General features: G+C 39.9%; 7 protein-coding genes and 1 non-coding gene across 14 annotated transcripts; 4 read left to right on the top strand and 4 right to left on the bottom strand.

Moving 5' to 3' along the window:
• The first annotated feature begins 23358 nt into the window (after window positions 1-23358).
• RNF113A (ring finger protein 113A) lies at window positions 23359-30536 on the top strand. Of its 4 annotated transcripts, none has more exons than XM_063300414.1 (10): window positions 23359-23511; window positions 24285-24361; window positions 24462-24566; window positions 24979-25086; window positions 25602-25711; window positions 26535-26641; window positions 26752-26841; window positions 27671-27764; window positions 28117-28223; window positions 30382-30536. In XM_063300414.1, exons 1-10 carry the CDS (start codon window positions 23412-23414, stop codon window positions 30450-30452), a joined length of 969 nt encoding a protein of 322 aa, XP_063156484.1. In that variant the 5' UTR covers window positions 23359-23411; the 3' UTR covers window positions 30453-30536. The 4 variants fall into 4 exon arrangements, with proteins under 4 accessions (XP_063156484.1, XP_063156487.1, XP_063156485.1 ...); XM_063300415.1 differs by lacking the exon at window positions 23359-23511 and adding an exon at window positions 23572-23644; XM_063300417.1 differs by lacking the exon at window positions 24285-24361 and having other exon boundaries at window positions 23412-23511; window positions 24963-25086.
• Window positions 30537-31147: 611 nt separating this feature from the next.
• On the bottom strand, window positions 31148-51007 carry STRADA (STE20 related adaptor alpha). Of its 2 annotated transcripts, none has more exons than XM_063300411.1 (13): window positions 50857-51007; window positions 49200-49287; window positions 46135-46192; window positions 42380-42408; window positions 39638-39740; window positions 38095-38216; window positions 37581-37689; window positions 36144-36267; window positions 35375-35546; window positions 34898-35002; window positions 34524-34765; window positions 33294-33336; window positions 31148-32038 (listed from the first exon to the last, which is right to left on the bottom strand). In XM_063300411.1, exons 2-13 carry the CDS (start codon window positions 49233-49235, stop codon window positions 31886-31888), a joined length of 1296 nt encoding a protein of 431 aa, XP_063156481.1. In that variant the 5' UTR covers window positions 49236-49287; window positions 50857-51007; the 3' UTR covers window positions 31148-31885. The 2 variants fall into 2 exon arrangements, with proteins under 2 accessions (XP_063156481.1, XP_063156483.1); XM_063300413.1 differs by having other exon boundaries at window positions 49224-49287.
• A 1682-nt stretch (window positions 51008-52689) lies between these two features.
• Window positions 52690-98823, bottom strand: POLR1A (RNA polymerase I subunit A). The gene is made up of 34 exons (XM_063300409.1): window positions 98682-98823; window positions 97705-97909; window positions 97348-97497; window positions 97092-97199; window positions 95905-95990; window positions 95679-95788; window positions 94778-94864; window positions 93913-94015; window positions 93323-93485; window positions 91459-91629; window positions 89788-89910; window positions 89024-89251; window positions 85478-85732; window positions 84444-84635; window positions 83167-83316; window positions 82487-82670; window positions 79786-79868; window positions 79524-79682; window positions 78289-78387; window positions 77944-78096; window positions 77643-77725; window positions 77323-77488; window positions 76078-76299; window positions 75747-75961; window positions 69747-69914; window positions 68589-68724; window positions 67646-67803; window positions 66295-66430; window positions 63683-63790; window positions 57676-57936; window positions 56378-56578; window positions 55316-55433; window positions 54442-54606; window positions 52690-52858 (listed from the first exon to the last, which is right to left on the bottom strand). Exons 1-34 carry the CDS (start codon window positions 98753-98755, stop codon window positions 52758-52760), a joined length of 5121 nt encoding a protein of 1706 aa, XP_063156479.1. The 5' UTR covers window positions 98756-98823; the 3' UTR covers window positions 52690-52757.
• PTCD3 (pentatricopeptide repeat domain 3) lies at window positions 98732-137225 on the top strand. Its single transcript, XM_063300410.1, has 24 exons — window positions 98732-99019; window positions 101381-101430; window positions 101793-101826; window positions 103133-103178; window positions 103769-103837; window positions 104305-104409; window positions 106534-106657; window positions 110082-110185; window positions 110544-110608; window positions 111476-111563; window positions 111652-111712; window positions 118134-118216; window positions 119710-119854; window positions 120421-120471; window positions 121312-121401; window positions 123352-123380; window positions 124052-124158; window positions 126506-126584; window positions 126686-126776; window positions 127362-127447; window positions 129607-129752; window positions 133819-133860; window positions 135899-136057; window positions 136515-137225. The coding sequence occupies exons 1-24, from the start codon at window positions 98754-98756 to the stop codon at window positions 136555-136557; spliced, it is 2163 nt and encodes a 720-aa protein (XP_063156480.1). The 5' UTR covers window positions 98732-98753; the 3' UTR covers window positions 136558-137225.
• Window positions 117904-118048, top strand: LOC134498143 (small nucleolar RNA SNORD94). Its single transcript, XR_010068009.1, has one exon. It is a non-coding gene; the product is annotated as a small nucleolar RNA SNORD94 (small nucleolar RNA).
• Window positions 137226-138959: 1734 nt separating the features above from the next.
• IMMT (inner membrane mitochondrial protein) lies at window positions 138960-170840 on the bottom strand. Of its 2 annotated transcripts, XM_063300407.1 has the most exons (14): window positions 170706-170840; window positions 166021-166094; window positions 164248-164437; window positions 163623-163746; window positions 162138-162272; window positions 160796-160900; window positions 159740-159876; window positions 156691-156794; window positions 154784-154919; window positions 151137-151266; window positions 144959-145182; window positions 143521-143652; window positions 141541-141670; window positions 138960-140011 (listed from the first exon to the last, which is right to left on the bottom strand). In XM_063300407.1, the coding sequence occupies exons 1-14, from the start codon at window positions 170745-170747 to the stop codon at window positions 139404-139406; spliced, it is 2271 nt and encodes a 756-aa protein (XP_063156477.1). In that variant the 5' UTR covers window positions 170748-170840; the 3' UTR covers window positions 138960-139403. The 2 variants fall into 2 exon arrangements, with proteins under 2 accessions (XP_063156477.1, XP_063156478.1); XM_063300408.1 differs by lacking the exon at window positions 162138-162272.
• A 2753-nt stretch (window positions 170841-173593) lies between these two features.
• Window positions 173594-177669, top strand: MRPL35 (mitochondrial ribosomal protein L35). The gene is made up of 4 exons (XM_063300406.1): window positions 173594-173690; window positions 175526-175709; window positions 176978-177122; window positions 177365-177669. Exons 1-4 carry the CDS (start codon window positions 173657-173659, stop codon window positions 177551-177553), a joined length of 552 nt encoding a protein of 183 aa, XP_063156476.1. The 5' UTR covers window positions 173594-173656; the 3' UTR covers window positions 177554-177669.
• Window positions 177670-182726: 5057 nt separating this feature from the next.
• Window positions 182727-244296, bottom strand: REEP1 (receptor accessory protein 1). Of its 2 annotated transcripts, XM_063300405.1 has the most exons (9): window positions 244151-244296; window positions 224496-224568; window positions 223054-223130; window positions 220769-220889; window positions 219009-219122; window positions 210817-211000; window positions 195136-195171; window positions 184803-184954; window positions 182727-183309 (listed from the first exon to the last, which is right to left on the bottom strand). In XM_063300405.1, exons 1-9 carry the CDS (start codon window positions 244180-244182, stop codon window positions 183232-183234), a joined length of 867 nt encoding a protein of 288 aa, XP_063156475.1. In that variant the 5' UTR covers window positions 244183-244296; the 3' UTR covers window positions 182727-183231. The 2 variants fall into 2 exon arrangements, with proteins under 2 accessions (XP_063156475.1, XP_063156474.1); XM_063300404.1 differs by lacking the exons at window positions 184803-184954; window positions 195136-195171.
• Window positions 244297-249268: the final 4972 nt, after the last annotated feature.

The raw sequence follows: 249268 nt of genomic DNA, 5'->3' as shown, positions 1-249268 counted from the left end.
AGATAAACAGGGCGATGCCCGGGGCGAATGGGGCTGGACGACCTCTCACCTATCAAGTATTGATGGCCTGTCACTCCGTGGAACTCGTGGGGCACACCCGGGGAGTGTGGGGGTGGAGCGCTGCTTGGCACGAGACTATTTAATTCAACTTTTGGCACGCTTCCCTCACTCTCAGCTTTCTACTGGTGTGCATTCTATTCTAAATAAAAGCCAGAGCTTAACCTTGCTTTAGAGTCTGAGTCTTTTATTTAGTCTTAGGCATTCCTTACATAAAGCTGAGAGTCTTTCAAGAATGAACCTCGCCAGCCTCTACCATAAAATTTTTTTTTGCGAGAGAAGCAGCTGGCGATGACTGAACCGGGGACGATCTTGGAGTCCGCGCTTCAGAGAGGAGACGCGAAGGACTCAACATGAGGGGGGAAGGCGACCAGACAGCCTCTGGAACATGAGTCCCCTCCCTACCCACACCGCACCCCAGTTGGGAGCCTGGAGCCCCAGCACGGAGTGGAGGGCCCCGATGGAAGAGGGAGGCGTGAGTCAACAATACTTCAGGTGGGACGTCATCGCAGACCCCCAGGCAGGGACATCCCACACCACCTGGAGGCTCCAATACCCCCAGATGCCCAAGAGGGAATTCGCAGGACCGGCGATCGGGCCACAACCGGCAGCACCGAGGATGGACGATCCCGTCACACTGGACAGGATCAGGGCTCTGGAATCCAAGGTGCAATCATTAGAGCACCTGCTGCAATCCCTGTCAACTGTGGTGAGTGAACTCACGAAGAGTGCTGCCGCACAGGGCGCAGGGAGGGGTCTCAGCATCCCACCCACCCTATCGCCGACCCCGAGAACAAGGGGCCAGATGCGGGACTTACTCCCAGGGCCCCGTGGCTTTATTCCAGTGGGGGTCACCCCTACTCACACACAAGTTGGGGTTTCTCCAGTTGGTGGGATCGCTAAAGACTTTCCAGTCAAATTTGATGGCGACCCCACGAACCTGTCATTCTTTTTAACAAACGCGACAAACTACATCCAGCTATATGGACATTATTTCACATCGGAAAGGGCTAAAATCTCGGCTATTGCCACTAAACTTAAGGGCAGAGCCACGGACTGGTACGTACAAATGTCAGAGTCCGGAGCCCCAGCCCTAGCTACCTTCCACACCTTCCTGACCGCCTTGAAGTGGTACTTTGAAGACCCCTTGGCGAAGGAGAGGGCTAAAGGCGCACTGAAAGAACTTAATCAGGGACAGAAATCGGTCGCGGATTACGCCCTAGAATTTAAGGTCTTAGCAGGGAAGATCCCTGAATGGTCGGAGGCCACCTGATTGACATGTTTAAAGATGGCCTCAATTGAGAGGTGTTGCAATGGGCGCTGTACAGAGACTATCCAGACTCACTACATGACTGGATCTGTCTTGCCGGGAAGGCTGAACACGCCCAGCACACCTTCATGCTGGCGGCTAAGAGGGACAGGCTTCCTCCCAGCGGGAAAGGGCCAGCGCCACACTCGGGCCCAACATGGGACGCCGAAAGACAACGTCGCTTTGCCCGTGGGCAATGCATCAAGTGCAGTAAGGCTGGTCACCGTGCGGCGGAATGCCACAAGGCTAGGATGGCGGATCGCCCATCTAGACTGACGCAGAACACTCCACAGAAACCGCTCAAACCCCCCCCCCCCGACGGCTGACAGCCACACTAGCAACCCAGGACGAAGAAGAGGATGTCTACCTCGCGGAGGACGGGTTGGCCGCCCTGAAGCAGCCGGCGGAAAACACCTTCCACCTGTCCTAAACAGCGCCGCTGGACAGGTGGTGGAGAATGGGCGCAATGACACCAGGGTGAGTGCGGACTGTCCCATCCTGGCCATAACAATTGAACTGAGCTACTGCTCCAAGACCATCGAAGTCGGGGCTTGGGTGGACTCCGGGTGTTCCAGATGCCTGATCCACCCCAACCTAGTTGCTGTGCTAAAGTTACCCTGTTTCCCGCTCCCAAAGCCACTGCTCTTCCAGCAACTAGATGGTTCCATGGCGGGGGGTGGGCCAGCCACCCAGGGTACAGGGAACGTTACCCTACAAATGGGCACACACAGGGAAACCATAGAATTCGTGGTCACCCCGGTGGGCAAGCCTATAGTGGTTCTGGGAATCCCCTGGCTAACTCACCACAATCCCTACATTAACTGGAGGACCCGTATGATAACGTTTGAGGATGGGTTCTACCAAGCACCTGCCAAGGGGAAATCCCTCACTTTGACTGTAGGGAGGGCGGAGATTGTCGACCCTCAAGTTCACGCTTCCCCCATGGAGGGGTTGCCAGAACAATACGCGGACTTCGCGGACGTCTTCGGGGAGGAGGAGGCGGACCAGTTACCCCCCCATCGCAAGACGGACTGTGCCATTGAACTACTCCCTCATGTCCCATTGCCTAAGCCAAAGATTTACCCAATGACACAAAAGGAGTTGGCGGCATTGCGGGACTTCCTCGATAAAAACCTCACACGGGGCTTTATCAAACTGGCAAACTCGCCGGTTGGAGCGCCCGTTCTGTTCTGCGAAAAGAAGGACGGTACCCTAAGACTGTGTACAGACTATCGCGGGTTAAATTCAGCTTCCTTGTCAAACAAGCACCCCCTCCCCCTCGTGAAAGACATATTGGCACACTTGTCGACTGGAAAGGTCTTTTCCAAACTTGACCTCCACGAGGCGTATTACTGCATTCGCATCAGGGAGGGGGACGAATGGAAAACAGCTTTTAACTGTCCCTTGGGCTCCTTCCAGTATAAGGTACTGCCGTTTGGTCTTGCAGGGGCCCCGGGGATTTTCATGCAACTAATTAATGAGGTTCTGCATGACCATTTGTTTAAAGGGGTACTGGTTTATCTGGATGACGTCCTGATATACTCCAAAACTGAGAAAGAACACAAAAGACTGGTAAGATAGGTTCTCACCAAGCTCCGGCACGCTAAACTTTATGCTAAGCTTTCCAAGTGCGAATTCCACAAGTCACGCCTGGATTACTTAGGCTACAGGATTTCAGATAAGGGCATCGAAATGGATCCTGCTAAGTTTCAGGCTGTTTTGAGCTGGGAGCGCCCATGCACCCGGCGCCAACTCCAAAGTTTCCTGGGATTCGCAAATTTCTACAGATCCTTCGCAAAAGGGTTCGCAGAAATTGCCCTGCTGTCATGTTCACTGTTTCAATGTGCCTGGTACATCGTAACACTTCACATGTCATTTGCTAATTGCGTGTTTGATTTGTAACACTTCACATGTCAGTTGCTAATTGCGTGTTTGATTTGCAGGGAAGGGAGGCTTACATAGCCCGGACTGTTATCTCTGGGTTGAGGGAATGGAGTGTGTTTAGGTTTTCTCAAATGCTCAAGGTTGCTTTCCCAGGAATGGTGAAGACAGTTACTGGCACCTGGGTGGTGGTGGTTAGAACGGCTGGGTGAGGGGAGGTCTTACGTTTTGAGCCGAGGGTTCTTAATTTGTATTTGGCGCGCTTTTGCTCATTCTCAGCTTTCTCTGTAGTTGCATACTAATCCTTCAATAAATCAGATTTCATAAAGTTCACTTGTGAGTCTGGTTCACTTAGGTTAGGCAACCATTACACCTGCCCTTGACTGATTTGTTGCGGACCAAAGGCGTCGGGGAGACGCGCAAGGTAAAAAACCCAGGGGCCGTGCTCAATTGGACTCCCACCTGTCAGGCTGCTTTCTACCGGTTGAAAGCTCTCTTTACAGTGGAGCCAATTCTATCCCATTCTGACCCCGAATGGCCTTTTGTCTGATTTTTCAATTGGGGCTATCCTATTGCAAAAGGATCCTGCCAGACTCTTGAAGCCCTGTGCCTATCTCTCCCGGAAATTTTCCAAGACGGAAAGGCGCTGGCATGTCTGGGAAAAAGAGGCATTTGCAGTAAAAGTGGCACTGGAGGCTTGGCGTCACCTGTTAGAAGGGGCGACTTGCCCTTTTGAGGTCTGGACAGACCACCGCAACCTCGAGGTGCTTCACATGCCCAGGCGCCTCAGCCCTAAGCAGATTCACTGGGCTCAATTTTTCAGCCATTTTAACTTTCAGCTGAAGTTTATTCCAGGGAAGAAGAACTTTTTGGCAGATGCACTTTCCCGACTGCCCCAGGACGTGGAACTTGTCTCCGATGTTGTGGGGACTGTGCTGTCTGAGTCTCAATTGGGTTTGGCCGCTGTCACCCGGAGCCGCGCTCGGGAACAGCCCTCCCCCCCTTGTGAATGACTCCGGCACAGCCCGCCCCGGGCCGCTGGCAACCACAGATGCCGGGTGGGTTGCGTGCAGATTTTGCACTTGCATTAAAATCTGATCCCTGGCTCCTTGCTAACCCTGACAAGGTCTCCATGGAACAAGACCTCACCTGGGTGGAGGGTCGTTTATACGTTCCTGACTCACAATGGTCAACTATCCTCAGCTGGTCTCATGACAGCAAACAGGCTGGTCATTTCGGGTTCCTCAAATCCCTCCACTTGACCCAATGCCAATTTTGGTGGCCCTCACTGAGGAAGGATGTCAAAACATATGTGGCATCCTGCCCTGTTTGCGCAATGTCTAAGCGACCATCCGGTAAACCCCAGGGGCTGCTGCAGCCCGTGGCTAACCCTTCACACCCTTGGGATGAAATCTCTATGGATTTCATCGTGGATTTACCGCCCAGTCAAAAGAAAACAGTCATTTGGGTAGTCAAAGACTACTTTTCCAAACAAGCTCATTTTGTCCCCTGTGCCTCTATCCCGTCGGCACAACAGCTGGTGAAGCTCTTTTTGGTGCACGTGTACTGCCTTCATGGCTGCCCCTCTTGCTTAGTGACCGATAGGGGCACACAATTTACCTCACGGTTTTGGCGGGGTTTTTTGAAATTAATTGGCACCGAGCAAGCATTGTCAACCTCCTGGCATCCCCAGACGGACAGATCTACTGAGATCCTCAATGCCACCCTGGAACAATTCCTCCGCTCGTACATCAACTACCACCAGGACGACTGGGTGGATTTGCTCCCTTTCGCGGAGGTTGCATACAGCAACGCTGTGCATCAAAGCATGGGACAAACCACCTTCGGGGTGGTGTCGGGTCGGGACTTCGTCCCCATTCCCAAGCTTCCACAGCCCCCGTCTCCAGTAGTGGTGGCCTGTGATTGGGGTCCTAAACTCGCAGACCCTGGCCTGTCATTAAGGATGCTCTCAAGGAGGCACAGACAGCATACAAACTTCAGGCTGACAGGCACAGGTGCCAACAGCCGCCTTTTTGAGTAGGGGACATGGTTTACCTCTCCACTAAATTTATCAAGTCACCTCAGCCTTCCAGGAAACTGGCCCCCAAATTTATTGGCCCCTTTCAGGTTACACAAATTGTGAACCCGGTCACAGTGCATTTGGATCTACCTCATAATTTGAAGCGGCTGCACCCTGTGTTCCACTGCAGCTTACTCAAGCCGGCCAGTGACCCCTCCCGGTGGCATCCACGCACTCCCCCCCCCACCCGTCATGATCGATGGACAGCAGCACTTTGAAGTCAAGGAGGTTCTCGACTCCCGCAAGCTTCGTAGCTCCCTCCAATACTTAGTGCGCTGGAAACACTTTCCCCACCCTGAGTGGGTCGCTGCCCGCGACATTCAGGCCCCCGAGCTAATCCGCAACTTCCATGTGGCATATCCCTCCAAGCCCTCGGCTTGATTTTGCGGCATCGCAATGGCTCGCATGACAAAGCGCGGAGGCTTGTCAATGACTGGAGAGGGGCGGGCGATAAACCGGACAAAGAAGGTAATGGGTTTGGGAGATCTACAAGCTCTCATCGCCCAGTAATCGACCATTGACACCATTATCAAGGAAATGATCAGGGCGAGGTTCGGAAGGGCGTGTCCGGGCGCTTTCGAGGAATACCGAAGTCTAATCGCCTGGTAATGGACCATTACTCCGCAGAAAGATAAACGGGGCAATGCCCAAGGCGAATGGGGCTGGACGACCTATCACCTATCAAGTATTGATGGCCTGTCACTCCGTGGAACTCGTGGGGCACACCCGGGGAGTGTGGGGGTGGAGCGCTGTTTGGCGCGAGACTAGTTAATTCAACTTTTGGCGCGCTTCCCTCACTCTCAGCTTTCTACTGGTGTGCATTCTATTCTAAATAAAAGCCAGAGCTTAACCTTGCTTTAGAGTCTGAGTCTTTTATTTAGTGTTAGGCATTCCTTACATAGATTCACATTCCTTGAAGTGTTCTGGAAACAGCTGATGCCCACAAAGTGTTCCATCTTTTGTCAAGGTGCTGTTGTAAGATTTTAAGATTGGGTTTCATGATTAGCTGCCTAGATCAGGAAAAAAAATTGAGCCCAGCAAATCTTCAGCAATATCTGGGGTAAAAAATTCCTTTTGATCTTCTGATTTTAATGATTCTTATCAAGAGATTCTGGATGAAGGTACCTGGATTTTAATAGAATTCAAGGATGAAACACCTGTAGAACTTCCCCATTCATTCTCCCTATATGACCAAACCACCGCATCATAATTCTTTCATACTAGTCACTCACTTTTGGATTCAATCCACATTTACTCAGCACCTGTTCATTCTTGACACCATCTCTTCATATTTTACCGTATGTGTTTCTTAAGTACCCCATTCCCACTTCAAACAACTTACCTCTATGCTTTTCCTGACTATTATGGAATTTGCAGTTCTATAAAACAAAGTGGACTCTTTTACACAGTCTTTATTTATTTATTTATCGAATGTTATCACTGCCCATCTCCCCCTCAAAGGAGGGACTCTGGGAGGTTTATAACAAAAACAAAGTTTAAAATTCAATATCATTATAAATACAATAAATATAGATAGACAATAAAAAATATAAAATGTGATAAAATCCAGATGGCTAAAGATTGTACCTGAGTATAAGGGCCATTCTAGGGCATTAGCCATCCCCACGAATGACTGTTCCCCTTCCTGCTCCAGGCATGGTGACAGAACCAGGTTTTTAGTTTTTTTTACAGAAGGGGCTTGTCTCACCTCTGGGGGAAGAATGTTCCAGAGGGCGGGAGCTACTGCAGAGAAGGCTTCTTTTAATGAATATTCATTCCTCACCACAAGCCACGTGGTACTCATAACTGTTCTACAAGCATTTGTAGGTCTTAACATTTCTCCATCCATCTTCCCATTGGTGTGAATGTGCCTGTTTGCCTGACTGCTGGATATACTGTAGGCTTAGTCACACTGTACACATCAGACTCAGACATTACGGACCACCTCATGACTGAGACCTGTCTCTTGGTCACGTACAAATCGAGTTACCTCTCTAGGGGGTAGAAAAGTTTTGGGCCTTTAAAAAAAACCCTGAGAACATGGGGAAGTCTGAGCTGAGGCTGAAAAAGAGCACGGTTTGGCCTCTGATTACAGTGTAATCTCCTTGGAATGTGGAGAAACTAGGTAATCAAAATGAAGAACATTTGCTTCAGAAAACTTTTATTCTGTAGAAAGGGATAAAATGTCTAGGTTGGAGTTTTCAGGAAGTTTTGGATTTCTATTTTCTGAGCGAAGCAAAGTCATCTCATCTTCTGTAGTTCTCTACAATTTATGAAATCAGGTGATTAATACAAGCCTTCTGACATATGTTGGTATATAGTGCCTCAATATTCCTGATGGTTGATATGATGTGGCTGCAGCCATATTGAACTGCTGATTCATATTCAGTTTGCGATTGACTGTTATTCTTTTTCACAAATACAATTTAGCCATCATGGATACTGAGGCTCTGTATAACAACATTTCCCACAAACATGGATTTCAAGCTATCAACAACATCATTACTAATGCCAACATAGCACCAGACTGTGTGATTGTTTAATCACCCATAACTACTTTGCCTTTGGCAACAACATGTACCTGCAAGTCAGTGGTACAGCCATGGCACCCACAGCTCCTAAATATGCCAACAGCTTCATGGCTGACCTAGAACAACACTTTCTTAACTCTCACCCCCGAAGCCCCTCCTTTACTTGAGATTCATTGATGACATTTTCATCAACCGGACCCTTAGAAATGGATGTCTCATCAAATTCTATCACAACCTCAACAACTTCTACCCCACCATGTTCCTCTATTGTGCTATGTGCCTCTGAATTCTATAAAAGATCAATGGAATAAACTTTGTGCAAGTTTGACATCAGTATGCAAAACAAGGACAAAGTAACACCAGACCATTTCAGCCTCCTAGGACACTCCATGGCAGACCTCAAAGTGACTATTTTGGAAAGGTGGGACTTTAACAACACCATCAAGGGAGAAATTGTTGAATTTTCATACATCAAAAGGTTTTAGATGATCTCAGAGTGTATCAGCAGAGGGTCTAGTGGTTAAGGCAACAGGCTAGAAACCAGGAGGCTGTGAGTTCTAGTCCCACCTTAGGCATGAAAGCCAGCTGGATAACCTTGGGCCAGTCACTCACTCTCAGCCAAACCCACTTCACAGGGTTGCTGTTGTGGGGAAAATAGGAGGAGGAAGGAGTATTAGGTATGTTCGCTCCTTTGAGGAATTTATAAAAATAATAAGGGTGGGATAGAAAATAAATAAATAAAGGGTTTTAACACAGCACAATTGTTATTTGATAAGGGTCTTTGAATCTGTTTTAGATTTAACCTGCATCTGCATAACCAACCTATTTCCCTTCCTTTCCCACCTTTTCCCCCTACCTGTCATGAGTAAGGATGGCGTGCAGGGGGTCCCATCCAGACTGTCAAGCGCATGCGTAGCACTGAGGAATTGGTCAGCCATTCAAAGAGACACAGATCGGGACCGCCTTAACCTTTGGGGTTTATATGTCTGGGTTTTCCCACGCTTCTTCAGTTTGTTAGGATTCCTGTTAAGTACTAGCAATAAATATTAGAGACCAGTTCCTTGTCTCAGCGTGTTTCCTGGCTGTTAGGACATCAATCCTAACAAACTCCTACTCCCATCGAAAGAGGGAGGAACAAGAAATTAAGGAGATACGTTTGGAATGTCTTCAGAAAACCAAGAAATGCGGCTCGCCATCCAACAATTGGCAGCAGCCCTGCAACAACACCAACAACAAGTAGATCTCCAAATCAACACATTACAAGCTGCCATGCTACAGCAGTTACAACAACCAGTTCCGATTAACCCACAACCGGCACCAGCAGCAGCAGCAGCAGCAGCAGCAGCAGCAGCTCCGCCAATAGTCTTGAGATCCCAGGGCAGTCTACCAGAGAAATTTGGAGGAGAAGCAGGACAGCTGAGAACCTTTCTCACACAGTGCACTATGTTCTTCGACAGCAGACCGGCAGAGTTCCCCACAGACAGAACCAGAGTCACCTTCATCCTAGGTCTGCTAAAGGGACCAGCAGCCAAATGGGCTATTCCCATGGTGGAGAACAACGACCCGATTCTTAACGACTACCAGAATTTTTTGGCAGGGTTCCGAGCACACTTTGACGACCCGATCAGAGAGGCCACGGCCAGCCGAGAGATTCGGAAGCTCAAGCAAGGTAACAAGAGGGTGGGACTCTACATTGCTGATTTTAAGTTGTTAGCAGGAGATCTGGACTGGAATGAGAGTGCATTAAAAGACCAATTCAAACAAGGGCTGGATGAGGAAATTAAGAATGAATTAGTGCGCCAGGGAACACCAGCTACCCTAGAAGCCTTATATCAGTTATCGGTGGTCATAGATGCCAGGCTAGAAGAGCTCAGGCAGATGCAACCGGGGAGAAACAGGACCCTCAGAGCGTTTTCAGGATTTCCAGCTCTCTCCGTAGCATCCTCTCACTCAGCACAAGAGGAGCCAATGCAGATCGGGGCAAGCAGGAGACTGATTTCCGAGACTGAGAGGCAGAGAAGGAGAGAGAGAGCCCTGTGTTTCTACTGCAGAGCCCAGGGGCACATGGTGAGAGCTTGCCCAGCGAGAGGCCAAGCAACTCCAGTAAGAGCCCCAAGGCAAGCAGCTGAAACAGGAACCAGCTCCACCTCTGTTTCCAACCAGGGAAACTCCAGCGGTCTCCCTCCACAGAGCTCAGCAGGGAGACCATCAATCAATTAAGGAGGGCTCATTCCGAAGATTCCAGGCAAGCCTTTTACTACTTACCCGTACTCATACACATCAACCCAGAGCACCAGGTCAAGCTAGAGGCCATCGTGGATTCTGGAGCTTCAACCAATTTTATTGATGTGCAGACCGTACAGGACTTCAACATCCCGACCAGAGAATTGCCACCCCCCCATAGAAGTGGAGACCATTGATGGCCAGCCACTCAAGGCAGGGCCGATTAGAAGGCTCACAGAACCGGTGCAACTGACAATGGGAGACCACACTGAGTGGATCCAGCTTTATGTTACTGCATCGCTAAATATGCCGGTAATCCTAGGCATGCCTTGGCTGAGGATCCACAACCCGTTGCTGAACTGGACTACAGGAGCAATCTCCTTCCCAGCTAAGGAATGCCAGCACCACAAGATTCAAGCCGCTCCACGCTCTCCAGCAACCAACGCAGTCACAGTAGCATGGGGAGTCCACTTGCCAGCCAAGTATGCAGATTTTGCAGATGTTTTCAGTGAACAAGAGGCCACAGCACTACCCCCCATAGGGACTGTGACTGCACCATTGAGTTGATACCAGGAGCCAAGATTCCAGCAAGGAAACAATATCCCATGTCCCCCAAGGAACTAGCCACCTTAAAGGATTACTTGGACTCCAATCTCCAAAAGGGTTTCATCCGACCATCTACTTCCCCAGCGTCTGCTCCTACCTTCTTCGTACCAAAGAAGCCTGACCCGTTGGCACCTGCAACCCAGGAGACACCCATGAGAGTAGTCCATGACTTCAGTTTTTTAAATGAACAAACAAAAAGGGAATCCTATCCTCTGCCCTTAATCTTGGATCTGCTAGATCGCTTACAGAAGGCACACATTTTTACAAGGTTGGATCTCAGGAGTGCGTACAATCTGATCCGGGTGAAAGAGGGGCACGAATACCTGACTGCTTTCGACACCAGGTTTGGAAAATTTGAGTACCTTGTTATGCCCTTTGGCTTGTCTAATGCAGGAGCCATATTTTCCAGATTTATGAATCAAGTTTTCTCTGATACTAGATAAGTATCTGGTCATTTATCTAGATGACATATTAATTTTCTCTGAGGATGCTACAACTCATGTAACCCATGTACATAATGTCTTGCAAAGACTGAGAGAGAACAGGCTGTTCGCCAAGCTAGAGAAGTGTGCCTTTGATTTAACTGAATTACATTTCCTGGGCTATAAAGTCTCAACAGAAGGCATATCCATGGATCCTTCTAAGGTCCAGGCAATTCTCTCTTGGCCACCTCCCCAAAATGTTAAGGAGGTCCAAAGATTGTTAGGATTTTATAATTTTTATAGGTGTTTCATAAAGGGCCATAGTGATCTCGCTAGACCCCTCACACAGCTTTTGAAGAAAGGAGCAAAATTCATTTGGGGGGAGAGACAGCAAGCAGCCTTCCAAGAATTTAAGCAGCTCTTTGCATCCCAGCCGCTGTTAAGACACCCTGATCCCACAAAGCAATTCATCATGCATTCAGATGCTTCAGATATTGCCATTGGGGCAGTGTTATTGCAATATACAAACAAAGCCGAGAATACATTGCTTCCTTGTGCCTTTTTTTCACACCTACTCTCACAAGCAGAGAGAAACTATGATGTTTTTAACAAGGAGTTGCTGGCAATTAAAGCAGCATTCCAAGAGTGGAGGCACTGGCTAGAAGGGGCGACCTTTCCTGTGAAAGTTTGCACTGATTACAAGAATTTACAGCTTCTACAGAACACCAGATCCCTCACCCCACGCCAGATCAGATGGAGCCAGTTTTTCTCCCGTTTCAATTTTGTTATTTCTTATGTGCCCAGGGTGCAAAACTGCTTGGCAGACGCCCTGTCTCAATCCTTTCAGGCAAACCCCGCCACTCACCAGGAGGTACAGGCTGCTATATTACAACCTCACAACTTTGATCAGTCTATGAGGGGGAGCCAGACAGAGACTTTAGCAGCAGGCAGACAAGCAGACGACCTATTTATAAGAGTCAGAGCTCAGCAGCAACAGGACCCATATGCCAGGGCCAGGATGGATGACCTCCAGAGGGCCCCGCAAGACACTGCCTCCCCATTCAATGTGGAGGCAGGAATCCTCTGGCATAGTGGGCAATTGTATATTCCCCCTTCATTGAGGGAAGAAGTACTGAGACTGGGTCATGACCACCAAACGGCAGGCCACGGAGGCGTTTTCAAAACTCTCCATAGAGCTCTGAGAGACTACTGGTGGCCTAAGATGGTTGCAGACATTAAGGGTTACGTTGCTTCTTGTCACACCTGCAGATGAGCCAAGCCTCTCCCAGGGAAGCCCACAGGACTCTTGCAACCCCTACCCACCCCTAGTCAGCCTTGGGATACTATCTCCATGGATTTCATCACTGATTTACCCCCGGTCCAGGGCCTGACTTCCATACTGGTGGTGGTGGACCTTTTCACAAAGATGGCACATTTTATTCCTTGCAAGGGCCTCCCATCTGCACCAGCCACAGCGCAGTTGTTCATGGACCACGTTTTTAGGTATAGAGGCATGGTGAATCACTTGGTGAGTGACAGAGGCCCACAGTTCACTTCCAGGTTCTGGAGGGCCCTTTTCCAGTCATTAGGGGTCCAGATCCACCTGTCATCAGCGCATCATCCTGCCAGTAATGGGCAAGCCGAGAAAATTAACCAGTGGTTACAGCAGTATCTCAGGTGTTACACCACGTATCGGCAAGACAATTGGCCAGCCCTGTTGCCCATGGCAGAATTCACTTATAACAACTCTGTGCAGTCATCTACCCAGATGTCTCCGTTCCAAGCGCTCTACAGGGTTAACCCTCAGGTGTTGCCCACCTCCTCCCAGAGGGAACTGTCCCAGCCGCGGCTGATTTTCTTAAAGAGCAACAAGCCGCACAGGAGTTGTTAAAGGAGCAGCTGGACAGGGCAAAGAGTGCTTACAAGAGGGCGGCAGATGCTCACAGACAGGAGGGGCCAGCTATTGCGGTAGGAGACAAGGTGTGGCTCTCTACCAAATTTTTGATCTCTACCAGACCCTCCAAGAAGTTGGACTCTAAGTTTGTCGGCCCTTTCACTGTGGTGCAGCAGATAAATCCAGTAGCTTATCGTTTACAGCTCCCACCATCCATGAAAGTCCATCCAGTGTTTCACAGAGCCTTGCTAGCCAAAGACCCTCCCCCAAGTGCCTTGCGATCGCAACTGCCCCCCCCCACCTCCAGTAATTGTGGAGGGAGAGGAGGAGTACGAAGTTGAGGAAATTCTGGACTCTAGGAGGAGGGGAAGGGGCATCCAATATTTCATACACTGGAAAGGGTACCCTGAGGAAGAGCGCACGTGGGAGAATGCCAGAGATGTGCATGCACCAGCACTGGTTCATCGTTTTCATCAGCTTTTCCCTCACAAACCCAAGCCTCGCACTCTACCAGAGATTCCTCTTTCGGCTGAGCAGGCTGAAGAAGCCCAAGCAGAAGAGTTCGTGAGTGTGTATTTCCCCCCCCCCCTGAAGCCTTCACTCCAGGTACAGAGGAGGCGGGGGAACCGCAGCCCTCCACCTCGGGCTTGCATTTCCCAGCGGGGAGGGGGGCTGACCTTTCTAACTCTCTAGATGTTTTCCAGCAGCAGCCACCTGGCCCAGAGGCGTTATCTGACTTGGAGAGCAGCACTGCTTCGTCCTTGGAGGAGTTTTCCTTTGAAGACTTTCCATCGTTGCCCAGTTCCCATGGGACCTTAGAAGCAGACGGCACATCTTATCAAGACTCTGGAGGGGAGGGGGCTGAAATGGAATGTGAATCTGGAGGGGAGGGTGATGTCATGAGTAAGGATGGCGAGCAGGGGGCTCCCATCCAGGCTGTAAAGCGCATGCGTAGCACTGAGGAATTGGTCAGCCATTCAAAGAGACACAGATTGGGACCGCCTTAACCTTTGGGGTTTATATGTCTGGGTTTTCCCATGCTTCTTCAGTTTGTTAGGATTCCTGTTAAGTACTAGCAATAAATATTAGAGACCAGTTCCTTGTCTCAGCGTGTTTCCTGGCTGTTAGGACACTACCTCACCCCAATTAAAAAATTAGTTAGAAAAGGTTCTACCAGATTCTTTTTGACTTCTTGAGACAAGAGTTAGGGAATGGATGGTAGGTGAGAATGATCCTCCCTCCCTCGGAAGACAGGTGGTAGCAGCAGGAACTACCAAGTTGCTACTCTGAAGCAGGAGGTGGGACTAAGGTGTGGAGAACCAAAGATCTTCTGGGGGTGGAAGTCTAAAACCTCTAGCCTTCCAACCTACAGGCTTAGCTGTCTGTGACTGATTATGTGCCATCAAGTCACTGTTGATTCTTAGTAACCACATAGTTAGATTTTCTCCTGGACATTCCGCTCCCAATCTGGTCCTTCAGTTCTTCCAGTGGTGCACCCAATGGCACTGTAATTGAGTCCAGATAGTGCAGCTGTCTGGTTACTGCATCTTTAGTAAACATTTTGCCAAGGTAGACAATTCAACTGCCTTATTGCTCTTATTGCTCTTATTGCTCTTATTTTTCATTATGCATGTATAACTTGCAATTGTTCACTCCTTTTTCCCTGTTGGACACAACTACCTTGTTCTTTTGATACATTAGTTTTCCTATTGCATCAGACAATCCAGCTAACATTGCTGCAAATCATTCAGGTTTCAGCTAATAACTTGGCATCATATGCATGTATACAGACATATGTTCATACATTCAACCAACACATCTCTGACATCACTAACAGTATTCCTTATACATTTATCCATAAATACATTAAGCAACTAAGTGAACATCACACATCCTTGCCTTACTCCATGCTCACTGCTGAACCATTGAAAGCATACCATTTGTTCTCATACATGTTTTATTTCCAGTATATATCTTTCCTACTGCATTGAGCAGCCAATTTGCAACTCCAGACTCACTTATCCATACTTTCTCTAAATTCCCAAACATGATAAATTGTTTCTCACATTCAAACATTTCTTAATGACCTACTGAAGAGCAAAAATCTGCTCTGCCTGCCTGAAACAAGAAAGAGCAGGTCTTGTCTTCTTCTGAGTTACAGTTCTCATAGGTATTTGAAGAATGCTATAATAATCCCCATTTAATCCTCTCTATCCTATGAAAAAGGGTTCCTTCAAAGGACTTAATTTTCAATCTCCTGATCATCCATATTGCCTTTCTCCAAACCTGTCATTTTGTCCAAATCCTTCTGAAAATGTGGCAGCCTGAACTAGATACAGTACTTGAGGTGATATCCTCAGTGCAGAATAAAGTAGAACTATTGCTTTCCATGGTTTGAAAGATCTATTTTTGTCAGTGCAGCCTGAAATTGCATTTCCCTTTTTTGCAGCCACATTGAACTGCTGACTCACATTCCCTTTGCAATCAACAGCTGTTCTTTTTCACAAATAGAATTACCACATCAGGTGTCCTCCCTGGTCTACATTCATGTATTTGAGTGAAGAACTTTGCATTTGTTTCAGCTAAATTTCACCCTGTTGTTTTCAGCTCATTTCTCTAATGTATCAAAATCCTTCTGAATTTTATTTCTGTCTTCCAGAATATTTGCTTCCCCCTATTTTGTGTCACCTGAAAATTTGATAAATATTCCTTTATAAGCTTCTAAGGTACAGGACCCAGGACTGAACCTTGTGGCTCCCCACTCAGTGATACACTCCAGTTTGGTTAGGAACCATCGATTAACACTCTGGGTATGACTTTTCAGCCAGCTGTGTGGACTTCGACTTCATTCTCATGCCGATCAGCCCATACTTAACTACTTTGGTAATTAGAATTTTATTCCTAGACTAAGCTAGCTCTGAGCTAGTGTTGGAAGAAATATAGCTCTCTCCCTGCCCGCCATGTTGTCTCCCCCCAGAACACTGTCTTCCTGCAATATTGCATTCCCCTTGAGCAAGGTAAAAGGTTAAAAGTTACAAGATAGAATGGGTTCAATGCAAAATGGGATGCCAGAGATTAAAATGTAAAAGGAAGCCTAATTGTTTAGCCAAAAGATTCCCTTCAGAGGATCAGAACCCTGTAAGACAAAAGGTCACTCATTCACAGAATTTAGCAGAGACCATTCACGTGAACAGCCAAACAGATCTTCATACTCAAATAACAAAAGATTCCTTCCAAGGGGAACAGTCTAGGCTAGCAGACAAGGCCACAGCTGGGCAGGGAACCTGGGCTATCGGAACAGGAAACACAAACAGCAGGGGGCCTGACCACAGAGCGCCTCCTCTCTGAAGTCTGGTGAACTGCACTTTTTTCAAGTTCCTAAAGGGTGGGAAGATAAGTATTCTTGCCATGAAAACTAAATGGATCGGTACAACCAGAGATATGTCAGTATACCATCGGAAGATGAGACCCCCAGGTCGGAAGATGGTCAAAATGCTACTGGGGGGGAACAGAGGATGAGTTCAACTAGCCCCAGACGTGATGACGCAGCTAGCTCAAAGCCGAAAGGATGGCTAGCGGCCGACGGTGCTGGTGGTGAACGGCGAATCCGATGTTCTAAGGATCAACACACCATTGGAACCTGGAATGTAAGATCTATGAGCCAGGGCAAATTGGATGTGGTTATTGGTGAGATGTCAAGATTAAAGATAGACATTTTGGGCGTCAGTGAACTGAAATGGACTGGAATGGGCCACTTCACATCAAATGACCACCAGATCTACTACTGTGGACAAGAGGACCACAGAAGAAATGGAGTAGCCTTCATAATTAATAGTAAAGTGGCTAAAGCAGTGCTTGGATACAATCCAAAAAACGATAGAATGATCTCAATTCGAATTCAGGGCAAGCCATCTAACATCACAGTGATCCAAATATACGCCCCAACCACAGATGCTGAAGAAGCTGAAGTAGAGCAGTTCTGTGAGGATCTGCAGCACCTACTGGACAACACGCCTAAAAGAGATGTTATTTTCATCACAGGAGACTGGAATGCTAAGGTGGGCAGTCAAATGACACCTGGAATTACAGGTAAGCATGGCCTGGGAGAACAAAATGAAGCAGGACATCGGCTGATAGAATTTTGCCAAAACAACTCACTCTGCATAACAAACACTCTCTTCCAACAACCTAAGGGGTGGCTTTATACATGGACTTCACCAGATGGACAACACTGAAATCAGATTGACTACATCCTTTGCAGCCAAAGGTGGTGGACATCTATACAGTCGGTAAAAGCAAGACCTGGAGCTGACTGTAGTTCAGATCACGAACTTCTTCTTGCACAATTTAGGATCAGACTAAAGAGATTAGGGAAGACCCACAGATCAGCTAGATATGAGCTCACTAATATTCCTAAGGAATATGCAGTGGAGGTGAAGAATCGATTTAAGGGACTGGACTTAGTAGATAGGGTCCCAGAAGAACTCTGGACAGAAGTTCGCAACATTGTTCAGGAGGTGGCAACAAAATACATCCCAAAGAAAGAGACAACCAAGAAGGCAAAATGGCTGTCTGCTGAGACACTAGAAGTAGCCCAAGAAAGAAGGCAAGCAAAAGGCAACAGTGATAGGGGGAGATATGCCCAATTAAATGCAAAATTCCAGAGGTTAGCCAGAAGAGATAAGGAATTATTTTTAAACAAGCAATGCGCGGAAGTGGAAGAAGACAATAGAATAGGAAGGACAAGAGACCTCTTCCAGAAAATTAGAAACATTGGAGGTAAATTCCAGGCCAAAATGGGCATGATCAAAAACAAAGATGGCAAGGACCTAACAGAAGAAGAAGAGATCAAGAAAAGGTGGCAAGAATATACAGAAGACCTGTATAGGAAGGATAACAATATCGGGGATAGCTTTGACGGTGTGGTCAGTGAGCTAGAGCCAGACATCCTGAAGAGTGAGGTTGAGTGGGCCTTAAGAAGCATTGCTAATAACAAGGCAGCAGAAGACAACGGCATCCCAGCTGAACTGTTCAAAATCTTGCAAGATGATGCTGTCAAGGTAATGCATGCTATATGCCAGCAAATTTGGAAAACACAAGAATGGCCATCAGATTGGAAAAAATCAACTTATATCCCCATACCAAAAAAGGGAAACACTAAAGAATGTTCAAACTATCGAACAGTGGCACTCATTTCACATGCCAGTAAGATAATGCTCAAGATCATGCAAGGTAGACTTCAGCAATTCATGGAGCGAGAATTGCCAGATGCACAAGCTGGGTTTAGAAAAGGCAGAGGAAGTAGGGACCAAATTGCCAATATCCGCTGGATAATGGAAAAAGCCAGGGAGTTTCAGAAAAACATCTATTTCTGTTTTATTGACTATTCTAAAGCCTTTGACTATGTGGACCATAACAAATTGTGGCAAGTTCTTAGCGGTATGGGGATACCAAGTCATCTTGTCTGCCTCCTGAAGAATCTGTATAACGACCAAGTAGCAACAGTAAGAACAGACCATGGAACAATGGACTGGTTTAAGATTGGGAAAGGAGTACAGCAGGGCTGTATACTCTCACCCTACCTATTCAACTTGTACGCAGAACACATCATGTGACATGCTGGGCTTGAGGAATCCAAGGCTGGAGTTAAAATCGCTGGAAGAAACATTAACAGTCTCAGATATGCAGATGATGCCACTTTGATGGCTGAAAGTGAAGAGGAACTGAGGAGCCTCATGACGAAGGTGAAAGAAGAAAGTGCAAAAGCTGGCTTGTAGTTAAACCTCAAAAAAACCAAGATTATGGCAGCCAGCTTGATTGATAACTGGCAAATAGAGGGAGAAAACATAGAGGCAGTGAAAGACTTTGTATTTCTAGGTGCAAAGATTACTGCAGATGCTGACTGCAGTCAGGAAATCAGAAGACACTTAATCCTTGGGAGAAGAGCAATGACCAATCTCAATAAAATAGTTAAGAGCAGAGACATCACACTGACAACAAAAGTCTGCATAGTTAAAGCAATGGTGTTCCCTGTAGTAACATATGGCTGCGAGAGCTGGACCATAAGGAAGGCTGAGAGAAGGAAGATAGATGCTTTGGAACTGTGGTGTTGGAGGAAAATTCTGAGAGTGCCTTGGACTGCCAGAAGATCAAACCAGTCCATCCTCCAGGAAATAAAGCCAGACTGCTCACTTGAGGGAATGATATTCAAGGCAAAACTGAAATACTTTGGCCACATAATGAGAAGATAGGACACCCTGGAGAAGATGCTGATGCTAGGGAGAGTGGAGGGCAAAAGGAAGAGGGGCCGACCAAGGGCAAGATGGATGGATGATATTCTGGAGGTGACGGACTCGTCCCTGGGGGAGCTGGGGGTGTTGACGACCGACAGGAAGCTCTGGCGTGGGCTGGTCCATGAAGTCATGAAGAGTCGGAAGCGACTAAACAAATAAACAACAAAGGGTGGGAACACTTTTACCTAACAACAGCCAAGATCTCCTATATAAAGAGTTTGTGGAGAAGAATACAAACATGGCCACCTCCAACCAGCAGACTCTGTACATGCTCTTGGAAAATAAAATTATCTCTGTTCAAGCAATTGCCTAAGAACTTTCATTCCTGGCTCGGAACGGACCTGGTAAGATTTCCTTCCAACACTAGTTTTCCTGACACCATCTTTACAATGATGGGTTGCTTGTATGCTCTCTTCCTTGGTGACCTAATCTCCTGATATGTTAGATCTTCCAGAGGCAAGAGCCTGCTTAGGATTCTGCCTCCATGCAAAGGATGAGAAGGCAGGCCCTTTCAGCTGGGGCCCCTATGCTGGGGACCATTCTGTCCTTGGAGAAACATCTGGCTCCTGGAAGCATTTGAATACTTTTCTTTTTAGGTGGGCTTTCAGTTATTTCAATGCTTAATGAGGATAGAGATAGGCTATCTGATTTTTATGTGGATTTGTGTTTGATTTGGGGGATTGTGGTCTGAGGTTCTTAGGGAGGAATTACCTCTGGTTTTCTAATAAAAATATTATGTCATTTGACTTTTGTTGCAAAGAAGCCACTTTCTGCTTTATTTGTTTATTACTGCAGTGAAGCCAGCCTGCCTTCATAGTATTCAAGGATGTCAGCTACATGCCAGGCAAAATGAGACATTCTTAATGTTGGTTTGAATCCACATCAGTTAGGGAGAGAGATGCATGCTCTGGCTTACAGGCAGAGGTAATTACCTCCAAACCCCTGGACAGGAAAAGGAGAATTGAGGCTGGGAAAAGCAGCCTCAGAATTATCTGACACAAATCCTGATGGATCATCTGGAGGAAGGACCCAGGAGTAGCTGAGGCAGAGGGAAATCTGTTTCAGCAACCATTACCTCAGGAAGGATAAGTAAAATTGTCTAGCTAGCTATATTGAATACTGTAAGATTAATTTTCATTCTTTTTCTGTTGATGTTAAATCTAATTTTATGAAATGCCCTCTTCCTGGAGGTACAGATGGCCCCAATCCTGCCGGCATTTTATAAAGCTCAAGCTGCTTAGATTATATTAATTTAGTTTTAAGGGCATCTATGGGGTTTATTATTGGCCTTTGGTGATATTACTTTGATTGTTTACATTGAGTTTTTACTTTTATTTTGTCTATTGCACTTGATTTTATTATACCCCACTCAGGGTTCACTTAGAATGAATGAATGAATGAATGAATAAATGCATAAATAATGCTCACTTACTGTATGTGAAATGGCCTTCTCAGAGGCTAGGAAAGAGAATGGCAGTTTGCAACATATTATAGGGCCATAATATCTGTACATTCCTCCCAGATCAGGAAAGCCAATAGTAACCTTCCCACTGCTTCAAGAAGGTACTAAGGTACACACATGCAGTTTTCCAGATTCTCTCTAACCTAATCTCTTCTCTCTTTTCAGTAGATCTGGTTAATAAGACTGTAAGAATCTAGGCTTCTTGGCTGTAAATGATTGCTAGGGGCTTCACAATATGTGATGGTTCTTGAGATCTCTGAGCAGCAGATTCAACCCTTGTGATCTGTCCCAAGCTTCTATTTCTCCTCCTAGTTCTGTATGGGTGATTCTTTTAAGGTGCTATCTGTAATTTTAGCAGCACTGTATTTTTATTCCATCTACTGTTGATTGTTTTTATATTTTTAACACCTAAAGTTAAACAAGATTTTTTACATTAACTCTTTTTTTCCTTTTATTAATAAAATTGATTTGGAAATTATGCTCTGTGAGATTTTCCTGGCTTGTAAAGGATGGGGGGCTTCTTTCTCTAGACACATGTTTGAAAGCTACAAGGACCAAGAGATAATGCTATAGAAATTATTTCAGTTTTATTCTCTTTTTTCCTTCTATTTGCCAGCAGGGCACATAGGTTTTGGAGGTCCTATCTCACACACCAGGATTAGGGAGGAGGATGTCTCATAAAGGCATTCCTCTGGAAGACAGATGGTGGTAGCAATAACAACCGTACACCTACACTAAGGGAGGAATGCAAATCATGGTGTGTAAACACAAAGAATTCCTGGAAGAGGAAATTTAAGACCTCCAACTTTTCAGTCTACAGTCTGAGCCCTGCACTACAGTTGTGTTCATTTTATAGAATGTCATTAATTTGTTAAACACTTCACTTGGGAATAAATTTTGCTTTGTTGTAGAAAACGGTATATGTATGTATGTATAGTATATAAAACATATTACACCCCCCCCCCGTTTATAAATCGTTTAAAAAATAAGAAAAAAAGCATGTCTTAGTAGTATTACTCTCTAAAGATCACATATGTTTCCTTTGATGCTATTATTCTCAATTGATTCTGTGGAGACTTGGGACCTTTCCTGTGTCCTCTCAGATATCTCAGCAGCATTCAATACCATCAATTTTAGTAAGTTTTTGGACTGCCTACAAGAACTGGGGATCAGGAGCACTGTTTGTTTCTGTTCCTTTCTGTGCAGGCAATTCCAGTGGGTGTTGATGGGGAAGGAGAGGTCAAGCCCTTAAGCACTGTAACATGGAATGTCCCGTGACTTGGCCCTCTCACCCATTTTAATACCTGCATGAGGCTACTGGAGGAAGTCATCCCCCAGTTTGGGGTCAAATATCAGTGTGTGATGATATTCAGCTTTATGTCTGAACTCCAGGCCAAGCAAGAGATGAAGTGGGAGGCCTGACCTGGTGGTGCCTGAAGGCTGAGAGGGACTGGATGGGTGGAAGACACTTAGACTAAACCAGCAAGGTTGAGTTACTGTTGGTACACAAACTCTCTAGGGTTCCATGTGCATTCCATACATTACTCTGGACGGGGTTGTGGTTCCCTTGGAGCAATTATGTGATCTAGGGCTTCTCTGAAAGCCATGGGTCCTTCTGAAGCAGCAGACGTGGCCATGAGAGCCTTTCCTCAATTGCCTCCTTTCCTGAGCCAAAGTGCAAAGAAAACAAGTGACTGACCATTGCCTCCTTAGACTACTGCGATTCACTCAACATGGACTCCTTTTGAAGATGAGCCAGAAGCTGCAGCTAGCAGAGAGTATGCGCTGAAATTTCACTGTGTTTAGCATTGTAAGCCACTTGGAATAAAGTCAGTAGGTAGCATACAAATTATTGTACTACAATAAGTAATACATATCCTTTAAGTTCTGATTTCAGTATAATATTCTACATTCCATCCAACAAAGTAACTCAAGACAGACTTTTAGACACTGTTTTAAAAATATAATCTACTATGACTTTGCTTGTCTTCTAGGGCAGTGTTTCTCAACCACAGCAACTTTAAAATGTGTGGACTCCAACTCCCAGGATTTTCCCCATAGGGAATCCTGGGAGTTGGAGTCCACGCATCTTAAAGTTGCTGAAATTGAGAAACACTGTTCTAGGGCACTCATGGCTGTTTGCATTGCTAAAATTCTCAGATAAACAAGTTATTTCCGGCTGAGCCTCTTCTGAACTGTGAGCTTGAGTTCTTTATCTTGGGGCTTCTCCTGAGTCTTCCCTTGGGCGCAACTCAAACCAAAACTTTTTCAGATTCGGACTGCAGTCAATCGGACATCCAGTCAATGGCAGAAAGAAGAGGCTTTGCTATCTCTTTGTTGTCATCTAGAGATCACATATGTCCTTCTTGGGACAGCAGAAACGTTATGTTTGCTGCTTCTACTTATTTTAAAGAGGGGGACACGCCATTGTCCAAGGCAGCGAAGGAAAGCCACATAATCAGCCCGGCAAGTGAAGTCGGCAAGCGTCACAGAGTAAGACAAGGTTGATGTCTATAAGGCATTCCACGATAGAGAGCAGCGAGGGATAGAGCGCCGCATGTCCGGGCGGAAGAGCGACTCGTAGTCGCTTACCGGAGGAAGGGCCGGATTGAACGCGCTTCGGGGTCCTCCTTCCGTGAAGGCTTTGATTACCATGGCGGACGCTCAGCCTGTTTGCAGCTTCCTCTTCAAGAAGCGTCGCTCCGCGCCCGGCAGGGGTCAACGCAAGAGGCCGAGCAGCGACCAGGAGCCCGGTAAGAAGCGCAGCCCGTCGCTGCCGTTCGGCCTCGAAATGTATTTGCGGCGGAATGGGGAGACGGCGGGTGGGCCACGGTCAGCCTGTGCCCTGAAATCTCTTGCGAAAGCCCCGGATCCTGAACAAACGGGGTAAGAAGTTATGTCGCTTGGGGGATAAGAGTCGCTGTAAGCCCCGCGTTGCCTCATGACAACTCGGTCTGCGTGTCTCTTTCACAGAAAAGAAAGGGAGAAGAAGCAGCTTTCCTGCTGGATCAGGCCAAAGGTGTAGCTAGTCCCGCAATGTGTAAACATGCAGTTTTCTTTCACCGCTTCCCTTGCGCTGTTATCGCTTGGTACTTATCACGGTGGATTCCGGGTGTCTCAGGGAATATTGTAAAGATTAGAAACTTTAACTTATTAGTTACCTTGCTCCCTTTTACAATTGGGTGAATTAGTAGTAGATGCCATAGTTTTAACTATGCTCCATGTGGAAAAGTACATTTTATTGTCCTCAGTTGTCTTAAATTGCTCTAAAGAGAGTGAACAACTATTACTTGAAGGGCAGGTAACCTTGGTCATCTTGTGCGAGAACAGTGCAAAAGTACAGCCTTAGGTCTTAAAAAAGGTTGCTTGGCTTTGTTCATGTGAATTTGAACATACTGGAACTGAGTATAAGGATCTTTTGCCTAACAAAGAGTTTGGGACCTAGAGAGGCAGCTGCAATCTGCCAGTGTTCCCCTGTTTTAATATGTTATTTTGCAATGCTGTGTGATTCCCTGTCTACTTAAAGGTAGCAGCAGCGATGAAGGCAGCACTGTGGTCAGGAAGGAGAGACGAAAGGAAGTTTCCAACCCCATGATTCAGAAGGTGATGTATGCTGCGTATCAATTCTCCCAAGTACATACGAATTGCTTCTTGAGTATTTATCAGTCTAATGGTTAATCTCACTGACTCCTCCATCTTCCAGACAAAAAAAAGTATGAAGACAAAGACCTCCTATGGATCAAGCAGTAGTGATGATGATAACAAACCTGAAGGAATTGGAATTGCATATAAATCAACGCGATCTGCGGTATGAGTATTCTTAAAACAGAGTCCACAGTAGTATATTAGATGACTTCGGATAGATTGACAAGAGTTTTGTTTCCCAGCAATTAAACAGTTGCAAGAAAAACTTGGGTTACTGTTAATGGGTTTTGACAAGATCTTTGCCGAACTCTGGTGGCCATTTTTAAAATGTTGTAATGTAACTCTGACGATACATACTTGTGCAAAGTGAGAGTGCCATTTGGTTCCATTTTCCCTTCCTAACTGCTATTGGGAATCTCATTAAAAAAGAGGTGGAATATGTAATCCTGAAGCTTAGCCATTCATTTGCTAAAGTGCAGCTTTTTGGTAATAAATCTAGTAATGTGAATAAAGGCCTTACAGTAGCTGAGGTTCATTTTCCTTTCTGCCCTACCAATAGAGTTTTCACATTTCAGAAACCTGTGGGTCCAGAGGACATGGGAGCAACAGCTGTATATGAACTGGACACAGAGAAGGACAAAGATGCCCAAGCCATTTTTGAACGTAGCCAACAAATCCAGAAGGTAGGTATCCAGTCGGTAATCTCCCATTTTTTCTTTGCTTGAAATCTGTATATGTCTCCAAGCAAGCAGTGGGTGGAGATGTAATACTGGTTGTCTGTGTTGGTATTTAGTATTTCTTCCTTATGTCTGCTCAGAAGTCTACTACTAGGATTTTCAGATGATCTGTATCATGTCCAGCATCTCCATCTTCTACATACTTTTATTTTTGTTTCCATTTCTCACTATGCTTCTGCTGCTGTACCAATCTTAGATGGTACCTGTTTTCAGGTACTTGTGTGGAAGCCTGAAAAAGCTTTAATGAGCAGCATAGCAGAGAGATGCTGGACTTGCAGGAGATACAGAGAGCTGCTGCTTAATCATTTTGAAGTATGCACAGACTTAGTACATTTATTTATAGGCCATTTATTGATTGATTTGTATGGCTGCCCATCTGACCTAAGTGACTCTGAGTGGCTCACAACAGTTAATAGTGGGAGCAAGAATTGCCTTGCAACAGAATTTTCTTCTTTGTTCAGGAACTTCAAGGAAAGGAAGACGATAAGATTTATCGAGGGATTAATAATTATCAAAAGTATGTAAAGCCAAAAGATACATCCATGGGAAATGCTTCTTCGGGCATGGTAAGGTAAGGGAGAAAATGCAGTGTTCATTCCAAGAAAAAGCATGTGCAGTTAGGTACCTAAGGATGCATTTTATGCTATGGGAAAGTTTGCCAGTTTAATCCATTTTTCTGTCTGCTTATCATTTCTGTTCTCATTTTGAAATGGGCCATGGTGTCTCAGGAAGCCTTTTATTAACTTGGTAGTTTATTCTTAACAGGCTTGTAATATTTTTATGAGAATGAGCCAACATGCACATCTTTGTATCTCAGCGCATTTTCTTCATGCTAAGAAGAAACTAGATGTTTCCACAGTTTTAAACATGTAAATGTAAATCTCATTTGTAAAGATGAAACCAAAGAGATTTCCTGAAAATGTCACAGAACAAAAAGGGCAATTTATATGGTTTTCGAGATGAGCTGGTGTGCTAAACCATGTTGTAAGATAGGAGTAACACAACCTGTGGCCCCCCAACAGCCCCTTGTAAAACTTGCATTGATTTTTAATAGAACAGAATATATAAATTATAATACGTGTATGTGTAAAATAATTAATGTATTTCATTTAGTTAAATTTGCTTTTGGTCCTGTTCTCATCTTTTTTTGTGATGACCTTGCTATTCAAAAGCCAGGGTGTCCCATGGCCTGAAAAAAGTCAATCCTTGTTGTAAGGCCATTTTTCCCTCCCTTAAATTATTGTGCCCTCCCTCCCTCCCTCCCTCCCTCCCTCCCTCCCTCCCTCCCTCAAATCTTACTACTTCAATGGCATTCTTATACCACTATAGGTGCAACCATTGTTTATCCCCTACTGCCATCTCATCTTTTCCCAAGTTTCTGTTCCTTATTTCAGGAAGGGACCAATCCGAGCCCCAGAACATCTCAGGGCCACTGTGAGGTGGGATTACCAGCCTGATATATGTAAAGACTACAAGGAAACTGGGTTTTGTGGCTTTGGAGGTAAATGAGTTGTTCATATACTTTCTGATTGTTTATTGATTTGTAGTAGTTGACAGCAGAAGGAAAATTCTTGACACTATTATTAACTGTCCCTTTTTTCTCCCTTACAGATAGCTGTAAATTTCTGCATGACCGATCAGATTATAAGCATGGGTGGCAAATTGAGCGGGAACTGGATGAGGGACGATACGGACTTAATGGTATGAGCGATCCCTTTTATAGTGCATGAAGTTCTTCCAGTGTTCAGCAAATATAACTGGTTATGATGAAAAAGATGTTTTTCAAATTCATATATGTCATGACAAATAGCAGATGGCAAGGTTTTGATATTGGGTTGATTGGAAATAGGAATGATCACCTCTGAGAAAAAAGTTTCCTCCTACTGAAAATTGTTGTCTGTGTGTGTATGTAGTTGTAGAGAGTTTGTGTTTGTTTATGTATGTGCAGCGGGGACTGGAGGTTCTATGCACACGTTCATATTTACAGGGATTGAAAATGAAAACATTTGGAACAGTCCATGCAGGGCAGGGATTGATACTTTTCTCTTTATTTAATAGGGACTTAAACTGGTATATTGTAGCACAACTGCGTAACCATGCTTATATTCTCTGGCTGTCTTGTTGGATTCGATGATGTTTTTAGCATGTTAATTTTCAGATAACTTCATCAAGAGCTAGGGCCAGTAGAGAACTGTTTTTCTTTGAGCATATGGGCTTCCTTGTCTTTGAACAGTTGGCTTATGTGTGTAATTTATCTCAACTATTTTGGTAGCCTGTGATGGCAATAAGAACTAAGTATCTTCTCAGCAAGGTAGAGGAGAAATATATGCTTCCCTTCTTCATCCGAGAATGGTGGGAGGAAATAGAAGTAACTGTCTTGAGTGGTTACTTTAGTAACCTTATTTTCATCCAACTTGGTAATGTTACCTCTTTTGGCAAGAACAGCTTCCTACATGGAGTGGGTGAAAGATAAAGCATTTCCCATTATAGTTAGCAGCATAGTTTACCAAATACTTTTTCTTTTATACAGATGATGAAAATTATGAAGTGAGTAGTGATGAGGATGAACTGCCTTTCAAGTGTTTTATTTGTAGAAGCTCCTTCAAGAACCCTGTGGTAACCAAGTAAGATGACTGGAGGAATCAGATTCTTTTTTTGTTAATGTTGAGGTTTTTAAACTGAGCTATGAGGATATCTTTTTTAGGATACAAAATGATGAATTTTTGAGATTCAGACAGGTTGCAATACTTCTGTGGAATTGCTTGGGAAAAAATAGCATTTATATATCATTTACTATCCTAAAAATTTTGATGGTCCTAACTGATCAAGAGATGCTGATGCCATTCTTAAGAAATGACAGTTTGAAAGGACTAAAATGTAGGATTTTCTTGAAAATGGAGTAATCCCCCCCCCCAAATAAAAATGCTAGTTCTCTGTTAGAAATCTACTGGAATTAATTGTCTTATGTTGTCTTAGGTGTAAACATTACTTTTGTGAAAGCTGTGCCCTGCAACATTATCGCAAGTCTCAGCGATGTTATGTATGTGACAAACAGACTAATGGTGTCTTCAATCCAGCCAAAGGTATTTGGCCCATATTCCATTTTTAATTGGAGGGGGCAGGGAGGGGAGCAACAAAAGTAGAAATGCAAATTATATATGTTATGGCTACCTTATCTCTGATGTGGTTGTAGCTTCCAAGACTTAAGGATAACATGCCCCAAACCCTCTGCAGTAAGTATGTAGTAGTTTGATTTGAAATGTGATTTTTTTAATGCAATAACGTATTTTTACTAATACATTAATTTTAACACTAAAATTATGTCTAAGAATAATGGATCAGAATTTTCAGCGATGTTGGAAATGATTAAAAGAAATTTGCTGGTGGCTGTGTCTATTTTATAAAAGTAACAGGCGAAAGTTATAACTACATCTGACTAAATTGTAATCCCACTTGTTTGGTAGGTAGAGTTCTCAGCAAATAGGTACAGAATTGTTGGCAAACTTACTGTGTGAATAAAAATATCAGAAATGCAGAAGTTGTGCTGGAGGGAAATAGATTAATAGATACAAGCAAACTATGAAAATATTCTCTACTGATAGTAGCCAGCTTAAATTGTTGTATGTTACAAAATTCAGCTTTTAAGAACAAGTACGTTTGTGTGTTAAATGTACAGTATGTGAAAAATTATCTCTGGAAAAATTGCTTCCAATTTACGTATTTCGTAAATCTGTTTGTCCTTAATCATGACCTAGAAATGAGTTTAGGGACGGAAGGTCTACATGCGACTCCAGGAGCAGAAAGGATAGAACAGCAGGAGAGAGCATCTGCAGATTCCTGAAATGCTACAGTAATTTACAGATCTTTTTAACCATTGGGAACAATACAGATCATCATCTCTTGCTGTAGTTCTTTCCTTATTATGGAGAACTGTGTTTCTAAGTGCAGCACTCAAAGTGATGGATAAAACATTAATGTCTGGTTCCTTCATAAGCAACGGAAAAAAATCCACTTGAGCTGATGGTGATCAACAGGCTTTCTGCATCTTATCTTCACTAGTAGTGCTGTAGCCATTACCTATTGCTTGAGAAGGGCTCTAGGCTCCCTTTTCAGGAGGCAGATACCTGAGGGAATATGTCATTTTTTTGTTTTGTCCTGTTTGCTGTGATGACCAGGCGTCTTCTGTTTCCTCACTTTGTGGGGTCTTTCTCTTATGCTGCATCAAACAAAAACGGGTGTGTTCGTTGGGAATGGGGATGGGCGTAATGCATTTGAAATACTTTTTTACATAGGAGGTCACCTGTGTTGATACTGTCCCAAAGATTCCCATGATAGATACCAGGCAGTCACTCTAGAGCAGAAATGGAGAACCAGTGGCTCTCCAGATGTTAAAGAACCAGGGCCCTCAGCGACTCATTGGTAGTATTGGGCATTGTAGTACAGCAACAGCTGGACAGCCAGATTCACAGAGAATGGCATTCCATAATTGGTGTGACATGATTGCAGGCGGCTTTCCCCAGTGGCCATATTGCATACCTTGCTCTAATAGATTTGATGTGATTTGGTTTACCTGAGTCAGGACATATATTAAAGACCCTTGATAGATTTAAATGTACAGATAACAAAGGTACGCTATTTTTCATACTGAAGTGCAAGACAGAATAATAAAATTAATTTTGAGTCTAAGTGACTCTTGAATTGAATAGCTACTCTTCTAAATAATTGTTAAGTGGGATAAATCAGCACTTCAGGTTGGCTAATGTAGGCAAACTCATATTTGATAATATATTTTTGTTCTAGAAGGGATGTTTGCTTGAAAAGATCTTAAAAAGATTTTTTTCCCTCAGAGCAGTCCCCAGATTCATTAATAGTATGTCAACCTGTTTGAAAAAGGGGATAGGGAAATAGAGAAAAGCTAGTCTTACTTAAATATCACCCGCACTATTTTAAATTCACATTGCTCCTGAGGTTAAGAGAACTTAACCTCAATATGAATTTAACTCTAACATGTTTTTGTTTTAAAAGATTAAAGTCACAACTCCAAACCTATGGAAAGTTTGCCTAACCTGTTCAATCTTTTTTTTCAGTGTAGGGAGTTGCGCTACACACACAGAATTTAGTTTTGTCTCTCATTCTGTGCTAGGAACTGTGCTTCCTGCGAATATGGAGGAAAGGGGTTGGATAATTTGTATGTATCATGCAATGAACTATCACTTTTTTGTCTTGGTTTTTCTTCCACAGAACTGGTAACAAAATTGGAAAAACGTAAGTCTGAAGAAGGTCCCCCTGAAGATGCTGGAGAGCCAGAGTAGCATTTTTTTTTTTACCATTCTCATGTCTTGCATCCTTCAAAAAAAATAATTCGATTGCAGAATAAATAATTTATAGAAAAATGAGATGATCAATCATGCTTTGTGCTTCAACATAAAGTGTGAACAGCTTTACAGACCAGGACATATTTATGTTATACATAGATAGTAAGGAACATTATTAAAACAAAGCAATTAATTTTTTATTGCTTTAATATACTGGAAAGTGGGGACAAGGACACAACAGATTAAGAAAAACCAAAAAATTGTGTGTATAAAAACAGCTCAAAAACTTTGTATTTTTGTACGTTAAAGAAAATAGTTCTTCCTTTGCCCCGACAACTTCTGTATTACAAAAGGTAATAACTAGCAGAAATTAAGTCAGCTGAGCATCTCCTGTGTTGCTTCTCACAACTTTAGTCTCCTATCCCATGCCAGCAATGTGTGAGGAGTTCAAGACGTTTCAGACAGCTCAAAGCAGTTACCTTGTGATTTTTAGTTCGTTTAAATCTGATTTTTATTTATTGAGCACTGTACCCATTCCAAACCAAGACCCTGTAATGAATATTTTTTACTGTGTTGCCTATATTTGCTTTTATAACAAAATGTTATCCTTCAAGTTGCAATAGTGATGATACCAGTTGGCCTTGATAGCCTTTTTCAGATGTAATTTAGAGGCTGTATTTTTTCAGTGACTGGGAGTTCATAAAGGGCAGCATTTATTGCAGAACATCGTGAAAATGCAGAAATCTTTTATTGGCAAGAAAACTAGATCATCAAATACAGCTTAAGACATGAGCACATACAATCTACAACTGCTACAGCTAGCCAGAAAAGATTTGGCTCAATGTTTGATTGAACAACAATGATTAAGAAAGTAAATTAAAGAAGAATGGACAGATGTCTTACTACACAATTTGGGACAATTCACTACAGAAAGGAGTGCCCAAGAAAATACTTTTATTAAAGGTACAGATTCAAGGTGTCTTCATATTCTAACCCTATGTCAGTAGGGATACTTGCTGCTATTAAGCAATACTAAATAAATTCTTTACTGGGATGATTTTTTAAGAGTGCCTGGCATTCAGTTCCTTGGGTCCACTGGCAGACCAATAATAAGACGAGAGAGATTTTGGTTTGGTTAAAAGACTGAGCCACGCTCCTTCAACTAAGAGTTGTTGGCAGCTCTTAGCAGCATACACTCTGTATATTATTTTAATCATGTCTTGGAACTGGAATTCAACACAGTATCATTAATTTCCCCCTCCCAAAGCCTATTCCCAGGCTTCGTTCTGTTGCAAATGTCAGCTAGATCAACTTCCTAAGGAAGACAAACTACAGTGTAATGAACAGATTGCTTTGTGAAACAGGAAGGGGCTTTAAATAAATTAGCCATGTCTGTAGAAAATATTTCTAAATGTTCTTCTATTGGCAACCTAGAATTCCCAATCATCCATCTCAAGCTGCTCCAGATTGGAAGCCAGTCCAAATATATTACTAGGATCTTGCGTCTGCATCCCTTCAAAACTGGTAATTGGCATGACAGGATACAGCAGTTCAGGAAGTGCTTCAGATGCACGACGTTTGATCTGAAACGTGGGGAAGCAAACAACATACTAAAACACCAGAATTAAAAGCAAGGAAGAAATGTGGTTAGCTACAATTTGACGAGTCTGTGCTTATGTACAGCTCCACTGCACAGTGTCACTTTTTAAACATCTGGATATTCTTTGCACATATATGAATAGGAGGTAACTTAGTATCCTAATTATGCTGATAATCACTGAATAAATAAAGCAGAATTTTATCCTTCATTCTTTTCATAGTTACCGAAAAACGGCAGGATTCTTGCCTTCCTCTCATTTTGGTGACTTCTTTGGGTAGCATCCTCTTGCTGAGAACGGTGGATTACATTAGAAGTGTGTGCCAAACAAAGAATAGGCTGTTGAACCCCAAACATGCACTTTGGCTCTTGGAAACCCTGCCACACCCTTCTGGATTGGTTGCAGTTTGGCAGAAGCAAACCCTTTTGGTTGTTGGGGATTTGGGCTGAGAAAAAATCTGGAAGGGCCTTTGGGGCTGGACAAGAAGGATGGCATGCTGCTCTTCCAGTGCTTTGCTTTCCTTATCTCCCCTTAAGAAGCTGAGGACTCCACCAGTGGTGGCTAAGGGGAAAGAGGGCGAGGAATGCCCTGGAAAGAAGTCGGCCACTTGGGTACGCTGCACCTGAAACCAAGGGCAGAGTGATCGTGGCTGTCTGACCAGCCTGCCCTCTTGCTCCCCCTTCTCCTAGCACCTTTTCCTGTTAGCCTTTCTCTCCCCCAAGCCACTTCCGAGAGAAACAGGCATGACTGGTCCTTGTCTCAACTGGAAGACAAACACTTCAATCCAGATACAGATCACCAGGAACCGACTGCTCTGCATAGGAATGCAAAATTTTGTAAGGACCAAGGACTACACTTAGCTCCTATCTCCATCCCCTCCAGTAACTCAGCAGACAATAAGGAACCAAGGATGGAATCTCCAAAATTCTGATTCACAAATGCAAAAAAGGCACTGGGCTACAAGAGCATAATCCCTCTAATTTTAAAATTCATTATCTCTCTGGGCCTTGCTGCCCTCTGCCCCAAATCAGCAAAAGTTGACTTGCAAAAAAATTACAATGTAAATTAAGTTCAAAAATTCAAAACAGCTTCAGAAAGGGCCCCTTTTGTTCATACCCTTACAGAAATGGTTCCAACAGCAGCAGTACATACTTGCCCTCTCCTACCCACTCTCCACTAAAGCATGGGTGAGAAAGGGATAAAAGATGTCAAGGGAAGTGGCTGAAGCAAACTGTCTTACCTGTTTGAAAAAAGAATGGTTCAGCAGTGCACTTGCACTTGGCCTGTGTATGAAAAAAATGAGAAGTTGTACACCAGCATGCAAAAGATGCAGAAATTGGAGAGGAGCAGGATGCCTCTCCCTTCAGAATATTCAAATCTAGCAAAATATGGCTGAGACAGAGAAGGATGTAATGAAGACTTTGACCAGAAATACAGACTCATTCTGGGCTCTCTCATCCTTCCATACCAAAAATGGTTCTCCATCTGATTTCATGCAGTGAAAGTCCGGATATCTACTTTAGAAAATCCATATTCAGGTTATTTTTTAAAAATACAGATAGCAGGAATGTTCCAACCATGTGCAGTTTCTGTTCCATATGCATATGCTGGATGTGTTTGAGCATACACTCAATACAAAATAGTTTGATTATACCTGTTTTGTTTGCTCAATGTTCGGAACTTCATAAATGTTTCAGATGTTTTGATTCAAGCATGGAACAAAAACTTCTGCTTTTAGTGCCACTATTTTGATCATTCCCTGCTGTTCTGATATGATTGGATAACATACTCTTTTAAAAAGAACATAAAGCCTAATGCCTTTTCTTAGTCTTTTCAATAAGCATATCCCCAGGGAAAGAATGCTTGAATGTCCCTGGAGGTAAGAATAAACTGCGTCCATGTTTTTTAAAGGGAGTATATTAAAGTTTTAAGTTTTAAAAATAATTTCTTTGGTTGATTTTTCTGCAAGTTGGTTGGCTGGTACCAGCATGGACTGCAACCCCATGTAGGGTTGCCATAGGGTGAAAAACAAGGAACCAAAGGGTTTGTTTTGCATTTCCATCATTTCCTATTGCTGAAACAATCAGAACAAAATGTTTTCTATTAACCTACATACCACTAATCTGAATCTACTCTCCTTTTCATCATTGAAGGCCTTTAGCTAAAAAATTAGTTTTAGGTTTTATTTTCATCAATGATTTTGACAACAACCAATTCCACAATCATATAGCAATCTTCATGTTTTAATCCATCCCAAACCATTCAAAGCCTGCTCGTTTGGCATGGAGAAACTGATTTAAGCAGGGAGATAATATTTACAACTCTAACACTTCGCACCACAGCCACAGCTATGCTTCCAAGTACCCATGGAATGCTGTTGAATATTTTAGCTCTGACTTCCCCACCAACACTTCACAGTTATACTGTATACATACCACATCCCCTACACCTCACTCTTTTTTCACTATACCTTAAGTCTGGGTTCCTTTGCAGGCATTGCTCTACAAAGTTGTGAAAATAGGATGAGAATGTACGATGGTAAGGATGCAGTGCTGCTTCACCATTAGAGGCTCTGGCACTACTGGCTGCCATGCCTTCCCCAAGACTACTGCTAGCCCCAGAGCGTGATGGCTTCATAGTCAGCTCCTCTGGAGGAATAGTAGTTGTGTCTAGTAGACAAGGGACAGTTCCATTGAGTTTCTCCAAAAGCATCTGAAGCATGAGAACAAAATGTTTGGTGAAAAAAAATCACATTACTGTAAAGCAGTGCTGCAATAATCCTAGTGTCTTTGCTGTCATATGTACAGTCAAGGACAAGTGAAAGGGAAACAGAAATTCCCTTACCTGAGTTGCAGGCATATCTTTGAAGGGGACATGGCCATTTGCTAGCTCACAGGCTGTTATTCCTACACTGTAGATATCAGATTTTGCATCATAGCCTTGAAGATTCTAAAATCAGAAAATCAAAACAGTGTTGTATTTAAAATCTTATTGAAATTTAAATTGAAAAATAGAAAAGCACATCACAACGACCCCCAAATCAATCCACTCATCAATCAAATGATATTTATAAATGTTTTTGTTGCTGCACCCATGCCAGTCAAGAAAAGTTTTCAAGAATGAGGAAAAGAAAGATATTGAAACATCTAGAGTCAGAATACCAAGTGATTTTAAACAGACACTATCTGAAGCCATTCAGAAATCAATATAAAATAGACAAGGTGGGAGTGCCATACAATTCATAATATTAAAGGGACAAATTAAGAAATGGGTATGCACACTTAAAAGTTGAAGCACATGATACCGAGAAAACTAACATACCTGCTGCAAGACTTCTGGACTAAGCCATGGTAGGACTTTGATGCTGTATTTGGGGAAATCATGAACTACTTTGAGACGCTGACCATGGCTGATCATGCTGAGGTTACTGCGCAAGCCAGAGAGATACACTTTTCCATCTGCAGAAATCAGGATATGACTGGCCTTCACACTCCTGTATGCAAAAAGGACAGAGAGAAAACAGCCACAAACCCCCACCCATCCAAACCAACTCCATTTTATACCTAGAAACAAAACTCAGGGATTTGAGAGAGAAGGCATTGTTGATAAACTCTACAAATACTGGAGCTGTGGCAATATTAATCTGAGCAAAGAGCATATAGGCAAGCCACTACGATGGCTCAGACATTTTGCTTATACCTGGGTAAAAGATTGAAACCTTATAGCTTATTTGTTCTATTTCTAGACAAATCTGCTAAGAAGCTAAGGATACTTGTTGCTTGTGTCCCGGTGCTTGTCAAAATTGTGTAATATCAAGGAAATATGGCAGCATGGATTATATATGCAGTGTGTGTGTGTGTATGTATGTTTGTGTGTGTGTAACCTATGATATAAGCTAATGCACAGTGACCACAAGGAACTACTGGTGTAATCTCTCTCTCTCTCTCTCTCTCTCTATCTATCTCTATCTCTATCTCTATCTCTCTATCTATCTAGGTATTGAGATGACTACAGTTTCCCAATGTCCTATGGGAAGCCAAAGCTGGAAATGTTTTTTTTACTAGTTAAAATTTGCAATGATCTTTCTTACCTATGGACATAACCCATATGGTGTATATAATCAAGAGCCTTCAATACTCCTTGAAGGATGTAAGCCATTGCTAGTTCACTCATACCATCCATAAAATGTGTACGTATTAAATCTTTAGCAGAACCTTCAAAAAGAAAGAGAATGAATACAAATATTATGATTTTATACAGTCCAGAAAATCCTAATAGTTGTACCTTCCATTATCTGTAAAAGGCACAAAGATGAAGTCATTAGATGTGAAGTTGTCTCTACTTCACAAAAGTCTCTGAGCTTTCTCATTCTTTATGAGGGCTATTTTCTACATCAGCAATGGTTGTGAGGATAGAAACTAGAGGCTTTCATAAGGAATGAGAGCCAGTGTGATATAAAATCTACTGCTGGATGAAGATCAGGAAGACTTAGGGTCAAGTTATTATTCAGCTATGAAGTTAAGCTCTGTGAATTTGGACCAGTCACTATTAGCCTAATATTACCACTCAGAATAATTGTTGAAGTCAAATAGGAGAAGGGAAGACCATGTATACTGATATGAGGCCCTTAGAAGAATAAATATAAATATATTTAATCATTTGATATGGTAGTTAGAATATATTTTTTCCTGGAATGGTCATGTGCAGAATTCTCCCAAGTGTAGAAGAAAATGGAGGAGCTGTAGTTTGTTAAGGGCATCACAAGTGAACAGAGGCCCCCTGTAGAGTACTAGACCACTGCTCAGGACCAGCTCCAAGCTGGAGTTGTTGTTGCCTTCCAACAACAGTTCAGTTCCACTCTACTTTCTGGACTCCTGTGGCTACTCCTGTGGCTTCACTTAATTGGAGTCTATAATCCTCACAAAATGTTGGAAAACAGCTAATAACTCCAAACCACTGGCACTTAGTTCTTGGTTACAATTATTTAAGTACAAATTTATCAATATTCATTTAGAAATAAATCCCACTGTCCTTAATGGATCTTCTTTCTCCATAGTGACAACAAAAGAATAATTCTTCTGGTTTCCCTCAGTTTAATCTCTTCACACTCTCTTACTGTCAATATGATTCCCAACCAGGACCTTATTAGTTTGGATTCCCCAAATAGCAATACAGGGCATTCTGCTTTTGCTTGCACTGCTTTAGAAATATCTGTATTTTAAAATATTTGGTTTTTCCAAAGTTTTATCTGCTAAATATGTACATTAAATTTAAATTTGGTTAATAACTGCTATTTCAATAAATTGTAACACATAAATTAATATAAAAATCAAAATGACTATGTTTAGACAGTTAATGCAAAATCGAATATATGGAACAGAAATGTACCTTAGGCCTTAATGTTCTTATTCCCACCTAATTTTTAACGCTGCCACTAATCACTATCAGTGCCTGAATATGCTTTCGTTATATCTCAGAAACAAATCCTGTCTGAAAGAGTAAGAAGACCCTTCCAACTCTTACTTACCATATGCCATAAATGATGTAACAACCCACAATTCATTGTCAGCTATGAAGGCTGCTTTATATGGCACTAGGTTAGGGTGGCTGAAGAATTTTGAGACATGAAGCTCACCCTGAAATCCAAAATGCAACAAGATATTCTTGGCAAATCAGTACAGTAGACTTCATAAGATATGGAAATCCAGAGTGAATTTTAAAAAAAAAGAATGAGCTATAAAATACAGTATTTTGTTAGTAATGTAATTTATGCATTCAGATTTTTAGCTAGCATGTCACAATTCATAGATATTTTTAGTGACTATCAACAGAGGCAGGGGGCTGCTAGTGATATAAATAAAATACTATTGTACTTTTTCCCAGTTATATCTAACTGGCCTCTGTGGGAACAGAATGCTGGACTAAATAGGCTTGATTCAGTGATTCTTCTTATCTTCTACTGCAAAATTGTCATACTGTAGGTCGGGTAAATGCTAGAAGGGACAAACCAAACTAATTTGGCACATGATTGCTAATTTTACCTGCAAAAATGCCACCATCTCATTGGTGCAGGCCTCTAAGTTGACTCTCCGGACAGTGACAAATTCCCCACTCGGTTTGTATTGTGCCAGATTCACAGTCAGTAACTCCTCAAAACCTTTTCCTGAAAATATATGTAGCACAATTACAATACTATTTCAACCAAAATGAGACATACAACTTCTTAAACATTTTCTTGCCTTTATCCATTTTGAGGATTTTAATTATGGTAGAATTCAGGGAAGGTATCTCCTTAATCTAGATTCTAAAGCTGCATTTCTTCATCTATTTTTTTTGCTAAAAAATTAAGGCATTCATTTATATATTATTTACCAGGTTTTTAAATATTTCAGTTATAATAAGGGAAATCAATAAATGGAGAATAAAAGACATTCTCAATACTCTTCAAGTTGTCCACATTTTTTTCCTATTCATTATGCTTAAATCTGCAATGAATTTTCAAGCCACCAAAAGACAAATGCCATTGGAATATATGATAACACTGTCTGACAAAAACTTGTTGGCATTTTTTTAAAAAAAAACAGTAAATAGTGTTTGGAAGCAGACTCTTTCATGCCTTAAGCACAGTGTCTATTATTGTTAAAGTCTCAAACTGCGCTATAAATTGACCTCAGTTTTAAAAAATAACATAAATAATACTATACAAAATTACAAAATGAATAAAATCTTATATTCTCTAACCCAGGAAGGCATTTTCTTTCTTAGTGATAATATGTACATGTTCACACAAATGAATTATATTTTGCAAAATTAGCTGTAGAATTTTTAATAAGCGTGCAGCAGGTTTTGAACACAGAAGTCGAAAGCGTAATGATGAGAAAGAAGAGGTCACAGGTTAGTATTTGACAGAAGGCCAGGTTTTAGGAGCTGACATTAAATATAAGAAAGGAAGCCATGAAAACTCCATACACAAACATATCCACACATATAACTGAAATTCACACTAGACAAATAACAAACACAAAAAATGCAGGATAGCCATTATGGAGGGAACTGAGAGAATATAGAGAAGTGCAGAGTTGAAAACAGCAGCTAATTTTGCAGTAAAACTTTAGGAATCCAAGAATTACAGACAGCAATTCATTAGAGTTAACTATGCAGGTATGATGGAACTATATTTCTTCTCTGCCTTTTCCCCCCTAGATCAGAGTAGGCTCATTTCCATCATGGCTTGATCTGAAACATCATGGGACAAATGAGAATACTCAAAGGAAGGTAATCAGGTGCCTAGTATTCAAGCTAAGAGATGCAATAATGATGAAGGGACACTTGGCAGCTCATCACCCCAACACAGTTGCCTCATTGTCTCCATTTTTTTTTTACTTTTTCCTTGTCAACATAATGCAGGGATGGGCAACATGGTACTACCTTGATATTCTGGATTACAATTCCTACACAGTTTCATGTTACTGACCATGCAAACTGGGTTAGTGGGATTAATTCAAAGTATCTGAGGGGAAACCAGGTTACCTAACCTTGTCTTCAGATTTAAAGCATGTTTCGGAATACAATGGCCAACATTACCTATTATGGTCAGTAACTCATAACAGCTGATGTCAGGCAGGTAACTGCTCATGGTGTCCCTCTTTGGGGAAGATGTTATTGACTCTGAACTTGCCTCATTGGTCTGGAAGATAAAAAGTAAGATATAGAAAAATCTGTAAAATAATATTGCATATACTCGGCACCATTTATTTCAGTAAAGTGAGATGGAAAACATATGCTTTGCTGGAGGTGGCATCACCTCTAAAATATAATTTTTGGAAAGAACTATCCAACAGCTGTAAAGAGCTATCCCAGTCTTTATATGAAGTTTGGCTGTATTTCTCACTAATTTGTCATGAGAAGCATTTGCTCCTTTATAAAATTATCTGTTACTTCTAAATAGACATACACAGCTTTATTATTGCTCAAAATATGGAAGTCAACATTTCTAGGTATATATTTGCAACCTAGGGGTTAACATAGTATATAGCTTTCAAATCTGAATAAGAGTTACAGAGGGTTTTTTTTCCTGCTCAGTTCTGCAGAATATTTCAAGTTCAAACTTTAGCATCTCACGATAAAACTATTAGGAATCCAGGCTATAAAAGATTCCCAGTGTAATGTAGGGAGGCCACTAAACTCAAAGCTGACAACTCTCAGCCTGGTGGGTCAACAGATTATGAGTTTCAACTGTTACTTCCAAAATGCTCTATCCTGTCTGACATATTTCCTTTGCAGAACAATTGAAAAAAACTAATTGTCTTCTCTTAATTTAGTATCTCTCCATTGTTTGAAAAGCACAACACACACTGAGTGCACTTGAGAAACTATAGTAAAAAGAATTTTTTTTAAAAAATCAGATATTAGAAAGGAAAAGTTGCCAGCAGAACAAGTTGTCAAGTTTTGGAGTAGAACAGCCATTGTCTAAGAGCTAAATTTTAATAAGTCTACTCAAAGTTTACTAAGTCCAGTAGGGCTTATTCTGGCAAGTTTATGTTCAACTATAGCCTAAAACTCTTTAAGACACAGGTATTCACACTGAACAAGTATGATTAAACTTTTGTGCTGCACAAAATAATAAAAATAGCATGTTATTATTTACAGAGGAATATAGTTTCCAGCAAATCTGTTATTTTCCTCTTACAAAACATCATAAACTATTTTCTAAATTGCTACGCAGAAAAAATAACTGCTCGAAAAATTCTATTCATGCAGAAGAATTCTACTGAAGCTTGATGTTTTACAAACATGTTAAAAAGTTTGAAATTAAAATTTTACTTGTGATATAGCTCCTTCAAGTAAATCAAATTACAGCTACTCCCCAAGAATTTCAACACTGGATCATTTTTGGTGTAAAATGGCAAATAAATAAGCAAATGAATTTCTCATTTCAAATTTCTCATTTTAAAAATTCAGCTTTTTGTAGCATAAATTTGGTTGGATTTATGTTTTGACAAAACTTGTTTGGAAAACAAGATGCTTACTGTATTACTAATGCAGCTGGAAATACCAGAGCAAAAATGTACAATTTAGGATTGGCTAAATGCTGCCTCAGCATCATCTCTCAGTTTTCTTTTTTCCCTAACTGTACCCTCTCATTCTTACCATTATCTTTTAGTTCCCTCACCTAGAATTTCTACCAGTTCCATTATTTCTTATATTAAGTTCTCTTTAGTCCTGACACATGTCAGATACCTATTAAATCTTACTTGCATGAGTTTTGTCCTCATTAAATTTCTCTGTTGTTGCTACCAGCCCTGAACAATTCTGTTATTTTTATTTTTTTCTCTCCTTGATCAGTATATCACATCTTCTACAATATTGCTAGGCTTTGTGAAATGCATCCCTTCTTTCTTACTGATACTTCCTTGCTTGATGTTCCTGTTCATGGGCTTTATTTCCCTCACATTTAGGCTTCTTCCACTCATTACCCTACATCACAACCTATGGCTTACTTTGCTCTGTCTTCAGCTACTGGTTTCATGATCATAGTTCTGTTGCTTTCTGGGTCTTCCCACAGCTGTCTTTGTTCAAACAATTCCACCTGTTCTTACTGGACTATGGAAGGTTTCTCTTGAAAAAAATAAAGTCTCTCAGAACCTGAAGAGTTTATCAAGATTGAAACTGACAGCTGCTTTACCCTGAACATTTTGAACGTTTATCAACGACATCTCTACAGCTCATCAATGATGAGTGGATAATGGTGACTGAAAATAAGACAGCTATAATCCCATGCAATTCTTTATCACTTATTTGGGAAGAAATCTACTTGAATTCAATGGAATTTCTGGGAAGACTAGTCTGAAGTTGCGCCATAATCTCTTAAATAATCCATATAATTATTCATAAATGGATAAGCACTATTCCTATTAGCAAACACGAGTTTTTCCCAATCTGGCCAGAATTATGAAAAATTAGAGGGATGTTAGAATTGTCTGATCATAACTCCCTTGAATTTGAGTTTTTATTATTTTTCAATAGCAGATCATCTACTTCACTTTTATATTTTACTTTTTAAACAGGCATTACACCAATTACAAGCATAAAGGAGACCTGGTCTGATTAGTTGCTTGAGAGTCCAAGATTCTTGACCAAAATAAAATATCTATGCCAAACACCACAACCTTCTTTCCAGGGTGAAATCTTGTACCCACACATATCAAGCTAAAACATTTGATGCATAAATAAGATAAAATGAAAACAAAGTTAAAATGTCCACAACAAATAGAATAAATATCCATGCAATAGGCCACAACACTACAGCCTATAAAAGACACTTACTTTTCTCCGAGAATCGCCAGAAGGCTGCTCTGGAGTGAAGAAATTCATAATTCAACTTTCTTTTTAAAAACAGATACCCATTAAAAATAAACCTGAATAAGTTTATTAATAAGAAAAAATAACCTCAAAAGATCTGGTTCCATATTAAGATCTGTGATTAGACAAAAACAGTAATTTCTTAAAAAACCTGTAACTGTTATTTTGTTCTGCTTAAGAAACAGATATACACACAGACACTTCTGGACTAAATATAGTCCAGAATATATAAATATAGATAATACAGGTAGTCTTCCCTTAATGACCCTAATTGGTACTGGCAACTCCACTGCTAAGCAAAGCAGTTGCTAAGTGGGAAATCATGTGACTGCAACTGTGGTTTCTGGTTGGAAAGAGACAAGACTACTCAGTTTCACAGCTTGGCTTTTGTTTGCTTCCTAACACTCCCCCACCCTTTGGAATGCCTGAGTGCCTGCTTACTGTCTTGTACACATCAAAAGCAATGATCGTGCCGCAGCTAGGGGCTGGGAGCCACAGGCACGCTACGCAACCAGCTTACTCTCTTGAAATCCCTTTCTCTCCAATCTCTTTGCTCTGAGGGGGGGCAGGCAAAGGAGAGATTGCCTTCAGAAATCACTTGCTTTTTTTCTCCCCCCCTCCGGAGTGGAGAGATTGGAAAGATTTTAAGAGAGTAAGCTATTTGTTCTTCTTCACATCAAAAGCAATGAGATCGCACCAGCAGCGGGAAGGGGTCAGGCAAAGGAGAGGCTGCCTACAGAAATCGCTTGCTTTTTTTTCCCCTCCACCCCACCAGAGAAGAGAGATTGGAGAGAAAGAGATCTCAAGAGAGTACCATAAGCTGTTTGCATAGCGTGCCCTTGGCTCCCTGCCCCAGGCTGCCAGCACAACTGCATTGCTTTCAATGTGCAGAGGAGCAAACAGCTTACAATACTCTCCTGAAATCTCTTTCTCTCCAATCTCTCTGCTCTGCAAGGGGAGAAAAAAGAAAAAAACCACCGGTCAGGTACAGGACAATGCATAGTGACTGTAAAGGTGATCACATTGCTGAGGGATGCTGCAAAGACTGTAAATGGTCACAGATGGGCCTTAAAGTTATTTTTTCAGCACTATCATAACTTTGAAAAGTTGCTGAATGAATGGTTGGCAAGTGATGACTACCAAAAAGTAATCATCAACCTTAACTGAGGAAGAAAGAAAGCTGCAGGTAGTAAACGTGATAAGAATCCCTAGTTTCTGTCACTGACTTAATAGATTTTTACCAGCATGCCCATCATCTGCTTTTTGTACATACATGACTTTAGCTAGGTAGTTGGGAGGAAGCTACAGAACATCATAAAACTAATGAGGAAAAGGTAGTTTGGAAGTTTTGCCTGTTCCTCAAATAATAACAAAATTATATAGGTTGAGAATTCCAAAAATTATTACATGAAAGAACAACCTGCTCCACAACTGATTGTAGCTTGGTGTGAAAGTTATTAACCTGGGAAAAAATAAAACCAAGGGGGAAAAAAGAAAGAAAAAGCACCAGTTGTTCCTCAGCACTTATGTTCAGTGGTTATTATCTCTGAACCTGAAGATTCAACACTGCTGTTACAGTAGCCACTGATGGATTTATCCTTCAGAAATCTTGATCTCATTAAGAAAAACCAAATTAGTGACTTTCTACACATTAGTGGCAGTAAAATCCATAATTAATGTATACAATGAATTTGAAAACCAAAGAGCCAGTTTGGTGTAATGGTTAAGGCACCAGGCTAGAAACCAGGAGACCATGAGTTCTAGTCCCACCTTAGGCATGAACACTGGCTGGGTGAGCTTAGGCCAGTCCCTCTCTCTCAGCCCAACTCACCTCACAGGGTTGTTGTTGTGGGGAAAATAGGAGGAGGAAGGAGTATTAAGTATGTTCGCTCCCTTGAGTTATTTATAAAAATAATAAAGGTGGAATAAAAAATCTAAAAAATTCCTCTACTTTATGGAAGTTATTTCTTCCTGTTTGTTCATCTGATCGTTTTCATCCCTGCCAATCAAGCAGAGTTCTTGTCATTCCCTTCAGACAAACTGTCAGGAAGCGTGTCCTTTTTCTTTACAAGGAAAGTGATGTCCTTGGGGTAGAGTTAGTTGGGATGGGCTTCTCTTTTCTAAATCCATGCTCAGTGAAATTACTTAACTCATGGTGGGAGGAATTGTGCAGAACAACCTGACTCTTGCACCAAAGCTAGCAGCAAATGGCAAATTATCAGATCTAAAGATATACTAGTATAATGTTCTAGTTTTTAATTGATGCAGGTATTTAGAGATATTTAGAGAAGGAATTCCAAAGAATTTGAATTCTACAGTACAGGCATGTGCAGATTTACATCTGAGAATATTAGTTAAGAGGAGGGAATGTAAGAAAATTATTAAAGTATGATAATTTTAAAAAGAGATGATCCTAATACAGATTCTTGAGGCCAACATTCTTATAATCTTTGATAGTGAGAAATATCAATTTATTCCTATTCTGTATTTTAACCAATCATTTATTTATTTAATCAGTTTATATAGCCACCCATCTCAGTACATGACTCTGGGTAGATTACAACATTAAAAGAAATATATATACAAATACAAAATTAAGTAATTAATCCACCTCCAGACTCATTCTCTTTTCTCACATGTTAAAAGTACTCATAAACCTTTGTTGTCAGGGTTTATTAATAGTTCCCCAACTATATCCAAAACAGATCACCATTATCACTTTTAGAGCTCTAAAAGATTAGTGAGGCAGGACATCTTTTTGTAGGAATGATACTGATTTTCAGGCAGATATTCTATGACCTGCTTGGTAATTTCATTTTTAATCATGTTTTATGAATAGCTTCTTATGATTGTATAAAAACTTATTTATAGATATGACCATTTTGACAAAGTTTGACATATAAACAATATGAATTATAAACCAACACCGATAACAAGATAAGATTCAACTTTTGATCCAATAGTTAGAGGGAATAATACATAATCCCTGAGGCGCTAGAATAGAGTAAGATTGGAGCCCAAGGACTGTATGGGTTGATGGGCTGGAGTTGGTGGGTCAGACACCTGGTTTTCTTGTTTTTAGTTTCATTATTGTTGTGAGATGCCCAGAGTTGTGTTTTACAAGATGAGCAGCCATATAAATCTTTTATCTAAATTACATAAATAAAGCTTTAAAAGGACATAAGTAATTCAATATTAGAGTTTTCTATCTTCAACAGTTTCAAGTACTCATGAATAACTATCTGCCTTTTCACAATAAACCCAGCTCAGAAAAGACTGCTAGGGTAATTTATTTTAATGAGTACCGCTCTTCCTTGTACTCATGTTGACCTTTTTTGAAATCACAATTTTTTCCTAAATATTAGACTAAAAATACAGATTACAGATTCAAATATTTTCCCTACAGATCCTTTTGATGATCAATCCAACACTTTACCATCCTGCAAAGATCTAACATTCAAGGATCAAAATCACCAGAAATTCATTAGAAATCAATTGGCAAGCATATGACAATTGAGGGATTCCTAGTGCATACTGCAATCCATAAATGACATATTGGTGGGAGAGACTTCGAATTAGAAACGTTGAATAAATTTTTTTGTAACCTATAGAAAAAGAATTCAGAGTGGCACCTTTTCTGTTGCCAAATACCTAATTTATTTTCATTATATTGAAAAACATGAAGCAGGAAAAAAATTGAATAAAGTTTAAGCACTTACCTCCAAAGAGTTCCAATTCCCTTAAGCCCTCAAAAATAAATTTTTCAGACATCCACCGCTGTGAAAGAAAAAAGCCCAGAAGATAATGTGACTTGATTATCATAATTCTACTTAATCAAAGGGAAAAAAAACAGCATGATCTTTTGACTTAAAATATAACAGCAGAGAAATGTTTAGAGATAATGCAAGCCATAATTTATTATATGAATATGCAGTAAAGAATTTCATTTGTTCCCATCCTTTTCTGTACAGCAATTCCCTTTTTTCTTCTTTTTAAAATAATTTTTATTAAGAAAATTTTTAACAAAGTAAAAACCATAACAGAAAATAAAGTTAATAGAAAATAGTAAATAGTGAAAAAAAAGGAAAAGAAAGATTATAAAGAGGTGGCTTCCAATCTTCTTGATAGCAGGTATAGATAAATTTTTACTTTGCCCTCTCTAAGGTTACATCATAATTTCCTTCTTTCCATAAGCTACCCTTTCTAATCTTCAAACCCATAAATCACAAGTTCATTTTTCTCTTTTTTTCAGCAAAAGGTTCATAAGGGGTTTCCAGTCACTAATAAATGCAGTTGTTGATCTTTTTCTAATCAAACAAGTTAATTTTGCCATATCTAGTTCTGACATCTTCATCAACCATTCCTCCGTTGTGGATATTTCAGAGTCTTTCGATTTTCGGCGTGTAAGAGTCTTGCAGCTGTAATCATATATAAAAATAATCATCCATGGCTCTTTTCTAATTGACTGTCCATTAATCCATTAAGAATAATTCTGGTTTCAATTGAATGTTAATCTTTTAAATTCTCTGTATCATTATATGTATTTGAACCCAGAAATTTCTGGCTTTATTACAGGTCCACCGGGTATGATAAAATGACCCTTCATGTCCAGCATAAATTTGAAGTACTTTTATACATTCTAGACAATTTTTCTGCAGTTATATACCAATGGTACATCATTTTATAAAAATTATCTTTTAAATTATAACATAAATGTGAATTTCAATCCTTTTAACCACATATTTTCCCACTGTTCCATCAGTATATTGTGTCCAAAGTTCTTAGCCCATATTATCATACAGTCTTTCACTTGTTCTTCTTCTGTTTCAAATTTCAATTTTATACATTTTAGCTATTACATGCTCATCATTTGTACATAGTTCAAGTTCAAATTCTGTCTTCCGCAGCTCAATTTCAAATCTCCTATTATCTGCCTTACATCTAAACTGTGCATACAGAAACCATTGAAAACTAAATCCCTCTGCAGTCAGGTGCTCTCCTGATTTCATCATATTCTCCATGTTCCTGTTCTAACAACTCCCAATAAGTTAACCATTTTTTTACCCACTGTTTCTTTCCTATAAAATGCTTCTTGTGCTGAGACCCATAAAGGCATATTCAAGCACAGTCTGGGTTTACAGTATATCTGTTCCATATTCTCAATATGGCACTTCTAATATGATTCTTAAATTCTACATTAATCATAACTTTATCGTACCATAGAAAAGCATGCCATCTGAACCTCAGATCATGCCCTTCTAATTCTAAAATTCTCTTCTCAACAGAACCCACTCTTTCATCCAGACTAAGCAGCAGGCTGCAAAATACAATTACAAACCAGGCAGTTCCAACCCTCCTTGTTCCTTTGCATCTTGAAATATTTTATATTTAACTCTTGTTTTTTCTCCCTTGCCGTACAAACTTAGATATATCTTTTTGCCACTGTTTAAATGGAACATCAGTCGTCATAATAGGTGTTGTTTGAAACAAAAACATCATTCTTGGCAAAACATTAATTTTCATTTAGAAATTCTCCCCAACAATGACAATTGTAATTTCTTCCATCTTAACATGTCCTTCTTGATTTCATTACATTTCTTAACATAATTATTCTGGCATAACTACAATTTGTGCTAGTCATAGTGATACCCTAATATTTCACTTTTTTCTCAATCTTAAAACCAGTTGTTTCCATCAATTCCATTTGTATTTCCATTTTCATGTTCTTTGTTAACATTTTCCTCTTCGTTAATTTTAAAACCAGCAAACACCCCCAAATCCTTTAGTTTTTCCATTAATATTTCTATTCCTTCCAGAGGATCTTCCAAAATTATCACCAGGTCATCAGCAAACACCTGCAATTTATGTTTCTCTTTTAATCTTCACTGCAGCAATTCTCTCGTCTTATACTTCTATTCAATACTTCCAAAGTTAAAATAAATAGCAATGGTGACAAGGGTCATCCTTCTCTAGTCCCTTTCTGTATCTCACAGGGTTTTGTTAATTCCCCATTCACAATTATCTATGCCTTTTGTGAGGAATAAATTGATTTTACCCACTTAATAAAATTCCCACCAAAATCCACAGCAATTTCCTTTTTTTTCAAATATGGTTTAAGACATGTCATTATTTGCTGCTTTGTCCGAATCTGTTATTGTGATTTACAGCAGAAGCTGACGTTTGCCAGTTCAGTCCTAATAGTACAGTACATTTTGCTTCAAACGAACAAACAAGGAAAATACTAATCAAAGCTTGACTATCTTCAAAAACAGGAGATCCATAGACAGAATTTGTAAACCAACCCTCTTAAACTGGCAAATTACCACTCAGTGTTGTAAGTACCAAACAAAATTCTCCTGAAAAGTCTCCATGGAAAAATGTATCCAGGCATGAAATGAATGCAGACAAAAAAACCCTAAGCTATATGACGGTACACTTACAGAAATGGGCCTTCTACAAAGTGGCCACATTTTTGCCTAATTAGTCCACTTACACACACACACGTATATATTGTTCTACATCCAAATAATAAAGATGAAGTTGGTCAATTTATTAACTCCAGAATGATTCTGGGTATGTTTCCTCAAAGTAATACATTTATACCGCATTAACCATATGTTGAGATAGTAGCTTAGTCCTAAGTTGCCATTACCATAACAGATTGGAATATATCCACAGAAAGAAATATAAATAACCAGTTATATTCTGTTTGTCATCCCATGTACCTGAAAAGGAAAGGACACGCAGGAAAACATTTGTTAATTTTTAAGTGTTTGACACTCACCCTAATTCGTTCTGGTTTACTTACAAGGAAAGACATGGAATCCACACTTAATAATGCTACTCCACAGGCATGAAATTTTTAAAGTGCCCTAATAGAAAGAAAAAGCAAGAGAAGTAAAAGCTTCAAAAAGCTGAAAACAAACATTTCCACCAAAGTTCTCACCAGCTTGCTTCATTTAGTTAAGTAAATTAGCTGTATCAGGGGAACTGGATAGTTTGTACACCCCCCAAAAAACCTCCCAAGTAGAGCATAATTATGGAAAGATACCATTCTCAACTGTAAAGTTCACTGAGCACCTTGGAGGAGTAAAAACAAACAAACCCCAAACATGGTGACTTTCATTACATCTGTATTATTTACATTATTGCCTGTAATGGTAGAAGAGGGCCACAGGTGCATTCTCCCTAAGCCAACCTATTAAAGGCTGTGGAGTTAAAATAAAGTCTTTCTAAGTTGCAAACTAATGGCCTATAAATAATGGCTGAAGAGAGCTTAAGACTATGATGGAAGCCTTATTATGTCAGTATAGCTCAAGATACACTAGAGCACTATCAACTAGCTGCTGGCCTATCACCATTATTTATTCAATTACACCAGAACTGGGTTTAACACAGACTAGACCGGAATTCTTTCTTTCCTCAAATACTGCTCCCACCCTCAGTGTAACATTAAACTGACTTAAGAAGCAGTTTAAAATCAAACTTCTTTCCAACAAAATTCTTAGTAAATCAGTACCTAACTGCAGCATATCCACAATGGCCTGAAAGAGAACACTTAGTTTAGGCAACAGGAACTGCAGGGCTGCTGGTTTCTGCTGTTTCATATTGTGCAAAAGAATAAACAACCTGGTCTCTGAGCAAATATTCAGAAACAACATTTAACGATAGTTGTTCTTTTAGAATCCTGTGAACAGCAACTACCATGCCATTCTTTCACTGGAGATTTTGTTTAAAAAGGGCAACACAGGTAAACAAAGATAATTTCAAAAGACTTATCAATTGTTTTGCATGTTTCTTCAGTGACTAAGTTGAAAACAGTGCTAAGATTAAGGCTGTTCCACAACATGCTTAACCAGATCAGGGTTATTTTGTGTATCTCAGCATGTGAACACAGCCCATTTGACTGATTTATGGTTCAATGAATTGTGCAAACTTTAAAAACTCGGTAATTAGGTTAAATGTGTTGTGTGAACTCAGCCATTGCATTTAGTTTTTTTCAATAAATCATCAAGAACCAAATATGACAGAAATGTAAGGTGTAAAGAAAAAAAGGTAATCCAGGATTGCAGGACTGTTCCTATAATCTGGGAAGGGTTTTTTGTTTTGAAGGGGAATAACAAAATAACAGCTGCGGCGGCCTCAGATGTCTTTAAGGGGAGGGCGATCCACTGACAGCTAACAGCTATAACGACAAATAAAGAAGTTCCACCGTCGGAAGGAAGAAACGGCCACTGCCACCCCGGCCACCAACGCCGCGTTTCGAGGTGGTCATTTGTTGTGATGCGAGACTCAGGGAGCCCAGTTGCCCCAACCAGGCAATGGATGTATTCTCCGTTCAGCAGCGGCCGCGGAGATGCTTTTAATGCCAGCGCTGTTTTATACTTCCGGACAAGCACGCAAACATGTAAGCTCTATTAGCGTAATATGAGATATCTCACTCAGACAGTCGGCCTCCTCTAAAGAGCTCCGGAATTCCACGTCCAGAAAGGAGCAACGCAGAACAGGGACAGAAATACGTTTGAAAAGAAAGTCGCGCGAGACGAGGAAGATCGCGAGGCCTCCTCTCTCTTAGCCCAACCTCTGCAATGCATAGGAGGCCCGACCCACCTCGGCGTCGCAGATCCCCCGGCAACCTGGAGGCGCGCGGGTCGTTTGCGCGCGCACCTGCTCGTGGAGAGGAGCTGGTCGCGGTTCTTGGAGGTCAACTCCCCCTCCAGGAGCCCTTCCTCTTCGCAGGCCAATCCTCGCAGCCCAGGCTTGAAGGCGGGAAAAGAATCGGAACCCGGACGAGCTCTGAGGCGGGGCGACGGCACCAAAGAGAGAGGAAAGGTTAGAGCCAACATCCAATAGCTTGAAGGTGGAACTTCCCGGTTCTGGGAAATCTTCAGAAAACAGGGAGTTACGTCTTAGCTTCTAAGGATTCTGTCAAGCGACAGAAAGGAAGCAAGAAAAATAAGATTTCGTCTGTTTCTTACGGGGAATATTTTCAGTTCATTCTTGCATATTTTGAACAATTGATCTGCCCTGTGCTGATATATTCAGCGTGAAAAATACTGATGTATATAACTCTTCGCCAGGCAAGATGTTAATAAACGAGAGAGTAGGAAGAAGCAAACTTTGTAAAATGAGGCAAAGGTTAAGCCACGAAATTTGCGCAGCGCCTGGCCAAAATGGAGTTTTGTACTACTGTATTTGAAAAGCCACCGTTAGGTGTTAACAGGGCTCTTCTCTACCATCCCGCCTGGCAATATGCTTTTCTCCTGTCCAAAGGAAAGGGGGAAACTGCCGCTCCCACAGAGGTCTTTTTGCTGCACCTCGAAAACGAGTCTTGCACAGTTATTGCTCTCATGAGGCGAGGGGAGGGCTCCCGCTGCTGGGGAATGGGCGGGGAAGGGGCTCCTCCTGCCCTGCTCACTCCCTCTCTCCTCCACCCTTCTCAAATGCTAATCCCTGTTCTTACAACGCTTGCTGTGATGGAAAGAGGTGCAGGTAACAAAGGAATGTCTACCTCAGGGGGTCAGTATTCCTAGTGGAGTCAATTAAAAAAAACCAAAACCTTTACCTTCTCTCCATTAGCCAAAGGACAAATGGTACTGGAGGGGGAGTTCCTGCAAGTCCACTGCACTGCTGCAGGGTTCCAGACACTTTCCTACTTATCCTCCATGTGAACCAGAATGTTGGCTTATACAGAAGCTTGTTTTGTCTCTTACCTGGCTTCGGCAGATGAATATACCAGATTTATCAATAAACCTCTGTATATTGCATTCATCTGGCAACTGTTACTCATTCTTTAGGATCCTGCCTAAGGCAGCCACAGCCAGCAACAGATGCATGTGCTAATGCAATTTAAGTAATGGAGAGCTAATCTTTTTCATGTACCTCTAATTTACAAGGAGCAAAGGAAAAAAAAAGGCAAAAACTTGTCAAGAACTCTTAATCTGATTTTCCTTTAAACTTTGGGGAATCAGCAATAGTTTTGAGACATTTAGGTATATATTCTGTTTACACTATCATTTCATTTAAGATTTGGTGAGCATGTTAAGAGAAGCTGCCATCATGAAGATGCTTTTATACCAGATGATCTAGGAAGTATTTCAAAACTGAACTACATAGATCGTTCAATGAACTCACTTGCCAAAATTAAAGGATGAACATAGCATGATGTTTATTGTTAAATATAATCCCTGAAGATTCAAAGGTGCAGGTAATTATTAAATTAAAATGGTTAATTGATGGTACTTCCAGTCAGCAAACATTAAAAAAATAAAATATAAAACTCATAGCAGCAGATTTATTTTTTGTAATAAAATCAAATTAAAGGTCTCTAGTAAAAACACATCTATTTTAGAGGTTGCTTAAGATCAAACAAGCCAGTTCCTCCCTTGACAACTTTTCCTACCACTAGGCAAGCAGAAGGAGACTGAAGTTCATCATGGGACCCTAGAACAAAAGAAATCAGAATTATATTTCGGTATATAAAGTCTCTCATTTCTGCAAAGAGCATATTTTGAAAGGGGGTTATATTCATACCTACTTCAAGGGTATTTTTGAATGTACTGTCATGTGCACAATTTCACATCAGTCTTACAGAATGAAAAGTTTTATCTTGATATCTCCACCACCAAACACTTCTTAAAAGATGACTTGTTGAAGAGTATTTTCAGATGTTTAGCTGTCCCTATGTACCCTGCTTTCATAATGACCACAGCTGGCCACGTGAAGCTTTTGACTATATACAGAACTTTTTCTTTTCTTGTGAAACCAGCTATTATTCCATCTTGAACAAGGATTCAATACTTGGAACTTCTTTCGTTTCTATCCCATCTTTCTTTTTAGTCAATTCAAGACAGTGTACATACTTAATGCTTTCCCAGAACACAAACCCTGTGAGGTCAGCTGGGCTGACTGGTCCAAAGTCACCCAACTGGCTTTCATGCCTAAGGAAGGACTAGAACTCATGGTCTCCTGGTTTCTATTATAGCACCTTAGCCACTGCACCAGTATGGCTCTCGAACAAATTTATTATTGAGACTTGAATAATACTTCATCATAATCCACTGGCCGTGGGAATTAATGTTGCCATGGTGTATGTTATGTGGGCCTTGGCACCTCCTCACTAACACATAATGCCCCTGCATCCAATAAAGAGTCATAGCAGATGGCAGCATTTGGCTTCTGGCAATAACTTTAATATGAGCGGAGCTGTGTACTGCTAGCTATTCTACAGAATGACAGGCCACTCTGGCAGCGATGTGGAGTGGAGCCCACCCTCAATCATGATTTCTGGATCTGAAGAACATGTGACTCCAGAACATGCAGACTCTCTCCCTTCCCAAGACTCTGTTTTGCATACCAGTGTTTTCAGTAGGTACGCCCCTCTTCAAGAAAAGTGACTACAGGTAGTCCTCAGTTAATGATGGTAATTGGGACTGGGAACTCTGTTGCTAAGCAACACAGTCATAAAATGCGACATCACATGACCACACTGATTTACAATGGCAATTCTGGCTGCAGTTAGTTGTTAGGCGGGATGTCACATGATTGTCATTTGCAACCTCCTGCTGGCTTCCCCATTGACTCTGCTTTTTGGAAGCTGGCCATGAAGGTTGCAAATGGCAATCACATCACCACAGGACGCTGTGTCATTGTAACTGTGAGCCAGTTGACAAACACCTGAATCATGATCATGTGACTGCAGGGATGCTGCAATGGCTGCAACTATGAGGACCAGCCATAAGTCTCCTCGTTCAGTGCCATCGTAACTTAGAACAGTTGCTGAACAAATAGTCGTTAACTAAGGACTACCTTTATGTGAAACTTCCATCACTATTTCATTTTAAGAACTACCCAGTATGCATACACTGTTAATTTATGCAATTGTGGATGCTTGGAACTGGATGCTTTTATGAAGCAAAAATAAATATGGAAAAATAAACTTCCATCAGTATATCTGGGTTACTAATAATTAAAGATTTATCCTACTATGTAAAATACAATTTTCACAATAATTGGAAGGTATTTACCCAACATAGTTGCTTCTTTCAAAAACTTGTAGCTTGTCTCAAAAGTCATTTGTTGCAAGGGGGATGAACTGGATTGCATTCCATACCGATTCAAAGGTTTGTAAACACCTTCAAAGCACATGTAGTCTGACACCAAGGAGAGATGCCGAGGATCAACCACAATTCCTGTCATTAGAAAAGTAGTATCAATGTCTCCTAAAAGGGGCTTATAAAGAAATATACAAGATACCTCAATAAACCCATCTTCCATATCTACCTTAAAGTCGCTCTAACAAATACCAACATTGTAAGGTTCCCACTGCTGACTGGATGACATAAACCTAAAAGGGTTTAATCGGTTCAGCTGTTCTAAGGGGCAACTATAAGACAATAGAATGAAGGCTACAGTGCTAAGCTCTACTTGGGCCATCTGTTCTGTACAACATCCTAGATGTAAGTGGGGGGGAGACACGGACAATTGAGAGGTTTCTAGATTCTTTGTAATGCACTGTCTTTTGATCAGTATATTTTCTGATAATAGATGCAATTCATTATGTCACTATACTGAATATTACTGAAAGATATAACTATATGGCAAAAGATTGTAGCTTTATCACATGTGCTATAAAAACATTCTCTGTATAGCAAAATATATGAGAAGCTTGGTATAGTTCAGCGGTTCCCAATTTATGGTCTGTGAATTATTACAAAAGATTTTGAAGTTACTACAAAACATGGCATTCCTCAAATCTTTTGATAGTGATGTAATGCCCAAATAAAAGAAAAATTTAAGAACTGCTAGTATAGGCAGAATGAGTTGCTTTCAAGCCTGCAATAGTAGACACTGCTTTATATATGCTATTAGATTCAACTGATATTATATAAATTGATGTACCATATGCAGCAAACACATCTTTGATCTCTCTTTCAAGAATTTTCAAAGCAGCTTCAATCCCATAGGTGTTTGCCATTGCATGAATGTCATTGCAATAAAGCTTTTTCATATCAAAAATCTAAAAGAGACAAAGATGACAAGTGTGGAAGGTCATAGTGAAGCAAAGTGGAGATCATCCACCCTGAGTAACTATGTTTATGAACAGCTAGGGAAAGAAAGAATTGAACATTAGCAAACAAAAATATAGCTGAGGGAGCATAATATGCAACTAGACAAAGATAACTTTTCTGTAACTAAGACTGCAAAGTTCTAGAACAGACTCCTAAAAACCATGTAATATTTTTCTTCTTCTCTTGCTCCTAATTGCACAAACATATTTCTTTATCAGCAACTTTAGTTCAATTACTCAATAAAAGTGAAAATGAAGACTTCATAACATCCCTCAATTACATAGTCATTCCCAGAAACCTGTGCAAACTATTTGCTTAAATTCACCCTTTTCTTTAATAAACATTAATTGTGCATAACAAAAATACATGGAAAGTAATTGTAATTTTAGACAGAAGAAAACAGAAAATGTATTTAATGTATATTGGCCTCTCTTTTGTAAACCAGTATTCTCCCCTGCACTGACTCTATCTCCGATTACAAAGAGACCAAAATCTCCCATTTGTAACCAGTTTACAGTTCTGAAATCAAAGCTCAAAATATACAGGCAATTTTGTTCCAGAGTTACAGCTCCATTCAAAGCCAAAAGCAAAAATTTTAGCAAAGTTTAAGATACCTAGCATTTATCCATAACTTCTATTATATTGATACTGATAGCAATTTTGATTGATTTCACTGAAAAAGTTCTTTTTCAGTGGAATCAGTCAAAATTACTATCAATATCAGTGTAACAGAAGTTATGGATAAATGCCAAGTATCTTAAATATGTGGGGAAAAAAACACTGCATGGTTGAGATGTAGAATAGCAGTAACACTCATGCATGGTGGGTTTCCCCAGTAATTTTTCCTTTCTGTGACACTATGGAAAACACAGAAAGCTTCCTCATTACATACATCAGAATAGCGGAAGAGCTCTGGAAGATTTATCCCTTCTGTTTGTAAAGTGAGCACCACCTCTCCATTCTTGTTGCTGGTTTCATTTAAGAGACACCGTGTTATTCCCTTTGTCTCCTGGATGACAGTGCTGTTTGCCACAGATGTCACAAGTGATGCGAGATCAAAGTACTCCTTTGTCAGAGGAAGCTTTAGGGAAACCTACAAGACAATTTAATGCTGTACTGATTAATGAAAAGCCTTCCACCCATTGTAAAAAAGCTGTTCAATCACCTATGACAACAACCATGACAACAACCCCTTCTTAAAGTGATTTGAGAAACCCTAGCATATAATGAGCAATTCCTTTGGCTCACAAGTCTTCTGGCTTTTTTTCCTTTGGATCAAATTTACTAAAATAAGCATTTGCTGATATATATGGACATTTCACCACTATTTTGCCCCATTGTCAAGTGATAGTACTTGTTATGCAGGTGCTGTATTGCATAAAGCAAGTAGAATTGCAAACTGGTAATGTTTGCAGCATCAGGAAAAAGGCATGAGACATGCACATGAAAACCAGGGCTGAGCTCCTTAGACCAAAGACTAAAATAGTGAAATCCCCGCACTTGAGATACAATCTATGTTCCCTCTAAGGCAGTGTTTCTCAACCTTGGCGACTGGAAGATGTGTGGACTTCAACTCCCAGAATTCCCCAGCCAGCATATGGCAAACCACTTCCAAAATCTTGCCAAGAAAACTGCAGGGACTTGTCACCAGGAGTCAAAACTGAGTTGAAGGCACCCCCACCCCCCAAATTGCTATTGTTGCACAATGACTCTTTTGCTGACATGTATATATATATATATATATATAGCTAGATTTATCTCTTCATGCTTTTCCATTTTGTCATTCTGTTCTTTTTAAAAAAAAAACAGTACATTTTTAAAAAAGATATTCCTATTCTAACTTTCATCCAAGGAGTTCAAGACAGTGTATCCTCCTCACCCATCCACACAATAGTATTTTTATAGTAACCCTGCAGAGATTACCCCGAGAGAAGGGTCACTGGCCCAAAGGCAGGTGAATGGGGATTTAAGTCAGATGTTTCTGGTCCTAATCCAACACCCTAACCACTATATTGCATGGATCCCATATGTTGTTTTATTATTACAGGTCATTTTTTGGTCTTGGTGATAACATGAGTCAAAAATATTAAACTAGCTGTCTACAGCAAATTTTGAGCTATGCTCTGATAATTTAGACACACCAGTTCTGGAACCCAACACTCTTCCTCTTCTCTATTTCAATAACTTTACCTCACACCACAGTTCATAATCAATGTCATATGCATATTTTTCTATGGCATCATGGCCTTCCAGTACAGCATTAATTCTATGCTGTGCCATTTCATTCCACTCCTTTCTCTTGCTTCGAGCCCTTTGACTAGAGGAGGAAGCATAAAGATCATCCTGAGTTTCCAGTGCCTCAGGATTTTTTCCGTCTAGTGCAGCCTCTTCCTGATCTGGAATGTCGTCATCATCACCCATTTCATTATCATCTTCACTCTCATAATCAACCTGCAGAGAAACATACTTGAATCGGATTCAGTTTCACTAATGCAAAAGCAGACAGTATCATTGGTGCTTTTAAATCCATTCAGAACCTTCTGCTAGGTGAATCTTTTTGCTTAATCCTCCCCTTTGCCTCTGAATTGCGATTAATACAAAAAAATAAGGGTAATGTCACCAATTTTACAAAAACTGGATTTTCTTAAGAATATACAAAGAAAAAATCTAGATGTTTTGCTTTCACCTATCTTTTGTTTAAAACAACAAAAAATATTTTTAAATAGTATCAGAGAAGAAGAAGAGAGATTATGCTAGTAGAGTAACTTCACCAGGAATATCATTACATTCCAGGAAAGATGACCAAATTAGAAATCAGCTAATTACATTGACAACTATAGTAATAGTAACATAACTTTATTGATTAGTCAGTTGACCATATCAAAAAGTTGGGCATCAGCCACAATAAAATATAGTACCATAAAACAGATAAAATGCAATAAGGTAAGATAAAATATACTAAGGTGAGATAAAATATGATAAAATACAGTAGGGTAAAAAAGAGATAAAAGAGTAAGATAAAAGTGTAAGATATAATAAAACAAGTAATAAAATACAAAAACAATATGTATTTAGATGAATTCATCACCTTTACATGCCACCCCAATGTGTTCTATAAATTGTGTTCTCAATTGGACAGCCCTATCTATAAAATTAACAGTTCTATTGACCACATATGTATTTGTGCCCTGAAGGAAGTAACATAGTCGTTTGTTACAGTCCCGATATGTGGTTCTGTCAAGTAGTGTCTGGAGGTACTGAATCCTTGCTGGGGCATATAGTTGGCATTTAAATAAGACATGCACAATGTCTTCTATTTCAGATGCTCCACAAACACACGTTCTCTTAAGGTAAGGCACTTGGTGGAATTGTCCGTATTTGACCATAGACTCTAGCTGCTCAAATCTTGCTCTAGTAAGAGCTATCCTATGGTATTGAGTCAGACCCATTGTCAGGTATTTTTCTGTTTGAAAGGACATTTTATTCTTAGCCAGCCACTTCAACGACCTAATGTTTGCAAGTGACTAGGTATTGGTTTGGGCGTTGACATCCAAAACTCTTGGTTTGAATATTGCCTTGGCTTGATCTCCGGCTGAAAGTAAATATTGTGGTGAAAAGCCAAAGTATGCAATAGTTTGGAGAAGTTGATTGATCCATGTGGTGGGTTGAGGTGCGCCCATCTGTTCTTCCAAGGCACATTTTTGGTAGTCTATCAGGTTCCATCTGATGAACTGGGAATGGGAGAATCCTCCACCAGTAGTTGAAGACTTTGATTACTGATAGACTGTAAATGGAATGGATGCCTGTTTCAGCTCTTACTGCTGCTGTGGGTGTATTCCTGTCAGTCCCCAGAATGGTTCTTAAAAAGCGTGCTTGATTTTGTTCAAGTAAGGAGGCCTTTGATAGGCCCCACAATTCGGCTCCATATGTTAGTACGGGTACAACTTTTGCCTTGTGGACCTTCAGAATGGAGAGCAGAGAGCAAGGGTGGTTGTAGCTAAGTAGTTTGATTAGTGTTTTAGAACTTGCTGTGGCCTTTGCAGAACTTTGCTTGTAATGATTAACCCAAGGCCCTGTGTCTGTAAAAACCACCCCTAGATATGAAAAAGAGTCTATTTGTTTTACAGGCTCCCCATCCAAGTGCCAATTGTATTTGGCCCATCTTTTCCCAAAAACCACCACTTTGGATTTGGACTTGTTAATATTCAAAAAGTTTGAGGCACAGTAAGCACCAAATTTCCCCATCAGTCTTCTCAGGCCTACTTGGGAATGTGCCATCAAAACCATGTCATCTGCATACAAGAGGATATTGATATGTCTGTTAAGGATCTTTGGCATGTGAATGTCCGTAGAACAGAGGAATCCTGGGATGTCATTAACATAGACATTAAACAACATTGGGGCCAAAATACATCCTTGTCTGACACCTTTATGGGTGGGTATGCTCTGTGTAAGAGAGCCATTGACTCCAGTACAGACTTTCAGCCATGTATTTGTATAGAAGGCCTTTATCAAGTATAAAAGTCTGGGTTCCATGTTTAGTTTGGCCAGCTTCTTCTGTAAGATATCTCTATTTATGGAGTCAAATGCCATGCTAAGATCTATAAAAGATGTAAACAAGTGTTTTCCATCAGTTGTATATTTAGTGATAAGATGGTGTAAAACGAAGCAATTATCTATTGTGGAGTGCCCATGTCTAAACCCAGCCTGTTCTTCCACTAGTATATTTTTCTCAATTGTCCAATCCTCTATTTTTCTCAAGAGATGTTTTTCATACATCTTAGCTGTTATATCAATGAGGCTTATGGGTCTGTAGTTTCTAGGGTCTTCCTTGTCTCCATTTTTGTGTATGGGAACTATGATGGAGAGTTCCCACCCGGCTGGAATATGCCCAGTGTTGTCTATGCATGTAAAAAGTCCTGCCAGCAGTGGAGCCCACCAGTCAATGTGTGTCCTGAAAAGTTCTGGTGGTAGGAAGTCTTCGCCAGGTGCCTTACTGGATTTCAGTGACTGAATAATGTGTTTAATTTCTGTCACTGACACTGGTGGCCAAGGAGGAAGATTATCAAGGGTCAGCTCAGTAGTCATCTTTCCCGGTTGGTCCTGCTTAGAATTGGCAAATAGGATGGTATAAAAATCCTCACAGACTGAAGCTGAAATGGGGATATCAAGTAGGAGCTTACGCTCCTTCAGCATGCCAGATACGATATTCCAAAATATAACCGAGTTAGACCCTTTTGCAGACTCTTCTAGCCCAGACCAAACCGTAGCTGTGTATTGAGCCTTCTTGATGGCTATTAGTTTCTTATAATTGCGTCTGAGCTTTAGCATCTTGGCATGATTATTTGATGTGGGGTTTCTCTGAACCAAACGCATAGCTGGTCTTAGGGTCTTTCTTGAGCCAGAGCAATCAAGTTTGAACCAGTTAGATCTTATGGGCTGTTGGTTCCTAACTGGCATTTTGTGTATTAAGAAGTTTCTTAACGTGCTACACAAATTGGCATATCCAGTAAAAATTCTGTTTGGGTCTTGAGTAGATGTAGCAACCATTTTCACCCAGGACTGGGCCCTCTCAGAGTTCATAAAATTAGAAATTGCCTTAGTATCCACCTTAGACCATTTGAACCTCCTGGCTTGCCTCACTTCAAAGTTAGCAAATAGCCTCTTGTCATGTGTTGTGGATGGTCTTAGATCAGAACTGCCATAAAATTTAACTGCGATCAATTGATGATCACTGTCCTCCCTCGCATAAACTTGAATGTCTGAGAATAAGTTGGTTTTGTCTGTTGAGACGCATATATAATCCAGGACCATTCCCAGCATGGAAGGTAAAGGGTTATATAAAGCAACTGCCTTTGCCTCCTAGGATGTGAAGATTGCATACGTATGTCAAGGAGATCAGTTTGGAGCCTGCCATATTCCTTTTAGAGTCTCTGGAACACCAGGGTGGGTCATTTGTAGGATCACAATGGCTTTGGGATGTTTTATGTTTATCTCTATGACTGGTTTTTCTAATTGCACCCAGATGTCGGAGGAAAAACAGGGGGAGGAGTATGGTGGTAATGCATGTGTTTAACAGCACAACTTCAGATAATTTGTATTTGAATTGGATAGCTAGGAGGTAGAAGGGGTCTTCTCTGAGGACCAATTGACGACTACTGTGGTGAGCAAGCTTTGCACTGTGAAAACATGCCAGATTGTCAAACCCTCCAATACCTCTAAAGGAAAACCCATGTTTCCATGGCTATTAGTGACTGTTTATTGCTAATTTGGTTGCCATTTAAAAATATAATATTAATTATTAAAATATAATATTATGCTTTGTCACAACAATATTATCAATATAATTATAGATCCTGAGGAATCTGGCCTCCTATGTTTCTACTAATTTTAACCAAGTTGGTGCTGTCAAACAAAATTTGCAGAAGCTTGGATACCCTTTTAGTCAATATTTTGTACCACTTTCTTTGGCAGAAATAACAGTTCCAAAAATTTCCTATAACCACCTACAGAGTCCTTCTATGGTTTGCTTTTGGATTTTTTCCCACTTTCCTTTGCAAAACTTTTCTAGTTCAGAAATAGCTGCAGGTCTCATATATACTGCATGTCTGATATCTTCCCACAGATTTTCACTGATATTCAACTCTGGGAACTATGAAGGCCATTTCAAAATCTTTTTCTTTCTTTCCTGTAAGTATTTCCATTTATTTACAGTCTCTGGAACATCAGCTTCTAGAATATGCTGGTGTTCAGTTGAATCTATTTTTTCTGTCACCACACAAAGGTCCCTTTGCCACTGGCTGCCATACAAACACAAAGTACAAGAGAGCCAAAGTTACAAGGTGTTATTTTCTTCAAATGCTTCACCCTTCTTGTCAGGTTTCTTTCTGACAACTCTCCCATACAGATCACTATAGTATAAGTAATGCTATATTGTGGACAACTACACCAGTATCAGCTAAACTTTTCAGCCAGTTATTTGCAGTGATCTGTGGGTTTTATTGTGCAGATCTGATCAGTTTTCAGGCAGTTCTAACAGAGGTTTCTAGATCTTGTCTTGACTTCAATAGTTCTCTGTAAGTTGCTAGCTGGAAATGTTTCAAGATTTCTTTATAATGTTCTCTTGATTTTTAAGAGTGAATTATCTTCCTTTTCAAATACTCAGACAGCTGCTTTAGAGGGGCTCATAATTGAAAGTAGACAAAATAACAATCACAGTCTATGAGGAGAGTCAGAATATTAGTTTTTACCTAGCTAATAGTACACTAGGCCTAACAAGTTAGTAACTTTTGGGGCCTTATCAACAACGGTACGATTTTTAAAAAAACATAGCACTGAATCAACTGAAAGGGTGTTCAAACTTCTGTACCTGGCATATTCACCTTTTCCTCATTCTGAATCTGTAAGCAGCTGCATATAAATAGTGTTCATCCAAATTTGCAGAAATGTGTTTAACTCTGTATCAAGTAGAAGCTGCATCAAATTGTTCAATTTGATCAAGGGTGCCTAAACTTTTGCATTCAGCTATATTTAATAGAAATACTGGGCTTAGCTTTCTGCAGCTTAAATCCACCATAAATTCTCAGTTGGCTTATTTAAACCCTCATTCTAAGTCTGTATTACCTTGTACGTATCAGTCTAAAAAAATAGTTAATGACAAATATGAAGTTTCTAATCAGGTTTCATAGAACATGCACGGAGAAGACTATCAAATACAGTTAACTTTCTATAACTTCCTATAACCACAAGTTCCTTCTAAATAAGGTTTGTTCTTCAAGTCGTGGAAAAGTGCACAAGATTAACATTCTATTCAACATGGAGATAATTTCTGACCTTTCTTTTGTTTGAACAGCCCGTCTGCTATGTTTCACTTACTTAATTACATTTATATCCCATGTTTTCCCCAGGAGCATATGTTCAGTTTAAATAGCATGGCCTCTCCAGTTTTTTCCACAAGAACACTGTGAAATAGGTTGGACTCACAGTGAGTTTTCACAGTTGAGGGTAGATATGAACCTGGATCTCACCAATCCTAGTCCAATACCGTCATCGCTGTATCATACCAGTTATCTATTAAAACCAAGTGTTGATTATTTGATATCATTTGACTCAAAATTTAATATACATTAATTCCAAATTCCTGTGATGGAAGATTTTCTAATGGCATCTTACTAAAACAAGGGGAATCTATCATTACCTCTTCTTCTTGATTTTCTTTTCTTTTTGTATCTGTAGCATCAGCATCACCTTCTACCATTTCACTGTCAGGAACTCTGTCTTCTTCAGCTTCAGCTTCATTGTCATCCTACGTCAATAGAAATAGCAACCCTTTGACTACATAATATATTTTGGTCCCTTTTCTAACTGATTTAAAAGTAATCCTAGTTCGCTGAAATGCCACAGGACAGAAAGATAAATTGTGCAAGTTTCTCTTAGGTATCCAACTTCCTCTGCAAGCATGGAATTCCTCCTCAGCCTATACTAGCTGCTACAGAAGCATAGCAGGCAACAGGACCTCAATCTGATTTGAACGGTTTGATAATTTACCAAATTTTAATATAGTTAGGGTGAGCATGAACAATACCTGTGACCGACCCTATTCTTTGTTACAGCACAACTCTGCTCCTCTAAAGCATCTGATAATTGACCTCGTTTGAGAGGCCTGAATGGATAGAATTAATCTTTTATCCAAAATTTTCCTTTTTATACAGTAGCTTGACTGGTAAAAATTAGTGCCTTTACCATTCAAGTTACGAAGCTAGGAAGGAGAGTTCAACCATTAGGTGATTTGCCGGTTTCACTCAGTATCAGAGATGGAGCCAGTCTTTTGCCTGAAACAGCGACACAATCATCTATCTCTAAAAAGAAGCTGGTTTTCACTTCTCCACATTTTATAAAATTGAGGAATTAGGAGACAGAAGAAGAGCCTGCTTAATGACCTCCAAACAGGAGGCCCTGATGAATACTTTCTGCATTCTTTCATCATATTTGCTGACAGCTAAGATCTTGTGCAAGCAGGTAATGTGCGATTAGTTTAGCCAAGCTAAGTGTATTCATTTGTATTTGGAATTGTGTTGTGTGAAATTGTTGCCTTCTTTGTTTTCACCTATTCCCTTTTCCCAGTGAATTTGTTTCTCACTTAAGTCTTGCCTGTGTGCAAATCTGCATGGTTGCACAACTATACCTCTTGTTTTAAAATTGGCAAAAGTTTTGCTGGGTTCAGTATTGCCAGACCTTGGGCTTGAAAATTCAAAGCACTCTTTAATTTTTTTTCCCTAGAGCAAAGCCGGAAACAGAAATATTTAATGGAAGAACTAAGAAATCGCCAGGTAGACAGATTACAATATGTCACAAGGTTCAGCCAGACTGGTAGGTCCTCCTAGTCCGTAACAATACTTTAGATCATTTAATAGCTTTAGACAATATTGCATTATTTGACAAATTGCAATATGTATTATTTGCTAATAAGTACTAAGTGACAAGGTGTTTAAAACATCTTCTGACACCTATATATGGGGTAGAAACTCTGTGTGCTTCAGAACTTCTAGCACAACAGGATTTAAATTATTTTTTTAAAAAGCAAAATAAAAAGCCTGTAATAACTATTCATAAATAGTTTTTAGAATACACAAAATTACATGTTCAAGGATAGAGGGAAGCATGGCATAAATAAAATATCTGACACATGAACATCTATGGAAGACCATTTTGGCATTAACATGTCAGGTTTCTATAGATTTAAAATTATGGTTAATTCAACAAAAAGTATTATTTCATTTCTATGAGATACAGTAAGTATGCATCTTTTAAAACAGAAATGGGTGGGTTCAGCTAATGGTTGGAAATGCAACTTTCAGTACTATAGTGTCATACTAGTTCATAAGTTCTGGTCATGTTCTGCAATAGGCCTCTTTTGGACAAAAGTTATTTCACAAATTAATTTTGCTCAGAAAAACTTATTTTTCAGTAGGTAGAATTTCAGCATTTTACTCTTAAAATATTAGGTTCTTCTTTTAATATCCTGCTATCCATATATTTACTGTACCGTAGTAAATGTCACAAACACTCGTGTTGATGTTTTAGTAATGTTTTAGACTTTAAGGCATTTTGTTGCTCTTTCTAGATAATGTTTATGCTTTATTCCCTATGACATGGTTTCCTGCTCTTTGATTTTTATTGTTTTTATGAAGTCAGCTGTTTAATTTGCTAGTCAGTGACCATAATAAGGTTATCTATCTAATTTTTTCAAACTATATTAATAGTTTGGAAGCTAAGAGGATCAAATCAGAAATAATATAGAGTATTTTTATGATTGAAAAAGAACAAGAAAACAAAACTGAAAAGACACTTTTCCTATATTAAATATACAATGATCTGAAGAACTCCCTTCTCTTTTTATATTTGAAGAAGAATGTTATCATTTAAAGTCCCACCTAGAGGACTAGAAATCTGGACTACATATATCAGTTTATATGCTTGATTAATATATATATAAAATATAGAAAGTAATGTAATTGTATAGCATGATATGAAACATTTTTTAAAAAAGTGAACTGAAAAGTAAAATTGATATTTAAAAAGGAGCAAAAGGTGAAAGATTTATATGCTCTGAAGAGAAACTAGAGAAAGTACTCTTAAAGAAAGCATGCATGTAAATATTCTTACCCATTTAACACAGCCCTAAGGAACACATAGAATGAAAGCAACAAAGATATATTTTAAACATGCAAATATATCAACATGTAATTTTTTCATTCAGCTTACTAAAGCTTTATAAAGCTAATTCAGCCAAGGGGTCTACATTTTTACCTGGTCTTCTTGTGAAGCACCAATTTCTCCCTCCCCTTCTAAATCTTTCTGAATTGCTTTTCGAGTGCTGACAGTGTTATAAGATGCCAACTTTGAACTCTTCCTTTTAATTGTTTCCAGCAAGATTTTAAAGAATCTGTGTGCGATGGATAAGAGAAACAGAGTACAGTCTCTGGATTCCAAACAATGCAATGTTACAATTTACCTTCCTGGATCCATCAGTTCAGATGACATATATAAAGGGAAACTTTCAGTCTTTTTGTAACAACATTATTCATTTTTGAAACAAAATTAAGTATTTTTCTCCTGACTCTGAATTCTCCATTTCTTTCTGCACCTCAAGAGAAAATTATTTTTAGTAATACTGAATAAAAAATATTTCAGTAATATATCATTTTTAAAAGTTAGTGATATGACAGCAAAAATGCACTTAAAAGTGTAAATCAAAAGCTAGCCTTGAGTGGGGGTGGGGGAGTGCAGGCCTACCCGTTCATTCTCTCAGAGCAAAGACCAATGTAAGACAGATCATAAGGTTGCCACTTAAACCTACAAACATACTGATGTCTTTCAAATTAATTATTTATTATTCAAATTAATAAAATCTGAATAATAAATAAAATAAAATAAAATAAATTCTCTTTCAGCAACACAATGGTGGGTAATCCTTTTGGTGGGGTGGTATGAGAGCCACATTTAGTTTTCTGTGGTACCCAAATAAGGCCATATGCATAGGGTGAAAAGGGGAAAGCTCACAATGGTAGGGGTAAAAAGTCAGAGCAGAAACACTCTTCCTCTGATCTGGACTTCTGTTGTCTTTGTTTTCTTTGCATTCGATCACTCTGAAAATCCTGTGCATTTGGCTTCCATATAAATTTCAGTAGAGAAGGCAGCCCTGAATGCATTAAGTACTGAAAAGAATGGCAAAGTCTTGCTGTTGTTATTAAAATTACATAGGGCAGGGATTCCCAAACTAATACATTAATTTGTGTGGAACCTCCCTCCCCAAAATGATTAATGATATTGATGATGGAGGACTGAGAAAGCATGCCGAGCATTCCAGTGGTTACCCAAGGTGATGAGCTCAGTGCCATATTCTCTTCCTGGCTCAGCAGAGGTGCTCCTGCCCAGGTCTGCACCTCTCCCCCTCATCAGCTGTGCACCAGTGTGGCTCCTTCCCTCCTGCCCTAGGAGTGAGAGCTCAGCAAACTCTGCACTTCCTGCCTGCCTGCCTTTCAGTGCTGCTGGCCTCCCAGGAATTTGTGAGGCCTCTCATGACCCCCCCCCCCGCCACCAGTTGGTATATTCCCTATCTTGTTTAACAACTGGAAACTTGTCAGGAGAGGATACTGACCTTGTCTCCATAAAATGTAAGATGTCCTTTGGCTTCACATATTTTTCTTCTTGATAGCATTCATAAGGCAAAAAACTAAATCTGATGGTGTGGATGCGGTGCTTGCTTAATGTCCCTTCCAAACACAACATTTCCTCAATATCAATTTTGTGTAACACCTGAAACAATAAGAACATCTGAATGTCTAAGAATTAATAAGGGCATACTTTCTCACTCTCCAAAATCATCTGCCCACATCACAAAGCAATACTGGAGGAGGAAAATGGACCATTTTTTAAAAAAATAAATAAAGCTGTCCTCCCACAGAATATTTACAATAATTTCAAGATGATGAAACAAAAAAGACAGTACAGTATTCACTCTCCAGCAATTTCCTGCCCATGAACCAAATATTCAGATTCAATTGGACAGAGAACCTCATATCCAAGTGCTTTACACCATAGCAAGAATGGGGTTTATAAGTTTCTCTTCCCCCCATTTGCCTCAATTCCTTATTTATTGAAATGCACTCTTAAGTAGTTTAAAAAGCAAACTTTAAGAAACAAATAGGAATGGTTCTAGTTAGCATTTTATTTTATGCTTCCTTTGCACTAAGTAGCTAGAAGTTTCAATGCTGGGAGCTTCTAAATAATCAGCCTCCTCCATATTTTGCCTGAGATATGAGATGCTATAACAAAGCTAGAATGTTACCTCAGAGACGTGCATATGTGATAGGGAAGTGTGAACTAGTCCATTCCCAGACCAGTTAAGACCTGTTACTCCAAATCCCAAACAATAAGAGAAAGGCTGCCTGACACTTCTTGAGAAACTGCAGTCATTCTGCAGAAAGTAATATGAAGTCGGCTATCCTATTCTTTACCGAAACATTCCTTAAAGATCTCAGGTAGAGCTGGTGTGATGATTCTTCCGTCCATACACGCAAGTTCTATGGAGCAGGACTTACCTCACCTAAGCATACTCTGCTAAGCTGCTTCTTGAGCCTCTTCACCCTTTTGTGAGCTTTCTTGGTATTAAGGACGGGAACACTCATCATGGGAGTTTTGATATTAGCACTAGCTACCATCAGAATCTCCCGCAACCTTTAACAAAGAAGTATTGCACATTTAGTAGCAAGGACACTTAATGCTCAAGAAGATATTTAACTAGGTTCTTACCTGGTCAGCTTCATTCTCCTTATAATTAGGACAAACATTCAAAGTCTGTGCTGCCTTTGGGATCAGGAAAAGAGGGCTACAATCTTCCCAGAAGGCAGGAACTCATTATAACTAAGCAAGAGAACTATCAAAATCTGAAGTAGCAAAGTAATAGTAGCAGCAGAAACTGGGGATATCCTACTTTTCTACTAAATAAACTCAAAGTAACATACAGTGTTAATAAACCTGAAACAAATAGCCTTTTTAATGAAGTTCCTATATATCCTCCTGTGCCAAGAATCAACTGCAATCAACCAATTTAAGTGACTTAATTAACTGTAATATGCAATTAAGATTTTTATCCGACTGTGCTGAGTGTTTTTGGGTAGCTTCTGGAAATTCCAGCCAGCTAAAAAAGGGAGCTTAACACCATTACCGCAAGACCCCTCACTTCATTCCATCTGATCTGTCACGCTTGCCATCTTTTATTGATTTTATTCTAATTTCTTTGATTGTTGTGAGCTGCCCAGACGCTTACAAGTTATATTATTATTATTATTATTATTATTAGCTTGAGGCATGATATACTTCCCTCAGTTAACTCAGGATTGAACAATATATGTATCACTGGATATTGCTGGACTGCAGCTCCTCTCCATTAGTCATACTGGCTAGGAGTCACAGAAGCTGCAATTTACTGCTATCTAGAGGCCATATGTTGCACATTCTAGCACTAACCTATCACCAAGCAAGAAATAGCATGATGTCATGGTAAATGATGGAGAAAGTCACTTATTTGTGGGATAGCTGTTAAAAAGGAGAGTTCAGGAAAAACAGACTCCTGGGTCTTAGGTCTTCTACTCTCCCCACGCTATACTAAGTTGGTAATATAGCCTGGGGAGAGAACAGGCTGTATGCATTTTGGAACAGTAAAAGCATTAAAAAGGTAAGGCAAGATGCTATCTTACCTTGGGATACCAAGGGTAACGTTCATTTCACCTCTTCCAGCAAAGTGGAAGGTATTCAGGGTCATCTGTGTGGAAGGTTCCCCAATACTCTGAGCAGCAAGAAGTCCCACAGCTTCTCCAGGATCACAGAGTGATTGTTGCCATTTTAAATACAGCAACTCCTGTAATCTAAAGACACCAAGAAAGGATTTAATTTATTACTTTAGATTCTGCCTTTCTGTAAAAAATATACAGAAAGCACTTTACTGTAAATGGCATAAACTTACAATAATGCATAACCAAAACAACATTACAATAAAAAAAAACAGACTAAATAATATTTCAAGAAACAACAATTCTACAAGACTCACTAGAATAAGTACTGTCTTCATCGGTTTCTGTGGGACACATGCATGACCTGGTGCTGCGATTTTGTCCAAACTGCAAGACCTTAATGCTTTGTTTCATCACTTATACATCAATTCATGCTTTATCTAATTAGCTCGTTTGTTTCTCATGCGTCAATCTAACTGATACTTACCTAAGAATAAGCCCCACTGAATTTGGCATGGCTTACATCCAAAAGGATCTGCATGTGAACTACACAACACTCGTTTTCTTTCAAAAATGTATGTTTGTGCAAACATACATTTCATCTTTGTTTTTTTCTCAAGATTTAATGCTAAATTATTACAACATCTCTTTTTAACTTCTAACTTAGAAACGTGACTAATGACAATCAGAGCCTCTTCATTACAACAATAATTTCTTGAAGGATAAAAGCTAGTTGTATGGAAAGAGAGAACCAAAGATCCCAGTTCACTGCTTAAATTTTGATTGGCAAAATTTCAACAAAAAAAGGACTAGCTTAGTTTCTAGGAATGCCTATACTCTTAATCTTGTAGATCTGATCCATCTGTTTAAAGGCCAAAAGAATTTCCTACTGGATGAGGAAGCTGCTATAATAATAAATGGATTGTCACAAACTGAAAACCTCAAATCAGTAAGGTTTTGTGCTACTACTCTGTGATAGAAACCCAATGTTACTTAGAAGAGAGTTAAGAGATAGGTGTGGCATGCTATGTGGCAGAGTGCTAGAAAGCATTTGGCCTGAGAGATCAGAAAAATCACACACACCAGGCATTTCTATAAAAATAAATGTATTTACAGAAAGCACAAAAACATATTTTACAAGCTGTGCATTCACACACGCGCTCAGAGAGCACCGGGAAGAGAGGCTGTGTGTAGAAAAGGAAACAGAAACTAAAACAAGTCCAGGCAAGGTTCTTCCCCCAGGCAATGCAGCTTTTAACACCCAAATTGAGGACAATTAAGTTCGACCTCTTCACTCTGCCGATACTTGAGGAAGTACTCAATTACCATGGTAACATTAATTTCTGTAGCAGAAAACAATATACCAACATGCTAGACCCCAAGCAAGAAGCATTATACCAACACTGCCCTTTTTATCCTATGGAATGAGATGCAGACCAGTTTGCTTTGTTAACTCTTCGTGTCTTGGTAGAGGAAGAGGTTTGATTAAAATATCAGCAATCATGTCTTTTGATTCACAATATTTTAACATTATTTCCCCTTTAGCTATCATGACTTTGATATATTGGTATCTAATATTGATATGTTTTGTCCTACTTTTGCAGGCTTCAGATTTTGCCATAGCAATGCAAGCTTGATTATCCTCATAAACAGTTATAGGCTGGTTCACTTCCATGCCTATGTCTTTTAACAACTGTTTAAACCATACAACCTCATTACAGGTTTGTGCTAGAGAATAAAACTCTGCTTCTGCAGTGGAAAGAGCAACAAGTGTTTGCTTTCTAGAATGCCAGCCTAAGCTTGACCCAGCAAATTGAATTAAAATCCCAGAAGTGGATTTCCTGACATCTGCTCCCCAGTCAGAATCGGCAAAAGCCTGCAATTTCTCTGTTCCACAGGCATTTAGCTTCAGGCAATAATTCTTTGTTCCTTGCAAATACCTCATTAACCTCTTCAGTGCTGCTTTTCCAGTAGATGTAGGTTTCTCTACCTGTCTACTTAAAATGGCCACAGAATTTGAGGTATCTGGGTGAAAGTGATAAGTAATGTACAGTAAACTTCCAATTGCAGATCTATATTTCTCTGCCTCAGTTAAATGAGTTTCTCCTATTCCTTTCTGAAAATCTGGTATCATGGAAGTAGAGACTGGTTTACAGTCTTGCATGTTAAAATCCTCTAGGAGCGTTTGAATTTTACTATGTTGGCTGAACAGAAAGCTACCATCCTTCTCCCTGTGTATTTCCAAGCCTAGGTAATTTGTTACTGTTCCAAGGCTTTTTAATATGAAATGGCTTTTCATGCAGGCTTCAAAATCAAGCCTTTGTTTTTCTGTTGGTAAGAAGAGCAGCAAATCATCAACATAAATGCACAGATACATACAGCCTTGTTTGTTTTTCTTCACATATACACATGGATCTGCTTTTCCTTTTTCAAAACCAAAATTCTGCAGTTTTTCATCTAATTTTTGGTTCCAGGATCTAGCAGCCTGTTTTAATCCATAGATTGATTTCTGCAGTTCACAGACCAGATTCTCCCCTTTTTCATAGCCAGGGGGTTGCTGCATGTATAATTTGTGGTCTAAATCACCATAGAGAAATGCAGTTTGAATGTCATAGTGGTGAACTGACATTCCTTTGAGTGCAGCAATTTTTAACAGTAATCTAATTGATTCACCTTTGGTAACTGGTGCAAAAGTCTTGTCAAAGTCTAAATCTTTCCTTTGAGTGAACCCTTTTGCAACCAACCTTGCTTTATATTTTTGGATTTTGCCATCAGCATCCCTTTTCAGTTTGAAAACCCACCTACAACCTAGACAGCGTTCATTGGGAGGTAGATTTACCAGTTTCCATGTTTTATTTTCTTTCAAGGATGCTAACTCCTGTTGCATGGGAGAATGCCAATTTTGTGCAATCTCAGGTGGTAAAGCATTCACTTGTTCTAAGGACTCAGGTTCTGTGAATATGTGAAAAGCCTTTACTGTTTCAGCCTGAAAACGTGATGGAGGAACACCTTTATTACTCCTCTGAGATCTGCGAGGTAATACAGGGCTTAACTTTTGACTCCTATCACTTTCCTGAGAAGCATCTGTCTCATCAGACAGATCTTCAGTTTGCTTTTCTGGTTTAATGTCCTCACTAGGCAAAAGATCACTATCAGCAAGTCCTTGCTGTTCTGTTGTTAAATCAACTGGAGAGCTAGAGTTTAATCTCCCACAGTTTTGTTCAGCAAAAGAAGCGCTTTTGCTAATTATCAATTTCTCTCCTGCTATGAACCTGTAGCTCCTTTGGCTTTGTTCATAGCCAACAAAGATGGCTTCTTTGTTGTGGGGCCTCCTTTCCTTCTCTGTTGTTTTGGAATATGAACCCATGCAGTACTACCAAACACTCTCAGATGGTTTACCTTTGGTTTCACACCCTAAAACAAGTGGAATGGAGTGTACTGGATTACAGAGTTATACAGTCTGTTTTGCACATAACAGGCAATGGACATAACCTCTGCCCAATATTTAAAGGATAAATTGGAATCCTTCAGCATGCATAACATTCCACTTTGCGAAGTTCTGCCCTTTCTTTCAGCAACACCATTTTGCTGAGGGGTGTAAGGGTTAGAAAGAATTTGTTCTATCCCCTTTTCTGCTAGGAACCTTTTGAATTTGTGAGAAAGGTACTCTCCTCCTCTATCACATTGGAATGCAGATACAGGCCTAGGGAATTTTCTATTTGCCCATGTCACAAAACCTTTAAATTTCTCAAATGCCTCATCTTTGTGTTTTAAGATGTAGATAAACGTGTATCTTGAGAAATCATCAATGATGGTCATTGCATACCTTGCTTGTCCAATACTTGGAGCAAAAGGACCAATAATGTCAGAGTGTACAATTTCTAGAGGTCTAGTTGTAACTCTGTCACTGTGCTTACTCACAGGAGCTTTATGTGTTTTGCATTCTTTGCAAACTACACAGTCTAAGTATTTATCACAGGGTTTTATCTTTAGGTCAGCACGCAGTTGTGGCATTTGTGCTATATACTTGAAATTAGCATGACCAAATCTCCTGTGCATCAGGTGTACACATTGGTCATGATATGGAGTGTTGCCAACTGCAGCTTTGCAGCTTGGCTTCCTTGCATTTTGCACAATGTACCAGGAGTCTTTTAACATACCAGTAGCACGCAATTTCCCATTTTTACGTATCTCACAACCATTTTTCTTAAATGTTATGACATACCCTGTTGCAGCTAATTGTGCCACAGATAAAAGGTTTGACTGTAGATTTGGCACATACAACACACCTTTTACAGTTTCTCCCAAGCAGGATAAATACAAGTCACCTTGTCCCATAATTTTGGTCACAGACCCATCAGCCAAAGATACACTTTGTCTGTCAGTTTTAGACAGTGACACAAAAGAGCTTTTACAATTACATAAATGACAATTGGCCCCAGAATCTAACACCCATACATCAGAATTACCCTTCACAAAAACCTGTGCAATTTGGGTTGTCTGAAGCGCCTTCTTCTGTGTTGCCCTTGTGTTCTTCTTCTCTGTCTTTCTACTCTTGGGTCTCAAGGCACAGTCTCTTTGCAAATGTCCAGCTGAACCACAAGTGAAGCATCGCTGGCTGGCTAGCGCTGTGGCCTCAGCTTCTTTTTGCTTCTTTTCCCTTGATTTCTGGTACTGCAGCTTTCCAGAAGAGATGGGGGGTGTTCTTTCCTCTCTCTTCTCCCATTCAGCGAGTAAGCGCTGTGTTACATATGATGGGGTGAGGTCTGCTTCAGGCATAGCCTCCAGGGTACAAATCAGCATGTCCCACATATCATTCAGTGAGGACAGGAGGGTATAGGATTTTGTGAGAGGTGTAAATTCCATTCCTCTCTCCTGCAACTCAACAAACAGCTGCTGAATATAATGCAGGTGCTCAGGAAGGCTATCTCCTTCTGCAAGGTAGGCTTTGTACAGCTTTTTTTGTCAGGGTAATTTTACTCCCTGCTATTGCCTTTACATACAAGTCTCTCAAAACATCCCAAAGTTGCTTTGCAGACTGCATACCTCACAAATGCACTAGCTGGTTGTCTTCAACTCCCAGGATAATGGTGGCTCTAGCCCGCTCATCCTGTCTAAGCCATTCAGCACTGGGATTTTGGGGAGTCTGCTCACCAATTGGCAGCCAAAGATTCTCTCTGTGAAGATACATTTCCATCTTCAGGGCCCAATTCAAGTAGTTGGTCTCTGATAGGCGCTCCAGAGGCATTGCTGAGGGCTGGGAGGCAGCCATGGCTTCTTCCTTCTTTTGCAAGTCATCTCAGCTGGCTTCTTTGTACTGTAGACCAGCAGTGGCTGGAAAAACTCCAGGCGGCTCCAAAGAAAATCTTCACAGGTCTTTGCTACCTGCCTTTAAATTGTGCATGAGGTGATCTCTCTGGGGGTTCACTGGGTTTCTTAGTAAAGGTAAAGGTTTCCCTTGACGTAAAGTCCAGTCGAATCCGACTCTAGGGGGCGGTGCTCATCTCTGTTTCTAAGCCTTGGAGCCGGCATTGTCGTTCACTGGGTTTCTTACTGGGCCCATAATCTGTGGCAGAGTGCTGGAAAGCATTTGGCCTGAGAGATCAGAAAAATCACACACACCAGGCATTTCTATAAAAATAAATGTATTTACAGAAAGCAGAAAAACGTATTTTACAAGCTGTGCATTCACACACGCGCTCAGAGAGCACCGGGAAGAGAGGCTGTGTGTAGAAAAGGAAACAGAAACTAAAACAAGTCCAGGCAAGGTTCTTCCCCCAGGCAATGCAGCTTTTAACACCCAAATTGAGGACAATTAAGTTCAACCTCTTCACCCTGCCAATACTTAAGGAAGTACTCAATTACCATGGTAACATTAATTTCTGTAGCAGAAAACAATATACCAACATGCTAGACCCCAAGCAAGAAGCATTATGGTTAACAGCTCAACATGAATGAAATTACTACCTCTGGGAAGAAAGTTCAGATTTGCTGTAGTTACATCCATTCTGAGCATCCCACTCTCCAAGGAAATTCTCAACTTCATTTTCAAATGTTTCAGACACCGATGCAAAATAAATATCTGGCCGCCAGATCGAAAGACTAGGATCAGGACATCTTGCTGCCTTCTTCTGATACTTCCTCCGGCTTTTCTCACACAGTTCATACCACATATTTAACAACTGAAATGGATGCCAGAATTCAAAAGTGAACATTTGAGAAAGGCGAATTATTTCTCTGAATATTACAAAATAGTTCAATGAGTAATAAAATATATATTCATGAATTATGGAATAACCTGAAGAGTTGCAGGATCTCGGCCATTTACAAGTTCTCCTGTAGGGATCTGTGCTCTTACACCAACCAACTTTTTCTGGGAAAACAGCAAAAACCCTCCTTTCCTTCTCAAAGACTGTTGATGCTTCACTTGCCATCTCTTGACTGATCTAAATTGTTTAGATGCTTGCTGAGGATTCATTTTTGGCAGAACTTCGTCTAAATGCTTAGATTTCTGAATCACCTATAACAAATACACAAAATCGATTTTTTGAAGGTTGAATATTCTCCATCTTTCAAAGTGTAAGTATGTTCCCCACCTGGATCGACTGAAACTGTTCAGCCAGAAAGCAATAGTGTCACTGTAAAACAATGCCCTCAACCCACGCTGATAACCCAAAAGTACTCACTGAAAACCCATATGGCACTTTAAGTGGACCATCATAAACAGTCCCTCTCCCACAGAAAGGTCAGTGGTGCTAATTGGTGACCAGGAAGTGATCTGACCATAACATGGAAATCATGGTCATGACCTTCACCTTGAGATCACATTCAAACTGCTCTGAAGTAAAGAATAGATCTCATGGACTCAGGATAGGCCCATAGTTGTCACAGAGGCCATGAAATCTCAAGTCAACTCCAACTCCATCCCTAAGAAATAGAGACTTAACTCCCAAAGCAGCAAAAGTTGAGCAGAATTAACCACCAGCCCAGCAGTGAATCAAACAGCTCAGGCAGCAGGGTGGGCAGTACACCAACAGCATCCCCTGGTTACTGCTGGTACTGAACTTCATAGAGAGGGCCTCAGATCCAGCCACCTCCAGAGGAGGGTGCCTGGTCACAATCAAGTTCTCCCAGAGAATGACTGCCACCTCACCTTCTCAGTCTTAGAGTCAAGGCTGGTGAAGCACTTAAAACCCAGTTTTAGGCACATGTTGTACAAAGTAACAGCTCTATTCTTGCCCACCCAGGTCTCAGTATACAAGACAGGTTAAGAAATTTCAGCTTGCAGCCAAGGACTTGAACAACCCAGCATCTAGGATCCTAGGGTGAGGCTGATGGGCCAGAAGGAAGAACTAGCTTATAAGTACAATGACAGAAATGAAGCAGCTGGAAAAAAATAGTATATCCTACCTTCCTCCCATTTCTTCCATTATCCCATAAAGAAAAATTCTGATTCTTTTATGAGAAGGTCCAAAACAGTCTTGTATTTCTCATTTTCATAACAAACCAACATAATACACTTTCCTAGTAGATCCAAACCTACCTTGTGATTATCTGCAATGAAAGGAAATTGCTTGGGTTGCAAGAACTGTGTCTTAGGGATATCCAGTCCATCTTCTCCATAGAGAAACTGAACCACACTGCCATCACTGTCTCGCACAGTCATGTCATAATGAACAATCAGCCCTTCCAAATGTTTTATGATACACCTATTCGAAAATAGTCACGTAAGAAGGAAGACTCATTTAGGATTATACAACTTTACACAATCCTACATCTAACTTGTTTGTTCTTTGTCCTAAAGCTGCTTAAAGTAGGCAGCAACTACATAAAAATCTGAAGGATTTAAAAAGACATTCTTACCTTTGAAGGTATCCTGATCGGCTGGTTTTGACTGCTGTATCCACTAGACCTTCCCTACCAGCCATACAATGGAAGAAGAACTCCTAGAAAACATATAGAACCTCCATGAGTAAAAGACACTTTCCCCATATAAGCAGACAACAGCACGTTCTGGCTCAATTTTAACCGGCCTTTTAAAAAGCCAAGGAAACATGAACTAAAATTATGACTTCATCATAATCAAAGAATCATCTTCTTTGATGCACATATTGCATAACAGAAACAAATCTCAGAGAAGAGGAATCAGTACATGCTAACTTACTGAAGGCTTGATGCCAGTAAGAAATCTACTGGCTACAAACCCCCCTGATTTGGGGGAAAAGTCGTAAGGCTGGAAACATGGCAATGATTTTCCAGATGGCATCAATGGAGGCCTTCGACCTTCTAATTCAATCTGGCCCAGCAAGCAAGAAATCTTTAAGAAGGCAAGAGAAATAATAAGACATAAATGTCAGTGTTAAAACACCACAGCTACAATTAGTCTAACCTCTTCTGGACACAGTAAATGCGATTCATTCTCTAATACAACAATAGCAGATAATTAGAAAGTGGCCCATAAATACAGTTTTACTGGCTTATATCCACTGATAGATAAATACATACATACCTGCATAGTATTCACAGTAGAGCCTTTGGCTCCTGATTGCACCATCAACTGCAAATTATTATCTGGGAAACTCCGGTGAAGCCCAAGAGGCATGCATACCTACAGTTCATAGCAAAAATAAAAAATTTAGTCTAAGCCATGGCAAATCTACCAGAGATCATGCAAGAGCAGAGAGAGATGCTCTAATTAGGTGTTACAGAAATGGAAACAGTCATAGAGCAGTAATTATCTGTATATCTGAACTGGATCCAGAAATATTTCAATTTTTTAAAATATAATTTTATTCAATGTTTTTAAAACAAGAGTAAAGACTAATACAAACTAAAATAAAAGAAGGAAAAAATTAAAAAAGAAATAAAAGAGAAAACCAAAGTTCAAAAAGAAAAGAAGAAAAAAGTAGAAAAAAATTGAAAAGAAAAAAGATATAAAGTGGCTTCCAATCTTCTTTACAGCAGTTTTAAGTACAATTGTAGATTTACCTCTTTCTCTAAAGTTACATCATGACTCTCTTATTTCTATAATCTATCCTATCTGATTGTCAAAACCATAGATCGTAAGTTCATTTTTTCCTGTTTAACACAAAAAATCCGTAAGGGGTTTCCAGTCAGCAATAAACATAAATATTGTCTTCTCTCTATTCAAACAAGTCAGTTTGGCCATCTCAGCAAGATCTATCATCGTCACCGTTCCTCCATTATAAGTATTGCCAAATCTTTCCATCTTTGTGCGTAGAATAATCTCGCTGCAGTTATCATGTATAAAAACAAAGTTCCATTACTTTTTTCCAACCATTTATCCATCAGTCCCAAGAGGAGAAGTTCTGGTTTCAGTTGTATATATTAACCTTTAAAATCCTCTGAATCAGTGTATGCTTTTGAACCCCAAATCTTCTAGCTTTTTTGCATCTCCTCCACCTTCTTTTTGTTCACATTTCCAACATAGATTTGAAGTACCTTTATACATTCTAGATATTTTTTCTGGTGTCATATACCACAGAAATATTTCAAATTTTGTCATGGCACACTGACATTTTATCACCCCAAGAACTGTTAAGATAATAACATAGGGCAGGTTTTATGTTACTGTCCGAGTCCCCTATATGATATATAGTTCATAGAAGTATACATATTTTCCGCAGAGACATATACATACATACTTTCTATTAAAAAAAATTCCAAGGCCTGAATTCATGTTAAAAATAAAGTGTGAGGTTTCTCAAACTTCTAAAAACAAACCTTGTTGATCTTATTGCTGCAACAGTTGACTTCTTCTTTGAACTTTAAATCAATCATGTTAAAATCTCTTTGATCTTTATGAAGATGGGCATCCTGCCATTTGCTTTGAAGTTCCTCACAGGATGAGGTTTCGGGTAAATTAAATGCAGCTCTAATGGCCTAAGAAATTCAAAATATTTTTAGATGCCAAGAGTATATAACAACACAGCTTTCTTGATGAAGATGGATCATTCACCAACCATACTCCAAAGCATGACCTTACCTTTGTACCGCAGTTGGTACTTTCCTTAATGATCCTGCACCTCTTCTTGTCTGCCTGATATTTGACCAAAATATCCTCAACTCCTAGAATAGAAAAATAAAGAATATTCCCATTTGAGGTTTTAGAAAGGTAATTTATTGTTTTTATTATTGCTGATGTTCTGTGTAAATGTGATTCAATTTGCGTCACACAAGGACAGATATAAATATTTGCAATAATTGATGCTGTGATGATTCATGTAATAATGCCTCTCAGAGCCAATCTGGAATAGAGCAGCACAAAATCTTAGTAATAAATAAAAATAAATAAATATTAGAACATACTCTCAGATTTTTTTTATATTTTATATATTTTTAAGATGTTTTACTGCATAAGCTTTGACAAATCATTTAAACAAAAATCACACATTTTTCTGTGTTTTGTTGTTTCTCTCTTACTATATTATTTTACAATTTAAAAATATGTTCTCTGTGATAATGTTTCTGCTGTATTACATAAGACAGGTTTCCTTCAATCTCGCATCATTGATGGAAGTAGTACAAGAGCTTCAAACCAAGTAATACTGGACCACTGGCTTGTAGTTCCCCAGTGTGGAAGATTGCAATCATTCCCGTCTATCAGAGTTGCTTCCCCAGTTGTACAACATGTGGATTGTATAAACTTAGGATCTCTTAAAATTTATCAAGGCTGAAAAGTTCTGGGAGAGAGGAAGATCAGTGCAACATCTTGCAGTATTTGGCACCAAGATGCAGTCATCAGTTGGCTCTTTATTTGTCCCAAATGTTCAGAATCACAAAAATACATTAGACACACAAATGAATGGATAAATACATATAGAATGCCTGTGGTGACATCAGAGCTCTGTTGGCCTGGGATTTGAATGTGCATGTACTTTTGTATGGAGATAACGTTGTATTGCTGGATGAGAACCTGAATGGTTTCAACTAACTGCCAGATAGATTACATGATGCAACTAATTATTATTATTATTAACATACCAAAGACCAAGGGAAAATGGAATTAAAAATGGAAAGTTTATTTATTTATTCAGAATTCAAATGTATAAAGCCACCCAATTCACAGCAACTCTAGGCGGTGTACAAGCTAAAAACAAAATCCAGTACAGTAAGATAAAAAAAGAAATAATTAAAAAATAGCTATAACCAGGGAAACAGGTCAAATAAATAAACAAATAAACAGCAGTGCAAGGGGAGAGAGAGAGAGAGAGAGAGAGAGATGAATTCGTGCTCTTGGCAGAATGCTTAATAAAAATGGGAAAATGGACAGAAAAAAATTAAGACGTGCAACTGTTGACAGACAAGTAGTGAATAGGATATGGCCTGTTACAAGGAAAGGATGTTCGTTGAAAGAAGCAAAATGTCTATAAGAGGACACTTAGTCCACTTTGCTATATGAAATAAGGGCTGGGTATGTCAGGTATGTAAGTTGAATGCAATGAGAAGGAGGAACTTCAATGAATATGTAGAGGACATAGGGAATGGCCTTGAAGGACAGGAGGAAGAGTCTGTACCAAGGCAACAATCACACAAGTGGAGCTTAGCCCATTCCAAGAGCTAATTTGAGAAATTGCATCAGACAGGCCCCTCCCTAATTCACATGAAGACAAAGTGAGGGAGAGGGAAAGCATATTCAAACTTGCAAGATTCTGGTATTATCACTATTCTAATAACGTAGTTTTAGACCTACAGGTAGTCCTCAGTTAACAACAATAGGGACTGGAATTTCTATCACTAAGCAATGTGGTTGTAAAATGCAATGTCATATGGCCACATTGCTTAGCGACGTCAATCCTAGCAGTCCCAGTTGCCATCATTACGCGAGGATTGCAGGTCGTTAAGTGAGGACCTCCTTGCAACTTCTGGCTGGCTTCCAACAACCAAAGTCAGTGTGGAAGCCAGCAGGATGTTGCAAGTCCCAGGTGGCTTGCAAGCAGGCCGACAGGCAGGTAAGTGGCTGCTGCCAGGTGGGGGAGGTGTGTGGGTGGCCAGTGTGGTGGAGGTGGCTGCTGCCAGGCATGAGAGGGTGCACAGGTAGCTGGTGTGGTGTGGCGTGAGGAGGCTGGCAGTGGCTGCGCCCTGGGTGGGGTGGGGCTTACCTGAGCGACTTGCGACCTTCCCTGCTGGCTTCCTCATTGACTTTGCTTGTGGAAAGCTGGCATGGAAGGTTGCAAATGGAGATCATGTGGGACGCTGTAATCATTGTAAATGCAAGCCAGTTGCAAAGTGCCCAGATCATGATCATGTGACCACAGGGCTGCTAGGACAGCCAAAACTTCAAGGACCGGTCGTACGTACCACTTGTTCAGCGCCGTCGTAACTTTGAATGGTTGCTAAACAAGTGGTTGTTAACCAAGGACTACCTGTACACGGCACTGGTTTCTTAGTCCGATCTACCTTATAGGGTTGACAGTTTATGATAAAGCAAGAAGAAACAGGATCATGAAGGAATGGATGCTGAAAATGTGGTCTGAATACAAAAAAAAAGTATATTGTAGTTTGGTCATATAGAGAGAATGAATGAAGTCAAATTGCAAAACAAATACAAGAGCGAATATATAGATTTCCTTTTTTCATCTTATTTCTTCCTCCTGTTTCTTTTGCCTAATATGTCTTACTCTTTTCTCTTTTGCATAATGTTGCTTACCCCAGTTTTCGGAATGAGAAGTGTTGGTTTTACTCACCCATTGTAAAACCCCTGTAGAATTGCAGGTAGGCAGTGAAGATCCGAGCCAGAGCTGTTAGCAACTTTCCACTGGTCTCACCCCCATAAACCTCATGGCAGCAGTGGACTAAGCCATAGGCAGAGCTCCCATACTGAGCTTTATCCAAGACCCCACAGAGCAATTCTCCATTTCTAATAAGAACCTGGCAGATGCAAGAGAAATTACCATTAAATCTTGCCTACGTCCAGACTGAAGCGCCTCAAATTCATTCATGCATGTTTGTGTATCTATTTCTATTTTGCCAAAACAACATAAGCTCCAACTTAAAAAAAAAAGAGGTTGAAGAACTAAACACATAGCCGCAAAATAATGATTAATGAAATAATTACATTTTTTCTCATGCAACAGTTTTTCTACCCAGCTGGCTGATAAGCAGATTCCCTCAAATTCTAGAATATAATTTTAGACGAAGTAGGACAGCCTATCTAATTTCTTATTGTTATACTGTTCAGAATGCCCCCTAAATGTAACATAACTCCTGGACTTATGACTATGCTTTCCTCCAAATTCTGCTGAAGGTCTGTGTTATGGCAGACAAGATCCCAAACACCCTCAGGACAGATTATAATAGCCATGAAGTCCATTTGGCTAGCACCAGGAGCCATAGCTTAAGAGTCTATTCCATATTTGACCCATACCTGAGATTCACACATAGAGAAAAGATCCAAACTATAAACTCTACGGGCAGATGCCGTTGTCCAGGCTCTTCCGCTGATCTTAGCTTTCCCAAATAAATTCAGTGGAATGTGACCTTCTGGAATTACATTTATTAACAATGTAGAAACAACCTACGACAGAACACAGGACAGGAATACAGCTTTAAACATGCAAGACATACATTTATTCTTATATGCTTATATTCCTCTCTGAAGAAACAGCAGAGCAAAACACTTATCAGAGTACCTAAATAATAAATCACACAAAAGCAACAGTGCTATTTCAACATGAAAAATCATTACAAAACACCGAATATGGAATGAATACTGCACAAAACCAGAAAACATGGAAATCTACACTATTCAAAAGGCCACAATTGAAACAAAAATAAGAAAAAAATGAAGCAAACACGATTGGGAATTGGAGAAGGGAAAAGCAGGAGAATATGTGAATAAGAGGATGATACTATCAGTAAAAAATGAAAGAACAGATAGCATGAGAGTTATTCAGAAGGGAGAGGAACCTGGTACAAGATGACAAATTGTAGATTTAAATTTAAAGAGAAGCAAGTGGAGCAAACATGAAAAAAAGAAAAGAAAAGAACTCAGTGAAATGAAAATCCAAATGAAATTTAAAAGAAACAAAGAAAATACAAAGAAACAAAATTAGTCTACAAAATAATTGTAGGCTTTTGAGTTTCCAAGCACAATCAAGCAAGTTTTTAAGAAATCAAAAAGAAATGGGGTAGGGGAGGAGAGAGTAATATTGTGGCTGATTTGAGCCACATCTGGAGCAGATTTCACTGTTAGGAGGAAAGATGGAAAGTCTCCAGACTGCTGTGCCTATCTTATGATATTCATAGATGATATTAGATTACACCAGGAAACTCTCCTAACGTTTTTTTATGAACTTTTTACCCAAGAAAGCTTGCAACCACTTGGTAATCTTTCAAGTGGCCTAATTCTGTTTTTCAGCTAATCAACAACATTTACATTTTTAATAAAATTAAGTTAGAACAATGCAAGAGATATACCCAAGAGATGTACCCAAGGGTCAAGACTGAGTGTACTAATACCAGTATAAAATATATACAGTATATAATGAGAAAACAAGCAGCATAATACCCAACCAAGTGGGGACTCTCTTGTACTGCCAAATAAAAAGTGTTCACTAAATACAGGGTTTCAATGACTGGGTAAGCAGCATTCTGCTCTTTACTTTGTATTTTAAATAAAACACCAAGATATTTTTAACCTACCTGCTTTCCTGTCCATAAGCATCGTGGCTTTATGATGGCTGGAAACAGCAATCTTACTTTTCCTTTTTTGTCCATCAGCCCTTGATACACCAGCTCAACATACTGCTCTCGAGTGAAGAAACAGCCTCGTGTGGTCATGCTAGTACCAGACACCATATGATCTTGAATCAATCCTGCCAATGGTTTCCCATCCTGAGGAATCAAGTAGTACATTAGTAGGTTCAGTAGGAAAACCTGCAAGTTCTTCAATGGTTTAACAGATAGCTGACATAGACTTAAGGTAAGCTATGTAAACAAATTAATAAAAATTCAGTCCCTGTATTTTTATATAAGTTTTTCCTCTTCACTGTTAACCAAATGCTGAAAACTATTCCTGTTTGTCTAACTTAAAAGCATTTAAGTGCCACATATCTACCGCCATGTAGTAAAGGTAGAAATAAACTATTTTGGTGCTACACATCAGGAATTCTACCTGCCAATTCTCTAGCCCTGCCCTCTCTTGCAGAATGCTCCATACAATCCATATTTACTTTCTCTTTTTCTGGGCAGATGAGTACATTTCCAAATGCAAGTAATGCATGTATTTACATGAGGACCAGAGTGCTGTTTACTTCTAATTTGCCAAATCCACTTTATTACTCCTTCCCTCTTTCCATGTATCATTCCCAAGCCCATGTTATGTTACCTCCTCTCTCTTTCATATGGGATTATTGGAGGTAGTCAGACATAAAATCACCAATATAGACATGCTAAACACATTGGTATTAGGAAGGAAGGAAATATCAAGGACCTTTCTTTTGTTTTTCTATGTTCAACTGCAACTTACTAGCTCCAAGGTTAGAAGAAAGAAAAGTTGTCAAGATATAACTGCTAGATGCAATGAATCACTTCTTTGCCAAGATCTAATGCATCCTGACACACTGACAAACTGTCAAAATTCTTTACCATCGCTGACTAAATTCAAAATCACGAAGTGGCTGAAAAACAAAGATGGGAATTGGCAATGACAATTTACACCATGTTTAACTATTTACCTTAGGAACCAGATACTGTTCATCTGTACAGGCCAATACGTAGGCTTCAGCTCGGCCCAGTTCATTCTGAGGAAAATGAGCATTCATCTCATCACCATCAAAATCAGCATTGTAGGCTTTGCAGTTGGCATAGTGAAGCCTCAGAACTTTCTCTCCAGGCAGGATCCTTGCTCGATGGGCTTGGATGGAGGGTCTATGAAGAGTGGGTTGTCGGTTCAGCAAAAGGATGTCGCCATTCTTAATATGGCGGCACACCTGGAAGAAACGCAAGTTAAATTATATAAACATTTCTTTTCCTAGAGAATTAAAAATTGCAGTGGACTAAAGGGAAAACCACAATACAGAAAAAGAAATAAAGATACACAACTACTAGACAAGCAGCTTGCCAGATATACTGGTACTACAAATCCCAGAATTCCCAAGCAGCATGGGGAAATCTGGGACTCACAGACCTAACACATGGGAGCACATCAGACTGGGGAAGGCTGAAATAGACCAACTGAAATGTTAAGAGTAAGCCAAGGTACTATTACTATCCGTGTATCCTTACTCCAAGGTCTTTGAGAAAAATCTTTGGGGCGTTCTCATTATTTCAGCATAAAAGCCAGGTCAAAACCCTGTAGTATAAGGTAATTTAGGCAAAATCCCAGTTAAATAAACTCTCTTTTCTAGGATCTAGAGCGCCTGCTCAGTTGATTATGACATTTGTCATGTTGGGGAAGTGCAGGACTCTTAGCAACAGGGCTTCCTCCTCCTCATTCTGCTTTTTGAAAGAATAGTCTGACCTCCTTGTGAATGGCTAATCACTTGATTTCCCTAACTGCTTCAATGTTTAGAAACTGAGGGCAAGTGATAAGCTGAAAACAAACTGGTCTAGCACTGGTTTTATTTCAGCTTGTCCTGAAAACAATGAAAAGCCTTGCCTCCCCTGGAGTGAACAGGATGTGAAGAGCTAATCAAAGCTTGCAGGAAAATATTGGAGGAAGTATTGCTTTTAGGGAATACATGGGAAGGATTTCCTGGGCTGATTTCCTCTGCCTTTCCTCCTAAAAAGAATCTCCTTCCTTGTAGACCATCCCAAAATCAAAAGACTTATGGCAGCATGCAAGAAAAAAGAAACAGGTGTTAATAAAAATGGATTTGAGGAGGACAGAAAATATGGAAGTGGCTAAATACACCCCATTTACAAATTAGCAAGTTAATGCTATAAATCCTCAAAGCGTCTGAGAAAACATATTGCTGGCTCAATGTGTTCAAGATAAGAATCTGAATTCACTCTTGAACTGGTTGAAAGCTCAGAACAAGTGAACTACAATAGAGAACACACAAGATTTTCAATGTTTCTCTCATATGCAACCATGGGAATTTCAGTGGAAGAAAAGTATTAAATTTACAGTGAAAATCACACTTACTGGTATACAATATTCTATTAATGATACTCCAGTATTTATTGCTAAAACTGATAATTGATTTTCTAAAAACTTGAAAATGTAACAATCAGGTTGGATCATTTTTCCATATTTGGTGGCAATGCTGGAAAGCTTTAACAATTATGGCAAATTATTTATAATAGAATGAAAAAGATTCTAAAAGTTGAATTCTCTTTCTCAGTTGCCATTTTCTATTTGATGTTATTTATATTCTTACGAAGTACACTACACTAGCTTTGTACATACCAACAGTTGCTAGAATATTCTATAGTTCTCATTGAAAACAGTATACAGTTGCTTCTTAGGTGCATTGCACAGTGTTAAAAATAAGCTATTTGAAAACTACATCGGAAACAGAATTTAATTTAACATGGAAACCATTTTTCCAAACTGCCCAGAGTCCCTCCAGTGGGGGGAGATGGGCGGTGATAAAAATTTGATTAAATAAATAAATAAATAGATAGATAGATAATTTTTTGGATTATAATTCCAGTCATGGGCTTGTACCACACTGAAAATTTGGGTTTCTCTTAATATAAAGTTTTAACATTTAAGCCTTGTATGATTTAACTTATTGACTAGATAGAATTTATTGTAATTTTCTACTTTAGTTTATGATTCATATTGTGATTAGTTTTGTTGAAACTTACAGATTAATTGGATGTTAACAATGATATATATATATATATATATATATATTAATATGAGCATAAGTATGAATATATGAATAAGTAAATCAGTATTACTCTGAAAATTTGTACTCAATTTATTCTATTTTACTCAATTTTATGATGCATGAAAATCTTGTATGTAATTTTGTGCTTTTCTTACTTTTTTGTTTTGTTACTTTTATGATTCTGTCTCTTTTCTTTTTTAAAACGTTTAAATGCAATAATTTAAGAATAAACATTTTCAGTATTTCTTCATAAAGGATTTTTATTTGAAATGTGCAAGGCCATCAGTTAATTTTTTACAGACACCTTGAGAACTCTCTTTTTTGTCTGCATTTAATTATGACTGTCCTCCATCTATATAAGTTGGATTGGGTTCGAAGATAATGCTATGCCAAGGGTTTACCATGGTTTGTTAAACCAGCTAGAGTGACCTGATATATGTTATGTCTTAAGCTGACTCATATTCTGGGCCCAAAGAAAGTGGTAGACATTCTCAAGACTCTTATGTCTTGGGAACTCCACTACCAACTCAGCTACAGCAACAAGCAGCTCATGAAATGAAGCAGCTCTGTACAGTAGCAGGGAGGCTGGTACGATAGCAGCAACACCAACTGATCCCTATGGCCCAACTTCAGAAACAGACTCTCAAGTTCAGAAATGGGGTAGTGGCCCTGGTAGCCACCAGAGTTCCCTGGATGAAAATAGCAACTTCACTACCCTGCCCCAGCATCACGGATGGTGCCCTACACAAAAACCAGGTGGGCACATTTCTGTGAGGGGAATTCCCCATTCACACTCAAACAAGCTGTGGTTATGCGTATTAGTTTGGGCCTCTCAGTAAGATAATGGACAAGGCAAGCTTTAAAATATTGAAAGATACTTAGCCTATCTTCTTGCTGCAAGGTGGGTTCATGAATCTACATGAAGCAAACTCCACCATCCAGGCTGCAATGCACCACTAGCTGGGATCTGGGAATTCAAAACCTCTCCTGAACACAAACATTTTGTATGCCTTCACAGGAATGTTGTCCTACTGGGGGGTGTAAGGAAAACTCTGTGGGTCCCCAGATGCCCCACCCTCATGGTTAGACAGAGACAAGCCCACAGGTTTGCTAATCCTATCCTACACTGTACAATCAGGTTTGTAGAAGGTATAGCACAATGACTGAGGAGCAAGGGAGAACCCAAGAAACCCAAAGGTGCCTGCCTTTTCTGCTTTTACATCACTAGGTACTATAACATACAGTAGCTTGAATCAATGACACCTCCACATTAAGCAGCTAGAAACTGTGATAGTAAGTACAGTAATCAACATGTCTGAAGCAAATAGCTAACAGAATATAATATCAATAGAGGATTGGGATGTCCGCATCTCTACCATACACATGCCATATATACCTTGATATAAAAAAATAGAGTAGACTAGATTGGACACCACTCACAATTTTAATGCCTGGTTTTGGTGCTCCAGTGGAAGGGGTTAAGAGTTGCTTAGCTATGGCTTCCCTCTGAGTCTGGCTAGCTGTACTCAATATTGTGCGAGACCCATCTTCATTGATAATCATGGAAGCCCCAGGGTGCTCATTTGGACCATTTATGACTGCTTGCCTCAATTCCTGGACATTCCAGGGCGTTACAGGTTGAGGATAGGTCAGTCTGGTAGCAAATACCTTCAAGGGGAAAAAAAGGCAAAGAACAAAGTACTGTGTACATTTCCATCACTTTAAGAAAAAATACATTCATTTCCGGTTGCGGCTACCCATCTTCTTCCCACATTCCCTCTTTTGTTTGCCTTTTTCTCAACATTTCAACTGTCAATTTTTTTTTATATTCCTGGCCATATGCTGTAAAATAGGAGACGGCAAACTTTTAGGGACAAGGAATAAACAGTCTCACGCTAAGATAACAGCAATAGAAAACATTTTCCTCCAAGCAAAAGAAACAATCACATTTAAGGAGAGCCAAGCCAAGGCTTCAGTGCCTCCTGTTATCTTCTCCACTTGAGTTCTTCTCTAAAGTAGAAGTGCCAAACCTTTTGTGAAAAGGTACATTCCAATCTACTGCATTATCTTCCTAAAGATTTTCTGTAGCAGATCAGTATGCCAATGATTTGTGATTATTCGTCCAAATCTTCCAAAGTATGTGCAGCCCCCAAACTTTCGGTCTGATAAAATGACCATCTGTAGCAAAGAATCTTTTTTCTTACCATAGGGATGCCAATTTCATTGGTCTGAATGTACATGTCAGGGCAAATGACTGACCGAGCAGCATAATCCACTCTCTTTCCCATCATATGCTTACGAAACAGGCCATTCTTTTTTTCAAGAATCTTTCATCATAAGTTTAACAGCAAGGACAGCAAGAAAGATACAAACATAAATAGATTCATGTCAGTTTGAAGATTCTGAAAAATGTTCTTTCCAGCAGCAAGAGCCACAGAAATGCTTTTCAATTCTACTTTCCAGTACATGGAACTGCAGGAGGAGCTTTTCAGGGATTTGAGGATAAAATAAAAATCAGTTATCAGTCATTCAACTCTGTGCTTTATGGAAATTCTGAGAGAGAGGACTGGTGAAACTAACGCAATTCTGATAAGTCAGAAATTCTGTGGCTGTTCAGCCTGCTTGGAATGTCTTTTCATGTGAAAATGCACATGTTCTTTGGACACCAAAAATGTGACTTCTGGAACTCAAGGGCAAATCTCCCACGGTTCCCCTTATCAGTTGAAGATCAGAAGTAATTCATTGGTTTCCCCTAGCAAGAAACCAGTAATCTGACCTTTGATCAGTTTACTTACATGAAAAGCACCCTTTTGCCTTTCCCATTAGCCAGCTAATCAGGAATCAGGTCACTGAGGAGAGGGATGTTTCCTTACTTTCCCCTCCCTGCACAGATCCTGCTCAGAATATCTCAAGGACAGGGAGGGGGCTAAGAAAATCTCTATGTATGCTCTGTACATGTGTGAGTGAGAAAATGCAGCATGTGTCTCTTTGTAAGAGTGGCATGTGTAGATGCACGCATCGTGCCTAACCAAACAACAAATGTGACCTTGGGCCAAACGGTTCATCCATTCCTTCTCTAAACTCCACTCTTACCACCGGAAACCCTGATGTGGATCATCTGTCATAGGTTGCCTTATGTTATATTAGGGTGGTGTGATAACAGTGGTTGTTCTCAATTAGAAATAGCTTGGCAATAGTATCCCATATTCTGGAAGCGTCCCAAATAAACTACTGTTTATTTACTACATATGGAAGTACTTTTGAAGAATGCCTGTAACTCACAGTGAGTTCAGAATTCAGCTGCTAGTCCATTAACTGGGGTTAGATGTTGGAACAATATCATGCCATTTCTTAGCTTTAGATTCAATTTCCAAATTCAAAGCACTTGATCATATTATACCCCCATGGCTTGGGATTTGGATATCAGAAACAAAACTAGATCCCAAATCAGTCTACTCATCTGAGGTCGGTACAAGAGGCAATTCTTCAGATGCCTTTATATGATTATGACTAGGGAGATCACAAAAATGTGGTTGATTATGGTTACTAAGAGAACCTTTTCAGTGTTACCCTACTTATGAGAACTCTATAGGTTGTCTCCTCTGATAATTTTTCAATTCCACAACATCTTTCGCATTTTTAAGGTTCTCTCTCTTAATTTAACTGTTACTTTATTTTTTTTGGTTTCCTAACACAACTTATTTGTTTTGCTGCACTGTATAGTTAATTTATTTCTATATTTATATGGCCAACCTTGAGTATTTCTCTTAAGGATAGTATGCAAATACAAATAGTATACTGTACAGGAGTATTTCAAAATACACTGTTTTATTCCTGCAATCCTCAAGAATTTTAAATGTCTTCAAAACTCTCACCTGACGTACACCAGGGTATTTTTCAGATATTAACTTATCCATGTCACTATCAAACAAAATATTCACATGGCTTTGAAGACGAATCCAGCTGTTATAAAGCTTATCTGCAGTAGTCTGCCCAGGAATTGTTGCCAAGACAGAATGGTCCAGAGGTTCCAAGGGCTGGTCTATCTGTAGAACAAAAAATTAAAATTTCAGCAAGAAGAAATCCAGTTCAGAAATACTTTTTTTGTTCAATATTAAAAAAATACAGCCTAATTTAAAAAGGTGGGGAGGGGAAATTCAAGTGCTTGATAGCCTTGGTTTTAACAAAGAGAAAGGTGGGACAGACAGTTGCTGAAGGATTTGATGCTCTCAAGCTCTTTTTGCTGAAAAATGGAAAATGAAACCAGACTAAGCCTTGTTGTCAGTGTTTGGAATAACATCTTTACTTTTCCAAACAAATAATGCAATCTTATACATATCATTCAAAATTATACACAAGAAAAGACTAGATTCTTTCCTAAAACATTTCACTCTAAAAATATGTAAATAATGACATTGTATATATATTCCTTCACGGGTTGTTATCTTGTGGTAGTGAAAGGACTTGTGCATCCCAATGGCACAATGATAGATTCTGTTAGGGATGTACGCTCCACTCTCAGAAGGGACATTCATGATGGGTAGCTCATACACAAGGTAGCAGACTAAATATAATCCACTGGAGAAGTACATGGCAAGCTCCTCCAGTGTTCTTCAAAACAAATAGAATAGATATTCACAACCAGGACAATGTCAACACAATATCAGAACATAAGCATTCTGAGGTCGGAAGTTACCCAACAAGCTACCGAGATAAACACAGAGTAAGTATGAATACACTGTACAACTTCTAAAGCTAAAGTATTGAGTATAGTCATCTGAAGTGCAAAGGTCCATGAGTTCAGTTCCCAGTGAAGGGTTAGAACCCTACAGATTAACATCTGGCCATCTGTGTCTGAAGATTCCCAATAAGGATGAAATTGTGGTAATGTGATGCCTCCTGATGGTCAGTGTAATCTACTACTTCAGAGACAATGGAATAAAAACAATTATCCATTTCATTCAAAGTCTAGTGAATGGAGGTCCTGAGTTTTACTATATTCAAAAATACTGGAAGCAGGAAGATTGCCCTCTACATTAATTCACAAGTAACACATCAAATGAAATTATGTTAATTTTGGAATGCATGTTGTTCTTTGAAAGGAGAAAGCAAAGTGTATCTAAGTATATTTAAGCAAAGTATGCTTTTTGTTTTGTTTTGAACAGATAGCTCTTTTGACTGCTTGCCTGAGTGGGAAGGTGGGACAGATATAAATACTTAAAAGAAGCAAGTAACTGCTGAAAAGTTGTTTCAGAGCCAGAATATATTTTTCTGTAAAAGAAGAGTGCACACTAGCATTCATTATCCTAGCAGCCCCCTCCAAATGGTCTAACACTGGGGTGGGAGGGGTAAACAGGCCATAGAACCTGTTAGTCAAACCCCTGATCAAGAGGCTAAGCTTGACTGATAGAACATCGGCTGTGTTTGAGTGAACTCAGTCTTTTGCCCTTTCACTCTCAGGAAACCTTAGGGTTCCAGAGAACCCAGTCTGAAAAATCCTGTTCTATCATATTAGCAAGCTGAGAAGTACAATACTGTAGGGGACTTAGAAATCTGACCTCTCTCCCCATTACTGCAAAAGATGCAGATATTAAACACGAACAGACCCAAATCTCCTAAGAATTATTTAAATTATCTAACAGCACCAGGAACACTTAGAAGGTTGGTGGGTATTGTCTAAAAACTTCACTGGATTATTATAACTTTCTTTCTCATTTTGAAGCACTGAAGCAATCTTACCGTCTTGAGGTCTCCCTCTTCTGTCTGTAATGACTGACTTTGTTCTTGAGCAATGAAAGCCAGAAGCTTCCGAATGAGATGGGCATCCTTCATGACAGCTTGTAAATTCACTGTTTGGCCATTTGCAAACATCTGATCTCCAACACAATTCACTGGACGATATCTATACATCAAATTACATTGCTAATGCTTAGAAAACTTTCTTACAGTTAATTAGTAAAGGTAAAGGTTTCCCTTGACGTAAAGTCCAGTCGAATCCGACTCTAGGGGGCGGTGCTCATCTCCGTTTCTAAGCCTTGGAGCCGGCGTTGTCATAGACACTTCCGGGTCATGTGGCCAGCATGACGACTCGGAACGCCGTTACCTTCCCGCCGAAGCGGTACCTATTGATCTACTCACATTTGCATGTTTTCGAACTGCTAGGTGAGCAGGAGCTGGGACGAGCAACGGGAGCTCACCCCGCCACGCGGTTTCGAACCGCCGACCTTCCGATCGACAGCTCAGCGGTTTAACCCGCAGCGCCACCACAGTTAATTGGACATCATAAATACAATAAAACTACTTTAGTATAAAATGCAAAATAGCATTACCTGGAAGGTGGTACAACAAGTTTATTCAGGAAAAACATCTCAGGATTGAAACTTGAATCACCAGTGACTGTCATACCAGAGAAAAGCTTGCAAAGGAAAAACCCTAAACAGAACAGAGAAGAACTGGAATATCCGCTGCAATAACCAAGATGCAGATATCATTACTATATTGCTCTAGAAACTATTTCACTTGGTTTGCATGTCAGAAGGCAAATGCTTGTTTGTGTCTATTTTGACTCTCTTCTTCTCTTTTTCATTTCTGTTTTATTTGCTGGCTAAAGGCTGTAATAAATTTTAAAAATTGAAATGGAAGTCAAACTTTAATACAAATTGTATTGAAAACACAAGCATAATATTTCAGGATGCAGTTTCCTATATACTCATGTGTAATTCACTACATGCTAAGCTAAGATCTTATGCACATATTGATCTTTCTTTCTTTCTTTCATTCATTGATCTTTCAGTAAGACTCCTAAATAATATGATCTGCTACGAGCCAGAGAGAAGGGCTATCTCAAGTAGTAGAATTCAAGCTCTGTTGAAAGTTTTAAAATGAGAAATAAGCAGCTTTAACATATGGGCACAATTTAGTGTGTTTTGGGGGAAAATATACTGAAATGTTGCAAGAACTGTATTCAGCATATTTGCATAGTTTCCATTCACTTCAATGATCCTTGTAGAGGAAAACTTTCTCTAGTCATAGTAATTAATTACAGTTCAGTTTTGAACTTTGAGCACTGATATGCGCCACTAATATCCACAGATTTGCATAGATCCATCTGTAGCAGGGTTTCTCAACCTTAGCAACTTTAAGATGTGTGGACTTCAACTCCTTAAAAGATAGCAAGCAACTTTATTCACTTACCCTCATTCTTCCACAAAACTTCAATGTGTTGTTTGGCAGTAAAAGGTGTCATGTAGCCTCGTTTTCCCAGCTGAGTTTCATCTATAGCTAAGAAGTTCAAATTATTGTATGTTTTGACATCTATAACAAGCTACTTGAAACATTTTCTGCATTTGCTTTCGACCAAGTATTTTAATTGTCCCCATCTTATAATATCTAAACTCAGCAGTCCGTGGACAATCCACCATCTTGTATTAAGCCACATTTTCAATTTATTGTGATTTATTTATTGTGAATAAGTGAGAGTTGTCTGGATTTGCAGATAATAATCCAAAGAATATGGTTCATATGCTACATCAATTCAAAACCAGATAATTTACATTATGGGTTAGCATGATGTGCAAACATAGGCAGTTAAATGTACTTTCCTTACTTGGAGAAGCTTCTAAATTCATGAATAACTGTTGGATGGATTAAGATTTGGCTGTCTTCAGATATTATGCTGCTTAGTATGCTTGCTTTGGTTTACTGTGATACGTGACCTCAGTCACTGTGATTTGTAAAACATGGCTTATGTGTGAGTCAAACCACTCAGGCTAGCTTTGATTAAGAGTAAACTGACTACAAATCTATGGGATTTAGGACTAGCTTTGACTGAGGTCAGCATGTCCACTCTTAAATTTGAGAAAGCCCAGACACAACTGGATCTAGAAATAGTTTACAAAGCCATCTTTTATGAAATTGTCCATAAATTTTAATCAATCAATTTTTAACCCAGACACAAAGCAGATATGAAAAGTTTAAAGGCTGTACCTAGATCTACATGGCATATTCTACAACAGTTTGTTCTAGTGTAACATAATATTTCTCAATATCAAGTTTTGCATCTGTGTGTGTGTGTAATATTCAACAGAATACATACTTGCTACTTCTTCCACTATTGTCTGTTTGCCTGACTTCTGAATTACAACAGTGGGATAAGTCACGGTGAGCTTGCTGTTATGTTCTTTTCGAATAAGTGATCGTCCTGTTCTTGAAGATGGAGGGAAAAAAAGAGAAACATTAACCCAATGAGAAGACAAATCCTAGTAGTTTTTAATCTTGGGATGAAGGGATGAGGAATAAAAATGCCCAGAAAAAAAACTTACTTGCAGTTTGGACATCTCTTTGAAGTCATGTGTAATTTCCAAAATTGAGAGACAAGTTTACTTCTACATTCACATACATTTTTTACCTATATCAAGAGAATGAAAAGCAAAGTTCTAGAAATTATACTGCAAATGAAACACAAATTTCAGTATGGCTGACTGTGAACACTAACAAGAGCAAACAATTTAAAATTTCACTTTGCAATGATTTAATTTCAGACACCTCCAATGTCACCATGAGCATTTGTTATATATTTATCCATTTATACATTAAAGGGAGCAGCAAACATTCATTGCTCACTTCCTATTCAGTGCTGAACTATTCACAAAACTTTCCATTTAGTCTCATATATGATTTATCTCCATGATATATTACCTTTACTTTGGTGTATCTGTTCTTCAGCTCCACTCAACAAAATTAGACCACCTTCATTCAAATTTATCACTTCCTTCCACTTCATCTTAGTGTAACAGATGTACAATATATCTAATCTTCTCTCAGTTATTTCATTTGCTATTTCATTTTTTAAATTATTTATTTCTCTTACATTCCAGGTTGCAATCTTCCATATGCCATGGTCATCACCAGATATTCATAGATACGAATCTCCACCACCAATCCAGACTTTCACATAACACTTTTTAATATGTTAGAGAGGATATAAACCAGGTTACCAGGCTCAGTTATACCGTTGCTCGTACCAGCCTCAGTTATAGTTTTGACATTTGAGCCAAAATGCCACAAGTATAACCAAAGTTCAGTTTTCTCCCAATCATACTTACACTATTCTATGCGAGTTAGGATTTCTAATCTAAACACTATCTAGCAAACCAACATATGAGGCCTACATCCCACTAACTAGGAAGTACATGCAGTGACCCTCACAAATGATACACCATTAAAGAGCTAATAAGAAGAATGAACCCAAGATTTTTCTGGCTGTGGACAAAAAAACCCTGTTTTCTTTTTAATGAGCAGCCTGTAATTACATGCATTACTTTTGTGGCAGAGAAAGTTAGAAAATAACAGTTTTAGCTCAAAATATTTTTTAAAAAGCCATACAGTAAGACCAGAATGACATTTTCATAAACAATCACAAATTTCACAAGTTAATGGGAAGCGAGAGGAAGCTGTTCATTAAAAGCAATGTAAATAACAGCATAAAATATTGATTCTTCTTACTTACATATGCACTGTAGTCTCTGAGCTGATTATTTTGAAGCATATCCTGTGTGTGCAAACTTAATACTTCTTCAATATCAACACCAGTTACGTCTGAGCTTTCTTCTAAAAACTGAAAGAATTACATTACAAACATATGGAACACTGTTCTTCAATATCAACACCAGTTACATCTGAGCTTTCTTCTAAAAACTGAAAGGATAATTACATTACAAACCTATGGAACACTGCTGAAACAAATTAAGCAAAGAAAAACTTACCTTACTCAAGACTGCTTCAAGATCATGGACCTCTTGAATCAATCCTACTTCTAGCAGCTTTAGCTGATTTAGTAATAAATGAACTGCAGCACGTGAACATGTTAGATGGCAACAGTTCAAACAGGAACCTCGCATCAGAAGAAATAATTTCTGAAAACAAGAACAGTTGCTTTATTATCCTGCTAATTCACATGTACTTAATACTGCACCAACTTTATTTTGTTATAATCATTACAACAGATTGAAAAGGTTGGTCTAGATTATTACTAACTATTAATACTTATATTCATAAATTCTGAACACAGTGATTAATTCACTGCTACCCATGCTATAGAAACTATGGCTTAACATACTTACATCAAAGAAGAGAGGATTATAAACAGTAAGGGGTAGTTCTATGTGACCCAGATGACCAGGACAGTTGTTGAAGTCTTGCATACAAGTGACACACACTTCCTTGTTGTCAAGTGGACCCAAAGCCAAATCGTACAGACCGTTTGGGGACGGAGTACCCGCATTGTCCAGAAAAAGAGGATTGGTTATAGATTTTACACTCAGTTTCCTAAATGTGAAAGCAAAGATGAAAGAAAGCAAAGAAAGTGCCATGGAAATCCTTGAAATTAATAATTACATTTTACAATATAAAGAGTTCAACATTCATTAATTTCCAAGAAGTTTTACAGCTTTCATTATAAACTCAGAAACTCTTTATCCAGTTTACTACAGTACTTAGGACATGGAAAAGAAGGAACAGCAGTGCTTTCATAGTTGGGAAGGATATTTCAAAGACAGTACTCGGTGCAATCAATCAATGACTGAATATCAATTAAACTTTGCAGATGACCCTTTACTATAACAATTATCCAAGTTTATGCTCCGACCACTGATGCAGAAGATTGATACGTTTTATGGTCAAACTGAAAACAGCATGAACTGTCCTCTAAAAACGGTTGACAGAAAGAGAGGCTGTCTCCTCAGCACTTTCTGATAGTTATGTTACACTTTTACTCCGGCCACAAAATAGCCACGCTAGCTGGGAATAATAGAAACTGTAAACCAACATAGTGTGGGGCACCACGCTGAAGAAGGCTCTTCAGAACACTGAAATTCTAGAACACTGAAACGTGAAAACTTTAAGGCAAAAACTGTGCACATCCGATAGCAGCAGAGTTAGAAAAGCAAAAAACATTATCTTGACACTCAAAAGGCCGACAGATATAAAGCGCGGCCTCATTAACTACGTCCCCCAGAGCTCAATGTGGGCGGACTCCCCGGGAAGTGAATGTCTGATCGCTGCCTCAAGCAATGTGTCTTTCGTGCCGTTCCCACTTTACCGTATTTCTGCATCCGTATACATCCCAAACGACAACCTCGCCAGGCGCCGCCACGGCACCTCCTTCACAGCCATGACCCCCACCAGGAGACCTCGGCGACGGGAGCCAGGCTGCCACCGACCCGACCGAGAGGAGCAACCAAAGAGCCGCCGCGTGTGCGCGGCGATGTTGTTGAATACGGCTTCCGCTTCCGGTCTCTTCCCCAGTTCAGGAGCAGATGGCGGTTCCGTGATGGCGGCTCGGTGGCTGCGGCTGAGCTCGTTTCCCACCCGAGACCTCTTGCAGAGAAGACTCGGCGGTTCGGGGGCGTCTGGCTCCTTTAGAGAAGCGGGTGGGAGGTACGTTGGGTGGGGACGTGAGAGCAGGACTCCCACGAATGATTCGGAAACGTGAGGCGGGAAAATGGGCAGTTTGAAGGTACTGTACAAGGTTGCAGCAGTAATCTGATGAATTGGATTGCAACCGTTTGTACATCTTGAAATCCCCGTACTAGGTTGGGATGGCAAATCATTCTTAATACTGTTTTTTCCTTATAATATTTTATGTGCCCCACTATATTAGTTTAAGGGTACGTAATCTGAAGCTTTCTAGACGTTTTGAACTTAAGGGAAGAGAGTCAGAAAGTTGTAGCGTAAGATTTATCTAACCTTGCTCTAAAGCAAATGTGTTTCTTTTTCTGGGCGTACGAAAATGTTTTTTAAAAATTAGGGTACATAGGACAAAAAATGGTGGGGTATTAAACTAAGTACAATTATTACGACCGCTGTATTGAATAAGTTTCACCTCTTCTGTCACATTAAAAATAATAACTGGAAGAGCTCTAAAAACTACGTTCTTGGGAATACATAAAGCCTTATAATATATTATGCTGCCTGTTGTAAATAATTCTGGCTGAATGTTAGGAAATGCTGTCCCATAGTAAGAACTAATTATCCAGAGAAGTGGTAGGTCCCCACTGCTCAATGTGATCAAGCACTGTACAATGTGATCAAGATAATTTCCTATTTGAGATGCTTTAATCTTGATTTCTGTACTTAGCAAAGGATTAAATAATTTTGCTTAAATGGCACTTACCAACACTGAGTGAGTGTTGACTGAGAATTGCTGGTATGCATCTCACCTGAGAAAGTTCTTTCTATGTCTCCTGATTTTCTAGTAATAAATGATTGTCTATTGAAAGATGCTAGGTGAAGCCATTTTTGCTAGAACTGCTTTGGATAAATTATAAAGACTTATCTCAAAAAAACCAAATTTTTGCTGGCTTCTATTTGAGATAGTTTTTTCAGAAATAGATTGGATTCATATATTAGAGCCAAAAGGTGATTTGATTTTAACTTAACATGTTGTGCAGACCTAGTCTCTGTAGTTTATGAATTGTGCTTTATTGTTCAATGTATTGTGCAGTCTAGCCAGTATACCATGGTAAGTGAATAATGATTAAACGTTGCAACAAATTTGCTTTAAAATGTATTTATGAATGTTGAAACTTGAAAAAGAGACAGCCTTACAATATTAAATGTTTGATTACAATATTATATTTGATTTACCCATGGATATGCCAGTTTGGGATAGTGGGTTTTTTTTTTTTTAATCGTATGGCAAAACAGTTCGGTGTTCATGCTGCTTTTTCTTGCTGGGAAATCCTTGTGAGGTCCAGCAGCCAGATGCGTAGACTATTCAGCCGTGACAAGTCACATTGCCCAGGGTTAACCACGAGGAGGCTAGTCTACACAGCACCAAGTTGAGCTGAGAGAAAGTGACTGGCCCAAGGTCACCCCGCTGGCTTTCATGCCTAAGGCGGAACTAGAACTCACAGACTCCTGGTTTCTAGCCCAGAACCTTAACCACTAGACCAAACTGGCTATCTGGGATAGTAGTTAAGGTGCTGGACTAGAAACCAAGAGAACATGAGTTCTAGTCCTCTTTAGGCAAGGAAGTCAGCAAGATGACTTTGGTACCAATCAAAGCGAATATTTGTAGCTACAATATTCGCTGTGGAGTCCTTGGTGCTCTCTGAGCCTTGTTTTCTTGCAGACGTTTCATTGCCAGACTAGGCAACATCTTCAGTGCGAAGAGGGAGTGGGCCTTGCTCTCAGTTTATATACAGTGCCTTGCCCTGCTTGTGTTGGTGGGGGTGTTGTTCTCTCCTTGGGAGTTCTTTGATTGGGCTGTTGTTTGCTGCTTGGTTGATTGACTGAATTAATAGTTTATTTATTTAATTTTATTTATCAAATTTGTCACCACCCATCTCCTCCAAGCAGAGGAACTCTGTAGTTCCTCAATTAAGGTGTATTGTGCTGTTTGATTGTTCATCTGGTCTTAATCCTAGTGTTGATTTTTGCATATCTGGGTGTTGATTGCTGGCAAGGGAGTGTACTGGTCTTTTGGCCAATCATTCTCTCCCAGCTCAATCTACCTCACAGCATTACTGATGTAGGAAAAATAGGAGGGAGCATTTTGTATGCCACCTTGAATTCTAAAAAATAAAGGTGGGATATAAATCTAATACATTTGTTTTGTGTTTTTGCACGTTCTTTTATATTTGCTATATAATGAAAAATACATAATGATACATTGCTGTATAATGAATATATAGTATCTCATAATGCTACGTATTCAAGAAAATTAAATTTTAAATTTAATTTTATGTATGCAATATATATGTATGCATTCATCCATACAATTGTTGATTTTCTTAGGCCCTATTCAGAAAATGCAACCCTTCAGGAAAAATCCCTCATCCTAGAAGGTAGAATATTTTATTGTGTCCATTCTTGTACTCTTAAAATGCATATTTGCAAATAATAAATTTATCATTTTTTAATATATGTCATCCATTGTATATTTATATAAAAATAAATTCCACTTGAAGAAACTGGCTTTGTTTCTGAATAAATTAATCATGGATAGGACAGCTGCTTTATCTGGCAAAATTTGCTTCTGATACAGGCAATACTTATTTTAAAATGGTTGTTTTAAAATAGTCAAGCTTAGTGATTAATATGATTCCATGCAGAATTAAAATTGTAAGAGTGGAATGTTTTCCAGATGTATCTGGGTATCATAGTTTAATAAGTCAGTTATAGTTGTTTTTGTTTTTTATAATTGCAGAAGAAAGCATTTTCCTTCCAAGAAAAAAAACCTGGTGAGTTGTTTCAGTTAAGTTCTCTCCCCCCCCCTTTCAGGAAATGTATTACCTACCTTTCCATGGCTCTGTGTCCATCCATTCAGTCGTGTCCAACTCTCAGTCATTTTGTGGATCAATGCTTTCCGTGCCTTTCTTTCTCTTACAGCTTCCTTTAGTTCCATGGCAACCTATAATAAATTTAAAGTAGCCATAATCCCATAAATATACATAATGATATAAAACTTTAAAAATAGAGACAGAGCCTTTGTGAAATGACCTTGAAATTTTCCCATAAACCATCAGGACATCTGTTAGTATATTCTGGATCAGCTGAAGTTCATAAACATTTTTTGGGAAAGAGGTTTGTTGCATAGTCCATTGCTTCAAGATATATGTGTTTACTACAGGAAGAGCATTCCTAGATACCACCCCAAATGCTTAAAGTGTGCAGTTGCAAACAATGGGTAAATATTTGGTTGTGAGATTACCATGTTCCAAAGTAGCATGACAGCTTCTTGCAGTTTTCCCCTTCTTTTTAAAGTACTACCAGCTCAAAAAAGAATGTGATCCCATGCCTAACCATAAGCCATGCTTCCCTATCCAAACGCAGTCTTCTGTGTTACCATAGCCAGGCCTTGTCCAGCATTTCTGCTGTGGATGCAAGTGTCATTCCTCAGGCATAGCACGCCTAATACAGCTATGACCGGAATACTCCCAGAACATAAGCGTAGCTTTTTAAGTAAAAATCTGTACTATTCAAGGTAGTTTTTAACTAATTGGGAAACTTCCTCTTATCTGAAAGGGTTAAATATTCATCTTATTAACATTCAACCCCTCCTTATTGCATCAACCCCTCCTTATTGATTCAGAACTTCATCGGCTTCTAGAATTAGGAGAAAGGAAGAAGAACAAGTAAGATACCACCTTCAGACACTCCACTGCTTGGACATGTTTACCCAGAGTTTTAGGTAGTTGTACAAAAATATAGTGGACAATTGAGATCTCAAGACACATCAAGTCTGCAGCTGACAAATCAGGAAGTACTAGAACAGTTGCAAAACTGATTCTAAAACACTTTTCCATCCCAAATAATCGCTTTGGAAAGATACTATAATGTATTGTTACAGAATAAACCCTCTCATGTTATAAGCTTGTTTCTTGCCAATTGAATTGGATGTGTAGGGTTCTGAAGCATTGTTTTAAATCTTTGTATCTATTTTTAAACTGTTCAGTAAACTGCACCATCGTTTTTGTTGGAAGAGCAATATGCAAATTAAAAATAATACTGCAAATTTAAACTTTAACACATTTTGCTTAAAATTAGGGATAAATCAGCAGTTCTTCAAGCACTTGCATCAACTGTTAATAGGGTAAGTGCTTTAAAGCTTAATTATATTACAAGTCTTTTGATGTGAAATACCGTACAGAGCGCAAAATACATTTTTATCTGTTTTATGTTGCCTTTAATGTTACCTCTTGTTGCATTTGTATTGCTTTATATGAAGGGGAAAAGTATGATATTTCAGCTACATAAGTTTCAAATTTGAAGTGCAAAAACAATCTAGGTGAGATGTGAGTACATGTACAAAATACTGTGTTCAGTGCTAAGACAAGCTCATATTTTTTTCTTCCTTGATAAACAGTAACACAGATACGTTATTTGCAAAGTTATTAATCTTTGACAGCTGCCAGTTTTCATCTGAGAAAAATCTGCCTTAATGTTTTACAGAAGACTAAGTCATCTTGCTGATTATCCTAAAGCATTTTCTCTCTTATCTAAGCTTTTTTTACAAATATGCAGTAATAGTAAGGAGTACAGACATGACTTTTCCTTAAATAAAAGAGCTTTCCATTATTAAACTAAATTATTTTGATAGTCTTAATCTCAGTACTACAGAAAGATGAATCTGCTGTGCATTTGAGCAGAATCTATACATTAAATGCTTTTTCCTCTGTGCAGGATATTACAGCTGTTCACTACATGTTTCAGGATGATCCTTATCTTATCCCCAGAAATTCTTCAGAGCATGTAAGTAACTCTTCTGAAACTGTATTTGCCAGAAGCAAACAAAACAGTAGTTTAATTTACAGTCATTACTATTTGCATGGAACAGTACAGACTAATTCCATTATTCCTAGTGTACTTTTAGAATTGTAATTTCCTTTATTTTTGCACACTGATAATCTAATAATTGAGGCTGAGCTAGAAGGGGAAAACCTACAGTACATCCATCTTCCCCATTGTGTGTCGCATGCAGAGCTGCTTACTAAACTTCACATATTATAAACCAAGAAAAATAATCGTTAAAAACGTAGAAGCTTAATAGAAGAGCTTATTTAAAGTTAATAAGAACAATTTATTTGCTTATAAGGTTTACTTATTTACTGCCTTAATTGAAAGGACTTCTGGCAGTATACAAGTGAAAGTATGATGAATAAGAAAGCATTATATATGATTACTTACTGTAAGGTAATACAGGTATATTCTTTTCACAGCATTTCTTTTCCATGTCAAAAGCATCAGGACAAAATGCAGCCAAATACATTATTAACACACATCCTGAGCTTTTTGAGAAAGACTATGCTGAACCTCACATTCAGGTAAATGTTACACTCTTTATCTCATACATAATTCACATTTATTAGCATACAAGGATAGATTTCATATTCATTGAACAACATTGTTTAATTAATTGACTGCTTGAATACAGTCAAAAGAACTTAACTTGAATCAGATTCATAATTGCTCTGCTCAGGCACAGTTCCCTGTTTTGTACTAGAGTAAGGGTACTTAAGCTCATCCTTGTCTTCTCCCTGCTCTTTCATACACAGTATTGCATGACTTGGCATAATGTTGGGTTTTCTGTACTGTGCTGCTTACATATAACTAGGTTCAAGAATATGGATAAAACTGGCATTGTTGTCAGAGCTTCACTCAGAGCATGGCAATAAGTCTCTCCCTAGAAACTCCACAAGTAGTCAGGAGTCACTAGTGGAAGAGCCAAGGACAAGGTTTAAATAGGTCGCTTTTACTGCAGATACAAGAAACCCTAATAATGAAGAAGATCATCTGCTGTACAAGAAACCCTAATAACGAAGAAGATCATCTGCTGTAGAATCTAGCAATTCAGCCCACTACATATAGCAACCCCAGGGTTCAAATCTTCAGTCTCTTTCTCCTGCCTTTAAATGCTTATGAACTTGCTGAATCTAGCTGCCACAGTTAGGGACTTGTTGTACATTTTTCACTCTTTAGTGTGGAGGGCAACAATACTGGTTCTGTCTAGTCTCAGAGTTAGGGTGAGGGTTGGATCCAGCGAGATCAGAAGCAAACAGTTCAGTTGCAGTAACTGTGTCCAGGTGGTAGGTGCTCCTCCTGCCCCAAAACATGCCATTCTTAGCCTGTTGTGCTATGCAAGCAGGAGTAAGAGTCACAAGAATGAACCAATGCTTCTAATATGTATAGGATAGCAAGATAGGAAGGCCTGTTTCACTGCTCTTATTGCCAGTGTAGGTCCAAATGTGGATCTGTACCTGAGTTTGATCATACTCGGTCTTCTGTCATTGCCACTCTAGGGGTCATTTCATTTCCTGGAATTCCTTAGGGGTGGAGCACATTGGGATTGGTAACTGGGAAGGGGCCACTCAAGAGCAAAGTAGCTTAATATCAAATTTTAGTTTAATTTTTTTCTCAATGTGTTCTTATTAGCTGTGTTTAAAGAAGTAACATACAATTTAATTTTCGACCTCACTCTGCATATTTTTTTAAGTATGGGGCCCGGCATTCCACTCAAAGGGAAAAGGGCATGTAAATTCAAAACCACTATATAGATAGATAGAAATTTTTGTGGCTAAGACTTTTGAAAATCTGCTCTTATAGGAACAGTTAGTCGATGCCAAATCAACAAAAATATTAGTTCATCCAACAAATGTTGTAGTATTAAATAAATGTTGTTTTGGGGCTCTATGAAAAATACAAAAATCCATTGTCTTCTGCTATTTGTATTTGATGGGAAGCTCCAATTGTATTAAATAGCTCATTAGTATAATGGTTTAGCAGTTCCCCAAAGTACTTCATGTAATTCTGATCTACTATATTTTTTATTATCCTTAGTTTTAAAATAACATCTTAATGGCTTTATAGAATGTTTAAATCTCATTTACTGACAAAGAAAAGTCATAGAATTACAATGAACAAAGGGTTTTTATAGATGCAATGAAGCAAATACTTGAAAGCTAAGATAGTCAAACCAAGTTAGAAGAGTCCTAAATCTATATACAAGAGCAATTAATCAGCAAACAAATAGAGGAACAAGAAATGTGAATAGAAGTGAAATTACACAACTGAGCAAGCAGTAATAGTGAAAAAGCTCTGATACTTCTGCTTATACTTCTCTTGCCAGCTACACCCTACTGTTTCCGGTTATCCCAGTAGTTTTGGGCAGAGAGCCTAAGTCCCAGGGCCAGTCAAGAAGCCTGTTCCTACAATCCTTGCTATTTTCAGGACATGCATCCATCAAAATTGAGAAACAAGAAACTTCTTGCTGCTTTAGATTCCAGTCTGAATCCCTATCTCCTGCTTTTCACTGGAAAAAGAGAGTAGATTTTAGAATTATAAAATTCTTAGAGTTACCAGCCTCCTTGCAGGCTGCTAAATTCACAACATCGTCTTTGTAAAACACTTGAATATAATTGTATTTTGTTATTTTGTGCCCTTTACTTTAGTGTCTCATGCCAGAAAAGGTGGTGTTACAACTTGAAGAAGTGAGTGAGGCTGCACTAAAAAATCTAATTCAGCTAAGAAAAGTAAAAGCATCTGTGAATATGTATGATCAGCTTCTACAAGCAGGTACTAGCTTAAAGCAACAGTTGTAGTAAACATATTTGGGTGGGTATAAGCTGTTTTAAATTTAACAGGACTTACTTCTGAGTAAATGCCTATAAGATTACATTGTCATGGTAGGTACTATCTAGTCAAAGCTATTTTCAAATCTTTATTCAGTTTTTAGAATAATTAATAGAACCAAACTCTATCATAGCTTTTTGGAAGATTTATACTAAAGTACTTTAAAGACCAGCAGGTTCATTGTACTATATGCAGTTGGCAGCCTGATTCATCACATTTGTGGAATATGCAGAATATTTATGCTGAAAGAATAGACAAGGCAAGACAAAGCCAGCTGGCAATCTTATAACATTTGGTATAGTAAACAACATATGAATTGATTAAATAAAATAATTTGAAATATTTAGTATACATTTACGTCAGTATCACTATACATACCATCTTTTCAAAAATCAGGGTGGCTTACAACAAAAATCAAAACAGTAAACCCCCAGAATCTTTATCTCAATTTAAATATAAATATGAAATCTACAATAAAACAGGAGAAACTACAATTTGTATTAACTGTAAACCATGAATTCACGGCTGAGTACGTGCCATAGGGATAATGTGTTGGTCAGACAGAAATTACACCCCTTCAGATTTCATCTTAATAAGTAAATACAAGGGGGAAATCGGATTACCTTTTCATGTTTAGGAAAATGTATGTGCTTTATATAGCTAACGCTTGATGATAAGATACATTTATTTACTTCTTACATCCTACTGCTACTGTTATGAAAATGTTCACAATTTTTTGGTTGCCTGAGCTCTGGGATTTCTGGACTTCCAATTCCTGATTTCTTCATTTTTGGGTCATTAAGTGCATCATAAAACGATGTTAATTGCATTCCCTTCTGTGCACCAATTTCAGGCCCATCTAATTTGGCCTTTACTTGCATCTATAATGTTATCCATTTTCACAACAGAATGATCAGCCTTTCTAAGATAACTGTGTTATGCTGTTAATGGATGGCTAGATTGTAAGACGGCATCCCAGCTGAACTGTTCAAAATCTTGCAAGATGATGCTGTCAAGGTAATGCATGCTATATGCCAGCAAATTTGGAAAACACAAGAATGGCCATCAGATTGGAAAAAATCAACTTATATCCCCATACCAAAAAAGGGAAACAATAAAGAATGTTCAAACTATCGAACAGTGGCACTCATTTCACATGCCAGTAAGGTAATGCTCAAGATCCTGCAAGGTAGACTTCAGCAATTCATGGAGCGAGAATTGCCAGATGCACAAGCTGGGTTTAGAAAAGGCAGAGGAAGTAGGGACCAAATTGCCAATATCCGCTGGATAATGGAAAAAGCCAGGGAGTTTCAGAAAAACATCTATTTCTGTTTTATTGACTATTCTAAAGCCTTTGACTGTGTGGACCATAACAAATTGTGGCAAGTTCTTAGCGGTATGGGGATACCAAGTCATCTTGTCTGCCTCCTGAAGAATCTGTATAACGACCAAGTAGCAACAGTAAGAACAGACCACGGAACAATGGACTGGTTTAAGGTTGGGAAAGGAGTACAGCAGGGCTGTATACTCTCACCCTACCTATTCAACTTGTACGCAGAACACATCATGTGACATGCTGGGCTTGAGGAATCCAAGGCTGGAGTTAAAATCGCTGGAGGAAACATTAACAATCTCAGATATGCAGATGATACCACTTTGATGGCTGAAAGCGAAGAGGAACTCAGGAGCCTTATGATGAAGGTGAAAGAACAAAGTGCAAAAGCTGGCTTGCAACTAAACCTCAAAAAAAACAAGATTATGGCAACCAGCCTGATTGATAAGTGGCAAATAGAGGGAGAAAATGTAGAAGCAGTGAAAGACTTTGTATTTCTAGGTGCAAAGATTACTGCAGATGCTGACTGCAGTCAGGAAATCAGAAGACACTTAATCCTTGGGAGAAGAGCAATGACCAATCTCAATAAAATAGTTAAGAGCAGAGACATCACACTGACAACAAAAGTCTGCATAGTTAAAGCAATGGTGTTCCCTGTAGTAACATATGGCTGCGAGAGCTGGACCATAAGGAAGGCTGAGAGAAGGAAGATAGATGCTTTGGAACTGTGGTGTTGGAGGAAAATCCTGAGAGTGCCTTGGACTGCCAGAAGATCAAACCAGTCCATCCTCCAGGAAATAAAGCCAGACTGCTCACTTGAGGGAATGATATTAAAGGCCAAACTGAAATACTTTGGCCACATAATGAGAAGACAGGGCACCCTGGAGAAGATGCTGATGCTAGGGAGAGTGGAAGGCAAAAGGAAGAGGGGCCGACCAAGGGCAAGGTGGATGGATGATATTCTAGAGGTGACGGACTCGTCCCTGAGGAAGCTGGGGGTGTTGACGACCGACAGGAAGCTCTGGCGTGGGCTGGTCCATGAAGTCACGAAGAGTCGGAAGCGACTAAACGAATAAACAACAACAACAGATTGTAAGACAGACCATAGGCCTATGCCCTATCCACAGGCTCACTGTATTATGATTCACAAAACTTACGACAAATGCTGGAGACGTAGTGGCTTAACTCCATTTTATTTTGAAAGTGTTTCAGCTATCTTTTGATTTACTTTCTTCCTTGCACCTTCAGGTGATTCTGCTTTTTTGTTCATTGCAGTAGATAGCAGGGATTTTTTTTCTAAAATAGCATAACATAGCAGTCTTTTACACTAATCCAATATAACCTGTTAGTACACTGGAAGTATCTGAAGATAAGATTTTGCTAATATGCTATGGAACATTTATAAGCTGTTCAAAGTAGCAGTCTTGGCAATGTTACTGGTTTGATTATGGGCATATTACATGGCAGTGCAACCACAAAATCATACTTTTATCCGTAAAGTATAGTTGGTTGACTGACTAGACAAGAATACACCATACACACACACACACACACACACACAGAGCATAACATATATGTCTAAATGTAGCATAACTGGCTGACCATTGTTTTAGTTTTATGATCATGGCTGTTTGAAATATCACAGATTTGCTTGCTTGTTTTTTATTTTGGTCTGTATTTCGTTGTTCATCATCTTGTGATTGGGGCAGCATAGAAAGATGGTTAGATAAATAAATCCTTTTAAGCATGTTGTTACTTTGCTTGCTAGACTTTCTTTTATTTTTACCTAATCTTTTGAAAAAATCTATACCTGCCTGCTGTGAGAGATGTTTCACATGCATGTTCTTTGGATGAAAAGGTAACAATTGGTTTCTTATTCCGTTGTCACAAAGCTTTTCCTGTTACCTGATTGTTTGTTGTGACATTTCACATTCAATAATCTATTAATGTGTTTCCTTTTATTAGATGATAGGAATATATACCTAAGCTAACTCTGCTGCTATGATTTACAACTTGTGGTTTTCGCATTTGCAGGAACTTGCATATCTCTGGAGACATCGAACAGTCTTCTGGATCTTCTTTGTTTTTATGAAGATAGAGAACCGGATCAGGCGAAAGATAATGAGTTGGAAAAACAAGTAAATAAGGATGGGTGGATTCTGAATAAGACTATATCTAATAGATAGAGATAGAGATAGATGGATAGAGATAGAGATAGATATATAAATAAATAAATAAATAAATAAATAAAACACAAACAGTACTTTGGTAAGGTGGAACTGTTTCACATGTCTGATTCCTGTGAAAGGGAGCTAAGAGCCAGCCACCTTGTCCTAGTTTTTCATAATAGGTTTAGACTAGAAATAGCTGGTTGTATGGTGGGACCTTGACCTCTGCCTGTATAAAGATATTCTAGACAGAGAATATAATAAGAGAGAATTCTGTTAGGCATAGGTATTCACATGCTAGAAGGCTGACAATTGAATTCTTATGCAGGAAGAAACTCTACCAAGAAGGCAGTTTGTAAGGAATACTTCTAAATCCCAACAAATTACATGGAGGTATGAAATATGCTGTCAGCAATGCCTTGGTGTATATTTGCATGAATTTTAATTGGAAACCCAGGATTTTTCATATATGTTGAGTAGCCTATTTAAAAAATTGAACAAGGAAAGAGGTTTTCAGGCTATATAATGAAAATAGCTTAATGTAACTATAGCATACTGTTTAATATTCATTGTAAACCCTAGATATTAAAATTCTGGATTGATTTCCAAATGGTCAGATGTGATTGCAATAGATAAAACTTGTGAAATCTTAGTGAGACAAATTAACATCTAGGACAGTCTGAAATGCTTTAACAATCTACATTTGACACAATGAGACAAGTTTTTTTAAGTGTGGAAGAGTGGTTTATAGATATTCACAAAAATGTGTGTACTGAATGTGCAGTGGTGCAGCAGGCTTACTTAAATTTCTGTTCATTTCATAGGTACTATGTGTGTGCCATGTCTCAGTGTGTGAGCATCTGCAAATTTTTAGACGAGTTACCTAACAGGTTTAATCTATGTTAAACCCCCAGAGGAAAAGTGAGATATAAATGTAGTAACAAATACCTCACATGCTAATGTGTATGAAGAGACAGTTTATATGCACAAACACCAACTTAGATATTGTATATGTTACTTGAGCAGTACATTAAAGATACTATGATATGTAATGCAATGAGTGTCCATCCACAAGGATTTTCTGTATTGAGAAATAATACTGTTTATTTCAGACCAGTCTGCATAGAAATGTGCCATGCTTAAATATATAGCAACTATCTAGTAGCCAGACCGGCATGAATAGACCATAGTATATTTCCTACCCACACATTGGGAACATCTGCTGTTGTCAATTGGTATGTCATCTTTTCTAAATTCCAGGGAAAACAACAATGCTGAGAGAATATTTAATCTAATGCCAGAAAAAAATGCACATTCGTACTGTACAATGATCAGGGGAATGGTGAAGGTACAGTTGTAATCTTTCTAATAAATTTGCTTCTCTTTTTTCCTCCAGGTCAATATACTAATACTTTATATTTTTGTTGACATTTCAGCATGGAGCATGCCAAAAAGCTTTTAACATGTACACTGACTTGTTGAATAATAAGCTTAAGGGTAAGTTTTGGATATTATTGCACAAGAGGAAATGTGCCAGTGAGAATAGCTAGAAGTAGGGAATAGGCTGTGCATGCAGAATTGGTCTTTCCTCTGTATGATGACCCCACTCTTAAACTCTGCACATTTGTGGCTCTGGTTTGTAACTGCTACCTGAAAATGGTAACACAGAGGTTCCTGTTTGATAGTACAGGTATTTCTTGCTTAATGACCATTCGTTCAGTGATTGTTCAAAATTACAATGGCACTGAACGAATGGTACTTACACCTGGTCCTCAAAGTTATGGCCATTGGAGTTCCCCTTCGGTCACATTATCAAAATTAGGGTGCTTGGTAGCCCAACCGCATTTGCAATCACAGGGTGTGCTTCAACACCCCCCACCCACCAATCTCCACCCCACCCCCCCATCTCTGCCCTTTTCGCACTCTGCGGCCACTGCCGCCCTGAGCTCTGCCACTGGTTTCCACTGGAAGAAGGCCTTGCATGGCTAGCAGCTGCCTCATGAAGGCCTGGCCAGGCATGCCTTGTCAGCAACGGGAGCAAGAAGACGTGAAGGTCAGCTGAGGCAGCAGGTGCCAGAGTGCAGGGTGGCTGTGGCTGGGTCTCTGCACCTAGGTGCTGGGCTTGAGGCAGCTGGGTCTTTGTGCCATGCTGCTGGGCTTGGGGCGGCTGGGGCTTTGCCCCATGCAACTGTGCTGGGACAGCTTTGCACTGGGCTGCGGCAGCTGCTTGTGCATCCTCCTGTCTCCCGCAGCAGCCAACCCAATACCTCCTCACAACTTCCTGTCAGCTTCCCCATTGATTTTGCCTGTTGGAAGCTGGCAGGAAGTTGCAAGGAGGTCCTCAATTAACGACCCTCAATTCTTGCTTAATGGTGGCAACAGGGACTACTGTGATTGCTGTCACTAAGCGATGCAGTCACGTGATGTTACACTTTACAACCATATCACTTTTTGACACAAATTCTGGTCCCAATTACCATTGTTAACCAAGGATTACCTGTAGTACCAAGTCTTCAGCTACATTATTCTGCTTGTTTGAGCAGCATTTTTTATTTGCTTGAGTGAAATAAGAAGTGACTTTACTATTTGCTACTGTTTCCTTGAGAAAGTCAGCCTAATTCCATATACTGATGTCAAGATGGCAGCAAGAGGTGGTGTGCATGAACACGGGCTCTATTTGAATGGTTTTTTCAATGTCATGGTGGGTTTGGAGTGCTGGAGATACGTGGTATCAGTACCTGCCTGCCTTTCCCTGGTTGGCCTTGGAGATGGACTGGACCACCTCATATTGGATCCTTAGCCGGGTGGGAGTTATCGTTCATCTCGGACTCCTTCCTTCTGAACTTCTCTTTGGGCTGCTGGTTTTGAGAGGGTGGAATGGCATGATTCCCCAGTTCCCATCCCCGCAGACTTACATCTATAGTGGGAGCTTGCTGGGATCACTCGGAAGGAGGTTTGCTGGAAGGGGCTTGCTGCCATTCTATCTTCTATGGGTGGCAACCCAGCTGTTGGTTGGTCTGGCATGGGCCCTGGCAGCAATTTTGCTTTTGGAGTTCTTGGCACCAAAACGTGGTTTGCAAATTCACCTAGTTGCTGTTTTGTGACGTCAAATGGCAATGCATTGCTTCTGTCCTAACAGTCAGGAACCACGCTGAGACAAGGAACTGGTCTCTAATGTTTTATTGCTTGTACATAACAGGAATCCTAACAAACTGAAGAAGCGTGGGAAAAACCCAGACATATAGACCCCAAAGGTTAAGGCGGTCCCGATCTGTGTCTCTTTGAATGGCTGCCCAATTCCTCAGTGCTACGCATGCGCTTAACAGTCTGTATGGGAGCCCCCTGCTCGCCATCCTGACTCATGACAGCTTCTTGGGGGACCCAGCAAGATGGATCAGCCTGCTCCAGTGACAGATGGCAGCATGTCATAATGCTTCACATAGCCTTTGGATTTAGGGGCTGCACAAGACTTGGCAAAGGACTCAGAAGACTGCGTGGTTCCTGTTTGTGGAGGAACTGGAGGGTTTTGATTGGCTGAGCTGGGGGGCAGTGACAGTGGAGGGCAGGTGCCTTAGGACTGTCATGGATCGCCCTCTTGTGAAAACCATTTTGTTTCTGGGTTCCAGGCTGAAGCCTGAAGGGTGGGGGTGTTCCATTGTTGAGGTGAGTTGCCCTCCCTCAGGTGAGAGCTGGGAGGGGGATTGGGATATATAGAATGGGACAACCCCAGCCAGCCTAGTGAGAGCAGTTGCTGGGGGAGGCCAGTTTGGTAGGTTGTGTAAGGAGGGGGTTTGTCTGAGTACCCCATGACTCAGAGCTTGAGCTAAAGTGCCTCTGACTTAGCTTCCTGGTCTTTTAGGATGACGGAGTGATGAGGGGATCCCCTGTTTTGGTAGCTGGAGGGCACAGGGTGGGATGTTTGGGAGTCTGCGGGTTGGGAGTGGGGCAGAACATCGTGGTAGTGATGGCTAAGGGAAGGTATGGTGGGAGATTGGGGGCAGGCCACTCTTGGGAAAAAGGGGCCTGGTGTCTCATACCAGTTCCTTGTTCCGGCCCCTAGATCTCAATCCCAGTTCCTGGTCAGCAGGCCTTTAGAGCCCTGGTCTTCAGCTGTTGCTACTAGATGAGAGGGCTGACCTGCCATGTATTACTGAGACCTGGCTGGGTCTGGAGGGGGGGGTGTTCCCCTCTCGGAAATGTGCACAGCTGGGTTTTGGGTGTAACATCAGCCAAGACTCTAGTGCAGGGTTGTAGCAATTGTCATCTGGGAGTCTCTCGTGGCTTTCATGGGCACCACTCCACAGGTTGCCAGATGTGAGATCTTGTTCCTTAAGTTGGGCTCTAAGGATCAGTTCAAACTGTTGCTATTGTACCAGCCTCCCTGCCATATAGCAACCTCCCTGCCTGAGCTCCTTGATTCTGTCTCAGGGTTGGCAATGGAATTCCCCAGGCTTATGGTCCTGGGGGATTTCATTATGCGTTTCTTAGGAGTGAGGTCTCATGTGGCTCAGGTGTTTATGGCCTCCATGACAGCTGTGGGCCTATCCTGGGTCATCAAGAGCCCAACACAGGACAGTGGTCACATACCTGGTTTGGTTTTCTTGTTGGAGCAGTGGCAAAATGATCTGAAATTGGGGGAGCTCTCTCTGACTCCCTTGTCATGGTCAGTTTACACACTGGTAACCATGAGATTCTCTGCCACTGCCCCCCACCATAGGGAGGCAGGACCTATTAGATCAGTGTGCCCCCAGTGACTGATGGACCTGCAAGGGTTCCAGAGGGAGCTGGGGGTTGTTCTTGAGGGCCTGCTGCAGAAGTCTGACAGAGGCCCTAGTTGCTGCTTGGAATGAGAGGGTGGCTGTGGCCTTGGATCAGATTGCATCTGTGCAACCTCTCCCCGTGGATCCCATTGCTCTCCTTGCTTTATGGAGGAGCTGAGGGAAATGAAACAGGAGAAGAGGCATTTAGAGCGCCACTGGAGGTCAACAAAGGATGAACTTGACCAAACATAAGTAAGAGCCACTATTTAGGCCTACCTTGTGGTGATAAGAGCGGCGAAGCGACATACATCTCCACCCTTATTGACTGCGGATTGCCATTTGGTGGCATTTTTTCGGGTGACCCGAGTCCTTCAGGCAAGGGGAACCTGGAGATTTGTCTGCAAGGCCAGGCAGAAGAATTTTTGGAGCATCTGTCAGACAAAATCACTCAAATTCATTCCCAGTTAAATACCAGCCTTGGTGCAGGTCTGATGGAGGTGCCTGGGCACAGTCTTGCCCTGTTAACTGGGAACAGTTTGAACCTGTTGGGCCTGAGGAAGCAGAAGGGGTCCTTACGACTGTGAGCTCAGCCACCTGCTCCTTAGATCCATGCCCCTTCTGGCTGGCTAAGGCTGCCTGAGAGGGGACATGTGGCTGGGTTCTGGCAGTGGTTAATTCATCCTTGAGGAAGGTGGTGGTTCCTTCATCTCTTAAGGAGGCATTGGTTTGCCCCCTCCTCAGGAAGCCATAGCTGGATTCCACCACCCTGGACAATTTTCATCCAGTGTCCAATTTCCCTTTTTTAGGGAAGGTTGTAGAGAAGGTGTTCATGCAGCAGCTTCAGCAGACCCTGATGAAGCGGATTATCTGGAACCCTTTCAGTCAGGATTCAGGCCTGGAAATGGGATGGAAACAGCATTGGTCACACTTTGGATGATCTCTGGCAGGAGTGGCATGGGGTAGTGCATCCATCCTGGCTCTACTTGACCTCTCAGTGGTTCAATACCATCGACCATGGTATCCTTCTTGATCAGCTCCAGGGATTGGGAGTGGGTGGCACAGTATTGTGCTGGTTCTCTTCCTTCCTCAGAGGCCAATACCAGTCGGTGTTGATTGGGAGTGAGAGATCCCGCCCTTGGCCCCTACTGTGTGGGGTGCTGAAGGGTTCAGTGCTCTCCCCACTCCTGTTTAACATCTACATGAAACTGCTGGGAGAGATCATCTGTCACCATGGGGTAAGGTATCACCAGTATACCCCTAGCAAAATAAGTGATGCTGTGGATGTCCTCTCCTGGTCCCTGGAGGCTGTAGGGGTCTGGATGGAACAAAAGGCTTCAAATGAACCCTGGCAAGACTGAGTGGCTTCGGGTTTTAGGGCCTTCTGGATCTGGGACTACCATCTTTGGTACTGGAGTGGCACTGCCCCAGACAGACCTGGTTTGCAATTTGGGAGTCCTTTTGGACTCACGACTCCTGTTCAAGGAACAGGTAGCAGTCAGGGCTAGGAGGGCCTTTGCACAACTTTGTGTTGTACCAGTTGTGCCCATTCTGAACCCTGCAGCTCTGCTCACAGTTACTCGCGCCCTGACCATCTTCCACATGAACCATTGTAATGCACTCTACATGGGACTGCCCTTGAAGAGTATCCAGCAGCTTCAGCTGGTGCAAAATGCAGTGGCAAGGGCAATTATGTGTTCCCCTAAGAAGGCACATATTACACCTCTGCTTCTTGAGCTGCATTGGTTACCAGTTCGTTTTTATTTTATTTATTTATTTTCTATCCTGTGTTTATTATTTTTATAAATAACAAGGCGGTGAACATACCTAATAGTCCTTCCTCCTCCTATTTTCCCCACAACAACAACCCTGTGAGGTGAGTTGGGCTGAGTGTGACTGGCCCAAGTTTATCCAGCCAGCTTTCTTGCCTGAGGTGGGACTAGAACTCACAGTCTCCTGGTTTCTAGTCTGTTGCCTTAACCACTAGACCAGACTGGCTCAGTTTGCTTCCAGGTCCAATTCAGGGTGCTGTTTTTGACCTTTAAAGCCGTACGTGGCATGGGGCCAGGTTATCTGAGGGACCACCTCTTCCCAATTACCGTCAGGTCTGGCAGGAGAGGCATACTCAAAAGAGTCCCCCTTTTGGGAGAGATGGGCGGTAATAGAAAGTTGAAAAATAAATAAATAAATACTGCAGATCCCATCTGTGAACAAGTTCTGTCTAATGGGACCCAGGAGGTGAGCCTTTTCTGCGGTGGCACCTGCCCTCTGGAACATCATCCCTCTTCAGGTGAGGTTAGCCCAGGCCTTCCGGAAAGCCCTTAAAACACGCTTTTTTCAGCAAGCCTGGGAATCCCCTGGTAATAGGGAGCCCACATGTTGGCTGTATTATTTGTAATATTCTTCCACTTGTGGTCTTGTTTTTATCTATGTTCATTGTTTTAATTATTTTGGTAGTATGTTTTAATAGGAGGTTTTATTGTACACCTCCCAGAGTCACTTTGTGTGAGATGGGGGGCTCTATAAATTTGACAAATAAATAAATGACCATGCTTTTAGTGAGAAGAGAGATGTAGCTGATACCATTATTGTCATGAGCAGTGATGGTGAGCAGGAGGGGGCCCCTATCCAGGGGTGAAAACGCATGTGTAGTAGTGAGGAGTTGAGCAGCCATTCAAAGAGACACAGAACAGACCCGCCTTGACTTTGGGGGTTTATCTGTCTGGGTTTTCTCACGCTTCTTCAGTTTGTTAGGATTTTCTGTCTAACGTAGCAGTAATAAAACACTAGAGACTTATTCCTCGTCTCAGCGTGGTTCCTGACTGTTAGGATGTTATGGCGATGTTGCTTGTGATCTTAATACATGTTTTCCCTTTCTATAGATAGTACTGGGTCTGTCCTCTGAATTTCTGACCATTGGAGTATTTGTTTGCAGCAATGATGAATGGCGCAGGGGTACGGACCTCAGCTGGATCATGGGGGCTGAGTGTGAGTTATCTGTGTCCCACCATTGCTGGCAAGTGGCTGGCTTTCTGGGGCCTGGCTCACATGAGAATTTCGCCTTATACTGAGCTGCTATAGATCTACTAACTGCTTCAGCCGTGATACAAAGAATATACATGCTATTGCTTATGGTATAACTGGCTTTCTGTTTGTTTCAGCTGATGTGAACACCTGCAATACGCTTATTGTAGCAGCCATAGAAGCTAAGGAAAGATACATTGAGAAATGGGCATGTATTGAAGTAAGGAGAAATTCTTGATTCAAATTTTGCCATAGTAAATATTTAGGTTCAGTTAAATCCTGTCCTTTTATTGTAATTTATTTATTAATGCACTTTTATAGTTAGATATCATCCATATTTGCTCATTTTCTAGTATTCTGTGGTGATTTTTATATACATAAATTCTGTATAATCAGTTCAAATGCTTTGACAAGATGTCTTCATCAGCGAGACAGAGTAACTTCTTCTGTATAATGATCAGTATACATATAATTACAATACAAAAATATATTAACACTTTGAGATTCTAATATGTGTCTATGCATGCAATGCATGTGAGAAGGGGAGAGGCTTCAGGTGTGTGTCATGACTTTTTTTCCTCCTGTGACACACCCCCATCTTATATTACAATTACTTAAATAAACAAAGGAGCAAATAAATTCTCTGGTATCAGACTACAGAATACATCATGTCAAACCCTGCATCAGAATCTCTGATGAGATAATTGTCATTGCATTTATTTCTGTCTAAATGACATTTAAAGATCACCCTACTCATAAATGGCTCTCAGCAGGGTACAAGTTAAATTACTTCACTTTGTATTAAGAAGAGATTGAGAGGGGTTACTTTTCAATTCAGTTTGAGACTGCAGAAGAGGGCTATGGGTTGGGTGGCAGATGTCAAGGATGTTGTAAACAGATATGCTGTTTCAAAAGACTCAGTGTTATTGTACTTCATCTTGATAAAACACTTTCAAGTGCTCAATTATTTTACTATATTGTTACTAATTAGCAGCCCTTAGTGGGTGCTAATTAGTGGGCCTTCTTTCTGGAAAAAAAATAGTGATAATAGCAGATGTTGATTATTTAACTTAGTTGGCCCTAAGACAGATGAAATGTGTTCTACAATTACTAAGTTCAGTGAACTTAGAATTGCCACGAAGTCTGGAAAGATTCAGAACTACTCCTTGAAAAAAGCTTATTTAAAGCAATACCTATTGGTTCAGTGAAATTTGATTTCCAAGCAGTTGTTTTCAAATGGCACAAGGGGACTGGTTACAAGGAAAGGGGCCTTTCCTACCTCTGTGGAGCAGCTTCTTCAGGCTTACCTGGTATCTACATTATTTTCCTTCCAGCTATAGTACACCTTTTCTTTGGGTAGTATTTTTGGAAACTCTCTATTTAACTGATAATCTTATGACTGTGATTTTCGTGCTATATTTACTTTGGGGGGGGGTCTGTTTATCTGTTCTACTTTCTATGCCAGTTTTAGGATTAGAAGGGTTTAATTAGAAGGGATTAATTAGAAGGAATTACCTTTCTAATAATATATTTTAAATGATTGATGCAATTACAGAAGGGTACAGTTGATGGTATTCTAGAATGGCATTAAATAAATGTGCAAATGTTAAGGAATTGCATAGGGGGAAAAGGACACAAATACACAATCTGAAGGAATGGGAACATTGTTTTTACATAAATGTTAAATCAAATTCTTGATATTTTGGTTAACAGGACCTGCTGAGGCAGATGGTTGAACAGGATATACAACCAAATCTGCTAACTTTTAATTCTGTACTGAAGGCACTGAAGCAATGTGGTAAGGTGCCCCGGGCTAAGGCTAGACTGACCTTGAATGAGATGAGAACACTAAATATAGGTAAGAATTCTCTGTAAACTAAGATTAACCCAACACTCATTTTCTGTAGTTATATCTGAGTAGTAATATTAGCACAGTCATAATTGAGAGAAGAGATACTCCTGTGACTAGACTATATTTAGATACTTATTCATCCATTTTAACCTGTAAAGTCATTGTTAAAAATTAACTAACAATAATAAACTTCAGTAAAATCCCTTAAAAACTACATATTTAAAATACAGTAGCTTAAAAACAGTATTGCAGGACAGTAAGAACAGAAAATACAGCAGCACAAATTTAACTGAATACAGATTATGAGCATATAATCTGAGACCACATGTCCGCCCCACCAAAGTCCTCAGTATAGTCCCCAGAACCTCTCAAAAGTTGTCTCTACTATATCTTTAAGGGGGAAGGGGAAAACTATGTATATGGAGAATAGCCATATATAGTTTTTAATAACATCAAGTCATTAACTCAAGTGTTGCCACTGGCCTGAAATAAGTTGCATGCATCTGATATAATTTAATACATTTTTGTATGTCAGTTATGTTAAATGTTGATTTGATATGTATTTATTTCAGAACCTAGCCTCGCAACGTATTACCATTTGCTATGCATGTCACGTAACATTGGTACGTAGTACGTTTTTATGGTCTTGTGAATTTGGGTAAAATGTGCTTCTGTTGGAATAATATCCCTCTTGGCTTTTGCTGCATAGAAAACTACTTCAAGTTTTGCTCTGAATGTGTAGATCTCTCTCTGTTTCACCTGAATTTGGATCTTTTTTCATAGACCAATCTCTAAAATAAATGTTGCAGTATTGAGACTCTTTTTGATTACATTATATTTAGCAGAATTTTGTAATGCATGGTTCTGAAAGTCCTTGAGAGGTTCAGAGACAACTAATCAGTACTACGTTTTCTCTGCCTAGTGAAAGTTATTTATCTGGGCACTCATGTTAGTAATTTTTTAAGTTGGACTGAATTGGAACCAAATATTCAACATCATGCAGTGTCAGCAGCTGCTTTATTCATTTATCAATGAAATACAAGTTAAACAGGATATGGACCATATTTGCTAAAGTGTCCTAACTAGCCTTTACCACCTTTACTAGCTCTCTCTCTCTCCCTCCCTCTTCTACCATACTCCAGCTACCTGTCCATTTGCACTTCCAGGCCTGATTTAACGTACTCTTTTGTAGTTTTAAAGCCTCAGTACCTTGAGTCATAGTAACTGCAGTCAGAATTTGCAGTGATAGGGAGCTCAACCAGTCTCCTCAATTATGAGCAACTATCATAAGCAAAATCATTATGAAAACTGTTTCTGACAATCTATTTATAATTTGCTACTTAATTTATCTGTTGCATCCAACTTCATAGTCCAATCTCATTTTCACAGAAACATATTTGACCTGCCTTTTAAATAAAACACAGTTCGATGCAAACTTGACTGTATGTTTTTTTCTTATATAGCCGGATTTTCTGAATCCCAGTCCCATGTGCTATATGCAATAGTAAATGAAATTGAAGGAAAAGCTTTTTATCCTCGGGATCCAGATGATAGTATGTACTTCTTTTATTCCATGGCAGTTTTGAATTGTGCATGACTAATGTATAACAAAAGTAATTTTTGAAACTGTGTATGAGAGGTCAACTGATAGATAGCAATGTTCCTTAGGCATGAAAGCCGGCTGGGTGACTTTGGGCCAGTCACTCTCTCTCAGCCCAACTCACCTCACAGGGTTGTTGTTGTGGGGAAAATAGGAGGAGGAAAGAGTATTAGGTTATGTTCCCCACCTTGAGTTGTTTATAAAAATAATAAAGGCAGGATAAAAAAAAATCGATTAAATAAATATTTGTGTCCATTAAAGTAATCAGTTAATATGTAAATCAGTTGTTTGTGTAATGTGCAAGAATGTTTGTTGTTTATGCCTCCCGGAAATTTTTGGAAAAGAGACTAGGATGTTAAACAATGAATCCTCCATTCGTTATGAAGAGGTATTGAATAATGAGCTAATTCTTGATGTGGACCATATAATCTAGTCTTTTTGTTCCTAGGCTGGTGGTACAACACCAATTCTTTTTTTCCTGCTTGCACTCATGATAAAGCACTATGATTCAATGCTTTTCCTCAAATTTCATTTTTAAATGCCTTCTCCTCACCCATATTTTTTTTCAAAATTAAAAATAACTCCTTTGATCATGACCTTGAAAGGAAAATGAATTATCTTCAAAGGTTGAAGACAAAATTTCAGGTCTCCATTTTGAATTAGAAAAGAAGGCCAATTCAGATGCTCCTGTGTTGAGAGCATCCTTGGTGTGCTTATTCATATGGATCAAACCCATACTGAAATACTGTATCTCCAGAATCTGGGTGCATGAGCTTCAGAAAATTCTAGTGAAAGCACATGTTTGCCTGGAAAAAAACAATGGAAAAAAGGAATACTACAGCTAAAGTATATTTTCCTCCACCCCAGTATTTTTAACAATTATCATTTTCCCCAGACAATAGATTTGGTTCCGCACATCCTATTGTCTGATTCCTCTAGATGAGAAGGGAAATTTGAAAACCAAATCTTGGAATTAACAACATGCAGTTGAGGGCCTAATGTAGTTCCAAACTTTTTTTAAAGCTTTTGTGGCTTTCAGAAATTACACCAGCAAATTACTTTAAACAGGAAAAGTTCTTTTTAATCTCAGCATAGGAAAACAAATTTCAAAAATGTCCAAAGCACACAAAAGCGGACATTCTCCCAGAAATCCCAAGCCTCTCTTCACCATCATCCCTGCAGCTGTCAGCCACCCAAATTCAGCTCCCAGCTGCTGAAAGGTTACCGATCGCTTCCCTAGTCAGACTGTGGCTGGTTCTTTTCAGAACCATAAGTGCGCTGGCATTTTCTCCTCCATGTTCCAACTTGTGCGAACTCTTTTTTGTTCTACCCTGCGGGCTTCAGTGGTTCAGCCCTAGACTGGAATTTGGATGGGAGCTAGTGGCATATCATCCCTGGCTTCCTGGGCGGTAGGAGGATAACACCTGTTGCTGGATGCCTCAGGTACACTACAAGTACCTTCAGGGTAAGGCTGAGTTTACACAACATGCTTAGCCATAATGTTAGCCTGTTTGGGGAATTCAGACAGTGTGTTCTATGATTATTGTAGTTTATAGCTTATCTTAACCAGGCTTAACATGTGGTACAATCCCAGTCGGTTGTAGTTAATACAATAAACTATGGTTTAGTCAAGCATGGAGTAATACAATATGTGAGCATGGTTTTAGTGTCCACTGTTCTCTCCTCAGCACTTGACCAGGTTACAGTTACTTGCATTTTGTGCTCAAAGCCTTAAATATTTAAATGCTGTGTCGTTATGGCTTTGGGTTAAGAAGCAGCCTGCTAGAGTTCTTTGGCTTGATATTTGTTACTGAGCCCCTTGGATTTGTTTCAAAGAAGAAACCTCTCTTTTGGATTGCTAGAGAATGTCCAAAATTAACAATGACTACTTCTTCCTTTCCAGTCCACTTCTTTCTAAGTGCGATGAAAACAGTAAGTAGATTTCTGATTTCTGTATATTGAGGTAGATACTCATTCACATTTGTTTAAATATTTCAGTAGCTTTCTGGCTACCTATATATTAGCTAGACTAAAAAGCACCTTCTGTAGTTTCTACTGTTGTTCCATTAGGAACTGGTTCCTTCCTTGCTATAATCCATTATTTTGTGCGCTTACTGGAACCAAATACCTAAATGGACAAATATGTGATGAAACTTTTGGCCTGGAATGAATAAGCAAGCAAGCATATGTTTGTATGTATATAGTTTTAAATCAAATCCGTTTAAAATAGTATGTTCTGTATGTAGTAGAATCTTACAGTGACAGAGAAAATGTGTGGAATTATCTGCAAAACTTGGAATCTGATGTGAGACCTCCAAGATTTTCCTACTCTGCTGATCCAGAAAATGAGATCTCAGATAGATACAGCCCGGCTTTGCATCTCATCTAAATCTTTTAACCTCACCTGCCACCTATCCTTGATCATAAAGATACCTTGTTAACTTCTAACCTTTTATAAAACCATGCATTAGGAATTCATCCTTGCTGCTAATTTTTAGCAAAAATGAAAACTACAGGGCAGTTTATGATGCCCTGTATAGCAGAATAACTGCTATTTTTTGGATTCAAGGAGTAATGCTTTGTTTTGTAATGCTTTATTGCAGTGCCTGGAACTGAAGGATGTTCAACTTGCTTATCGGCTACATAGGGTGGTGGAGACAGCAGAGAACAGGCTAATGTTGGGAAATATGACACGCAAGAACCTTTACTAGTAATTGTTATTTAGCATTCATAATTACAGAATTGGATTATCAACAGCTTCAGTTGGGCTGGAGGATTAGAAAGGAAATGGATTTATTCTTAACTTCTGGATGTTATTGGAATTATTTATTTATATATTACATTTCTATCTCACTGTTAAGAATCCTCAACAGTTCATGGATACACATGCAAAATATCCAGAGTAACAAACATTAAAAAATAAAACACAGTAGAATAACAACAATAAAATAACAGTGACGAGTATCAATCCCCAACTGCTCTATGAAAGAGCACTGTTTGCTGAAGGCACTTGGGGGGGGGGGCATATCTAATTTCAACCAGTGGACCATTCCAAAAGGCCAGTGCTGCCAGCAAGAAGCAGCATCTCTGGCCTTAGCCCCCCTCACTTCCCCAAAGTGGGAAACCAACCTTTCCCAGAATAATAGTGTAGGGCAGGCAGATTCTAGCTGGAAAATATGGTTCTGAAGATAACCTGGTGTCAAGCCATAGAGGGCCTTATAGGTTAAAACCAGACCTTTAAATTGCATCCAGAAGTTTATTAGTAACCAGTGCAGGACCATCGCACAGGTAAAACGTGCTCCCAATGTTAGCAAGTAAAGCTGCTGCATTCTGGACCATCTGCAGCTTTCCAAGTGGTTTTTAATCGAAGGCCCAAGGACAGTATGTTACAGTAATCCAAAGACATGAAGAGGGCATGACTAACTGTAGAAGGTCCTTCTGCCCCAGACAAGGCCCACAGCTGGTGCCCTGGCCATGACCTCCATCTGTTCAGAAGGACACAAAGTTGCAGACTTTGCCTCCCCATCAGGAGATAATATTGGAAGAGACATAAAGCTCTGATGGTATCAGCTCTTCAAAGTAGATCAGATCAAGAAACAGACACTGTGTAGGCCTAAAACTGCTTTTATTAAAATAGATATAGTAACAAAATCTTGAAATCTGAATGTGTTTCGCTTTCTTCCTCTTTTATCTTCATGTGAATAAACGGGGTGCCTGCCTTTGGCATTTTTGTAAATATCTTCTTATAGGCTTAAGCCACATTTATCTGTTCATTGCCTTAGTAATGGATCTTTCCTCTGTCCATTGAGGCCATCCTCTATACTCTCTACAGATGGGCAAACTTAGCTCTGTCTGGCTTTAATCTGTTATGTCCCATTCAGACCTCACAGCCTCCAGGCAGTGGGACAGGACTTCTACAGCATCTCCAGCAAGCCTGGATTTGCAGTGTAAAACTGGTTATCATCAGCATGCTGATGATAATGAACCCCAAATCACTGAATGATCTTCCCTGGCAGTTTCATGTAGATCATAAAAAAGTAGAGGGGAAAGGTCTGACTCTTGTGGCATTCCACAAGGGACTGACTACTGACTCCTCCTCCACCCACCCCCCAAACCACTCACTGCTCCAAATCCCCAACCTGTGCAGACAGTCCAGGAGCATACCTTGGTTAATAGTATCAAAAGCCACTAAGAGATTTAAGATAACCAAGATAAGTGCACTCCCTCTCCATCCAGGTCCTGATAAAGATCCACTAGGGTGACCAGTGCTGTCTCCATCCCCTGTATAGGTTTGAAGCCTGAAAGAGTGCAGATAATCTTTTCCGCTACGATGCTTCGTAGTTTGTCCTCCACCACTGTCTCAACTGTCTTCCCTAAAAAGGGAAGGTTAGACACTGGGCAGTGGTTTTCTTAACACCTTTGAATCCAAGGAAGGCCACTTAACACCTCAGCCCCTTTCAAGGCTCCTGGCAGTGCCCTTTGCCCCAGTGAGGCATGGATTACCTCTTAAATCTAGGTGACCACTTCCCCTCAGCTGCTTGCAGAAGCAAGGAAGAACAAGGATAGGCCCACAAATAGCAGAGGACATCGTAGAAAGCACCCTATCCATTTCATCAAGCAAGCATCAACCATTAGAAGTGGCCACCTTCAACAAAGTACTTGCTTATGTTTAAGATCTGGGGGAGAGGCCTTATTCTGAATTTCACCTAGGGATAGGAAAGGAAGGGACTGTAAAGGGAAAGGGGAAGAAATGCTGTAAGGTCCTTTCTCTTCAATATTTTTTCTTGAGACCCTGTTTCTAGAAGTAAATAGTGAACTGATTCCAAATTTGTAAGTCAAGTTTTACCAGCAGGTGATTTTAATTTTGATAGGTGAAAGTTCAGTATTCATATTACAGTATCTGTTGCATTTTCTTTGGAGTTCAAAACATTAAGATTCTAAGTTATTTACAGCTTTTTGAGAAGTCAGAACAGAAATTTAATAAGACTACAAGGTAAGTTTTTCCATCTTCAAGCTGATGGGGTTTTGATAACTTGTTATTTCTCCCATTGCTACAGTGTATCATTTTTTGAATTATTGGCTATGATGGAACACCTTGATGTTTTGCTGAAGTGGTATAAAGAACTGGTTCCATCAGTAAGTATTATTTGCTAATGTACATATTTGTGAATGTTAAAAGTTTAATCATCGGTACCTTGAAACTGTGGTTATCCAAAAATTTGTATCTTTTTCTTCAGGTGTTTTACCCAAATATTAGAACGATGCTGCATCTTCTTCAGGCATTGGACTCTGGCAATTGCTTGGAATTGATTCCCCAGATCTGGAAAGGTTAATTACAGTTTGTTTGCTTGTTTTTTTGTTTCCAATGTGATAATCAAGACACCTTCCCAATTTAGTCAGAAGGGCCAGTATTGGGCAGATTTACCTCTTTAAGCATCAAGAAAATTTGGATATACATTTAGATCAGAGCCACAATTTGGTGTCACTAGCTTGATTCAGGAAAGCTATTACCATGATGGCTTGTCCTGTAAGAGTGGAGATTTATTGCTCAAATTAAAAGCTTGCTCCTGCAGTTTGTAAAATTTCTAAACGTAGTTGCTTATTGATCCCCAGTGACAGATCCCATTGTAGGAAAGAAGATCTAGTCAGAGTGGATGTTTAATAATGTCACGGCCCATCAGAACAATGTACTGTATTTGTTACTCTCCCTTTATATTAACTTCCCTATAATATATACATTTTCCTGCATTTGTATTTTACGGTAGATCTGTGACCACACAGTAATGGTTAATTAGGCTTAGTTAAATTTAAGGATCAAGCATCCACATGTCTGCTCCAGTAAAGCCACTGATTTCATTAAGCAGGAACTGCTTGTGATGGCTTTATTTCTTATAACTTTTCTTTCCTGCTCAGATATTAAGCAGTTTGGATTTAGCCTCAGAGATCCCCTTGTACAGGAGGTTCTGGCTCTTATGGCGAGAGACATGCAGTCTCCAGAGGTGAGTCTTGATGGGACTTGGATGTGGAAAACTTTAACACTTTTAAAAATTGCAGAGGCCAATGGCATGAATTAGCTAGTGCTGAAATGAATCCAGGAGACCTGCCCTTACTATTTCTTATCCTAACAAAACAGAAAATGATGCAGATTAAGTTTCATTTGATGGAACTGCAGTAATATTCATGTTTGCAGTAAAACAATGCACATTAGTGAAGTTCCTCTATTTTCTCAGCAGGACAAGCCAATGGAAGAAATCTTATTGATTCTTTCCCTTTGCCTTCCTAAAATTTCTTCACTGCTATGTCCCACCTTCATGCATCTCAGACTCCCAACAACATAGCTACCTATTAATAGAAAAAATAATCTCTCGAGGTGGTTCATGATTGCATCATATAATAATTTAATCATTTCAAAGCTAGAGCAGTAGAAAATCCCAGTGCCTGCCAGAAGCATATTGAAAATATATTTATGTACAATACATAAATATCACATAATTTAAAAAAATAGAACCAACATAGGTACCATATAACATACATAGTCTAAAATCTATAGAAACTAAAGCTAATCTAAAAGAGTTAAAAAAGTTAAAATGAACTATGCCTTAAGAATAGTAAATACATAAGTATTTTAGCTATATAGACCAGGGGTCCCCAACCCCTGGGCCGTGGACCGGTGCCAGTCCATGGCCTGTTAGGAACTGGGCCGCACAGCAGGAGGTAAGCAATGGGCGAGCGAGCCAATTTACAACCTGAGTATTTTACAGCTGCTCCCTGTTGCTTGCATTACCGCCTGAGCTCCGCCTCCTGTTGGAGAAAGCAAGCCCATTGGCTGCTGTCTCCAAACGGCATGAAGAAAAAAGAATAAAAGGTCGAGAAAAAGAGGAAGCGCTTGAATCATCCCAAAACCATCCCCCTGCCCCCCACCGGTCTATGGAAAAATTGTCTTCCACAAAACTGATCCCTGGTGCCAAAAAGGTTGGGAACTGCTGATACAGACCTACTGTTACCTATTGTCTATAAAGTTCTAATGCTTTTGGATAGCCTCTGAGCAGAATCTCACCACCTGAGCTGTAACATCAGGAAAGCTATCCTTCAGTAGAAAATGTGTGATGTAGTCCTTGCTTAACGACCCTAATTGGGACTGGAATTTCTGTTGCTGAGCAATCACGTGACTGCACTGCTTAGTGATGGCAGTTTTGGTACTCCTGGTTGCTTTCATTAGGCCAGGACCTCTCACTTCTCCTGCCCTGCTGCGCTGACCTCCGCCTCAACTCCCCCCACCTGCCTATCTCCCCTCCATCTCTGCCCTTTTGGCCACCCTGTACTCTGCCACCCTGCTGCCCTGCACCCCTGCTACCCTGCATTCTGCCACCCATATTGCCCACCTGCCGCCCCCAACTGAACTTAGTCGTCATCTTCCTCCCACTGCTGATTACTCTGTAGCTAAGCTCCATGGTCACTAAGTGGAAAAATCTCGTGACCACAACAGGCTTATGATATCACTTCCATTTGGTCGTTAAGTGAATCATTGCAGTTGTTAAGCAAGACATCATGTGACTGTGACTTGCAGTTTTACTTCCGTGTTCTCCATTAACTCTGTTTGTCAGAAGCCAGTTGTGAAGCACATGAATGGTGATCACATGACCGCGGGACATTGCGATGGTTGTAAATGCGAGGACTGATTGCAAAGCTTTTTTTTTTATACTGTCGTAACTTTGAACAGTCACTAAACGAGATACTAAGCAAGAACTTTCTGTATAGAAAATAGCATTGGTTGAAAATTAGCAAAACAGTAAAAAGTCTTGTCCTGGTTGTTTTATTCACGTTTGGTTTCCATATTTACGTACATTAAAAACAATTAAATATACAATGTCTTTTGAGATAGTAAAAATAAATAAGGATTTTAAAGTTTTAAAGTCTTAGTCCTGTTTTTTTGGTGGAGGGGGGGACATTATGTCATAATTATTTTCAGTAGATACTTTGGAGTAGGCATGGGGGTGCGTGGTGGCGACAGTTGGTAGTACCTCCTTCCTTAAGGAAGGCACTGACTGGTGCATCAGGTGTCTACCAGGGCACCACTTTAGCTTCAGATCCTAAGTAATGCTCGGTCCTAGATTACTGCTGTTCACTGCAGATGCTTTGGTATGTCAATGTTTTTCAGACCCAAGCTGCATTTGCTGAATGTGCTGAAAATATAAAATCTCTCCATGAATTAAAGATCAAGAACACACAACTCTTGTGGAAAGACACTTCTCTTAATAATACCACAATACTTTTTGCCAGGGCTGGCAGAACACAGCAAGCTTGGTAAGAAAAAAGGGTTACTACCAACAAATTGTATTTCATTCTGGAGGTAAATCTTGAAACAAACCAACATATCCCAGGTTCCTGAACCAGATAAGTCTCTATCTAGCTCAATTATCTTTGACATCAACACACTTGTTCAGAGTAGGTGTCAAGTACACGTTTTTCCTAGAGAGTCCTTAACTGAAAACTCAAACCCCAAAGTACATTGGGGGGGAGGGCAGAGAGAGAGAATATAATGAAATCTAGATCCTTAGCTATCTATGTGTTTTCTCTTGCCCTCAAACTGTTCCTGGAGGAGGAATACAGCTAAGGCATGCAACCTGTTCCTACAGTTTAAGGGTGCACCAAAGAGTCCAGTAACAACTTAATGGCTTGTTGTTGTTCAGTCGTTAAGTCGTGTCCGACTCTTCCCATGGGCCATAGCATGCCAGGCCTTCCTGTCCTCCATTATCTCCCGGAGTTTACTCAAATTCATGTTCATTGCATCGGTGATGCTATCTAACCATCTCATCCTCTGCCGTCCCCTTCTCCTTTTGCCTTCAGTCTTTCCTAGCATCAGGGTCTTTTCCAGTGAGTCCTCTCTTTGCATTAGGTGGCCAAAGTATTTGAGCTTCAGCTTCAGTATCTGTCCTTCCAATGAGCAGTCAGGGTTCATTTCCTGTAGGATTGACTGATTTGACCTCCGTGCAGTCCAAGGGACTCTTAAGATTTCTTCTCCAGCACCACAGTTCGAAAGCATCAATTCTTTGGTGCTCAGCCTTCCTTATGGTCCAACTCTCACAGCCATACGTTACTACTGGGAAAACCATAACTTTGATTATACGGACCTTTGTCGGCAAGGTGATGTCTCTGCTTTTTAATATGCTGTCTAGGTTTGCCATAGCTTTCCTCCCAAGGAGCAAGCATCTATTAATTTTATGGCTGCAGTCATGGACTGCGGTGATCATGGAGCCCAAGAAAATAAAATCTGTCACTGCTTCCATTTCCTCCCCTTCTATTTGCCAGGAAGTGATGGGACCAGATGCCATGATCTTTTTTTAACGTTGAGTTTCAAGCCAGCTTTTGCACTCTCCTCTTTCACCCTCATTAAGAGGCTCTTTAGTTCCTCTTCATTCTCTGCCATTAGGGTGGTATTGTCTGCATATCTGAGGTTGTTGATATTCCTCCCGGCAATCTTAATTCCGTCTTGTGGTTCATCCAGCCCAGCATTTCTCATGATGTACTCTGCATATAAGTTAAATAAGCAGGGTGACAAAATACAGCCTTGTCATACTCTTTTCCCAATTTTGAACGAATCGGTTGTTCCATGTCCATTTCTAACTGTTGCTTCCTGACCTGCATACAGGTTTCTCAGGAGACAGGTAAGGTGGTCCAGTACTCCCATTTCTTTTAAGAATTTGCCACAGTTTGTTGTGATCCACACAATCAAAGGCTTTAGTGTAGTCAATGAAGCAGAGATAGATGTTTTTCTGGAACTCTCTTGCTTTCTCCATGATCCAGCGAATGTTGGCAATTTGATCTCTAGTTCCTCTGCTTCTTCAAAACCCAGCTTGTACTTCTGGTAGTTCTCAGTTCACATACTGCTGAAGCCTAGCTTGTAGGATTTTGAGCATAACCTTGCTAGCATGTGAAATGAGCACAATTGTGCAGTAGTTTGAACATTCTTTGGCATTGCCCTTCTTTGGAATTGGAATGTAAACTGACCTTTTCCAATCCTGTGGCCACTGTTGAGTTTTCCAAATTCGTTGGCATATTGAGTGCAGCACTTTAACAGCGTCATCTTTTAGGATTTTAAGTAGCTCAGCTGGAATAGTGTCATATCTGCTAGCTTTGTTGTTAGTAATGCTTCTTAAGGCCCACTTGACTTCACTCTCTAGGATGTCCAGCTCAAGGTCAGTGACATGATCATGGTTATCAGGGACATTAAGATCTTTCTTGTATAGTTATTCTGTATATTCTTGCCACCTCTTCTTAATCTCTTCTGCTTCTGTTAGGTCCCTGCCTTTTTTGCCCTTTATTGTGCCCATCTTTGCATAAAATGTTCCCTTGACATCTCCAATTTTCTTGAAGAGATCTCTAGTCTTTCCCATTCTATTGTTTTCTTTGATTTCTTTGCATTGTTCATCTAAGAAGGCCTTCTTATCTCTCCTTGCTATTCTCTGGAAATCTGTATCCAGTTGGTTATATCTTTCCCTTCCTCCCTTGCTTTTTGCTTTCCTTCTTTCCTCAGCTATTTGTAAAGACTCATCAGACAGCCACTTTGCTTTCTTGCATTTCTTTTTCTTTGGGATGGTTTTAGTTGCTGCCTCCTGTACAATGTTACGAACCTCTGTTCATAGTTCTTCAGGCACTCTGTCTACCAGATCTAGTTCCTTAAATCTATTCATCACTTCCACTGTATATTCATATGATATAATTTAGGTCATACCTGAATGGTGTAGTGGTTTTCCCTACGTTCTTTAATTTAAGCCTAAATTTTGCAATAAGGAGCTCGTGATCTGAGCCACAATCAGCTCCAGGTCTTGTTTTTACTAACTGTATAGAGCTTCTCCATCTTTGGCTAAAAAGTACATCAATCTGATTTCAGTATTGACCATCTGGTGATGTCCATGTGTAGAGTTGTCTCTTGCGTTGTTGGAAAAGAGGGTTTGCTATGACCAGCATGTTCTCTTGACAAAACTCTGTTAGCCTTGGCCCTCCTTCATTTTGTACTCCAAGGCCAAACTTGCCTGTTATTCTGGTTATTTCTTGACTTTCTACTTTAGCATTCCAATCCCCTATGATGAAAAGGACATCTTTTTTTGGTGTTAGTTCTAGAAGGTGGTGTAGGTCTTCATAGAACCGGTCAACTTCAGCTTCTTCGGCATCAGTGATTGGGGCATAGACTTGGATTACTGTGATGTTGAATGGTTTGCCTTGTATTCGAACTGAGATCATTCTGTCATTTCTGAGGTTGTACCCCAGTACTGCTTTTCCCACTCTTTTATTGACTATGAGAGCTACTCCATTTCTTCTAAGGGATTCTTGCCTACAGTAGTAGATATAATGGTCACCTGAATTAAATTCACCCATTCCCGTCCGTTGTAGTTCGCAGATTCCCAAGATGTCAATGTTCAATCTTGCCATCTCATGTTTGACCACATCCAGCTTACCTTGATTCGTAGATCTTACATTCCAGGTTCTTATGCAATATTGTTCTTTACAGCATTGGACTTTCCTTTCACTTCCACTTCCACTTCCAGACACCTCCACAGCCAAGCGTCTTCGACTTTGGCCCAGCCACTTCACTCTTTATAGAGCTACTTGTAATTGCCCTCCGCTCTTCCCCAGTAGCATATTGGACACCTTCCGACCTACTGACTGGCTATCTCACTTCTTTTGCCTCACTTTTAGACTAGAGGCAAGTGTAATCTAAAGGGGAAAAGAAAAGCCTTTCTAACTGACAATCTTTTACAAGAATCATCAAGGCATTGTGGGAAGTAAAATAATGGGCTGTATGAGTTAAAAGTCTTTTTTTCTGCTGCCAGAAAATGTTGTTGTCTTCAAGGGGGAGATGCAAGTGAAGCTGCTGCCACCCCTACCAGCCAGTTGCATCTTTACTGCTGTAGAGGACGTGGTTGCGGATGTCTCTGAAGGCAGCACCAATCTTCATCTCAACCCTGATGAGCAGCTAATTTTTACAGCCTTCCCTTGTTCCATGCTATATGGACTGTTGCTGCTAAATTTATTTAATTTGCATACCCTGTGAACCTTTTTTCCCTATATAGAATTCTATTTGATTCAGTAAGTTCTTTCATTTTGGGTTTTTAAAAAGCTAAACAAATGTCCACATATGCAGAGTTAGAAAAAAATAAAATTCATTTCCTGGTGGGATTTTGGATTTCCTTGGAGAATTGGTTGTAGTTCTTTTTTCATTGACCACATAACATATATACAGCAGGAGTGCACTCTTGTCAAAAGACAAGATTTGGGATTACATATAAGTCAAGCCTCTTGAAGGACTTTAGATCATACTTTTTTCATCTCTGCACTCATGGTAATTTTTATTTCTTTCATCTCCAAATAGGAGCATGCTGGACTTTTTTAAAAAATACTCTCAAGTTCCCAGGTAAGTTTGCTTTTTGCTCAAAAGTCCCAGTAACCAGTGTGTCAGTCTATTTTTCCCTTTGATTTCATTTGGCCATGAGCATTCGGTCCCTTTTGATCCTTGGTTTCTTTCTCCTGTGTTAGAATGTTGCCTCCTGCCCTGCAGTGTCCTGTGCCTAGCATAGTTCTGTCACTGAATGTCAGCTTCTCATTTCCTCAAGTGCACTGTTGGTTTTGTTAGCAGAGTAAGCAGAGATAGTAAAGAAACTGCTGCAGTTTTGGGGGCGATAAGGTCTAGTGCCACGAAGTCTCTGTAAGAATCAAATCTCTGTAGACCAGTTTGTTCTTGGTGTCAGATTTTAAGATAATAAGCAACAGTGAATACATCTTAAAATGCAAAGCATTTACATTGCATGTAAACACTCTGTGGAACTTCAAGTCCACTGCTTGAATGCTGAGACTTTAATTAATGCCTCTGAAGACTTGTGTATTTTGGTTATTGCAGAGAAGTAATGTTTCGATAGGGAGAATTTATTTATTTATTTATTTATTTTATTTTTATCCTGCCTTTATTAATAATAAATAATTGGTTAAAATATAGAATAGGAATAAATTGATATTTCTCACTATCAAAGATTATAAGAATGTTGGCCTCAAGAATCTGTATTAGGATCATCTCTTTTTAACATTATCATTCTTTAATAATTTTCTTACATTCCCTCCTCTTAACTAATATTCTCAGATGTAAATCTGCACATGCCTGTACTGTAGAATTCAAATTCTTTGGAATTCCTTCTCTAAATATCTCTAAATACCTGCATCAATTAAAAACTAGAACATTACACTAGTATATCTTTAGATCTGATAATTTGCCATTTGCTGCTAGCTTTGGTGCAAGAGTCAGGTTGTTCTGCACAATTCCTCCCACCATGAGTTAAGTAATTTCACTGAGCATGGATTTAGAAAAGAGAAGCCCATCCCAACTAACTCTACCCCAAGGACATCACTTTCCTTGTAAAGAAAAAGGACACGCTTCCTGACAGTTTGTCTGAAGGGAATGACAAGAACTCTGCTTGATTGGCAGGGATGAAAACGATCAGATGAACAAACAGGAAGAAATAACTTCCATAAAGTAGAGGAATTTTTTAGATTTTTTATTCCACCTTTATTATTTTTATAAATAACTCAAGGGAGTGAACATACTTAATACTCCTTCCTCCTCCTATTTTCCCCACAACAACAACCCTGTGAGGTGAGTTGGGCTGAGGGGGAGAGACTGGCCCAGGGTCACCCAGCCAGCTTTCATGCCTAAGACGGAACTAGAACTCACAGTCTCCTGGTTTCTAGCCCAGCACCTTAACCACTAGACCAAACTGGCTCTACTGGAATATATTTATTTAGATGTTACTCTTAGTACTTGAGAAAAAATCCATTTCTTGGTCTACTGTTCAGTGTAGAAAAGAACATAGCGATGGTGTCTTCTGTAAAGGGAAGGCTGAGCTGCATGGCACTGAAAATTTGAGTGGAATCTACAAAAGTCCTTTTCTTTCAAAACTCTGTCCTTACAGCGTTAATTTCTGAGCTGTGCTATCACTTCCTTGGATCAACAGTTTGAAACCTTGAGTTTGTTCTTAAATAGCATGAATTAAGTGGCGACCTTTATAGACCACCAAAGGTTCAAGAATCAGAAGGTGGTAGCACAAGCCTATTTTAGCAGAACAGAGAATTATTGAAGTTAAACTTTCCTTTCAGTAGATACATCCTTTTCATCAAATCTGTACATACTTAGCTTTTTTAGGAAAACAGTGTTTTGCCTTAAATAGGCTGGACAGGTTCATCCCTGCCTGCCTATGGAACTCACCTAATTACTTTGGGGTATGAAGAAGAGATGCCTTTGGTATTATTTGTAATCAGTATTGGGTTATTGGGTTCAGAAAGAGCTGTGAAATTTCTCATGTCGCAGTAGTTACTATCATCACCTGGCAGATGGAATGTTTTTCAGTCAAACTGTATTATAGATGCCATATTGGAGTATCCATGTTCCTCTTTCTCTTATGCAGTGATTTGACAGTGAAAGAGGTGTTCAATTGTATTAAGCAAAGCAACCAAACAGATAAAGCACTTGAGCTAGTAAAACTGGCTGCTGACTACGGTATACAATCAACTTCAGTGCTCGCCAAGAGAACTCTAGAAGAATTTGAACTCCCTGAAGAGCAAAGGTAAATTTCAGCAAGTAGGTAACTGTGATGGCCAATGCTCAGAGCACCTGGAATCCATTACTGAAATTCACTGATTTAGGTGGAGTAATCTTCTCTTATTTTCTTTGATTTCTTTGAATTCATGTCTACTTTTCTCCAGGAATTCAAGGCAGCATACATCATCTTTCTCCCTTTGCCCTTCCCACTTTAATCTGGCAGCAACTGTGAGAGCTAGATTAAGCTGAGATGCAGAGACTAGCCCAAGTTGCCAAGTGAGCTTCATGCCAGAGTTCTGTTTCCCAGTCCTAGCTGAGATACTTCGATTGCTATACCATATACTCTCTCTTACGTAGGCCCTTCCTTGTCCCTTTTGAAGCAGATGTATTTTGCCAGCAACAAGTTGTAGTTGTGCCAGCAGTTGGACCTCAGACCAACTCATTTTGCAATTGTGCCTGTTTTTTTTTTTCTTTTCTTTCAGGAGGACTCTAGTCGATATAATAGGAGGCTGTGCTTATAAATAGGTGCCAGAAGGGAAGCTGCTTCCTCTTCAGAAGGAAAAAGTAGTTCACCTGATTTCTGCGCGGCTGCCAAGGAGTGGCTCTGAAAAGCTCCATGAGCTTTGTACATACCTGGATTATACCAACATTATCATCATCTGGCTTCTCATCTGATGGCGGTTGGTAGGAAGTCCTGGTTTCACCTGTTTTGGAGGGCTTGTTCTTTTTCTCCAGAACCTCAATTTTGAAACCAAAATTGCCTGCCTGGATCATAGAATTATTCTTAATATATTGCATCTAAATTTTCCTTAGACATGCTAAGAGAAATAAACAGTAATCCACTTGCCTCTTTTTTGCAAGTTTTTTTTTTTTAAATTTCAACTCAATCTTTTGAAAGAGCTGTAGAATATAGAAGAGGGATGTTTCAAACTTCTGAAGATACTGTATTTTTTTCTTCTTTTTTGTACAGTGAAACTTTAAACAGAAAGCTTGGAATAGAAATATAACCACCAATGTTCGAACAACATGTATTTTTGTATCAAGGTCACTATGTAGTTCTGCAGATTTGATAAGCATTTTTTATAGCAGTGTAGTATGGAAAGTCTTTTTCCCCCCTTAATAAGTACACGTTTGCTTCAGTGATGGCTTTTGCATGTTTATTTTGTCTTGTTTGTTAAAAATGTTTTGAAAAACAGGCTGATTTTGAAAATAGAAGACTGGACTCCCTGTGAAGACTCCTTTTCTGTAGCAAGGAGAGGGCATCCTGATGGGCTAGTCTTCTCCCTAGCTCCAGCAGGCAGAATCAAGAGTTTAACTCTCAGTGAGGAAGGAGTACCCACTGCTGAGTTCACTAATGACAAGTGAAGAGAATTCCAGCCAAAAGAATGAAAAAATAAATCCCATTATCCTAATTATTCAGTATTGATAAGGGAGGGTCAGATACCTCCCATCCACTATAGAAAATGAGCTTCCACTGGATGATCAGGGTCTTTTTCCCAACAGCGGGGGAAGGCTTCCTACAGTGGGACATACCAGAGTAGTTCTTAAAGGCAGGCAGTGAGGGAAGAGGGGGTGAAATCTACCATTAAGAAGAAACCACCTGTTGGAGAGCCCATCTACCAAACGAAGCCTCAGCTGAGGCATAGACATTAATATTAAAAAGCTTAAGTCAGCAATTGGGTTGCTGCTGTACTATCTGATACATAGTAACATCCATGCCTAAGCTGGACCTGACTCAAGCCAGAGGTCACACTTTATTTTTTGTCTCAGCAGTTGCAATGTGATCTGGTATTGGAAGACATTACCCTAAGACCTTTGCCACAGTCAGATCACTGTCTGATTTCTTTTTGGCTTGCTGATGTAGACCTATTAGATTGGTCCACCCCAGATGACTAATGGACCCTGATGTATTCCAGAGGGAGCATGGGATTTTTCCTGAGGATCTGGTGGCAGTTCAGCTTAGGGCCCAGTTGCAGCCTGGAATGGGCATTTGATGGGGGCCTTAACTGGGCTCCTATGCAACCTCTGACTCTGCACTGGTCTTTGGTTCTCTGACGAGCTCTGGGAGATGAAGTATCAGAAGAAATACCTAGAGCACCACTGGAAAAGGATGAAGAGTCAATCCAACTGAGCACAAGTAGGAGGGATTACATTGCGGTGACAAGGACAAAACCGAGTTAAGTTTCCATTCTTATTCCAATTGCAATAGCCATTCAGCATCCCTGTTTAAGATAATTCAGTCCTTGCTGAGGAGGGACAAATCACAGGATCATTTGCAGAGCTGCTGTAAGGAATATTCTAGCTATCTGGCTGATGGAGTCACCTAGATTTGCTTGGACTGACTCTCCTTGATCTCTCTGTGGTTTTTCATATAAATCATGGGGTATCCCTCTAAATCCAATGGTGGATTTCCCTGTGGACAGTTCCAGTTGGTGTTGGCGGGTGGTGGGTGGATACATACCTAGTCTGAAGCTCCTGACATTTGGGATTCTACAGCGTTTGATATTACCGCTTCTGATTTACATCTGCATGAGGCACATAGGTGGTGTCATCTGTTTTGGGGTCAAGTATTATCAACCTACGGTCAACCAACCAATGTTGTCAATATCTTGTCCCAGTGTCTACAGGTTGTAAGGGTTGATTAGGGAGTAACAGGTTCAGGCTTAAACCCACCAAAACCAAGCTGCTGTGGGTAGTTTGGCTACCCAATCCTAGATAATTTCTGTATTTAATCCTGGAAGGAGTAGCACCTTCCCATTCAGGACAAATGGACAGAGTGGAGATTTTCCTGACTTGCACAGTATATGAAAACTTAAAATCTGTCAGTATTGCTCTATTTGTTCAATGCCAAACAGGAAATATTTATATTTCCGCTTTGGAAACAAAGTGACACTGATGGACTGTTTCCACATAATTTTGATTATGCATCATTTCTTCTGCTTCTTTTGCAATTTGATTGGGTTTTCTTTGGAAATCATCTACTTCATCTGAGCAGCAGTGAAAAACAAGCCTTTTAAATATCATTTATTTGAGCCAAATGGCAAATCAGTAAGAGGTTATAAACATTATTTTGATGGGTTCACAAGCCCAATCAGTAATACCTGGAAACTTGTGTTATGTAAATTAAAACAAAAACAAAAACACATTCCAGACATGATAAATGGCTGAGGGGAAAAATGCAAATGCAACAGGTGCTAAGATTTAGAAGAGTACTAGGAGATGGAACTTCACTTCTTTCCCAATGACACTGAGTTTCTTGTATGATTTGGAACCAATTTAGGTCTCTCACCAATTTTCCCAGTACTGTTGCAAATCTTGTACTTTGTTTGACTAATGTTAAAGATATAGTAGTCCTGCATAGCTGGCTTCTATTAGTCCACCTGAGTTGTTCCCAAGCCCACAGCACTAGCATAGGTGGTCAGGATATCCACCACTTGTTTTGTCTCCAGGGTCATCCGAGCTTCATTCAACCAGTCCTGTGCCACCCTCCTGGGTTCCCCTTTCAGCTGATTGACAAATTTAGCTGCCAATTCCAAGTCTCCATGTTCAATGCAGTAGGATGCGTAAGAGAGCAACTTAAATGTGTCCAGGTCTTCAGGGCCAAGTTCAGGTGGTGGCTTCAGCTGCTTAGGGTAAAACAAGAGAAGAGACTGCAGATAAGACAGCAAGTACTGATACAAGCTGTTTCTTGTTTCATCTATCAATGCCACCCTCTTAGCCAGCTTTTGGACTGTGTGAAAGCGTGCCCGTAGTGCCTCTTCAGTGTATACCCCACGACTGAGTGATTCTTGGGGAAGGGCAGCTGTTAAGGCCTGGGTGAATGCGTTGTCAGGACAGCTGAGTTGGATGGACTGTACCGCATCCTCCAAAGGCTCTGTGGGACAATCCCCAGCAGCAGTTTCCATGCTTTGCTTTAAAGCTTCAACTGAAAGCCACAACTGATGGGCTTTCCTGGCTTCTTCTGCAGCAACCACATGGCCTGTAATATAAAATCCCACACATTTAATGGAAGGAAAGTAAACTCTGAAATGCATAAAAATCTTCACTTACACTTTGAACACAAGTTATAAATCAATAGAAAGATACAGCCCAAATTCATAATGCATGTACTTCATCAGCTCACAGCACCTTACACTGAAGCTAAGCCAGACATGAAGAATGATAGAAGTAACTTTTTCTTTCACTATTCTAAAATGCAGTTTAACTATGTTTTTTGTAATAAGCTACAGTAATAATGTATTTGACTTGTTCGATATACCTGACTGATAAAAGACAAACAAGATACCGACAAATTAGGAGGCTGCTTCATATCAGATCAGAACAACCCAGTCAAGCTCAGTGCCACCAACAGGTGTTTAGGTAGCTTTCTTCAGCCCTACCTGCAGAGACTAAGAACTGAAGCAAAGACCTTTTGCATATTCAATGTCAGGGCTCACACTAAGCCATAACACTATTTGTTCAGTTTATAGTTTGTGTAAGAAGTGAAGCCTAACAAGTTATGCAGTATAGCCTGCAATACCACCCACTTCCAGGCAAATCTAGTGATGGTCAAGTGAACAGCAGCTATTTCTTTCATTTTCCTTTAAAAAAAATAATGATATAGTATGTATATAGTACAAAAAAAGGTACTGCAGCTTTTGTAAGATTTTTTTGTAATTTCATGGGTGAAATAAACTATATAATAATAATACAAATAGACTAAAATAATAAAAGCAACGGGCCCACACTTGAAGGAAGTTGTACAAAAGTTGTTGAGCTAATGGAAATTGTACACCCTTGGCTGGATATGTTATACAAATGCAACCAACTGTAGCTTATTGCAAAAAAATTCAAAAGCTACATTTTAGAATGAGCAAATCCAGTCAAAATACTTGCTGCTCTTCCATTGCAATATGGCTCTTCCCCTTAAACAGCTTACAAAATATGAGATCATACTATTGACAAACTATTTTTCACATCAGTTTTGCAAATAAGTCTAAAATGCTGGGGGAAAAGTCCCTATTCAAAACCCGCAAGCAAAATAGATACGTTCTGACAGTACTAAACAAAACATCTACCCATATTCTTTCTTCTTTAACCACAATCGGAGCCTGACCTTACATGTGGCAAGATATTCCCTTTTCTAACAAAACTGGGAAACTAATCTACAGGCATGCAAACATTCCTTCATTAATTAACTGAAGGGCAAACAGGACAGTATAACATCCGTTACAAATGAAGGGGAAAAACTGCATTAGGCACTTCTGATTTAGCATACAATCTAACGCACCTCTTCCACGGAGGAGTTAAAAAGTTTTCCATCAGCAGTGAAAGCACAACAGAGCAGTCTGTTTATAAATGCTAGATTATTTTTACCTATTCCAATTCTGGATAAACTTCCTGGAACAGAACTAGATTGCCAGAATGGAATTACCAACTCAGCAAAACAAGCAAATAAATAAAAAAGTAGCCACCCAGATTTTACTAAAGATAGTGCATTCCTGTGACCGCTTTGCATACAGTACTCACTTTCAACTGCCTGTTCAATTCCCCTCAGCCTGGCATAGGCTGTGTTGATATCCAGAGTGAAGTTGTCAATCTGTTCCTGATGAAGACGTTTATGTTGAAGTTCTTGTTCACTGAGTTTTTCATTCAAGTTCTGAAACAAAAAACTTGGTGAAAAAGTGTTCACATTCAGTATATTATGTCCATGTTTGCAGAACATCCCTGCATCCTTCATCTTCATGCACTGGGTAGATGGTCTTAAGAGAGAACCTTTTCATATTCAGCTGAACACATTTTGTATTCTCCACATGAATACTAAGAAACTTAATGGCATGGAGGCTACCCTCCAGAGATTCAACTTCAGTTCCTATAATTACCAGTCAGTAGGGACTTGTCAGGTAGAGCTGAAGAACAGATGGTAAGAGGCTGAGAATTTTGAAAATTGTCCTGTTAGACCTTCTTTCCAATGCTCAAAGTTCTGAGGGTGCAAAAGCAAGAATGCAGAGGGCAAGGCTACTGCACCAGGATCACACAGAGATGAATGCCCCAATTTCCTCATTGCAACTGTAAGTATAGCAATATTCATCTCAAAGAAGCATTCCCCAAAGGAAAAGAAAAATCAGTTACCTTTGCTGTTAAATATCTCTGGGAATGTTTAAAAGCAATTATGAAAGATCCTGTCCTACCAAAAAAGGAAAAAAGTCTACTCCAAAGATTATCTGCCATTTTTAATTTCTTCCTTGTTTATGACATCTACCATGCAGGAATATGCCCATACCCTGGGTATTTGGAATTTGATCATGAACTTGATAAAGGAAATTCCAAGAAATCCACAGATGAATGCACACCCGAGTAAAGGAATGCACAAATCAGGAATGTATTTTGTCTCAAACTTCAGCAAGCACACTGGAGCTCAGAAATTCAGAACTATTCTAGGGAGGGCACAATTCAGCCAAACCAAATCCTGGAACACTTTAGCTGTTATGGGTTTCACCCAAGACAAAATTTGGAAAGATATTACAGGATGAAAAGGGCAAGGTATGTCTCACCCCTCTCCCCCCATCTCTGCGTGGTCTGTATGCCATCTTACCCACTGATTTTCCCAGTGCTTTCCTTTCCTTTTAGTGTCCTCTTAGCTGACATGCTTGAAGGTCCATGGCCAGGCCAAGCATGCTTCAGGTCCAGGATAAGGCAAAGGATGTTTCCTTTATTATGGACACGCATCACCCAAAACCCGCTGTTCTGCACACAGAATGAACTGTACACAGAATGTCTTGCAGTTCCTTAATTCTGAGTACTTGCACACAAGTGAGTTCAAGGGAGATTGTTGGGGTTTACTTGGATTATACAAAGCATTAAAAAGTGGTGCCTCACAGTGGGTTAGAATGCATCTGGAAGTCCTGGAAAAAGCATTTACATTTTTTCCCCCTGTAAAAATAAATGGGGAGAATGGTGGAGAAAAAAAGTAGCTGTATCTTTCGCAGTCTCAGCTCAGTTACTTCAGGGGCTTTCCAAGATGTTCGGCAAGTTGATATTTCAGGATTTCTCCCACAACTGGGAGACCTTGGTCTAGTGGTTAAGGTGCTGGACTAGAAACCAGGAGACAGAGTTCTAGTCCCGCCTTAGGCACGAAAGCCGGCTGGGTGACCTTGGGCCAGTCACACACACACAGCCCAACTCACCTCACAGGGTGGTGGTTGTGGGGAAAACAGGAGAAAGAAGGAGTATTAGGTATGTTTGCCACCTTGAGTTATTTATAAAACATAATTAAGGCCAGATTAAAAATAAATTTCATATATATATACACACACACACACACACACACACACACACACACACACAAACAAGCAAACTGCTGTTAAAGCAAAGCAGTGAAAGCCCTGAAAAAAGCCATACTGACTTGCAAAGTACACCTTTAAATATTCCATAATGAGGAAAATCTCTGAGGATGAAGTGAAGCACTGCACTTAAAGGATCTTTCACTACAGTAATGCAAACTCCCACCTGGTCAAATTGTTGCTTCAGTTCTTGTTCTTGGATTCTGAGAACATCTCTTAGGTGATCAGTGTGTGCAGCAGCTTGTCGGCGTAGCTGAGTCCGCATTTCACTTTCCATAACTGCTTGAACTTCTTCAGCCTGTCAGAAAAGTCACTGGTATTTACACCTTTAAAACTGATCTGTGATGAGCTTATAAATTCAAGACACATAGTTTAATAATATTTTTATTAGGATAAACCAAAAGGGCACAAAATAACATGCAAGTTATTCTGTTTTCCAGAATTCATCAAGCAAGATACTGTGAAAAATACTAGGGTTCAGGAAGAAGCAAAAATCCTCTAAAACTAGACATGGTGTTGCAGCCATGAGGTCTGAGATCATGATGTAAAAGTCAGTCTCAACGTTGAGGACTGAATACATGGTTCAAAGATGCACATTTTTCATTTGGGGAAGTGCCACAATAGCCTTTGAACAAAACGTTGGGGGTACACTGCAAAAGGTTATGGTTAAACTTCTCACTGAGACACAAATCTGCTTCCTCCATTCACACCCAGCTCTGAAAGCACATTAGTTGGCTATCATGGATGAAGTGCAAAGGACGCAAAGTATTTTTCTTACTTCTGTTATTCTGAGTCAGTGTTCAGACAAACTCTGGACACAGGCTTTCACTCTTATCTTTAAAGAAACTATCATCATCATGTCTCCATGGAAACGAGTGAGATCATTTAATGGTGCCTGCTGCTTGAAAAATGATCTATATAAGAAGCTAAGAGGGTTTCTGAAAACAAAATGAATACTTGAAATATAAAACAAGGTCTTTAACCAGATGTCCTATCAAACTCTTCACACACTTTTAGGAGGACAGGGCACTGTGTTAACAGCAGAAAAAATTCTAGAAGGAAATTAACTTTCCTGTTTCTGTCAATCTTGCCTTCAGGGGAGAATTTCTCCAACGTCTCCCAATTCTAGAAGGCCAACACTATGCAAAGGAAACTTCTGTGGCTGCTGTCTACCTGCACTTGAATGCTTTTTGACAAGCTCTGCAACTAACTTTTATTCTTGAGAAATGACCTCTTTCAAAAAAATTCCATCTTCCTCATCAAGGGAATGGAGCTGCAGTTTTTTCTGAGTGATCTGTAACACAGCACTTATTCAGTGTCGAGTTTGTCAGACACTGCTCCAGCTAGCTCCAATGATGCACTGATTTGGCAATATATGCCAGAAGCTGGACCTTGTGTCAAGGGTAGATTCCAGACACCATAAACACTGTAGTCGAACTGAAAGTTTGTACTCATAACCAAACCCCCATTGTCTAAAGTTCTACTTAATGCAGTCTTATTAAGCAAATGAACACTGAACAGGAATTCTTGCCCCAGTCACCAGAAGACATCGTGCATACAGACGACTCAAAAGTGTGCTAGTAAATTAAAAACTCCGGGGTTACCTTCTTATCCTGTTCAGTTTGGATTTCATTCTTATGACGTTCCAGTGCCTTTGCTACTGCCGACTCAAAAGCTTTTTTGTCTTCCAGTTTCTGCTTTTCCAGAGCTGTTTTAATGTGTTGTTGTTCTCGGACTCTCATATCTACCAGCTCCTTATTCAGCTGGTCTACACGTCGGTGGGCATGAGCAATAAGAGAGTTCAAGTCATCGGTTGTGAGCCGCTCAGCTGGAGAAGACATTTAGACAGATAAAAATTGATAAATCTTCACGTATTACTTTTCTGCATAAGCAGACTGAGATTGTTTCAGGTTCCCTGAACTTAGTACCTCCAGATAGTCTAAGCTTCAGTTCCCAATCCTTCCCAGCCTACATGGCCAACATGCAACTGAGACTTGAAGTCCAACATTACTGGGAAGAAGCAAGGAAAGGCTGATTCAAAATACTTATACTACTTCCGTTTATCAGAACTGAATGCTGTAACCTGCTTTGGGGTTGTTGTTGCTTTTTTTGGTAGCAAGAAGCAATGTACTGTAGATATATAAATATCTGTATGTTCCCAGTATTCTGGAAACAAAAGCATCAATGAAATCTATTCATTGAAAAAAAGACTTGAAGGTCCAGAGGGCAAGAGGGGTACGGTGCTTTTGCAGCAGTAAAGAAGTGTTTATGAAATGAAGCTTCTCTCATTTGAGTGGTCTGATTAGAGGTAGGAAGAGGAATTCATTTATGCCATCTCTTAAACGTTCAGAAACTTGACGGTCTACACACAATATGAAATAAAAAGGAAAACACCACTGACTTAATGGACTCAAATTCTTTTACACAGCAATCTCTACATCAGGAATAACCCAATAAATGCAGCTCCATAAAGAAAACAACACAGCAAAATAAATACATTAGTATTTTAAAATATATTTTAAGGACATAAATGATCTTTGAATAATAGTTAACTAACCACCGAGACAAACCTTTAGAGAGTTGTTAAAAATAATTATCTTTGAATATTCAACATGTTCAAATATTGATAAAAAATAGTAATAGCTTCTTGTAGCATAGTACCTTTAGATTAGTTGTTAAAAGAAGCTCTGTCTGTGTTCAGCTAAATAAAGGAACCATTAGAATATACCTATTTTTAAATTTCAGTGCAGCTTACCATCAAGGAATTTTATTTTTAAAAGTTATTAAGTCATAAATCATTTGATGAGTTTTTTTAAAAAAATATTTAACATTCTTAACATACACAATTCACAAAACAATATTTAAACTTAAAGAAAAAAATTAACAGAAACTAAAACAAAAGGGTTGCTTTCTTACAAATCCATACAAATTATTTGTATGAAAATAACGACACACACACCCATACCTTATAAAATAATAATTTGTAAGCAGCTCAAGAAAACAAATATGCATGTTGGAGCACAAAGTCACATGCGGCTGGTTTATGCTCACAACTGTGATTTGCAAAACAGAATATCAGCACAATTTTAAAGAAATGATTATGTAAGATGTAAGAAACAGAAATTTTTAAAATGCAAAGCAAGTGCATATGTATGCTTGCCACTTTATTCTCATGTTAAAATAAACAAGAGACCCATGATGTTTATACAAAGCACAACTATGTTAAGAACTCACCTATATCAGTTATCTCTGCAAGAGAAAATGAAGGTTTGAAGAAGTTAAATCAGATTCACAGTAGCAGATCAATGAGTTGTTACTAGTATTCAGAAGCCAAGAATATAGATACAAGTACACAGCTTGAAAATTAATAAAGAAGATAGTTAAAAATGCAAGATTGATATTAGCATGTGTTTATAGGCTTCACCCTCTCAAGTGTGTGTAAGTATGAGGGAATTCTCTACCATACCAGAATGCTGGGTACAATCCAATTCCAGCAATGTTTACCAATTCATTCTTCCAACTAACTCAGACTAACTCCTGCCCTTTTTTTTTTTTTTTAAAAAAAACATCCTTTCTGCTTCTTCCCCCAGCCCTAATTTTTGAATACTGCAGCATGATGAAGAAAAAACATGCAGGGTCTCCTTGGCATTTTGATTGCCCAATTATGGTTTTTTCCTTCTATAAACTATACTGTATATCTTTAGTTGCCTAATACATTATTTATCAGATTCACCTATTTGAGAAAGGAGGTAGATAGTATACACTAAAGTAGAGAATGTATTCATAACTTTTTTTCTAGAACCCTAATTTAAAGATACTACATTTAAAGGAATTATTGGGTTATGTATTCTCAGTATTTGTCAGTATCTGGCATGTACTTCCTAGTTGGCGGGATCACTTAGAAGGCAGCCTGTCATTTAGAGATCGTAGCTTGCATAGAATAGTGTGAGCTACAATGGTCTTAGTTGTGCTTGAGTCATACAGGCTAAAATGTGCTGAAATGTGCAGTCATACATGTTATGTGCTAATCATAAACCAGGAACCCTGCATATGTTGCAGACTTACTAAGAAGGGTAATTGAGTGCACTCTTCTCTGTCTTATTTGAAAACCTCAATGGACTAAAGCCATAATCAGTGGTCAACATTTAGGGGCCCTTCTGGGGATGAATATTGCATATGGAAAATTGCAACTTGGAATATAAGAGGAGTAAATGATAAAGGAGAGCTGGTTTGATGTAATGGTTAAGGCATCAGGCTAGTAACCAAGAGAAGAGACCATGATTTATAATCTCGCCTTAGGCACAAAACCATCTGGATGACCTTGGGCCAGTCACTTTCTCACAGCTCTAGGAATGAGGTAATGGCAAACCACTTCTGAAATCTTGCGAAGAAAACTGCAGGGATTAGTTCAGGCAGTCGCCAGCAGTCAACACTGAATCGAAGGCACACGCACACAAATGTTAAAGAGCATGAACTAACAAAATGAATGAAGAAAAATAGTCAAGTTCCTTGTCTGTGAAACTAAAAGGAATGGGAAGAAATAATGGATCTGGATGAAGGTGGTCTGATCTTATGGAGGATTAGAGATGACATTGGGGAAAAATTGTGCAACACTGCATTAATGCAATCCTGGGGAGATTGGATGGGACAAGAGAGCAAATAAAAAGTGATTGCACCATGCAGAAACCCAAGAATAAATGAAAATGGATGGTTACTATCTGAAAAATATCTTAGAAAAGTATCTGTTTCAAATCATGATTTAAGCATGATTTAAGGATGGCAAAAGATATTATAGGGACGCGGTGGCGCTGCGGGTTAAACCGCTGAGCTGTCGATCGGAAGGTCGGCGGTTCAAAACCGCACGACAGGGTGAGCTCCCGTTGCTAGTCCCAGCTCCTGCTCACCTAGCAGTTCGAAAACATGCAAATGTGAGTAGATCAATAGGTACCGCTTCGGCGGGAAGGTAACGGCGTTCTGTGTCGTCATGCTGGCCACATGACCCGGAAGTGTCTACGGACAACGCCGGCTCTAACGGCTTAGAAACGGAGATGAGCACCGCCCCCTAGAGTCGGACACGACTGGACTTTACGTCAAGGGAAACCTTTACCTTTACCTTTAAAAGATATTATACAATATGAATGGAGCAAAAAAGATGGCCACTAAAATGTAGTTAATGAGAACAAGGAACAATTAATATTAAAGGAGGTAGAGAAAATGTAACATGGCTTTAGTGGAAATAAAAAATTAAAAAAAACTGATTTGGAAGTGAGTTGGCCTAAACAGGGAGTCTCCAGGAAAGTGAATGGAATTAATAATAAAAGTAATTACATGATTTGGGTTGAAACAGAGAGAAAGAAGGAAGGGGTAATTTCAAGATTTAAATCAGAATGATGGTGATATGTTGAAATTGAAACAAATGCTATTAATAAAAATGTGAAAGTAATAAATGCTGTGAGAATGTGGAAAAATGGTACCTGTGCCTGTAGTGAGTCAGGGAAATGACCTTGAAGAACTGTTACATAAGCAAAAAGGGCTGAAACATTTCTTAAGTCCTGGGAAGCAAGATAGTATTCAGAAGAGACACAGGCAGACTCATTCATGATTCACTGAGGCTTAAGGGGGAGGGGAGGTAAAGGCCAATCAGGCTTGCACGATTCTGTTACTATAGCCTATCTGAATAAAGTATATAGTTCTAATTTTCCTGTGGTCAGTTTCCTGATCTGGTCTACCTTGTAGTGATGACAGTGGTTGATAACTGGAATATACAGTCAAGACCAGAAATATCTGAACAAGGATAACTGTTTTGGCATTTGGCCTCTGTACACTACCACATGGAAGTTGAAAGGAAACACACCGAGATGGGAACAAAGTCAGGACTTTCAGCTATAATTCAAGGAGGCTGACAAAAGTGGGGCACTAGCCATTCAGGAACTACAATTACAAAATATTTGTTGAGAGAACTGAAAATGCTTCTGCCCACCTTGTTATATGGAAGTGAGAAAGAGAGGTATCTCAAGAAGAAACAAAGTTGAATGGAAGGAAAATGGGCTACTTAAAAAATATGCATCACAAAGCAAGAAGAGGCAGGTTAAGAATGAATGGGGGATTAATGGGGACTGAATACAAAACCAACTAGTAGAAAAGTAAAAATGTTTGGTCACAGGCAGGATGAAGAACAACTTGCAACATAAGGAAGCAAGGACAGGTTGAGAGGAAGGAGAAAAATGAGCAAGTGGTGGAGGACATACAGTTAACAAAATATTCAAAAAGAAAGGTTAAATACTTAAAGATTAAAAGGCAGTATATTAATTGGTATATGGATATGATGGAGGGATATGATCTATACTTGTGCAAACTAGATGTACTTATATGTATTTCCTTTTCTCTTATTTCTGACCTTTTCTTTTGCTTACTGCTTTTCCTGGATTTGCGTAACAATGTTTACCAAAAAGACAATGTTATACATATGCATGGATGTATGTTAGCCATTTGGTACTGGAGGATTTGCAGCTAATTGCTGTTTTAGTGAATTATTAGTAGTATTATTTATTTGATTTATATACTTCATCATCCCAAAGGCGACCATAGTTCTGCAGAAAACATAGAAATCTTTATTGATTTATTTCAGTGAGGTTTTAATACTTACTTATGGCTGAACTGTTTATTTTACTGTTAACATTTGAGTATCATCATATCTCTTTTTAGAAGAAATGCAAATTAATATAAGGTGAAGAATATCTTCAACAATAGCAGCTTGTTGTTAGGAGGTTTTGTTGCTTATAATAGCCAGGCAATGGCTGATTTAGAAAGGAACAGAGGTTAAGAGTGGAATAGTAGAAAATATACTATAGATGGTGCCAGGTTCAATCCCTGACATCCCTAGAACTTTTAAAAGGTACTAGGTATTAAGTAAGAGCCTCGTGTGGCGCAGAGTGGTAGGCGGCAGCATTGCAACCAAAACTCTCCCTGCGACCCAAGTTCGATCCCAGCGGAAGCTGGATTCTCGGGTAGCCGGCTCAGGTCGACTCAGCCTTCCATCCTTCCGAGGTCAGTAAAATGAGTACCCAGCTTGCTGGGGAAGGTGACGACTGGGGAAGGCAATGGCAAACCACCCCGCTATAGTCTGCCAAGAAAACATCGCGAAACCAGCATCCCTCCAAAACGGGGTTCCTCAACCTTGGCAACTCTAAGCTGTGCGGACTTCAACTCCCAGAATTCCCCAGCCAGCCAGAGTTGCCAAGGTTGAGGAACCCTGCTCCAAAGGGTCAGACATGACTTGGTGCTTACACAGGGGACCTTTCACCTTTCACAGGTATTAAGTGGTAGTGACCTCTAACTCCTAGGACAACTGCTGTCTGTCATACATGAACGCCTTCCATACATCTAACTCCGTATAAATGTCGTGCTTAAAAGAGCAGTATGCCAGCAGGTGGTATTCTTTAATTGATGAGCTAGCACATTGTCTATATAGTTCTATTTTTTGGTTCTTCAAATAAGTATTGGAGGAGTGTGATTTTCTATAGCTTCTCAAAGTAAAGGTACATTGTATTCAGATGTAGCAGACTATTTCATTGCTGAGGAGTTTCACAAGGAAAACGTACTCATCTCAAGCCAAAAAGACAAGCAACCCAAAAAGTAGGCAAAGAAAGTACCCAAGATTAAGACCCCACAGAATTAAGTAGGTATCAATGTAAGAAGCTAAATCAGTCCTAAAAATCAAGCATACAAATTGAGATGTTTGTCATGACGTCAGCTATTTATGTATTTTATCATCTTACTTACTTAGCCCCTTCCAACCAGGCTGAATGTCAGGAGTAACACTATCCAGCTCTCTCTGAAATTCTTCTCTTGCTTTGGTTACAAGCTCATGGTATTGTGTTACTATTTTAGCCTCCGACTGTGCTGCTTGTACCTACAGAACAAAAAGAAAAAGGCTTAAAATCTCAAGCAGAGTTCAGTCTTATGTTTATAAACAATACCAAGCAGTAGAATCAGGTATCACAGGAATATCCAGTGACAGAACAGTGAAGCAAGGACTCAGTTCGCAACATTTATCAATTACTTGAGCCCTTTGTGATTATATACAGAACTCCTTCTGCATTATTAGTCCAGCTGAACATTAGAGTTAAGGTTGAATCCTTAAAATGTGCCTCCTGGCAGCACAGTCAATTCAGGGAGAGGCAGGGAAATTATTCTGCAAAACACCTTGTAGTTGTTTTTAATGGGAGGCAGTTTTATCACATGAATTCACTTGAATATGCTCATTTCAGAACAGAAACAGAACACTTAATATTGCCTGACATGAAAAACACATTAAGGAAGCAGATGATAAAACACTAAAAAATAAATAAAAGCAGAAGAGTTACATTTTAACAGAAAACCTGTATTTCGACAGAAAATACTCATTTTATTCCCCTTTTGCAAAAAGAAAAAGCACTCTGTCAGGAATATAAGCATGTCATCGATTTAACTACAAACCCCAGAAACAAAGATAGACAGGCAGAGGTTTCCAGTTGCGTTACCACAGACCTCCACTCCTCAGATCTTGTCTGACTACGACAGGTTCTACCAACTATAGCAGTCATAGTCAAGACTCTTCACCACTGTGATTTGCCCATCCCACATACAATTTTCAGAAAAGCATCATATGGGCAAATGGTCCATTTCTGAAGGTGAGGTAGAAGATTCATTGAGCTCTACTATTCTCATTTGTCCAATATTTGTTTCATCCAAGAAGGATCTCTGCACCTCCCCGAGGCACGGTAGCCTAGTTCCCCATCCCAGGACTATAGAGAGTCTATGAAGAAAAAAGACAGGCTGACTATCTGTATCTGTGGTTCTCAGGAGGGTAATGAATGTTACCCATACAACCTGCCTTTTTTCCCACTGCTGGTGTATCTTAGCTTCCAACTGATGGAACTGAATGGAAGGGCATCTGCTCCAAAGAACAAATGTGAAAAAGATTCAATCCCTGCCCAGGGAAAAGACACGAACGTCCATTCTCTGACTGTAGTTCTATGAACGTCTGAGGAGCTCTGTGTTCAGGCATACACTTCATGCACAATTATTAGGCAAGTTGGATTTTTGAGGATGAATTTCATTATTGAACAACTACACTGCTCTCAGTCAATCCAAAATGTTAATAAACCTCAAACCTGAATATTTAAGAAAGTAAAAGTGAGGTTTTGGCTTTCTTAGGAGCATATCTATGTGTGCACAATTATTGGGCAACTATTAGTGTGCAGAATTATTATGCAACTAAATGAAAAACAAAAATTCCATCTCTCTCATTTATTTTCATCTGTTAAAGTGAGAATAATAAACGAACTCAAAATTTACAAATAAACATTTCTGACATTTCAAACAAAAGATCAGTGACCAATATAGCCACCCTTCTTTGCAATAACCGTCATAAGCCTTCCATTCATGGAGTCTGTCAGTTTCTTGATCTGTTGATGGTCAACCTTTTGTGCAGCAGCAACCACAGCCTCCCAGACAATGTTCAGAGAGGTGTACTGTTTTCCTTCACCATACATCTCCCATTTGAGAAGGGCCCACAAGTTCTCAATAGGGTTTACGGCAGGTGAGGAAGGGGGCCATGTCATTATTCTTTCATCTTTGAGGCCTTTACTGGCTAGCCACGCAGTGGAGTACTTTGATGCATGCGATGGAGCATTGTCCTGCATAAACATCATGGTCTTCTTGAAAGATGCAGACTTTTTCCCGTACCACTACTTGAAGAAAGTGTCTTCTAAAAACTGGCAGCAGGTTTGGGAGTTGATTTTAAGTCCATCTTCAACCCGAAAAGGTCCAACTAGCTCATCTTTAATAATACCAGCCCATACCAGTACCCCACCCCCACCTTGCTGGCATCTGAGTCGAAGTGGAGCTCTGTGCCCGTTACTGATCCAGCCACGGGCCCATCCATCTGGTCCGTCAAGAGTCACTCTCATCTCATCAGTCCATAAAACCTTTGAAAAATCTGTCTTCAGATATTTCTTGGCCCAGTCTTGCCATTTCAACTTACGTGTCTTGTTCAGTGGTGGTCAAGTTTCAGCCTTCCTTACCTTGGCCATGTCTCTGAGCACTGAACACCTTGTACTTCTGGGCACTCCAGGTAGGTTGCAGTTCTGGAATATGACAGCACTGGAGGATAATGGCTTCCTGGTAGCTTCACGTTTGATTCTTCTCAAATCCTTGGCAGTTAATTTGTGTCTTTTTTTTCTCAACACGTTTCTTGCGACCCTGTTGACTATTTGCAACAAAACGTTTGATGGTTCTGTGGTCACGCCCCAGTATCTTAGCAATTTCAAGAGTGCTGCATCCCTCTGAAAGACTTTTTACAATTTTTGACTTTTCAGTCAGCTAAATCTTTTTGGCCCATTTTGCCTGAGGAAAAGCTGCTGCCTAATAATTATGCACACCTTGATATAGGGTGTTGATCTCCTCAGGCCACACCCTCCCTCATTACACAAATACACATCACCTGATATGCTTATATCCAATAAGCATTCAGGTTTATACAGCTTGGAGGTGGAAAATATGCATTAAAATGACAATATGGTCAAAATACTCACTTGCCTAATAATTGTGCACACAGTGTAGGAGCCCACTATGTGTCTGCACGGGCAATCACTCAAATAGCACCAGTTACAATTAAGGAATTTGACTTTTTTGCTTTTGAAGCAGCAGCAATCTTTCACATATTCCCAGCTCTCGTCCTAGGTTTTCACTGTCTAACCTATGATTCCTCTAAAAGGATAATTTTTAAAAATACTTAAGTTAGAAATACACAAAAACAAGAGAGATGAGATACTGTTCCGCACAGAAAAGGCAAAGGCAATGGTAATTACCAGTAATTCACAAAAATGAAAGACTTTTGAAACAAGGAAACTGAAATTAGCTCCTACTCATCTATTTCTCAGCAAAATGTTATTTTATTTATTTAATCATAATGTAGTTCATTATGGGAAAATATATCAACTTATTCCTTAGATACCAAAAAATAAATCAATTTTTAGTATTAAAGTTCACTGAAATATTCATAACATCAATGAAAATCTATAAAACTTCCCCCCGAAGTTAGGTTGGGTCCATCCCTGCTATTGTTCCGGAAGTCCCCCAAGACCTGGTTATATCACCAGGCCTGGGGTCCCAGGGGATCGGAGACCACCTTCAATGGCTCCACTGCAGTTGATCTTTTTACTCTCTCCATGTGGTTTGTATATTTAAATTTTTGATAATACTTTTACTTTTAATAATGACTTTTTATATTTTTATACTGACTGCTTTTTATTTATTTGTATTTGCATGTAATTGTTGTTTTATTGAATGTTGCACACCACTCAGAGTTGCTTTTTGCCGGATGGGTGGCCTTATAAATGTGATAAATAAATAAATAAATCCATCCCAGTTTTGGCTGAGTTTACCTTTTTGACGACACTGTCCAGATCCGTGATCATACGATGAAGGTTCTCTTCTGCGGCCTGTACGTGAGGCTTGACCCCAGTTATGAGAGACTTCTTGGCATCATCAATCACTCCTTTCATTTTCTCTAATTCTTCTCTAAATGAAACAAGAAGCCATCAATTACACCAGCATGCACTGTTTGTTCAAGCAAAAAGATGATGAAAATCAAATCTGTAACTACTATGTGTGGTATCTAGAAAGCAAGGGTCATTAACCCTTTTAGGCAGCAGTCATCCCTGCATAATTTCACACACGATGTCATGGGTGCCAAGATTTAAAAAACGTAGTTTAATAAAATGAAAATTACATATATTTACATATTTACATACATCATTCCCCTGAGGTAAGGTTAGCCCCCATCCCTATCAGCCTTTAAAACATGGTTTTTCCAGCAACCTTGGGGATCCCATAGGAACAGGAAGCCTGTGAGATGGTTGTATTGTGTTTAAAATGTTGTCCATTCTCCTGCAATCTTGGCTTTTATTAATGTCTAACTGGTTTTTACAGTTGTTTATATTTGTTTTTAGCTGTCTGTTTTTGTTGTACACTTCCCAAAGTCACATTTGTGAGATGAGAGGCTATATAAATTTGCTTAAATAAATAAATATTTTTGAACTGGACAAAATTTATTCTCACGTGGAAACAGAGATCCCACCAAATTGGGTAGTACAAACTTTTTAAAAATAATTTGTTTTTAATGAGGTCGTTGGGTATTATCTACATATAGTCCTCAGTTAACGACCACTCGTTCAGCAACTGTTCGAAGTTGCAACGGCGCTGAATGAGCGGTACTTACGATTGGGCCTTGAAATTCCAATTGTCTCAGCACTCCTGCAGTCACATGATCACTATCTGGGCGCTTGGCAACCTGTGGAGTCCTTGGTGCTCTCTGAGCCTTGTTGTTTTCTTGCAGACGTTTCATTGCCAGACTAGGCAACATCTTCAGTGCAAAGAGGGAGTGGGCCTTGCTCTCAGTTTATATACAGTGGCTTGCCCTGCTTGTGCTGGTAGGGGTTGTTCTCTCCTTGGGAGTTCTTTGATTGGGCTGTTTGCTGCTTGGTTGATTGCCTGAGTTAATAGTTCCTTGATTAGGGTGTATTGTGCTGTTTGATGGTTCATCTGGTGTTAATCCTAGTGTTGATTTGTGCATATCTGGGTGTTGATTGCTGGCAAGGGAGTGTACTGGTTTTTTGGCTTTTACCTCAGGTAAACAACATCTACATACCATTCAAAAGAGACAATAGAAAAGCCAAGCCAACCATCAGCAGCCACTAACCTGCCTGCCAGCTTGTTTGCAAGCCACCTGGGACTTGTAACTTCCTGCCAGCTTTCCAGTGACTTTGCTTGCTTGATGATTTGCAATCCTCACTTGATGATGGCAATGGGAATTGCTGGGATTGCTGTTGCTAAGTGATGCAGTTGAGTGACGTCACACTTTACAACCACATCACTTAGCAACAGAAATTCCAGTCCCAATTACCGCTGTTAAGCAGTACTGCACTGCACATGCTAACCCTTCTATAATTATATTTGAATTGTGTAATTGAAATGGAAAAAGCTTAAACTGTTGATCCCAGTCACTGACAAAGTTCACATGTAACACCAAGCCAGAGTTTACTTAACCATATTTGATGAAGCCAAAATTGGCTGGGGTTATACTTTACTTTAAACTGTAAGTAGTTTAGAAACCATAACAGCTGGGATAACTACCTCCAGTCCAAATAAACTATAGTTTAGTTCATTGTGTAAACTCAGCCATTGACTATTGAAACTAAAATCTAAAACAAAACTCTACAATTGCTATTTTTTTATAGTTCAAGTATTATTTTATTTTTTAATCTTCTCAAATGTTATCTAGAATACTCACTTGGCCTTTAATAGGATATCTGCAGCTTCATCCACAGCTTTCCTACGATCCTTCAATGCTTCCTCCAAAGTTCGCCACTGAGCTGCCTTTTTCTCACTTGGAACCTAACAAGATATGCAAGATAACCATTTTAATTATTTCAGATTAGCACATCGGTGGCACAGATTATCCAAACCCTTTTAGGTGTTCCTCCTACCTTTCAGAGGATGTACAAATTTGCTAGCTCACTCTAAAAAGTGGCTTTCATTCAGCAACGAAATGCGTACGTTTACAAAACCAAAAAACATCTTGGCTTCTTCCAGATCAGGCAGACCCCAATCAACAGATTTGCACTGTCTTCATTCAGAAATATATCTGTTATTAGAGCATACCACTGACAAAAGATGCATTAGAAAACTTTGATACTGAGCATCTAGTCATGCTGAATGGAAGAAGTCCATCACTACATTGCTCTTCTTAAGCACCTTTTCCAGGAAGATCAGTCCCTAACCCAGCTCTTCACTTTCCCAGTGGTGCACTCACTGCCACTGTAAGTCTATCCATCTTGCTGCTGGTTGGCCTTGGTTGCTGGTTGGCCTCTTTTTCTCTTTCCTCCCACCGTTCTCAGCATTACAGATTTCTCAAGACTGCTATGGTCTTTACATAATGTGTCAAAATATGGTAATTTGAGCCTGGTCACTTGTGCTTCAAGTGAGAACTCCAGACTGATTTGTTCTTTGATCCATTTGTTTGTTTCCATGGCATTCTCAGGAGTCCTCTCCAACACTAAAGTTCAAAAAACTCCTTCTATCCTGATTCTTCAAAGTCCAATTTCTGCTTCCATAGAACGTCAGAGGAAGAACCACTGCCTGCCCAATTCTGACCTTTAAAGGTACAGATACATCCTGGCATCTGAGTATCTTTTCCAAGACGTTCACTGCTACTCTACCAAGTGCTAGTCTACAGCATATTTCTTAACTGTTGGCTGATCCTAAAATTTTGATTGTAAACCGCCCAGAGTCCCTTTTTCGGGGGAGATGGGCAGTGATGGAAATCTGAAATATAAATAAATATAAATAAATAAATGAACTATCCACTGCTTCAATATCTTCATTGTCAATTCTACGGCTGGTTGCTATACCTGTTGTTACTAATTTGGCCTTCTTTATATTTAGTCTTAGCCCTACTTTTTTCACTCTGCTCCTTGAGTTTCATTACTAGAGCTTCCAGATCATTTACATGTTTAACTATCAGAGTACTGTCATCAGGATGGTGCAGGTTATTGATGTTTCTTCTTCCAATCCAACCTCCTCAGGATATACTGAGAATGTAAGTTCAATAAATATGGAGAGAGCATACAGCTTCATCTCAGCCCTTTGCCATGTTCTGTCTGGTCTTCCTGTTCAGCAAAATGAGATGTTCTGGGATTCCCTTTTTCCTAAGGACATTCCACAGATTGACAAGATCAACACAATCAAAGGCACTTCTATAATCAACACGAATAATTATATTTCTCTTATAAAACAGAAGATGGAAGATGACCTTGATGGAAATATGTAAGAACCATTAGCTAAGCAAAGGGGGCTGAAACATTTTTAAGCCCTGAGAAACAAGATAATCTTTGGAAGCGGCTCCGGCAGACACCTCCCTGATTCACTGGGATGTAAGGTGGGGGAGGTGGGGGAAAGTACAGCATAATCAGACTTGCAAGATTCTGTTACTATAGCTAATCTCAATAAAAGTAGTTCTAGTCTTCCTGTGGTGTTGATTTCCTGGTCTGATCTACCTAGTGGGGTTGACAATTTGGTATAATTCGTTTTGGTAATCTCTGGGCTTCTCAATTATCCAGCATGCATTACCAGAAATATCTCTTGTTCCTCAGCCTTTTTTAAAACCACCTTGAAGATCTGACATCTCTCTTTCTGTGTAGGGCTCTAATCTGTGTTGGATGATCCTAAACATTATTTTCCTACCGTGTGAAATTTAGTATAGTATAGACCAGCCTTTCTCAACCTTTTGATCCTGGAGGAACCCTTGAAATATTTTTCAGGCCTCAGGGAACCCCTGCACATTCAGGCCCAAATATGGGCCAGAAGATACAAAATTATTATACGTGTTTCACAGGTAGGCCTGTATATATGCATCAACAGTGTTCTTAAACTAAAAATAAAGAATGAAACTTACCTCTTTAATGTGAAGTTGCCCGAATGTGAAATAATTTTTTAAATAAATCAAGATCTCCCAGGGAACCTCTAGTGACCTCTTGTGGAACCCAAGGGCTCCACCAAACTCTGGTTGAGAAACCCTGGTGTAGACAGATAATAAAAGCATATGGCCAAGATATCTGCTTTGCGCAACCATACTAGCAATATTCGTATAGGTATGATCGGCAACATGGTAAGAACTATTAATTTGGTGGTTACACCACTGATCTTCCTTAGCATGTAAGACAGGTTTCTCATCTTCAGGAAAATTATTAAAAAATGATTGCAGGGGGAACGTTGGCCCTAAAATTGGAGAAGAAAGGCCATAGGTTTCAAGATAATGAAGAACTGCTACTGAAAAAAAGAAATGCTAAACTATTAATTACATGTATAGATAGATGGATGGAAAGAATGAAAGAATAAAAAAATGAAAACGATGATGGAAAAATATAAACTGAAGGCAGTCATATCATATGGGCGGTTGGGGTTTGGGGCTCCTGCCAATTCAATTCAGGTAAAGAATATTCTGGAACATTGAGGTAAAAGAGGCACAAACCTATCCATGTGATGCACAGAAGGTGGGGGAGTTGGGGAAGGTTCCCTCCACCAGATGACAAAAGTTTGCCTTCTAGTCAGAAGAGGTTTAGTTAACCCTTTCCTGCCAGCTCCCTTTTCAAGTGCCTAAGAACAGTGTATCCTCCAACAGACTATGGAGAATCGTGTATTCTGTGACAGAATCCCACCATCTGCATCCATTTTTGTCTGTAGAGATGCATACCATATTTAACAGCCTTTCCTTAGCTATTAAAAATATAGAAACATAACCTACAAAACTGTAACATATAATAAAAATAAAACATGCGCACCTCCGAATTATCCATAGCTTCTTTCAGTTTCTGAGAATGAAGACTGACTGCCTGGACAGCAGCTTCCTGGAGAGTAACTGCTTGCAAAGTGATACGAGCGGTGCTATTCAAAGCGCTTTCCAAGGATGCTGCAAGTGCTGGGAAGGGAAAGGCAAAAAACTGTGATTAATTTTATTGATCATTCACCTTACATAGTTTAACTTAATCTTCCAGTTTAGTTTTTATATCTTTTTTCATGGTTCCCTTCAAATTAAAACAAACAAGGATCGGCATTTGATTATAACTTTTCATGACATGCAGACCTGGAGGTATGGTTAACTACTTGCAGACAAGTTAAGACCAGAAGCCCAATTTAAATGTTTGAACTTGGCCATCTGTCCATTCTGAGTTGTCTGCAAGTACTTGAAAGTTCCAGATCCGCTCACCATGGCTTTGTATTTATGGGATACTTCTGCTAGACACAGGTCCATGGTTCTGAACTGCATTTTGGTGCACCAATTTGCCACCTCATAGGAAGCAATAAGGATAAACTAAACAGAAGGCATACTAAAATAGCCTATTAATCTGATTCTAATCAGAGTATCTTTAAATGCTATAAAATGAATATGAACCACATAAATTATTATTGTTATAATTATTTCCAATAGAGTCGACACTGCCTTGATGACACATCATCAATCAATCAATCAATCAAAATATTTGATTGCCATACCTGGTGATGGCTAGAGCCCTAGAGTGACTTCTGATGGACCTGTTATACTCACGGTCTGACAAAGAACTCTTGGCCATGTAGATTCCATCACATTTTTACTTCTATTGTATTTATAACTGTTCTGGCTTTAATTCTATTTTATTGTAAACCGCCCAGAGTCCCTCCTTGGGAGGGAGACGGCTGGTGATAAAGTTTGATAAATAAATAAATAAACCAACCACATAAATTAATTACCTTTTCAACGAGTGAAATCAAACATTCCATTAAGGTTTTGTAGAGCTACTGAAAATTAGAATCATGTTTTTGGAATTGGGTAGAAGTAGCCACACTATTTGCTCACATACCCTTAACTTTATCTTGCTCTTCTTTCTCTTGTTGTGCTAGGCGAGCTGCAACCACTTCAGGTGGTCTTTCTTTTACAACAGCATCACCACGATGGTGTTCTTTACCTAGACAGAGATGTTTTTCAACAAAACACTGAAAGGAAAACCAAGACTAAGCAAAGTTGATTCTTAAGAAAATGATGTCCTTGTTAGATTTCAGTAACCGCCTGTGTGCTGGAAATGCATTTTGCAGGTATTAGATGTCCTCCTAATACCTGGTCATAAACCAGTTAGCAGTAATAATTTGATGATTATGGAGTTATGAATGGCCTTCAGTCATTCTGAAAGCATTCACACAATTAGGTATAAATCTTGAAATAACAGTGTGAACAGGGACTCACATTTCTGCTCACCCTGAAAATAGCATGAAAAGAAGCTTTTAATCCTTCCTGGATCTGGGGAGATAGTGATAAAATCTATGCACTGACACTGAGCTATGGAGAACTCAATGTAAGCATGGGAAAACTCCCCACTCCTTCCAACTACAGAGTACAGAAAGAGACAGGAGTTGCTCTTTGTGATGGTGCATTTTCCTCTGGTTCTTAAAATAAAATTTGGGCCTGTGTTTTGGTAGTGGGAACTGAAGTATCTTGGGACAATTTGGTCAGCTAGTGCCAAAATGAAATTCTTCTTGCACCTTCAATTCCTAAATTGAGAACGAAGGGACACAATTTGAAAGTGGAGATTCTGGCAGCCTGGGGGGAAAGCCTTACAAAACATAAGATTCATTCAAGAAAACCTATTAAAAATTGATAACAGAAAAAGCAAAATCCTGGTAACCACAAATCTTAGCTTACTACCAAAGACAATCAACAGCAGTGGACTACAGTAACCTTTATGGACACTACCGTAACCTGCAACTGTATTCCTTTTTGTTCCCCTGGATTTTGATTTAAAATTTGGTAAGGCCAGAAGAAACTAATGAAATTGCTTCAGGGTAGGATCCTACCTACATACCATCCTCAATTGACCAATTCTTTATCTAGATAAAAGAGTAAACAGCATTCTTCATTATCTGTATTGAAAATGATGCTCTTGTTATCATCTAATTTCAAAGAGAAATTGAAGGACATTCATTCAGTTAAGAAAGTACTCCTCCAAGGAGGGGGAGAAGTACATAAAAGTAACTCTTAAACCTCTGTTTTGTTATGGCATCTAAGTACTATGACAGACTCAATGAATTCTTACTAAATTACAAAGAATTTCTTTCTCAATAAAATTTCTTTAAAGAGAGTTTTAAAAATAGTTACACAAGCAGTAAGTACAGTGAAAATTTATATTGTCTGCAGATAACAGACAATACCTAAGTCAGGAGGTTTTTGCTTTCCTTCAAAATGAACGTGACTTTTGTTGCATTCCTCCTCCTCCTGCATTCCTGGAGCTGGAACTGACAATGCTTCACCTGTTGCTGAGATTATGTGAGCGACTTCTGAGCCTGCTGTAAATATTGATGATAAATAGACTTAGGGGGTTGGTTAGTTGTAAAGGCAACACATTTCTTCCAGTGGCAATTGAACTTTTTAGAGCTAAGGTAACCTGATTTTTACTCCATGGTGAGCAATTCTGCCTTTATTAATATATAATGTCCCATGCTTCTTGATTCATCTCTAATGCTTTATTGTGCCTTAAAGGCACAATTAGCAGTTTCTTCTAATAGCTGTTTGCATGTGAAGTTGCCACCTGAGATACTGATTGAAATTAAATTTTGGGAGCAATTCTTTAGTCCAACTTGTTCTTGGAGAACAATTCAACTCTTCCTGTAAAAAGCCATCTTTCCTGTCATGGCCTGTCAGCCCAATCACCAATAGCAATTGGCTTGGAGTCAACTATTTCCAAAATAAAGCAATGTGTTTTAGATCTTGATTTGTAAACCAGCAGATCCAGTGTTCCAAATTCTATCTTAGAGAATTTTTATCTCAATCCTTTTGCTGTTCTTAACTATTTTAAGAAACTTTCCCCCTCATGCTGAAAAGTATTCTGATTAGCAGGATTTAACGCCCTGCCACCAAACCTGTGGAAGGGCAGTTTAAAAATATTTCCCAATGAGATCATAACCGCATATGCTCAGAAATAACTGAATCAATAACTCATGTAGCTGAATCAGTAGTCATGTTCTCTTGCACTGTCCCTTATATCAAGATTGGCAATTGATTCTGATGTACCCCCTTTTGGGTGAGTAAAAGGTTAGTCTGAGTGCCAAGGCTATACACTTTTTATTAGCAGGTCTCTCCACTGGTATTTCTAAATTTTCTTCTACTGTAGCCGCTATGAGAAGGCAATGGGTTCAACCTTGTTTAGGCCTGGAATGCCTAGATGTCTGGGGATCTAAAAAGATACCCAATGCTATTTACTCTCTTACTGCTGTTTATATACACATATAAAAATACTTTACCTTAATGAATTTAACCTATTTAATCTATTATATATTATTTTTCCTTCTCTTTAATTAGTCTCACAAATTTCTATTTTTTTTCCTTTTAATTTGTTCTTTGACCATAAATAAATAAATAAATAAATAAATAAATTTTCTGAAGATTCTTGGTTCTTGTATTTACTATATAATACTTTTAACCTTTTTAACAATTTCACAGATAAAATATTTTTGGAAGTAGTATTTTGACAGCAGAAGTTAACGGCAAGCACTGAATATAAAAGGACAGGTAATATTCTCTAGAGAAAAATAGATTTTTAAAATAACAATTAGGTTCAAGATCTAAAAATGTTACATTTTTCATAAATAGGACATTCCTGCCCAGTTGGTTTTTTTAGGGCAATAGTCTGTTGTTACCTTCTTTTTCTTCATTAGTGACTAAAGGAGTATCTGTTTTGCTCTTTGGAGATCTGGTAGCTGGTTGTTTAGATTCTTTCACTACTTCTGCTACAGAAGAGATCTTTAATGGAGCTGGCTGTATCTGTGGGAAAAAAACATTTAGTTCTGTTAGTTAGTTAGTAGGTTTTCCGATTGTAATTTTAATCTTTTCATCTGTGCTTTGTCATCATGGGGATTGATAAGATGTTCCCACCTGACAGAAATATTTTCCTCTTGCCACAGTACCTAGTGACATGACATAACTTCACCATGAATTCCTTCTCAACTGTGAAGTAAACAAATTTCACTAGGGAAGAATTTCATTTTCAAGGGCAAAAACTAAACCCTAAAGTTAAGACAAGCTAAAAGCTAACAAGCTAAGAAAATGATCAGAAGCCAGCAAAGCCTTCGACCAATGCTTCATCAAGGGGATTCTCAAAACCACATAATCTTTTTGTGATATTCTTATGTATTCTAGAAAAAAATGGTATTCTGAACAGTTAGGGGTTTTGAATTACATATTAATACTGTATTCAAAATCCTAAGTATAATTTAAAATTGGGGAAACAAAGCATACGCTACTTCAACAAAAGGAGAAACTTACCGGTTTCTTTGGTGTTGAAATATTAGAAGGAAGAGGACCCAATACCATTTCAAACAAGTTGCTGGAATAAGGGATTGTCTTCTCCACATTTTCCCGGAAGGATGGGTCATAATTTGCATATAAAATAGTTCCACCTATTCCTCCGCCAACAAACAAAACACTGGCACCAATTATTTTCCCTGCAGAGACACTGTTTAAACAAGAAAATAAACATGAATGTTTTTTGGATGTAATTAAAAAAACACAGAGTATCAGACACATGTCAGGAAGTTTTACTCTCCTCCAAATGTCTTCCTAGGTTAACCTGTTAACAAGCAAAGTCTTAACTGTCTACATGTGATTATAAACATCACAGATCTTTGCAAAGATATGAAAGAAATGTCTTACAAGGCATGACATAAACACTATTCCCAATAATGTATAAAATATAACCCAATGTATTACAACTAAGGCTGGATCTGAAGGCAAAAAAGTGCTTGAAAGCAAGCTAGGACACCAATGCAGCATCTGCCAGTAACTCCTCAGCGCAGCTGCTTCTCCTCCCAGGAGAGCACAACTGCCCTCTGCAACATCAGTACAATTCAAGGAAAAGCCCTTTTCCCTCTTTCTCAACTTATTAGACACATAACAAGGAAGCTGTGAATGAAGCTTCCCCAAATGCAATTTATGAGTAGTCACAGGAAAGGATTGGCTGTTCTGCAAAAGCAGTAAGAAATGTCCTTGGTGCACCTAACAGAGCTTTTGTGTTTCACTGGTTCTTCTAAAATAGGTTCTGCTAACATTTCTATCAGAGGTTCCTTTGCATTAAAGTACTCAAAGGGCATCAGCATGACAGTAAATATAAACTGCCTTCTATAGAAACAATGCAATTTTCATATGTCACATTTCTATACCGTAAATCAAGAAGTTAGATATGATTCGGAAAAAACGTATTTCAAACATTATTAATGTCTCTAAGATGTCTGAAAAGCATCTCTCTCCTTTAAGTGAAAATATCCAATACATGGAAAAATAAGAAGTTGGCAGAATAGACGTCATTACAAAAAACATTTACTAGTTTCTAATTTTATTTCTTCTAAATTAAATTGCAATATTCTACAAAGTAACCTGGAGGTAACTTTAACAAACCTTTATGAAAATTCAGAGTATCAAGAACAGAATTCTGCTATTAAGATATAAATAAATATTATGGTATCACAGGCTTATTCTACCACTAGCTAAAACCTTATCATAATAGTTCTGTATATATATTACTATACAATATCAGATTATATTTTCAATGAAGGACAATTAATGCCTCCCCCGTAATCTCACCTATTATTTTCAAATTGATATTCCCAAGCAAGTTATTATTAAAATTAAAAAAACAGTAAAATTAAAAATCAAAAGACTTCAGCCAGTGTTGAAATCTAAAGTGAAGGAGACAAAAAAAAAAAAAATCTGAGTAGGGAACTCCATTATCTAGCTAGAAATCAAATGGTATATGAAATGTGAAGGCTGGCTTTCCCAGAAGATATATAATAATGTTGGAAGCACAATAATTAGTTTGTCTTGCATATCATTTGTTTTGTGATTTTGTTTCTTTTTCTTGTATTCAATAAAAGAGGACACACAAAAATGTGTTTTTAAAGTCCAATGCACTGTTCCGTCACAAAAAAGAATACCCTAAATCTCCCAGCTAGTATAGGCGATTGTACAGGATGCTCAGAGGAAGGCTCCCTGTATCACCTCTAGTGAGAACTAATTTAAAAAGCCCGTTATGAATCTACTTACCCAGATTCTCCAGATGTGGCATATCCACGAGACAGACGTGAAGAACGGAGTGAACTTTTACTACACAGACAATTCTAAAAAAAATGGAATATGCTATGAATAATGACTCAATTCAAACTCATTTCAGGTAACCCATACTTATCAATCTTTAAAATCCTGTTTGCTATGACAGCAGCCTTGCAAATACTTCAGCTTCTGTGAAGATTATGTATGACATTTTGGTAGCATAAAACCAGAAACAATTTAGAATTATTTTCTGCAACCTTGAAATATTTTTACTTGCTAAAAGTAGATATGAAAACAAGAACTTAATCTGATTAAGACATATACAAACCTTTCCAGATTTCATCCCAAGAACTATAAATAATTTCCATCTCACATTCAGAAACCTCTTTTTGGCATTTGGTTGTTGATATTATTGTTAATTTATACCCCCTTTTTAATGCCTTGCTTACATTCAATTAAATTACTACAACACAAGTTATGTTAGGCTATCCTAATTTTCCAAAGTTTGAATGGTGCAAAATACAGCAACTAGGCTACTGCCAAACATTACTATGATTATTACCATATTAAAAAATCAAACTAGTTCTCAATTTTTCAGGATCAGTTTAAGGCAGGGTGATATAATTTAAATAACTGGAACCATTTTTTTCCAACCTTCAAACTTAAAACACCTATCTTTAAAAATGAAAAAAGTTCATTCTGCAAGGGTGTTACTTCATATATACACAAAATGTTAGACAAGCTTTCACACATGTGCCAAGTAACTTTTTAAAGTCTTAGATTCCAATGTTCTTACCAGAGGCTTCAAAAAAAAAAACCCCTCCTTTTCTCTCTGGTCAGAGGTTTTATTTAGTTTTTTTACATGGACCAGTACCAGGCTACACTTAGGGAAATTCTGATTTACGGTACTGGTTTTATCTGTAAAGCACTAAACATCTTATCGTCTGTTTATCTGAGGAATCATCTGCCTCATTGTCTACCTTTAATTTCATTAAAATTAATATGGGTTTTGTTACTGTTTTCTGTATTATTTTAGTTATGCTTTTAATTATATTTTGATTTTGTATTTCATTCTTTTCTGTTAGCTGCTTAAATACCACTTTGCATGGAAGGGGAGATATGCATCCAATAAATAATTTGCCAAATATATGAGCATGCCACATAATCCTCAATCTAAGATACATCATGTATATAATAAATCCAAGCAATGGCACTGAAACTGTTAACTCTGTTCTTTGTTCAATCAAACTCACCTGTTTGCACTCGTAAGCCCTGGCATAAATGACAAAATTGTTCCCACCCATTTCAAATCACTGACTTAATTTTTTGTCTGTGTGGAATAAACAGCAAAGGGGTGATTAAAACTTTGATTTTAGGAAGTTACAAAAGGACCAAGGGTCCTGATAAATTTGAAATAAGATTTTGGAATTATAAAGAATCCTTCTCATGAGAAAATGCTTTGTTTTGAATTCTAAAAAAAAATAAGACCTTAAAAAATTGGACACTAGAGGGAAGTAGAGGGAACTAAAGATTACAATTAAAGGAGAACACTCAAACTTGACTTAAAAATACTGTACAAAATGAAGCAAGGTATTTTAACATTGGACATACTGAAGAATATTTTTGAACAATGGACCCAGAAGTTAATTTTAAGAGTGTCTGCCTCTATAGATGGACTGTGTTTAAAAGATGTTATGGAAGAGGAACAAGTTTTACCTGACAAGACTGAGACTGATTTGAAAGTGGATTTAAAATGACAGGCTACAAGAACGACATGGAAAAAGATGTTACACTGGACATACAAAAGAAACTGGCTGATGTCTTAATTATGAAAAAGGATATACAAATAACAAACCAAGAGAGTGGGTGGGATAATTTTCCTATACTGAATTTACAAAAAAGGCTTGTTAAAGTTTTGAAAAATTTTGTGAGAAAAAAATGAAAAGAAATCAAGTTCTATGACATTATTTGAAGGGAGTACAGTAAAGTTCAAGATTGTTAAAAGGTTTTAAGGATTGTTAAAAGGAAGGAATATAAAGTTGGTTTATTTGATCAAGGCTAAAATAGTTATGTTGTTATTTCTGGTAACTCTTAATGGACTTTTGCCGTTCAGGACTGAAAAGACAAGGTTTTAAGGATTTGTTTATAGATAAAGAGATGGGATATGAGAAGAAGAGATCATTGGATGTATTTTAAGAGAAGGTGATAAGTTACTAAAATTGTTTATACTTCTTGTGATGAAGAGAGAAGTCATTTATGTATTTCTTTTCTTTATTATATTATTTTTTCTTTTCTATTTTCTTTTCTATTTTTTTTCTTTTCTGCGCCTATTTTTTCTTTTATTTTCTTTTTTTAGTTTGTATTAGTTATTGTTGTAACTGTAATTTTTAATAAAATTACTATAAAAAAGAATCATCTCAGACAAATAATTTGCTTAGCAAAAGATGTGAAAATCAAAGAAGAGGCACAATTATTTTTCATAGCCATTTTTCTCTGACAGAGAAATGTTCTTATTCTTTTAAGGTAATAAAGCTTTGTAAAACATTTGGGTTAGGAACAGAATGCTATTCATCAACTACCTTGGCCTTGTTAATACTGCTGCTGCTACCACTTTCTTGAGTGAATGATTGGAAACAGAGATGCAACAAGAGGCTGGAGACTTCAGCTACCAGTAGTATTTTTCCTTCAAGCCATAGAAGAGTCATTGCAGCAAATGGTCATTGCAGCAAAGCAATAAAATGCTTCAACCTGTTTTGCCACTCCTCTGCAGGATAAAGATATGGTGGTATAAAGTTCCTATACCACCTATACTGTGCAGAATTCATCTTACTTTTAGGTGATTTTTAAAATCTTCAAGCTCTAAAAAGTTTCTCTCAAGTGCCACCTTATTCAAATCTGCAAGCACTAAATTTTACATTAGAGATTTCACAACCGTATCAATATAGTGAGTGGGTAACATAGACTTAAAAGTTGACATACAATAGACTCACTGAAATAAATAATATTGTGGTTATGATTTTTTTCCCCATTCAATCATGTCCAATTCTCAGAGACCGCTTGGACAAGTCCCTGTAGTTTTCTTGGCAAAGTTTTTCAGAAGTGGTTTGCCGTTGCCTCCTTCCTTGGGCTGAGAGAAAGTGACTGGCCCAAGGTCACCCAGATGTGCCTAAGGTGGGACTAGAACTCTGTCTCCCAGTTTCTAGCCTGGTGCATTAACCACTACACCAAACTGGCTCTGGTTATGATTAACAAGTGCCATATTTAAAAACAATAACTATATATAGTATAAATAAATCTAGATGCAAACCAGGGCTTTTTCTGTTATAATGTCCACATCTTTTATTTGGCCTCAATGCTGCCTACCTTTGAGGAGGTAGCTCAGGTTTCATTTCAGACAACTTTCTTCATGCTGCTTCTTAAATGATAAATACAATCTGATAACTATTTTCTTCTAAAATGTACTAAGTATTTGGTATTTTTAACAGGTTACTGTGAACCAACATGAAAAGCAGCATCTATAACAAGCCATGATGATGTCAAAATGACCATACATGCATGATTGTGATGACATGTATCACATCGTTTGCATGATGACAACTTGTGCATCATGACATTTCTCACCTGCCCCTTATGAACTAAAAAACAGGATATAATTGCTAACAATTGAACTCTGAAGGAACAGCAAGATGCTGTAACACTGCATGTTCCAAAGATACAATTGATTAGAATTCTAAGATATTCTAAATGAGCAAAGAATGGAATAAAGTAACACTGTAAAGCCTTATTTTGCAACTAAACTTACAGATTGGATGTTTTTTCAGTACTAGGAGCAGGTTGTGGAATTGCTAAATCAAATTGTTGCTTCAAAAGTATGTACTGAATGCATCCAAATCACCTCTACCTGTTTCACACAAAGGAGCAGGTCTTCCAGATTATATAGCTTCCTGCACTCTTTCTCTTCCTAAAAAGCAAACACTGAGAGCAATATGCAATTTTAAGAAATTGCTTTTCAAACAAGGTCACGTCCTTCTATGTTATCAGAAGGACTGTGCCTATAATCCTCTGACTGGCATGGTGGCTGGATGCTGCTCAGCTGCCTCTCACGACAATACAGTAGAGGAAGTCCTGGAATACCGAGAGCTTCTCGGAGTTACAGGCCGTGCTCCGAATTAGAGGTGACCCAAGGAGCCTACCAGCCCCAGCAGCACTTCTTCCAGTGACCCTGCCCACCACCTAGCAGACAATTGAGAGTGACAATACCCGGCCGCCGCCTGACCGTGCGTTCTCACAAGCATTTCCAGGCTCAGATCTTTCTTACTACGCCTGTCACAGAAGTTATAACTGCAAGCCGAGGCAGCAGATAACTTCAGAGCCGCCTCCCTCGGAAAAAGTGCAACAGCCCGCACTGCCTGATGGGAAGCGCAGGCTTAATTTAAACGCACACCAGGCGAACTGGCCGCATCCCACCGTGTTTCCCCGCTCGCCCTCCTCCTGCAACGTGCAGACAACGAGTAGTTCCCGCGTAGTGCTTTTTCCTCACGGCCGCGGCTAAGCCACGCTGGAGTCATGCGGCCTCTCCCGTTTCCCCTGCCAATATGTTACGAGAAGTAGGCTCCGTGACGACAGGCTGCAACTGAGATCGGAGCAGCGACGGAGGCTCCAGCTCTCGTGTTGCTCACCTGAGCCGCTGTGCTCCCCACGCGCTGACAGACCCGCAACATGACGCCAAGGACGGACCGCAGGAGCAAAGAAAGGGTCGCGAGCCGCCGCCTGTGTGCCCCCGCAGCGGCAAACGCCCAGGGCCCGTCAGAGAGGAGGGAGGAGCTTGTATTTACCAATCAAAATAGACTAAACCGCTAATATGCAAATATCCTCCCCTGTCTTACAGAGGCTGTCATGGCGGCCAATTGGAATATAAACGTCATCAGCCACGCGCACTAAGAAGCGCAGAATGAGTCGCTTTAGGTCCTGGCGAGAATGAATTGTTTTGGCGCCGTATCTGCTATCTACTATCTGTGTGGGAGCCCTAAAAACTGCATGAAGATCTTGTGTGCACGTTCTTTCAAACTGAAGAAAGAATTATATGGTTAATGCAATTTTAATTTTTCTGTATTTAAATTGTTGCTCTAATGAATGTATGACCAGTCGATTTCAATAGCCTTGCAAAGTCCGCTGTTGTATGGGAGGGGAGCAAGAAATAAAATGCGGAATAATGCTGTATTGGAATAATGTTGATTATTTAATAAATCCATAGCATTTTCATGGAAGTTATAAAAAGAATCAAATAATTAAAACGAATATCTAGGCTCAACATCACAAAAGATAAGAGCAGCACAATGTCAATCAGTTAATACTGTTACAGATATAAAAAGTATACCACCCTTCATGGTTCAGACAGGGACACGATTTGTTCAGTTTTTGTTCTCTGAACCCCATAAAACGTTATTGCTCTCCTCCTCCCTTGCTCTTTTTCTGTATTCTATGCCTAAAACAAAAAAAGTATCTGGCACTGGGATAACAATCTTCCTCTAAAACTGAGTCAAGAAATATTTCTAAATAATGAATAATTAATGTTTCATGTTTGTTGACACAGAGCTGCTAGCATTCAATTGTCTCTTATGTAATTTTTAATCATTCAGTAGGTATATCATCTGAATCTGGCACTTTCCTATTTGATTGGTCTATTTTGTCTTGGACTTCTCTTTCCAGCTGAGATGATTCCTGGATATGTGTAAATGCTTCTGTCATTCTATAATCCCATTGTAAAAGTTTTCAGTATAATACTTAAATCTTTTTGTTCATTTGCTTCTATTAGGTCTTTTCCATGATTACTCTTGGCTAATCCTACCTTAGCTGTAGATTTCCTGTGATATCTTTGATCTTTTAAAAAATACCTTTCATTTTTCTATTTATTTTTTTCTGATAGGTAACATTTATGATTGTGATATCTTTTTTATCCCTTCTTGCTAAATGTTGAAATTCTATGCTCAGTAGTCATGTGTCCTTGTTGCCCAAGACTTTTCTCTTTTTTCCTGACTATAATGATAGCTTGTTCTGAAAGCCACTTAAATCTTTTCTTCTTAGAAATTTTGGGATTATTTTTTTTTCTGTCTTTGTTTCCACAACATCTCTTCACATAGCTCCTCTGGTTCTCCTTTGTTAAGTTGTAATAAAAGTATTCCTTACAGTGATCTTATATTCTGCATATGTCATCCAGGTCAAATCTCTTACATATTCTACATTTAACCAATTTTAAATTTTAAATTAGAATTGAATTCATGATCTGTTCAACACTTTGCACTAGACAGTGTTCTGACTGTGCTTGCTATTATGCAGCCAACACGACTCCAGTGTTGTCCATTCAGATCTAGAATCTGTGCTGCTTGAAGCAGAAGCCTGCTTGCTTTAGCAAGAGTTCCCACTCCCATTGGTATGATTGTCAGGGTCACTATGGAGTCCTCCTACCACATCAAGGTGGTAATCTGGGCAGGTATGGACAGGTACAGTGAATGGCTTGGTGTAAACTATATTAGGGTGGTTCCCTCATTTTCTTATCTCATACCTGTAATTTATTTGCATCCCTATTTCTCCTTTTCTGCATTCTGCTAAAATTGCTTATCCCAAAAGGGAATAGTGTGAGGGATATGAATGTATGTACAGGTGGCTGATATTTCAGGTTCAAATAATATGATAACCGTGACCTGGATTATGAACTTTGTGTCATAGAGTAGATGGCAGGGCATACAAACTCATTAGATTAGACTTTTGGCTTAGCATGTCATGTGAAACAATAAATGAATGGTTTAACAACACTTTAAAAAAAATCAAATGCCTGGGGTTTCATTTCATATTGAGGAGGCATTGAGATAATGCATTCTAAGGTTGCATCAGATCTAGATAAGTAACTACAATTTTGAATGGAAAGGGGGAAGACCATATAGAAACAGTCAAAAATTGTGAAAATAGCTCATACCATTATTAATTCATGCTTTGCTTAACTGATTTACTGAATAAGCCACAGTTAACAGCATTCATACAACACACACAGCCAGAATTTTTTTAAAAAAAATTGTATTAGAGACTAGCGTGATGTCCTAACCTGGCACGTGGTCCAATGATCTAAATCAGATAAAACCAACAAGTGTTCTTGGATTAGTTTCCAAAAGAAGTTTCTTGGCATTCTGTTGTAGGAAAAAACAACCAAATCTTATGACACCTTAGTGATTAACGAATTTATTTCCAAATAGCCTTTTGTGGATCATGTCAAATGGATGGCATAAAGTCCTGTAAGAGATTTTACATTTAATAAAGTTATAGGAGAATGTAAGAGTTGCTATGAGAATTAGCAGACAGGCTAAGCAGTGGTCATAAATGCACTGAGGAAAATCCTGTGTTACTTCAAAGGCAGTAAACCTACAGTCATATAAGTTTTCAGTCTTAAGTAGTTTAGCTCTTATACATTATTGCATTGGATGGCTATTTTACAATATCATGTGACAAGAACCACCCTGATTTTTACAAGCAATGGGATGAAGAGCTACAGAAGGTTGCTTAAATTCGCTTTCGCTTTTGCTTAGTGTTGACTCCCTACAGTTGCCGTAACGAGGTAAACCGGAGGGCAGGAAGGAAGATGGCTGCGTTTGCTGCAGCGCGGCGATTTTCAGGTCAGTTAACGAAAAGAAAATCCAAACGGAGGCTTCTTGGGTCCAGTAGTTCGGGACGAGCAGAGGAGCCAAAAAGGATTGCTTACTACTGCGAGATCTTTGGGATCATTCTAGATGCGTCTATAAACTGCGTAACGTACAGTCGTATGCACGGACGGTACAACTTGAGACACTGTACAACTTGCCGTATTTAAAGCTGTAGCTTAACTGGGCTCTTCGTAGCAAGGTGATTTAAAGTGTATTTTTAAGCAAGAAAGAGTATCATCTTCGCTTTTACAGCTGGGCGTGCGGGTCAGAATAGTTGAGATGAAGTGATCGGTGCACATAATGCAGATGACAGAATAGTATCAGTGAGAGACTGTAGTTGGACGGTGATGCAGATACAGTATACGTGTGCGATTTTTGATTAGCCTTGCTGTCAAAATCGTGGTCGGCGCGTTGTTTCCCATCCTAGTTACTGTATTTAGGCGAAGATGTTCCTCTTACGTTGATACTTGGTGGAGATCTGGAATTGTAAAGGAGGAGTGGAGATTTTCTGGTTTGCACACTTCTTGGCAAGCTACAGTTTTAATAGTCCAGCTTCATGTGGGGACTACTTTATATTATTAAGATAACACTATTGATTCATCTTATTAGCACTGCTATTCCCCACATCTTAATGCTTTGACCTAATCTTGAAAAGACTGCATTGCTTACTTGATGTAGATCTATTACTTATGGGTCAAAAGAACATGCAAAGGGGAGCTAGGAAAATAAAATTATTGAACATGGAGGGAGAGGAGATAGGAAAGCCAAGTCTTTATATCTGTAGTCTACTCCCAAACCATTAATATGGCTGAAGCAGGTGAGAACAAAATATGTATGAAGAAACAATTTTGTGGAAGTGAAGTATAAATTCACAGGTGGCTTTACACCTTGTACTGGGACATAATTTGGTTTGTTTGGTTTACGGCATATGAACCCAGCCAAACTTAAGTGAATTATTGCTTAATGTGATGTGAAAACCTGGACAGGAGTTATATCTATAGAATTCTTTAAAATTTTGCTTTTTAAACTAGCCAAAATTTTTGTTTAGTGTCACTGGCTGGTTCCAAATGGCATGTATTCTGATAAAATCCTGTATAATAAAAACTGTATGTGTATTTTAAATCATGATGTGAACCAGCTATGGTAGTACTCTAGATTTATTTATTTTTTTTGTTGTTCTATGCATAACTTTGGTAGCCATGAATACTGAAATTGCTATCTGCTTAATTTGACTATTTAAACAGGAAATAACCATTTTCCCCATCAATCTTCTTGATGAATACAAAACATTCCTGTCCTGAAGGCTGGGTGTATGTTATTTATTTATTTTCTATCCCACCTTCATTATTTTTATAAATAACTCAAGGTGGCAAACATACCAAATACTCCTTCCTCTTCCTATTTTAACCACAACAACAACCCTGTGAGGTAAGCTGGGCTGAGAGGGAGTGACTGGCCCAAGGTCACCTAGCCAGCTTTCATGCTTAAGGCAGCACCAGAACTCACAATTCTCCTGGTTTCTAGCCTGTTGCCTTAACCACTAGACCAAACTGGCTTATCATTACCATACATCTAGTTGGACCCTCTTGCAAATCCACTCTTCATTCAAACCTGCTCTTCTGTCATTAATAATTGCTCCCTCTGAATCCCTCTGATGTTTAATGGAGATAGAATAATTTATTCATGTCATCTCATAATTCCTAAATGGGCAGTCATTGTGAATGATAAATCAGGAAGAAATTTCTGTAGCTTGTGTTGAGTTCTGTTATCAGGTTGCTCATGTTCTATTTTGCTTTTTATGTTTGTAGGGGTTTTACGAGCTTTTTGCTCTTTGGTCCCTTCAGCCTACAGTGGCTCATGCACTGTAAGCCCTGTTTATCGATTATCTTCAGTTCACATCACTCAGAGGCAGACATCCACAGAATCTCTAAAAAAACCTCTTCTGTCTTTTGGCAGTACTTCACCTGGGCTTTCCTTCTCTATAACAAATAGGTAAGTGTTATTTAACGAAGTTGAAATTTCATAAATATGGATTTAATTTCTTCCTTTGTGATTATTTATTTATTTAAAAGATTTATAAGGCTCACCATCTATCTTGTGCTGGACAGCTAACAGCAATAATAAAATACAACAATAAAACAGTCCAACAAACAAGAAAAACCTGGCACCCAATCCAACAACATCCATCCGACTATACAGTCCCCTGGACTTCAACCTTGCTATCCCAGTGCCTGGGGGAAAAGCCAGCTTTTAATAAATTTATGGAAAGCTAAGAGGGTGGGAACCTACCAGATCTCAAGGGGGAGGGTGCTCCATAATGTCAAAATGTACGCAGCCCTTCTCACTATTTTCCCAGTCTGATTTGTAAGATATTTTTACTGGGAGATAATGGTTTAGCTATGGTTTAGCTACAAAATGTCTGTTTTAACTTCACATAAGTAGATTTATAATAATACTTAGTCATAATATCTCTTGTTTGGTTTTAGCTTGTATGTTAAGCAAATTCAGCCAATTGTGGCTTATCCCATAAACCACAATTAGACAAAACATGGCTAGTACAATGTGTGAATCAATGCACTCATTGTCTGAAGAAGCAATCTGCAATATTTCTCATGAATAAGTTATAGGAGTAGTTTTTGTTTTCCAAAATTTTTTAAAAATCTAATATTCTATTAAATATTTCATTATTTATCTGCTCTATACTGTATTTAAGGATTGAAAATAGTTGTCCTTGGCAAAATACCAAGAACTCCATTTAGATGGTTAAAATAAATACAATATTCTTGTAGAGCATAATAATCTCTAGGCATATTAGCCCATTGTAGCAATGGACGGCCTGCATGAACTTCCTATTTCTGAGAGCCATTGATTCCATTCACCAGGAAACACTGTAGAAAGTGAAGCATGCAGTCAAGTTCAATCACAACAATGATTCCCATTGTGGAGAATTAGAGTAAGAATCAGTAAAAGCAAACACAACTCTGTGGTACAAATGAGATGCAAATGTGGGGGGATTCATTTTTTTCTGGAAGGCAAGTGTATGTTTTGCCCACTATAGACTAGGTTGTTTTTCAATACTGCATGGCAAAACTAATTTTATAAAGACATTTGAGAATACAAGATTGATGTTCTGTAGAACTGATGGAATTGTTGATGTACTTTTTCTATGCTATTCAGGCAGGAGTTAATAATACATTAAATTTTATGTTATATAGATAGTGAATTGGTTTTATATTTTCTTGATTTGACATGAATATCAGAGTGGCACCCCTGCTTCAGAATATCCTTCATCAGCAAGTAAGGACAGTCATCAGTTACAGCTTGCGAAAAGGAAAAAGAAAAACCGTGAAAGCTGTGGTTAAGAGATTTCTCCGACTGCACTGTGGCCTCTGGCTAAGAAGAAGGGTAACAATGTTTTCTTCACTAAATATGGAATTGTCTTATGCGCATAAATTATCTTTTTCCTATTTATAAAGAAATAGAAAATGCTCAAGATGAACAATATGCCTGCCTATATGGAGGTCTTCTTATTTCGTAATTATTTTTAAACACACACACACACACACACACACACACACACACACACACACACACTGTATGTAGGCATCTGTGATTTGGGACTTAAATCTTTTGTTGTTTGGTGATAGGCTGGTTACAAGAAAAAGGTGTGGAAAAAGAAGCCTAACCGGATGAAGCGCTTGCGGGAGCATGTATTCTGCAACAAAACACAGAGTAAGATGCTTGATAAAATGACTACTTCCTTCTGGAAAAGAAGAACATGGTACGCCAATGATCCCTATCAAAAATACCATGATCGTACAAACTTGCACTTGTGAATTATCAAATGCATATCATTTATAGTATCTATATGCCAATATAAAAATCAATCATTTTATCCTACTTTTGTAGCAACCATGTATGAAGCTTTCATTAAACTACTTATGCACAATAAGCAGATTAAATACTGTATTTATTGCTGTGTTTTATCTGCATAAGTTAATGGATATGGTTTATATGAATTACTACAGTCATAGCATCACAGTCTAAATGCTGTAAGTCTGAATCGTTTAATATTAATGACTGTCTTTAAATCCTGCCTCTATAAATAAGGATTGCAGCTTTGCTCAGACATCCTGCATTTATTTATTTAGTAGATTCATGTGGCTGCCCATCTCTAATGAATGACTCTGGTATGTTTTCCTGGTTCTGACTAAGCATGCAAAATTTAAATGGGTACTCTGCTCTATGGAAAATAATGTAACTATTTAAAGAGTTATGCCTTTGATACTCTTTTTTTATTATAAATATTAAAGACAACAGATATATTTGTCAAGGTAAAAATCTATTGGGTAAATTTAACTTGCTGCTCTCTTATCTAAAAAAAATAAGACACACCAATCTCACTATTTCCTCAATTATTTATTAGTTAGAGCTCAGAATGATATACTTAGTAATCGTCTCCAAAAACAAACTGATGGGGATAGTTTTGAGTGAGAGAATAACTGATACAAGGTCACCAACTCAAGTTCAAAGCTGATGTGAAACTTGAACTTAACTTCCCATGGTCCTGGTTTGAAACTAATCTGAACACTGACTCTCCAATAATTCTTTGGTATCTATCTCTTAAGATGCCATTCTCCATGGCAGCACAAAAAGGATTGTGGAGATAAGACATTTACAAGAAATAGACCACCACAAAAGCATACAATTAAGCACAAAATAATACTATTAATCAGAACAGCCATTTCTTTCATAAAAGAAAAGTTTAAGACTTTATTTTCAGTGCTTATCAAGCATAACAAAACACTGACCTTTGGAATACTGTTGTAGTGCCTGATCATACAGTGCATTCTTTAGTGCTCTATGCATTTGCTCTGAATCACTGGGGGAAAAATGCACAGATTTGTCTCAGATATTAAGCATTTGTGTAACTTTCCAAATACAGATAATGTGCTAAGTATAACATATGTTACTACAAAAAAGTAAGAGAAATTACTTACGAAGCATTTAGGCACAAGCACACTTTTGTACATTTTAATACATTTATGTTGCAGAGCACAGCTTGAAAGTAGTAGACCATGTACAATTGGCTAGGGACCATCCAATACTGTAGTCAGGATTTTTTTTCTTTTGTTAAATAATGTAAATTTAAATAAGAACCTTATTTCCTCTTTCCACATACTTCTGCAGATATTCTCTTTTCATTTAGTTTTCGTTTGCATATTTGTCCTAAATGTGGAGCACAGTTTTTGTACTTAACCTGGAGTCATTCTACATAAATGGATAGGAAGTTGCCTTTGAGCAGGTAAAACTATTTCTCCATCTTGCCCTCCTTTTAGTTTTCTGATTGGCTGCAGCAGTTCAAAATCTCATGCATGAGATTTTGCATGATCTGAATCTCTTAATTGGAGATACCAGTAATTGAACAAGGGGTCTTCTGCAGGCAAAGCACTCACTAAAGGCTGGTCCCTCTATCTCAACAGTCAGGACTGAAAGACTATGGCAAATATATCATCCTTGAAATTGTATCTTTAGGACCTACAGATAATGACCTGGTTATTAATTATCAAAAAACAAAAAATTTGCTCTTTTCAAAGAGTCCTAGATATAAATATACATGGCAAATTAATGGGAATGTTATTGAATAGGTTAGTCTTTTAAATACATCAGAACTGTTGTCCATGCTACAGGCAGTTCAAGGCCCAAATTCAGTTTTTAGAAAAGAAGGTTAAAAAGGAGTGCCACAGCCATCTTAAGGCTGTTCTTTATGAAAGGAGGTAATCATATACCAGGCAGACTAAAGTGTTTTGAGACCAAAGCAATAGCACAGCTATTTTACAGCTTTCAAATACCTGCCTAGAATACAGAGCCATTCAATCAGCTTTTCTAAGAGACATATTTTGGGTTCCATGATGCACTCCAAATGCAGTCCTTTGAGGCTGGAATGGGGTCAAGTAGCATGTGTTAGTTATTGGCTTCAATTAATTTTCAACCCAAGTAGTTTGGCTATTCTGACTCCAAAAGATAAATTCCAGTCTTCTTGGTGGAAATCATTTAGTCCCACCCTAAGGTATTGTAAACTTTCCCTTAATGCATTGATCTTAATACATTTTGAACAGGCCAGTTAATTCTTTAAGCAGCATGCCAGAAAACATTCCAAAATGATTTCAGCCAGGGTCCACCTTATTTTGTACCAGTGAGTCCATAAAAACGTGTTGTACCTGCCTATTACTTGTTTAATATTGCATCCCAAAATACCAGAAGAGGTTTTACATCGGCCTTGTGCAGTAGAGTTCCATCTGCTCTTTTGAAGGGCAGATTTTGCAACTTGGTGATGGGGGATCAAAATTGTAGCCCATGTACTGCAGCGCTGCCTCTTTTACAAAGATATTTGGACTATATATTTTTTACCAATTACAATACAACATTTAGACGAGACTCAAGATGACTATGTCAACCTCCTATTAGATAATCAGGAGGCAGAGATCTCAAGTAGCATAGCCAGATTCAGTATACTGGCTATGATAGAACATAAATGACTGCTTCTGAAAGGGTAAGTCCAAGTCTATATCCTTTGTAGTTGTACTGTGTTTTGTTACTGAGGTATTTATTTTATTATTATTATTTTATTTTTAAGTTGTTCTGGTCTACGGCCATAATAATAACCAATTAAAGATTATGGACATAAGCCTGTGGCTCATGAAAAAGCATCTCAACTGGATATTTTAGTAAGTGTGAGGTATTGTAGTACTGTGCTAGGATTGCATTTACAGCTGGTGGCAGCAGTTAGCAACCTTTTTTAGCTAAGCAGCTAAAAAACCAAACAAGGTCAGACCTGGTTAGTACTTGGGTGGGGATTACTGTGCAATTCCAGGATGGTGGCTAGACTGGGAAGCTGGAAAAACAGTTTGTCGTGAAGGCAAAGGCATACCACTTCCATTGTGTCACTGAGAGAACAACAGGGCCATGGCTATGTAGGCCCTGGAATAAAGCTCAGTGCAAAGGAACTTTGTTCCTTTATGTGTGGGAATCTTCTCTATAGTCTCAGTTCAGTTTATAGTACTAAAACTGCTGCAGCAGGAACAATGTCCTCCTAGAACACCTCAGACGTCCCTGGTGGGATCCGTTGCTGCCTCCACATCTGCAGTATGATTCAGTCATTTCAGGCTGGGTAATGTGGAAATTGGGGTTGGCTTGGATGCACATTTGACTTCTGATATTGGTCCAAAAAAAAAAGACTAGCGAACTGAAACAAACTCAACTATTCATGAAATGTGTACAGTAAAAAAGCACATCATTATTATATGGAAGCGTGTTACTGAAAATAATGTAGATAGCCCCAGTAATTTGGCAGAAAGTATGTGCCTTGGGTTTTTAAATCCCAAAACTAATGGGTTTTGCTGCATATATCTAATGATAGCAGCCAATTTGTTTCCACAATATTGCAGATTAAAAATCCACCAGAATGTATTCTTATGATTCTCACTGAGCTATACAAAGACTGACAGTTCAGCTGCAATTAGTACATTTGTAGATAAAAATAATTTTACAATGAATTTGCTTGAGAGGTAAGGCAATTTCAACAATTTCACTTCAGCATTTACAAAACAAAGTCCAGAACAGTCATATTTTTAGTAAACAGCTGATCAAAAAACATTGATTAGCTTTAACTAGAATAAATTGTCATAGAATATGAGAAGAAACTTACATCTTTTTGGCATAAAGGAATATAAACTTAACAACTTTTTAAAAAAAATATTCCATTACATGAAAGACAATGGCAAAACTATAAGTACTTGTATGTCTGCTATTGTTTCATACTGTAATGAAGTAGATGTGTGTATATGAGAGACAGGCAAAATATGCCTATAGAATATGCATCTTAATAAATATGCAAGCTGACTACCATTAAAGATTTTGAGATACCTGTGCTATGACCTAATATTTTCTAGCTGCCATTTAAATCCTTAATATACTGACTAAAATGGCAAAGGGTCCAAATCTGGTATAAATGGGAGACAATTGTTTTATTATTTTTTCACATAGTGCTAATTCTACTGATGCATTGCTGATACGATGTTTTGTTTTTTGTTTTTTTTGCATTTCAAAAGCTTTATGAAGTTCCAAACCAGTACCATAGCACATTAGGAAAAATCCCATATATTTACTTCATATATCCACTTCATAATGTTGATATTGGAGCCTGAAATACAGCCATTTAAGTGCCTCACTTGAAGGAGATTAGATTAGTGCTGTCATACACAAACTACCTATCCTCAGTGTCAACATGTTCATGTTCTACAGTTCTTTTTTGCTAGTTAATAAGAGAGCTACAAAGGCAAACACAAACGTTTATAGTATAAACTTCAAGATTTCACATGCTTCACACATACAGGAGACATCAATCCAAAGCAAAAATACACCAAATCCTAGTATGTTTTCCTTGTTTTGAACTTTTCTATAATTACAAATGTACCATCTAACTACAGACTGTTGTAATCTATACCAGAAGCTATATTTCTGCTGAAATCTATGAACTTCTCTAAATTAAATGCTAATGTGTGAGCTGACAAAATTACAGGATTAAAATTATATGGGCCGAGGATTGATTTGTGCCCAAAACAGATTGTGACTTGCACCCTAGCGTTCATTATTACAACCATAAACATGCCTTAGACGTGTTGCACAATTGCCCATTAAAATGGTCAACATTTAAGATAATACTGTACCAACTTCTTTTTATACACAGTGAATTTCTCAACAGCACAATCCTAGCTCTATTAGTGTGGATGCAATTTCTACCTGATTTCATAGTGAGCTGAACATAGTGACATCAGTCTTAATAACGTTCTGTCATCAAACCAAAGATTCATTAGTGCTACAGTCCTATAAATACGTTTCTCGCCTCTAAATTTCTAAGACTCCAGTGACTCCATTTTTATGCAGATTTAGTGACAGAATATACAGTAACTGACCTGATAAATGAAGTGCACAGAAGAAATAGTAACATACTTTAGATTTGTTCTTACATTTTCACTACTTGTACAGTCAAAAGAATTAATGACTTATTACATCATTCACAGTCTGAAAAATCTGTGGCCCCTGCCAGTCCACATTATACTTACTATGAAGCCCCAAATAAATAGGATTTTAAAAGAGATGAAGAATTCATTTTCCAGGTTCATTAATAGAGCTGAAACTAAGGTGATGTAACTAATGGTTGCAAATATAGAGTCCCATTATAGTAGCTGAAAAAAACTGCTATTCTGCAAAGAAATCCAAGGGGTAACAAGAAACATTGCTTCTGCCAGTGGAAACTACAATGCAACACAAATGGTCAGAGAATAGGCAGCTTAAGGAAAGGGGTGCAAGAAAGTTCATATCTAAAATGCTGCAATATCACAAACACATCCCTCTCACCACTGTTCCCCTCCCCACACATACAATTATTAATGTAGAGCTTTTAAGGCAGAAGAGAGGCATTCTGTAGTAGATCCTGGTGCTAAATGGCTCATCACACTCGCATGGTTTCAGTGGTAGAAGATGAGGTACTTTTTTTCCTGAAACGAGGTCTAAGGCTCCTAGGAGGTGCCTGCCAAACACATAACGCAAAGATTAATTTTTCTGTGCTGCAATTAGAACAAAGCAACTTATGCAAGTATTTAGCAAGTACGAATAATCAACTCTAAAATGGATCCTAAAACAACCCTGATTTTCAGGAAAATAGGCTGGGCAAAAGTTACTCTTGATATAAACACAATGCTCTGCTCGGATACCATGCAGGTCACCAGATGTATTGGACTATACCACCATCATTCCAGCCAACGTGGACACTGGAAGTTGCAGTCCTATGTGGTTGGGACTAAGACGTTAACCTTCAACATGAATGTGGCAATGTTTCAATTTACTATATGTTTTAGCTCTGCATTTGTTGGCATGAATTTCTATCCTGCCTTTTCTCCAGGAGTTCAAGGTGACTTAATATTCATTTTTATTCCCAGAGCAGCAACTCTGTGAGATAGGTTGAGTTGAGAGTGGGTGACTGGCCCAAACTTAGCCCATGAGTTCCCATGGCTGACTTGAACCTGGGTCTCCCAAGGATAAGGCTAGTGCCTCATCCACTATTCCACACTATTCCCACTGCAATGCCAATCTGGACTTTCAGTGATGACAACACTTGGGCATGAAACAGTCTGGGATGAAGCATACAGTTCAAACTTAATAGGCTGGGAGTTTATAGCTACACAATGACACATTTCAGTGGAAACAATTCAGCATGCTTTAGTGGTTATGATACACCATAGTACCAAACTGGACCTTGCCTCTGCGCAAATATTAGAGAGCGTTCTTTAAGGCCTGAACCAATAGCCTTCCATCTGCTCTGACAGAGGACACATTCACTTGTAAGCCATACAATGAACATGCCTGTCGCTATGGATCTGGGACAGTCAAAACCGTGGAATGTGTCTTTTTATACAGATCTTCACATGGAATTTATTCTATCTCCACAACTACATCCTTCTGGAACTCAAAAGCTTGTTATGTTTCACACATTATGTCAGGCTGATTACATCTTCACCAAAGGGAAAGAAATTACCCATCAATGCTTTCTAACATTTAACATTATATTTTATTGTAGCAGTGTACTCTGCAGTTTAAGTATTGAAAAGGCTTGGGTGTCAGAATTAAAAATCTGGAATTTAAGAAAACAAGCTGACAAGTGCAGTACTTTCATAAAGTCTGAATAGTACCTTTGCTCATTTTAATTTTAAGCAGCCTTAATAATTTCCATGATTGAATGGGCAAGATTAAATCTGAAATAGCATTTCCCCCCTTAAAATGATGGTTTTCCAATCATACAGGTTTAATTATACATACATACATACATACACCTACTTTCTAAACCTTGCTCTTCCCTATTTAAATATAAGGACAGGCTACTTTCATAACTGAAGAGAGACATTCTAGCTGTGGAGATGTGTCTGCAATTACTCAAAGATTAGAAACAAACCACAGAGATCCTACAAAAGGAACATGTGTATTTTACAAGTGTGGTTTTAAAGCCTCTTTCCAATATGGAAGTACCTCAATGATTGGGTCCTTTGGGGGGGGACTTTTAATCTTGGATGTGCAATCCAATGAGCCATTCTCTTCATCCTCTGACAACACAACTTCAGGTAGTTCAGAGTTTGCTTCAAGTGGCTTTTCATTCTTTGCCTCACTCTCTACTTCAACCACTTAGCCATTTAACATCTAAATAATGAAGGGAAACAGGACATGGAAAGTCACAGAAGGGGTCAGCAAACTGACTTTCAGCAGCTGCTATCCAGGCCATGCTTTCTCCAGAGGTTAATAATAATATGAATGGGGTCAAATCACGGTAATGTTATTTGTCCATTGTTTAAGCTGCCTGTTATTTCAGCTGTTAGTTTTTTTTAGTTGTTAAAAAGGTTTGGCTTTCCCCAGTTTCATGTTAAACTCCAACTCCCATAACCTCCAGCAAAAAGAACTCCAAATGGCTTATTCATGTTGAATCCCAGGAGTCCCCAGCTTTTTTGGCCAGTTGGCACACTTGAAAATTTAATGAAATATCATGGCTGCCACAATAAATGTTGCCAATCATAAAATACCCATTTAACAGAAAGCAATTTGTTGAGAATGTTCCTGCTACCCTCTCTAGCCCTCCAGGTTATCCTGTCCTTTTTTCTGGAGAAGCGTGCACATTTAAAAACAAAAAGTGGGTTGTAGGTAAAGGTAAAGGTAAAGGTTTCCCTTGACGTAAAGTCCAGTCGTGTCCGACTCTAGGGGGCGGTGCTCATCTCCGTTTCTAAGCCGTTAGAGCCGGCGTCCGTAGACCCGTCCGTGGTCATGTGGCCGGCATGACGACATGGAACGCCATTACCTTCCTGCCGAAGTGGTACCTATCGATCTACTCACATTTCCATGCTTTCGAACTGCTAGGTGAGCAGGAGCTGGGACTAGCAACGGGAGCTCACCCTGTCGTGCAGATTCGAACTGCCGACCTTCCGATCGGCAAGCTCAGCAGCGCAGCGGTTTAACCCGCTGCGCCACCAGACAATCTGCAGCAGCATGTCGGCTCCTCCCTCCCTCCCTCCCTCCCTCCCTCTTCCACAGATCTTACTGGGCTCCTACCCACTCAACTTCATTTGTTGAAGGCACGAGGCTGGAGAAGGCCTGCAGGCCCAAGGGGCCACCACTCTTCCCTCACTATTTGTACACCTCCCCAGGAACATATTGGAACACAGTTCCAGGAATGTAATGTCATCTGTTAAAGCAATTATTTTGCTTTATGTCACCTTGCAACATAAACCCATGATAAAGCAAAACTATGAAGAACTATGAACAACTTACACATTATTATAAAGGATGTTGCTGTCTTTGTAGCTATGCAAAGCCAAGCCAAGTTAAAAGTCCCACATGTTTTGTTATTTAGTTAGAATTATAGTACAACTAGGTAGATTTGGTACATTTCAGTTAGTCAATAATATGCATTAGATGTTATGAATGTTTTAGTGCATGCCTTATAGAATCAGCATTACAGATATCCTGATCAGAAGAAAAATTAAATAAGTGATGTATCTATAGTCATTCTGTTGCTAATCAAACAAGACAACATAGGTTGTTTACACCACACACAACAGTTGCATACAGTATCTAAGTGAAGGGAGTAAAGAGGTTCAACTGTTATTTAAAAAAAAATCTGGAAAACCAACAATTTGGCTAGCATTCTTGTATACACCAACACAGAAACATGCATCCTATATATTACTAAACAGTTAAGAGTAAACATTTCTTAGTTATACAATGCACTCCTATGCATTCCTATCTGGAAGTTACTCGTGCAATCAGTAGCACTTACATCAGAGTCCCAAAACACGTATATAGAGAAAGAAAGAAAAACATTAACAACAATGAACAAAAAAGTACTTGGCAAGCTATATAGCCATATTCCATGGCTCAGAAATGTTTTTCAGAAATTCATTAGTGTTTCAATAGTGATTGAACTATTTAAACTTGAAATTCAGTTTATTAATACAGCTACAGAAAATATATAGTGTAATAATTATTCTAAATAAGTTTATATAATTTTAAATAATATAAAATGCAGAAGGTTTATGAAACACCTAAATATTCAATGCAAGAATCATAAGGACATACAAAAGCATTACTTAAAAATAATTCTAAACTGCAAACCAAAAACCACCCTAAACATTCTGCTGATAACGAATACGAACACAAAGACACATAGTTTAATTCGTCTTTATCAGACAAAACAAGCAAATGCTGAAGCGTTAACGCAAAAGACACCTTAAGATAACAATATATTCATGTTTGCTTTCCTGCCTGCAAGGTTGTAAAATAAAGTTCCCAAATATCAAGGTATGAATAACAACACAGATGCATATTTGTTCTAATTTTTTTAAAAAGGGAATATTCTTTTCCCTTTCCAGTTGATTCCATAGCTCAAGATAACTTGTAAACCGGGGATGAGGAATCTGTGGCTCTCCAGATGTTACTGGAAATCTCCAAGCACTTAAGGTGGAATGACTGATGGTGAGGGATGCTAGGAGCTACAATTCAACAACATTTGGAGGGCTGCAAGTCCTCTATCTCTACCTTTAAACCAGGAGTGGACAGTCCACAGCTCATTTGTGGCCCTCAGGCCACCCATATTATAGGACCTGTTGTCTATATAGGGGGTTAGGGATAAAAGTTTCACAGACTTTTATGACTCTCTCCTTACAAAACCCAACCACCCTAAACTGGGCTGATTTTCTCCTGGGAGAGGTTAAAGAGCAAACTGGAAGCCTTCACTTTCAAGGCTTCAGGCATCTACAGTACTCTGATCATTAAAGTAGCCCTCCCCAATTTTCTATCCCTTTCCAAGCCAGACTAAAATGATATGTCCTGCCCATTTTACTGCTGACAAACCTGGAGCCTAGAAGCTTTTATTCCAAAGGACAATCAATGAATCCATGGCACAAAACTTGAAACTTTTGCAAAGCAAGTCATTCAAAAAGCAAGCCAAACAAAACAGCAAGAGATGTAAGCAATGGAATTCGAACCCCATGCAAAGGAGAATATGCCATGAAATGAACTAAAATAACCATTTTATAATATGCATCATTTCAACTGAATTATACTGCAATTTTATAAAAATAGAATAAATGTATTATTGTGCAATATATGTTTGTATGTGTATATATATAACAAAATATATTATTATAAAATAAACAAATTCAAGGAACTAAACTTCTAGACAAGTGAACACAGACACAAATACACACATATCTATCTTGCATAGGACTCAAAATATGTGCCCCTATTCATCTACAGTCAGGTGAGGTGATGCATTACAACATTTCTTCTAATTTGGTACTCTGCTCCCCATACTGCAAGTCAATACTGACCCTGCTGGCTGGGGTTGTTCTCCAATTCATGTGGAGAAGGGACCAAATAGAAGACAACTGTATTAGTATATGGTGAAGCACCAGCATTAGAATATTTTATGAGCAGAGAGGTTTCATCTTTTTCCTCACTGAGTAATTCTTCCTGTCTTGAAATTCAGCTAAAAAATAGCTGCTACCTATCAATAACTTTGGACATTCAGTTTCACCCAGCAATTAAAAGGGGATACTCTCCCTTCATTGGAGTTCCCAGGAACCAGAGGCATTCAGATGTGTTCATCTCACTTTCATCATATTCAGTTTGGGACTGACATCATTCCCCCCTCATTCTTCTCAACTGGGAAAGGCAAAGGAGGAGCCAACCAATTAAAGTGCTAGCTCACTGAAAATACAAAAAGAGGTTTAGGGAAAGGGATTCATAGGATGTTATTCTGGGCTCCATTGGCTGGCCTAATTTAGTCTGTAAGCCAGTCAAGAGTTCCCCACTGCTGTCTGAAATCATCCTTCCTTAATATCTATCTATCTATCTATCTATCTATCTATCTATCTATCTATCTATCAATCAAATTTTTATCACTACCCATCTCCCCCTCAAGGAGGGACTCTGGGCGGTTTACAATGAAATAGATAAATAGATACATATGAGGTCCTCCATGTGCTGTTTCAGCAATGGCAGCAGCTGGCTCACATTGTCTGAGCTGATAAACTAAGTGGGGTCAAGTCGGGATGGGAGGTCATCAGGGAATACCAGAGCTGTTGGGAAACTGAAAAGATATTCTGGAAAAAAGCAACACTATCTCCTGCCGTATAGTAAAGGTAAAGGTTTCCCTTGACGTAAAGTCCAGTCGTGTCCGACTCTAGGGGGCGGTGCTCATCTCCGTTTCAAAGCCTTGGAGCCGGCATTGTCCATAGGACACTTCCGGGTCATGTGGCCAGCATGACTCATGGAACGCCGTTACCTTCCCGCCGAAGCGGTACCAATTAATCTACTCACATTTGCATGTTTTCGAACTGCTTGGTGTGCAGAAGCTGGGACGAGCAACGGGAGCTCACCCCGCCGCGCGGTTTCGAACCGCCGACCTTCCGACTTAAGGGAGACTTTTCATTGGTCACTGATAGTGTATTCTCCCCAAATTGATCTAATTTCCCTTTAAAGCAGTCCAGTTTGGTGGCCATTGCTAATAGGAAATTCCAGAGTGCATGCACTGTGTGGAAAAAGCATATATCCTAAATATCCCTCTATTCACTTTCACTGAATACTAAATCTAATATACTGTAATGAGAGAGGAAGAAAACTTTCTCCAGTGTGCATAATTTTATATTCTTCTATTGTGCTGCCCTTCCTTGACAAATTTCCTAAGTTAAAAAAAAGGAGCATAACTTTTCTTCAGAGAAGAGTTGTTCTAAGAGAGTGTTTTTCAAACTTGGCAACTTTAAGATGAGTGGACTTCAGCTCCCAGAATTCCCCAGCCAGCGTGAGAGTTGAAGTCCACACATTTTTTGTAAAGTTGCCAAGTTTGAAAAACACTGTTCTAGGAGATTACGCTTATGGTCCTTTACTTCATTTTCCAGCTTTGAAACACCAATTTTCATCTGCAGTTAGCATAACTTTATACAATATTCCATCAATAACTTATGTGCTATTAGCAATTCTTTTTTTGATTTTTTTTCTTAGTCTACAGTATGGAATTTCTTTTTCAATTCAGTTGTACAGTGGGTCAAGTTTTTCTTTGAACTATTTCTTACACTACCAGGAGCCAATCAGTCAGAGCCAGTTCACATCCCCAGTATCACAAATGTTATGAGGATGTTTTTCTCAAAGTGTATGCATTTAATTATATTATTAATAATTAATAATAACTATTTTCTCCAGCAAAGGATTGTTACCTTGTCATGGTGCAGCTTGAGCTTGAGCACCTCAATGATGCCATGAGCTAAACTGTGAAGGGCCACCCAAGACAGGAAGGTCATGACAGAGAGGTCAGATTAAACACAATCTGTAACGGCAACCCACCCCAGTATTCTTGCCGTGACAACTAAATGGATCAGTACAACCAGAGATATGTCGGTATACCATTGGAAGATAAGACTCCCAGGTCAGAAGATGGTCAAAATGCTACTGGGGAGGAACAGAGGATAAGTTCAACTAGCCCCAGATGTGATGATGCAGCTAGCTCAAAGCCAAAAAGATGGCTAGCGGCCAACGGTGCTGGTGAATGGCGAATCTGATGTTCTAAGGATCAACACACCATTGGAACCTGGAATGAAATTTATGAGCCAGGGCAAATTGGATGTGGTTATTGGTGAGATGTCAAGATCAAAGATAGACATTTTGGGCATCAGTGAACTGAAATGGATTGGAATGGGCCACTTCACATCAAATGACCACCAAATCTACTACTGTGGACAAGAGGACCACAGAAGAAATGGAGTAGCCTTCATAATTCATAGTAAAGTGGCTAAAGCAGTGCTTGGATACAATCCAAAAAATGATAGAATGATCTCAATTCTAATTCAGGGTAAGCCATTTAACAGTGATCCAATTATATTCCCCAACCACAGATGCTGAAGAAGCTGAAGTAGAGCAGTTATATGAGGATCTGCAGCACCTACTAGACAATAGGCCAAAAAGAGATGTTATTTTCATCACAGGAGACTGGAATGCTAAGGTGGGTAGTCAAATGACACCTGGAATTACAGGTAAGCATGGCCTGGGAAAACAAAACGAAGCAGGGCATAGGCTGATAGAATTTTGCCAAGACAACTCACTCTGCATAACAAACACTCTCTTCCAACAACCTAAGAGATGGCTTTATACATGGACTTCACCAGATGGACAACACTGAAACCAGATTGACTACTTCCTTTGCAGCCAAAGGTGGCAGACATCTATACAGTTGGTAAAAACAAGACCCGGAGCTGACTGTAGTTCAGATCACGAACTTATTGCACAATTTAGGATCAGACTAAAGAGATTAGGGAAGACCCACAGGTCAGCTAGATATGAGCTCACTAATATTCCTAAGGAATATGCAGTGGAGGTGAAGAATAGATTTAAGGGCCTGGATTCAGTAGATAGGGTCCCAGAAGAACTATGGACAGAAGTTCGCAACATTGTCCAGGAGGCGGCAAGAAAATACATCCCAAAGAAAGAGAAAACCAAGAAGGCAAAGTGGCGGTCTGCTGAGACACTAGAAGTAGCCCAAGAAAGAAGGAAAGCAAAAGGCAACTGTGATAGGGGGAGATATGCCCAATTAAATGCAAAATTCCAGAGGTTAGCCAGAAGAGATAAGGGATTATTTTTAAACAAGCAATGCGCAAAGTGGAAGAAGACAATAGAATAGGAAGGACAAGAGACCTCTTCCAGAAAATTAGAAACATCGGAGGTAAATTCCAGGCAAAAATGGGTATGATCAAAAACAAAGATGGCAAGGACCTAACAGAAGAAGAAGAGATCAAGAAAAGGTGGCAAGAATATACGGAAGATCTGTATAGGAAGGATAATAATATCGGGGATAGCTTTGAGGGTGTGGTCAGTGAGCTAGAGCCAGACATCCTGAAGAGTGAGGTTGAATGGGCCTTAAGAAGCATTGCTAATAACAAGACAGCAGGAGATGGTGGTATCCCAGCTGAACTGTTTAAAATCTTGCAAGATAATGCTGTCAAGGTAATGCATGCCAAATGCTAGCAAATTTGGAAAACACAAGAATGGCCATCAGACTGGAAAAAATCAACTTATATCCCCATACCAAAAAAGGGAAACACTAAAGAATACTCAAACTATTGAACTGTGTCACTTATTTCACATGCCAGTAAGGTAATGCTCAAGATCATGCAAGGTAGACTTCAGCAATTCATGGAGCAAGAATTGCCAGATGTACAAGCTGGGTTTAGAAAAGGCAGAGGAACTAGGGACCAAATTGCCAATATCCGCTGGATAATGGAAAAAGCCAGGGAATTTCAGAAAGACATCTATTTCTGTTTTATTGACTATTCTAAAGCCTTTGACTGTGTGGACCATAACAAATTGTGGCAAGTTCTTAGCGGTATGGGGATACCAAATCATCTTGTCTGCCTCCTGAGGAATCTGTATAATGACCAAGTGGCAACAGTAAGAACAGACCACAGAACAACAGACTGGTTTAAGTTTGGGAAAGAAGTGTGGCAGGGTTGTATACTCTCACCCTACCCATTCAACTTGTATGCAGAACACATCATGCGACAAGCTGGGCTGGATGAATCCAAGGCTGGGGTTAAGATCTCTGGAAGAAACATTAATGATCTCAGATATGCAGATGACACCACTGTGATGGCTGAAAGTGAGGAGGAACTGAGGAGCCTCATGACGAAGGTGAAAGAAGAAAGTGCAAAAGCTGGCCTGCAGCTAAACCTCAAAAAAACCAAGATTATGGCAACCAGCTTGATTGATAACTGTCAAATAGAGGGAGAAAAACGTAGAAGCAGTGACAGACTTTGCATTTCTAGGCGCAAAGATTACTGCAGATGCTGACTGCAGTCAGGAAATCAGAAGACATTTAATCCTTGGGAGAACAGCAATGACAAATCTCAATAAAATAGTCAAGAGCAGAGACATCACACTGACAACAAAGGTCCGCATAGTTAAAGCAATGGTGTTCCCAGGAGTAACATATGGCTGCGAGAGCTGGACCATAAGGAAGGCTGAGAGAAGGAAGATAGATGCTTTGGAACTGTGGTGTTGGAGGAAAATTCTGAGAGTGCCTTGGACTGCAAGAAGATCAAACCAGTCTGTACTCCAGGAAATAAAGCCAGACTGCTCACTTGAGGGAATGGTATTAAAGGCAAAACTGCAGTACTTTGGCCACATAATGAGAAGACAGGACACCCTGGAGAAGATGCTGATGCTAGGGAGAGTGGAAGGCAAAAGGAAGAGGGGCCGACCAAGGGCCAGATGGATGGATGATACTCTAGAGGTGACGGATTCGACCTTGGGGAAGCTGGGAGTGGCGATAGCCGACAGGAAGCTCTGGCGTGGGCTGATCCATGAAGTCATGAAGAGTCGGAAGCGACTGAATAAATAAACAACAAAATAACTATTTTATATTTATAAAGCACAAAGCTGTTCTAGAAAATGATACAGTTCCTGGTAGATTTACAACCTTATGGTTTTCAAACAGCAGGAAATGAAATGGGAGGGGAGGGGGAAATGAATCCAAGCACTAATCCTTCATAGTTAAATAAATCATTTTTGGTAAAGAAATAGCAATGATGAGGCAGGAGGCTCTTTAGACAAATCTGAAGAAGAAACTAGACTAGTTTTATATAGCTAAAAGTACAGCTGTAAAACTCACAGACTCAACATGCCTTACCGTACTGTCCATTTTATGCTGACACTTGCTGTGAGCTGCTAATTCCACACCTAATTAAATATCCTGGTCACTCTGATCAATTCTGTTTAAACCTTTTACTCTCAGATTCAAATGATTCTATTTCCTTAAGTGTGGCCAAATTCTGTCATGTAATATGTAAAATGTGCAGCGATTTGACAAATCTGTTTACTTAACTAGCTAATCAGTATCAATTTTATATATCCAAGTGTTTTATGGATTGATCATTTACTGCCATAAAGATTCACTGTTCGTACAGAGTCCATTAGAAGCAAATGTAGACATGGACGTTCTGTTCCAATCAAGGCTTTTGAGCAGTGTGAGCACTAATATCAAATTAAGTCTAGTTAGCATTTATCTCTCTTGCCTCAAAAATCTGCAAAACAATAAAATGTCTGACAAGAAGTGTTGCTGCAAGTTGTGTCCAAGAGCTTTAAAGTATTCAATATTCAATATATTATTAATAAATCAGCTTTTCTAGAAAACTTTGCTTAGGTAAATTCTTAGGCCAACTCTGCTTTCTTCTTTCTCCCTTCTTTTTTTCTGCATCCAATATTAAATAACTTACATGAGGCAATTTGTGTTTTTTAAAAAGCCTGCTTCAGTGATATTTGCATATCAAAGAACTCAAGTGAGGTGATTTGAATTTGGGGGCAATTTACATTGACAGTTAAGTAATGTGGGAGAAGATAGAAACAATGGCTCCATATCTTGTGGATGTACATGGTTATGATCTTTTCTGCAAATCTTTTTAATCCACTAGACTGAAATACTGCCTCACTAAAACAGATAGCAAAGAGGGCAGGGTTTTGACTAATTTGTATATCTCTAGTCTATACTGGAAATATAAAGTCCTTGCATACAAAAGTTTTATGTCCTTTGGCTCACTCAGTATCATGGGACAGCCTAGCAAGTCAGCCTGTCCTGATTTTGGATGTCTCTGAAAAATGTGCTACCAGAGATTATACTTGTTAACCAAAGTTATCCTTTCTTATTCAGTGAGAATCATATTAAAGCAAATCCTAAATTTCAATCTTAAATGTCTGAAGAAGCTAACCATGTGAGTTATTCAAAACACATGGAAAAAGAACATTTCTCAGCCAGCATTGCAGACTGGTAATGTAGCTCACAGATAGCTGTCTAAACCACACACCATAACGCAGCATCCATTTAAGGCTCAATTGTTAGTATTAGGAAACAGATACAAACTGAAGCCAGAGGAACTAATGCTTATAAAAGACATACAGGCACTCCTCGACTTATGACCATTCATTTAGTGACCGAAGTTACAATGGTGCTGAAAAAAGTGACTTACGACCAGTCCTCACACTTACAACTGTCACAATGTCCCCACAGTCACACGATCAAAATTCGGGTGCTTGGTAACCAGCATGTATTTACAAAGCTTGTAGCGTCCTGGGGTCACATCTTCTGACAAGCAAAATCAATGGGAGAAGCCAGATTCACTTTACGACCATGGCAAAAAAGGTCGTAAAATCGAGCATGGTCATGTGATACCTCACTTAATGACTGTATTGCTTAGTGACCAAAGTTCCAGTCCCAATTGTGGTTGTAAGTCGAGGACTACCTGTACAGATTTCAGAGGAATAATCCAGTACTCACCTCGCACAATTTGGCAAACTGAACAACATGTATATTCTGAAAAAAGAGCCACATATTAAAAGAAAATGCTTTTTTTTTCATTTGTGGAGTCCTTGCTGCTCTCTGAGCTTGGTTGTTTACTTGCAGTCATTTCATTACCCAACTAAATAACATCATCAGTGCAAGTGAGTGTGGGGTTTGCTCCCTGTTTATATATAGTAGCTTGCCCTGCTATTTTGGTGGGGGCGTGGTTTTCTCTTTGGTAGTTCTTGATTAGGGTAATATTTTCTGGTGTTGATCCCTGCTTATCTGCATGTTGGCTGCTGGAGAGGATGTGTTCTGGTCTTTTTGTTTCCTTCTTAGCTTTTTATTGTCTCTTTTGAATGGTGTGTAAATATGTGTAATGGTATGTGGGAATGACTTTGGGAGACAGGGCAATGAGACACAGCCAAGGGAACGGTCAGATAAAAGGCAGCTTAGCCCACAGCAGGAATATGGGCAGGGCAAGAGGCTCAGAAGAGACCCTCCCTAGTTTCTTGGGCTGTAAAGGAGATGGAGGGAGAGAAGTACTTTCAGACTTGCAAGTTTCTGTTAATGTAACCTTACAATAAAGTAGAATTAGCTCATCTGGTTGTGTTTCCTGTCTGGTCTACCTAGTAAGGTTGACAGTATGGTTTATCTCTATGTTGGTGGCTGATTTGTCAGAATGCCAAGCTTCCAGGAATTCCCTAGGGTTTTTGTATTTGGCTTGGTCTAAGATTCTAACAGTTTCCCAGTTGAAACTGTCCATGTGTTGTGAGATTAAGGAGTTTTCATTGTGTCTTCTGACTGCCAGTTGGTGTTTGTGGATGCGCTCTGCTAGTCTTCTGCCTGTCTGTCCTACTGTAGATAGTGGCTGCTACAGTCCTTACACTGTATGTGGTAGATGACTCCTGTTTTTCCTTCTTGGGCTACTGGGTCTTTTGGTTTGCTTAAAGGTTTTTTCATTTGTCAGATAGCCAAAAGCAATGGAAAATGCAAGCTTCTCAGTCCTATTAGATGGCATTATTCCAGAGAAGGGACTTGAAGTGTGCCCATGCTACTGGAATTGTAGGGTGGACAGATACCATTATATGCACAACTTGCAACCATTCACTCCATTTTTTTTTATCAAACACAGCTACCTTTTTTTTTATGCCTTAATTTCCCAGTCCTACTCAGTTTTGCTTCATACAGTCTAATATTCACTCAAATCATTTAGTTTCTCAGACTGAAAATACTTTTTTCATTTGTCAGATAACCAAAAGCAATGGAAAAGGCAAGCCTTCTGGTTTCTATTAGATGGCATTGTTTCAGAGAAGGGCCTGAAGTGAGTCCAACCTATCGGAGCGTGTGGGATGGGTTCACCATCAACCAATAAAATGTTTACATCCTACAGTATCTGTGGGTGAAGCTACCTAAGATTTCTAAGGTTAATTATTTCCCACTGATTAAAAATAATCTACAATGATGTTAATATTCTAGTTTAAAATTGTCATGGCTAGCTACAATTAAAAATAATAATTTCAGACTGATATATCTGTTACAAGTATTGCCTATTGAGATTTCAGGAATTAGAGTCAGTGTGGTGTAGTGGCTAAGGCATCAGGCTAGAAACAGGAGACTGTGAGTTCTAGTCCCGCCTTAGGCACAAAGCCAGCTGGGTGATCCTGGGCCAGTCACTTTCTCTCAGCCCTAGCAAGGAGGCAATGGCAAACCACTTCTGAAAAACCTTGCCAAGAAAACTTCAGGGACTTGTCCAGGCAGGCTCTGAGAATTGGACATGATTGAGTGGATTAAAAAAAATTCAGGAATTAACTGAAAAACCTGGCAAAAAAGAAATTATTTTATACAAGTGGGCACAAAATCTTGGCTCAGGAAGTGTATTATTTATAGACATACAGATATGGGAATCCTAGATATATCTAATTTAAGATGGTATTGTGAGCCTTTCAGTTTAGACGGATGGAAGCCATCATTTGTAGCAATCCAACCGAAGTATGAGTCACTATGGAATTAAGGAAATGGATTCAAAATTTTTAAGAACATCAAATTTTTAATGGGACCATGTAGAGGACAAATTAGAATACAGATTTCTTCAGACAATCATTTCATTACAGCTTAGAAGAAGTATCCAAATCACTCCCCATTGATCTTGTTTATTTACCACTCTTTTTTTTTTTGGTAAAGACAAAAAAGGATTCAGTTTAAAGACTAGGATGGAGCAGGACTTTTTCAGCCAAAGCATCTATACAGTAAAGGACAAGCCAAACAGGACACCAATTAAGTAAAATCTTTTGTTTGTTTGTTTATTGGTTTAGTCGCTTCCAACTCTTCGTGACTTCATGGACCAGCCCACGCCAGAGCTTCCTGTCGGTCGTCAACACCCCCAGCTCCCCCAGGGACGGGTCCGTCACCTCTAGAATATCATCCATCCACCTTGCCCTTGGTCGGCCCCTCTTCTTTTGCCTTCCCCTCTCCCTAGCATCAGCATCTTCTCCAGGGTGTCCTGTCTTCTCATTATGTGGCCAAAGTATTTCAGTTTGGCCTTTAATATCATTCCCTCAAGTGAGCAGTCTGGCTTTATTTCCTGGAGGATGGACTGGTTGGATCTTCTTGCAGTCCAAGGCACTCTCAGAATTTTCCTCCAACACCACAGTTCAAAAGCATCTATCTTCCTTCTCTCAGCCTTCCTTATGGTCCAGCTCTCGCAGCCATATGTTACTACATATTTTACTAAGTAAAATCTGGAGAGAGTTAATTATAGTTGGTTTCTAAAAAGAAACTATCAAAAGAAACATTTCATGTCTAATCTCAGGATCAAGCTTTAGGCAAGTTACAAATAGACAGTTAATACAGAAGTTAATTTTACAATATGAAGAGAATACTTCAAAGAGGTATACAGTAGTTGTCTAAGTTCCCCAAGAACTGGGAGTATTGGGTTTAAAGAAGCTTTAGTTGAATTATATTGGGAGATCCATTGATAATAGGATATAAAATAGGGTATGATCCATTAATCTCCTTAAATCAACTCCTCCAGAACTAGGGAAGTTAATTCAGACTAATTGATATGAAGTATTTGACCACAATGGGAGTGCAATGTATAAAAGGACTAAAAAATTTTGCTGAAGGAAAAACTGTAGGCAGTGCACATGTGGTGGCAATGTTCAACTATGTTCTGGACTACAATTTTTTAGGAGTGTAATAGCATTATTCAAAAAGTCTCAAGGTCCGTATTGGCTCTATTATTGTTTTCTGAGGACTGGCATATAGAGACATCCAATAAGGAGTTACTGATTTGTATCTTGGCAGTTACCTGTCAACTTATAGCCCACTCATGGGAGAGGGATTTTCAATCATTTTTCTATCAGTGGTATAAGAGGAATTTGGCTCTGGCTAAAATGGTTATCCAATCATGTAAGGGTGATTAGAAATATGTGACTTTGTTCTTTTAGTGTTGAGTTTAATGAAACTTTTAAAATAAACCGTACAATGAATTTTCTTTCTCACATTCATACATTTCTCAGTATCTACTTAAGAGCAAAAATCTCTTCTGCATATCCCCTGTGCCTCCGTATTCCCAGCAAACCCCACTTTTATCTCTAATACTGTTTATTCCTTTGGAGACTCCTTGCTTAGGTCTTTTTACTCACTTCCAAAATCATTTTTATTTCTACCAAAATTGCTCTGCACTTTTTCCTCTTTTAATCTTAAGTGTTCCTTGCTCTCTTTCTTTGACTCCACTTCTTGGAAACTTTTCTCTATATATACTTTATATAATATCATCTTCTCATCCTCTTATTTTGCAGTAATCATTTGCTTACAGCATTTTCATTTACTTGTTCATCCACATCATCTTTCACTCCACCGTTCCTCCAAGCATCCCTTTTTATATTTCCAATTAGCATAATTCCACAAACTATTGTGACATTCTGTAATATAATTCTTTTCACTCTATTCCAAGCAGCTCCCACATTGGTTTTCCTGTATATCCACTTACCATTTATACTGTTGGGAGACTACTCTATTTTCTAATACTTTTTCATATAGAATGTCATGTTCACCGTTTCACTGTGCTTGGTACATCGTAACGTTTCGCATGTCATTTGCCTGATACGTGTTTGATCTCAGGAGGGAGGAAGATTCCTCTTCGGGGAGTTCTTATCTGTTGGCTGCTGGGTTGGAATGTATTTGGGTTATCTCATGTATTCAAGGTTGCTTTCCCAGGATGTGTGGAAAACGGTTACCAGCACCTGGGAGGGGGGTGGTTGCTATGGCTGGTAGGGGGGAGGGATTACGTTTGGAGCCGAGGGTTTTTAGTTTGTTTTTGGCGCGCTTTTAGTCATTCTCAGCTTTCTCTGTATCTGTCATAATTTCCCTAATAAATCAGATTTCATTTAAGTAACCTCTTGTGAGTCTGAGTGTTTGGGATAGGCAGCCATTACATAAAGCTGAGAATCCAAAACTTCAAATCCCGCTGGCCCCTATCCAGGAAAAGACAAGTTCATCCGATCCTGTGAGGGAGAGTGCTGGCGATGACCGATCCAGATGTGCTACTCATGGAGAGTGAGGGGTCGAGTGAGGGAGAGCCCGATTCTACCATGATGCGCCCCGACAGAGCCCCCCTGGGAGAACTCTCAGCGATTCAGGAGGAGGCGAGTTCGGGGTCTGAAGGCGAAGCTACGGGCATGAAGACCGTGCCAGAGACCACGGTCACGACCCCGGGCAAACTGGTCACCTGGGACGACAGTCGGGGGGACTTCTCGGAGGCGAGGGGCTCGTCCTGGAGGCAGAGATACCCGCTGTCGCCAACGGTGGTACAGGTGCCGCCGAGCGGGGACTCCCCCACTCCAGACCGAATCCGGGTGCTAGAGCCGAAGATGGACTCCCTGAAGCTCATTCTGCAGAAAATGAGCATGGACCTGAGTTCACTGAAAGAGGTGCGGGAGGGGTCAAGCCAGCAGCATTCAACCCCTTCCTCCCAGGCACAGTCCCCGGAATGGAGAAGGGGAGCTCACCCGAGAGAGGGGGCTCGGGCTCCCAGGGTGGAACTAGTGTCACCGCCCGTCCCTGAGCGGAGGTGGGCGGGAGCTGTCAGAGCAGCTGAACCGCCAGTGGGGGGACGCATCCCGTCAGGTGGAGGATTGAGGGACTTCTCTGTCAAGTTCGACGGAGACCCGACAAAACTCTCGTTCTTCCTGACGAATGCCAAGGCGTACATGGAAGAGTGGGGGTCGCTTTTTTGATCGGAAAAAGTGAAAATCGTTACCATTGCCACCAAGCTTAAGGGGAGGGCAGCGGACTGGTATGTACAGATGTGCCAGTCGGAAGCCCCTGAACTGGAGAAATTCGACGAATTCCTCTGGGCTCTACAGCATCATTTCGAAGATCCACTAACAAAGGAGCGGGCGAAGCGTGCCTTGAAAGAACTCAAGCAGGGATCGAGAACAGTGGCTGACTACGTGCTGGAATTTAAAGCGCTAGCGGGGAAGGTGGAAGATTGGTCGCAGGCAACTGTCATAGAGCTGTTCAAAGATGGTTTAAACACTGAAGTGCTGCGCTGGTCGCTGGGGCGAGATGACCCTGAAAGTTTGTACGGGTGGATCCAGCTCGCTGGAAAGGCTGAGCATGCCCATGAGGTGTTTGTGCAGAGACGAGCAATGAAGTCGGGGCGAGATGGCAAGCCCACCCGCCCCTCGGGCTCCTTTGGATGATCCGGACAACATTCCTGGGAAGAGGAGAAGGAGCGCCGTTACGCGAAGGGGCAGTGCCTGCACTGTGGCAAGGAGGGGCACCACGTGGCGGCGTGCCCGAGGGCGAAGGGTGAGGACCGGCAGGGGAAATCGACTGCGAAGTCCCCTTCTCTACCGAGGAAAATGAAAGCAGCTGTGGCCGACAGCGAGCTGGAAAGCGTGCCGTTCTACAGGGACGAGGGTGAACCAGAATTGCTATAGCCAGTGGGAAACGCCAGCCACCTGCTCTAAAGGGCGCCGCGGGGCAGGTGGTAGAAGAGGGGCGCGAGCCAGTGTCGGTGAGTGGCAACTATCGCATTCTCACTGTGAAAGTAAAATTGGGATCCCGTTCGAAGACGATAGAAGTGTGGGCGATGATCGATTCTGGGTGCTCACGGTGCTTAATGCATCCCGACGTGGTAGCTGCCTTGGAGTTACCCACCTTTCCATTGCAACGACCCATTGCTTTCACCCAATTGGACAGGTCCATGGCCGGGGGCAAACCGGTCACGCATTTCACTGGTTTGGTAGCCTTGCAAATGGGTAGCCACCGGGAAGGGTTGTCATTTGTAGTGGCTCCGGTGGGGGGTCCTTTGGTGGTTTTGGGTGTCCCATGGTTGGTCCAGCAGAATCCTCAGATAAATTGGGTCTATCGAACTGTAACCTTTAGGGACGGATTTTATCAAGCACCAAAGGGAACTGAAGCCCCAGAGGAGGTGGTGGGGGTAGCGGCAGCTGCGACTCCGCAGTACCCAACCCCTCCTCTTGAGGGTCTACCGGAGGAGTACCAGGTATTTGCTGATGTGTTTGGGGAGAAAGAAGCGGATCAACTGCCTCCTCATCGGAAAACTGATTGTGCCATTGAGCTGGTGCCTAACACCCAATTGCCTAAGCCAAAGATTTACTCAATGACTCAGAAGGAACTAACTTTGTTACGGGAGTTTGTGGACAAAAACTTGGCAAGAGGGTTCATTGAACCAGCTAGCTCGCCAGTGGGGGCACTGGTTCTCTTCCGCCCGAAGAAAGATGGGACATTAAGACTCTGTACCGATTTCCGTGGGCTCAATGCAGTCTCAATATCAAATAAATATCCCCTGCCTTTGATAAAAGATATGTTATCACATCTGGCTAAGGGGAAAATCTTCTCAAAATTGGATTTAAGGGAAGCCTATTACCGTGTGAGGATCCGGGAGGGGGATGAATGGAAAACGGCATTCAATTGCCTGTTGGGAGCTTTTCAATATAAGGTTTTACCCTTTGGTTTGGCTGGGGCTCCTGGGGTGTTTATGCAATTGATCAATGAAGTACTACATGAACATCTGTTTAAAGGGGTATTGGTCTACTTGGATGATGTATTGATTTATACTGAAACTCTGGAAGAACATGTACATTTGGTTAAGCAGGTGCTTCGCAAACTAAGGAAAGCTGAGTTGTATGCCAAACTGTCAAAATGTGCCTTCCATCAAACACAAATTGATTATCTGGGGTACAGGATCTCAGATAAAGGCATAGAAATGGATCTTGCTAAAATCCAGGCTATCTTAGAATGGGAAAGACCCCGCACCCATAGGCAACTTCAAAGTTTCCTGGGGTTCAGCAATTACTACAGGTTGTTCATAAAGGGGTTCGCTGAAATAATCTTACCCCTGACTGATTTGCTTCGGACAAAGGGGGTGGGAGAAACCCGCCGGGTTAAAAACCCAGGCGCGCTGCTTAGATGGACTCCGGCTTGTCAGGCGGCGTTCGATAAGCTGAAGGAGTCTTTTACACAGGAGCCTATTTTACAACATCCTGACCCCTCCAAGCCTTTTGTTGTTCAGGTGGATGCCTCTGATTATTCTATTGGAGCCCTGTTGTTGCAAGCCGATGGGGCGGGGTGCTTAAAACCATGTGCCTACCTGTCCCGTAAATTCTCTGAGACAGAGAGACGTTGGCATGTGTGGGAAAAGGAGGCTTTTGCAGTCAAAGCGGCTTTGGACTCTTGGCGCCATTTGCTGGAAGGGGCTAATCATCCATTTGAGGTGTGGACTGACCATAAGAACTTGGAAGCCCTTAGTACCCCTCGCAAGCTGAGCCCTAAACAAGTTCGCTGGGCTCAGTTCTTTAACCGGTTCAACTTCAAACTGAAGTTTATCCCAGGGAAAAAGAACTTTTTAGCAGACGCGCTGTCCCGGCAACCCCAGGACTCCAGCTCAGTGCCAGAGGTGGTCAGCACGCTGTGGACACAGCCACAACTGGGAATGCCTGCTGTGACCCGCAGCCAAGCCCGTGCGCAGCAGCCAGCCAGCAGTGATTCCGCGCCGCAAGGCACCTTGTCCATTTCGTCTCAATTGCAACAAAAGTTTCTAAAGGAGCAAAAAACTGACACTTGGTTGCTAGCCAATAGAGACAATGTTACTTTTGACCGGGGATTCGCTTGGAAATCCAACCGTCTCTATGTCCCTGACAGCTTGCGAAAGGAGGTTTTACTCCGTTTGCACGATGATAAGGTTGCTGGGCATTTTGGTTTTGTGAAAATGTTGCACCTGGTTTGCAGACAGTTTTGGTGGCCCACATTGTGCAAAGATGTGAAGGATTATGTGGTGTCTTGTTCTGTGTGTGCTATGTCTAAACGTAAGGTGGGAAAGCCTCAAGGTTTGTTACAACCAGTGGCCAGTCCCGCTTGCCCCTGGGAGGAGGTTTCCATGGATTTCATAGTGGAGTTGCCTCCTAGCCAACGAAAAACTGTGATTTGGGTCGTAAAAGACTATTTCTCCAAGCAAGCGCATTTTATCCCATGTGTCTCCATTCCTTCAGCACGACAATTGGCCCGCCTATTCCTTGTACACGTGTACAGGTTACAAGGATGTCCCTCCCACTTGACTTCAGACAGGGGCACACAATTCACCTCTCAATTTTGGCGGGCATTCTTAAAACTTTTGGGCACTAAACAGGCATTGTCCACGGCGTGGCATCCTGAGACTGACGGGGCCACAGAGGCGCTAAATTCAACACTGGAGCAATATCTGCGTGCTTTCGTGAATTATCAACAAGACGACTGGGTTGACCTCCTTCCCTTTGCTGAGGTTGCCTACAACAACGCCGTTCATCAAAGCACTGGTCAAACCCCTTTTTGCACCGTACATGGCAGGGATTTTGTCCCTATCCCTGACTTGCCACAGCCATCCATCCCGCCTGCCTCACCGTCCGAATGGGCAACACAGCTGGCGGACTCTTGACCGGTCATCCAGCAGGCACTAGCGGACGCCCAGTCTGCTTACAAACAGCAAGCTGATAAAAAGCGTGCCCCTCACCCTGCGTTTCAAGTGGGTGACATGGTATATCTGTCTACCAAGTTCATCAAGTCCTCTCAACCTTCGAAAAAATTAGCTCCTAAGTTTGTGGGTCCATTTCCTATTGTCGCACAAATTAACCCTGTGACTTTTAAACTTGATTTGCCGCATAACTTGAAACGTTTACACCCTGTCTTTCATTGCAGTTTGCTCAAACCCCTTGCTCGCTCTGACCGCTGGCATGATCAACCTCCGCCACCTCCTCCCATCATGATTGACGGGCAACAACACTTTGAAGTAAAATAAATTCTTGACTCTCGCCGGCTTCGCAACATGCTGCAGTACCTAGTTCGCTGGAAACATTTCCCCCACCCGGAGTGGGTGGCCGCTCACGATGTGGCTTCCCCTGTGCTTGTTACTCGATTCCATAATGCTTACCCCTCCAAACCGGGTCCTTAACTATTTTGGGGGGGGGGGCAGTATGTCATGTTCACCATTTCAATGTGCTTGGTACATCGTAACGTTTCGCATGTCATTTGCCTGATACGTGTTTGATCTCAGGAGGGAGGAAGATTCCTCTTCGGGGAGTTCTTATCTGTTGGCTGCTGGGTTGGAATGTATTTGGGTTATCTCATGTATTCAAGGTGGCTTTCCCAGGATGTGTGGAAAACGGTTACCAGCACCTGGGAGGGGGGTGGTTGCTATGGCTGGTAGGGGGGAGGGATTACGTTTGGAGCCGAGGGTTTTTAGTTTGTTTTTGGCGCGCTTTTAGTCATTCTCAGCTTTCTCTGTATCTGTCATAATTTCCCTAATAAATCAGATTTCATTTAAGTAACCTCTTGTGAGTCTGAGTGTTTGGGATAGGCAACCATTACATAGAACTTCTACTTTCCCTTCTAGCAGTCATTCTACTTTCACACTCTCACTTCCTTCCATTACATCTATGTCTATTTCTTCTCACAATCCATTCCTGACACTATAAAAAAATGCTGTCTCTGGTTCAGAACCTCTTATCAACCTCTTATCATTCACTAATCCTCCCCAGCTTTCATCATGAACTATCAGATAAATCATACTTTTTGATTCATTCATTTTCCACGTGTACACAAGTAGGCTTATATTAAACCATGGATTTGAGACAGATTTTTTCTAAGGAAATATTTACCATTCACCATTCTCTTTTGTTCTTGGGTGTCCTAACAGTCAGGAATCACGCTGAGACGAGGAATAGGTCTCTAGTGTTTATTATTGCTACATAAGACAGAAAATCCTAACAAACTGAAGAAGCGTGGGAAAACCCAGACAGATAAACCCCAAAAGTTAAGGCGGGTCTGATCTGTGTCTCTCTGAATGGCTGCTTAATTCCTCAGTACTACGCATGCGTTTTCCCCCCTGGATAGAGGCCCCCTCCTGCTCGCCATCAGTACTCATGGCATTGGGTCTCCTAATGGCCCAATCTTTTGTTTTTTTGTATTCTCTCATTTCATTCCCACTGATCTGTTCATGCCTCCTAACAGAATAATTCTTGCCCTGGATCTCATTCATTCAGAATGTTGCACAATTTTCCCCAAAACCCATCCCTGGTATTTCCATTATCACCATTTATTTGCTGACATACATTTTAGCCTTTTTATTTGTAACTGAACTGACACCTCCACTTCCATGTATGTGTTCATCAATTTCACACAACAATACTAGATGACCTCAGTCAGATCCAGTCCCTTTCTCTTTAGTTTCACAAACACATACCCTACCCTTTTAGCCTTCCCCCAAGTGTTGGGCTAGGGTGGGGGTTGAGTCAGGAGGTTGTTTGGTCTGATGTCTGGTGGAAAGGGTGGTTTTGTTTTTATTCTGGTTTTTATCAATTGTTGTGAGCTGCCTAGGGTCATTATATGAGATAGGCAGCCATGTAAGTTCTTCAAACAAACAAGTAAACAAACAAACAAATATCAAGCTCAACCCTGAAGACTGAGTGGCTGTCGATTTTAAGGTTGCCCCATCTAGTGATTTTCCATCATTAACACTGGATGGGGTAGCATTCACCCAGGCAGAGTTAGTGCACAATCTGGGGATCCTCCTGGACTCGCAGCTCCTGCAGGTAGTAACCATGGCTAGAGGGGCTTTTGCACAATTACATAATGTGCTCCAGTTACACCCATTCCTAGACCAGGAGACACTGCTCACTGTCACTCATGCCCTAGTCACCTCCTGATCGCATTACTGCAATGCACTTTACATGGGGCTGCCCTTGAAAAGCATTTGGAAGCTTCAGCTGGTCCAGAATGCAGTGGCATGTGTGGTAATGGGTGCTTCATGGTATACCCACATAAAGTCATTGCTATGAGAGCTACAATGGCTCCTGGTAGGCTTACAGGTGCAATTCAAATGCTCATTGTTCTGTTCAAAGCCCACTATGGCATGGGGACAAGATACCTGTGGGACCACCTCTCCGAATGGTTTCTGCCCATCCCACCAGATCAGGCAGAATGGGTATGCTTCAGGTCCCATTGGTGAAGCAGTGTCACTTGGTGGGCCCTAGGGAACATCCCTTCTTTGTCATAGTGCTGTCTTGTGGAACAGCCTCTACCCTGAGATATAGACAGTCCCTACCCTGCTGTCCTTCTAGAAGACTGTGAAGACCTGGTGTTTGTCTTTTATCTCTGTTTGCCACCCAGAGTTCCTTTGGTAGATGGGCAGCTCTATAAATTTGCTTAATAAATCAATAAAAATACACATAACTCTCTTTTTCCTTTTGTTCATTAATTTATGCTTTTTACCACTTACTCCACTTAAATTCCATCCTTAAATCTGAACCCATGGTGGCTTTTGTTGGATCACAATTAGCTTTATATAGTGTATGGAAGAAGTATTCTTGAGTCTAGGGCTTTTATGAAAGAAAGTAAATATTAGCTGTATTTAGGAAATGACAGGCAAACCTAAGTTACTTGAGTCGATCTATAGCTAAGAGCCTGGGGAGTGCTCTCCTCCAGCCTGAACTGCACAAGTTACAATCAGAAGAGAAAGAGAACTGAACTGAGAGAGAAAATGACTGCCCTGTTGTCTACCCAACAGATGACTTGTTATATAGAAACATGCGAAGTAGGTCTTTTACAGAAGGAACAGAGAAAAACGAGTAGAACCTTCCTCTGCTTGGTATCTCTGCAACTCCTGCCCTTCGCAATCAATAGGTTTACAGGGGTGGAAACCCAGCCCAGGCACAGTTGAATTCCAACAGCCTTAACATGTAATGTGACATTTTCATGCAGTTTTGTCCAATATACATAACATCTCTGCTCCATTTATTTCTAAAGAAAGGAGAATCAAATCTTACTACCATATTGTCCAATACCTTGCAACTGGAATTCCTCAAATTAAATTTCCCTAAGCACAAACTATAAAGTAATATCTGAACTGAGTGAGTGAGTGAGTGTAACATTTGTAATACGGCAAATGTTTTCCAGTTTAAGAGACTGTTCATAGCTTTGGGTGCTCTGATACTTTTCAAAGATAAGATGAAAAGATAGGGTTCAAAATTATAAATCAGGTTCAATCTTAGGCTGATGATAGTATGTTTGAAAAGTAAAGTATGCCATCACTCTACCCGTTCTTACTTTCCACATCTGAAAAAAGAGAGGCTAAGACTAAGCTGGGAGTGGGACTCAGAATCTATTTCATTCAGAAAGCCAATCAGGATTTTAAAAACCAATGTATGGGTTACAGGAATGATTTTTACAACAGTCTAATCCCTTGGACAAAACGTACGTAACTGAGTTAAAATCGCAATCCTTAACTGAATTTTTCTTTCCTGATAAGGAAGGTGGAAAATAATTTGAAAAAATGCATTGGGGTTGATGTTGACTACATCATGGGAGGGGACTTCAGTAATATATTGTTATTAAATGGTCCTGGAGTCTTTTCCAGGTTTTTAGAAATTTTCTAAAATTTTCTAAAATGTCTTTTTAAACTAGTGTGCTTAAAATTGGAACTATGTGGACTTTCAGAGAGAACAAAATTCCATGTCATTGTGTCTTCTAAGTTCTTGTGTTCATTTTTAATAACTGATGATAAGAGGAAATACAGAACCATGCTAGTGACGCCAGAGGAGGCTTTTAGCAGGTTGGTGCAGAAAGTACGAGCTCCAGTGTGGTGACAATGGAGGCAACAAAGGCAATTTGGAAACTAAGATCAGGGGATTTTGGGGGGGTCAGGAATGGGCTGCAGTGGATGAGAGGTCAGGCTGAGATGTTGTTTTCAGCGCTATCCTTGCAGTTGTGGCTCCCCTCCCCCTGTCTACCCATGCAGCCATTTTGCCTTCTCTGCAGGTTGGAGAATCGAGTGGAGGGACTGGCAGACTCCGTGGACCCAGTTGGGTTTCAGAGGGAGCTTGGGGTTGTTCCAGGAAGTCTGCTGCATGGTCCGACCAGAGCCTTGGTGGCCGCATGGAACAAGAGAGCGGCCACAGCTTTGGATCGGATTGCGCCTGAGCGGCCTCTCCGTGTCCATGTCTTCTGTAGCCCCCCGTGGTATATGGAAGAGCCGAGGAAGCTTAAGAGGGCTAAGAGACACCTAGAACACCACTGGCGGAAGATGGGGAGTGAAGACGATCAAACACGAGCTAGAGCCACTATTAGAGCCTACCTCGTGGCAGTAAGTGCAGTGAAATGTGGTTATTTCTCCACTCTTACTGCATCTGCAGATAGCCGCCCAGGGGCCCTGTTTCAGGTTACCCAGACTTTCCTTGGAGGGAATAATTCAGGGGTCTACCTTCAGGGTCGTTTTAAGGAATATGCTGAGCATCTGGCAGGTAAAGTCACTCGCATCTGCTCTCCGTCGAATTCCAACCGTGATGCAAGGCCAGTGGGGGCTACGGGGTCTGAGTCTTACATGGTTATCTGGGAGAAGTTCAAGCCCGTTGAACCTGAGGAAATGGATGTTGTTCTTATAGCTGTTAGTTCAGCCTCTTCTGTGTTAGATCCATGCCCCTCCTGGTTAGTCAAGGCTGCCCAGGAGAGGACACGTGATTGGGTCTGGGTGGTGGTTAATTCCTCTTTGAGGGAGGGGGTGATCCCACCAGCTCTTAAGAAGGCAGTGGTTCACCCCCTCCTGAAGGGGCCATTGCTTGACCCTACCATTCTGGATAGTTTCCATCCAGTCTCCAACCTCCCCTTTCTAGGGAAGGTTGTTGACAAAGTGGTCACACGGCAGCTTCAAAGGGCTCTGGATGAAGCAGATTATCTGGACCCCTTTCAGTCAGGATTCAGGCCAAGATATGGGACTGAGACAGCATTGATTGTGCTCTTGGATGACCTCTGGCAGGGGCAGGATGGAGGCAGTGTGACTATCCTTGCTCTTCTTGACCTCTCGGCAGCCTTCAATACCATCGATCATGGTATCCTTCTAGACTGGCTTTGGGAGTTGGGGGTGGGTGGCACTGTGTTGCGCTGGTTCTCCTCCTTCCTCCGGGGTTGGTTCCAGTCAGTGTTGATAGGAGGGGAGAGGTCCAGTTCACGGCCCCCATTGTGTGGGGTGCCACAGGGCTCGGTTCTCTTGCCCTTCTTATTTAACATCTACATGAGGCCGCTGGGTGAGGTGATCTGACAGTTTGGGGTGAGGTATCATCAGTATGCTGATGATACCCATCTTTATATCTCCTCCCTGGGCTGTCTCAGTGGTTCTGTGGATGTCCTATCTCAGTGCCCAGATGTTGTAGTGGCCTGGATGGGGCGCAATGGGCTCTGGCTCAACCCAAGCAAGACTGAGTGGCTTTGGGTGTTTGGGCCTCCCAGCACCAAGTTTTTTTCCATCTTTGGTCCTGGATGGGGTGGCACTGCCCCAGACGGACCCGGTGCGCAATCTGGGGGTCCTCTTGGACTCACGGCTCCTGCTGGAAGAGCAGGTGGCAGCTGTGGCTAAGAGGGCCTTTGCACACCTTTGGGTTGTGCTCCAGTTGTGCCTATTCCTGGACTGGGAGGCTCTACTCACTGTCACTCATGCCCTCGTGATCTCCCGTTTGGACTATGGCAATGCGCTCTACATGGGGCTGCCCTTGAAGAGCATTCAGAGGCTTCAGCTGGTACAGAATGCAGCTGCCCGGGTTGCAAATAGTATTGGCTACTTGGCACATGTAACACCGCTGCTTCAGGAGCTGCACTGGTTGCCGGTGTGTTTCTGGATGCAGTTCAAGGTGCTGGTTGTCACCTTTAAAGTCCTTCATGGCTTGGGACTGGGTTATCTTAGGGACCATCTTTTCCCAGTTGTTTCTACCCGTCCAATCTGGTCTGACAGGATGGGCATGCTCCGGGTCCTGTCAGCCAGGGAACGTCGGCTGGCGGGGACCAGGAGACGTGCCTTTTCTGCTGTGGCACCTGCCCTCTGGAACATCCTTCCTCCTGAGATTAGGATGGCCCCGGACCCTTTGGCTTTTCGGAAGGCCTTGAAGACCTGGCTTTGTGCCCGCGCCTGGGGCCCCAAGTGTGCGAAGGGCCCCGTTTCATGGTTGTGCTAACACCAATGGCTTTTAAGATCTCTTGGCTGTATTTATATTTAATTTTTTGGTATTGTTTTTATTGTTTGATTGTTTTTATTATTGTTAGCCACCCAGAGTCACTGGTCTGAGATGGGCGGCTATATAAATTGAATAAATAAATAAACTGAATAAATAAATAAAAGTTATCACTAACCTGAACGTCCAATACTGTCTGATGCAGTTTTGAAAGCTTTGGGCTGACTCTGCTTGCTACTTGCCCGTGCAGAAACTGATGGGGCAGGAGAAGGTGGAATTGCACTGCTGCTGCTCTCTCCTCTAATTGTGGTAAGATCTTGCATGCTAAAACTCCGGAGCCTCTCTGATAGCGCTCCTTGACCCTGGGAAAATCAACAAAGAGACACACAATAGCTTTTGGATTTATTGTCATTTTGTACAATTTCACAATAGGATATTCACCTAATTTTTTTAAAAAAAGGAATGAATACTGAGCAAGTCATTACTTTGCCTGACAAATTGGATATATCCCATCTCTCTATTTTTTAGATTTTTTTTATCCCACCTTTATTATTTTTATAAATAACTCAAGGCAGCAAACATTCCTAATACTCCTCCCTCCTCCTCTTTTCCCCACAACAACACCCTGTGAGGTGAGTTGGGCTGAGAGAGAGTGACAGGCCCAAGGTCACCCAGCCGGCTTTCATGGCTAAGGCAGGACTAGAACTCACAGTCTCCTAGTTAAGCCTGGAGCCTTAACCACTACGCCAAACTGGCTCTCAGTCTTCTGGCTTTGTATGCTATTGTGGTATTGTATTGTATTGTAGTATTTCTTTTTCCATTTTAAACGCTGTTCTATTGAATAGTGGTCATGATCAGAAAATACATATTACAAATGTGTCTTTCAGCAGTAATACGATATCTCTTGGACATATAGACACAATGATTCTTTCATACTGTATACACACAATTCTAGATAACTTATTTCATCACTAGTTCAGAGACCAGCTTTCTGTAAAACTCAGTGAGTTAATCATATTTTTTTTAAAGAAACATAATGTATTCAACTGGATTTAGATTAATCGTTATTAATTTTGAATTCTATTCATTTCAGTGGGCCTACTCTAAGTATAACTAAATCAAAATCACCATTCTAGCTCTTCCTCAACAAGAAATCATACTGACTCCATTTAGCCAATTCCTTCTTCAAGCCATATTTTAGAAAAGTCACTACAATAGAAAGGTTCTTTCAGACTTGCAAGATTGATGTCAGCCTTGCGAGGTAGTCCAGACAGGAAGCACACCAAGATGAACTAATTCTACTTTATTGTAAGGTTAGGTAAAGGTAAAGGTTTCCCTTGACGTAAAGTCCAGTTGAATCCAACTCTAGGGGGCGGTGCTCATCTCCATTTCTAAGCCATGGAGCCGGCGTTGTCATAGACACTTCCGGGTCATGTGGCCAGCATGACGACTCGGAACGCCGTTACCTTCCCGCTGAAGCGGTACCTATTGATCTACTCACATTTGAAGTTTTCGAACTGCTAGGTGAGCAGGAGCTGGGACGAGCAACGGGAGCTCACCCCGCCGTGCGGTTTTGAACCGCCGACCTTCCGATCGACAGCTCAGCGGTTTAACCCGCAGCGCCACCGCGTCCCTTCAATTGTAAGGTTACATTAACAGAATCTTGCAAGTCTGAAAGTACATTTCTGCCCTGTTGCCTTTACAGCCCCAGAAACTAGGGAGGGCACTTTGTCAGATGTTTGCCATGTCCACATTCCTTCTGTGGGCTAAGCTGCCCTGGCTGTGGCTCTTCCCCCTGTCTCCCAAGGGCATTCCCACACCCCATTACAGTGTGTAATGGTATGTGGGAGACAGACAGGGTTCCCAGGTTCTGTGTTACTTCCTAGCGATTTAAAAGGAATAAGAAAGAGATGAAAATTAAAATAAATTCTATAGTGCCAACTCCTGGTCTCATAGTGCTGAGGCATATGACTAGCGAAATGTGCTTCTCTTTCCCTTCCTTCTTTGTGTGGAGGTAGACAATCTCACAAGAGTTATCTTAAATTAAATTTTATTAAAAAAGGAAACATGCAAAAGTTTCTTTTTAGCAAAGGAGTTAAAAATACAGAGCTGATCAAGACACTGACAGAATTTGAAAACAACCGATAATAGAAAAGTATACAAGAAAATACCCTTTATGGACTTTTTGCTGAAAAGAGAAAAAAATGAACTTTTGATTTATGGGTTTAATGATTAGAAAGGGTAGAATATGGAAAGAAGGGAGCCATGATGTAACATCAAAAGAGAGGATAAAATATAAATGCATTTATAACTGCTGTAAATACAATTGGAAACCACTCCTCTATATCTTTTTTCTTTTTCTTTCTTTCTTTCTCTTTTTTTCCTCTTATTTACTGATCACTTTTCTTTCACTTTACTTTCTTTTTCCTTAAATTTGTATTATTTTTCCTTTACAAAAAATTATTAAAGAAAAATTAATTAAAAAAAGAAAAATGTACAAGATAATGAGATGCTCTGAGCAGGTTACAAGATGCTATTGATCTGTTACGTATATAGAAGTAACTCTAATGTAAAGAGGTGCCGATTTATAAAACACACACAAAGACTGAGCTGAGATAAAGACAATAATCACCAAAGACAATACATTTGATTTAAACATATGGTCAACATACTTCTAACTGACTGGTTTTTACTTATCCTCCCAAGGATTTTTTTTTTTTCTGAAACAGGTTTCTCTTTGTCTCAATTCTCCTTGGGCTTCAGTCCCTGAGGATTCCAGTCAGCTAAATTTGGAGGCTGCTTGGGAGATGGCCGTTCTGCTTCTCGTCTTAGCCTCCGCTCCCAACTTCTGCTTCAGTTTCCAAAACAACAAACCATTTTTCTCTAGCAGAAAGGGAAGAGTTTGAGTCGTCTGATTTTGCAGATGATCCATGGCATGCAACTATCCCTTTTGCAGATGTAGATTGTCTGAAATGAACGAATGTGGATTGAAACAAATGTGTCTGATGTCAGTGAATGTGGTGTGGGGGTTGGCTGACTCCTTCACCACAAGTACTCCCCTTCAGAGAAGATTATGGAGTCCAAATTGGCTAAAGACTGCTCTGTCTTCTAGGATCCCCGTGAAATAGACAGTCATGCTAAGAACTGATCCTTAATACAACATATACAGAACATGCAACTAGTGTAGCATATATGTGTGTGTCTGTGTGAAATATTTATTTATCACTGGTAATTTCTCTGCTGCTCTAGTCCAAAATGGCTTTGTTGACAATATCTCTCCATGATTAGATCCACTTCTTCTCGCAGTGCTCTATGATCACTGATCTCCTGAAAGAGACCTCTGAACAGCACACCTGCCATTGTGTTTATCTTCCCTTAAAGGTACTCTGTCTTAAAGTCATATTCCTGCAGGGTGAGAGTCCAGGACACAAATTGTTGTGCTGGGCTTCTCAGAGCCATTCAGGGCTACACAGTCAGTTCTGAGTTCGGACTGACATTCCTACAGATAGCAGAGGAACGGGATTCTCTCTCCAGCAGTTTCTTAGGAGCACCATTGGATGAAGAGCTTGGCCTGCCCCCACTTGTGTTAACACTGCTCCAATGTCCCTCTCTGAGGATCTGTGGTTTATGTGAACAGCTTTTCAAAGTCCAGAGCTTGTAAGATAAGACTACGACTAAGAGCTGCTTTCAGCTGCTAAAACTCAACATGGCCGTTCTCAGTCCAAAACACGTTTGTTTCTTTCTGCATTAAATCTGACAAAAAAGGCTGTATGTGGACTGTCCTGGGGCATAACTTCAGGTAGTAACTGGCTAGTTCCAAGAACAATTGTACATATTTTTTATTTTTTATTTATTTATTTATCTATCTATCTAATTTATCCCCGCCCATCTCCTCCCATTGGGGGACTCTGGGCGGTTTACAACAATCGATTAAAAACCATAACCATAAATACACAGAATAAAATACAGTAATAAATAATATAAATAGACGTAAAAATAAAGAATCCAAGTGGTGATTTTATTAGTTGAAAGAATAAGCCTTGGCCTCCAGAGGTGACATATTCCCATGGGCCATCCAGTATCTGATGCAGGCTAGATGATTCAGGCCAATTGGACAGGGAATCCAGCCTTCCTGATGCATTGAAACACCACCTCAGGCATTACAGAAGCTGCTCCCAGGTGGCTACATTTCTTCTGTAACCTGCCTGGCAGGGAATTTCCTTCCCAGTGACTGCTGATCCCAAGATCCCAGCTCCTCACTTGTAATATTCTTAAGATAGTGTGTAGCTTCCACACCAATCCCCACAGTTAATTCCCTTTTTCAAAAACTAGTTTTTCAACACTTGGCTAGTAGGTGCACGAATCCAAATGACCACTAGGTTTCAGGCAAGGGATAGAAAAGTTCTAATTAGTGATAGGTCAAACAGTCAACCAGCTGACCCATTGTTTTGAGATTTTTTTTTTTTAAAGTTCAGTTGGCTGATGGTAAGGAAAATAAAAAAAATATGAGGTAAATGGAGTAACCAAAGCATTGTGCTTTCCAGTTGGAGGAGGCTTTTATTTTCTTATTTATTTGACTGGTCAGAAGATCAAGACAGCATGCATAGCATAACATAAACTTCTAATATGGTGAATGATGTTGGTTGAATGCATTTCAGTCAAGTGAACCACAATCACAGCCCATAGAATGATGCCCATTAAAGCTATACAAATAGCAACATAGACCTATTTCAGGTACACAGTAAGGGCACATGGAGGGGGCAGCAAGTTTTGAGACAGCATTATTTTCTGCCAGCACCATAATAGGGAGGGAGCATGGCAGCTACATGGATGTAGCCAAAGATAATGTCTGGAATTACCAAACCATGAACAGAAATGGACCAGTAACGTTGACTAAGAATTGGTGAGGTAAGTTGTAACCAACTGGCTATGGTGAAAAGTCATGCAAATGACTTCATTTTGCACTTGCTGTGGCTTTTGAACCATCTCCCATCACGGCAGCCATGGACATAACGCACTGCAACTGCTCAGTCTGTAGATTACCAACAGAGCGATAACCATGGTCTGGCTAAATATTCTAATCTCAAAATTATCCTTTGCTCTTGTTCATTTTTACATCTTGAAACAAAAATGTATGTATCTTTTGCATTCTGTATTTCTTCTTCAAAGTAACTCACTATAAAAACTGTATCAATTAACTATGGAACAAAGGTCATGCAAATGCACAAAAACATTATGAATGGAATGAGTAAAAGCTACCATCACTGTGATTTTTAATAAGAAGCTCCCAATATTTGTAACTATGTTCATACTCAGAATAATGATGCTAGATAATATATGAAATACTTATGTTTTGATCCTATGCTTATCTGGGAATAATCCCAGATAAGGATTGTCATTTAAGTTGTTAAATATACTTGGGGGGAAAAACACTACATTTTCATTTAAAACATACACCAGATTGTTAGTTAACATTGTATCAGAAATAACTTTCAAGAATATGTATCTTTCTTTGGTATGTACCAAAAGTATATTTTACATGAAATCCACATTGTCTTATTCTACAAGGATTTCATTAAATGAACACTTGAAGTATCTCAAAATGTATTTATACCATCAGTCTGTCGGGTTTCTTGATATAACTTTGGATGTCTTCTATTCTACCTGTCTTTCATCATCTTTTATAAATTTTGCACTAATGCCCCCTTTTTAGACATTACAAAGATGACTATATTGAAAGGTTTTTAACCCCCCCCCCTTTAAAATATACAATGTACATATTTTAGAAGCCAAAATTATTGATTTTTACAGTGGAAAATTTCTACTTAAAATAGCAATATGAAGGATACATATACATATACATATATATATCAAACAATACGTAAAACACAAAATCTGAAAGCACAACTGAATTCACAGATTAAGTTTTAATGTTTAGTGTCATTTGAACTCAACAATTGTGTTTTATAAGACATGGTTTATACGTTAGTGAAAAAATGCACAACTCACAGCATAGCTATGGTCCCCCAAACCACATTTTTGTAGTCCCTGAAGTTTTTCAAGATTGCACAACCAATGCTTAGTGGCTGAATAGCAATTTTTAGTGATGTAATTTCCCCATTTTTAAAAATAATATGGAAACAAGTGTTTTTAGTTTCTTCAACACCTAATGCACAGATTTTGCACTGAGCACTTCCCCAGAACACTAAAAAGCTCCCCAAAATGGGTTGAACAATGCAAACCTGCTGCCTTGGGGGATGTCACCACATCACTCCCCACTGCCTGAAGTTCTCCCGAAAACGATGGCTGTGGCCACAGAAAGGTTGCCCAGACTGGTTTAATGCACTGTCCAAGCCTAAACAGCTGTGATTTCTTCAGAAAACCATGGTTAAATAAATTATAGCATAGTGCAATGTGAAAACCAGATCAGGAATAAAAGATCTGACTTGAGTTTCTATGATTTTGTTCATAATCTATACATAGAATAGCCTTTGGTGATATAGCTAAAGTATTGTTTCAGCTGATTTTTTCAGTATTTGATCACTAGTCAGAAGGGCTGTGCAGCACAAGGCAAAAAGGTGTTTCAGTGTGCGTGAAGGCACAAATATAGCACCTATCTACAACTCCACAAACCAGATGTATCATTTCCTGGGAGCACATGGCAGCTGCAGAGGGTGACATGATCCCAGGAAAAAATATAGCTGCTTTAAGGAGTTGCAAAGAGGTGCTACATTTGCACTCACATGTGCTCCAAAGCATCTTCTCTGAAGCTCTGCACAAGCCCTGTGAGTTAATATCTACAAAAGTGAAATCACGTAGCCACTGTATGACTAAAATAATCCTGTTGTAGCTAAGGGTGAACTGACATATTACCAGACGTAAAAGTAACATCTGTGTAGACTACTGCTATATTAAATGGCAACCCTGCATTTTTTTATTTGTTATTACTGATAAAGTCAGAGTAGATTTTAAAGCTGAATGCACCAAAGGTAACAGAATAATATCAATATTCCACAATTTACTCCCGATAGTGCTTGTTTTAGTACAAAAGACCACATTGGCAAGCATGCAAGTCTTTCTTGATCATATGTAGATTAGTTTAGAAGTTAATAGAAACCTTCACAAGGTTACCTGCTGGTCTTTCAGATCCAAATACAAGAGAAAATGAAGGAACTGGGAGATCTAGCAGGTAAAAAAAAATCCCATTGCGGCAATATATAAAACAAACTTTAAGAATGTTCTACAAGTGTGATGTCACAGATGAACTTTGTTGCTGAAAAGCTGAGTATACCATATACTATACCACCTGTACAGGGTCTTGCTATTTTCATTGTAGAGTGCTATGTTTACATATTGTGTACTGACCTCAGCTATAGGATTTTTGTAGAATAATTAAGGGCTAATTTTCCTATATGAAAAGTAATTATATACTGTAACACTATGTATTGAAGGTTTCACAACTTCTTATAATATAAGGGCCTTCAAGCACTAAATAGCATACTAAATATTCTTATCTTCATAATAGTATGAAAACAAAAAGAGCTTAAACAAAACCCTAAGTGCTAACTTAGTTTTATATTTCACATCAATCTTCTTTATCCTCTAATTCCAATTAATACTTTTCTTATAGCTGTTTATACAATTAACTTATTAGGCAATTAAACCGCCTCTCCCTTTGAAAGCACAGTATAACAAACACATCTCTTTTGTCCAATATTTAATTATCAGGATCATACAACATTTAATTGTTATAAGCTATTAAATCAATGCAATAAATAAATTGAAATGAAAAATACTGTTATATCAATTCATTCTCCATTATGATGCAAGTTGTAAAAGTTCACATAATTATTCCAGCCTATAAAAAATCCTCATTCTCAGCACTAAAGTATTTTGTTGAGTTTTTAATGTCATTTGAGGTACATTTTGTACAAAATCCGTTTAGAGTTCCTTTAATGTAATTCAGCAAAAAATAAATAGGTTAAGTGAAGATTACTTTCTTGAAATAGAAAACCCTGAAAAAGAAAATGAAATGGTTCTGAGAACTCTTCTGTAGTATCTCAGGCTACTACATTTGTGGATACATATTGTTATTAGTCATTCTTTGTGGAAGTAGCTACATGTTTTCCTAAGTATAACACTAATTTTTGCTGTCAATCACCTTGGAAAGAATGTGATTCTTGGGGCCTTGTGTCTGCACAATACATTTGTGCATTCTGAGACATTTACGGTCTCCCACTATTAATGGCAAATGGCTCCAGAGCTTCTGATACTAAGCATACTCATGAGCCATTGTTTGAATGTTCTCACAGCCAATGACAATTGTGGTATTAAAGTTACTCTCATACCCTGAATTGTCCTACTGGTTACCTTGGAAGCTGCCATTACAGCAGCTGTGGCTGCAACATTTAGCCCCCGTTTCCCAAAATGCACCAGGGCATCATAGCTGCGATCTTTTGCTTGGACTAGGCAATCATCTATTTCCTGTCAAAAAAGAGAAAAAAATCCACAATCAAACTCAAGAGAGTTCAAATAAGCCTCTCTTTAGCTTACCATTTATCAAAGAGAAGATCTTTCCATACCCTCCCTAAATACTTTTTTGTTCCCAGTCCTCAATGACCAAATAGACCACAATGACTGGGTCAAAACAGTTTAAATTGGGTATGGTTTATGTAATAATCTGTTTTCCTCACTGATATAACATTAATCAGAGAGGGGTTGTCTGAGTTTTATAGCAAAAGAAATGTACAAAGTTGGGGAGTTGAAATTTCTTCCATTCCACTTTCAGCATGACCTCTAGGTCATAGTATAACTTGTTTGGTTTGTAATGATATGTGGGAATGAGCTTGGGAGACTTGGCCCACAGACGCTGCCTAAGGAACAACTGGTCAGATAAGAGATAAGAGACAGCATAGTCCGCAGCTGGATAATGGGTGGGGCAAGAGGCTCAAAAGGGGCTCTCCCTAATTTCTCAGGGTAACAGGAGATGGGGGAATTGTACTTTCAGGCTTGCAACATTCTGTTAATGTAGCTTCACAATAAAGTATAATTAGCTCATCTGGTTGTATTTCCTGTCTGGTCCACCTGGTAAGGCTGATAAAACATGAGTAAAAATTATCAAATCTAGTTTAGATCCTTTGGGAACACCTGGTCCAATACAGATCCTCAGGAGTTTGCTTAAGACTCAGTCTGAAGAAGAACAATCCACAGATCATTTGCGGATCATTTGTGGACTCCAGAGGCCAGGCATGATGTAGGATTGCTGCTAGTTAAATGGCTTTCCAAAAGGATTAGAAACTGGGTATACAGATCATGCCAAGCCACTGCTTGTTTAACCATTGTCTGATAACTAAATTTAATTAGCTGGATTCACACAATACACTAAACCAAAACAAAACAAAACAAAGGCAACCAGATTACTCTTTGGCACAATAGGCGAACCTAGCTTGATTCCAGGGGACTAAGTCTATCAGCAATTGCTAACTTTTGCAATCTCTATTTGCTGGTGACAAATGGGGGGAGACTATCATTGTTCTGTTAATGTGCTTCCATCAGCCAGCTGGTTGCTGGATTGAAAGGAATGAAAGAGAACAAAGGGGTACAGGAGCCCTTGATTGTCTTGTCTTTCATGTGTTGGACTGTAACTTCCATAATTTCCTATCTGAATAGGAGTTAAAGAAGCTGTGGTTCAATATATCTGAAGGACACCAGGTTGGAGAAGGTTGCATTAAGAATCTATTTCTCATATGAGCTGTTCTTCAAGATTTCTATTGACTGCTCCAACTGCCTCTGAAACACTTGTAATCCTTTCCTAGAGAGCCAACAGTTTAGACCATTTATTAAGTTGACAATCATTCCAGGGGGAGATTGCTTTTTTTTAGTACTGACTTGTAAAAACAAGTCAACCAAGGAAAAAAAAAGGGTAACACATTCTGAAATGAAGCTCTTCTTCCTGAAATGGATGCATAAAGTGTAAGTAGCATTATACAATCAATAGTGCAATCCTGTAACTTATTTAGTAGTTGCTGTCACTCAGTTTGACGAAGTTCACTACCAGTTAATGGTGTTACAGCCTTAAAACATTTTTCCTCATAACCTTATCTAAATTTATGAGAAATAATGTCACTGACCTTTTCTTTTGAAGATAAAGTTGGGTGTACAAATTTCCTATATAGAAGACTGGAGCCCTTTGTGTATGGAGACAATAACCAAGCTACAAAGGCTATTTTGAGTTCATAATAAAATGGGAACCTACAGAAAAAGAAAAGAATATATTTACCTCAGCGTCCTTTTAAAATCAAATTCCTTGGAAATTTTAAAAATTTAACCAAGAATGCAAATTTGTAAATGGCATGTATGCATGCATTTGTGCAAAGCCACACACATATATAAATCACAGATATGGGTTTTTTTCCTGCCATTCGGTTGTTTCTGATCCTTGACAATTGCCTGGACTAGTCCCTGCACTTTTCTTAGCAAGGTTTTCCAGAAGTGGTTTGCCATTGCCTCCTTCCTAGGGCTGAGAGAGAGTGACCGGCCCAAGGTCACCCAGCCGGCTTTCATGCCTAAGGCGGGACTAGAACTCACAGTCTCCTGGTTTCTAGCCCATTGCCTTAACCACTAGACCAAACTGGCTCTCAGGTATAATGTAACTATTTTGAAATATGAATAGGAAAACCTGGAGGATTCCCCAATGCTTTTTGTCATTCTTGAGAGATTATATTGCATTCTGGAGTTATAATTTTTCTTCTTCAACAAGATTTTCAGAGGTTCCTTTAATGCTCCTTTTTTTCATGTGGGTAGTTGCTTTATGAAGTCAGCATCCAAAAGTTTTTCCCCTTGCATTCTGGCCTTTGCTAGTGGCCTTAAATACATCTTCATGCATAACAGAGCCTGGAGTCCTGCTCATAAACTCATGTCCAATCCCTCCACTGGTAAAATGAAGAAGACCACAGCAGGTAATCTATCCTTCTCCCTCCCATTTGAGAATGCCATGTGGAGTCTCATTGCTCATTCATTCCTAAGTACAGTAGAATAAGTTCCTATCATGGGATGTTTCCATCCTGGTTGTCCCTCGACAACTTGCACAAATGTTCAGTCCAAACTAATGCATACAGGCTGTTTCAAGAAGATAGCAAAATTGAGTTCCATGTTTCTTACAGGAAAAAGAAGTTCTGGGAGAGCAAAGCAAGCCAACCATCTCATGTATCCTGATGTAAGTTAGGCAAAGACAATTGTGCAAGATTACAATGAGCTGGGTCCTTGGCCCCTAAATGTCATCTGAGTACTGAGAACAAATGAGCAAGAAACTTCAGTTTATTTAGTATGCAGCTAGGTGACATACATCTTCCACAATTCCACCAGTAAATGCACTGCTGTAGACCTCATAAAGCCAAATGCAGGCTAAAAATGGCATACAAGACATACATGCCCGAGATTTCTTCCTGCTTTCTTGCTTAAGATTCCAATCCTTATCTTTCTTCCTACATCCCTGTTCTCCATACTCTTCCTGTATCTTCTTCTATATATCTATTTAGGACTTTCCCAGAACCAATTTTAATATAAGGAAAAAAGCAGACTTTTCTAAATTCCATGTGTCTCATTCTCTGTGGTCTAGTTATTTCTTTAGTACGTTTTAGCAAGTCTGCATGCAAGCACATACAGTATAACTATGCTGTGTCTTTTATCAGCGGGAAAATTCAAGGTTCAGCCATTGCACAAACTCAGATATACCTGATCTGAACAGTGGCTGAGCCCACATCTACCTGCTTCTTCCTTCAGGTCCTTCCCAACCTCTCTCACCCGCCTGTCTTTTTAAATTGTGAAAGCAAGTTTTACTATCTCATATGCTTTCATAAGCATCACTGATGGTCCTTGAGAAGGTGGTTCTTCTTTCTTTGCTTGCCTATTTTAACACAAATGTTATTGTTGTCCAATCCCAACAGATTTCATTGCTAACTTTGTTGTTTATTTGTTCAGTCGCTTCCAACTCTTCGTGACTTCATGGACCAGCCCACGCCAGAGCTTCCTGTCATTGCTAACTATCTTCCCCATATACATGCCACAACTGCTTCTTCATGACGTATATCCTCCAAAACTTGTAATCTTTGTCAGTAAATGACCTTTGATTCACAAACTGTAGCTCTCTATAAACCACAACTTTCTCAAGGATGCTAATAATGGGTATGTTTACAACGTGCCCCCTTCGAAATGGAATTGTATAGAATAACAATCAATACAGTTGGCATTCACATCTGGCACTCCTGAAAGAAAGTGCCAGGCTTCCAGGACAAGTATTCCACCTACCTAGCATCACTGAGCACCTAATAATACTATCTGCAGTGTGTGCATGTGTGTGTCTGTATGCTCTGTTTTAGCTTTCTTGTGAAGAAGAAAACATTCAAAGGATACCAACCAGCAAAGAAAAATGTCTGTGAAGGTCTCTGCTGTTGTGAAGAGCGCAAATATGATCCAATACATCATCCATTTCACCTGGAAAGAAAGCATAATTAAATGTTTATCTCATACTTCCTCATTTGTATAGGTGCGATTTCTTTCCTTCCTAGTACAGAGGCCAGGCCTGCTCTTAGACAAGATGAGATAGTACTATGACAAGTAACTGATTTGAGGTCAATAGTAAAAGCAAAAGCAAATTTATTTATTTAGTAATTTGCCAACCAACATTTCTGTGGGAGACGAAAATGATTTGGAACATTTTCTATTCAGGAAACTAATGGCTTGTTTAAGGATCATGTAGCATAAGTAATTCTGATATGGCATGAAAGCAGTTATAAAAGTAATTCTGAATCTATTTTCAAGCTGCATGAATATAGCTTTTACATTTATACAATAATATATTTTATTACATCAACAACTACATTTATTTCATTCCCCAGGTTTCTCAATTTCAATTCTTTCTCACATATATAAAACATTTTAATATATTGAACATAAACAGTTCTTACTGTTCAAAATTAGATTTTTCATTATGATTAATCTTCTTATTTCATAAAAAAACTAGAGGTGTTATCAGGTTTGGCAAAATCCCAAACTACTTTGGGCTGTTTCTCTGGCTTCATGATGAAAAGCAGGATAATTTTGAAATAACTCGGACTGAATAAGGATATCCAAACAACTTAGCAGTTCTGAGTGCTGCAGAAATATTTTGCACTGCATTTGCAAAAACCCCACAATAATATTTTCACGCACAAATACACACTTTGCTATGCAGGTAAGTATAATTGGGAAGTACATGCTCATATATAATATTATTAATATTAAAAGGCAACTACTTTTTTTAATTAACCTTAATCTGATCAAGAGGATTGAAAGGCACTGAGGTAACCAAAAACTGGATTCTTATTACAAAATAGGTACAGATATAGCTACACACGTGGATGGAGATTTGTACAATTGTATATGAAATGGTGACTCACGCTGTGCTCTAGGCATAGTTGTATATCTGCTACGTGTGCTTCAATGGCCCATCACTGTGTCGTTAAACTAATCACTAGAGAAATGCATAATTTAATTATCCAGGAAGTACATTTAAAAAGCAGGAAATATCCCAATTCCAATCTTGCTTCTCCTGATTTTGTAAATAAAGTGGGAGGTAAGTTAAATCATCTGTACTTTAGCTAAAAATTGAAATTACTAATTAAAAATGGGGGGCGGGTATAGTGATGATTTGGCACATTGTAATCATGCAGAAAAATCACACCTGAAGCATGGAAATTCATCCTTCTTTCTAAAGAGCGGAGTAACAACTGTTAAAAGGCATTTTACAAACAGAAACCTGGGTTTACCTTAATGATCCTATGGCTGCTGCCACAGGATACTCCCAGAAATGCTACTTACATATTCTTTAATATCCTTTGATTTTACAGCTTTGTAGGAGTAATAGGCAGGATAAAGAGTGCCAAATATTAGTCTGAAAGAAAAGAAATAGAAAAAAAAAATGTCACAGGAAATACTCAGGCCTGGAGCCAGAATGTGATGACTATGCTTGATTCCTATTGAAATCAGTAGCACTTAAGTCGTGATAACAAACTTATTCTCTTGATTTTAATGGGATCTAATTTCAACTATCTTTTAACGTTTTCTTCACTTATTCATTTAGTGTTTTTTATGTACTAAATTTTTCAGTTACTCACACAAACAAAAATACAATAAAAATAATATCACATTTAAAATCTGCCTTTCCAGTTAAAATACAGACTTAAAACAAGATCATGCCTCCCATCTGTCTGAACCATCAGTGAACCATCACCTGTGAACCACTAAACCATCATCACTTCTTTTTTTCTCATTTTTATTTTATTTTTACAAATTTTATTTTATTTATTTTTGTTATCTTAACAAGTTTTACCAAAATAACCACCAAAAACCACAAAAAAGAAAAAAACCTAGGAAAAGAAATATATGAAAAACTACAAAACTACAGCTACCCAACTTCTTCATCATCCTAGCATTTTCCCACAGGTGCAGGGTCCACTTTCAGCTACCCAACCTAACAAACCAAAAAACAGACAACACAAATGGTTGGACAACCGAAATGAGTTCTCCACATCATTCTTATTGCTAAGAGATTAGTCCTTCACAACTGGAAAGGTAAATTAATTTATTTATATTTCAAATTTAGTCACCGCCCATCTCACTCAAAGAACAACTCTGGGCGGTGACCAAATTAATGGCCTCAGTTACTCAAGAAATTGAACACCTGATGTTATATGCAACTTACGAATGAGTTGCTTATAGATGTAGATCATACTGTATATGGACAATTACAGTGAAATATGGTAATCCTTTACATGTGAATCTTTATAGGCATACTGTATATATATATGTGTGAGAAGAATATACATTATTTTGTTGTTGTTTTGCTCTCTTTTTTTCTTTCTTTTCTATTGTTTTTTTCTTTTTATTCGTTTTGTTTAAACAAACAATTAAAGCCAATTTTAGAAGAAATAATGGAGTAAAAGAAGCCAATCAAAGAACAACCTAATCAATATACAAATCCTGGCTGGAAAGTTCATTATTCCAGTGACAGGATACATAGAATGAATAATTCTCTTTCTGCTTTCAAATTATGCAAGGTTCTAATGGGGGAAAAAGTAACCATGTACGATAAAACAACACATTGCCTACATAACCTAACCAAATACATATAAGAACAGACAGATTATACTTGTACAAATGTACTCTAAGACCTCACTACAGCATAGCTGAGCAAAATGTAAAGCATGGTACTTCAGATTTTATAGTATGTACAGTATATGTGTGTGTGTGTGTGTAATGAGACTTGAGAAACTGGCAGGAAAGTATCAACTGCTAAAACCACTATTTCGATCTACAGGTTTGGTAAACCTATAATTCCATATGGAATATTACCTTAATCAGCAGAGGAACTGGCCAAAGAAGGCACTCTTACTGAACTCAAACCATCCATTTAAAAAAATATATGGGGGAGGGGGACACAAAAATAATTCCCTTTGGTAGACTAAGGGGCACAAAACCTTCATGCTTAGATTGGATATCTGAGCAAATATATCTTCTCATCCTTGACAATGATAGATCCAACTCTCCCAGCAACCTCCATATATTCTCATACCGAATGCACAGCAGAGCGCCTCAGATCTCAGTTCCATCCTGAAAGCAACCCCCATTAGTGGCCATTCTAATTGATTGGTCTGATGGGCAGAACAATAGTTGACAACATTAAACTACCACCTGGCTTCTTCCAGCCAGCCTATATTTCTGACATGCTTCTTTGATTTCATAAACCAAACCAGGCCTGGTCAGGATCTTCAATTCATTGGCCAGCCAAGAATATTTTCAGAAACGCTAAACAGTCTTTTATCTACAGGTAGTCTTCACTTACTCACCAGCCGCTTAAGGGCCATTCAAAGTTATGATGGTGCCCCAAAAGTAGACTTCCAACTGGGTCCCAAATTTATGACCCTCACAGGCCTCCTCGATCATGTGACCCAGATTTGGCCATCCCAGAAGCAGTGTCCGTTTTGGGTCACATGACCACCCTCTGGTACCAGGAAGTCCTCCAGGCTTACAAGGATGGAATTCTGAGTCAGCAGACCTGGTCACATGGTTGTACTACTTCCTGTAATTTAACAGCTGGCAGAGGGAGCCTTGTGTGTGCCTTACTGTACAGGAAAGGTAAGTACTTTTTCCATATAGTACTGTATTGACTCTTCAGCAAAGGATCGTTATCTTGCCGTGGTGCTGGAGCTTGAGCACCTCAATGATGCCATGAGCTAAACCGTGAAGGGCCACCCAAGATGGGAAGGTCATGACAGAGAGGTCAGACTAAATGCAATCCCTGGGGAAGGTAATGGCAACCCACCCCAGTATTCTTGCCGTGAAAACTCAATGGATCAGTACAACCAGAGATATGTCGGTATAGCATCGGAAGATGAGACCCCCAGGTCGGAAGATAGTCAAAATGCTACTGGGGAGGAACAGAGGATGAGTTCAACTAGCCCCAGACGTGATGACACAGCTAGCTCAAAGCCAAAAGGACGGCTAGCAGCCGACGGTGCTGGTGGTGAACGGCGAATCCGATGTTCTAAGGATCAACACACCATTGGAACCTGGAATGTAAGATCTATGAGCCAGGGCAAATTGGATGTGGTTATTGGTGAGATGTCAAGATTAAAAATAGACATTCTGGGCGTCAGTGAACTGAAATGGACTGGAATGGGCCACTTCACATCAAATGACCACCAGATCTACTACTGTGGACAAGAGGACCACAGAAGAAATGGAGTAGCCTTCATAATTCATAGTAAAGTGGCTAAAGCAGTGCTCGGATACAATCCAAAAAATGATAGAATGATCTCAATTCAAATTCAGGGCAAGCCATCTAACATCACAGTGATCCAAATATATGCCCCAACCACAGATGCTGAAGAAGCTGAAGTAGATCAGTTCTATGAGGATCTGCAGCACCTACTGGACAACACGCCTAAAAGAGATGTTATTTTCATCACAGGAGACTGGAATGCTAAGGTGGGCAGTCAAATGACACCTGGAATTACAGGTAAGTATGGCCTGGGAGAACAAAACGAAGCAGGGCATAGGCTGATAGAATTTTGCCAAGACAACTCACTCTGCATAACTAACACTCTCTTCCAACAACCTAAGAGACGGCTTTATACATGGATTTCACCAGATGGACAACACCAAAATCAGATTGACTACATCCTTTGCAGCCAAAGGTGGCGGATATCTGTACAGTCGGTAAAAACAAGACCTGGAGCTGACTGTAGTTCAGATCACGAACTTCTTATTGCACAATTTAGGATCAGACTAAAGAGATTAGGGAAGACCCACAGATCAGCTAGATATGAGCTCACTAATATTCCTAAGGAATATGCAGTGGAGGTGAAGAATAGGTTTAAGGGACTGGACTTAGTAGATAGGGTTCCGGAAGAACTCTGGACAGAACTTCGCAGCATTGTTCAGGAGGCGGCAACAAAATACATCCCAAAGAAAGAGAAAACCAAGAAGGCAAAATGGCTGTCTGCTGAGACACTAGAAGTAGCCCAAGAAAGAAAGAAAGTAAAAGGCAACAGTGATAGGGGGAGGTATGCCCAATTAAATGCAAAATTCCAGAGGTTAGCCAGAAGAGATAAGGAATTATTTTTAAACAAGCAATGCGCGGAAGTGGAAGAAGACAATAGAATAGGAAGGACAAGAGAACTTTTTCAGAAAATTAGAAACATTGGAGGTAAATTCCAGGCAAAAATGGTATGATCAAAACCAAAGATGGCAAGGACCTAACAGAAGAAGAAGAGATCAAGAAAAGGTGGCAAGAATATACGGGAGACCTGTATAGGAAGGATAACAATATCGGGGATAGCTTTGACGGTGTGGTCAGTGAGCTAGAGCCAGACATCCTGAAGAATGAGGTTGAGTGGGCCTTAAGAAGCATTGCTAATAACAAGGCAGCAGGAGACGATGGCATCCCAGCTGAACTGTTCAAAATCTTGCAAGATGATGCTGTCAAGGTAATGCATGCTATATGCCAGCAAATTTGGAAAACACAAGAATGGCCATCAGATTGGAAAAAATCAATTTATATCCCCATACCAAAAAAGGGAAACACTAAAGAATGTTCAAACTATCGAACAGTGGCACTCATTTCACATGCCAGTAAGGTAATGCTCAAGATCCTGCAAGGTAGACTTCAGCAATTCATGGAGCGAGAATTGCCAGATGTACAAGCTGGGTTTAGAAAAGGCAAAGGAACTAGGGACCAAATTGCCAATATCCGATGGATAATGGAAAAAGCCAGGGAGTTTCAGAAAAACATCTATTTCTGTTTTATTGACTATTCTAAAGCCTTTGACTGTGTGGACCATAACAAAGTGTGGCAAGTTCTTAGCGGTATGGGGATACCAAGTCATCTTGTCTGCCTCCTGAAGAATCTGTATAATGACCAAGTAGCAACAGTAAGAACAGACCACGGAACAACGGACTGGTTTAAGATTGGGAAAGGAGTACAGCAGGGCTGTATCCTCTCACCCTACCTATTCAACTTGTATGCAGAACACATCATGTGACATGCTGGGCTTGAGGAATCCAAGGCTGGAGTTAAAATCGCTGGAGGAAACATTAACAATCTCAGATATGCAGATGATACCACTTTGATGGCTGAAAGTGAAGAGGAACTGAGGAGCCTTATGATGAAGGAGAAAGAAGAAAGTACAAAAGCTGGCTTGCAGCTAAACCTCAGAAAAACCAAGATTATGGCAGCCAGCTTGATTGATAACTGGCAAATAGAGGGAGAAAATGTAGAAGCAGTGAAAGACTTTGTATTCCTAGGTGCAAAGATTACTGCAGATGCTGACTGCAGTCAGGAAATCAGAAGACGCTTAATCCTTGGGAGAAGAGCAATGACAAATCTCGATAAAATAGTTAAGAGCAGAGACATCACACTGACAACAAAGGTCCGCATAGTTAAAGCAATCGTGTTCCCCGTAGTAACATATGGCTGCGAGAGCTGGACCATAAGGAAGGCCGAGAGAAGGAAGATAGATGCTTTGGAACTGTGGTGTTGGAGGAAAATTCTGAGAGTGCCTTGGACTGCAAGAAGATCAAACCAGTCTGTACTCCAGGAAATAAAGGCAGACTCCTCACTTGAGGGAATGATATTCAAGGCCAAACTGAAATACTTTGGCCACATAATGAGAAGACAGGACAGCCTGGAGAAGATGTTGATGCTAGGGAGAGTGGAATAAAAAAGGAAGAGGGGCTGACCAAGGGCCAGATGGATAGATGATACTCTAGAGGTGACGGACTTGTCCCTGGGGGAGCTGGGGGTGTTGACGACTGACAGGAAGCTCTGGCGTGGGCTGGTCCATGAAGTCACGAAGAGTCGGAAGCAACTAAACGAATAAACCACAACTGTATTGACTTATGCTTGCCTTTAATTTTTTCCCAGTTTTTGTTTAACTGAAGTAGAGATTTGCATGGCGGCATGCATGTTCCATCCTCTGGCTGTCTAATAAATAAAAGTTTTTTATTTCTGTCATCTGAGACCAGTACAGCAAATGATGGCCTCAGCTATTCTTTAAGACCTGTATAGGAAGGATAACAATATCGGGGATAGCTTTGACGGTGTGGTCAGTGAGCTAGAGCCAGACATCCTGAAGAGTGAGGTTGAGTGGGCCTTAAGAAGCATTGCTAATAACAAGGCAGCAGGAGAAGACGGCATCCCAGCTGAACTGTTCAAAATCTTGCAAGATGATGCTGTCAAGGTAATGCATGCTATATGCCAGCAAATTTGGAAAACACAAGAATGGCCATCAGATTGGAAAAAATCAACTTATATCCCCATACCAAAAAAGGGAAACACTAAAGAATGTTCAAACTATCGAACAGTGGCACTCATTTCACATGCCAGTAAGGTAATGCTCAAGATCCTGCAAGGTAGACTTCAGCAGTTCATGGAGCGAGAATTGCCAGATGTACAGGCTGGGTTTAGAAAAGGCAGAGGAACTAGAGACCAAATTGCCAATATCCGCTGGATAATGGAAAAAGCCAGGGAGTTTCAGAAAAACATCTATTTCTGTTTTATTGACTATTCTAAAGCCTTTGACTGTGTGGACCATAACAAATTGTGGCAAGTTCTTAGTGGTATGGGGATACCAAGTCATCTTGTATGCCTCCTGAAGAATCTGTATAACGACCAAGTAGCAACAGTAAGAACAGACCACGGAACAACGGACTGGTTTAAGATTGGGAAAGGAGTACGGCAGGGCTGTATACTCTCACCCTACCTATTCAACTTTTATGCAGAACACATCATGCGACAAGCTGGTCTTGAGGAATCCAAGGCTGGAGTTAAAATCTCTGGAAGAAACATTAACAATCTCAGATATGCAGATGATACCACTTTGATGGCTGAAAGTGAAGAGGAACTGAGGAGCCTTATGATGAAGGTGAAAGAAGAAAGTGCAAAAGCTGGCTTGCAGCTAAACCTCAAAAAAACCAAGATTATGGCAACCAGCTTGATTGATAACTGGCAAATAGAGGGAGAAAATGTAGAAGCAGTGAAAGACTTTGTATTCCTAGGTGCAAAGATTACTGCAGATGCTGACTGCAGTCAGGAAATCAGAAGACGCTTAATCCTTGGGAGAAGAGCAATGACAAATCTCGATAAAATAGTTAAGAGCAGAGACATCACACTGACAACAAAGGCCCGCATAGTTAAAGCAATGGTGTTCCCTGTAGTAACATATGGCTGCGAGAGCTGGACCATAAGGAAGGCTGAGCGAAGAAAGATCGATGCTTTTGAACTGTGGTGTTGGAGGAAAATTCTGAGAGTGCCTTGGACTGCAAGAAGATCCAACCAGTCCATCCTCCAGGAAATAAAGCCAGACTGCTCACTTGAGGGAATGATATTAAAGGCAAAACTGAAATACTTTGGCCACATAATGAGAAGACAGGACACCCTGGAGAAGATGCTGATGCTGGGGAGAGTGGAGGGCAAAAGGAAGAGGGGCCGACCAAGGGCAAGATGGATGGATGATATTCTAGAGGTGACGGACTCGTCCCTGGGGGAGCTGGGGATGTTGACGACCGACAGGAAGCTCTGGCGTGGGCTGGTCCATGAAGTCACGAAGAGTCGGAAGCGACTAAACGAATAAACAACAAAGTATCAGGTTTGATTGGAGAGAATGAGCATTTTTATATATCTCAGTTATAGAAAAAAAGATTATTAATAATTCAAAGTTTACATTATAATGCAGGTGAACATAGACATAAAATCTTCAGGGGCTTTTAAACTGAGGCTGCCTGCTCAGCTTTGTTTGGAACTGTCCTGAGAATAAAGTTATAGTAACCAATTTCAGGCAGCAATCTGTCTCAGAGTATTACAAATGAGGATGAAATTTTTCACTAACTCACTGAGTCTAGTCCAAGTGATGCTGATCCCATGGAAGGATTGGAAAAAAGGAAATCAAGTAAGTGGTTCAGCTTAATTTTCTCCAATCTAATTTCTTTTATATGTAACTGACTACACCACCCATCACAATCAGCCAGCATAGTCAATGGTTGGAGATGATGGGCACTGCAGCTGAAGACATACATACAATGAGAAATTCTGAGTTATTTGATGAAAAGAGCAGTTTATACACAGAAACAGAGCATATGACCAGTCCAAAACAGGAAACTAGACCAGAGAACAAAGGTAATCATAGAAAAGTCGTTCAGGACCATGGACAGATCACAGTAAGACAAATGGGATGATCCCTATGTCTAACTGATCTAACCACACAATATACTGCCTGTGAGAAACAAGTTTGTCCATGGTCCGTCCTTCCTTCCTTCCTTCCTTCCTTCCTTCCTTCCTTCCTTCCTTTCTGAGGAATGGAATACCTTAAGGAAATACAGTAATCTAATGGCTTGGAGTTTAGATTAGGATCCACATTTGAGTCCCTTTTCTTCCTATTATTGTTGCTTAATAAACACATGATATTTAAGTACATTCCCATGAGTTAGGCTAAACTATACATGAAGAAAATGTAGCTGAAACTTCTAAGTCAGTTGTGCTGAATCAGCTTGATAATACACAATACAGTACATGAATTAGTCCACTGGATTTCAGAAGTTTTACTGTGATCTCTCCCCATGATCTATTATGATGATCTCAATCCATACACTCTCCTTCACACATAAGGGGAAATATGAACAAATGTATGTTTGCTATTATGAAAATTATATGCACACAAAAGTCACTTCTTTCACTCCTACTGAAACATGTTTGGTTTTGAAAAAGGAAAAGCAGATCCATGTGTATATGTGAAGAAAAACAAACAAGGCTGTATGTATCTGTGCATTTATGTTGATGATTTGATGCTCTTCATACCAACAGAAAAACAAAGGCTTGATTTTGAAGCCTGCATGAAAAGCCATTTCATATTAAAAAGCCTTGGAACTGTAACAAATTATCTAGGTTTGGAAATACACAGGGAGAAGGATGGTAGCTTTCTGTTAAACCAACGTAGTAAAATTCAAAAGCTCCTAGAGGATTTTAATATGCAAGACTGTAAACCAGTCTCTGCTCCGATGATAACAGATTTTCAGAAAGATATAGGAGAAACTCAATTAACTGAGGCAGAGAAATATAGATCTGCAATTGGAAGTTTACTGTACATTGCAAACCACTCTCACCCAAATATCTCAAATTCTGTGGCCATTTTAAGTAGACAGGTAGAGAAACCTACATCTACTGGAAAAGCAGCACTGAAGAGGTTAATGAGGTATTTGCAAGGAACAAAGAATTATTGCCTGAAGCTAAATGCCTCTGGAACAGAGAAATTGCAGGCTTTTGCCGATTCTGACTGGGGAGCAGATGTCACTGACAGGAAATCCATTTCTGGGATTTGCTGGGTCTAGCTTAGGCTGGCATTCTAGAAAGCAAACACTTGTTGCTCTTTCCACTGCAGAAGCAGAGTTTTATTCTCTAACACAAACCTGTAATGAGGTTATATGGTTTAAACATTTGTTAAAAGACAGGCATGGAAGTGAGCCAGCCTATAACTGTTTATGAGGATAATCAAGCTTGCATTGCTATGGCAAAATCTGAAGCCTGCAAAAATAGGACAAAACATATTGATATTAGATATCAATATATCAAAGATATGATAAGCAAAGGAGAAATAATGTTGAAATATTGTGAATCAAAAGACATGATTGCTGATATTTTAACCAAACCTCTTGCTGTACCAAGACACAAAGAGTTAACAAAGCAAATTGGTTTGCATCTTATTCTGTAGTATAAAAGGGGGAGTGTTGTTTTCTACTACAGATTAAGGTTACTATGGTAACTAATCATTTTGGCCAGGTGAAGAGGTTGAATTTAATTGTCCCCTTTTCAGTTGTTAATTTTTGCACCTGGGGGGAAGAACTTGCCTGGACTTGTTTTAGTTTCAGTTTCCCTTCTGTGTAGGCATGTAGAGAGTTAAGCAGCTCTCACTGAGAGCCTGTAAGAATGCAGAAGCTTTTAAATATGTTTGCTTTCTGTAAATAAAAATTATTTTTATAGAAATGCCTGGTGCGTGACTTTTCTGATCTCTCCTGGGCCAAAGGCTTTCCTAGCAATCTGCCAACAAAAAACATCAGTGCTAGTGAGTGTGGGGTTTGAAGACCATCTGTCTTCTAGGGAGCAAGCCTCACACTCACCAGCACTGATCATGTTACCTAGCCTGGTAATGAAATGTCTACAAGCAAACAAACAAGCTCAGAGAGCACTGAGGACTCCACATCCATATTCAAGAGGGTTCTGCTTGAAACAAATTGTATAAATCTGCAGTCTACATGGCATGCAGCTATCTGTCTGTAGTAGCATGAAGGCAGGCTGACTTCACAACAGCATCATTTTCATTTTCAATTTTGATTTGGAAGGCATAGCACAAGAGCCAAAAATACTAAGACTCGAAAAATAAGCTTTTAAAATGTAATGAACTGCTTAAATTTGCATATCTTTCCATACTAATTAAATATGTTCAGACATCTAATCTTAAAACATTAATTGGATTATAGACTAGTAAAAAGAGAAAACACATCTAATATAAACACATCTAAGTTATATACAGTAGTGTCATTTTGTTACCAGCTGCATCCTAAAAATTATTCAGTCTTGACTGTTCATAGTTTTCAAGGTAGTCACAACTAAAAAAAATCTGAAAATAGGTTAGAGAAGGGGAAAAAACAAATAAGAAGCAAAATGTCAATTCATTGCAAATAAACTGATATCTCAACGCAGCTATTCTCTGTAAGATAATTAGTGTTTCTGTAATGTTACAAATCATTCAAGAAACTGCCATTCATTTCCATTGGCAATGCAAAGTGTGGTGATCTGAATGTGTTAAAACCAACCCTCCTGGCAGCACAGACTGAAAGAGTTCAAACAGAAACCTGTTTCTAATTTAAGCAGACTTGACCCAATTAAGTCAAGGTCAAGAAGATACCAGTTGTTAGACCCCACTTGTGGGAAAACGGAGAACAGGTGAAAGGATTGGCCATTGGGAGGTGATAGATAGTGAAATGACCTTAGGTTACCCTGCTTTCTTGGTACATTTTGAGAACCAGAGTCTCATCTTAACATCTACTCTGTTCCTCCTTTCTATGCTGACCAGAGAGTTGAATTACACTTGCCAAAATTCATAACTAATTAAAATTGAGCTGATGAATATTTTTTCTGACATTTTGTGAACTGAGTCCTGAGCATTGCATACAAAAACAACTGATATGTTTAAAGACTGCACAAAGATAAGATAAATATTTGAGAACCCTACTGTCAAAACAAAATGTGTATAATATATGTGGACATTCCTTTTTGCTTTTTAAAATGTAGAATATTTGTGAGAATTGAATAAATAAATTAATATGGTACAGACTAGAATGATATTAATCCATGTGTCCTAATGAGAGATTTGAAAGAATTATCACGAACATGATACGGTACATGCTGGACTAACATCGATCCTGCTAGTAGCTGTGGCTAGCAGGAAATCAAGGAACTTGAAACATCCTTATTAAGTAGTCAAGGCTTTCAATTTTTTAACTTCAGGAATGGAGTTGGTGCCCTTTGGAGCAAGATTCTAAAATGGAGTGAGCTATAGTTAACTTTAATTTGCAGGATAATTAAAAACTAGCTTAAATCTGATTAGCATATTTATCTTTTTCACTACAGCACCTTACAGCCAGAGCCCACATCTGCTCAGAGCAAAAGGGAAGTCTCTCCTTTCAGTTTCAGTTCCTGAGAAATTGTCACATACTCATTACATACAGTCAATGGTGATGTGTGCATCCCATTCTGAGAACTTTTTATAAAGATGGTATTTATCATGTTTCATTTTCAGGAGGCTGAGCATTCTTACTGCACCATTAAGTGGCAGCTGTCAAATATCTAAAGTGTGAAGGAGGAAAATCCTGGTGAATAGCAGAAAATCATTCTCCTTTTACATGAATTTAATGGCACAGAATAACATCCTGCCATCTGCTTTCTTGCTTGTCAAAAATCCCCTTACTTAAATGGATTTGTCCATTCAGTTCAAGAGAAATCAAAACCATAATTATGTGCTGTGTTCTGTAATTTTTATAGGGACTAAAGGATTAATTTATTTCACCTATCTTGCAACAACATCCCGGATAGACAGAGCTTAGGTATACAAAATTTGTACTTTCTGATTCCAATGACACCTTCACCAATATTGTGGCCAAATACTCCATAGCAGCAGTCAAGACACTTTACCAAATACTTTATCCCTGATACAGTATATTTATTTGTTTTTATATGCTTCTATATTTAATGTGTATGGATCATTAATCACAATAAAGATTGTATGTACATGAACTGAAAAAAAAAAAACCTACAGAAGTAGAATGCATATTTTCCCAATGCTTACCGAAGAGCTGACCCAACCTTTTGGTCAATTATAGACAACTTATTTCTTTCAGTGTAATTTGCAATGCTCTTATAGAAGGAACGCTAAGGAACTTAGGAATGCTAAGATGAAATTGTAATTAAGTTCAGGTATTTTTACATACATATTCTATTTCTTAAACTCTTGGCATAAATCAGATATATTTAATTGCTTTGAAAGAGAAAAAAAATAAATTTAAAAAGTAAAATTATACTATCTTATTTTTCTCCTATTTCAATGGCAAACAGTAGTGTTTGGGAATATAAAAGCTAACATACATAAGAATCCATTGTGGGGGAAGATTCTGGTTCTTGGTTGGCACAGATGACCACTTGCAAAGGTGGTTCAAAGAAAGATTGGAAGATTACAGATATTGAAGTATCTCAACTAATGCCCACACTGTGGCATTCGTTGGCTACGAAGCATATGCTTCTCAAGTTTATACAGTGAGCAAGGCCATTGGGCAGACTGACAGGGAGGGCTTGGCATGGCATCCCCGAACAAGAGCAAACTGGAGTAAAGCACTGGAGGACACACCTTAGTTTCTCAGTTTGCCTGCAGCCCTCAGATATAGGAGAAGATGCTGCCTTCTCACCCTCTAGGTTAAAGGGTGACTGAACCACCTACTGTCTTGTCTTTTGCCTTGTCTTGAGGTAATGTCTGTTCTGAGTATTTCACTTGCAGCAATATGAACTGAAGCATTTTCTCACCTATATGCACTTTTCTGAACTGGCTGATCATTTAGGAGGTGTAACTACATATGAGTCAGTTCTGTTAACTGACCCTTCTTCTCTTGCACAAATGCTACTGGGCTTTTTCTCCTATGATTTAATCTGTGGCCTTCTCAGAACACTGATATCATCACTGGGCATGACAGTTACCCCATACAAAATGATGCCTTGTCTAGGAAGCCACACTTTGAGTGAAACTGGGGAGGTTGTCAGTGTTTTGGTTAGACTGAGCAAGTGAACTTCAACTTATAGAGGGGAAATTCTATTTAAAAGGAAGTAGCGGGACAGATGCCCTTATTCTCCCTGCGTGGAGCTTCTTAAGAGTCTTTCTGGGCTTCTTCTTAACAAAGGAAAATGTTCTTATAAAGCAGCCTGAGGAAGACTCTGGGACAGTAGCCTATCAAATGCCTCTGGAGAGTTTACAAGCCAGGATTAAGGAAATGCTTCACCTAAGAATCAGTATTGTACTAAAGGCACAGAGGATAAAATGCCATAATGAAATAAATCTATTCATCTATTTATAAGGAGTGGAATCCATATTGGACCAAGCTGTTTTCAACAGGCACCATTCATACAATTGGTAAGAGCATCTGGTTGAAGTCTTATTATGAGCATCCTTGAAATGAGACATACCTGCCTGGGGGACACCTGAAAAGCAAGAGAGAGGTCAGGTTTTGGTTTTGCTTGGAAGAAGCAGACTTTGGGAGACTTCTGGGGGAGGTATGGTGAACTGAAGATGTCTCTGCAAGAGCAGAGTTGATGGCCGTGGCACAGACCAAGGAACTGGAGAGTAGACCAGTTCCTTAGTACTTCTCCAGATAAGGAGAGCACAGGAGATTGTCCACATGTGTTCCAGATGGCTGCTCCTTGTGAGGAGACCACAGCATGGTGGTTTTCCGCAGGTTTGAGTGCCGGGAGACAATGGGTTCAGCCATCTCGCTTGCAATCGCGCCAGAGACTTTTAAAGGACACAAAGTTCGCAAACCTCACTTTCTAATCACTTCTGGAAATTGCCTTTTAACTATTCTAAAGCTATTAAAGACCTTCGGAAGGACAGGTTTGAAAAATCTTCATCCAGTAAGTTTATCTTCACTTTGAACAAAAGAAAAATTAATTACAAACTTAAGAAATTAAATAATTTTAAATAAATAAATAAATAGCTTCGAAAGCAAAAGACTAAATAAGATTTGGATCTAAGAAAGTGGTAAATGGAGTAAATGTCCAGATAAATTTGGAATATTGACTTTTACTATAATATTTGGAATTAACCATAAAAAATAAACACCTGGTGGGAAATAGACTTATTTTGGATACCTTGGCAATTGCAAGTCATAACAAAAGATAAGTGATGATTTTAGAAACTGGACCCTAGAAGGGACTAAAGATTTTAAGCAGAAGAAAAAAAAATACAAGCTTGATGTCAGTTAATACTGGGACTTACAAAATGATACAAAGCGTTATAACACCAGAAATATAAAGGAGATCTTTGAAGAATGGAGCCAGAAATTACTAACTACAATATCAACACTGTCAGTAATGATGTCTGCTTCTATGGATAGACTATGTTTAAAAGATGTTAACAAAGGAATGACAGATATAAAACAAATTTTATCTGATAAGCTAGAGAAAGTACCAAAAGTGGAACTACGAATGACAGGCCAAGAGAATGATTTGAAAAAGGACACTTTACTGGATATACAGATGAAACTGGCTGAAGTTTTAAAAATTAAAAAGGAAATACAAATGATAAACCAAGAGAATGACCTGGGAAGTTTTCTTATTGGATCTACAAAAGAGGCTTGTTAAGCCTTGAAGAAATCTATGTCATAGAATAAAGAAGAATTGAAGAGAAATCAAATCCTATGACAATATTTGATTAAACTAAAGATTAAGACTGTTAGAAGTAAAAGGAAGGAATATAAAGTTGTTTACTTGATCAAGGTTAAAATAAGACTTTTTTTGGCAATATTCTGGCAACCCTTTATGGACTTCTTGCTGATATCAGGATTGAAAAGTTTCTGTTTTATGGATTTGCTTATGGATACGGGATGGGATTGAGAGCCAGTTTGGTGTAGTGATTAAGGCCTCAGAGTAGAAACCAGGAGACTGTGAATTCTAGTCCCACCATGGGCACAAAGTCAGCTGGTTGACCTTGGACCAGTCACTTTCTCTCAGCCCTAGGAGAAGGCAATGGCAAACCACTTCCAAAAAACCTTGCCAAGAAAACTGCAGGGACTGTCCAGGCAGTCTCCGAGAGTCGAACATGATTGAAAAGATTAAAAAAAAAAAGGGATGGGATATGGAATGAAGAAATATCTGTTTAACCCTATAGGGGGTGAAGAATTATTGAATTTGTTTATGCTTGTTGTGATGAAGGTAACTTCTTTATATATTTCTTTTTTTTTCTTTATTATAGTCTCTCTCTTTTTTTCCTGCACTTTTTATTCTTTCTTTCCATTCTCTTCTCTTTATCTAAGTTTAGTTTGTATTAATTTTTACTATTGTAATTAAAATCCTTGATAAAAATTATATTAAAAATATGAGCATTTGGCAATATTGCTGCTCTTTGCATAAAAACAAGCTTATGCATTTTATCAACTTTTAACTACCTCAAATTGCATTAAAAATTCACCTATATTTTTCGTATTTGTCTTAAAGTATATACAGTACATTTATGTGAACTTTCCCTATTTTTTTCTAGCAATTCCCCTAATAACATATTTCCTCTGATTTTCCCCTTCTTTTTTTATATTGCTTATTGCATCTCAAAATTGGGAAAAGGAAATGAAATTTTTGAAATAAAAGTTTAGATTTCCTAATTGGTGAATATACAGTACATTCAGCAAAACTTCCTGTAGAACAGATTTCTTATCCATGTCCACTTGGAATCATCAAGAATAGAACCTGGGAACTTTTGCATGCAAAGCTGGGGCACTATTAGTGAAGCTATTGCCCCTTTCCCAAATGTAATATAAAATTTCTTTCAGAGGGAAAGTAATTGTCAGAAACATATAACCTTTATTTTTCCCACTCCCTTCTGTAGCCTAGCTCTGAGAAATAGGAGGTACACTGCACATTCAAATGTTTCAATCAAATAGTATATTTGAAATGGCCCCTCCCAATTCTGATGTTGTGAGGGCAACTATTTCAAAACAAAGTAATACCCCCTTCCCATCCCCACTCCCTAAGTTTAGAGCTATTGGGTGGGAGAGAAATATTTCCATCAGGCTTTGAAGGCAAAAGAAAGCCTCAACCCACCCCTTTTTCTTCCCACCATTTCAACCTCCCATCTATCACTGAATGCTGCTGCAGGCATCTATGACACTAAAATGCATGGCCTGAACAAATGCATAACTAAAAGGAGAACATTCCCAGAAAAAAACATAGAATGGTATGTTACTTTTCTCTTCTAAATGTGAAAATATTCTCTAAATTCATGGGTCCATAAACACTATGTATACTCATTTCCAAGATCACTGAATGCCTCAATAAACTTTTGATTGAGGAAGTTTGTATTTTTATAAAATGTACTGTGGCAGTAACAGATTAATGAGCAATTATAACAATACAAGTGATGTTATACATAGGGTCACCATGAGTCGTAAACGACTCGACAGCAACTAACAACAACAAAGTGAGATTGCCTCCTAAGTCTCATTACATTTTGTACATTTGGGATTCTGAAAATTGTTGTATAAATAAAATACAGCAGGATTCATCTGACATATTCTGTAAAGTTTAATTTAATCCAAAAAATGTTCAAGAGACTTCCTCTATGTCATCTGCCAATGCCAAATGGAAAAATTCCACCCTTCAGTGAAGAGGATAGCTTCAAATTATTTCCACAACATGTGGTCTTTTAGAAAGGTAGGACATCAAAGGGCTTGAAAAAGGAAAAATATAAATTATTTTCATTTTTCTATTGGCCATGCTTTTGTTAAGAGAATAGCTTCTGTCATCAGAGTAGAGTAGATAAAGCTTTAATGGCATTTGAAATTAAAGCAACACATAAAGAAAAAAGCAGGGGTTAGAATTTCGTACATTTTCTTATAACTTTTCAAAATATTTGAATAAGGCAAAATTACAAATCACTAAAGAATAACTTTGCTATCATATTTTACACATAAAAAAAGGAAAACAAGAAATGGTACAAGAATATATGCCACATAAATGTCATTAGAGATCAGCATAATGACGTTGAAACTAGTAAAAATTCAACAGGGTTGCAGGAGAAGAGAGGTCTGCTGTATATATTATATGGTCTTTATCTTTGTTAAGGTAGACTTTCAGGGTTCCATTAGAAGTCCTAAATGTTTCCCAGTAAATATGAATAGCGCTTCCCAAACCTGGTAAAAAATGAATTGGATTACAGTTCTAATTGTGATTCACCATGCCGGATAAAAATGCTGGAAGTTGTAGAAGACACTTGGGAAAAGCTAACTGAAAGTTTTGTTGTTGTCTCCTGAGCTTTTTAAAGATCCTCCCAAGTAGCTTTCCCAAGCTTGGGCACTCCCCAGATGTGTGGACTTCAGTTCCCAGAATGACCCAACCAGTACAGCCTTGGGCCAGTCCCTCTCTCTCAGCCCAACTCACCTCACAGGGTTGCTGTTGTGGGAAAAACAGGAGGAGGAAGGAGTATGAGGTATGTTTGCCACCTCGAGTTATTTATGAAAATAATAAAGGCAGGATAAAATTAAATAAATAAATAAAATTCTAAGAGAGTTGATATCCACCCATCTGGAAGATGCCAAGGATGAGGTAAGCAAATTTACGCAGACCCACATTTGGGCAAATGCTCCAAATGCTCATCCACATTTGGAAGAACCTGTCAGAAGACCTTTGAAATAAAAAAGGACAGATCTAGATTGTGTTGCATTGTTTTTATATAGGCAAACTGTTTTGCATCATCAAGAGAATGCCTCACATTTTCACTCTTCTAAGTCCTGATGTCATATCTCAAAACAAGCACATATTTTCTTTCACTAGATGGTACATAACAAAGGATTATAATGTACATATATTGCTCCTTCCTCCCTCCCCATCCAGTTTGCAGGGATGACCTCATGATCACAACCTTTCTCTGGTTCGCCTTTGTTTCTCAGAACTCCATTATCAACTCACATGATTTCAAAAAGCCTTCTTTCGGGGAGGAAAAAGCCCCACTAATGTACATCTTAGAGATGTTTTAAAATGGGCCAGAGTTTAAAAAATCAAACCAGAAAGTATATTAAACTGTGAAAAAGATACAGAAATAGAATTGTACCTTTAAACAGCAATGCTAACTGTGTAAAATTGAGGTGGGGGGAGCAGGGAGAAAACAGCTTTGCAGGAACAAAAACTGAAATGTCATGTCATTGTTCAAATCCAGGATCAGCAAAACCCTACCATTGCTTGAAACACACACACAGACACAGACACACACACACACACATTTTATGTATGTGTGTGTGTGTGTGTGTATAAATAATATGGTTCACACTAATAAAATGCACATTCAACCACGAAAATAGCAGCTGCAGATTTACGAATAGAACTTGCCGGCTTCTTTCCTGCAACCCTTGGGATGCCTTGTCACTTAAGTATACATCTGTCATTGAAAGTCTCTTGACTGTTACAGAGAGGAAGTCAAAAATCACTCTCACCACCATCCTGTCTTCGAAACTGCTGGGCAGAGACTGAGTCCAGGGAAGACAGCTTATTCCACCAATCTTCCCCAGGCCCTCCAGGTGAGTTGGACTGCAACTCCCATCAGCCCAGCTAGCATTTATGGCCCAGACACATTGGAAGGATGCGCTCAATCAATCAATCCAATCCAGGCAAAGACAGCCATTGGACTTCCAATATCAAAGGGTCTTCAGAATTTCAGTAAGCCCTAGGAAGCCTTTCATTCAAAAGGGAACATCTACAAGAAAAATTGGCTCCCAAGTTTTCCTCACGTTTTAGGAGCACAAGCCCTTTTCTTTTGTGGCTGGTCATTTTCTTTCTGCTGCCTTTCTCTCTAAGGGAAGCCTTAGATTTAGACGGTCATGTGGAAATGGATTCTATTGTTTGTTTCCCAGAGAGAATGTCCAAGGAATTCCTGTACCCAGAATGTCTCCCACCTGCCATGAAATGGCAATTAATACTACCAAAGCAAGGGTCGACACCCTCCAGTCTCCCCTCCTAGACTCAGGCGTGCTCGAGGCCGGATCTCTTCGGTTAAGAGGGGGAAGCCCCAGGCATTAAGGTGAGCAGCAATTAACACGAGGAAAATTAAGAGAGGTTGTTCCCACTCCCACCGCTCGTGGGATGGCTCCAGATGGCGCCCTCTGGCAGGTCAGACAGAAATCGCTATTGCTAATAACAAAGCGGCGATTTTCCCTGCCCTTTCTCGATGCTCGCTTTCTGCCTCCTTTACCCCTCCCTAGACCCGGTTGCATCTGCCAAAGCGAATACTGAAAAGCCGCCTTCTTCTGTTGCAGCCTTCAAAGGGATCCCCACCTCTTTTTGCGTATATGGTGCCGCTAAGGCAAGAACAGCCAGTCTCTATGCCAACCCAGTACAGCACCCATTTCGTTAGCCGAATAAAAATCTGCTTTAAGTCGCACGCTGGTCTCGGCTGCTGCTCAATGCAAGAAAACCAGGCACGGGCGACAGCGCGTGAACTGCTAAATTTAGATGGCTGGGGAGCCTGATCAGATATTATTAGCCGTCGCATTCGGGGAAAGCTACGTGCGCACCACATACGGGCAGATCCCGTAGGCACCACCAAAGCTGCTTTCACTCTGCAAAGGCGGCTCTCCGGGGGAAAGAAACGGCACGGCGACGCCCACCCAAAGTAAGTACTCACACCACTAGCCTGGAGATGATCCAGGAAACCATGGCGCTGCAAGACTCCGGTGACAGCAGGGCGGGGATCGGATTTTCCCCGGGTTCGAGTCGGTCCGTCCGCAGTCGCCAGAATGAGCAGAGCAGGCGTCTCAGCCATTCGGCATCCAGCGCGCAGCCTCACTAGGGAGCGGCCGGAAACAGCAGCAGGCGCTCGCTCAGACGTGGGCTCCTGACCTCGCCCGCAAGGCTGGGATTGCTTAGGCACCTGTTCTCGGGATCTCTGTCTGTCCCCCTGCTATGCCTCTTCCTCTGAGAAAGGGCGAGCCGCTCAAGTGGCAGTCCTCAGGTTACCGTCCTTTGCCCGAATTGGAGATGGGCAACGAAGACAAGCAGCCTCTTTGCTTTCAAGACTGCAGCGCGTGGCCATTCCGAAGCAATTGATGCGCCTGCTGAGACAATCATCACTCTTCACACGAAGCCATAAGTTGCTTTCACCATGATTTGATGAACGAACTACTGTTTACCGCCTAGATTTTAGCTACAGGAGATGCTATCACACACTTCTCAGAGGTAACCCCAGTTAGTTAGGAACCTGTAAAGGCACATATTGGCTTGGTTTTTTCACACTAGGCCATGGTTTCCCAAGCCATTGTAAAGGATACTGTGTTTACCAAGTAACTGTAAAGTGTAAAGTTGCGCTTATACAGTAGATCACTTTCAAAGCTGGTGAGAAATATTGATTTATAACATCCTTAATTCTAAGGCATTTAGAAGTAATTTTCTATTACATAAGGCTCTCAAGTCCCATTCTTTCTGAGACCATGAACAGAATGGAGAATAGAACAGAGGGTCTTTCCTGTGTCAGGACTTGTTCTGTTGCCTCAGTTTCCTGAAGGTGGCCTGTCGCTTCCATCAGCCTCTGATGATGGGTGATGGTAAGAACTTGTCCTTTGGCACTGCTCTGAATTCTCCTGCGTATCCTCATCAAACTATTTCTAGCAGCCATTTGTCTCTGCAAGTCTATTCCCAGGTGTGCCCAAATTTTTTAAGCTGGCCATCCACCCACAGCATCAGATAGTGGCTTTATTCCCCCTAGGATTTTCCCTTTCCCGTTGCATCCATCTTTGGGTGATGGGAATAATGCCTCATAGTCAGTCTGCGTATTGTTCTTGTTGGTTATTTTCATAGTAATTCATAGGCACTAAAATGTGCCTATTCTCTCTCTGCCTTAGTTCAGCACTGTCCCAAAAACTATTTATGTGCCCACAACCTCATTACTTCTGAAGCTCCCATATGCATATGTTTGAAAAAGAAAGAGAAAGCAGGTTCATGGTAGAGCCCTACTAGCATTTCAGGAAGGAAAAAAAATATATGAGGTGTGTAGGTAGGAATACAGACATGGGAGTGGCACCAAGTGTTTTATTAAAAAATGAAGATTACATGGAATGACAGGGAGCAAGCTCACCATTTTGCCTTCTGGTAACTGGGTATATTGTGACCACCCAAACTCTCTTTGGCAGCTGATTGAAAATTGGAAAACACACACAAACAGACACACAGGCATGTACATATGCCCAGGGCTAGGCAATAGCCATTTTCTGAGAGCACTTATAACATGATCTCAAAACTCCGAAGAGGAAATTTGAGGAAAAAACGAAGGAGATTCTCCTTTAATGATCTTGATCTCCAGGGTGCCAGCTAAGTTTCCTGAGGCTTCTTGGGTCTTTCTCCTGCATTATTTCTCCAGGCACTGAGCAATCTGCTGCCAGATGTGATGTCCCCTTTTACTTCCAACCAAGAAGTCTTGCTTGTGCAACCCTCAGGAGAGAGATGCCATCATCTGCTGTGCAAAAGGCCTTAGAGCCTATCCTGTTGTAAATTTGATTAGAAAAGCCAGATGGCAGAGCCCTCGGCTGCAATACTGTATAGGATGATATACGGTACTTAAGTGTTGTTTTATTGTGATTGTAACTATATCATAATGTATATTGACTGTATAGTGTCTATTAATTTTTACTTTTGTTTTAGCCTAAGGGTTAATTTTGATTGTGGTTGGACCCTGCCCTGGTGGGGGTCCATGTTATTAGAAAAATGTCTGGGGTTTCCTTCTGAGCCTCTGAAGCCTTCCTAGTTCCCTTTTAGGGAGTGGGCTGCTCCAATGGGCCTGGCCAGGCCTCCCAGCACTCCTTCTCACCACACTCACACCCACTTTTGCCACAACCGACGGAGGTTGTGTGGTTGGAGAAATCCGGATTCAAAGAGAGGTCTTTTCCAAACCTGGCGCGGCTTCCAGGCAATTTTGGCGGAGCAGCGCTTGGAGTCTTCCGGGGCCTTTGCCACGGTGAACGCCCCCTCCGCGGGATGCCTCCTGTCGCTTCTGCTGCTGATGGGGCTTGTGCCGGCCTTAACGGCCCCTTCCCTCGACGCGGCGCTGCTCTCCCGGTCCCTCAAGAAAGAGAGTCCGCGATGGCGACCCGCTTCTCCACTGCTGCCTCTGAGACTGCTGCCGGCGCTCCTCCTCGCGCCTGGTGTACCTGCCTCTTCAGTCGGGCGGCTACGAAGAGCACCGCGGCGGGGACCATCCCCCACCCTGGTCCGCGGGGGCGGTCGCAGAGTCGTCCAGTTCCTTTTCCAATTCCTCCGCACCTCCGTGTCCCCGTGGAAGCACCGCCGGTGGCGGTGGCCGAGATCCGAAGGCAAAGCCGTCGAGCACGCCGCGCTTTCCGAAGACGTGCGTCCGGATGCCAACTTCGGGAGGACGCTTTCCCCGGCTGTTTCTGTTGCGCCGCCTTGCCGGCCTTCCCCAGGTCTCCCATCTCCTCTTGCACAGCGACGGCTTCTCTCTCAGCCTTTGCGCCCGGGGGACAAGGCAGAGCAGGCAGTGATAGCCCTCGCCCTGCCGCCGGTGTCACGCCGGCTCTGTCAAGACACCGTGGTCGCGGCTTACAGGACCGCGGGCTCCTCGGTTAACAGTGTTTCTCAAACTCAGCCACTTTAAGATGTTGTTGTTTATTGGTTTAGTCGCTTCCGACTCTTCGTGACTTCATGGACCAGCCCACGCCAGAGCTTCCTGTTGGTCGTCAACACCCCCAGCTCCCCCAGGGACGAGTCTGTCACCTCTAGAACATCGTCCATCCATCTTGCCCTTGCTCGGCCCCTCTTCCTTTTGCCCTCCACTCTCCCCAGCATCAGCATCTTCTCCAGGCTGTCCTGTCTTCTCATTATGTGGCCAAAGTATTTCAGTTTTGCCTTTAATATCATTCCCTCAAGTGAGCAGTCTGCCTTTATTTCCTGGAGGATGGACTGGTTTGATCTTCTGGCAGTCCAAGGCACTCTCAGAATTTTCCTCCAACACCACAGTTCAAAAGCATCTATTCTCTTTCGCTCAGCCTTCCTTATGGTCCAGCTCTTGCAGCCATATGTTACCACGGGGAACACCATTGCTTTAACTATGTGGACCTTTGTTGTCAGTGTGATGTCTCTGCTCTTGACTATTTTATTGAGATTTGTCATTGCTCTTCTCCCAAGCATTAAACGTCTTCTGATTCCCTGACTGCAGTCAGCATCTGCAGTAATCGTTGCACCTAGAAATGCAAAGTCTTTCACTGCTTCTACATTTTCTCCCTCTATTTGCCAGTTATCAATCAAGCTGGTTGCCATAATCTTGGTTTTTTTGAGGTTTGGCTGCAAGCCAGCTTTTGCACTTTCTTCTTTCACCTTCATCATAAGGCTCCTCAGTTCCTCTTCGCTTTCAGCCATCAAAGTGGTATCATCTGCATATCTGAGATTGTTAATGTTTCTTCCAGCGATTTTAACTCCAGCCTTGGATTCCTCAAGCCCAGCATGTTGCATGATGTGTTCTGCGTACGAATAGGTAGGGTGAGAGTATACAAACCTGCCACACTCCTTTCCCACTCTTAAACCAGTCCGTTGTTCCGTGGTCTGTTCATACTGTTGCTACTTGGTCGTTATATAGATTCTTCAGGAGGCATACAAGATGACTTGGTATCCCCATACCGCTAAGAACCTGCCACAATTTGTTATGGTCCACACAGTCAAAGGCTTTAGAATAGTCAATAAAACAGAAAGAGATGTTTTTCTGAAACTCCCTGGCTTTTTCCATTATCCAGCGGATATTGGCAATTTGGTCTCTAGTTCCTCTGCCTTTTCTAAACCCAGCTTGTACATCTGGCAATTCTCGCTCCATGAATTGCTGAAGTCTACCTTGCAGGATCTTGAGCATTACCTTACTGGCATGTGAAATGAGTGCCACTGTTCGATAGTTTGGATGTTCTTTAGTGTTTCCCTTTTTTGGTATGGGGATATAAGTTGATTTTTTCCAGTCTGATGGCCATTCTTGTGTTTTCCAAATTTGCTGGCATATAGCATACATTACCTTGACAGCATCATCTTGCAAGATTTTGAACAGTTCAGCTGGGATGCCGTCGTCTCCTGCTGCCTTGTTATTAGCAATGCTTCTTAAGGCCCATTCAACCTCACTCTTCAGGATGTCTGGCTCTAGCTCACTGACCACACCGTCAAAGCTATCCCCGATATTGTTATCCTTCCTATACAGGTCTTCTGTATATTCTTGCCACCTTTTCTTGATCTCTTCTTCTTCTGTTAGGTCCTTGCCATCTTTGTTTTTGATCATACCCATTTTTGCCTGGAATTTACCTCCGGTGTTTCTAATTTTCTGGAAGAGGTCTCTTGTCCTTCCTATTCTATTGTCTTCTTCCACTTCCACGCATTGCTTGTTTAAAAATAATTCCTTATCCCTTCTGCCTAACCTCTGGAATTTTGCATTTAATTGGGCATATCTCCCCCTATCACAGTTGCCTTTTGCTTGCCTTCTTTCTTGGGCTACTTGTAGTGTCTCAGCAGACAGCCATTTTGCCTTCTTGGTTTTCTCTTTCTTTGGGATGTATTTTGTTGCCGCCTCTTGAACAACGTTGTGGACTTCTGTCCATAGTTCTTCTGGGACCCTATCTACTAAGTCCAGTCCCTTAAATCTATTCTTCACCTCCACTGCATATTCCTTAGGAATATTAGTGAGCTCATATCTAGCTGATCTGTGGGTCTTCCCTAATCTCTTTAGTCTGATCCTGAATTGTGCAAGAAGAAGTTTGTGATCTGA

Source organism: Candoia aspera, chromosome 4, assembly GCF_035149785.1.
Source record: "Candoia aspera isolate rCanAsp1 chromosome 4, rCanAsp1.hap2, whole genome shotgun sequence".
NCBI classification, from domain to species: Eukaryota; Metazoa; Chordata; class Lepidosauria; order Squamata; family Boidae; genus Candoia; species Candoia aspera.
The sequence above is the reverse complement of the archived record's forward strand: the minus strand, read 5'-3'. Positions and strand labels throughout refer to the sequence as shown.

Excerpts from the sequence above, each read along its gene's own strand:
- STRADA (XM_063300411.1), bottom strand. The coding sequence starts at position 49,235 with ATGTCTTTCCTTGTAAGTAAACCAGAACGAATTAGG. Across the intron at positions 39,741-42,379 it reads CTGGCGATTCTCGGAGAAAA|ACCAATGAGGCAAGTTCAGA; the intron begins GTAAGTGTCTTT and ends TTTATCTTCCAG. Across the intron at positions 35,003-35,374 it reads GTCCAGAAGTCTTGCAGCAG|AATCTTCAAGGCTATGATGC; the intron begins GTATGTTAGTTT and ends TTCTGATTTTAG.
- MRPL35 (XM_063300406.1), top strand. The coding sequence starts at position 173,657 with ATGGCTGCGTTTGCTGCAGCGCGGCGATTTTCAG. Across the intron at positions 173,691-175,525 it reads TGCAGCGCGGCGATTTTCAG|GGGTTTTACGAGCTTTTTGC; the intron begins GTCAGTTAACGA and ends TTATGTTTGTAG. Across the intron at positions 177,123-177,364 it reads GCCTCTGGCTAAGAAGAAGG|GCTGGTTACAAGAAAAAGGT; the intron begins GTAACAATGTTT and ends GTTTGGTGATAG.
- POLR1A (XM_063300409.1), bottom strand. The coding sequence starts at position 98,755 with ATGGCTGTGAAGGAGGTGCCGTGGCGGCGCCTGGCGAGGTTGTCGTTT. Across the intron at positions 97,910-98,681 it reads TATACGGATGCAGAAATACG|GAAACTGAGTGTAAAATCTA; the intron begins GTAAAGTGGGAA and ends TTTCACATTTAG. Across the intron at positions 91,630-93,322 it reads AAGAGGGAGACCTCAAGACG|ATAGACCAGCCCTTGGAACC; the intron begins GTAAGATTGCTT and ends TTTGTTCTACAG.
- IMMT (XM_063300407.1), bottom strand. The coding sequence starts at position 170,747 with ATGTTGCGGGTCTGTCAGCGCGTGGGGAGCACAGCGGCTCAG. Across the intron at positions 160,901-162,137 it reads GCAAAAACCTCCTGACTTAG|GTAAAGAACACCATCGTGGT; the intron begins GTATTGTCTGTT and ends ATCTCTGTCTAG. Across the intron at positions 140,012-141,540 it reads AATTGAACAGGCAGTTGAAA|GCCATGTGGTTGCTGCAGAA; the intron begins GTGAGTACTGTA and ends TTTATATTACAG.
- RNF113A (XM_063300414.1), top strand. The coding sequence starts at position 23,412 with ATGGCGGACGCTCAGCCTGTTTGCAGCTTCCTCTTCAAGAAGCGTCGC. Across the intron at positions 24,567-24,978 it reads ATAAATCAACGCGATCTGCG|AAACCTGTGGGTCCAGAGGA; the intron begins GTATGAGTATTC and ends TTCACATTTCAG. Across the intron at positions 26,642-26,751 it reads TGGGTTTTGTGGCTTTGGAG|ATAGCTGTAAATTTCTGCAT; the intron begins GTAAATGAGTTG and ends TCTCCCTTACAG.
- PTCD3 (XM_063300410.1), top strand. The coding sequence starts at position 98,754 with ATGACCCCCACCAGGAGACCTCGGCGACGGGAGCCAGGCTGCCACCGA. Across the intron at positions 99,020-101,380 it reads TTTAGAGAAGCGGGTGGGAG|GCCCTATTCAGAAAATGCAA; the intron begins GTACGTTGGGTG and ends TGATTTTCTTAG. Across the intron at positions 136,058-136,514 it reads GAACTCCCTGAAGAGCAAAG|GAGGACTCTAGTCGATATAA; the intron begins GTAAATTTCAGC and ends CTTTTCTTTCAG.
- REEP1 (XM_063300405.1), bottom strand. The coding sequence starts at position 244,182 with ATGGTTTCCTGGATCATCTCCAGGCTAGTGGT. Across the intron at positions 220,890-223,053 it reads ACAGACATTTTTCTTTGCTG|GTTCCCATTTTATTATGAAC; the intron begins GTTGGTATCCTT and ends CTTTTTCTGTAG. Across the intron at positions 183,310-184,802 it reads CAAAGGACCCAATCATTGAG|GCACCTCCTAGGAGCCTTAG; the intron begins GTACTTCCATAT and ends TGTGTTTGGCAG.